The 246,819-nt window shown below is 53.5% G+C and overlaps 9 protein-coding genes and 1 long non-coding RNA gene across 53 annotated transcripts; 3 read left to right on the top strand and 7 right to left on the bottom strand.

Annotated features, from left to right (window-relative positions):
* The first annotated feature begins 17,565 nt into the window (after positions 1–17,565).
* Gpsm1 (G protein signaling modulator 1) lies at positions 17,566–43,730 on the top strand. 4 transcript variants are annotated; one of them, XM_076569183.1, is made up of 14 exons: positions 17,566–17,738; positions 25,003–25,224; positions 26,256–26,391; positions 26,637–26,779; positions 27,171–27,294; positions 27,546–27,661; positions 28,195–28,350; positions 29,224–29,332; positions 30,308–30,431; positions 35,487–35,557; positions 36,285–36,464; positions 40,051–40,207; positions 40,621–40,829; positions 41,591–43,730. In XM_076569183.1, exons 1-14 carry the CDS (start codon positions 17,671–17,673, stop codon positions 41,789–41,791), a joined length of 2,016 nt encoding a protein of 671 aa, XP_076425298.1. In that variant the 5' UTR covers positions 17,566–17,670; the 3' UTR covers positions 41,792–43,730. The 4 variants fall into 4 exon arrangements, with proteins under 4 accessions (XP_076425298.1, XP_006981046.1, XP_015854962.1 ...); XM_006980984.4 differs by having other exon boundaries at positions 17,567–17,738; positions 42,269–43,730; XM_015999476.3 differs by lacking the exons at positions 17,566–17,738; positions 25,003–25,224; positions 26,256–26,391; ... (4 more) ...; positions 29,224–29,332; positions 30,308–30,431 and adding an exon at positions 32,373–32,657 and having other exon boundaries at positions 42,269–43,730.
* A 1,918-nt stretch (positions 43,731–45,648) lies between these two features.
* On the bottom strand, positions 45,649–47,778 carry Dnlz (DNL-type zinc finger). Of its 2 annotated transcripts, none has more exons than XM_076569185.1 (3): positions 47,448–47,778; positions 46,980–47,119; positions 45,649–45,910 (listed from the first exon to the last, which is right to left on the bottom strand). In XM_076569185.1, the coding sequence occupies exons 1-2, from the start codon at positions 47,677–47,679 to the stop codon at positions 46,995–46,997; spliced, it is 357 nt and encodes a 118-aa protein (XP_076425300.1). In that variant the 5' UTR covers positions 47,680–47,778; the 3' UTR covers positions 45,649–45,910; positions 46,980–46,994. The 2 variants fall into 2 exon arrangements, with proteins under 2 accessions (XP_076425300.1, XP_006981043.1); XM_006980981.4 differs by having other exon boundaries at positions 47,452–47,773.
* Positions 47,779–47,861: 83 nt separating this feature from the next.
* On the bottom strand, positions 47,862–59,712 carry Card9 (caspase recruitment domain family member 9). Of its 2 annotated transcripts, XM_076569184.1 has the most exons (14): positions 59,595–59,712; positions 57,690–57,889; positions 56,166–56,365; positions 55,586–55,723; positions 54,528–54,832; positions 54,274–54,453; positions 54,020–54,163; positions 53,562–53,687; positions 52,053–52,244; positions 51,052–51,093; positions 50,635–50,683; positions 49,183–49,256; positions 48,160–48,236; positions 47,862–48,084 (listed from the first exon to the last, which is right to left on the bottom strand). In XM_076569184.1, exons 1-14 carry the CDS (start codon positions 59,619–59,621, stop codon positions 47,985–47,987), a joined length of 1,854 nt encoding a protein of 617 aa, XP_076425299.1. In that variant the 5' UTR covers positions 59,622–59,712; the 3' UTR covers positions 47,862–47,984. The 2 variants fall into 2 exon arrangements, with proteins under 2 accessions (XP_076425299.1, XP_042131041.1); XM_042275107.2 differs by lacking the exon at positions 59,595–59,712 and having other exon boundaries at positions 56,166–56,427.
* Positions 59,566–78,179, bottom strand: Snapc4 (small nuclear RNA activating complex polypeptide 4). Of its 3 annotated transcripts, none has more exons than XM_042275103.2 (23): positions 78,078–78,179; positions 76,171–76,318; positions 75,692–75,738; positions 74,037–74,207; positions 73,773–73,898; positions 73,220–73,298; positions 72,646–72,727; positions 71,607–71,711; positions 71,459–71,531; positions 70,953–71,117; positions 69,953–70,100; positions 69,602–69,708; positions 69,357–69,451; positions 67,758–67,852; positions 66,646–66,725; positions 65,864–66,346; positions 64,834–65,161; positions 64,441–64,511; positions 64,107–64,196; positions 63,165–63,192; positions 61,385–62,835; positions 60,443–60,564; positions 59,566–59,819 (listed from the first exon to the last, which is right to left on the bottom strand). In XM_042275103.2, exons 2-22 carry the CDS (start codon positions 76,298–76,300, stop codon positions 60,451–60,453), a joined length of 4,068 nt encoding a protein of 1,355 aa, XP_042131037.1. In that variant the 5' UTR covers positions 76,301–76,318; positions 78,078–78,179; the 3' UTR covers positions 59,566–59,819; positions 60,443–60,450. The 3 variants fall into 3 exon arrangements, with proteins under 3 accessions (XP_042131037.1, XP_015854945.1, XP_015854944.1); XM_015999459.3 differs by having other exon boundaries at positions 76,171–76,313; positions 78,078–78,176; XM_015999458.3 differs by having other exon boundaries at positions 76,171–76,309; positions 78,078–78,166.
* A 1,577-nt stretch (positions 78,180–79,756) lies between these two features.
* Positions 79,757–87,340, bottom strand: Entr1 (endosome associated trafficking regulator 1). 5 transcript variants are annotated; one of them, XM_015999467.3, is made up of 10 exons: positions 87,199–87,340; positions 86,961–87,110; positions 86,624–86,716; positions 85,661–85,776; positions 85,024–85,434; positions 84,183–84,256; positions 83,691–83,802; positions 83,278–83,340; positions 82,837–82,976; positions 79,757–80,745 (listed from the first exon to the last, which is right to left on the bottom strand). In XM_015999467.3, the coding sequence occupies exons 1-10, from the start codon at positions 87,266–87,268 to the stop codon at positions 80,649–80,651; spliced, it is 1,326 nt and encodes a 441-aa protein (XP_015854953.1). In that variant the 5' UTR covers positions 87,269–87,340; the 3' UTR covers positions 79,757–80,648. The 5 variants fall into 5 exon arrangements, with proteins under 5 accessions (XP_015854953.1, XP_006981038.1, XP_006981039.1 ...); XM_006980976.4 differs by lacking the exon at positions 86,624–86,716 and adding an exon at positions 86,530–86,598; XM_006980977.4 differs by lacking the exons at positions 86,624–86,716; positions 86,961–87,110 and adding an exon at positions 86,530–86,598 and having other exon boundaries at positions 87,199–87,339.
* A 10-nt stretch (positions 87,341–87,350) lies between these two features.
* On the top strand, positions 87,351–95,035 carry Pmpca (peptidase, mitochondrial processing subunit alpha). The gene is made up of 13 exons (XM_006980975.4): positions 87,351–87,482; positions 88,138–88,340; positions 88,728–88,807; positions 88,998–89,080; positions 89,475–89,569; positions 90,270–90,370; positions 90,695–90,958; positions 91,193–91,285; positions 91,363–91,481; positions 91,592–91,682; positions 91,841–91,903; positions 93,405–93,549; positions 94,677–95,035. The coding sequence occupies exons 1-13, from the start codon at positions 87,415–87,417 to the stop codon at positions 94,844–94,846; spliced, it is 1,575 nt and encodes a 524-aa protein (XP_006981037.1). The 5' UTR covers positions 87,351–87,414; the 3' UTR covers positions 94,847–95,035.
* Positions 95,036–95,782: 747 nt separating this feature from the next.
* Inpp5e (inositol polyphosphate-5-phosphatase E) lies at positions 95,783–108,694 on the bottom strand. The gene is made up of 10 exons (XM_006980974.4): positions 107,124–108,694; positions 101,933–102,056; positions 101,391–101,488; positions 100,567–100,691; positions 100,052–100,171; positions 99,655–99,762; positions 98,988–99,149; positions 98,804–98,919; positions 98,107–98,243; positions 95,783–97,639 (listed from the first exon to the last, which is right to left on the bottom strand). The coding sequence occupies exons 1-10, from the start codon at positions 107,945–107,947 to the stop codon at positions 97,507–97,509; spliced, it is 1,947 nt and encodes a 648-aa protein (XP_006981036.1). The 5' UTR covers positions 107,948–108,694; the 3' UTR covers positions 95,783–97,506.
* A 112-nt stretch (positions 108,695–108,806) lies between these two features.
* Positions 108,807–147,137, bottom strand: Sec16a (SEC16 homolog A, endoplasmic reticulum export factor). Of its 33 annotated transcripts, none has more exons than XM_076569220.1 (33): positions 147,022–147,137; positions 146,700–146,771; positions 142,050–142,748; positions 140,185–141,569; positions 139,063–139,485; positions 136,326–136,462; positions 133,387–133,484; positions 131,937–132,060; positions 131,200–131,398; positions 130,879–131,053; positions 130,157–130,299; positions 129,691–129,752; positions 129,443–129,581; positions 128,800–129,045; positions 127,213–127,310; positions 126,843–126,924; positions 126,540–126,657; positions 126,252–126,363; positions 125,953–126,058; positions 125,107–125,247; positions 123,937–124,050; positions 123,527–123,710; positions 122,074–122,319; positions 121,443–121,525; positions 119,676–119,825; positions 116,187–116,264; positions 115,919–115,975; positions 115,664–115,775; positions 115,145–115,282; positions 114,835–114,899; positions 114,076–114,150; positions 112,527–112,604; positions 108,807–110,363 (listed from the first exon to the last, which is right to left on the bottom strand). In XM_076569220.1, exons 3-33 carry the CDS (start codon positions 142,678–142,680, stop codon positions 110,295–110,297), a joined length of 5,868 nt encoding a protein of 1,955 aa, XP_076425335.1. In that variant the 5' UTR covers positions 142,681–142,748; positions 146,700–146,771; positions 147,022–147,137; the 3' UTR covers positions 108,807–110,294. The 33 variants fall into 33 exon arrangements, 31 of the variants coding, with proteins under 31 accessions (XP_076425335.1, XP_076425334.1, XP_076425330.1 ...); XM_076569219.1 differs by lacking the exons at positions 146,700–146,771; positions 147,022–147,137 and adding exons at positions 113,355–113,414; positions 146,165–146,310; XM_076569215.1 differs by lacking the exons at positions 146,700–146,771; positions 147,022–147,137 and adding exons at positions 113,355–113,414; positions 146,165–146,304 and having other exon boundaries at positions 140,215–141,569.
* A 10,514-nt stretch (positions 147,138–157,651) lies between these two features.
* Notch1 (notch receptor 1) lies at positions 157,652–204,630 on the bottom strand. The gene is made up of 34 exons (XM_015999447.3): positions 204,310–204,630; positions 202,664–202,742; positions 186,051–186,313; positions 185,018–185,356; positions 182,180–182,302; positions 181,456–181,689; positions 180,689–180,844; positions 180,350–180,535; positions 179,920–180,033; positions 179,089–179,202; positions 178,554–178,787; positions 178,364–178,474; positions 177,393–177,585; positions 176,764–176,909; positions 176,458–176,571; positions 174,447–174,566; positions 174,000–174,152; positions 173,068–173,296; positions 172,325–172,526; positions 171,386–171,539; positions 171,058–171,242; positions 170,482–170,614; positions 170,015–170,272; positions 169,818–169,930; positions 168,414–168,985; positions 167,802–168,203; positions 166,552–166,700; positions 165,427–165,643; positions 165,140–165,227; positions 164,884–165,049; positions 163,398–163,693; positions 162,138–162,285; positions 161,944–162,041; positions 157,652–160,792 (listed from the first exon to the last, which is right to left on the bottom strand). Exons 1-34 carry the CDS (start codon positions 204,368–204,370, stop codon positions 159,344–159,346), a joined length of 7,599 nt encoding a protein of 2,532 aa, XP_015854933.1. The 5' UTR covers positions 204,371–204,630; the 3' UTR covers positions 157,652–159,343.
* Positions 204,631–216,853: 12,223 nt separating this feature from the next.
* LOC143272845 (uncharacterized) lies at positions 216,854–229,913 on the top strand. Its single transcript, XR_013050432.1, has 3 exons — positions 216,854–217,068; positions 217,660–217,709; positions 225,677–229,913. It is a non-coding gene; the product is annotated as an uncharacterized LOC143272845 (long non-coding RNA).
* The last annotated feature ends 16,906 nt before the right edge of the window (positions 229,914–246,819 follow it).

Below are 246,819 nucleotides of genomic sequence, written 5' to 3'. Positions count from 1 at the left end.
TAAAAATACACTAGAGCCCAGACCACTGGCTCAGACCGGGTCCACTGTCTGGTTCCCCCATGAACCACATAGGTGCAGCTAAGAGGGACAGCTACTTCCCAGCACAGCCCAAGAGGCGCCTCCCCTCGGTCCCCCGCGACTGTGAAAAGTACACCAGCTTCAGCCTGCGGCATATGCTATGTTTAGGCTGCAGTCTGGGTGGGCAGGTGGCAGCGGGTGGGGAGGGGCTTTCTTCTGGAACCTGCATTGACTCTAATTAGCCCCATTGTTTATTTCTCACCTCCCCCTCCCTGGAAAAGCAAAACCCGGAGCAGTCCGGGGGCAGTCAGTGAACCGTGAAGGGGAGCAGGGCACCACACCCACCACCCCGGGGGGCCCCTCGGGCTTGATACCTCCGCACACTCCACAGCAACACCCATTCAGGTCTGGCGTCCTCACGTTGGCATGGCACCCAACCGCCAACAGGACCGCCCAGACTGCAGCCCGATCAACACCTCCAGCTGCCACCACCTGACCCTGAACACACCAGAGTGCTGATGGCCAGGAAAAGGAGAGGAGCCTCTGGCTTCTAACCAAAGTACCCTGCTTTCCTCAGGCCAAAGCAGGTCACGGCTGGGAATAATGGGCAGATGGCAGGGACACCCTGTGTATAAAGCACAGTTCTCTTCCATGACACACAACATACACATCGTACACATAGCACACAGAAACACACACACACACACACACACACACACACACACACACACACACACGAAAGGGCCAGCCAGCTCTGCGGGTGGGGGTGGGGGTGGGGTGGGGTGAGTGGGGTGGGGGTGTTTGATTTGGGTGTACTTCTCTTTGGGTGCCCATCTTTCTAGCCCCACAGCCTGTTCCAACACAGACTGCACTCCAGGGAAGCCAACTGATGCCTCAGTCTGGTCTGAGCGCCCCCCCCCGGGGGGGGGGGGGACAAGGCCACACAGAGGTGGCAGATGGAAGGGTGGACACAAACCAGCACAATAGCCACGATGTGGGGCGGGTGCTGCCGTTGGGGTAGGCAGATGGAGGTGCTGAAGGGATGGAGATGAAGCAGATAAGTGGAGTGGACACATGGCTGTCCTCTCCTCAGAGGGGGTGGCTGGCAGGAAATGCGGGCACAGATGCAGGAGTGCTCCCCCACCCCACCCCTGCAGCCCAGCTCCCGCAAAGGCCCTCTGCTAAGCCACCAAGAACGGAGACACAGCAGCCCTGATAACGCTTGAGAGACACTATCCCTGTGCCACCAAGGAGATGGATGACCAGGGACCCACGCTGACAAGAGCGAAGGTAACAAGAAGAAACCCCAATCCACTGCCAGCACAAGCCTGCTCAACAGGAAGCAAAGGCCTGCCAGCCGTCCAGGACTACCCCTCTGCCCGACCTTCAGAGCCAACACCAGCGGTCCCTGCTAAAACAGGCCACTGGTCGTCCTCAGCCACTGCGGACAACAACAGTTCTTCAGCCGGCCACCACCTGGGGCACTCCGACCTGTGCCAGCGTCACACCAGGCGCTGGCTCCTTGCTAGTAGCCATGAAGGAAGCACAGTCACCCACAGTCGTACAAGAGAGAGCAGAGATCCACTTTCCATACAACTTCCTGGAATCCACGGCCCTCAGAGCTCGGCTCCTAGGGGCTTGCAATATGCCAGGTCCTGGCCAGGGAACATCGATATGGGCACCCCTCCCTGAAGAGTTCAGAATGGGTCTGGGAGGCACAGCTCTGGGTTTCCATCCAGTGCTGCCTTAGCCCTCAACACAAAGCCCCTCCCTCTGGGGACAGGGGTATTCCGGCAGGACTTTCAGCCAAGCGGTGGTGCCAAGAGCCTTCCAACTGACACTACCCTCTAGTGCAGGGGGCTCCCAGCAGTGGGGCCTGAGCCCAGTGAAGAGCAACCTGCGGATTGGAGGGCAAGACTGCTCCACGTTGAGGAAGCTGAGAAGCCACCTCCTGCCCGCCTCTGCCATGCCATCCTCTCCCATACCCTGCTGTAGGATGCTGCCCCTCCCCCTAGAGACCTGGCCAAGACTGGGAAGGGATCTGCTAGGACCCCCTCCCAGGTACTCACTCATGAGAAGTCCAGCTGGGAAGGGCAAGAGCCTAGGAGCAGGAGAGTGGGTGGGTGTCTAAGAGCCCAGGGCCGAGTCGGGGAGGGAGGCGGACCTGTACAAGGGTTGCCGGAGAAACCCTGACTCCTCCCCCAAATCCCTGCATAGCACCTGGAAGGCTCAGTGTCAGGGGCCTTATCTGTGCCGCTGCCCCATGTGGGCTGGTGGGTGGAGTGTAGCAGGGCTTTGCACCTGGGGCTCTCAACCCCATTAACCCCAGAGGTAAGGAAGGGGCTGTGCACACACCTGAGGCACCCTCCGCCCTCACTGCTCCCCACCCCAAGGCGCCTGCCTGGTCCAGAGCTTCCCCCAGGTCTTGATGTTGACTCAGCTCATGGCCCCTGCATGCTGCCTGCCGCAGACATACCCCCAGTCCCTGCCTCTGGCAGCAACTGCTAACCCACAGCTTCGGAACTGTGGATTCATGCAGACTGGACAGAACAGTGAAGTCTGGAGAGAAGCCAGGGGAACCTTTCAGGGTGGTAGGACAGACACACGTAGCCCAAAGTCCCAAGACTCCCAGGTCTAATAATACCAAACTCAAAGCAGCTACTTTGTAGCTGAAGTGGGCATCCTTGGGAGCAGTGACAGGAGGCTGCTGGGATTAGCAGGCGGCTGGCATCAGGCTCCGCCTAAACCCTGTCATTTTTACTCTGCACATGCTGGGTCTTTGAAATAAAGAACCTGCTTTTTCCCAGGGCTGTGACACTTGGACTTTCAACCAGGGTGCTAATGTGTAGGACAGAGCTGTAAGCTGGACTTCATTTCCCTGCTCCTAGGGCACCAGACAATAGCCTGAAGGTCCTTTCCAGCTGCAACTTCCAATGTTGCCAGCAGGTGGCGCCGAAGGACGAAGACCACCCCTGACACCCACAGCTCCACTTGCAAAAAGAGATTTCCCTCCCATCCAAAAAGCACTCCAGGAAAAAAAAAAGTTTTCTCAAGAAATTCCTCTAGGTGTTCAAGAGAATACGGTTTGGGGCAAAAATTGGGAGATGCTCTTGTCCCCAGGATACACGGGAGCCCTTGTTCCCTAGAAGGAACATGGGGGTGAAGGGGGTAGGGACTCGGTGCTGTCCAGGCATGGCTCCCAAGGCTTCAGCAAGACCACACTACAGGTTGCTCCTGACCTACACAGGCAATCCTGGAAGGGTGGCTTCTGTATCCCATAGTTCTAGAGTTCTGGGGACCCACCTAGGGTCACCCCAATCATCGTCAAAGACCCGGCCCCAACATCTGAGGTTCATTCCTGCATGTGGACAGGCCTCAGGTGTGTTCTGGTCCTGGGAGGTGGGGTGACACTGAAGGGAATCTGGCCAGCCCAAGCTTGGCTCACACGGCTCTGGCAGGCCTTGCTCCTCCCCATTCCCTCTTCCCTGACAAAAACCGTTAGATTGTATTCCTAAAGCTAGTCACCAAAGTCTATTCTCTTATTTGGCCACTTCCTTCTCCCGAGGCTGACCACCAAGGTCCAGCTACCAATGTATTGAAGTTCAACAACCAAAAACTCCCTTTGGCTCACCTAATTAACATGCCCAATTAAAATTAAACACCTCATCCTAACACAGATTCCCTTTTACTCTTATAAACCACCATTTCCCTCTGGGCCATGTCTGTCTCCTCTCTATCCCTTGTCCTCCCCTCCAAGACAACTACCCCTTCCCCCTCCCCCTTGTTCCTATCCCATCCTCCCTCATCCTCTGTCTCCTGTCTTTGTTTCTTATTCCTGCCCTCTGTCCCTCTGAGACAAATAAATCTCCTTTGTGCTGAGAACTTGGTCTCAGGGTGTCCTGAGCCGATACTGATTCCTTTCAGACACAGGCTGATTTCATCTTTGGGAGTTTTGTTTGTTTGGTTGGTTGGTTTTTTTTTGTTTTTTTTTTTTCCCGAGACAGGGTTTCTCTGTGTAGCTTTGCACCTTTCCTGGAACTCGCTTTGTAGACCAGGCTGGCCTCGAGCTCACAGAGATCTGCCTGCCTCTGCCTCCCGAGCGCTGGAATTAAAGGTGTGTGCCACCACCACCCAGCTGTTTGTTTGTTTGTAATGTGCATTTGTAGGCATTTTGCCTGTGAGTATGTCTATGTGAGGGTGTCAGATCCCTGGAATTGGAATTACAGGCAGTTGTGAGCTGCCATGTAGGTGCTGGGAATTGAACTCAGGTCTTCTGGGAGAGCAGTCAGTGCTCTTAACTGCTGAGCCATCTCTCCAGCCCCTGATTTCACCTTTTAATGTCAGAAAAACAAGAAGTCCTCTGACCCAAAAGCTAAGTACAGAGGTTATGCTGGCTGGTTTTTATGTCAACTTGACACAAGCTAGAGTCATCTGAGAGAGAGGAACCTCAACTGAGAAAATGCCTCCATAGATCCGGCTGTAGGCGAGCCTGTAGGGCATTTTTAAAAAGTAATGATGCTGGGTGGTGGTGGCACATGCCTTTAATCCCAGCACTCAGGAGGGAAAGGCAGGTGAATCTCTGGGTTCAAGACCAGCCTGGTCTACAGAGCAAGTTCCAGAATGGCCAGGGCTACACAGAGAAACCCTGCCTGGCAAAACCGATAAAAAAATAATGAATGACTGTTGTAAGAGGGGCCAGATGACTGTGGTGATCACAGTGTCCCCCCTGGACAGGTGGTCCTGGGTCTGAAATAAAGCAAAATGGACGAGTGATGAGGGGCAAGCCAGTAAGCGGCTCTCCTCCACGGCCTCAGCATCAGCTCCTGCCTGCAGGTTCCCACCTAGTTTGAGTTCCTGCCCTGGCTTCCACTAATGGATTGCGATTCAGGATATGTGAGCCAAATTAAATCCTTTTTCCCCAAGTTGCTTTTGGTCATGGTGTTTCATCACAGCCATGGAAACCCTAACTAAGACAGAGGCCCATCTGTGAGGAACCAAAACTCCTGAGGGAGATCCTGGGTCATCCTCCACCAGCAGCAACTCTCTCTCCATGGATGAAGTCCCCAAGTCAGCAAAACAAGATGGAGGCACCTCAGGAGACAGAGGGATTCTGTTCACTGGGGCTCATCTGCAGTGCCCACTCAGCCTGCCTCACTTCCAGAAGGTAATGCCACCGTGTTGTGTGACAGAACTTTCCCTGGGGAGGTGCAGTACACACATCTACTCTCCCCAGATAGGAATCTTATGACAGACCACAAATTTCGGATACCACCAAAGTCCAGCTTACAGACCACAAATTCTGGATACCACCAAAGTCCAGCCTGGTGAACCAATGAGTTTTATTGGGTTACTTACAGGAATGTGGGTGAGGGATTATTTACAGGAGCAGAAATGACTCACAGACAGCTACATCACCAAAGCCCACACCAGCACAGGTCACTGTTCACAAAAGCTGGGAAACCCAGAGCACCCTGCACACACAGTCTTACAGGCAGCCCAACAGGTTGGAAAGTGACTCAATTGATTTAAACCTCTTTTAAGCAGCTCAACTTGTCTCAAGTCTTTGCAGCTTGGCTTGTTTCTTACTCTGGCAGGGAGGGGCCTAGCGAATCTGGTCAGTTTCAGGAACTTCCTGAAGCTATTTTAAGTTGTTTAACTTCCTGTTTAAGGAGCTTCCTACAGGATGGAACGTTTCAATCTGGGAGGAAACTGTTACTCAACATGCCAGCTCTGCAGCTGGGCCATTAGATACGGTAGGACAACTTTAGAGCTGCCTCATGGGCATTAATTTCCATGTCACAGGCACTGGGCAGAAAGGATGATACCACACAGGTCTTTGTCAAAGTCAGAAGGCTTCGGGTTCAAAAGCACAAGGTTCTTTCTTTCTTTCTTTTTTTTCTTTTTTTTAAGCTTTATTTATTTTGGAGCTGGAGAGATGGCTCAGTGCTGAAGAGCACCGGTTGCTCTTCTAGAGGTCATAAATTTAATTCCCGGCAACCACATGGTGGCTCACAACCGTCTATAGTAGGATCTGATGCCCTCTTCTGGCATAAAGATGTACATGCAGATAGAGCACTCATACATAAAATAAATAAAATTTATTTATTTTTCTTTGTGTGTATAAAATTTTTACATGCATACATGTATGTGCACCACATGCATACCTGTTGTATCCCCCAGAAATGGGGTTATGGATGGTTGTGAGCCACCATGTGGGTGCTGAGAATAGAACCCAGGTCCTCTGTAAGTACAGCAGTGCTCTTAACCACTTAGCCATCTGTCCAGCCCCCCATAAAGTTATTTCTTTTCACCCAGACTACTTGGTCTCCTAAGCTTTAAAAGAACTCTCCATCCTATGCCCCCTGAGACTCCAGCCAGACTCTCCTGCTCTGGTTCCTATCATTTTCTCCTCTGCCCGGCTTCCTGCCTCCTCTACTGCATTGTCTCTGACCTGCAGCTACAGGGACATGACTGTCCCTGTGGAGAAGAAGAAGCCCAGCTGGAGCAGACATGAGCCTGAACCTCACCATCTCTGTATACAGTCAATTCCTCCTCCTAAGCAAAGTCAAGAGACTCCAGGCTCCAAGTGCAGAGTCCAAAGGCTCACCGGGGATGCATTAATTCCAGGGCACTTTGCATTCCTGTTGCACTTTAAGGTTTCCACGAACAAAGAAGGATCCTAGCAAGTCCAGCTTGACAAAATGAGTTTACTGACGTTGAGAAGTGAGTGACTTGTGAGCAGGTTTACCCCAAGGAGGCCCTCTTGAGTCAGCCTGGCACCCACAAGACCACGTGTGGCCTCAGAGGGAGGGAGAGGTAGCTTGAGTCTCGGTGAGGGCCTAGTGACCCTCTTCTGTTCTTCCACAAGGGAATGTTAGCAGCCTCATCACCACAGACCTACTGACTATACTCTTCTGTTTATTTCATTTCTGTGACTGGGCCAGAGTCTCCTGTGGGTCACAACAGCACCAATGCTTTATAATGAGAGTCACCAAGTTTGGAGGAAACAGCCATGCCACAGCACCCACGCTACCCATCTCCGTCATGATTGTCCGTGACTGTCTTCCCCTCCGTCATGATTGTCCGTGACTGTCTTCCCCTCCATAATGATTGTCCGTGACTGTCTTCCCCTCCGTAATGATTGTCCATGACTGTCGTCTTCCCCAAGCCCACCATTGCCCACCATTGCTCTCCCATCCCTACACTCACCTGTTCTATGGCCAGAAGGAACGGGTTTCAAAGCCCCCAGGGTTTGGGGCTCACAGGACTTACAATACTACAGAATCTTCTGATTTGATGCACACTGAATTGAAGCCCTCTACCCCAGACGTAGAGTTGGTACCTCAGGATCTTTCTACACTCTACTCATTCTGGAGGTCCCCCCACTTTTCTGAAAGAGCCTCCTACTTCCCTTTTGCTATCTCTTCTTCCTAGTTGGCCTCTTAAGGTTTGGTGGGACACATTCTGCCAGTGGCTTCATGAGAATGGATGCTCTTCTGATGTCTTTCTCCCATTCTCCATATGAACATTAGAGTAGTTAGCTTGGCTAGGTATAGAATTCTGAGAAGTGAAGGTATTTCATGTGGGCTTCCAGCTTCTGGGTTGCTTTTGAGAAGTCCCAGGCATACATCATTTAAAAGTCCAAGAAAGCTGGACCTGGTGGTGCACACTTGTAACCCCAGCACTTGGGAGGCAAATCAAGAAAATTGCTGCAAGCTCAAGGTCAGCCTGATCTACACAGCAGGTTCTGGACTACAAAGTAAGACCCTGTCTAAAAAAAAAAGCCAGGAAAACCTGTGTAAAATTTATACAGGCCACATGGGCAGCAATAATCAGGACATTAGCACCTCTAACAAGTTGTGCACATATGATGATGGAGATGAGAGGACCCTAATGTAACAGAGGTAATGCTTAGCTGTCAACAGCCACATTGCATATGTCACACTTAAGGACAGGGACCAAAGGGTCTAGCCCATGAAGCCATGGAGATAGCTAATAAAGAATGATATCCCTCCACGGGCATCCTTGGCAGCTGGCTTACTGCCCATAGTGGAGCCCTGGTCTTTTGAGGAACTGTGGCATGACTTCAGTGAGGGTTTAGGGGGAGCCTACAGAGTCATACCCCACCTAGTCAAAATATTAAAACAACCAATTCAGCATGGACTGGGATGATGGAGACTTATCCCCCATCCTTGAGGATCTAAAGATACAGGAACACTAGCTCCCTTCACATCTCTAATCACTAATTTTAATGCCCCTGCTAGAGCAGGACAGCTTGGAGAGTGACAGAGAATGCTGCCTGAGAAGGCCAAGCAAATATCATGACAGGCTCCAAATAACTCAGTTAAGAATTAAAGGCCGGGGCTGGAGAGATGGCTCAGAGGTTAAGAGCACTGGCTGTTCTTCCAGAGGTCATGAGTTCAATTCCCAGCAACCACATGGTGGCTCACAACCATCCATAATGAGATCTGGTGCCCTCTTCTGACCTGCAGGTGTATATGCAGACAGAACACTGTATACATAATAAATAAATCTTTAAAAAAAAAAAAAAAGAATTAAAGGCAGATGTTCTCGCTTCTTGAAATTAAGCAGGCCGTTTCTGAGGAAGCCACGAACAAAGGACAATCAATCTTTAATGCACCTGACAGCAACTCAAGGTGTACTAGGCCTGAGCCAGCTCCCCCCCCCCCCCCCCCCCCCCGCCACACACACACACAGCCTCACAGCAGCTTAAAGTAACAACCAAATAAGAACAAAGTCTGGGACTTGTCCAGGCCTGTCCCCAAATGGAAATGCTATAGCCTTAGCCTTGCTAACCCTAGCCAACTAGGAATGTACTAACATAAATGCCACTTGCTGAAAACAATCATATCTAAAGTGACATAACTGCCCTAGGACCTCCCCTTGGCTATGCTTAAAAAGAGTCCACACATCCCTCTCAGGGTCGTCTCCGTTTTGCCTCTGTGTGGAATGGCAGGTCCCAGCATGCTGGAATAAAAACACTCTTGCTGATTGCATATGTGGATGGTGGTCTTTCGTGGGACTTCTCCAGGATCCTGACACTGCCCAGCAGCTGGATCATCTCCTCCAGGCTGATGCTGCCATGCTGCTCAGGTCGACATGGCTCCAAGGCATCCTCCAAGCTATAGTATATGCTTGGTCCCTCTGACACTGCTCTCAGAACACACCACTGAAAGCAGCTATGGTACAGATAGCCCTGCCCAGACTAGGCTTTGCACTCCTACCCCAGCTGTATGAACATTCTTCTAAGTGTCACATCCACTGCCTTCCTCAGTGAGCAATGCTGCTGGGCCAGTTGAGCAAGAGGCCTCAGTGAAACACACACACTAAGAGGGTGGTGGCCTCGGGTGACAGATCCATGCCTGACACTCACCAGCTATGATGGCTGCAGACTCAGAGACCCCAAGGCCTTGTCCTGAACAATTCCAGAGCCAGTGGTCAGAAGTGTTGCTGGGCATCCCCTCTCCAGCAGACGTCACCTGCCATGGTGACAGAGGAGATTGGCATCTGGTGACCTGTTCAGACTATACAGACAGCACAGTCCACACTAGTGACATGCTCTGACCATTTGCAGAGTGACAGAGGTGTCCAGCTTTGAGTATGACCTGGCACAGGAAAAGCCTCACGGCAGGCCAGGCTTCTGTATGAGTGGCATGTGGACACATGAACGTAGCAGGGATGGGTTTCTAGCACCAGACAGAGAATCACAGCCCAGACTCAGGACCCACATGAACAATGAAACCTCATACGCTGTGATGGTCTGAATGTATCCCCCAAATTGATGTTTCAAGAAAGTCATTAAAAATTAGATAAGGAGCCGGGCAGTGGTGGCGCACGCCTTTAATCCCAGCACTTGGGAGGCAGAGGCACGTGGATCCATGAGTTTGAGGCCAGCCTGGACTACCAAGTGAGTTCCAGGAAAGGCGCAAAGCTACACAGAGAAACCCTGTCTCAAAAAACCAAAAAAAAAAAAAAAAAAAAAAAATTAGATAAGGTCCTAAGGGTGAGATCCTAGTCCGCCAGGGTCAGTGCTGTTATAAGAAGAGATGCCGGGGGTTGGAGAGATGGCTCAGCCTGTGAGCTCTCTCAGCTTTCCCACTTACAGGAGGAGGTCATTTTGTCCCAGCTCCCATTCTCTTTGGTCTTTGTAAGTCTATAGTTTAAAAGCAAACTGGCGACTTACGTGATGTAAGTTTGAAAATTAAACTGATTCATTCTTTCATTTACACACACACACACACACACACACACACACACACACACACACACATTCACACACACAGGCACACACACACTCTATGTATGAGCCCGTGTGTGTGTGTGTGTGTGTGTGTGTGTGTGTGTGTGTGTGTGTGTGTAAATGACAGTGTAGTTAAAACAACAACAACAAACACCTTGCTGTTATTTCAATGGTGCTTCCAGTGTGTCAGGGTCAACACTTGCATCCACTCTGGCCTCCCAGAAAGGAAGAAAAGCTTGATAAGCAGGCAGAGGCCCTCAGCCTCATGCATCTCCACTTGGGTCCACAATTTAATTGGTGCTAGGCCCTGAGATGTCTTCACCTGTGATAAGAACAGCCAGCTCTCCCCAGCTGCAGAATCCCACTGTAAGCTTTGGTACCCAGTCCTGCAAGAAGAACGTCTTAATTACTTTTTTTTATCTCATAATAAAGTATCATGATCAAGAGAGTGTTTAATTGGATTCTTGTTTGTTTGTTTGTCTCAGAGCATTGGAGCCCATGATGGCAGAGTAAAGACAGGTTGGCAGGAACAGCCGAGAGCTCACATCTTGATCTGCAACCAGGGCTCAGAGAGGACACTGGGAATGGCATAAGTCTTTTGAAGACCCCACGCCCACCCCCAGGGACACACCTCCTCCAACGAGGCCACACCTCTTAATCTTTCCCAAGATAACTGGGTATCAATCATTCAAAGGCGTGAGCTTTTGGGGCTGTTCTCATTCAGACCAGCACAGCGAGGGAAACTGAAGATCAAGGCAGCTGGCCAACTCTGACTTCTACTTTGAGAACAGGCTGAAGGAAAGTATCCCGGGGACTGCTGTGAAAAGGACAGCCAGAAGCTGGTCACCAGGCCTGGGGGTGGAGAGTAGAGACTCAGGAAAGAGGCCCCCTGGAGGTAAGATAGGGTACAAGTCCTCTCTCCTGAGGTCAGCTAGTCAGGAGGACATTGCACAGGAACTTCATAAGGCACATCCAACAGCTGAGAAATTTCCTATCTCGCATGACTAGGGGAGAGTGTCCACAGCCAAGTGCACATTGGGACTTGAGTCTTGGAGGTCCAGGGAGGTATAAGAGGCATCCCAGCTACAATCTGAGGACCTTGTCTCCTTGGCTTCTGCCATGCTGGTCCTGCTCACAGCCCTTCAGACATCTTGACGGGTCTCCACCAACCTGAGCATGCCACCCTGTTCTACACCCACCCAAGCTCCCATCTTGTGGCAAAGCGGCCCTCATTCCCAAACAGCTGGGGTAGAGCTTCCATGAGATCAGAGGGGCAGTTGTGGAAGGAACAAGGACCAGAGGGCTTCCTTGTGTTCCCAGAATGTTTCCAGGATCCTGACCAAAAGACTTCTGTTTATCAGCCTGGTAGCTCCAGATGTGTCTAGGTTCTCTGAGGTTTTTCTGTTAAATGGAGTAGCTGTCTCTGAGGGGGATATAATCCCTGAGCCCACAGATGAGCTGATAGATGAAGCCCACAGAATGGGGTCTGTGGGTGGGGCTATAGACAAAGCCATAAGGGCTGAGGCTTCATTGCATAAATGGCCGAGGAGGGTTCAGACCAACCTCCTGGTTCTCCCTTTCTCTGGCAGACAGACCACATTAGTGTGGCCCTGCTCTCTCTGATGCACCAGCCATCATGAAAACTCCCCAGCCTGTTCTCACAATGACACAACCTAGGATTTCAAACATCTTAGCTGAGACTTGAAGAGAGGGAGGAAGGGAAACAGGGAGAGAGGAGAGAGAGAGAGAGAGAGAGAGAGAGAGAGAGAGAGAGAGAGAGAGAGAGAGAGAGCGCCTGGGTCATCCTCATGCCACAGTTAAAAAGTGATCCCAGTTATGGCACTGATGCTAAGTCCAGGAATCTAGTCCCCCACAGCTTAGGACAGCAGAGACAATAGTTTCTACATTCCATACAGGACACTGTCCAAACAGACAGAGATTGGCTCTGCGCTCAGCGAGTGCTTGCATGTCAGCCCTGTGCTGGGAGCTGCTGTGGTCTGGAATGTACAGTTCTGGCCCCACAGAGTCAGGTGGAGCCAGCCTCAGATCCACCCTCAGGGTCTGGCTGTGCAACCACAGCAGGCACCCACAGGAAGTGCAGAAGATGGCTCCTACTGTTTTTGTTCAGACTGATGAGTCTTTGTCCATTTCAGCTGCTATAACAAAACAACAGGAATCCACTTCTTACTGTTCTAGAGGCTGAGAAGTCCGAGTTCAGGATGCTGGCGGATCTGGTGTCTGTCGGAAGCTACTCTGCTTCCACCATGACACTTTCTTGCTGTGTTCACATGGTGAAGACTGAAGGGTAAAAACCAAACGATGGCTGACTCCCCTGAATACCTTGGTGGGGTGACTAAATCCTATTGATGGGGAGGGACCCCTTCTGATTCAGTCATATCCCACAAGCCCCACCTCTTCCTTTATTTTTATTTTATATGTATGGGTGTTTTGCCTGCATGTATGTATGTGCAACATGTGTGTGCACTGCCCATGGAGACCAGAAGGGGCATTGGATCCCTGGGACTGAAGTAATAGATGGTTGTGAGCTTCCATGTGGGTGCTGAGAACTGAACCAGGCCCCCTGAAAGAGGAGCCAGTGCTCTTAACTGCTGAGCCATCTCTCCAGCTCCAGATCATCTTAATTCTATCAAATCAGTACAGCCTGGGTTGCAAATATAACAGTGTAGTGTAAGTGAAAAAATAAAAAAGGGATACATGTTGGCAGGCGCTACAGGACCCAAGTTCTAGAACAGCCAGTGTAGGTGGAGTGAGCAATAGGTGTAGCTGCTGAATGGCAGCACCTCAGGAGAGACCCCCTGCATCTGTGAACGTGATCTGTTTGGAGAAAGATGCTTGCAGATGTAATCTCCAGATTAGATTATTTGGATTCGGTTGGCCCTCAATGCAAAGACATGTGTTCTTACAAGACACAGGGAGGAGAGAGGGCCACGTGGAAGGGTGGGATCACAAGCCTAGGGATGTCTGCAGAGCCCCAAACTGTACCTGACGAAGACAGCTCCTGCTCTGAGTCTCCGGAAGGAGCATGCCCTGGGCAAGCACACATTGGGGGGAGCAGGTCCTGCTGCCATCTAGACCTGGGGTATCTAGGCCCAGCACTGTGGAGACATAAGTATCTATTTTAGGCCACCCAGTTTGTGGTCCTTGACTGCACCAGCCCTGGGACAACCATAAGGAGGCACAAGCCTCTTCCTGGTCACATTTAATGAGTACTTACTATCCATGACATCACCATCCTGGTGCACTCCATCTCAAGATTCTGGGAGGTCAGAATAAAAGCTGAGTGGTGCATTAGTGGCCACACACAGGAGGGCCATCAGGAATATGAAGCTCCATCACACCACCCCACTTCTAGTAAGCTTCAAGTCCATACTCCAGCACCCCACTCCTAGCCCGGGGGATGCAGAGCCTGTACAAGGGAAGAGCCTACTGGGTTCTGTTTGCTGTGGAGGGACTGTCCGGGATTTGTGGGGAGAGCAGATGCACCTTGCTGGCTCTGCTGGGTTCAGGCACCTGTCAGTCTTTCCCAGCACATACCCAAAGCCGGGAGTATCTGAAGCAACACACGAGCCAGGAGCCTGCAGGTGAGTACATCCCTGTGTGTTACTCCTCGGCCCTCTTACGTCACTTGTCAGCGAGGCCTAGGCGGGCACAGACGGGCGGGAAGCAGGACAAGAGTGAGATCCACGGACAGTGAGGAAGTGTGTGCCCACTTCCTGCGTGTTCCGCCCGCTCCTGTAGGCCCCAGGGACAACCAGGGTGACAGAGCCTGTAACAGTCAGTGCGTGCCCCAGGAATGCTGTGTGGCTAGGTGTCTCACACTGACAGGGGCATTCAGTCTCACGTGGACCTGGAGCTATTTCCCTGTGTGTCATCTCCCCGAGGCTCTCGTGGGTGGGACAGACCGTTCCCTTCTCGGATCCTATGGGAAAACAACACAGATCCATCTACCTACTTGCTACTCCAAGCTTTGAAGCCCCCAACGGAACATCAGTGGACGATTCTGTCATGGGAGGGTGTGTTCGATCAGGACAGCAAAGAGGAATTCACACCTACATCTGAAAAAACAAGTCTTCTCTCAGATCAGTGAACTTGTGTGGAGACCAGGGTAAAACTGAGTACAGATTCTTACAGGTGAGCCTGGCTCTGCCCCTCTCCCCGCCCTGATATATCTCCTTTCTTCTCCCCTCTGCCTTCTTGTCTCTCGCTCACACATTAGTTTGGAAGACTTGGTAGATAGAGGCTGTCTGGGTGCCATTGTCCTCAGTTAGACTCGGACTTGGTACCACAGCCAGTGGCCTCTGGGATGGCCGAAGCCTCCTTAAGCCTCTGCAGAAAGAACTCTCTGCTGAGGGAGGGGCCTGAAGAAGCAGCAGGTGGAGGGCGGGGTCTAGACACCCGTCACAGGGGTATTCAGACCCATTCCTGATCCAGGGTGACAGGCCCAGGACAAGGCGAAGTTTAGGCCTGAGAAACCCAAGCTTTGCCTTGTGTCTCCACAGCCCAGGTGGATGACCTGGAATGAGTCACTACTGCCACCTTGTGCATGTCACAGGCCGTCAGGTGACCACAGCAGACACATGCAGGTGGCCACAGGAAGTCATCTGGTGAGGTAGTGTGAAGATGACTGGAGCTGACATGAATCCCTTGGCTCTCACCTGACGTGGTGTGATGATGAAGTCACCCAGCATCACCCTTGCCCAGCATCAGTAGGCTAGCTATTGGTTATGCCCATAGGGGAAATCATTTTCTTCCCACAGATGTTCCACAGGGAGGAAATCCAACCATTAGGGGGGAAGCAGGATTCTCCATTCAGCTGCTCCAGAGACTTTGCAGCGGGAGGTAACCAGGCTCCCTCGCTGTGCACAGGCCGGGGAGCTGGGGCGGGGGAGGGGTGAGAGGCAGGAGCTCTTTTTCAGACTGAACAGATATGGGGTGGGGTCCTCAGAGCCAGCAGGAGACAGGCCCAGGGTCACTCTTCCCCTGGGCCCTTCTTGTATGTTGAGCCTATTACCTCAGGCCTACCCTTATCACATTCCATCTGAAAAGGCTGCTGACGGGAGGGGCTACCCTGCCTGTGCGGTGGAGTGTGTGCCAGGGGTGTCTGCAGGGGTTCCCCAAATCCAGTACAACTGTAATCTTCTTCTGATACCAGCACTGTGCATTGCATACCATAAGCACTACACAGGCTGGGACAGGTCCCTTTGCAGGTAACAGAACTGAAACTTGGAGAAAGCAGCTTGTTCCTGGTCAGTAGGATCAGAGGTAGCCTTTGAGTTCAGATCTTTCTAACACAGAGCCTGAATCCTCAGCCAGCTTGCTTCAGAGCACCCCTGCAAATCTGAGCCCTCACAATCCCCGCCCCCACTCCTGCCTCAAGGAAGAAGGAAATTCGTCCCTGGTAGGAATGTTGTGGCTCACACATCCCCTCAACTCCAAAACCCTGTAACACTATGTGCGGGGCTCCCTGGTTTGGTCCCTGGCACCGGGGCTTGTATGGCTGCAACATGTCTCTGAGGGTTTCCTAAAGCCAGGTGCAGGAGAGACGAGCCCAGCCTGATACCGAGTGGTTCACAGCAGCCCCACTTGCAGATGGTGCTCTTTGGGGACAACCAGGAAGTGCTTGCAGTCCAGAGCCCTCTCTGTCTGTCAGGGGCCAGGCTGGAGACTTTGGCGAACGTGGGTGGTGCCTGGCCAGCCACAACACACACCCTGCCTTAGCCAAGTGAGAGCAAGGCCTGGCTCCTGTGGTCTTGGGGGAGGCGTGGGGACAGCAGCGAGCCTGAGCCTCCTCGCCCCAGGCACAGATGGTTCTCATTGCTCGCACCGGTTCTTTCCTAGGAAAACAAACTAGCTCAGAGCCAACAGACCCGTTTTATCTCGTGTTTGTTTTTGTTACCATTTTTCTTTGCCTGGAGCCACTGTACTGTGGGCTGCGTCTGCAGGGTCTGTCTAGGGTGACCTTGGCATGGTGTCCATGTTCAGGCCTGGGGCCAGGGATGAAATGAAACTGCAGAGGACATGGCCATTTTCTGCACCCTGACTCATCCCTGTACCACTGAGGGTCACAGCTACTTTTCCAAGATTATTGTGACTGGGCTGGAGGGGAGCAGACAGCTAGATGAGTCCCAGTTGGACTGGCTGTCCTGAGGCCTTTGGTGTGTCCAGGTGAAGGCTCCAAGGCTACCCAAGCATGGACTAAGAGGTCCAGATCCTCAGGGCCCTGGGGAATTCAGAGGGAGAGGACAGGCAGATGAATGAGAACCGGGCTCCCAAGTGGGTCCCTGGTGCTCTACCAGTATGCTTTCCAAACAGTTGCATTCACAGGTACTGACAACATGAAGTCCGGTGGTAAAAGCCCTAGGAAGGTAGAGACTTGCCCAGGGCCCCACAAATCCCCCTCCCCCAAGCCAGGAAAACCTGTATTCTCCTTAGCCTTGGGTGCATCTGCATGACCTGTACCCCACAAGAAGTGACAGGAAGGAAGAGGATGTGTGTGTGTGTGTGTGTGTGTGTGTGTGTGAGAGAGAGAGAGAGAGAGAGAGAGAGAGAGAGAGAGAGAGAGAGAGAGAGAGCAAAGGCAAAGAGGTTTCAACACCTCAGGCCACAGTGCAGGGTCTTGGGATGTGTGTGCATGTACGTGTGTGTGTGTGTGTGTGTGTGTGTGTGTGAGACAGAGAGAGAGAGAGAGACAGAGAGAGAGAGAGAGACAGAGAGAGAGAGACAGAGAGAGAGAGCGCAAAGGCAAAGAGGTTTCAACACCTCAGGCCACAGTGCAGGGTCTTGGGATGTGTGTGCATGTACGTGTGTGTGTGCATGTATGTGTGTGTGTGTGCGCACGCGTGTGCGTGTGCGTGTGTGTGTGTGTGTGTGTGTGTGTGTGTGACAGCAAAGGCAAAGAGGTTTCAACACCTCAAGCCACAGTGCAGGGTCTTGGGATGTGTGTGCATGTACGTGTGTGTGTGTGTGTGTGTGTGTGTGTGTGTGTGTGTGTAAGAAAGGGGGGAATAGCATAAAGGCACGCCAGGGTCTTAGCAGGTCTTCCGCCAAAGAAAAGAGCACCCAGCATTGCCCTGACTGAGACTAGGATGCTCCCTGCACTGGACCTCAAAGACAGGGCCCCGCCCACCCCGCGGAAGGCGGGACCGCCGCAGTGGTGGCCGGTGGGCGCCTGCCCCTCCCCACCCTCCCTCCTCCTGGCGGCGGTGACATCACGGCTCGGGCGGGAGGGGCGGTGGCACCCCAGCACATCACTTCCTCGGCGCCTCGCGCGGACGCGCGGACAGGCGGACGGACGCGCGGACAGGCGGGCAGATCGGCGGGCGGACGGCCGCAGCGCGGGGCGGTGCTCCTGCTCGGCGCGTCCCCGACTCATGGCGAGCCCAGCCCCGCCCGCGGCCGACGAGCTCCCGGGCCCGGCCGCCAGGCGCCTCTACTCCAGGTAGTTCGAAGACCGGGATGGGGACGGGGACCCGAGCGGCTGGCGCGGGCGGGAGGCTGCCGGCCCAGAACAAAGGCTGCAGCGGTGGCGCGCAACGTGGCCGCAGACGCGCCTCCCTAGCTCTGCGCGGGGGGCGGTGGGGACTCGGGGCCCAAAGATCGGCCCCGTGGCAGAGGGGCTGGGGGCTGGGTTCTGCCTGCAACCCCGTCCCGATGCTTGAGGGGCTTTCGAGGGGGGCAGTCCTCCACCGAGCTCTGTGGGCCCCTGAATAGCCAGGGATGGCAGGGTTCGTTGCCAGGAGTTCGCCTCTCTGGCCTGAGACTGCCATGACCCGGTACTGGGGTGACATGGCCACGACCCAGGCTGACATGATGGGGCCCTGCCCTCACTAGCTATCCCCAGCCTCAGGCCAGCAGAACCTGGGCCTGGGCCAGGCAGGTGGGTGTGAGCCTCCTTACAAAGGCGCTTGCCTTCCAGGTAGGTTCACAGGTGAGCCAGCGGTCTGAGCTCTGGGCCCACGCCCACTGGGTATGACAGGCTAGCCCTGCTTCTGGCCGCATGCCTCCCTGATGACTCCGGCCTGATGAGGGTGTTCCCCACGAGGTGCTGGTTCCAGAAGTGGATCGGGTACTGCCAGTTCACTCTGGCCTCATGCTGAGCTCGAAGGGCCTGAGTGCTGGGCAGGGTCTGCAGACTGTCCCCAGCCCTAGGAGAAGGCCCAGCTCCCTGATGTGAGCTTCGGATCCCCACCTCTTCTGACCCTGCTAGGGGCCAACCCTGAAGTAATCTGCCCCAAGTGAGGTGGCTCATCAGCTAGCCGAGCTCGGCCCAGTACCTCCAAAGATCAAAATGAAGGCTTGGTGGCTGGTGAGAAGAGGACTTCCCCCGCCCTCTTCTACCCTGCCTGCAGCTCAGAGACAGTGTCCCCATTGTGTGGTGTGGAAGATCAAGCCTGAGCCCTGTCCTCTGCCTCCTGGTTTTGGTGCAGGGGTAAGAGGTTTCCTGGCAGCTTCTTCCTAGAGTCCCCTGAGAGGGGAAGCTGTGCAGGGTCACATTTACCTCAGGACCTGCCACCTGTGAGAAGGAGGTGTCTATCAGGCCGCTGGTGTGTGAGGGGAGGGCAGGGAGGGAGACTATTGAGAACACAGGTCTCCAAGCTGTGTCCATTGCCCTCACTTCTCCCTGGTGGTGATTCGCTAGGCCAAATTCAGGCCCTGGGTAGCTCTCTCGCTGGTTAGGGACAGTATTCAGGATACTGGTTGAGGCCCTGAGCTCAGCCTGGCATCCCTCCAAGCTGAAACCCAAGCTGAGCTGAGAGGGTTGAGCTGGGACCAGATTTAAGCTGAGCAGCCAAGAGCCTTCCCACAGGGCCTTCCAGGAGGCCCGTGAGCTATTTGGTCACCACGTAGGGATCACAGCCAGGCCTGGACAGCCAGTCTCGGGCTTAGATAGGCAGATGGGACGCACCGGAAGCATTTTGAAGCAGGTATTAGAAAGGAGCCAGCGGGCTGGAGAGATGGCTCAGCAGTTAAGAGCACTGGCCGTAATTCCCAATACCCACATGGCAGCTCACAGCTGTCTGTAACTCCAGTTCCAGGGGAATCTGATCCTCTCGGACAGACGTACATGCAGGCCAAACACCAATGCACATGAGAATAAATAAACTATATAAAAAAAAAAAAAAAAAAAAAAAAAAAAGAAAGGAGCCAGCGAAGGAAAGTCGCTACCATCAGGCCCAGCAACCTGTGGCCTCTGGAACTAAGAAGGAAGAGATCCAAGCATGTCCTGACCCCACGTGAACCCCAGGGTGTCCAGGGAAGCTTGCATGCTGGCATGGGTACTCAGGTACATAGGTGCCTAGGTGAACTGAGTCCACCTGATCTAAGAACTCCTGTGGCCTTTCTGGGCTGATACAGGATGTCTTGCTGGGAGACATTCTCTGCACCATCCACCCTCCCAGGAACATCCCCACTCTCACTGAAAGGGTTTGATACTTATAAAATGGGACTGAGGCTGGGCGGTGGTGGCACATGCCTTTAATCCCAGCACTCGGGGGTAGAGCCAGGCGGATCTCTGTGAGTTCAAGGCTAGCCTGGTCTACAGAGCAAGATCCAGGACAGGCACCAAAACTACACAGAGAAACCCTGCCTCGAAAAACCAAAAAAATAAAATAAAATAAAGTGGGACTGAGGAATTGAGAAGAGCCACAAATGTGTCCCTGAACTACCACCTCCTCGTGGAGTGTAGAGAGGGACTGGACCCTGGGTGGGGGGTGGGGGTGTAAAGTGGGCAGGCTCTCTGTTGAGAATCTTGGTCCACTGACGCTGGGGCCAGAACAGGGGCTTAGGATAGAGGGTCCCAGAGAGACGAACAAGTAGCCAGGACGTCCCTGCAAATCCTCTTCCAGCCTCGCAGCCCCAAGAGGCGAGGAGCGAAGTGCTGAGTGAGGCTGGGAAGGGAGGGGTGGCGGGGGGAGCACACACTGGGTGGCCTTGTAAAAGCTGCTCCTGGGGTAGAGGCCCCTGGTGCCTGGGCATGGCATCCCTCGGCATGGGCGAGGCCTCTGGGGCTGCATGGCCGAGCGCTCTACCCCACTGTGCCACCTCTTTCTGTGGTTTTCCCTCGGCACTGTCCCAGTCAGGCCCGTTCCCCATCCTGGCCCCAGACATCCCTGCAAGCCTGATCCTTAGGTACCTTCCTGAAGCTGAGGAACCCCTCTCTCCTTCCTCCCCTGGCTGTTGAGGGAATGTCAGTGGGGCTTCCTTCTCGGAGATGCTGAATGGGACGAGCTGGGACGGACAGCTGTGAGCAAGGGTCTCTCAAGCCTCTGGCCAGGGACCAGTGCCAGGTGACTGCTCTTCAGTGAAGGAGGCGGGCAAAAATTCAGGTAGCTAGAACTGGAGTGCTCAGGAGCCAGCTGGTGTGGGTACCAGACAACACCAGGAGTCTTAAGGGGACAGACAGGCAGGTGAGATCAGGAGGCCAGAGGGACATGAGCAGAATGTGGCTGGCCACTAGGGAGTCAGTTACTGCTGCAGTGGCTGGGATATGGCAGACGGTGCCTGGTTCCTGGTTGCTGTGATCTACTGTTCTTGACATCTGGAACAGCACAGGGCTGTGAGCCATTTAAAGTGGCTCAGTTGGTGACCTGGCTTAGGGTCAGGACCTCAGTGTGGAGGTGGGTCAGCCGGGGTAGGCAGCGCCGTCCTCTTTGATGAGGTGAAGGGTTGCTGTTTACCTGTTCAGCAATAGGTCCGTCTAGCCAGGTGATACATTTTGGGAAGAAGTTGCTCACTCCCAGGACTGGGGTGGTGTGGCCAGTGGGAGACACTAACCTCCAAACCCTAGACAACTGTGATCTGGAGCCTTGAGGGCAGGATTTCAAGGGATCCTTGGAGTGGACAGGTCTTCCAGAGGCCTCAGATAACCCAGCATTTGTTTGTTCAAATGGCTGTAGCTCCCTGGGTATATGAACACCTTGACAAGTGACAGATGAGCAGTACCTTGTAGGCCTGCCGAGGTGATATGGGCGCACAGAGGTTCCAGGAACTTCTCTGCTCGGCCGCATCAGACTGGCTGGCCCCAAGAGGGCAGGAGGGGGTAGGTGGAAGGCAGAGCAGGTATGTCAATGGGGAGACAGGGAGGCCCACGAGAGCCCCGTCCCCTCGGGAGTTCCAGGCTTACCCTGATACTCTTGGCCAAGGTGTTCCAGAAGTGGAACCCCTGAACTGAGTTATCCAGGGCCTGGAAGCCTTCTCCACCCACTCTGGGGTACTGTCTCTGCTCAGAGCCCAAAGTGGTCTCGGGGAGAGTGCTACCCCTGCTGTCCAGTCTCCTGTGACTGCAGCTGTACCCCCTCATTCTTGTCTCTGGGTTCCACAGCCAAAAGGCGTGTAGCTTGGCTGGAGGGCTTCCAGGAATGGTCCTGTCAGCACTGGGATGGGGCCCAAATGGGGCCGTAGTCTAGGGAAAGGCCTGTGAGAGGCTACCAGTACACTGCCCTCAGGCACTGGATTGGGCCCTGGTGCTGGGGGCCAATGTCCTCTGTGGACGTTGGTAAACTCCCCCTTCATTCTTGGGGTCCCTCCCTTTGCCCGGGTAGGGCTGAGAAGGTGTTTGGGAAATCAGAAGTTAGAGGGAAATCCCAGCTTCCCTGGAACAGCTCTGCAAACCCTGTGCGGGCCTGCACCCTGGTGGGACCCTGAGCCTGGAACTTACCTTGAAGAGGTGGGCCAGTGTAACGGCGCTCAGGAAGAGTCCTGCGGGGTGAAGAGGACTCCATGTCCCAGGCCGATTGAGTTGCCCATGCCAGGATCCAGGGCAGAGCCAACGCCAGGGGCCCGAGGGAGTAAAGACTCCAAGTACCAGCCTTGTCCAGAGTCCTAGCTTCGCCCAGCCGTGGGACAGGCTCTCCTAGCCGGCATTCCAGGCGGGAGACTCTGACTTTCTGCCAACGCCTCTCAGCACCAGGTGGGGAGCAGAGCTCGATTGGGGGGTTCTCCTGCACTGCACCTACCCTCTCACCGCTAATGTGGCCAGCGGCTGCTACGTGCCATCTTAATACTCCTGAAGTCCCTGGGTCCTGGGTCCGACCTGCGGAAAAGTTTGCCGAAGGATTGGTTCCATGCTCCCTGCCCAGCCCCCAAGGAGGACAGAAGGGCAGCAGAGGATTACCTCAGGCTTCCCACCCCACCCCGTCTGCCATAAGTGCTCATCCATCCAGACTGAGCTGCCCTTGATCCTTGGATCCACGTCACACCCGGGGAAAGAGGGAGATGCTGTTGAAGAGCCTGGAGCTCTGGAGCCTGAGACTGGCACGTCCCCTGGGACCATGGCCAGAGCTGTAATGCAGGCTGCAGCCATGGAGGGCCAGCCTCTGGCCCTGAGCTTAGCCGAGAAGGCTGTGTGCAAGGTGGTCTATGGTGCCCCTCGCCCCCGCCCGCTGCTGCTGCCGGTGGGTCTGGAGCTGTGGCTGTATGTGCAGAAGATGCGTAACCTGCAGAGAAAGAGGTGGGGACCGGGCAGGCGCCAGGCTTCAAGGCTGGGTGCCTGAGTGGGTCCAGGCATGATTTGGGAGTGTCGGGGAGGGACAGGAACCTGCAGAGAAAAAGGTTGGGCAAGTGACAGGAGTCAGAGGTGGGTGTTTGGCATGATTCAGGGGTGTCTTGTCGGGAGGAGCTCTTTGTGTTATGGCCCAAGTTAATTCCCCATCTGGGACACAGTAGCCCCACTGATGCCCCTTCTGGCATGTTCTCCAGGGCTTCTGCCTCAGACCTCTCCCAAACCTTTGCTTTCTGGGTGCCACATCACTGGGCTAGGAGGGTGACAGGGTGTAATGGCAGTTCCCCCTAATCAGTAGTACCCCCGTGTGACAGACACGCCTGTGCAGTCCTCTAGAAGGCCAGCAGAACTGAGCCATATCTGGCTGCTCAGAACCATGGGGCAGGGACAGATAGGCCTTAATTAAGAAGCCAGAACTTGGCACTGGCCACAGGAGAGAAGATGTCTTGTGGCTGGTTGCCACAGTAACCATAGCTCTTGTGGCCAACGTGGCATCTGATGGCCTTTCCCAGAGGGCTTGGTAAGGTGGCCGTCAGGGAGTCCAGCAGGTATGAATGGGAGTCCCCGGCATAACAGGGTAGGTGGGTAGCCCAAGGGCCTGGCTTCCTGGTCTTAAGGTCACATGCCTCCCTCTGACCCCCGAGAGAAGTGGGGGTCCATCAAGAAGCCCAATCTCCCTGATGCCAAGTGTGTGTGTAAAGCCCTGCACACCCCTTTCTGATTATGTCGCTGTTTAACAACGTCAGACTGAGGCCCCTTCAGATGCCATGTCTGGGCCTCAACCCTGGTAAGAAATGTCTAGACACACAGTCTGGAAGGGGCAGGACTCCAGAGCCTTCCTATGATAGACCCAGAGGGTGGCACCCACACTGGGTCCTAGCTGGCACAGCATGGGTGTGTGGTGAGTTGACTGTGTGATAGCCAGAGATGCCCTGGCAAGAAAAGCCCGGACTAGAGCATGATGGCAGGTACCAGAAGCCTGAGAGGCAGGAGCGTGTCTCTTGAGAATTCATGTTCTCACTCCCTGGGGAGAGTGGAGGCACCTGGTACCCGATCTTACGATGTCAGGAGCGAAGGGCAGGGCAGCCAGTGGTTGACTTCTAGAAATCCAGGGACCTTGCACGTGGTGGCTCTACTACAGAAAAGGAGGTGTGAGTGCTGTGGGCTTTGGGGTACCAAAGGGACTTGACAGCATGGCTTGGCCCCTGGGGTATTGGCGTGTGGGCACAGGGAGGATGGGACTTACAGCACTCTAAGCCCGGTGATGCAGATGCGTGTGCCAGCTTCTCGGGTCTGTTGACTCCACCGTCTATTCACGTGGCACTGTTATCTTGGGAAAGTTCAAAATGCCCCATTTTCTTGATAACACAATACAGTGGATGTGGCTTTGCGATTTGTGTCAAAGAACCTTTGGTTCAAATGCTTAGCATCTCTGTCCTTGATTTTCCATGGCTTCCCTGCGGCGCTCTGGATTGTTGACTGATTCTCAGGACACACAGGAGGAGCCAGCATCTTGGGCAACAAGGCACTTGATATTGACTTTAAAATTATTCAGTCAGGCTTGGCAGTGGTGGCGCACACCTTTAATCCCAGTGCTTGGGAGGCTGAGGCAGGTGGATCTCTGTGAGTTCAAGGCCAGCCTGATCTATAAAGTACATTCCAGGACAGCTAGGACTGTTACACAGAGAAACCCTGTCTCGAAAAAACAACAACAAAAAATTATTCAGAACTGGGCCCACAATACAACATGTCTCTTATTCTATCTAGTTTCTGGGAAGGCCGAAGCAAGAGAATTGCTTGGGCCTGGGCCACATAGAGAGAATCTGACCCAAACAGTGGAAAGAAAAGTGAAGCTGGGCTGTGGAGGTGCACACCTTTAATCCCAGCACTCAGGAGGCAGAGGCAGGAGGATCTGTGAGTTCGAGGCCAGCCTGGTCTACAGAGTGAGTTCCAGGACAGAGAAAACCTATCTCAAAACAAAACGACAACAACAACAAAAAAAACAAAACCAAACGGGTAGGGGCAAAGAAAGCTGAACAGCTGGGCCACTGTTGGGCCCAGTATCTGCTCTGAGGCATGAATCCCCAGCAGGCATATCTGTGACCAAGGCTGTGATGTAGGCAACAGCTGCTGCAGAACACTGTCTCTGTTGTGACCAAGGAGGGTCCCAAGGGATGGGCCATGATACCCCTTCTCTGCCCAGGATGGAGGCCTCCTGTCTGGAGCTGGCACTGGAAGGCGAGCGGCTGTGCAAGGCGGGGGACTTCAAGGCAGGCGTGGCCTTCTTTGAGGCTGCTGTGCAGGTGGGCACCGAGGACCTGAAGACACTGAGTGCCATCTATAGCCAGCTGGGCAATGCCTACTTCTATCTGAAGGAGTATGCCCGGGCCCTGCAGTTCCACAAACATGACCTACTGCTGGCACGGTGAGTATGGTGAAGTGTGGCCTGGTGGCACGAGCCTGGTGCCCTGCCCGGGGGAGTTTGAAAGGTGCTGATGTCTCAGAGCCTGGAGAGCCCAGCGGGTAGCCCTGGCCAGGGAGGGGGATCTGGGGACCCCTTAGAGGTCTGTGTTCAAGTCAAGGTGTGTGTGTGTGTGTGTGTGTGTGTGTGTGTGTGTGTGTGTGTGTGTGTGTGTGTGTGAACATGTGTCTGTCTATGTGTTCTGTCTGGCCCCCTGTACCTGCTGTGACTCTTTCTCCCTGGACTATGTCTCTACCACCCATAGGTCTTCCTTTTCTGTGGTCTTGGGTTCAGGCTTACTCCTTGCCATCTTCTCTGTTAGGAGTGGTCTTGCCCCCAGGGGCTTCCTGTTCTCCCTGTGAACTCTAACCCTTTAAAGGTTTTTATTTTTATTTATTTATTTGGTTTTTTGAGACAAAGCTTCTCTGTATAGTTTTGGTTTCTGTCCTGGATCTCGCTCTGTAGCCCAGGCTGGCCTCAAACTCACAGATCCGCCTGGCTCTGCCTCCTGAGTTCTGAGATTAAAGGTGTGCGCCACTGTTGGCTCCTTAAAGGATTATAATCTCCCTCCTGCACACACCCTTCTTAAATTTCCCACCATTCCTGAGTTTCTACCCCAATGTCTCCAGTCTTATCCAACCTCTGACTCTTGGTTCCCACTGTGCCCTACAGGGCCTTCCCTTGTTCCACATTCAACCCAGCTCCTTATTGAGGCCTCAAAGCCACCCTGACTTCCTAGATAGGGGGCAGAATCCTCCCAGCCCTGCCCATACTGGTAACCCTGCTCACCAGGGAGCCTCCCCCCCCCCCACCCCATCCCATCCTCAACACTCAGTCCAGATCTGGTGCCAGTGGCCTGAACAAGGGTTCACCAATGAGTGTGAAGAGCTAACTCTCCACTACCAGACCTTCTCCTCTAAGGCTCTTTTGGCTCTTGCTCAGCTCAGGGCCCGGTTAGACTCACGTCCGGCTCCTCACTCCTTCCTGCCCTCTAGGACCATTGGCGACCGCATGGGGGAGGCCAAGGCCAGCGGGAACCTGGGCAACACACTCAAGGTCCTAGGCCGGTTCGATGAGGCCATCGTCTGCTGCCAGCGACACTTGGACATTGCCCAGGAGCAGGGGGACAAGGTGGGTGGTTGGCCCCCTGGACCCTATGCTCTTCCCATCCCTGCCGAGGCTCTTAACCTCAGACATTAGCAGACAGAACAGTGGGCCTGGCAGAGGATAGAAGGGGTGCGGGGTGGAACTGGGTTTGCCCTTCTCAGGGACCCATCGGGCCAGGGGACTACCCAGCCCCTGCAAGCCAGGGCACCTTGGGATGAGTTCCCTGGGGGCCTGTAGAGCGTGCTCTCATACCTCACTGCTGCCCACAGGTTGGGGAGGCGAGAGCACTTTACAACATTGGAAATGTGTACCACGCCAAGGGCAAGCAGCTGTCCTGGAATGCTGCACAGGACCCTGGGCACCTGCCACCTGATGTCCGTGAGACACTCCACAGGGCCTCTGAGTTCTATGAGTGAGTGAGTGGGGTGGGCTGGCGCCACAGGGTGGGGACTGATGGGGCCGGGGCTTGTCTGGATGCCCCTGCATTCCACAGACACTTCTTAAAGCCAATGTGTGCCAGGCAAGGGATTGGGCAGGATCCCAGACACAAAACATCCCCACATGTATCCAGCCCTAATGCTTTATGGCCACCCTTCCCCTCCCACATACTTATCAGGGACTGGTAGGTTTTGATCAGACCTCCAGCCCTGAAGCTCAGATGTCCTGAGAGCCAAAGAACCCATTCCGAGCCACCCTGTATCCTGGGAGAACTACTTACTACTTTCCAGCCTCACGGGGAGGAGATGTAAGCCACTTTCCTGGTGCTGGGGAGGACACAGCTCAGACAGACTTGGTCCCCCTAGGAGGAACCTGTCCCTGGTGAAGGAACTAGGCGATCGGGCGGCCCAGGGCAGGGCCTATGGCAACCTGGGTAACACCCACTACCTTCTGGGAAACTTCAACGAGGCCACAACCTTCCACAAAGAGGTGAGCTGGGCCTGGGTGCTGGGGCAGGGATGCTGCAACGGGAAACCTGAGGAACACTTCATTGTCCTCAACATCAGGGAAGCTGCAGAACCCCACTGATCCCCCAGCTCCTACTGTATTTGGTCCTGGGGTTCCCGTCTGCTTCCCTGGACACTCAGATCAAATCAGCACCCTATCAGGGAGGCATCCCTGGCAGTGTGTCTAGGGTTTCAGGACTATGTGATCATCTCTGGACTTGGGTCTGTCTGCAGCGCCTGGCCATCGCCAAGGAGTTTGGAGACAAGGCAGCCGAGAGGAGGGCCTACAGCAACTTGGGCAATGCCCACATCTTCTTGGGGCGCTTTGATGTGGCTGCCGAACACTACAAGTAAGCCCCGGGTGCAGTGGATGATGGGCCACACAGAAATGCCCATCCCAGAGGGCAGTCTTGGGGTGCACTGAACACCAGGCTGCAGAGATGCCCCTCCCCATGTTGTGGGGGGTGGGCACTGATCACTTAGCATTCTCAAGAGCCAGTTGGGGACCCTGGCTACCCTGAAAAAGGCCAATGCATGATGCTCATGGGTGTCCCCGACCTGTGCTGAAGTTCTTAGGCAGCTGCTTCCTAGGTAGAGTGGTGGCCACTAGATGGAACTGAGACTTCAGGATTGGGCCCGTTGCGGGGCCTCCATGCTCGTCTCATGGTTCTGAGCTGTGGACACTCGGTCTTGGATCCCCTGTAAAGTGTCATCAGCTCAGCGTGGTTTGTGGCCCACCGGTTCCTTAGCCAGTGGGAGCCTGTGCACCCACGTGCATCTGGTGCTGTGAATGAAATGCTGTGGCCACCTGAAGAGTTGTGTTCCTGAGGAGGAAAGGGGAGAACTGCCACCCACTTAGGGACGACTCTCTCATTCTGCACAGGAAGACGCTGCAGCTGTCTCGGCAGCTCAGGGACCAGGCAGTGGAAGCACAGGCCTGCTACAGCCTGGGCAACACCTACACGCTGCTGCAGGACTACGAGCGTGCTGCTGAGTACCACCTGCGGCACCTGGTCATCGCCCAAGAGCTGGCTGATAGGTGTGTGGGAGCAAGGCCCTGGCGGGACTGGCTTACAGTGGGTAGGGGTCCCTGCTCCCCTGCTGGCCGCAGCATGGTCAGAGCAGCCTCCCACCAAGGCTCTCAGCCCTTCCCTCAGTGGGAAACAATTTAAGCAAGTCGGTAGGTGCAAGGCTCGAAGAGGCCCTTACCAGGACCTGGGGTAGAGGGAGGTTTTCCCACCACTCAGGTCTGCATCCCTCTCCCCATGGCAACATAAATCTCATGGCCTCCAACTCTGGAATAGCCTTCCATGCCGATCTGCGATTGCAGGCAGGGTCTCAGAGCCACAGGCCTAGGGGCAGGTATAGTGAGGGGTATTCTCCAAGAGCTACCCTATCCCCTGGGACTTTCTGCCCCAGGGAGGGGCAAATAATGGAAGTTTTCTGGAACTAGATACAGATAGTAGCCGTATAGCAATGGGGACAGCTAAAATGTCTCATAAAAGGAACGATTCATGGCTCACTTGGACCTGGGTGAGCCAGAGTAGAGCAAGCCGCAGGGGATATTACCTTGCTGGCCACTAGGGGGCGAGCCAGGCTTTGAGGAAAAGAACCCAAGGGCTGAGCCCTGAGGGCCGTATGGAGGCCACAACTGGCTCCAGGGTAAGCTGGCCACAAACTCAGGTTTATCAAGTTAATTCTTTCAACAAGGAAGAATAAAAGTGCAGGTGGTTGGCGCTTCTCCCTAGAGGGGGTGAATCAGTTAGCAGTGTGGCCGGGGCCAGCGGGCCCCTTCGGTGGCCGAGGACTCACTGTGTTGTTGGTACCTTGTGTACCAGGGTTGGGAGAGGGTCAGGGACTTGGGGCAATAGGCAGTCCTGGGAGGCAGGTGTGACTGTCTGACCTTTCACAGGGTGGGAGAGGGCCGGGCGTGCTGGAGCCTGGGGAACGCCTATGTGTCCATGGGGAGCCCTGCACAGGCCTTGACTTTTGCCAAGAAACACCTGCAGATCTCCCAGGAGGTGAGCTGGGCCCACTCCCCTAGGCCTCTGCTGGTGCCTCAGCAGCCTGTCATCTCCTTCTTGGGCTGCCCCCATTGGCCTTTCTGAACACTGGGTCCCCGAGAGAACAGTTCCCACTCGTGTGTACAGGGGTCAGTGGGTTTATGGGGAAGCAAGGATCTGTTGTCCACCCTTGGAGTGCTGGTGCCCCCTGTGTGGATTCCATCCTCCAGCCCCTGATAGAATTGGGCCATGTTGGGTTATAGGGCTGCTGGGAGTAACCTCTTGGAGGTGGACCAGGAAGACAGAGGTTCTAGTGTCCAGGAGCTCCCTAGGTAGCCGAGTCTCCCTCCTCTTTGTTCAGTACCCCCCTACTGTGCACAGTGCAGAGACATCCCAAGAAACCTGCCCTCCCTAACTAAGGGTGGGCCTTAAGTCCCAAGAGCATCACAAGGAGCTTCATGGGCGCCCAGGTTCAGGTGAGATGGGATGGTCCTATCAGATAGGATGGTCCAGAGCAGAAAGGAGCCTGTCTGGAGACCCCTCCCCGGGGTGACCAGTCCCACATCCTGATGAGTGCAAGCAGAGGTTTCTGGAGACTTCTGCACTTTGTGGCTCCCTGTGTTCCTCACGTTGGGCTTGTACTCAGGAGGGTCCCACTGGTGCAGCCTGAGGCCGGTGGGACCTAAGAGAAGACTGGCTGCTAGGGTTGAGACAGGTGTAGTCCAGGACAAGGACAAGCTGACCAATCACAGGATGTCTCCCAAGACCCTGAGCACTTCTGGGGTGGACTAGAGGCCATCCGGAACATCTAGGATGGACCCTCAGAGTCAACTTCTGATAGTGGGGACTGGCCCTCTAAAAAAATCCAGAGGTCTGAGGTCAGCTCAGGCTGTCCAGCAGGCCAAGGATGGTGTGCTGGAGCCTTACCTCCAACACTAAGAGAGCACAGTCCCAGGCCTCACCTGCCCATCTACTCGCCCCTGCTTGCTTCAGATCGGAGACCGGAACGGAGAGCTCACAGCCCGCATGAACATTGCTCAGCTGCAGTTGGCACTGGGCCGGCTGACTAGCCCAGCAGCGGCAGAGAAGCCAGATCTGGCTGGCTATGAGGCGCAAGGTGAGTTCCGGTTCTGAGGGCTGGGGTCTGCGTCCTCATGGTCTCTGGCTCAGCCTGAGGGACCGTCAGAGCAGCATCCGGGTAGGGGTACAGCAAGAGAGAAACTCAGGGGAAAAGACATAGGATTAGATCAACAGGGCTGACCCTTGGTTCGGGGCACGGGGTGGGCCTGCCAGAAAGGGAGGCACTAGCAACTGCTCAGTAAAGGAAGAGTTTGTACCTCATCTGAGCACCCCCTCTTCTCACCGTTGTTCTGGGCCCAGGGGAGACCACTGCCCACTGCCCAGGGGAGCTCACAGTGGTAGGAGAGAGAGGTAGACACAGAACTGTGCTGCACTGTGGTGTGGGGAGAGACAGGGTGTCCAGAGTTCTGGGGCACAAATGGAGCCCACCGGGGCAAATCAGGGCTCAGGGGTATTTTAGTTGTTGTTGTTCTATTGCTGTGAAGAGACACCGTGACCAAGGCAACGCTTGTGGAAAAAACCATTTAACTGGGGGCTTGCTTATGTTTTCAGAGGCTTAGTCCTTCGTGGTGGGAGTGTGGTAGCAGGCAGGCAGGTATGGTGATGGGGAGGCACCTGAGGTGCACACCTGATCCAAAAGTTGCAGGCAGAGAGAGAAAATGGGCTTGGCATGGGCTTTTGAAGTTCTCTGTATGTCTGTCTTTCTGTCTCTCTCTGTCTCTGTCCCTGTCTCTGTCTCTCTCTGGTTTTTCAAGACAGTGTTTCTCTGTGAGACATTGGTTGTCCTGGAACTCGCTGTGGAGACCAGGTTGGCCTTGAATTCACAGAGATCTGCCTGTTTCTGACTCCCAAGTGCAGGGATTAAAGGCGTGCATCACCACCACCCAGCTGGCATGGGCTTTTGAAACCTCAAAGCCCACTCTAAGTGACACATCTCCTCCAACAAGGCCACGCCTCTTAATCCTTCCTAAACAGTTTCACTACCTAGGAGCCAAGCATACAAACATGGGCTATGAGGGCTCTTCCCATTCAATCCATCACAAGGGGCAACTGAAAGATGTGGGGCGGAAATGATAGTCAGTAGCCAGGCACACCAATGGCAGAGGGAGAGTGGTCAGTTCTGCACCGTCCATGAGACAGTGAGGACCCTGTGGTCACCTAGAGCCCCTCCCTCCCTGATCCTGGTGGCACCACAGGGCTGATGACAAGAAGACAGGAAATGGCTCCTTCCCAAGCAGCCAGAGTGTCCATCACCCTGCCCTGTAGGAGGGGCTTCTGGGAGGCTGGAGGGAGCCAGTCCGTGCCTGCCTGGAGTACTAATCAGGCAAAGCCACTCCAGTGACCTCATTCAAGCTGATGATTGTCCCATCAGGTCAGACACATAGTGAATGAAAGGACAAAATGTTCCCCACAAAGCAAATGCATTAACACGTACAAAGGAGGGGCAGGGTGGATGCAGGATGCTGTGCTGAGTTGGCGTCTGGAGCCTCATAGGGCTTTGGGGGGGAGGTGCAAGCCCCAGCACGGAGCCAGCTGCCCCATGTTCCTTGAGTTTGCCGGGAGTGGAACCCCAGCTATTCATGGGTGATTTCCCAGGGGCACCCACTGACTCCAGCCTCCCTCTCAGGACATCCAGAAGCAAGGATACTTGCTACCATGAGAGCCCCGGTTCCTCAAACCTGGGGTTTTTTCAGCATGACCTAGCCTGGAAAATAAGGCTGGGGGACAGAGGAGAGGAGCAAAGGCTTCTGGGACCCTCAGCCACTCCATGTGGCAAGGGATGCAGTGGCGAATGGGGTGGGATGGTGTGGGTCCATACCCGTTTTCGCAGGGTAGATAGCTCTGTACAGAGCTCCTAACACAGCCCACAGCCCAAGAACCCTGAGCAGGGCTGGCCGGCTTCTGGAAGGATTCCCACAGAGGCGGCCAGCTCCTCGTCCTGACTTTCTTCCTCCTCTAAGCTAAGGGAAAGGGGGGCAAGTCACGAGTGAATGGCCAGGGACAAGGCAGCTCTGTCCTCCCCACATTGGCTCCTCTGCTCTGCCCTGCATACCAGACCCTTCCCAGCCGGGGCCCCCGGAAGTCTCCTCCCCACAGGGCTACTTGCGGCCAACGGCCGGGCCCTGGACACTGGGGAAGAGTTTATCCTCCAAGGAAGACATCAGGGAGAGGGATCTGGTGCCCTGAAGTCCTGGGATGCAGCTGCTGAAGGCAGGCCGGCACTGTGAGAGTCTGAGTGGCCCTGAGGGAGACCCCCACTCAGGTGAGCAAGGAATGAGCAGGGTCAGGAAGCCGGGAGAGAGCTAGACTCAGCTGAGACACTTGAGAAGGGCTGTCCTTGCCTCCTGTAAACTGACCAGGAGCTAGGCAGGTGCACACCCAATGGTTCTGGTTCAGGGGGCTGGGTGGGTACCCCAAAGGGCACAGGCCCAGCAGGGTTGGGGATAGGTGGGCCTCTCGGGCCCCTGGAATTCATTCTGCTAGGGCTGGAGGGAAGTCAGAGCCAGGAGAGACATGGCCTTTAGTTGTTAGACTCAGTCTGGTGTGGTATTTACATGTGGGTGTGGCCTGTGGGACTGTAGGACAAGGCACTCATTGTGGGCTTGCAGAAGTGCAGTGGTTTGAGTGGGCAATGGGGGAGACATACATCTGGGCTTTGGGCAGTGATGGGTGAGTGTGTGTTGAGCTGAGCAGTGTGTATTTTGAGCATGGTGTACATTGTAGGTGTGATGGTGGCCAGTGCGCTCGAGGCAAGAAAAGGCTCAGTTTTTCTCTCCTGACTTGATGAGTGTAAACAAGGGACTCCTGTGAAAGAAAATGGACGCCCCCCCCTTTACCTCCCCTTGGTGGTGCCTTCTCAGCCAGCAAAGCAGCAGCCCCAGACTGTCCTAGTCAGTGGGGGTACTACCCTGCCAGCTGCTTCCCCTGCATACATGCCCCTGGGTGTGTAGCTCTCTGAGACCTTTATAGCATACTTGGCTATTTTGTCCATGCCATCCGGAATGCAGTGGTGTGGGGATCATGCAGGCAGAGTTTCGAGTATCCTTCTGATGAGCATGCAAAGAAGAAGGGAAGCTAGCCCTGATCCCTGCCAGGCTCGATGGCTCCAGCCTGGGCTACCCCATGTACACAGTGACATAGTAGAAGCCCTCTGCTCTTGGTGATCTGTAGCCCTTCTCCTCCTCTGGGCCCAGTATTGTGGTATGAGCACAGGGCAGCTCGCTGAGGGAAATGCGCTGGAAGTCCTTCCCCACTTCTGGGTCAAGGATAAGCTTTATGCTTGGTGTGGCGTCTGAGGGGCCGCGTAGGCCGTGGCCTCTGGCCTTGGCTCCGTCTACCGTAGTCTATGCTTCAGTGCCCCATCTGGGAGGCAGGCCCGCTAGAAGTGCTGAGAGTGACAGCCAGGCAAATGGCAAGAGTATTGAGTCTGCTGTGCAGATGTGTCTGCAGCTGCCGGGGCTGTGGGGAGGACCTCATGGACCTGCAGACCCAGTAGACGGGAAGCAGATCTAGCCAGGGGCTCACTGTGTTCTGGCATGGAGAAAGGACGGAAGGGCAAGGTGAGGGACTGTCATGGGTCGCCCTGGAGGAAAAGGGCCAGTTTCTAGGTCTTTGGAGGTAAAACTACCAGTAGCGGCCCCCATGGACTGAGGATGGAGTGCTTTCCATTGTCGGGAGGGCTGGGACACAGAACACGTATAGGTTTGGATGACTTTCCCTGAGATGTGGAGGTCAGGGTCCTTCGCGAGACAGGGACGGTCCACCTTGGATGGATAGTCTTAATGGAGAAGTTTCTAGACCTTTGCTGTAGGTGAGGTGGACAGGAAGCTGAAGGAGGGGTTAGGGTCTGAGGCCTCAGTGGAGGTGGCTCAGCCGAGAAGGCGTGGCCATTAGCAGTGGCCGGACCTGACCTTTTTGACTCTGGACAGAGGATTCATTTAGCTGGGCCCAGCGAGCCTCCCACCTGGTCTGCAGAAGGATGCCCTCCCTGAGCCAGCTGCGCGCTGTGGTTCAGAGGACTGCACAGTCTCTACCACAGCTTGGGTCCACCCGTGCAGCATCAGTGGAGGGCTCCCTCAGAGGCCACCTCTTCAGGGGCCAGGCCCAATACTGGCCCTTCCTTGTGTCCCCCTTGTATTGTCTCTTGTCCCCCTTGTATTGTCTCTTCACGTCTTGGTTCCATCTGAACTGTCCTTTTGTGGCTCGGCTGACCTGGCTCTGCTATGTGGACAGTCTGCCTGGCTGGTTCTCCCAGGACCTGGGCCTTGCAGGTGGTCAAGGCAGCTGCCCAAACCAGGCTCGCTTCTCCAGTCCCCTCCCCATCACTGCCTGTGCTGGGAAAGGACCGGGGGGCCTGGGAACCAGGGTGAAGTTGCTCCCCACCCCACCTAGAAATGAAGGTCAGGGACCCCTGGGGCTGGTGGCAGCACTAAGCAGCGTGGGTTCAGGCAGTTGCTCCTTCCCACCCAACTGTGGTTGTGGACTTGGGAGCTGGCGACACGTCCCCTGTGGGAACCCAGAGCCCAGTTCAAACCATCGGCCAGGCTGTACCCACCCCAAGTTGTCCAGTGTCCAGAGTGCCCTGCAGCGGGACTGCCCTGAGCCATGTCACTGCTACTCCAGCCTGGGTGGTCCACAGTGAGCCCCAGGGACCCAGAGGTTCCCCCTTACCCCATCCCCACGTGGGCACAGGAGGTAGGATAGGGAGAATCGGTGTGGCTTCATGGAGGGGATGCTATGGAATACACGGGCTGCCTTCCAGGAGGAAGGAACAGTACCAGCTAAGTGGGTAGGAAGCGCAGGGCGTGGCTTGGTAGAGTATCCCATGGTGGGGGCACCAAAATTCTCTGCTGCACCCTTCTCAGGGTCAGATCTGTCCTTAAGCCTTGCCTGCCTGGTCTGGTGCCCACAGCCCAGTTAGATGGCTCAGTGGACACTCAGACACTCTGTTTTCCCTGCACAAGCGGGGATTTATGAACTCTGGCCCCTGGGTGCAGTACTGCTGTGCCCTTGGTCTCCCGGGTCCCTTGCTTGGCTAGTGGCCTCAGAGCTCTGGGTCAGCACTGGGCTGACGGGCTGTGGTCTCTTCCAGGAGCTAGACCCAAGAGGACACAGAGGCTGAGCGCTGAGACCTGGGACCTGCTACGGCTCCCCCTGGACCGGGTGAGCTGGGGATCAGGGCTGGTGGCGGGGGCACTGAGGAACAGATGGCAGCGGAGACGTGGTCAGCATGTGGGCTCTGGGTTAATGAGCCCAGTGCGCAATGTTTGCGGAGCTGTCAACTCCCTTTTTGGGCCCTGTCCCCTGGGAGATAAATGTCCCTCCCCCTGCAGCCTGAGGCCCTACGGGAGCCATTTGTCAACACTCCCCCTTGAGGTGTTCTGACTGCACACTCTGGCACAAGCTTTCCCTGGGTGGCACGTCCTGGGTTCCTGTCTGCTCCCTGCCACGGGACTGACTCTGGGGGGGGGGTGGAGCAAGACGGCTGTTATTGTTGGAGAAGCTGTTGGGTTTTGGCAAACCCCAAATCTGGAGGGGGGGCTAGTGTGGGTACTGTCTGGCCCACTGTAGCCTGTCCTCTGTCTGGCCCACTGTAGCCTGTCCTCTCTGATCTTCTAGTTGTAAATAGCCTTTGGGGCATAACGTGAGTTCAAGGCCAGGGACACCTATGGTCACCTTTTGCCCAGCATGAGAAGGCTGACATTTAAGGAAGTCGGCATTCTTCCAGTGTTTGCCTCGTTCTGTGCCCACTCTCCTTCCTATTCCGTTCTTCAGAGACTGAGTACCTACTGTGTGCATCCCCAAAGGTGGGCAGCTGGGCCAGCTGCTGAGAGGGGACTTTGGTTTCCAACTGCCCTGGCTCATGTCCAACCTGCCTTTCCCTCCCCAGGAGCAAAATGGAGACACCCACCACACAGGGGACTGGAGGGGACCAGGCAGGGACTTGCTCCCCCTCCCCATGAGGAGCAGGAAGTACCAGGAAGGGGCAGATGCCACCGAGAGGCGACCTCGGGAGGGCAGCCACTCTCCACTGGACAGCGCTGACGTAAGGGTGCAGGTGCCTCGTACGGTAGGTGCTGCCTGAGTCGAGGGGACAGGTGTGAATACTGAGCTCTCCCTTCCCTCTCTCTGCCCATCCAGCCTGGTAGCCGGGCGGGGGGTCAAGGCTGGACTCAGGGAGGCAGAGCTGTGAGCTGATGGGCCCTCCACCTGGCCTTGTGTGGTCCAGGGACTCTGCACCTCCGGGAGCCCTCCTGGGCACCCCAGGTCGGCCTTCCTGCAGACAGGATCTGTCTCTTTCTGGGCCTCAGTGTCCACCCTTGTCACCAGTCTTCAGGTGGCCTCCCTCTGTGTCACAGGCCCCGTCTTTGCCTTGCTGGGACCCTGGAGACCTGGTGTACAAGCTGAAGAAGCTGGGCGGAACGGCCCACTCCAGGGTGCCTGGGCACAGACCTGAACTCAGGGATTCCAGGCAGGGGCTCCAGTTTGGGGGTCCTCTGCCTTGAGCCTAAGAATTGGTACCGCCTGCAACCCCTCAATGTGACTCGGAGTTTGAGAGGCCTCCTGGGGAGTCTCCTGAGTTGCAGAGTGGTGGCCCTGAGCTGAGGGGTGTGAGGGGTGGCTGGAGATGGGTGGGAAGGCCCCAAGCTTGCCCATGGGGCAGGTCCCAAGGAGAAGGCCTTAGTGCTGGGGGCAGTTCAGTGTGAGAGGGGGCACGTGCTGGTCTTGGGGAGTGGCATCGTGTGGAGGGGCATGCTGGGTGGCTAGTGCACAACTGGAGAGCCAGATGTGGAAGGGACAGCAGGGAGTTGGCATCTGCCCAGTGTCCCAACAGGGCTGGGCTGGGAGGTGCCACCTAGTCCACCTGGGCTTAGCATCCTGATCAAAGCTGGACTGGAGACCTGGCCGGGGGTTGGTATGGCCTGGCAGGAACCCACAGCTCAGACCTGGGAGCACTCAGTGTTCCTGGCAGCACACAGAAATGGTAAAATGGGTAGCTCAATGGTCAGTTACAAGACTGGTGGCCAGTGGGTGGAGGAGGGTGGGGCCTGCCGGGGCCAATGGTGCCCACTGTGCCTGGGCAGTGTCTCCAGGCACTGGGAGCTGGTGGGGGTCCAGAGACAGAGTCTGGATTTAGGCTTGGAAGTCTTTGTGCAGGGCACTCGGGTCCTGAGGCTCTAGGAAGTGGCACACAACACCCTCGCCCTGCCACAGGCTCAGGCGTAGGGGCCTCGGTTATTCTTAGTGCCTGGAGCCCACCCTTCCTGCCGGGGCGGCTGCCTTCAGCCCCACTCCAGCCCACTTTATTCCTGTTGCAGGGAGGCCTCAGGGAGCTATGAAGGGAACGCACAGTCTTTTATCCATGGGCTTAAGGAAGGTTGTGGTGGGGGGCGAGGGGCCGCCCTGCCAGCGTCAAGGCCTGCCCAGGCCAGGGTGAGAGTCCACCTGGGGCGGCCTCAGGAGCAAAGCTGAGGGCGAGACTGCGTCTCCCAGGGGCCCAGATTTAGCTTTGGAAGGAAGCCCAGGGGCCAAGGGGTTGGGTGGGAAAGGGCTTTCAAGTAAGCTGTCCGCCCCCGCAGCCTTTAGCGTGCCCACCCACAGGCCTCAAGGGGTGTGCTCTGGTGAGCTGGGGGGAAGCCAGCTCATTGTTGAGAGAGAGAGAGAGAGAGAGAGAGAGAGAGAGAGAGAGAGAGAGAGAGAGAGAGAGCTGACATACTCGTGAGTTGCAGCCGTGAGGGTGGGTACTGGGAGAGCCCAGCCTTCTTCTCCCTGGTGTGTGTGTGTGTGTGTGTGTGTGTGTGTGTGTGTGTGTGTGTGTGTGTGTGTTCAAGCACTCGTGAGCTGCAGCAGTGAGGGCGGGTACCGAGAGAGCCCAGCCTCTCCCTAGCTCCTATTTAAGCATCCGGCGAACACTGTGGATCCCAGCAGCGGCAGTGAGGAGACACTTGGCACTCCGGGCAGGTGGATAGCGGCTGTGCCTGGCACCTTGGCATCCTGCCTGGGTTGCACGTGGCCTGGCGCCCATACAACTCCTGATTGCTGCTGCTGGAGGGAGCCTGTGATCCTGTGTGAGTGTGGGTCCTTGGGCATGCAGGGACTTCAGTCAGCCAGGTAGGGGTGGGCTGGGCCAGGTCTGTACACTTCTCTAGGACCTGGGCTTACACTAAAGCAGTACAGATTGCAGTCAGACCTCATGAGGAACTCAGACCTTCAGGAAAGAGCTAGAGACTTAGGCTGTGGGCAAGGGGCAGGGGACAGGGAGGCCCTTCACAGTCCTCACAAGACCCTCTCAGATCATGCTCCTGAGGGGTATGAGGGGAGGGGCGGGGCAGTAAGCATAGGGAGTCCAAGTCCCGAGTCTCCAGCCTGGATATGGTTCTACCATATCTTGACAGCTCAGGAGTGAGGGCAAGAGGGGTCTCAGAACAGATCCTTCAGGGGCTGTGGGGGGTGGGGGTGGGGTGTTGCTAAGCAGACCCTCTCTGTAGTGCAGCTTGGACCCTGCAGATCCAGTCCTCCAGACATACCTGTGCAGCCTCCACTGGCCTCGAGGAGTTCAGGCTCCGCCCAAGGGCTCATGTCCTCTGGCCGGGCTGTGTATGTTAGCGCTCCCTTTTCTTCTGGCTCTGGTTTTTCTCCTGGCTCTGACAGTTGCCAGGCTGCAGAACTCATTTAGGCCAGAGAAGGACAGAGCCTGAAGGAGAGCAAGGTCAGCCTGGGGACTCAGATCCAGTAGGGTCTCTCTCCTTTGCCATGTGACTGCCCTGTCCGTAGCTCCCGTGACTGGGTCCACATTGCCTTCAGAGTCCCGAGTTCAGTCCTAAGCTGGCGTTGTCTGCTGGGTCTGCTTGTGTCCCGATCTCAGTGCTGTTCTTACCCCTGTGTGACCTTGGGTAGGCCATGCAACCTCTCTGTGCCTGTGCCTCTGTGTGCAGGGCAATCCCAGGCATGGGAAGTGCCTTCTGGGGGAACTCTTCCTGCATTCAGAAGGCCACGCTGTGCAGAACCAGACCTTCCCAGTCACTGCTTCCTTGCTCTGTGTGTGGACTTTGGTGGGCTAGGGGCAGGTTCCAGCTTCTTGCAGCAGGGGCTTCTGGACCCCATCCCATCCATTGCCAGTCCAGGACCCCAGCCAGGCCAGGCTTCTGAGACCCAGCCTGCAGAGGAGGCCAGAGTTATACCCCTTCCCTCCAAGGATGTGAAAACAGTCTGGAATGGCACAACCTGCTGTGGTCACCTGATGCTCAGGATTCACAGACCCAGAGCCTCCCTTTGGAAGTAGCTTCCCCCACCCGCATGGCTTATCTGGACTCAGGACAGTCATCCCTGACCTAGGCCTTAGAATAGACCCCCACTTAGCCACCCACACATTGAAGGACAGATCCTGCCATCTAATCAGCCCAGGGATCCAGAGCGCGGCACGGACTCCAGGAAGTTCTTCCTCTTCGGGAAGGAACTCTCAGCCGTAGGCAGCTGTATTGCCACCCTCGACCCTTGTAGAGGCCCAGCCCTTTCCCTCCCCTCAGCCAGCACACAGAGGACCTAGGGGTGTTCGTATCATACACTGGCAGTCCTGCCGAGGGTGGGCAGTCCTGCCAGTAGGTCTGGGACCCTGAGACACTGAGGGCTGAACTGGGGCCTCCCTCCCCACCCAGGGTATTCCCAGAGCCCCATCTTCGGACGAGGAGTGCTTCTTTGACCTGCTGAGTAAGTTCCAGAGCAGTCGCATGGATGACCAGCGTTGCCCCCTGGAGGAAGGCCAGGCAGGGGCCGCCGAGGCCACAGCTGCCCCAACCCTGGAGGAGAGGGCGGGTGAGTACAGAGCCTAGGCGGGCCCACCAGCCAGATCCAGCACTAATCCCATGAGCCAGTCCAGAGGGGAAGGATAGGCCAGCTGCAAAGTGCCCCCATCACCCAGCGCTCCCTCCACACTTGTCCCTGAAGCTACATCCTGGGAAGTATGTAATTACCCCACCCTGAAGAACACGCAGCGTCTATGCATCCCAGCCTTTGAGCGTGTGGGAGGCCAGAGCTTTCTCCTGTCAGCTCCTGAAGTCCTAGGAGGCAGAGGTGGGAGGCAGGGCAGGGGCAGGATGGTTAGGAGCAGCCCCAGGCATGGGGGACTTACTGGGGCCATATTCCCGTGGAGAGAGCTGGGCCAGTTCGAGAAGCCCGCGTTCCCGGTGGCCCCTCTCCAGGCTTCACCTTCTGCCCGTCCCTTGCAGCCCAGCCCTCCGTGACAGCTTCACCACAGACTGAGGAGTTCTTCGACCTCATTGCCAGCTCTCAGAGCCGCCGGCTGGATGACCAGAGGGCTAGCGTGGGCAGCCTGCCTGGGCTACGCATCACCCTCAACAATGTGGGGCACCTCCGAGGCGACGGGGACCCTCAGGAGCCAGGGGATGAGTTTTTCAACATGCTTATCAAGTACCAGGTGGGCCTGCACTCAGGAGACAAGGGGTGGGGCCTCTTCCAGGCCAGCCTTCCGGTGGGCCTCTGCCAGCTGCAGTATAGACACCTGGCAGGCCCACAGCAAACTGTGGTCTCTCTGTCTCTGGCCTTGCCTGAGGGATGCCAGGGGAAGACACAGAAACAAGCTGGTGGATGAGGATGGCACAGCCAGAGTCAGGGACCATCCACAGATGCCCAGGCCTGTAACCCTCTCTGCCAAGGGCCCAAGCACCTCCCGAGACATCAGCCTCAGCACACTTCGGTGCTGGAGTTCAGTCTGGGTTTGCCAGGTCCCTAAATCCAGGGATGGTCACTGCAGCTTCCACATCTGGGCAGAGGAAACTGAGGGTCAAGTGGCACCCTGGAGTTGGGAAGGAGGGGGAGCTGGGGTATCGGCAGCTGGCTGGAGGAATAGGGGCAGGGAATGGCTTTGAAAAAGACCACACACCATGGGGCCAACAGGTAAGGTCTTCATGCCTAGGCCTATGAAGACAGACCAGGGTAGGGCTCCCCATGGATGGGCCTCATTGTATGGGAGGGGGCTGAGGCTGGGGTGCTGCTGAACTGAGCCACCTACCCACGGCCTGGCTGCACAGAGGGTGGGTGGTAGGTTCACTCTGCAGACCAGCTGCCTTCCAACTGGAGCATGTACGTGGTGGGGCCCGGTCAGACACAGGAGTGACCAGGGCCGGCACTCCGCTTCGGCATCAGGCTAAGTTTCCAGATCAATGTTCGTTCTCACAGAGGAGACAGAACCACAGCAGCGTCCCGGCAGCCTCCTCTAAGTCAGCTCCTCCTGAGAAGCCCCGCCCACTCCAATACTTGGGCCATCAGCTGCATCGGCTCCGGTCCATTCTGCTCCAGGCCCTGAAGAAAAGCCAACACCCTTCAGGCCCCCCAGCCTGCACATCAGGACAGGCGGAGCTCGTGGTGTCAGCTGATTGATCCCAAGGAGACCCTTGGCGGGTTGGGGCTTGGAGCGGTGATGGTGGTGGTGATTTCCAAGCAACAGGCTCTGAGCTGTGGCCCCCAGGCCCTCCAAGGGCAGTGCAGGGTTGTGCTAGGTTCCAGGGTAGTTTTAGGGGTATGGTCCTTGGATCAGCAGGTCCCAGGAGCTGGCCTTAGGCTGGCTTATTCTATGCCCAGAATATACCACCCAGTCCTTGTTGTTTAGTTGGCCAGCCACAGCCCTGGGGAGATGTCTTCAAGAGACATTGCCAGGGCAGGGCTTCTAACACCGCCCCAGAACCAGGGAGGCAAGAGGTGGCTGAAACAGGTCCCACTTGGAGTGCCCTGCTCCCCCAAGCCAGTGTCTTCTGCCCTCAGATTTTCAATAAGCCCATTGCCCACCCAGTGCCAGGATAGATCCTCCAAAGGCCCAAGAAATGCAAGGCCATCAACCTCCACTGTGTGTCTGCCCAGTCCTCCAGGATTGATGACCAGCGCTGCCCACCGCCTGACGTGCTGCCCCGAGGCCCCACCATGCCTGACGAGGATTTCTTCAGCCTTATCCAGAGAGTGCAGGCCAAGCGGATGGATGAGCAGCGTGTGGACCTTGCTGGGAGCCCGGAGCAGGAGGCCAGTGGGCTGCATGAACCTCGGCAGCCCTGTCCACCAGGTGCCAGCTAAGGCCTCAGCCCTCCAGCCAGGCATGCCCTGCCCCGGACTCTGGGGATTCAGTTGTCCACAGTGGCCATGACCCCTTGATAAGCCAAATCTTCCCTAGGCCATGATGGAGAGCCAGCTCAGCCCCCAACCCCCTTCCCACTGAGCTAGATGGTGGGCACCCAGCCCTCAAGGAACCCCCGCCCCAGGGTGCTGGGCTCAGGCTAGAGCTGCTGTATGGGGGAGGGCATGCTTCTGTCCCCATGTGGCCCATAGCTTCCCGCAGGCCCCGCCGTGCCCTGCTCCAGGCCGGGCCTTCAGCATGTTGGCCCCGAGCCCCGGTGCTGTCCAGACCCTTCTCCCCCAAGCCCTGCCCTGCCAAATGTGAAACTCTGCCAACTCACCCTGGCTCCCCACAGGAGCCTGAAAGATTTCTGGGGTCTACAGTGGCATGGCATGATCTGTCCCCCAGCTGGTCCTGGGATGGCTATGCAGGAGGTACACTCAGTATTCTGCCTCACCTCCCCAGGGCAGGCCCTATTCTGGCCTGTCTGTGCCCAACTCTGCTGCGGGAGATTGACAGCTACCAAGTCCAGACACCCTGACCAAGCAGTCGCCAGCCTTGCACTTGGTCTCTGAGGGACCTTCTCCAGCAGGGGGACAAGGCAAGCCTCCGAGCCAAAACCACAGGCAGGGTCTTGTCCTAGGAGGACTTGTCCTGCCAGCTGGCAGTGGGTATTCATGAGGAATCTGCTCAGCTACCCTCCAGTCCCCTCGGTGACCATCCACCCCATGCTACTAGGGAAATGCTAGCTGGGCTTTCTCCTTGAGGGGTCGGTCCAGTTGCATTACCTTGAGTTGGACACAGGGCACTGTAGTTGGGGTGAAGTTCAGGCCAGACTGCTGGGGCATCCATGAGACAGACCTTTGGGGACTGTGGTCCCAGCTCTTACCTGCAGATCCTGCAGGTAGCCCTACTGGAGGGCTCTGTACAACCTTCCAACCCCAGGGCCTCTTACCCTGCAGCCTAGGAGGGGCCAGGGCAAGGGAACCTGAAGGGCCAGCCCTGGGGACCCACCTTCTGAGGGACAACAGCACCCCAAGAGCAGGAGCAAATGCCAGAGCACAGGGTCTCGGGCGGGACACAGTGGCCGCCTGCATACTTGAATGTACATGCGTATTTATTGCTCACATGTGTTTGCCATGTTATCCACGGGTTCTTTCCAACCCGAGAGGTACGTTTTTGTTTGACCCAAAAATAAAAAAGTCTGCCAAGTGAGTGTGGCTTCTGTTGGAATTTGTCAGTCAGCCTTCCCAGGACACGGGACTGGCTTGTCCAGTGCAGTGTCCTCCAGCACACATGCCGAGGTTGTGAGGAATGTGTCCCTGCTGTGGGTAGCAATGAGGGGCTGGGGCGAGGGCCTCTACGGGCTGCATCCTCTGCTGTTCACTGTCCTGCCTTTCCAGAGACAGGCAGCAGAAGCCAGGGACGTCACCGCACTGGTGGGAACTGGCCCTTCTGAGCAGCCTCACCCTGATTGGATTAGCTCCAGCCACAGGGCTTCCTTCATCCTAGCAGTGCACGTTACCGGGACTAGATTACGCCAGTCCAAGCCACAGAGCAGCTCGGAGAGGGCCTGCCTTGTCCTCAGTGTTCATGCGGTAAGCAGCATCCCATGGAACTCAAGTCTGATTGGGCCCTTTGGGGAGAGGCCTGACCTAGGCCAAAGGAGGCAACACAGGCTAAGACCAATAAAATATCCTAGAGAAGTCGTTGGGAGTCTGGAGCACTGTGGTGGCTCTAGAGGCAGCCAGACTCTTCCAGGCAGGCTGCAAAGGCTTAGGACTTTGGAAGGAGCTGCCATGGGAAGGGGATATGGTGAGGGCCGAGCCACTCGATAGAAGTCGCACTGAAAACACTGAGCTGGCCAAGAGGCTGTTGGAGTGGTACCTTAAAGTCTCCACTGAGGGAGGAGGAAGGAGCAGACTGCCTAACTACTTAGAACAACCCCAAGCCGCCATGATTGGGAACAGTGGTCCAGGGTCGGGGTATGGACTGTGCAATAATGGTCTGTGTGGAAGGTGAGGCTTAAAAGTGAAACCTTGATGTCCAGGAGAGCCTCCCTGGAAGCCCCAGATGGGGAGCAGCAGCTGCATGCAGAAGGCACACACAGAGCTGAGTCCAAACCATGCGCTTTGACTTCCCATCCAGAGCAGGTCCAGACCCAGCTCTGCGCCATCAAGTCTAGCCGGACTCTGGTCCAGACCCTCCAAGGCAGCCTCGCCAGGTTCCACTGGCCTCCTGCACTTCAGGGCCTCCGCGCAAGGCAGTCGGCCCCCTCTGACCTCTGTGTCCTCCACGGGGAGCAGGCTGGCGCTGGGGGCTGGCTCTGCCTCGGGGCCGTGACAGTTGGCACAGATGGCACAGGAGCCTCTGGGTGGGGATAATAGCAGGGTGCCTGCTGAGGAAGGACGGGGTAATGGAGTGGAGACACCGCCTGCAAGTGCGCCCGGCCTCCCACGGCCTGGAGCGAACTGCTAATCACTAGCTGGGTCCCAGGAGACAGGGTGGCATTGTGTCACCGTCACACTCCCCTCAGCTGCCTTCTCCGCCCTCCTGTCCCAGGTCCTTCCCTGCCAGATGGGCTGGTGATTAATGTGGGAGGTCACAGGCCCAGAAACTCCTGCAGAAAGCCTGGCCCGGTCTTGTATCTGCTTGTTTTCCTAAACACAAGAATATCCTGAAGGCGTGTGGAGATGAACCTCCCCCCAAGGCAGGCGTGATGTGGCCCTCATCACCGCCACACATCTCCTTAGGCCCCGGCACAGGAAGAAGCATGGCGAGGTGCAGGCAGCTGGGATCGCCCTTCTTCCAAGCCTCTGAGCAGTACCCTATGGGTCTGCGGCCAGCACTGAGGGGACAAAAGCCAGGCCTCAGGGCTGGGCTTGACTCTAGCTCACACAATGGAAGCTCCCAGTGCCAGCCAGCAGAGAGCAGGCAACACAGGGGGAAGAGGGGTCCTGAGGAACAGACTGCCCGAGGCCACAAGGCCAACTCAGCACCCAGCCCCAGCCTCACTCAGAGGACCACAGACAGAGGCGACTCCTCTGACAGGGGGGTGCTCACAAGGCCGCGGTCCTAGAGCCACAGAGGTGTCCTGACTTCGGAAAAGAAAAGCAGGAGCCCACCCAGCACCTGGAGGTGACGCCTGTTTACTGACAAGGAACAGCCCAGGCTTGAGAGGTTCTAGGTGAATGGAGCAACTTTTGGGGGGCACAAGCCCACAACGGTAGGAGTGTACAAGTCAGCTCTGTTCAGTCTTGCCAGGGAGGCTGGGATCCTCACCCCCTTCTGGGGCGGCAGGCGGTTCAGCAGCCTCCAGAATTAGTTCCAGGGCACCCTCACCGGACACTCGGCGTACCTCCTCTCCTCTGGCTGCTAGGATCTCTTCAATGTTCCTGCAGGACAGGAAGGCGGCATTAGCTCTGTCCGGGCTCCCTTCAAGGGCATCCCACGGCCAGCCTGGGCTCCCTCAAGGGCATCCCACGGTCAGCCTGGGCTCCCTCAAGGGCATCCCATGGCCAGCCTGGGCTCGGAACACTTGTCCCAGCACCCGAGGGACACCAGTCACCTAATGCACCTTCACCAAACGTGTGTGTTAGGAAGTGCCACCCCAGAAGCCAGCAACTACGTGTCATCTCCCTTGCACAGCGCACACCGGGGCCTCGGCCCCGCCTCTCGCCAGGTACCCATCCCTGCAGCTCTGTCCTGTTCTACGGATCAGAGCTGAGATTTCTCTGCACCACATGTCCAACAGGTGAACCCTAGAGACCCAGGGCCTGCATGCTTATCTCACAGGCTTTCCTCTGTGGCTCTGCCCATCCCCCTGCCTCTGATCTCTCCTCACAGGAGGTCGCTAAGAAGCCATCAGGCACAGCCATAGACCCATCCTCCACACTGGCTCCTGGCCTCTCCACTGCCCTCCCAAAAGTGGGAACACCGACTGAAGGCCAGCGCCCACTTCAGTCTGACACATACCCTTCCACCCGCCCTGAGTTGGCAGAGGGCAAAAGGCCTCCATTAGAAAGTGAAAAGGCAGGCCGGGCGGTGGTGGCGCACGCCTTTAATCCCAGCACTGGGAGGCAGAGCCAGGCGGATCTTGGTGAGTTCGAGGCCAGCCTGGTCTCCAAAGCGAGCTCCAGGAAAGGCGCAAAGCTACACAGAGAAACCCTGTCTCGAAAAAACAAAAAATGAAAGAAAGTGAAGAGGCCAGTGGAGAGGTCAGAGGTCAGGCAGTGACAGAGGTGGAGCCACAGAACTAGACTGAGCTGCCTAGAGGTGTAGTTGGCCACATTTGTGGGCTATTCGTGGTTTATCTGAAGTTCAAATTCAACGGTTTCTAGACCCACGTGGAAGCTGGGCTGTCCAGACAGAGGGGTCCCAGTGAAGCCAGGCAAGGCTCCTGACTCAGGACCCAGGTTCATAAAGGCCACAATCCTGACCCCCACCCCTCCCAGCTGGCCTTACCTCTTGCCCTCCAGGTCAGAAAACCAGGCTAGGTTGTCGGCAATGATGTGGTGGTTCTGGCAGCCAGGGCAGGTAACGATGACCACACCTTGGTGATAGGCCAACTTTGAGATGCGCTTGGATGACCGAGTCCCACAGACCTAGCCGGGATGGAGAGGTGGTCAGGCCAGGTGCACACAGGAAAGCCCCCTCCCGAGGGCTGACTCCACCCTGAGGGGCAGCCCCGACTCTTTCCCAGATGGTCCCACCTAGGAGAGACCCCAGTCACTTCCTTCCCATAACGCCTGTCTCCTGACAATCCCACCCATCTCTCAAAAGGCCCGGGCTCTCGACGGTAGCTCCACCCCTTCCCGGCTCTCTCGGGAAGGCCCCGCCCCCCCGCAGCCCGAAAGACAGATTCCTCCCTTCCCTTCTCCCAGAACCCCACTACTTCGGAAGGCAACCTGCCCCAGGTTCTGCCGACCGCGCCCACCTTGCAGGTGTAGACGAGCTGGTAGTGGTCCGCCTCCACGCGCCCCAGCGCCGCCCCAGGCCCGGATCCCGCAGCGGAGCTTGAGCTCCGCCAGCCCCAGGCCCAGCCCCGCTGTCTCTCCGCGGTCCTCAGACGAGCCCCCGAATCCCAGAGCCGCCCCGGGCCGGGATTCCGGGTCCGCACAATACGCAGTAGTGTGGGCACACGGCTCAGAGCTGTCCGTAACATCCCGTCTGCGGTCTTTGGCCGCCCCTTCTTGCACCGCCCCTCCGTGCGACTGAGGCCGCATCAGCCATCTTGGAAACGGGCGCCGCGGGCGGAAGCGGGCCTCTTCGGCTTCCGTCGCCGCTGGCGCGCGGCCCTCTGTCGCCTCCTGGTGTCCCCACCGAGTGCACATCCACCTAACAGGCTCGGCTTGGTGGTCATTTTATTTAGCCGCGTTTTCCAACATTTGTACAGCGCATGTGTTGCGTACAGTAAAAAATGCAGCATCCCTTAGCAATTACACAGATGCTCAGCCTCGGCGCCGTCCGCTAGGAGCCCTCGGTGTCGGTGTTGTCGCTGCCCGTGGTGTTCTCGCGGTCCCCCTCGTCCTGTCGCCAGCTGTTCTGCACCTTGCGGAGCGCCCGCTTCCTGTGGGACCCGCAGTGTGAGCAGGTACACGCAGGTGTCCCACCCTCCCAGGCCGTCCTGCCCGCTGCCCCGCACCTGCGGTAGTTCTCGAAGCTCTCCTTGAGGCGCCGCCTCTCCTTCTCGGGGGGTTCGCTGCTGCTGGGCCCCGTGCCCTGCAGAAGGAAGGGCCGGCAGCTGGGCACTGTGGCCTCCCCGTGGCCCAAGCGAGTGTGAAGCCAGGCCAGGTGCTGAGGGGTGGGGGGGGCTGATGGACTGCAAGATGAGCGAGCACAGGGGAACTACCCCTTAGCCAGGCTGACTGGATGACTTCTTTGTCGGAGACTATCACTTTAACTGTGTAAAGGTGTGTTACATTTGTTTATGTCGTGGAATATCACTGTAACTATGTAAAGGTGTGTTACGTTTGTTTATGTCATGGAATATCACTAACTATGTAAAGGTGCGTTACGTTTGTTTATGCTGCATTTGTTTAATGATGTAAAGATGTATTCCTGTTTCACCTTGCCTGTCTAAGGCACCTGATTGGTCTAATAAAAAGCTTAATGGCCCATAGCTAGGCAGCAGAGGGAATAAGTAGGAGGAGGAATTTAGGCTTGAGAGAGAACAAGGGAGAAGGACAGCCAGCTAGGTAGCTGCCAGACAGACAGACACAGAGGAAGCAGGAAAAGTAGGTCATACAGAATGAAAGAAAGGTAAAAAGCCCTGAGGCAAAATGTAGATGAAGAGAAACAGGTTAAATTAAGTTGTAAGAGCTAGTGGGACAAGCCTAAGCTAAGGCGGAGCATTCATGACTAATAAGAAGTTTCTGTGTCATTTGGGAGCTGGTTGGTGGCCCAGAGAAATCCTGCTACACCTTCTTTGCAGTGAGCAGCTGTACGGGCCTGCTGTATGGGCATCCTTTCATTGTGCTCCACCCCACCCAACCACCCCACATCTGGGGTTCTGTCCAAGAAGAGGGGCTCCACTTCATGTACCAAACACTATCCCAATGTTACATCACACGCGTGCACTGCAAAGATCTTGTGATCCCCAGCTGTCCAGGGATACCGGTGGAGTCACCTTCCTCCCCGGGGCTCTGGGGACCCCAGTCAGCCTTACATGAGTTTGCGAAAGCTGCTCCTTGTTCTGAGCCGTGCAGGGCTGCTCTGGGCTCTCCCTGTCTGCCAGGGCACCTGCAAGGGAGAGCTGTGCTTGTGGGCCCCATCCAGCATGGCCACCACCTCCCTCTGGCTAACAGCCCAACTAGCACTAGCCCAGGCCAGCCCTATGGGCTGGGCTCCTCACAGAAGTCCAGTGGAGACTGCAGTTCCCAGACAGGGCCCGGCTGAGCCAGCCCGTGGCTGCCAGGAGCTCTCAAGAGGGCTCCTACCACCCCCACCCCCACCTCCCAGGCTGGCTGTCACCAAACATACAAGGGTGGAGGGGCAGGAAAGACTCCTGGTCCCCAGGACAGTTTGCTCACGCATGCCCCAGGCCATGTCCCTGTTGGCTTGGCGACATTTATGTGCCTAGTGGTTCCCACGGGTGGGGTGGGAGCAGCCTCAGTGGAGAGCTCAGGGCCTCTGGAGGTGAGAGCAAGAACTCTATATTAGTTAGACCAGGAAAAGTAGGAATGCCCAAGGTCCTGGGCAGACCAAGGCTCAAGCCTCCAGGCAGGTGTCGGGGAGGGTATGAACATCAAGAAACAGTTCTGTCCAAGGAGGACTCAGTATGAGAGCAGCCAACAGACCTACCCACTACCGCTCTAATTTCATGGTGCCTAGCTCCTGGCATGGCTTTTCGGGGAGCTGGCTGTTCTCGGGTTCTCCTCCTTTTGTGCCCACATGGAGCTCTGTGGCTCAGAGTCGGGTCTTGGGGGCTGCCGTGGTGACCCGCCTCCACACTTCTCCGTCAGCACTTGTTCCTCTTTTGCCTTTGGTTAGAGCCCGGGGTAAGGCTGAGCTGAGGAAGTCTGCTGGACTTCTCACGACAGCTCTCAGGGCTCCTCCCTGCACCAGACCCCCACCTCCCACCTCCAGCTACTTCAGGACACTGTTCTCCCCAGCTCCCCCAGCTGCCATCTCCAGGACTAATGAGCCAGCAGTCAGACCAGAGCGGGTCCTGTCTGGCTGCCCGCTGCTGTGGATAGCACACAACCCCATCTCCTGCTGCTCTGTCCATGGCGCCACCCCTTCCTTCCTCTTTGAACACACCTGGGTACTGGCTCGGAGATCTCTCTGCAGGGGGGAGGCTGGCGGGGAAAGGTGGGCCTAGGCAGGGCGGGGGCTCCACACTCACTGCCCTGAGCCACAGGCCCTGAGACCTAAGCCCTGTGTTCGATCCAGATGCCTTATTCTCTGTGTGTGTCAGCCTAATAATTTAGCCCTTCACCGATGCCACTCTCTGCCTCAGTTTCTCTATCCTTGGAGTGGTGTGACCTCTGAGACAGAGTAAGTCGCACAGCTTTGTGTGCTGAGGATGGGCCAGGTTTCTGGGAGGCCAGGAGACGAGGGCCAGGTGCCTCTGGGCTAGGGCAGGCTCTGGCAGGGCATGGCACCCCCACCTCCTCACCTCTGTCTGAGAGCTGGGCGTCCTCCTCCAGGTCCTGAGGCAGTGAGAGCTTCCAGACAGAAAGACCCACCCAGTTAGGCCATGTTACAAGCCACCATTGTCCCAGGGTTAGATGTGGCTGACCCCACTACCCACTTGGCTCCTCAGTGGCCACTACTGTCACCCCTCTGCACAGAGACCCTCAGGGACTCAGTCTCAGCAGGCCAGCAGGCCAGGGGGACCCTAGCATAAAGTCCACGTCCTGAGAGGCCAGGGTGTGGGCACTGTCTGTGCCTTGGCGTTTGGCCAGCACTCTTCCCTGTACCCGACCCGAAACTGGGGAGAAGGGACAGCCCGTGCGAGATGAGTGTGGGGCCGGATGGAGGTTGGGGGCCAGGGAGAGGCCCACTCTGTGCCCGCCCATTGGATCACACTCACCTCCTGGGAGTTCCTAGGGGAACTGTCCTCCAAGTCAGAGCTCTGTGGCCACAGAAAAGGGAATTGGTCAGCGGGACACAGGGGCTCTAAGCACCTGGGCATGGGGTGTGCAGGGTGTGGTGAGGGCCCCACCCCAGCCCCATCCTCTAGGGAGGCCCTGCATGCATCTCGGCCATGCCATCTCTTCAGGACCCTGCCCAGAACATCTGCCTTTCTTTCTTTCTTTCTTTCTTTCTTTCTTTCTTTCTTTCTTTCTTTCTTTCTTTCTTTCTTTCTTTCTTTCTTTCTTTCTTTCTTTCTCTCTCTCTCTCTCTCTCTCTTTCTTTCTTCTGCCTTTCTTTTTTTTTTTTTAAAGATTTATTTATTTATTATGTATACAGTGTTCTGTATACATCTCATTACAGGTGGTTGTGAGCCACCATGTGGTTGCTGGGAATTGAACTCAGGACCTTTGGAAGAACAAGCAGTGCTCTTAACCTCTGAGCCATCTCTCCAGCCCCCACATCTGCCTTTCTTTTTTTTTTTTTTCTTCGAGACAGGGTTTCTTTGTGTAGTTTTGCGCCTTTCCTGGAACTCACTTGGTAGCCCAGGCTGGCCTCGAACTCACAGAGATCCGCCTGCCTCTGCCTCCCAAGTGCTGGAATTAAAGGCGTGCGCCACCACCGCCCAGCTCACATCTGCCTTTCTTAATACTACCCTGCCAAGCCACTTGAAGGTTACACCCTGGTCACGGCCACTGTCCAATCCTATAGGTCAAGTCCTATGTGCTGACTTGACCTTGAGTTATGTCTATGTCTATCACCCCAACATGAGGAGCTCCAAAGAGGAAAAGGGACTCAGGCATTTTTGGAAGCCACAAGCAGGGCACCAGCCATGCCAGGCTAGGACTGGGGATGCCCCTAGGCTTCATGATCCCTCTTGGAATCTTGCTCTGACCCCGTGTCCTCCCCAGCTCCCTCACTGCCCAGACTACCCCAGACAGAGCAGACACGGGGACCTACCAGGATGAGCATGTCCAGCTGCTGCTGTTTGAGTCTGCCCTCGGCAGCCAGCAACCGGCCCTCACTCTGGAACAGCTGCAGCTGCAACTCGTCTGCCTTCTCACCCAGCTCTCGAACCTGCTTTCGGAGCTCATCTTTGTCCTGGAAGCTCTGGGCACACTGGGCATGCAGCTCTTCCCTCGAGGCCATAGCCTGGAGAGATAGGAGAGGGCACACCCTCAGCCAGAGACCCGGCCGGTGATGCTCTCGGCTTTCATCTGCCTGTCCAGACCCCAGGCTCCAGCAAAGGCCCTGGCTGGATGTCAGCCACAGTTGTGCAGTTGGAGTGGCTGAACTGGGAGGATTCTCAAAGCAGTCAGGGCTGCTGTATGAAAGAACAGACACTGGGGTGGGGTAGCACATGCCCAGCATCCTTGCATTTGGGAGGCAGAAGCCGGATCAGTAGTTCAAGGTCCTCTTTGGACATATTTTGAGTTTGAGGCAAGGCTACGTAAGACACTGTCTCAGAACAATCAAAAATAAAGTTAATTTTAAAAGGAAAACTCAACAAAGAAGCCGCTGAAAATCTCTGTGACCAATACTCAAGGTAGTTCCTTGAGGTCCAACTAAGACATCATATGTCCCCAGTAGAGAGTCAGTATGTGTCTCTGTCCCACCCATGTGGCACGTTTTGTAAGTTCTGGATGCCACTTTACATCAAGAACATGATCAATGCCAGGTGGAGGAGGCACACCCTTTAATCCCAGCACTCGGGAGGCAGAGGCCGGCCTGGACTACAGAGTGAGTTTCAGGACAGCCAAGACTACACAGAGAAACCCTGTCTTGAAAAACAAAACAAGAACAAGATTGATGGCTGTTCTTAAAATGATCACCATGCTTTTTCTTTTGTTTCCTGGGAGACAGCTTCATTATCCCAAACTGGCGTAAAATTTACTATGTAGCTGAGGATGGCCTTGAATTTCTGATCCTCCTGCCTCTACCCCCAAAGCCTGTGACTGCAGGCATGTGCCACCAAACCTGGCTCAGCTGCTACTACTTTCTGTTGTTTTTGGCTTTGGGAGACAAGGTCTCCCATTGTAGCCCCAACTGGCTGGAACTCGCTGTGTAATCCAGGCTGGCCGTAATTCACAGCAATTATTTTGTCTCAGCCTCCAAATGCTGGGATTACAGGCATGAGCTGCTACTACCACCTATCCCAGGGAGCCACCACCAGCTCTTCTACCCGATGCCCTGCCCTCCACCCCCACCTGTGCAGCTGGCATCTCCCTCTCCTGTCCTCACCCTCACCAGCGCAGGGGCCACTGCGACTCCCCTGCCACATAAGCTCTTCCTGTGAGAGGCAGGCTTTCCTGTGTTTGTACAGGAGGCCCAGGTTCTTACAATGCTGCCAGGTCACCTCAGGTGTGAATACATAAAAAAGGCTTTGGCCACAGCTCCAAGGGCTGCTACACGGGCACCCCAGCATGCCTCCTCTTGTTTTCATCTTCTGAACACCAATGTGGCGCCTACCTGGTCCCGCTCAATGGAGACCTCCTCCATCTGCTGCAGGATAGCCTCGATCCGCTCCTTGTACATCTTGGCATCCTTGCGCAAGGCCAGGCACTGCAACTCGAACATCTCCCTTTCCTCCATGCACTACGGGAAGCACCAACGCTCAGCCCCGCCCACTCTCCATTGCCCACCCGGGCCCTGGGCTGGATGCAGGGGCAACAGCTCCAGAGCACACAAGGTCGGGCTAGCTGGGATGACGGGAAGGGCACTCGAGTCCCAGGCCACAGCAGGCTAGCCTGGTCTAAGACCACGGCCTCAGTTACCATTGGTCACACTGTAAACCCAAAGGGTGACCCTAGCTGTGGACATGACACCACTGTGCACCGGGAATTGGTGAAGGGGAGACTGTGAGCTAGATCCCAGACACCACCGTCCAGGTACCCAGTGGGCCTTGCCTGCTTGCCCTGGTCTCTCACCCGGGTCCGGAGGGCCTCAGCCTGGCGGAGGTCCTTGCGCAGGGAGAAGATGGTGTTGGCCTGTTCCTGGTGCTCCTTCAGTGCCTGGCGCCAGTCCTCCTCGAGAACTTGAATGTAGGGGCTGTTCCGGTCCAGCTTCCCCCCCTAGAGGTGGCAGAGGGCAACAAGCCTGGCCACTGCAGTTGTACCATCTGGCGTGCCCAGCCTGGACCCCTGCAGAAGGGGGCCCTGGTGTGCACTGCTGGTAGCCCTACCTGGACCGAGACCTCCAGCTCTTGCACTCGGGCCTGCAGCAAGTCCTTTTCCTGCTGTAGCTCCCACAGCAGCTCCTGGCTAGGCCGCTGCTCCATGGCATGCCTGAGCTTCAGTGTGTGTTTCCGCTCCACCTTGCAATCATCCTCCGCCTTCATGAGGCTGTGCCTGAGCCGGTCCACCTGTGGGTGGGTGGTCCGGTCAGCTGCAGCCTCCTCCAGACCCCACCCCCCCCGCGGGTGGGGCAAGTGATCACCTCGAGCTGCAGGTCGCGGTTCCGCATGAGCGCCGAGGCCTTCTCTTCACTCAGGTGCGTGAGGCGCATGGCCAGGTCGTAGTTCTCGTCCTTGCAGCGCTTCAGCTCCCGGCTGCTCAGCTCGCACTCTTCCTTGAGGCGCTGCACGCGCTCCTGGTGCTTTCGAAGGAGGCTGTCCTTCACCCGCAGCTCCTTGATGAAGTCGTCCTTGGAGCTCAGAAGGGCCGTCAGGTCCTGCACCTTCTTCTGCAGCTTCATGACCTCTGTCATCAGCAGCTGCGTCAGGCCCGATTCCCCTGAGGCATCTGGGGACCACGCAGTGTCAGATGGAGCCCGTGGCTGTCACCTGCAGACCTTATGCTTGTTCTTGTCCGGAAGTGTGTGCTTGGGGACCAGCAGTTTAAGGGGGAGCGGGAGCACTTCCGGAGTACTTCCGGAGCACTACCGGCCTCCCAGAGAGAGAAAGCTGGTGGGAAAGCTCCCTCAGGACTGAGTGTGTTCCCCAGGCCCAGTCGGCCTTGCTGCCCCTCACAGATGAACCGACCGACCGAGAGTCTAACTCATCACCCAGGACCATTCACATGCCAGGGCTCCAGTTGGCTCTGTCTCCTTTTATTTATTTATTTTCCTGAGACAAGGTCTCACTCTGTAGACCAGGCTGGCCTCTAACTCAGAGATCCGCCTGCCTGTCCCTCCAGAGTGCTGGGATTAAAGGTGTGTGCCACCATGCACTTTTATAATCATCTTTACGAGGTGAATGAGGACTGATAGGGATGTGGCTATTCCATCAGTAGAGGACACCTCTGTCCCCTCTGGAAACTGCAGGATTCTGCCCTTAGGTAAGAACTGGGCCCCGTGGAAATGGCACTTTAGAGGGGTCACTGCATCTCAGTGACTATTCTTAGGACGGGAGCAGAGGTCCCTAGGTCCCCCGTGCCCCCCCCCCCCCGCCCCCCGATATACACCAGAGGGCTTGTGTCAGACACATTCACCCAGCTGCATCGCAGAAGCCAGGACCTGACCACCCACGGCACCAACCCACAACTCGTGCCCCTCACCAATGATCATGGAGAAGACCCGTGCTGGCTCCTTGCCAGTGACTTTCCTGTAGAGCTGAGGGTAGTAGAGTTCCAGACTCTCCAGGAAGGCTACGTAGCCCTTGTGGCCTGTCCGCTGCAGGATGTCCAGGAGCACACCTACCGGTGGAAGAGGCAGGGTCAAGGCCAAGGCCTGGGCAGGTGGGAGCTCTGGGGCCCAGGTGGGACAGTGGATCTCTGCTCTGGGTGGAGATCCCAAGCTGTGGACCCCCCACCGCTCACTCCTGGGGCCTACCTAGCAGAGGGATCTGGGCCATTGCATAGGCACCCTGCAGCTCTGTCTAGGCAGGGCAAGGTGCTGCCTCCAGTCTTGTGACTCTCACGGCCTGAGCAATGGTAGGCACTCCCCTCCCCTCCTCTGGGCAGTAGCAGGTAGGCATGACAAGAGGGGAGGACGCTCTCACTCAGACATCCCACATGGAGACAGAGCTGGGTGGGGACAAGGCCAGGGCAGCAGAGCACGCAGCAACCTCCGGCCACGTGTCTTGTGGGGATCACGAGGGACTAGAGCCTGGCCTGCTGGTGTGGGAGCAGCCCTCACCCACTTTCCGCTTGCGGATGACCAGGTTGGGGTCACTGAGCACCTGCTCCTCATCATCCGGGTTCAGAACCTTGCACTGGCGCAGATAGGGCGTGATCCGAGAGGGGTCAATCACAGAGATGAGCTTCACCCGGAAGCTCTCCAGGGCACTCCAGCACTCGTCGTCGTTCTCATAGTCCGACATGTCCTCTGTAGGTTCGCTGGGGAGAGCAGCTGAGGAAGTGCCCACCTCCTGTTGCCTGCTGGGCCTGGAGCAGTCAGCCTGCAACAGGACCCAGGTCTGTGAGGGCCGGGCCAGGGCTTGGGGCAGGGACACAAGGGGCTCATTCGCCTCATCTCAGCTCCACAGTTCCGGAGGGATAGCCCCTCCTCAGGCCACCCTGTCAAGCTCACCTTCCCCAAGCAGCTGTCCTGCCCCTCTGTCACCTCAAACTTTCTTCCTGAGTCACCTGGACATGTCAGGTTGGGGTCAAAGAGAACTCTCCGTGTCCAATGGCTCTCCTCTAGCTCCTGCCCTCTACACTGAAGTGCCCTGGTGCCCCCTGAAGGTAGATGAATGTAGGGAGGGGATTTGCCGCCATTAGCCATCCTACACTACTCCGTCTCGGGTGGTATGGACTCTGGCTGGCCAGTGTCCAGGTTGGGACTGAGAGGCGGGTTGCCTGGAGGCTTTTCTCACTCTGCCAGGGAGCCAGGCCCGTGTGTGACTTCCTCATTCTCTGACAGGCCCTGTGTCCTTCAAGCCTTCCGCTGTAGCCAGCCAGTGATGCAACAGCCCTCTGGCAGCTGCCTGTGACATGGTGTTATTCCGGGAGGGCAAGTGAGCATTGGCATGGGAGCATGTCTATCTCCCCGCCAGGCTGGGGTACACTGGATGGGCAGGCAATGTCATCCACCGTCTCCAGACATCTGCTACGGCTCCCCTCCAGTGTTTTGGGAGCTGGGCACCAGCAAACCCTGTGCTTTTCTGCTCCAGATGAGCTCTGGCCTCGGGCCACGTGCTGGGGATCAATCAGGCCAGCTGTTCACAGGGGGATTACTCGTGTGGGACTACCCGCCGCTTCTACCTGTGGACAGGTGAAGTCGCAGTGAAGTCGCAGTGAGGGCTTCAGTGACTCTAGGACTGAATTAAGGTGGCCATAGAGAGCCCCTGGCCCAGTCTCCAGCCCTTGGAGAACAGAGATCCTGCCCAGAGAAGCTGGATCACTAGCTCTAGACACAGCCATGGCAGGCTTGTTCTTCAGAAGCACTTCTCAGCTCCCTGCTGCACCTTTTTGTCAACCCAGTGGACGTTCCTCAGAACCCTGGCCAACTGCCTGCCATTCCAGCCCCATAGCCACACAGTCCCAGCACTGGAGGACTACGCTGCAATGAACAAGGATTAATCAAATGGAGGCTGAGAATGGAGAGGCCACCTGACTGTGGGCGCTTACTCCTGTGCTGGGTTATGTGCTCCAGGATCCCCAGCAGAGTCGCCACAGGCTTCCACCCACCTTCCAGGAAGGGTACACTGGCTGAACTTACCTCAGGGTCTTGTGGGAGCCACCTGCCAGCTGGCTGCTGCCTGGGCTATGGGTCTCTGGGAGTGTGGAGATGCTCCCTGACTGGAGAAGGGTGGAGCCAAGAGGGAGGCTGTGTACTTCCTGCTGAGTTCTGGTTGAGGCCACAGGCCAGCCGGTCCTCCCACAGGAGGACAGCCCCTGCTGGTCTGCCTTCTGATTGGCCTATTACGGAACAGAGCAGAGGGAAGCAGAAGTGTCCAGGGAGTAAAGGAGACCTCCCTGCCTGCCTGCCTGCCTGCCTGCCGTAAGCCCAGGACCAGGGCTGGAGCCACAGAGAAGAATCTCAACATCGGGCACTGTGGACGGGTGGTCCAAGGCCCTCCTGGATCCAGGCTTCTGAAAGCTGCTTCTCCAGCATGGCACTGTGTCTAATACCTTCACCTACCATCCAGGGACAGTGGTGCAGGGTAGGTGCGGCAGGACAGGGTCAGGACTACAGGGTAAAGGGTCTAGCCACAACCCTGGGCTCATAGACTCTGGCCATACCAAAGCTGACAGTCCACAATATGACACTCAGTAGAGATATGGTACCCCAATCCATCATTAGAGCATCCCACCCTGTGCCTTCTTCTCCTCTAGGACATGGAGTCAGGTTAGAGCTAATCCAGGGAGTTGCAGAGCCAGTCCAGGCACCAGGACAAGGCTTGGTCAAAATCCACAGGCTACAGGCAGCTAGAGTCCTCTATGGACTGTGTGCCACCGCCTCTACTTCAGGGTGGCCCTTCAAGAGTCAGCCTGAGATGGGCGTGGGGACCTGCCAGCCCTGCCCAGCCAGGGTAGCTGTTGGACAGGTGCTACTGCCCGGCCTGCTGGATTGAGTTAGGGCAGGAGCTCCCAGTGCTGCTGTGGGAAGGGCGGGAAGCTTATATAGAGCAGAGGTCCAAATGGCTCCTTCCTGTGTGGCCTTCTGCCTTTCTGCTGGCTCCTGTGGGGACAGTGGCCCTGAACTTCCAGAAGCAGGCAATAACAAGTCCTCTTTGGCCTTTGGAAGCCACGCTGCTAGGGACTGTGCTTTGCCTGGGTTTCCAGGATGGCAAAGAGGGGTTCACGGCTTTCCAGTCGCCCTAGGGAAACCAGCACCAGGCCTTCACAGCTGTCTCCAAATAGTAGAAACACAGATCGTGGTGTCTTCTTAAAGTGTTAATAAAAATGCCAAGCTCTTGGCCATAAGCCCGAGGTGAAGATCAATAGCACAAAGATACTTGAAAACCCCCAAGTGCTCCAAAATGAAGAAATCTAATGTGGAGGTTCGAGGGAGCCACTAAAAGACTGGTCCCTGGATGCATGATGGGCCCGATCAGTGGGCAGCCACGCTGCTTTGTGCATGATGAGCCATGGCTGGGTCCAAGGGTTACCCCTGTTGACAGCTGGACAAGCACCAGGGCCAGGCTGCTCACAACGGCCCTTTTTACTTTGCGTTGGACATTTCCCACAACAGAGGATGAAACACACGTAAGAGCCAAATCCTGGAGAGCCAAGGGGCCTGGGACTTGAGAGTCTGGGATCACAACAGTGACTAAGGGAAGGGAGAGGGAAGACCCAGCTGGGTCCTGGCTCCATGCCAAAGACATGCCTACTACCATCACGAGGGGGAGCTGCTGCTGTGATGGGTGCTGGTTCTGGGGACCCTGTCTAGGGAGGTACAGGCCAACTGACACAGTTTCATGAAGGCGATGAAGAGCTCTTTCTCCATTCTCCTGCTCTCTGGTGAAGCACTGGGTCCAGGGGCTGCTTGGGCAGCCTAGGGCGTGGGAGGCTCTTGGGACTGGCAGGCCACACATCCCCAGATACTGGTGGATGCCCAGCACTAGATGACAAAACCACAAAGGGCTATGGAGTGCTTTTAAAGAAAAAAATAGACCTTTACTTTATTCCTTCCAATAGTGGATTTCATGTGGTCACAGTTGAGCCTGTGACCACAGGGCCACTGCTCTCAGAGTCACTGTGGCTTGCTGCAGACAGGTTAGTCTGCAGGCCTGCAGCTTCCGGGCCTCCGCTTCCTCTCGCAGAAGGCTGTGGGCTTCTGGTCAAGCCTGGGCTCTGCCTCTTGCCTGGTGTAAGAGTGGGTTTCTGGAGCCCTTGAGTCCTTCTCCTGAAACACAGGGATACTCCTGATAGTGTTCTTACCCAGCAGGCCCCCGGCACCGAGACAGACCCCACAGATGGCATGCTGAAGCGGAGGGACAAGCTGGCACTGTGAGGACAGGCGGCACAACTTATGGCAGCTTTCTGAGCCAACTAGAACATCCTGGCTACCTACCGCTCACAGCTCCATCGCCTTCCTTGCTTACCTTGACCTGGACCCAGGGACTCAGCCAGGAAAGCAAGGGACAGTCTGGTTTGTGGTCAGAGACCACGGACAGGTAACTGTGCTGATGGGCTGCGTGTGGTGAACACCTGAGACTGACATTGAGTGGGCAGTGCCACCTCAGAAAAGCAGTCAGAGGGGACAGAACTCAGGCAGAGGGAGAAGTGCCAAGGCCTAGAGGCTCACTGGGCAACATGGGGCTGCAGGTGGGGAAGGACGGAGGCCAAGGGGCATCACGTGTTCCAAAAGCACCTCTAGAAGCCTTGCCCTGCCCACCTGCCTAAGTCCAGCCTTCAGACCTGCTAGCACCATCCCTGCCTCAGCTCAGCTGTTCCCAGAGCAGGCAGAGGAAGCCCACATTCTAAACTCTTCCTGGTTGCAGGGTGGCAGTCTCCACAGGGACTCACCTTGCTGCTCATAGCAGCTTCCGTTTCCGGGAATGCCGAGCATGCCGAGTCCTGAGCACGTCAAGGTCATCAGAAGCATCCAGGTGGGAGGGGGCAGAATCCTCACCAGGACCTGGAGCTCTCTGAAACAATAAAAAGTCAGGCCAGGGAAGACAAGAGTGAGCCTGGCCAGACTAGGCAGGGAATGGGAAGGGAGGACTCTCAGGACAGCCCTAGCATCAGGGACGGGCAGTTGCTTCCCCAGGCAGGGACACGCGAGCAGCCCTGCTAGCTTTCTACAGTCTGCCCCTCGGGCGGGGTCTCCAACCATTAGGCAATTCCATGGTATCTCCTGCTCGGAGGTGCTGGCCAATGGAAACAGAGACAAGAACACACCCTAGAGATGCCCAGGTCACCCGGAACTCGGGCAGCACCAGCAGGGATGTAGTGACAGCTGTGTGAAGGCCCCGCATTTCTAACCCTCGCAGGGGAAGAGGCCTGCTAGGGCTCCCTGGGAGTAATGGGTCTGCACATTTCGTCCCTAGGTTCCCATGGGAACCAGGCTGTCTTGCCAGGCCAGCTCTCTGTGAGCAAGAGACGCCTGGGAGAAACACCCACAAAAGCATGAACAAGGGCAACCCCCCCCCCCCACTGTACCCACAGCCCACCCCAGGGCCATGTGTTAGGCCTGCCTCTCTACCTTGAGTTTGGGTGTGTGCTGTATGTGTGGGGTGGGGCTACATCACAGAAGGCTGCCTCCCTCTTCTACAGCCAGTCCGGGAGAGGCAACTTCTGCTAAGAAGCCCTTGCACACCCGGCAGACTGGACAGGCTTCCTCCTCCTTCAGAAACCCACAGAATGCTGCCTTGCACAACGTCCACCTGCCCAGCTCACCACTCCCCACAAGCCAGACACAGGCAGGCAAGGCACTGCAGAACCCTTCGCCTGTCACCGCGTCCTTACCTGTCCCGGGTCTGTGGCTGCCGGGCTTGCTTGTGTGCTGCAGGCCAGGCAGTCCAACTGCCTGGCCCTGTCCTTGAGTTCCAGGTCACCCAGGTCTTCACTGTCACTTTCAGAACCAACAGCCATGGCTGGTGACAGGGTTGTAGGGACACCATTGGGTGGCAGAGTGGCCAGGAGCGCAGGGAGAGAGAAGACAGCTAGGAAACGTGTCTTTAGGAGGAGGTAGGCTGGGTTGTCCCGGAATTGCTTCTGTACCAGTTCCAAGGAAGTTTGTAGGGCTCCAGCCTTGGGCTCAGATTGGGACCCAGCTGCCTGGCTGGCGACCAGAGAGGAAGCCTTCTGTTCCAAGTCCTTTTTATGGAAGAGGAGGCTGGATAATGTTCTCAAGCTGCACAGTGAAGGGGGCTGATAGGGGATCCTGCTCCCCAGTGGGGGCACATGAGCACCTCGGCACCCCTTCAGCCATGGCAGTGTGGCTGCCCCACTCTCCTGGGAAAGCAGACTTAGGTCCAAGGCCTTCTTTTTGGGCCCAGATGTGGGTGGTACTTCCTGGGCCTGAGGACCTTTGGGCTCTGTGTCTGCACTGGCTGGAAGCTGTCCCAGGCAAGCAGGAGTCGTGGCAGGGGAAGGTGGCTGTTTTGCCGGGGATCCGATGGTCTCAGGGGTCGTCACTGACTGGGGGAGGCCCACCACAGCTGGCTCTGGGACAGAGAGCAGCTTCTGAGTTGTAAGCACCCAGTTGACAGGAAGGCTGGCCTTGGCTGCCAGGGGCTGCCCACTTGCCTGTGGGCCAAGAACTGGTGGTAGACTGAGGGGCTGCCCGGGCAGCTGACTGGGGCTGGGGGCTGCTGGGAGGAGGGGCAGGACCTTGGGCAGGCCCTGCTTCTGGGATGTGGCAGAGGCCTGAGACTGTCCTAGAGTACTCAGAGGGCAGCCTGTGGGGACCTGCCTGGGAGCCAGGGCCAGGCTCCTAAAAGCAGCAGGGGCCACAATCTGGGACCCTTTGTGGGAGGGGTTTAGGGGAATGGTTTGCAGGGTAGGGGGCTGCTTGTCTGTGGCTGAGATCCCAGCCACCTGCCAGGAGCCAGGAGAATTGGAACTGACCATCACTGGGGCCACAGGGACAGAGAGTTCCATGCTGGATGTTGCAGGGCCTGCCACTGGGGAACCCTGGGGGGCTGGGGGCGGAGGGGGCTGGAGGATCACAGGTGAGGAGATCAGCAACTGGCTGTTGATGGCAGCGAGGGCCTGAGTGGCCTTTCTGGCACGGGACTCACGGAGCCGCTTCTCACGAAGGAGCTCAGATACAGTCTTGGGCTTTGGCCGGAAGCCATGTGGGGCTGTTACTTGGAAGGAGGTATCCTCAGTCTCGCAGGATCCCAGCTGTGGACGCCCTTTGTTGCTGTCTCTCTTTGCAGTTTGCTGACCCGGCATGCTTGGGAGGGAGCAGCCTAGAGGAAGAGACAACTAGCTTGAGGAGAACTCCTGCGCCCAGGAACACCAGCAAGCCCGTGTGCACTCTGTTCATAGAGAGGGCAACAGATGCCGGGCACAGCCCAGTCTCCATCTAACAAGCTGTGAGACATTGGCTCCTAAACCTCTAGCATCCTTAACACCAAGACTGCTGGGCTCTCCCCTCATGTGACAGGACAAGGTGCCCCAAGCCCCCAGTGGCTGCCCAAAGTTGAAAGCCTGAGCAGTTAGGCCTATTCTCAGGGCCACTGTGGCTCAAATGCATGGCATCTCCCACCAAAAGAGAGAAAGATGTGGCAGACGGTACCTGTGCTGTTCTTGGCATTGGAGGATGCCTGTGAAGAGAGAGGACAGTCAGCTTGGAGAATCTCTGCTGGATCCCATGAGTTCTTCCCACTCACCCACAACTCTGGGGGCCTTCCCACCTGCACTGAGCTCAGGGGGCCTGGGGAAGAGTAACGGCTGCTGCTGTAGGCTTTCAGTACAGTTCCACTAACGGCTACCTGGCGAGAGCTTGTCAAGTCATCAGTGGACAGTGTGGGGCTCATGGGCTATGGGCAGCAGAGTTCCATTTGGGTTCAGTCTCCCCAGGTGACAGGGCTGCAAGGTCAAGCCTTCCCCACTCTAAACTCATGAGTTTGGCTTCTAGAACAGATGGTATTAGTGACTCGCAGAGACTAGGCCTTGCAGCTGGCAAGCCTACCCACAGCCTACCCACAGTCTACTGTGCACCTGCCTCAGACTTAATCAGGCTTCCCGTGGGGATGCTCACACAGATGTCTCCCTGGAGAAGGTATGGTTAGGGCTGTTCTGAGGGAAAGCCAACTTTTCTATGGAAATGTCTGGGAATTGCCCCTCTGAGGAAGGGTTGAGACACTGAACCTAGGCCACTATGGGGCAGGGGATGGACAGTACTTTTTGGTTTTTCGAGACAGGGTTTCTCTGTGTAGTTTTGGTGCCTGTCCTGGATCTCGCTCTGTAGACCAGGCTGGCCTTGAACTCACAGAGCTCAACCTGCCTCTGCCTCCTGAGTGCTGGGATTAAAGGTGTGTGCCACCACCACCCGGCTCTCACTCCTTTTTTTGAGGCAAAGTTTCATTATGTAGCCCCAGCTGGCCTGAAACTCACTATGTAGACCGGGTTGACTTTGAACTCATAGAGATCCACCTGTTACTACCTTCTGAGTGCTGAGATTAAAGGAGTATGCCACCATACCCAGTGTGACCTTCTTGCTCTCTGTGTCTGTTACCTGCAGATGTGGTTGGGGGTTCTGGGTGTCAGGCTGGGTCTTCCTCTCTCGAACTACCTCCATGCAGCCCGCAGTATCAATCTGCAGTAGCTGAGAGACCCGAGAATGAGAACCTCCCTGCTCCACCCCACACTGGGCCAGGCCCAATGATGGTCAAGGAGATAGGAAGCAGCCCTGACCACGGCAGTTCCAGGAGTAGACCAAACTCCTAAAACCTCTGACTGCCCGGGGAGGTCACAATAGTTCACAGCCTGCAGCCTGGACTTGGGCTCCATGCACGCCTGCCTCTTCAGCAGCAGAGGACAGAGCAGTCGGTACCCCGCTGGAGGCTTACCTGAATAAGCAATGTGAACACTGGAGTGCTGGTCAGGCGGGCACGCTCTAACTGCATCCTGATGCTGTCAGCTAGAGGACAAGGGCAAAGCAAAGTGGCTCCAGTTTGACAAGTGGCTCCCAAGAGAGTCTAGGGCAGAGCAGCCTCAGTGCTCCACATTGCCTCCAAGAGCAGAAGTTAGGGCCCCCTAAGCCTCTCACCACCACCCCCAAATCCAGCTGGACCTTGTTTCACAAGGGCAGGGAGGAAGGGTGGCCCAACTGTTATTCAAACCCTTCAGGGTTAGTCACTTCTGTCCTTCGTGGATCTGCCTCTCCAAAGGACCCCATCAGGCCACTCCCCCGTGGCTCGCTTACACTGCTTGCTTCTCCCCCAGCAAGCCCTGGGTAGTACCTTGAGTCTGCACCACTGCAGGTCTCCTAGGAGCTTGTGTGCAGGACAGGTTGATGTCACCCACCCAGGGTATCACCGCCAGCAGAAGCCTGTGTTTAAGAAGCCTGCGGTGCAGAGCCTGTCTCTTGCGTCTCCACTTATTCTGGAAAGTTCCATGCCACAGCCGCCGCAGACGGGGCCCAGCCACACTGTCCCCCGGGTCAGACTCTGAGCATGAATTAGGCAGGGGTGGCTGCTTCGGTCCTTGCTTCACCGGTGTGTGGCTCTGGGTGGCTGGGCGGGTCCTGACCAACTGCAGCGTTTTCTCTAGGGGCACTCGGAGCACATGCTGTAAATTAAGAGTGGTTCTGTAAGATTGGCTGCAGCAGGAGCTGGTGCGGGTGTGACACCTCCCTGTAAGACCGCATGGCATACATCACGAACACCACTTTCTAGTTGGGAGAGTGCTCTGTGGTACGGCAAGTATGTGCTCTTCAGGCAGGGCCTGGCTTAGCGCTCTCTCTAAGAGACGCTCGCTCTGGTCCGCATGGCAGGCAGTACCCTGGCTGAGGGGCTGCACCATCCCTCCAGCAAACCTCTGGGCACAGCAGTCTATGCAGCCCCACAGGCTGCTCCAACCACGGCCAGAGCTGCATCTGGCCCACGCCCCAACTCTGAGGACAGAGGGGAGAAAGGTAGATGCCTACGGCCAGCCAGGTTGGACAGACACTGAACATGGACACCTGTGGACTCACAGCAGCTGGAGGTGGGGAACTGCCCACTCAGGTGTGCCCTGAAGCAAATGTCCCCACCACCTTTAAAGCAAATGACTTGGGGACAATGGAGGCTGCATTGTGAAGGCCACTGCTACTGCACAACTCTGAAATCATCCCTAAGCAACACATTCTAGTGAATAAGAGGACGTGGCTGTGGCTAGCTCAGAAACCAACCTGCCAAACTGTCCAGACAGAGTGCCCCCGTCAGTGACCACTAGGAGCACAGAGCGCCTACTCCTCCCCTTTCTCACATTCGAGGGTGCACTGGGGCTCACCTTGCTGGCAGGGTCCTCCATGTTTGCTAGGTGAATGTCTGGTAAGGGTAGGAACCGAGCCCTTCTTGGAAAAGTTCTGTGAGTCTCACAGGGCACCTGGCTCATCTCAGGAGTGGAGACGGTGGTAGAATCTTCCTTGTGCTGACTTTGAGTGGCATCGAGAGTGCAGGAGACAGCACGGTGTGCTGGGCAGCAGCACCCCGACCCTTCTCTCTGTGACTGGCTGGTGATCGGCCTGGTAGGGACCCACAGGTCAATGTCTGGCACGCTGTACGGTTGAGGAACCAGTGCTCTGCCATTCTCCAGAGACTCTTCCAGCTCCATATCCGAGTCTTCGCTGCTGCTGCTGCTGCTGCTGCTGCTGCTGCTGCTGCTGCTGCCACCACCATAGCCCTCACTGCTGCTGTCACTGCTGCTGCTAGAGCTCCACTGGCGACTATGACGGGGCCTCCGCAGCCTCCTCTTCTGGAGACGCTGCTTCTTCTGAGGGGAGGAAAGGGCTGCTTCAGGTCTCAGCTACCCAGGCGTACTGGTGACAGGCAAGCAGGCTAGCCTTCCAGAGGTCCCAGGCATGGACACCTCCAGGGGCAGAGCACACTGCTGCTGAGGTATGGTCTCCCTCTGCCCTTGGCCTCCCGAAAAGGACATGTAAGGGCCAGAACCTGTTCGCTCCCCTTCACACCACTACTATATCTCGTCTTGCCCAAGCACTCCCACGGGTTAGGGGCCTTCCACCTGAGCTTGGGCAAAGCATATCCACAGAAGGCAAACCAATGTCTCACCCTGGCCAGTACTTTCCACTTGCTCAGACACTGGGAGCCTGACCGATGGGGTAGTTCAGAAGCTATTCTTGCCCAGTGACCTGCAAAAAAAAAAAGAAACCGGACTCCAGCCTCTAAGTCATCAGGATGCTCTTCCCTCATGTGCTTGGCCGGAGGCAGTAATCACCAAGGCCAGAGCACCTGTGTTTGGCAGCATCTGTATCTCAGGGCTGACCTCTCCCCTTGAGGAAGTTCTGGCACACACAGGTAGGGAGGGGAAGTCACTCGGGCCCTGGTGCATCTGCTGTACTAAGCTCTTAAAGAGACAATGTCAATGCTTTGTTCCTCCTGCTGCAGAAGGACACCTGTAGGTTGGACTTATGGGGAAGTGGGACAACAAGTGACAAAATCCTTTGTATTTGGCATGTCCTAGAACCATAGTTAGCTTTTTTTCTGAGGCGGTATCACTAGTTATTAGCAAGATTTAGCTATAACACTCACTCCTGCCCTGCAGTAAAAACTTGGGAAATACTGCAAACGTCAGTCACAAAAGATCTGACTGAACATCTCAGAGGTTCCTCTGCACAGGACACCAAGGCAGCCAATGAAGCCCAGGAAGCAGGACCAGAAGCCGCCCAAAGGGTAGCACAGCTGTGACAATGTTAGGTGATACACTACAGGTGTATGTATGTGTGCATGAACATGGAGGCCAGGGGCAAATCTTGGGTAGTGCTCCTCAATGCTCTCCACCTTGTGTTTTATAGGTATTTGTGTGTGCTGTGTGTGTGCGCCTGCACATGCCTTCTGAGTGGCAGGATTAAAGGTATGTACCACTTCGTCTGGCTTCCCAATTTCCTATAGTGAATATCCACTCATTTGTGATGGAGAGCATGGGGCTGGGCTTGGAGGCATGCCTGCCTAGCCAGAGTAAGGTCCTGGGTTCCACCCCAGCACCAGCACTAAAACAAAAGAGCATTTGGAACCGGGGAGACACACTGCCACTTGTCAAGACTGAGGATGAGGCAGAAGCTGACGTCAGGACAGCAGCCTGAGACCCGAAAAGATGCGGTCTACGGGGGGCTGGAGGGACTCCCAGTCTGCCCAGACGCAGCAGCACAGAAAGGAGAACTCACCGACACCGTACTTTTCTATTAACTGGATCAGCTGTTGTTCTTCTTTTGCGTTCCACCGTCCCTTCTTCAAGCTGAAATGTAATCTTCTGATGTAGCTGAAAATGGGGAGGAAACAGAGGGATGGTAAGACCCCACCCACCACAGCTCTTCTGCCTTCTCCAATCACTTCTTAGAATGACACCACCAGCAAAAAAATAAATTAAAATCAAGACAAGCAGGACTTCATCAAACATTAAAAAAAATTTATGTTTTAAGGCAGTGGTTTTCAACCTTCCTAATGCTGTGACCTTTTAATACAGTTCTTCATGGTGTGGTGACCCTCAACCATAAAATTATTTTTTGTTGCTCCTTCGTAACTACAATTTTGCTACTGTTATGAATTGGAATGTAAATATCTGTGTTTTCCAATGGTCTTAGGTGACCCCTGTGAAAGGATTATTTAACCCCCAAACGGGTCACGACCCACAGGTTGAAAACCACTGCTTTGAGGGCTCTGGTTAAAAAAGGAGAGACAAGCTATAGACTGGCATATCCATGCAAATCCTGCCACTGATAGGGACTTACATCTGGAACACATACAGAACCCTTGCAAGCCAGAAATACAAAGACTGCAAAAATTTAAACCAGGCAAGGCAGATGTTTCTCCAAAGAGATGTACACATGTAAGAAGCCAGCAGGCACAGGCAAAGCGGCTCCGCAGTCAGCCATGAGGGCTGCTGTGCGATGCCACCGTGAGAGACTACTTCATGAGCACATGGAAGGGTCCAGTCACAAGCAGAGACAGTGACAACAGGAGCAGACGCTGCGGTGAATGTAGAAAGCCTCAACCCTCACATGCTGCTTGTGGGAGCACAAAATAATAGAGGCACTTCACACAAAGTCTGGCAGCTCCCAGAAAGCCAAACACAAGAGTCACTGACCCAGGGACATTCCTGAAATAAGCATGTCTTGATAAACACTGGCCAAATGGTCAAAATGTTCAAGGCTCATGCACCTTTTAGCCAAATGTATGGAAACAGCATCTATCAGAATGCCCTTCCTTGCAAACACCAGGACTCCAAATTTGTGCCCCACATGTTCTTATTGACAATGACTAATGTTTTATGAACATTCTTGTCCAGTACAAGAGTTCCTGTTTGGGACACTTGAGTTTTTGCATTCCTGAAATTAGGGACTCTGAGCATCTTTCCATGGGCCTTTTGGCCACTTGTGCATCTCTGGAGACAAGTCTGTTGCCTGCTGCTTGTTTGAATGGGATTCTGTGGGGTTGCTGAGCACAGATTGTGGGTGATTTACATTAACAAGGTAAAGTGAAATACGTTTGAACAAACACTGGAAGAAACTAGGGAGAAAGGAGAGCGCCCTAGCAGTCTGATGGGACCTTCTCACGGGCAACGTGGGAGGACAGCTGCAAGAGTTGCCGCTAGCATTTGACTCCTTGTGGACAAGAGAAACATGAAAGTCCTGCTTCCAACAGTGCCAACCCCAGTCCACAAAGCTCCTGTGGATACATCGATCGCTCTTGGGCCTCGTCACCCAGCCTGCCTACAGAAGTGCGACTCAAGCAAGTCGCTCCTTCAGCCAGTGCGGGCAACTCACCGGTCTCTGCACTGGGCATCGCTCCTACCTGGCACCTCTTCCCGGATTTTAAACCAGTCCTGCGCCCCATACTTGGCAACAGCTTGAAGCAATTTCTGCAGGAGAGAAGCCAACAGACAATGTCTCCATTGGATAGCCATATCCTCCCAACTCTGAGGTCTCTCAGCTTAAGAATGGCATATGACTGTACTGTGGACAGCCAGGTAAACTTCCTGGGTACAGTTTTCTCTGAGTGCCAGACTTACAGCATCTTCCTCTGGGGCCCAGGATCCCCTTTTCAGGTTAGGGTCCAAGCTCTTGGTCCAACGGTAGATCAGTTGCATGGAGTCTCTTCCTTCCATGAAGTAGACAACTGGGGAGAGAGGAGAATGGGATTCATCCACCTTGTGCGGGCTCCTCAGGGACAGAGGGGCCTCCCAGAAGCTACGGAGGGAAGTTCCTCTGGTCACCAGGACCTTCACTCCCCTCCCGCCTCTCCCTAGTAGAGCTGTGCACTCTTCTACAAGTCTCTGCTTCCAGGCACCTAGGACCTCAGGCCACTAGGGCTTGGAGCGGCTCAAGGGACTGGAAGATGCCTTTTGGTGTGGTGGGCTTACTCTTGCGGTATGGAATATGGCTCCCAACACGCATCTCCTGGACCAGCTGGGTGAGCATGTGGTCTTCCTCTTCTGTCCACTCCTTGCGTTTCAGGGCTTTGTTGTATTGCTGAAATTTCTGCAGGCACTGGAAGGCGCTGCGGCTTGTCTTCCCAAGGCCAAACAGAAACAAATGGGCATCACTAGGCTTCACTCTGCACATGCAGAGATACCCAGAACATCCCTCCAAGAGCTTCCAGGAGACAGGTGGGCCTGAACCACAGACAGCACTCTGTACAACAGAGCTCTCCTCTTCCAGGCTCTTGTGTTGTGATAGTTTGCTAGACCATGGTAGGGACCCAGAATAAGAGCAGCTTGGATAGGGTTCTATGGCTTATAAAAGAAAACCTGGCCATAGACAACTACGTTGCTAATCCCAGCATTTGGGAGCCTGATGCAGGAGAAGTACCATGAGTTTGAGGTCAGCCTGGGCTACATTGTGAGCTCCAGGTCAGCCTGGACTAGAGTGAGACCCTATCTTAAAAACAAACAAGAAAAATCCTTGTGACAGCTAACTCAGATGTCCAAACGACACTGCCGATTCCTGGAGGGGTGGAAGCAGATGCTGTGGGATGCCTCTCAAAGCCTCTCACAGGAAGCCCTCTAGCTCTCAAGCTCTAAGGCAGGCTATTCAGAGCCTTTGATAGGCAGGGATGAGGGACACACCTCAGGAAGGAGCACCCGGCAGACAAGCCACAGCCACATGACACTGCTGCTGCACCTGCCCCACCCCCCATCCCCCCACAGAAAGGCTTTTCCAGGAGACCGAGCCAGCTCTCCAGTCATGGCACTTATGGGGCTGGATGTGGTGGGCTCAGTTACGGTTTGCATCTAGGCCTTTTCCGACAAATAAAAAGCAAAGAAATGCAGTAAGTGGTCACATTTTCACCAGACAAGAGGGAATTTAAAGTTAAGCCCATGTCCTCCCAGACCTCCAGGGTCCCCAGGTCCCGGTCCTTACCCCTAGCTCCTCTGCAATCAAATGCCACTCCAAGTGGCCATGTGTGGCAGCAATGGCTTTCAGCCGCTCCACCTCCTCTGTGCTCCATTCTTGCTTGTTGATGCTTGGGTGCTCTGAACTCTGCCAGAACTTCTGGATCTCCTCCGCATTGCGGCCTCCTTCAAACTGCACCATGAGAAGAAAGCTTTAGAGGGGCTGCTGATGCCGAGCATATCGAAGACATGGCCCCTGGCTGGGCTGTCACTGTCTGCCAGCCAGTGGCTTCTGGGGCCATTAAGCAAGTGGACTTGTTTGTGTAGCCAAAAGGCACTGAAGACTGTTCATCTCAGGAAGGGCACCTTGTCAGTTGGGGAGGGTCCCATGAAGTCCTTTGCCACTTCCTATAGGGCTAGGCTTACTTGACTGGAGAGTTTACAGGGGCACAAGGGAAGCTTTACCACCTAGTTCCCTCCCATGCTTGGCTTAGACGCACTACTGCAGCTGTGGGCCAGGTCGGCCTGACTTACATTGATGTTGGAAATCTTTTCCCAGTCGTGGTTATCCAGCCGGTTCCCCAGCAGAACTTCCTCTGGGAGCTGGCTGGAGGAAAGGACAAGGAGCTGGTATCATGCAAGGCTTGCAGCTCTTCCCTGGACCCACAAGGCCCCAGCTTACTTGATGTCCTGAATCTCCTTCTCTGCTTCCTTAATCTGCTTCTCCAGGGCCTGCTTCTCCAGCTCGCTGGAGACTCGGCTCTGCTTCTCGCGTAAGTACTCAAGCCTGCGAGGTAGATAGAGTGGAGGAGTGGTGGTGGATGAAATGGACTGCGCAAGCTGAGGCCCTGTTCTTGTCACGTCTCAAAGCTCAATGTTAGAAAACCTACACAGGAACACGCTTTCTCTCTTGCCTTGGTCCCTGACCGCAAAGGAAGCCCTGGCACCACCTCTGGGGCACCCCTACCACCAGGACAGCGCCATCCAGGGCAGGAGGTGCAGACTCTTTGCAGAGGCAGATGGTAGCTGCTTGCGTCTCAGACCCTGGACCCTCTGCCAAGTCTTGGCTTCCAGGACACAGACAGACACCCCGGCAAGCCTGGCTTAGTTCTGCAGCCACTGCTACAGCAAATAGCAAACGGAACTGGTTGGGAGGGAAGAGCTGGCTCTCTCACCATCAGTGTTGAGCACACAAGTCCAGAGGAGACCAGTACCTGGTGTCCAACTCTAAGAGACACCTCTGCCTAGTTACTCTATCCTTAACACTGTCAGCATCATGAGGCCACTTGGCCCCTTTTAGACTACACAGGCCCAGAAGGTGTGGCTCTTCAGGCACAGCTGACAGCCTGCCCCAGAGGACATCTGTTTCTAGCAGCTTTATCAAAACAACAATGCCCTTCATTGTGTACTCACATCGGGCACTGTATGATGCCCTTTGGTCATGTGATATGTACCCATCAACAAACTCATAAAGCTGCTTTTACTGACAGGCCCAGAAACCCAGAGAAGAGAATCTGAGAAACTGCCCACATCGTGTAGCTAAACATGGACGCGCCTTCTGACCTTCTTCAGAGCAGCATAAAGGACAGACATCAACCTCACAGTGCTGAAGGGCAGCAGGGGAATGAGAAGACAGAGCATGCCGTGATGAACCTCACCAGCCCCACAGCCGCCTGGCGTTCAAGTGTGGGAAGGCTATGATGACCTAGTTCCAGACTTACTTCAGCAGTTTGGGCTGAAGTAGGCGCTGCAGGCGATCACTCACTACGGACTTCCTGAGCAGGGCTTTCTCCCAGTGCTTCCCTGAGGAGGAAGAAATAGTGATGTGATGTCATGAGGCCTTGCCTGCTCCACAGACACACATGTCACACACATGTGAGTCCTCTCTACAACCCTAGCCCACCCCCTGCTTCCTGCTCCAGAAAGGCAGTGGCTACATTTCTAGATGCCAGTAGGGTGGCCAACCAGAACACCATCCAGCCCATGATTCCACCCTCTACCCAAAGCCTAGCTCAGAGTATTCTTTCAGGGCTAGGTGTTCTGAGAATAGCTACAGTTGGAAAAGGCTGTGTGTGTGGCCCAGCCTGCACCCAACACCACACTGGAAAGGCAGAGGGTCAAGTGGCCAGTCCCAGTGATCAAGGATTGAAGGAACCTGTGAGGCCATAGGAGGGACAGGCCTGACAACTACTGCATATGCCTAGGAGAGGCCAGATTGTAGGGATGCTGTGGGGATGCCCTCTGTGGTTCCCACGGTTGGTGGATGCCCACCCAAAAGCCTGTTTGGACCCTTACACTTGGTCACCAAGAGCTGTTCAAAGGCCTTGATTCCCTGGGCAGCCTTCTCTCGTGTGTCTTCATTGGCTGGAGGTCCCTGTCAGAGGATACAGCGTCAGAACATACACCACACTCACCCTCCAGGGCCCCCATGGAGACCCAGAATCTTCCCTTCAGCCTCCTTATGTGCTGTCTACATGCAGGGCCAGGCCCAAGACATTTGTAGTACAAGTTACTGCTGAGTGAAAAACTCTGGGCATGACCCGCCAGCATAAGAAGTGGCCAGAGACTCCATGACGCTGACAGGCACCTAAGTCCACCAGCAGTTTCAGATCTATACTACTGACTTGCTAAACGCTGTAATTCTATTTTAGGGAAACACACCCCAGAGGGCAATGTCAGTGGGAGCCCTTGACTTTCATCAAAGGATGAGGCATTTCTAAGGAGGGTGGAAAATATTAACCCAAAAGACCCAAGGGAACTCACAAGCACTCACAATAGGCTGTGGAGAAGACAGCCCCTGCTCCCAAGAACTCAACCAGCTGCTGAAAGAGGAGCCTTTACTACCTACCACTCCAGTGATCTTGTCCTTGAAGTATGGCTTCAGGAAGTGGCCTATGTACATGTATGAAGGCAGGCTTTTGCCATCCTTCGCCTTGGGGCATTTGGTCCCAGCCAGATCAAACAGGATCTCCTCCTGGAACAAAAGCAAGGCCAAGAGGAAGCAGTCAGGAGGTGGGTGAACAGATCCACTCTTGAGCCCTGTCCTGGGAACTTGATCCTGCGGGACAATGAGGGTCAGGAGAGCTTATATAGGCCTTGAGTAGGCTCTTACCTGCTGCTCCTGGTTCTGGGCCAGCAGCTGGCTAACCTCTGCTAGCTTCTCCTGGATCACCTCCTGGTAGACCATGTTTAGCTGCAGACAAGTCTCGGGGTCTTCAGGAAGAGCTTTGTCCTTGGGGTCCTCCTCCTCCTCATTGCTGGCCTCACTCCACCTTCCCTCTTCCTGGTTAAGAGCCAGAAATGGCAAATGAAGAGAGGGCAACCCCCTTGTTGCCACACTCAAGCCCAAACCCACAAGGGACACTGAAGTATCCCTAGTATAAGCCCACTGAATGTGGAACCAGGAGCTGACCCTACTTAGGGGAGGGAGGAGTTATACTTGGAAACAGAGCCCATCATCCTCAAGCCGGTGTGTGCATCTTTTCAAATCAACAACATGAGATGTGCTTGTGAAGCATATGCTGGGCTGGGGGTCAGTGTACCACAGCAAGCAGCTTCCATGTTTGTATTTATTGTGAAAATAAGGCATCCCAAAGTATCTGAAGCCTGAACTTCAGGGAAAGTTTGTTTTGCCCCCATCCCCAGCACCTCAAGTGTCAGATCTCAGCAAGGAAACCCCCTGAACAGCCATCATCGACAAAACCCGGGAATGCCAAATGTCCAATTGCTGTGGGATGGTCTTTTGTACATGTGAATATATGTTGCTACCACTGGTTAATAAAGAAGCTGAAGCTGGGCGGTGGTGGCGCATGCCTTTAATCCCAGCACTCGGGAGGCAGAGGCAAGCGGATCTCTGTGAGTTCGAGGCCAGCCTGGGCTACAGAGTGAGTTCCAGGACAGGCTCCAAAGCTACACAGAGAAATCCTGTCTCAAAAAACAAAAACCAAAACCAAACAAACAAACAAACAAACAAGCTGCTGTGACAGGAGACAGCCAGGCGGGAAATCCAAGAGAGAGACAGGGAGAAGGCAGGGTCAGTCAGGAGAGCCACCGTGAGCCGCTGCCTGTTCAACAAGATGTAATGGAACTCAGGTAAAGCCACGAGACATGTGGTGGTACATAGATCAATAGAAATGGGTTAATTTAAGATGAGTGAGCTAGTTAGTAATAAGCCTGGGCCATAGACCAAACAGCTTGTAATTAATATTAAGCCTGAGTGATTATTTTATAAAAAACGGCTCCTGTCCAGGCAGGACCACAAAATTTCAGTCTCTATCCAATGACTTCAGAGCTGTGTCAGTCTACTGAGCAGACACATAGTCCTTAAACACCAAGGGACTCTATTCTTGTAGACCAGGCTGGACTGGAACTCACAGAGATCCACTTGGCTCTGCCTCCCCGAGTGCTGGGATTAAAGGCGTGTGCCACCACCGCACGACTACATCTCATGTTTTTAGTGTGAGCTCAGGAAAAGCCAGCAGCGGTAGTTACCGGCCTGTCAGAGTGGTTGCTTCTGGTGATAACCTTAGTTTTGATAATGTGTGTTCAGGGGTACAGCTCAGCGGGAGGTGTGAGCCTGGGGTGGATGAGCCCCTGGATTCCATCCCTAGCACCACAAAAAGTAATACTTTAGGATGCCTTATTCTCACAATAAATGGGTATCAGCTGTAGAAAAACCAAGAGGGGTGCAAACCAAGCCCTCTTGGGCCCATTTGGAAGGGAGCAGCAGATGTAATCCAGCAGCCCAGCCTGGTAACCAACAATTACCAAGGTGGGGGCCTCAGCCGTTTCCAAGTCCTCATCAGACAGGAAATCTGTAAGAAACACAAGCAGACGAGGTTAGAGCGGGAGCATGGGTAGCGAAGCATGCTGCAGACAGGGATGAGCCCTCACGACAGGGTCCCACTGGAGGCTTATCCGCTAAGCTCAGGAAAGAAGTCCTGGGTGTCTGGGCCATGGAGAGATTACTCAGGCAGACGGGCTGACCTCAAGGCCCTCCCCTCCCACCAGGAGGCCACTGTTGCCTAGAGGGTCCCAGGCCAGATGGCAGCAGAGCAGGTATGCACATGCAGGCCTGGGAGCTCAAGACTGAGGGAATGGAAGGAACTTTCTTGCTGAGGTAAAAGCAGAGGACAGTTTGAGCAGGAAACAGAGTCTGGCCACAGAGCAGCCCACAGCCTAACAGAGCTAAAGGGTGCATACAGCTGCTCCAGCCATGCTGTGCTAGCCCAGGTCCATGTGCACACCTGCTTCAGAGTCCGAACTGAGGCTGGAGTCAGAGACCTCCAAATGGACGCTGGAGGATCCAGGATACAAAATCCTTTCGAGCTCCTGGATCTCCTGTGTTATCTTCTCTCTCTCGGCGTCGATGTCCATGGCTTCAGCCTGCCTTCACTGTATTAGGAACATGAGAAATTGAGTGTGCCTGGATCTCGTCCTTCTTCAGACACACACTTGCTGGAGATGGCAAGAGCCTGTTCAAAAGCAGGCAATGGGCTACCCAGATAGAGACCCAGGCTCGAGATCAGCATGTGGGTATCCTGGGGTTACGTTCCCACCAGCTGACACTTTTACACCCAGGAACTCCTGTTCTGGACTCAACACCTGAAAAGGACCCTGCCTTCCTAGAGGCTACCATCAACGTAGGTAAAAACACAGTCTACCTGTGTGGCCTCTGTGCCCTCGTGTCCACCCAGAGGGAGCTGGTCACCAAGCGCAGAAAGCGCAGAGCAGAAGACGTTCAGCCCTTGTGATCTAAACCATGCTCGCAGCTGCAGGTGGCCCTGCTCTACACAGTGCTGAATGGCTTTGCTTGCTCTGAGAGTTCTTTTCAGAACGGCACCCAGTGCTGCCCGACACGGAAAAAGTGTCTACCAAAGCACGAAGGAGGTTTTCTCTTGGGAACACTAAGCAAAGTCTGAGAGTGAAGGAAATTGGGAAGAGAAGGGTGAAAGACTATTCTAGATAACACAATCTCAGGTGGATGAGATGGCTTACCAGGTAAAGGTACATACAAGCCACATACACATAAGCAAATAAACAAATACAATGAATGATATGACACTGGGTGTGAAAGTTGAGCATAGAGGCGCACGCCTTTAATCCCAGCACTCAGGGGGCAAAGGCAGGTGGATCTCTGAGTTCCGGGCCAGCTTGGTCTACAGAGAGAGAGTGCCAGAACAGCCAGGGCTACACAAAGAAACATTGTCTGAAAAAAACCAACCAAACAAACAAAAAACCAGAGTGTGGTGGCACACACTTTTTATTTTTTAATTTAATTTATTTATTTTTGTTTTTTTGAGACAGGGTTTCTCTGTGTAACCCTGGCCTGCCTGTCTCTCGCGTTTTGGGATTAAAGGCGTGCATCACCATTGCTAGGCTGCATGCACTTTTAATGCTAGCATTTGGGAGGACAGGCAGATTGGATCCCTGAGTTTCAGGCCACTAGTGAAATCCTATCTCAAACAAAAATCAAACACAAGTTCACACTCAGAGTCAGAAATGAAGAGAAAAACATCCTGCTCCTAGCTTGATTTCTTACTATTGAGGTGTTCACAGCATCCTTGCCTGATTGCATCAAAACAAAGTAATCCCCTTCAACGACGTCGCTACTGAACAAGATGTCTTACTTCTAACGAACCTTGGTTAGGAGCAGCCAGGTCTGCAGACCTAGCAAGAACCACTCACTGCCACTGGGCACCCAGCCACCAACGAAAAAGGCAACGTGTGATTTGAGGCGGCAGAAATTTCACTTCCCCCCATCGCGTTGCCCTCACATGTTCAAGTCCTAGGTTGGGAGCCTCAGGCCGCCTTCACTACATCAGAGGCGCCTTTCTGCCCGTCCCATCTAAGGGCATATCCTGACTCCTGGCACGGCAGCTGAGGGCCCGTGCACCCTTCGTGGTTGGATTCGATTAGATTAGCCAGGCCTGATCCCTGGTGCTGCGGCGCATAACAGGGAAGAGCAGCGGCTCGAAGCACGGCACTGTGCAAAACTGCTGTGTCTCACGAGCTGCTGGACCTCGGCCGGGCTCGGCATGCCGGCTTTTCGCTCCGGCAAGGTCGTCGCCACGCCAGGCCTCGGTTTCCCCACGCTGCCTGCCCCGCTCCTCCCGGACACAACACCCAGTAGCTGCAGCCCGCCGGACCTCACCTGCAAGGCCGCCTTACACACGCCACAGCCTGTTCCGTCTCCCAGGCGACCACACGCACACCTGCCGGCCACGGAACTCAGGAGGCTCGTACCGGAAGTCCCGCCCCAGGCCGCGGCGCAGAGCATGCTGGGACGGCTGCTGGGGCGGGGCCCTAACGAGGCGCTCAGCTTCCTCCAAGTTCTCTGGGAGCTGCTCGTTTCGTCCCTGGTGTCCGGGGTTCGGATGAATGATCAGTGAGTGTGTAGCTAAGGACTGTCCCGTATTTGGCTACCCCAGAGTCCACAACCTGAGACCGCCTGAAATGGACATTCATTCATTCGGGAACATTCTGCCTGGTCTGTCTTAGAGGCCAGCACATCAACAGCGCTGGAATTTGGGGGGCTCTTTCTAGTGTCTAATAATGTGTGTGAGTGGCCGGGACAGGGCAATGGCTTGAGGCACAAGGCTAGTGAAAATCCGGCTCAGCGACTTGCCAGTTTTGGGAATTGGGAAAGGCCCCAGCCTTACGGTGAACTGAATAGAAGCCACCTGCCCACACTGCTGAGACGGGGGACAGAGCCATTGTGAACCACAAAGAACTAGAGCCGCGAAAGCGGAGAGCGGTGGTGCATCCTTTTAATCCAGCATTAAAGAGGCAGAGGCAGGCAGATCTCTGTGAGTTCAAGTGCAGCCTGGTCTACACAGCAAATTCCAGGACTATGTAGACCCCTGTGGCCCAGAGTTGGGATTGATCAGAGTCTGGAGCACTGAAATAGACCTGTTGGTTCCTGGTATTTAATCTTCCGTGTACAGGACCTGTTTGTATGGGGCAAGTCTGACAAATTTCACCATCGTACTGGTAACTTGGTTTTTCGAGACAGGGTTTCTTTGTGTAGCTTTGCGCCTTTCCTGGAACGAGCTTTGTAGACCAGGCTGGCCTCGAACTCACAGATATCCGTCTGCCTCTGCCGCCTGCCTGCTGGGATTAAAGGCGTGCGCCACCACCGCCCAGCTGTACTGGTAACTTTTTTTTAGAGATGGTCTATGTAGAACAGGCTGACCTAAAACTCAGAGATCCTTCTGCCTTTGCTCCATGGTGCCATGAATAAAGGCATGCATCAATCCCCATGCCCCGTGGTGCTTGTAAAATTTTACTCTATTAACACTTTGCACATAAACCTGGAGAATAGTATAGAAGCAGCCATGCAGCTCCCCCCATCTCACTCACGGTAGTGGGGGCAGGCTGAAGGCTGCTCTGGATAGCAATTCCGCCTCAAGCCCTGTGGGCAAAGGGCACACTAGCCTGGTCTCCATGTCCCTCCACCCTGACTTTGTTCTGCCGAGTCACTGACACCAGCAGTGGGGTGCGGACGCTACATCACAGCTTCTAGAAAACTGCAACTTTCCTTGTAGCTGAGCTACAGGGCCCAGTAGTTTCGTGTCTTGTCTGAACATCTGATGCTAGGCTTCCACTCACCCAGCCTCAACTTGTGCAGCCAAGATGTGGCTCACCCAGTCGTACTGACAAGGTAGTGAGTCTTGTAATATGCTTGACTCCAGCGGTCAAGAACCTGGGGCTCTGATAAGCCAGCAATGACAGGGAACATCCCCTGGGGATGCAGACCTTGAGGTTAAATGAGCAGGGCTGGTTCTCCAGCACGAATCCCTTGACTAAGCCAGAAGGACAAGGCAGGACAAATGATCTTCAGGATTTATTTAGACAAGGAAGCTGTCAATCTGAACAGGAGGGGAAAAGGAAAATTTAAAAAAATCTATAGGAAAATGGTCCCCAAACCCCCACCCCTCAGCACATCACAGGGTGCTGATTATGCCTTGCGTGTCCTTGAACAATCTGTCAGACAGCCCAGAGACCTCCTGTTGACTCCCCAGGGTGTACGTGTCCTTTAAATTTAGTCTGAACTGCACTGTGTGAAAGGCTCATTGACACGTAACATGCATGAAAACTGACAGCCCCCAAAGGCTCTGCAAAGCGGAAGGCTCACAGCAGCGAGTTCACAAAGCCCTGCAATGTGGAATAGCTGTGACTCTGGTTGGTCCTATGGTCCTGGTGGGAGGACACTATCTACCGAGTGGGGCTGCCCTGCTGACTGTGGGAGCCACCCTGGGAAGGCTACAGCGTCAGCGGTCAGCTCGTGAGGCACTGAATGACAGAGAAAAGGCACAAGTCCCTGGACAGGCTGCTCACTTCCACACTGGCTCACTTAGTGTTCAGCTTAACCAAGTTGAGGCTGAGCCTGAGTTTATCCTACAGCTGAATTTGAGAGGATAGTGGAAGAAGCTTCTTACGAAAGTGCTGTTTTCAGCTTTAGTGATTTCTGAAAATTGATAGATTTTATAAAATGCCTTCCAGTAAATCAGTGAGTCTATCAACAGTGGGACTTTCCCCACAGGCCTGCAGTAAACTGTTAGGTGCAGCTGGTAGAAAGGAGCCCATCCTGCAGGTGGTCTCTGGGAACACTGCTTAGGCCGTGAAATGCTTTGGTGAAGACTGCACAGTTAGGGGCACATTTGGAAGACATGGTGGTGACGGTGGTGCAGAGGTGGTGGGAACTGGTGGCAGCTAGTGGTTCTCAAGAGTCCGCCTCATCCTTAACTTCAGTGATTCTGTCGATGGACTTGAGGATTTCAGCAACAAGGTTCAGGGTCTCTGCTCCAGACACCAGCTGCCTGAAACAGACAGATACCAGGGCCATTACTCGAGCTGTGCAAAAGCAGCCAGCGAGAGACCTAAAGGAAAGGGTCCCAGGCAGAGAGAACGTTCCTCAGATCAACCAAGGTTTGGCACACTGGACTTTGTGTGGCTGTCCTCAGGCCCATGTGCGTGTGCACTGGCCAGCTACCCTGGGTCTAGCAGGAGAGCTCAGGGCTAGCAGGTACAGATGGTGGGCTGGAAGCCAGACAAGTTCAGTAGAAACTGATTCTGAATTTTGCTCTTTGCCTAAGCCAAGGTAGTGGTGCAGGACTCTCAGTGATGTGGGGAGCAGTCACTGCAAGCCACATTCCTAGCCCTGTGGGGAACTACCGGGGGGACTGCTATGCTTTCATGTGTCAGATAAGTGCACTTTGACAGGTGTGCAGGCTGCAGCCTTGGGAGTGTTGAATCCGTCATCAACTGACTAGTGCACAGTGTGCTCACTGTGGTGGTCTTCTGGATAAGGGGGAAGTTACATCATCCCCTTTAGTCAGAGCTGCAGGGTCTGTAGGTCAAGGAGCTGAAGTCAAGCGGTGGTATCATGCACCCACATCTCCCAGGTAAGAAGGTTCTCTGGGGTTCAATTCCCAGTACTCACAAGGCAGCTCATAACTGCCTGCAATTCCAGTTTCAGGGGATCCGAAACCTTTACACAGACATACATGCAGGCAAAACACAAAGGTACATGCAATAAAAATAAATTTTTTTTTTTTTTTTTTTTTTTTTTTTTTTTTTTTTTGGTTTTTTCGAGACAGGGTTTCTCTGTGTAGCTTTGCGCCTTTCCTGGAGCTCACTTGGTAGCCCAGGCTGGCCTCGAACTCACAGAGATCCGCCTGCCTCTGCCTCCCGAGTGCTGGGATTAAAGGCGTGCGCCACCAACGCCCGGCTAATAAATTTTAAAAAATAAAAATCCTGCTGGAGAGATGGCTCAGCAGTTAAGAGCACTGGCTGCTTTTTAGAGGTCCTGAGTTCAATTCCCAGCAACCACATGGTGGCTAACAGTCATCTGTAATGAGATCTGGTGCCCTCTTCTAGCCTGTAAGCATTCATGCAGATAGAACACTATACAAAATAAAAAATAAAAATCCTGCCTGGCAGTGGTGGCCCACTCCTTTAATCTCAGCACTTAGGAGGCAGAGGCAGGCAGATCTCTGAGCTTGAGGTCAGCCTGGTCTATAGAGTTCCAGGTCAGCCAGGGCTACACAGAGAAACACTGGCTGGAAAAACCAAAATAGAAATAATAATTAAAAATAAAAACCTAGCCGGGCGGTGGTGGCGGCGCACGTCTTTAATTGCGGATCTTTGTGAGTTCAAGGCCAGCCTGGTCTACAGAGTGAGATCCAGGAAAGGTGCAAAGCTATACAGAGAAACCCTGTCTCAATAAATAAATAAATAAATAAATAAATAAATAAATAAATAATAAATAAATAAATAAATAAATAAAAAATAAATAAATAAATAAAAAATAAATAACCTAACCGGGCGGTGGTGGTGCACGCCTTTAATCCCAGCACTCAGGAGGCAGAGCCAGGCGGATCTCTGTGAGTTCAAGGCCAGCCTGCGCTACAGAGTGAGTTCCAGGAAAGGCGCAAAGCTACACAGAGAAACCCTGTCTTGAAAAACAAAAAAGCCCAAAAAAAACAAAAACCTAAATTGATAATGTGTACCTTTAGTCTCAGAACTTGAGAGACAGAAGCAGGGGATCTCTGTTAGTCTGAGGCCAGCGTGGTCTACACATAGTTCCAGAGCAGCCAGGGCTACATAGTGAGACTCTGTCTCAAAATAATCTCAAAAACAAGCCAGGCGTGGTGCATGCCTGTAATCCCAGCACTCTAAAGCAGAGGCAGACGGATCTCTGTGAGTTCAAGACCAGCCAGGTCTACATAGTTCTAGGCCAGTCAGACGCTATATGGTGAGACCCTGTCTCAAAATCAAAAGACTAACCCTGCTTGACTGCCTATAGTGTAAGCTGGCAGGTTAGCCAGACCACTTAGCACACTTCCCTCCCTGGTCTGGTCAGACTGTAGAGCTAGAACATCTGACAGCCAGGCCATCCAGGGACTCACTTTATGGACGCGTGTGCACTGTTCATGACAACATGGAGGTTCTGCAAGGCCACATCGGTGTTTTGCTTCACCACTGTAAGGCTGGCACCCTGGCCTGACCGCAGGGCTTCATTCTCTCGCTTGAAGTTGGACAGCTGTGCCTAGAAAGAGGGTGAGAAGTCAATGTTACAAGGCACTCCAGAGGAGAACCACTGCATCCTTCTGAAGAGGCACAGACATGCACACGGGGCTGAGCCCGGCCCTGATCCACTCACAACAGGTGCTTCTTGCCCGGTAGCTCAGGCTGGCCTTAAACTTATGACTATTCTTTTGCCTCAGCCTGCTGAATGCTGGGATAATAAGCAAACATCACCATGCTGGCTCACAATTTGTTTCTTCCCTGAACTCACATCTATGGGACTTTACAAAGGAAAAAACAGTTAAACCCTTCTCTCTACTTACCTGGAGCAAATTTATTTCCTGTTTCAGCTTCATGACATGATTTTCTGCTTTCACAGCCCGTTTCTGTGGCCCCCAAAATAAACACAATACACATCACTGAGGCCGTCAGTACAGGACACTTAGCTCCACAGATAGCAATCAACTATATAACCTCCCTTCCTGGTTACTCTGCCCATGGACACCCATCCCTTAGGACCCGGGCTCTGCCTCTGCTCACCAACAGCACTGGGGACCACCCACCCCAAGACACGACCTGTTTACAGTATCAGGGTATGCTGGCCTACCACAGAACACATACTCAGCATGGTGAGAGACTCAGGGTCCAGCTGTGGACTCTGGCAACAGCAGCAAGTGCCCTGTCTCAGCAGCTTCTTGTCCCCTGCCCACTACCCCAGAGCAGAGCCCCTCCGTACGGTCATCAGTTCGAGGTTCTGTTCAACTTGCTGGACCACCGACTCCAGGTCATGGAAATCACTCTCCTCCTTGATCATCTTCGCTTCCAACTTCCGCTCAAGCGTCCTCACCCTCAGTAAAGGAAACACTGAACTGAGTTCTCCAGGCCACTGGCAAGGATGCCTCCTACAGCACGTTAGCCTGATTAACTGGAGAAACCAACCCACTAGAGCCCATGGATGGAGCAGCTGCCTCGGGGAGCCACACGGCGGCAAGGACCTCCAGCCATTGCTGCTCCCAGTGGAAGGTACAGATACCATTTTCTCAAGCTCTGCCAACCAAGACAAAGTTCAGCTGGCTTGTGTCTGTTGCTTAAAACAGAACACAAAAGGTGTGTTTGCTGCTCTAAGGTTTATGGATGACAAGCAGCTAGGTACCTCATCCCTTGGAACCAGGTTCTCTGAATGGTAGAGAAGGTTTGTAAGGTGATGCCTAACTACAAGTTTACATACATTTCTGTTTGAGTTTCAGAGAAGCTCTGAACCTCATTAAGCTTTCTTCTGAGCTTAGAATTTTCATCTTTCAGCTGTAGAGGAAAAAAAAAAAAAACCCTCATTAGATACCCACACTACTGTGGAACATACTTCTGTTCTGGAATATTTTCTTTGGTCGGTCTGGAGGTAGAACCCAGAACCTTGCATTTGATGCAGGGCTGAAGTGTGGAGACACATCCCATTTGCTTATGAAATATCTTTCTGAGGCAGCATCTCCTGTAACCAGGTTGCCCTCTAACATGTTTCTATATAGCAAAGGGTAGCCTTGAACCTTCACTTTCCAAGAGCTAGAACGACAGCTGTGTACTATGTACCCAGCTCCAGAACTTAAATACCCCACCCTTCACCCTTATAGAGAAGATGACTGTGGCAACAGACTCGAATGTTTCTAGGTGACTAGTTTTAAAACCTTCACGTAGAACGTTCAGCAGGATGTCCCCAGGCCAACACTTCCAGCAGACCATTTCTTTATTCTAGCTCATGCCTGCCTGCCTCTGAGGTCACCACAGTACTTCCCAGCCTGCTATACTAACAGCACAACCAAAACCACCCAAGGGGAGAGTTCCCCATGGAGAAATTCCATTTTCTTTCTTATTTTTCAGGACCCAGGCCCTCCCAAGTGCTAGGAAAAATGCTACTACTGAGCTCCTCTCTAGGGAACTTCTACAGCAGGCTATTATGTGAATAACTGTCTTGTGTTTGGCATTAAGCTTAACCAGGCCACCCAGGAAGTGGACGGCTGCAGCTTTTCTCCGGAACACTGCTCGGCTGTGTTCGGTGGCGCACAGCCCTCACTTACTGCTTCGTAACTTATCTGCAGCGTCCGAAGGTGTCTGTCTCCCAGGGACTCCCCGTGAGCTGCGAAGTCTGTGTTAGGACTCCCCGCTGGAGATGCTGGGGAGACCCTTGAGTCAGTGTCACTCAGCGTCCATGGGGGCAAAGACTCAGGACCTGCCAGCTCCGATGCGTTGGAAAAAAAGGAAAGGTAGGTGCCACAGGGCGATGAATTCTCTGTGGCCCTAGAGGAATGAGTCTGCTCCACAGCAGATGGCAGGTAGGCTTCATTCCATCCATCTTCCTCCTCATCGTCCTCCAGGTTGCTGGCTCTTGTCGGGTCTTCAAAAAACGGCTGCTGATATTCCAGGCCATACCCCACGGGCTGGGAGGCAGGGGAGCTGTGGTCTAGTCCCAGTGGGTGCCTCGAGGCTTCCTAAAAACAGTGGAGATAAACATTTCGACTTGCAAGCCAACGCTCAGCTTGCACAAAGCAGGCCTATCTCATCTACCAAAGGGGCCAGGCAGCTGCTCCCCCCCAGTTTCTCCATCAGCAGCCACAGCTGTCCTGCTTTGCTCCCCACACTCCAGTGTCTGTCTCCAAAGCTGTAAGTTAGAAGAGATGTTGTCAAAGGCAACCACCGACAGCTTCCCAGATGTACCTTCGGGTAAATTCGACTGTTGGTTGTGTCTTCTTTTGATAGGCTGAGGTTCTTGGTTTTCAGAAACTCTTTGAAGGAAAACGGATTGGCTTCTTCAAGATCTTCAAGTTTGTCACCTGAAATAATGGACACCGCAAAGACTGTTAAAGGGTCCGACCACATCTCGTGTCTCCATCACATCTCAACTGTGGCTCAAAGAAGGCTACAGAACAAGAAAGCTGCCCAAAGAGGGTGGAACAGGCCTGCTTTGGCTTGCTCTCACCCCTTGGCCTCCCCCAGATATCCCTTGCTACCTTAAAAAAAAAAAAATGCTGTGCCAAAGATCAAATCCAGGGTCCCCACACACATCCAGGCAACTGGTCTACCACTGAAGCTCTCCAGTGAATCTTCCAGATGGCTAAGGCTGACTTTGCTCCACCCACTCAGTGTGGGCTAAAGGTTACCCCTGTAGGTGCTTCAAAGCTTCTGAGATGCCACAGAAACCAGAACTACTCCATGTCATCCCTTCCTCTGACCTTTTCTCCAGGTACCCTTGTTGACTAACCTCTGCCTTTCTCCACACCTACCACACTCCAGTTACTTATGTGGGTCTCTTCCAGGTGCCGGCCTGAGTCAAGTAGGCTCCTGTGACTTGTGTCCTGCTGACTCTACAGGGCCCTTTGATGATATTCTCCACCTCCCAGGCACCTCTTGACACCTTAGGTTATCTTGCCCTCACACCCAGTCTCCAAATCCTTGGACTTCTATCTCCACTGATCTTTTGGGCTCCAGGTACACCCATTAAACCCTGTCATTGACTGTCCATGGCCAGACCATGCCTGGCACCGTTTCTGAGGAAGAGGACAAGAAGAATCACTGAGCTACTCTACCTCCAAAGCGCGTCTCATGGGCTCCCGATGGACCTTGCTTAGTACATTTCCCCTTTCCATAGCCAAAATCTGCAAAGAGACATTATCAGCTCACCGTAATCACAGCAAGCCTTATGACTGCAGCATTTGTCCAGGGAGGTGAAGACCGCAGACCGCCTGACTCCCACTGACTGGCCCTGGTCTGGGACTAAAAGGATGTCTCCTGAAGCTGGGCGCAGTGAACTACACACTCCTGCGCCCTCACGGCGCAGGTGCCGATGAAACGCAGACCCACTAGGTCCAGCCCCTGGCCTCTCCCAATCCGGTGGGCTGAAGTGGTCTCCAAGCTCCACCGGGCACTGACCTTCCTGCCTTGGGGCGGGCGGGCGGGCTGTGGGGAGGGCTCCCCGCGCGGTCCAGCTCCGCACTGCGGCCGGCGCCCCGACTCTCACCTGTGTCTCCTACCGAAGCCAGCACCGGGCTGGGCACATAGCACATAAACGTCGGCCGAAAGCCGAAGAGGTGGGGGTGCAGATCCCCGCCATGGGGGCGCTCACAGTCTAGCTGGGGGAGACAAGACCGGCGCTCATAGAACGCAGGAGCTGTAAGCGACAACGAGAGCGGCTTCACCGCGGGTCGCCTCCGCCCGCGCCCCCCGACCCGGCCTGGCCCCAGTCGCGTGCTGCTCACCGTCGGGAACCACGAGGCTCCGCGTCCGCGATAGTGGGGGCGCGCCCGGACGCCGCGCGTAGCCCGACATCGCCGCGCCCTAGCCCGGCCGCGACCCCATGGCCCACCGAGCCGCTGCCAGCCTATGCCCGATCCGGCACGGCCGGCCGGAAGCCAGCGCCGAACGCCGCGGGGCGGGGCCGGAAGCGGAAGTGACCGCAGAAGCGCGGCGGCGCGATGGCGACGGCGGTGTGGGCGGCCGCGCGGTTGCTTCGGGGCTCTGCGGCTCGGTGCGCGCGGCCCAGGTAAGTCGAGGCGCGACCGGTCGGGAAGAAGTGGGGACTGGGGGGACCAGGCACCCTATAGAACTGGAAGAGGAGAATAAACCCTGGGGCAGAGCGCAGGCGCGTTGGGCCTGGAGAACGAGCCCCAGCACTGGAAGTTGTTTGGAGGGGTTGGTAGTAGAGTCAGCCGGCTGGGGTCTTCTGGATCCAAGGGCAAGAGTTCCTGAGGGGCAGGGCTGGCCCAGGGCCTTACATGCGGGGAGCGGTTTTTTACACAGACTGCTGTCCTGAATGGGCAGTGAAGACCCAAAGACCTGGGGCTGGAGAGATGGATCAGCAGTTGAGAGTACCGATTGCTCCCTCTGGGTTTGGTTACCAGCACCCACATGATGGCCAACAGCATTCATAACTCCACTTCCAGGGGATCCAGCGCCCTCTTCTGACCTCCTTGGATACCAGACATGTATAATTATTTTTCTGTTAAAAAGGACCCAAAGATCTGAACCTGCTTGCCTGCGGTCCTGTGGCAGAACCTGGATCCATGGCTCTTACACATTCTGTTGAGGCCCATGGAGTAAATTCTACTGAAGACTTCCCTGTTGGCTTCTCATGCACTCACATGTGCACGTGCGTGGTCACCACTGGTGCATGTAACTGGCTGGTTGCTCTGTTGTAGGTTTGGACCTCCTGCACACAGACAGTTCAGCAGTGGCGCCACATATCCCAACATCCCCCTCTCTTCTCCCTTACCCGGAGTGCCCAAGTCTGTCTTCGCTACAGTTGATGGACAGGAAAAGTTTGAAACCAAAGTTACGACGCTGGACAATGGACTTCGTGTGGCATCTCAAAATAAGTTTGGACAATTCTGTACCGTAGGAAGTAAGTTCTGTTGGCATGCTGAGGTGGGCTCTCCAGTTTGACAGCTGTAATTACTGTGTCCGTCTTAGACCACTCACAGGGGAAGCTTGTTAATCTTGAAAACTTACCCAAGATGTGAACAATGGCCATAGGAGGTGGTATGTAAGGCATGCCCCTCCCCCATTTTACTTTTGTGTAATTCTAGAAGTTTCCATTGTGTATAGGATAGGATTCCATAAACATTAACTTGTGTGTGTCTGTAAGACTGTCACCAAGTATAAAAGATGTGTTCATTGCCCTCATGTGATGATGATTGGTCAAGATACAACCATGGCCTTGAAAGCTTTCTGTTGACTAAATATGTTTTGAATATCTGACATAACCTGTCAATTTTCTTCTTCTTAACAGTTCTTATTAATTCAGGATCACGATATGAAGCAAAATATCTCAGTGGAATTGCTCATTTTTTGGAAAAATTGGCATTTTCGGTCAGTGTAATTTTTATGACTTTTCAGTTTTTCTCTTTTTAAAACTTGTATTAGTTAATGATTCAGTTGTGAAGTTGATGCTAAATCGTAAAAGACAGGAGGTAATTTTGTGTGTTTAAAAGCAAAAGTAAACTTTCCTTGCTATTTCTTGGGTTTTGGATTGCTTACTTAAGCGTTCTTGTTTTTGTAGTCTACTGCTCGATTTGGCAGCAAAGATGAAATTCTGCTTACCCTGGAGAAGCATGGTGGTATCTGTGACTGCCAGACCTCAAGGTGTGTGTCCGTGTGGAACTAGTCTCTTCATTCTTGGTCCTGCCTATCTCTTGGAGCCCCTCGAATCTGAGAGGCTGCAGAGATTAACAGCGGGCCTGATGGAGTGCTGAGGATACAAAGCATGCCATGCTTGTTTCTTCCCTGACATCCTGGGAACTTGTAATTGCCCAGCCTTGACCTGTGAGGAATGCTAAGCTAGACAGCAGGCCCCTGACAGCTGTCTGAAGCTGGGCATGTGTCCACGTGAAGCCAGTCTTCATCTGGACCAGCTGGGGAAGCCTGGAGAGAGGGAGAACCAGCTCTGTCTGGTTCCGCAGTATCTGTGGAAAGCCTCACTGTGGACATTCGTGGCTCCTCTGGTGTAAACCTGCCATTGTGGCTTATTTCCATCTAGAGACACCACCATGTATGCTGTGTCTGCTGACAGCAAAGGCTTGGACACTGTGGTGGGCCTGCTGGCTGACGTGGTTCTGCACCCCTGCCTGACAGGTGTGGCTCTGGGCTGGGTTCTTGGGGGGGCTTTGGAAGGGCTGTAACTGAGGGAGGGCACCGTTGGAGCTAGATACTCGTGTGTCAGTCATTGGAGGTGGCGCCAGTGTTTAAACAAGTTGTACAGATGCTTAGTACTTTCATACATCTCTCTGAAAAGTTAAAGGGTTTATTGAAATTCTGTTTGAGAAATGCCTTTTATCCTGTGTGTAAAAACACTCTATGTCATCGATGCCTACAGAAGTTTCCCTTGCATGGTCTCCATTATCCCTGGCCTTGCAAATAGCAGGACTTGGAGATTCCTGTTAGGAGGATCCTGGAGGGAACAGCTGCTGGTCCCCTCCAGCTGCCCTTTGCAGAGCAGCCTGGCCTCATATCTCCGCTGAGGAATAGAACCCTGACTCAGTTGGTGTCTGTTTCCTAAGCGCCATCACACCCACCTTGTGTCGTCACAGGTGTGTTTTGGAACAGACAGCAGATGAGGCAGCTGAGCTTGGAGCAGGTCCAAGGGGCTGCAGAACAGAGCACGACAAGAGGCCGGGGTCCCTAATAGTCATCTGGCATGCTCCCTTTCATACACAGGTGCTCTAAGGCTTTCCCTAGAAGGTGATTACATCACCTGCCAGGCCATGCTGCTCAGGTGTAGTGTTGCTGCCTTCCACCCTGTTGGTTCAGACCAAACCCGTTTGGATTCTTGCAGATGAAGAAATTGAGATGACAAGGATGGCTGTCCAGTTTGAACTTGAGGACCTGAACATGAGACCTGATCCAGAGCCACTGCTCACCGAGATGATTCATGAAGTAAAATAGGAGCCCACATGTGCTTCTTCTCCCTGCTGTTGGCCTTGCAGGTGGCGAGGCTTACAGAGCAGGCTTAGCTTCTTAGTTGTTTTTGGAGACAGTTGCTATACTGTTCAGGTTTGGTCTTGAACTCATAATCTCCCTGCCTCAGTTTCCTGAGTGCTAAGATAGGCATGTGCCACCTCTCAAACAAACAGAGCCAGACCATAGATCACGCCCAGCCTTTTTGTCACGGTTGTGGCTATAGCCCATGTTGGGGAGTCTTGCCTTGGGATCTGCTGTTTTCTTTCTCACTTTTGTTTATTCCCCTTCTGTCTGCCTCAGGCTGCTTTTAGGGAGAACACAGTGGGTCTGCACCGGTTTTGCCCTGCAGAAAACATAGCAAAGATTGATCGAGAAGTGCTGCATTCCTACCTGAAGAACTACTACACCCCTGACCGTATGGTGCTTGCTGGAGTGGGAGTGGAGCATGAACACCTGGTGGAATGTGCCAGAAAGTACCTCCTGGGAGCTCAGCCTGCCTGGGGAGCTACTGGGGCTGTGGACGTTGACAGATCAGTGGCACAGTACACTGGGGGGATCATCAAGGTAACTCAGCAGCAAGACTCTCAGGCCTTGTGCCATGTATCCTCTGGATATTGCTTTAATGGATGTGTGTGTGCTTCCCCCTAGTGTATAGTCCAGCGCTGACACTATGAGGATGTCACTTGTTTAAGGCAAGAATTGACAGGGCTGAGGTCACCTGGTGTCTGGTTGAGTGTGGCTGTTTGCTTAGTGGCAGTTTGCCAGTCTTGCTGACGACACATGTCTGGTTGGTTACAGGTGGAGAGAGACATGTCCAATGTCAGCCTTGGTCCAACCCCAATTCCTGAGCTCACACACATCATGGTGGGACTAGAGAGCTGTTCCTTCCTGGTGAGTCCCAGTATAGGTCGGGTGCATCAGGAGGGCCAAGGCACTGTGGCTGACTGTTGTCCCTCTGCATTCCATAGGAGGAGGACTTCATCCCCTTTGCTGTGCTGAATATGATGATGGGAGGAGGGGGCTCCTTCTCAGCTGGAGGGCCTGGCAAAGGCATGTTCTCTAGGCTCTACCTCAACGTGCTCAATCGGTGGGTATGGCTGGGCTCCTGCTGCTGTCTCTGCACTGCTGTGTGCATGGACTGTGCTGACACCTTCCAGCCATCCTGTCCCTTGACCCAGACAATATATCCCCTCCCAGGCACCACTGGATGTACAATGCAACCTCCTACCACCACAGCTATGAAGACACGGGCCTCCTATGCATTCATGCCAGTGCAGACCCAAGACAGGTAAAGGCAGCACTGTGTCTGTACAGCCCGCAGCCCTCACTTCTCCACATACGCTCCAAAGCAGTACCACAGCTCTGGGGATGCTGGCAGGGGTATTCCTGAAGTCAGCAGGCAGGCCAGTGCTTCAGCTCACACCCTTATCTCATGCTCCTTTACAGGTTCGAGAAATGGTGGAAATCATCACCAAGGAGTTTATCTTGATGGGCAGGACAGTAGATCTGGTAAGGCCTGGAGCATCCCTTGCACTCTGCTCTACCTAAGTCTCACACCTGAAGGAGCCACAGGCTGAGCCATTCTCCTGTGGAGCCTCCTCAGTGCTACCCCAAGGCAGTCTGTCCCTCTCAGTGGTTCTTATAGAATGGCCATGAGTTAATGCAGCATTATACAAGATGAGCAATAATGTGGGGTCTTTTCTAGACCTTTCTTTGGCTCCATTTTACGTTGGAACCCAAGTTTTTTTTTTTTTGTTTTGTTTTGTTTTTTTTCTTCTTCAAGATGGGATTTCTTTGTGCAGCCCTGGCTGTCCTGGAACTCTAGTCCAGGTTGGCCTCTGCCTCCCGAGTGCTGGGATTAAAGGTGTGGCCACCATGCCTGGCTTTAGGTTTTTGGTATCTTAATATTTGGAAGTTTTGTTACTTCCTGGGCCAGAGCTCATAAAAGCAAGGTGATTTTACATGTGTTAGTTACAGGTTGGCACAGCACAGGTGCAGTGGATATGGTGGAGGATGTATTTTGCCTTTCCTTCTTTCTCCATAATGCATGTTTCCTTCAGTGACCACATGTCACATACTGTCTTTTTAAGGAAAAAAGGCAGCATTGTTGAAAAAATTAAAATGTGCTTAAAAATTAAAAGTGCGGTGGCAAGGCAAGGTAATGCATAATGCATGCCTTTGATTCCAGCTCTCAGGAAGTGGAGGCAGAGGTCATGAGTTCAAGGCCAGCCTAAGCTAATGTAAAGAATAAACCAAAGTCTGGGGGTATGGCTCAGTGGTAGAGAGCTTGCTAGGTATGCTCAAGGCCCTCGGTTCCACCCCCAGCACAGCCAAAATTAATGCTCTACTAATAACTTGATAAAGTGCTTTCCACTAGTGTCAAATCTATTTAAGATAAATTTACAGTATTAATTATTTGCCTGAAATTGTACAAGTGACAAGTAACTTATTTTAAGACAGATTCATAATAGAGCCAGGCTGACCTCAGATTTGCAGTCCTCCTGCCCCACCTCTTCCTGAATGCTGGCCTTACAGGGGAGTGCTGACATACCCAGCTTGATCTTCCCCTGCTGGTCCTGATTCTTTGGTACCATAGTTGAAGTCCACACCTGGCCAGAGGCTCAGCTGTTGATTCTGCTGCCTCTGATTACTTCCAGGGCTAGTGGTCTGAGTCCTGTGCTCAGGACTCTGAGCAGCCAGAGTCTTTGTTTCATCAACATCCTCTATTTTCCTGTGCAGCCAAGTGTGGCTTCCTGATGCATGTTGCTTTCCTGTGATTCAAACAGGCAGCAGAGAGTAGGCATGGGCCTGTCTCGGGTGTAATGAAGGCCTTTCTAGTGCAATTCCTCTCATGCCCAGGAGGTGTACCAGACTGGAAACCAGACGGGGAACAGCATCTCCACTCTGCTCATCTTTGGGCTCATGGAGGCCTTTTTACTGGGACATGTTCAGGTCAGCCCCTCTGCCAGCTTGAGCCAGCTATAAGTGACTGGTGGTGTTTGACTCTCAGGTGGAGCTAGAGCGGGCCAAGACACAGCTGATGTCCATGCTCATGATGAACCTGGAGTCCAGGCCTGTGATCTTCGAGGATGTGGGGAGGCAGGTGTTGGCTACACATTCAAGAAAGCTGCCCCACGAGCTGTGCACGCTCATTCGTGAGTACACACAAAAGCCTGGGCTGGGCTATTGGAGACTGTCCTGGAGCAGACAGACAGATGGTCTGTTGTCTGCCACACCACAAGTTCTGCTTTCCCCAACAGTCTGGCAGGGAAGACCAGGGTAGAACTCAGACTCTGTTCTCCGCTCCATCCTGTACCAGGCCTAGGCTCCTTGGCCCTGGGGACTAGGTGGTCCTAGCGGTGGAGCGGTGTCACTGGGTTTGGACACTGTGGTTCAGGCAGTGTGTTTCATGGCTTGTGTTTAATTTGCCTGTAATTTTCTGGAAATTGAGTGTGAAGCTGGGTACAGAACTGTAGGTGGGGGCAGCTTGGGTACTGTCACCTGTCCTTCAGAAGACACCCTAACCATCTGCCTGGGCTTGGAATCCAGGTCTGGGACAGGTGCTTGTCCTGGCCTCATCTTCTCTAGAAAATGAGCTGACCTGGTTGTGGTTCTAGAGGATGGATTGCTGGGACCCCTTCTGAAGGCTGGGCTGTGTGTGCATGGCTGCCATGAAGCTGTAGCACTGAGGGAATAGTCTGGATTTTTTTCTTTAGACAGGAAAATAAAGTAGACTTTTGACAGCCCACTGTCTAAACATGAGATTCCTGATGGGGTGACTATGCCCTCATTGTTGGATTGTTTAAGTCTCACAGATTCACAGCTCACATTGACCTCAAACTCTAGATCTTCCGGCTTGGCCTTCTGAGTGTGCATCACCCTGCGTGGCTGCCCTTGTGTTTGAAAATAGTTTTTGCTGCTGCTGCTTAGGGGATTTGAGACAGGGTCTTATGTAGCCCAGGCTGGTGTTGGTCCCGATCCTCCTGCCTCTCCCTCCTAAATGCTGGGATGACAGGTGCACACCATTCCACTCAGTGTGGACATAGTTTTAAGTCACTGTAGTTCCTTACCTAATGGAAACTTACCCTGACTTTGCCCTGACTCACCCTTGGTCCAGCTGCCGCTGAGCTTCCTGGATCTCTCAGCAGCCCCCACCTCCATCCCCAGTGGTGGGGATGATGGAGATCAGGGCTCCTCAGCCTGCCTTTGTGGCCTGCACACACAACCTGAGATGGAGATGGAGGCTCTTCTCTTCCTCACCGCCTCTTGCTCTCTGTTGTAGGCAATGTGAAGCCAGAAGATATCAAGAGGGTTGCTTCCAAGATGCTCCGTGGGAAGCCTGCTGTGGCCGCCCTGGGTGACTTGACTGACCTCCCCACCTATGAGCATGTCCAGGCAGCGCTGTCTAGCAGAGATGGGCGCCTGCCCAGGACATACCGGCTCTTTCGGTAGAGTCCCTCCAGGGCCCTTGAGGGCAGGCTGCGGAGTGCTTCTGTGCATGTTATTGTTGGTGTGGACACTGCATAAGGATGGCGTCTCTGTAAACAGTGCCAACAGTGAGACTGAAAACGTGAATGAAAGTTACTGTTGCCACTGTACCTGTGTCTCCCAAACACAAGTGGCTTTGCCTCCATCTAATAAGTGTTCTTTACTGAGTGCCTGTCTGGCCACTAGAAATTCTGAAGCAAGGAAGGCTGGGGAGTAAGGCACAGGCTTGAGGTCAGATCAGGAGCCCCAGGGATCCAGGGAGACAAACCATTACAACCGAAAGCACACAGGGCCTCTCCAGTGTTAGGATTACAGGCACCGCCATACTCATTTTTTTCCCCCTTTAAATCGGATCTCACAGCATAGCCCTGACCGGCCTGGAACTCAATATGTAGACAGCAAGCTGGCCTCAAACTCATAGAGATTCTCCTGCCTCTGTCTCCAAGTGCTAGGATTATAGGCATGTGCCACTGCGCCTGGCCTGCTCATTTTTAAAGCTAAGTTCCTGAACAAGCCTGATGGTATTTAACAGCTCCCCGTTTTTTGAGATGGAGGTCTTACTTAGCCCTAGCTGGCCTGTAACTCAATATATAGATGAAGCCGGCCTCACAGTAATCTTCTTGCTTTGACCTCAATTACTGGGAGTCCAAGTATGAGTCACTATGCCAGTTGATCTCACAATTATTTACAAAGCCCACTTTCTAGTTTCCCACCTCATTGACACTAGCTTAAATGTTCGCAACTGAAATTCCCTGTCTAAACGGAAATGGTCATCACTGCCCTTTGTCCCCTATCCCTGAGACTTGATGTTCTTCATCTCAAGTCAAACTTCAGGTGTTCAGGATTATTTCAGTCTTTTCTAAAGGGCCAGAGGATGACCACAAAGAAGCACCAAAGGCAGTGGAGCACACACCTTTAATCCTGCAGGAGGCAGAGGCATGCGGATCTCTGTGAGTTAGGGGTCAGCCTGGTCTACACATAGAAGCCTTGCCTTGAAAGCCCCCTCCCCTCCTCTCCCCCCCAAAAAAGAAAAGAGAAGCTTCAGACCTCACTCAAATCAGGATAGTGGAGGCAGCTGAGGCAGGAAGGTCACAAGTTCCAAGGCAGCCTTTGGGGCATAGGGGGTACAGATGGGGACATTTCAAGCTTCGTTAACACAAGTCTTCCCAATGGGAGTTTGCAGTTCACTGATTTGACATTCTGGCACTTTCCATGTACATTTGAATGGTTTATTGAAGCAGGAAGGCTTGGCTTTGCTGACATCCCACATTCTAGAAGCTGATGCTGGCAAGTTTTATCTCATTTGTTAGCTTGTTTTACCATGGTTCACTGGAGCCCCAAGTAGTCGCTTTCTCCAGCTGTTGCCACTTCTGGCTGTGAGCAGGGGCAGCACTAGCAGAAGGACCCGGGATGGGGCTGAGTAGCAAGTGACAGGTGAGACTAAATTTGCTGCCTTTGCCAGGAGGCGGCGGCACAGGCCTTTAATCCCAGCACTGGGGAGGCCAAGGCAGGCAGATCTCTGAGTTCGAGGCCAGCCTGGCCTACAGAGCAAGATCCAGGACAGCCAGGACTACACAGAGAAACTATCTTTAAAAAAACAAACAAACAAACAAAAAAAAAAACAAATTGCTTTTGACTTCCATTGCCCTTTAAAACCCTGGGATGCACGCAGACTGCTGCTTCCAAGGTTCAGTCTTTGGCCAGAGAGAGCTCACAATTGAATATATGCATTTATTTAAAAATATAAATATGGAAAAATAAATTATTTAGAAGACTAGAATGGATGCATGCCCCTAGGTGTCTGTACATTCAAGGCTATGTCGCTCAGGGATGGGGTGAGATTGAAAGCAACGAGGAGTTCTAAGCCGCCTTCAAGGAATGAAGCCCAGCAAGGTGCTGCCCTGTGACATCACCTCTAATGCTGTTCTGGGGCTAGCAGCACAAAAGCAAATGGTCTGACGCTCCTAAAGCCATGAATTGATAGAGCTGTGGAGAGGAGAGGTCCCTATTCAACTGGAGGTTGGGAGCCTGGGGCCAGGATGTAGAACCCCAAAACTTGCCAAAATGCCTGCTAGATACACTCCAGAAGTGACTAGCTTTGGCTTCTGAATTCTAGGCCTTGGCAGGTTTTAGGGCCATTGTGAATCTAAGCTAGCAGAGATTGCCTGATCCCTCGCTGGAAGAGGAAAGGGCTGCTAGGACACAGATCTGTAACCTGGGCTCTGGCGTGAGAACAGGGACAGGGTTGAAAGAGCTACAGTGCCAAGGGCAGGAAGCTGGGGCTGTTCCATAGGGAGGGTGTGGGATTGCTTGGGGCGAGCCTCACTCTGTCTACAGCTTCTGTGTGAGGCTGCTGCTTGGTGTCTATATGTCCCACTCAGAACAAATCCCTGCCATGTGCCTGTGGGAACATGGCATAAATAACTGAGGCCTGCCCCGAGATAAGCATGGCCTGGCCACAGCCCACTTCTGTCCTGAGGGTTGGGGTCTGTACTGAATGCAGGAGAGCCCCTAGCCATGGTTTATTAGACCCCAACATGGCAAGAGGCACCAAAGAACAAGCCCAATCTCTTTCCAGTGACCTTGGTCCCCAAGCTGCAGTAGCCAGTACTTGTCTGGTACCGTCAAGACACAGTGCACACAGCACTGGAGCTCTGGTTCTTCATTGTTTGCTGTTTCTGAAGTTCTTTTGAAATCCGTCTTTTAATTCCTATCAAGTATAGCTCTCGGTCAAACTTGCCAGCGGCTAATGGGATGCTGTGGAAGAAAGACCTGTTAGAAGAACTGGCTTCAGCTTCACCAGCTGCACACCTGAGCCCCATACAGAACGGGCCACGATCCAACAGTTACGGTTCACACATCTAGGCTGCCCTAGCCTCAACCACAACCCTGAGTGTGGAAGTGCCAAAAAGGTGAAGTTAATACTGCTCCAGAGGAGCTTGCTCAACCCCAGAGAACCTGAGGTCACAGAACAAACTGCTGCTTCGTGTAACCCCAAAGGTTAGCAACCTGCACATTACAGGGAAACCCTGAGAACTGCTAGGACCTAGGCTCAGATGAAAGTGACTTCATATTAAGCCTGCCTGTGTGGTGTGTTACAGCATGAAACAATATCACGCTCCTCCATACCTAAGCCTGCCACCCCTCCCAGAAAAGTCATCCCATCCAAAATTGGCAAGAGGCCCCGAAGCCCAGCCAGCTCTGAGGGGTGAACACAGACTTACTTGTCTCTCCCTGGCCTCACTTTCACCCGGAACAGGCCATACACAGGACGATGGTCTGAAGTCTTGATCCCAGGGCAAGAGGAATACTTCATGGGACAGATGTCACCCTTGTGGCGGCTTCTGTATAAGACTCTGTCCTTCAGAAGAGATGGGAGGCAGGGGCAGAGACTCATTCTATTGCAGGTACCTCTACCGCAAGGTGTGGCCTGCAGCCCTGGCCTAGCTGTGTTTCAGTTAGGGAGCCCTCCCCACTGACTCCTGATCTCTTACGGTTAGGAATCTAAAGACCTACGTGGACAGCATCTGTTCCCTTCTAGCCCTCTGAGAGCAGTGGGGGCTGCCTTGCCTCGTGGATGTCCTGTGGTCCCACCAGGTGCTACCGTGTACCAGAGAGCCCAGGTCTGGTGAAAAAGCCAGGCAAGAATGCAGGTGTCTCCCGCCTGTCCTCTCCCAGGACTATGTGTGGATCCAACTATGGCCTGCTTTTGAGGGATGGATGGCTTGGCTTAGCCCTGTAATACACTCAGAGACTATCCTCCACCCCCAATAAAATGTGAGCATGCAGTCACTGGCCTCAGGCCTGGAGCTGAGTTTTAGGCTGGCTAACCTGGCTGGCTGCTGAGTGCCAGTCCCACACGGTTTGCCGTGAGCTATGGTTGGCAGGAGTCCTGAGGCCAAGCAAAGGTTACACACTCACTGTGTAGGAAGGTGTCCTCTGCTTAGAGGTGCTGTCATAGGTGTCCTTCCCAATGTCAAACTTGTAGGATGGGAGAAAGTGGATTTCCGCCTCCTCAAAGCCCTTGAAGATGGACCCTGCAACACAGGAGAGTTCAGGGAGGGTCCTGAACCACACCTAAGGGGCTGCTCCCCAGGCCACTCACCTTTCTTCATCTCTCGGGTGAGCTGGTCATGTTGCAGGAGTGCCAGCACATCCACCTCGGTGTCTTGCTTCAGGAAGGCCTCCACAGCCACTCGGCCACCACTCAGGCGGAAGTTGAAGTCCCCAAACCAGAAGACCTCATCAAACCGGGTAGTGACATCCCCTGGGCACGTGGGAGAATACGCTGGAGCTCCCCTCCCCTCCCCTCCCCTCCCCTGCTATGATCTAGCAAGTGGATGGGCTCTAGGCCAAGTGATAGGTCCTCCTTTGTCTGGATCCCCTTCCCGACAGAATCACAGCAGCTCTCCCAGGAAGAGACTAGCGATGGGAACAGCCAAGGTCAATATCTGCAGAGGATTGGGAAGGCGGCTGTGTAGTCCTGGTGCAAAGGACAGCCCTGATGCACACAGCAGGCTAGCCATATCCTATCAGCTTCTCACAACTCAGCGAGGGCCAGGAAATGGTCCGCAGTGAGGAGTGCGGACAAACAATGATGGCCCTGGGCAAGCCACTGGACCCTGTGGGCTCCCATCTGCCCGGCTGCAGACCCAGTGGCTATTTCAGTAGTGAGGACTTCTTGATTCCCAAATGGCTTCTGCTAAGCAGCCAGGGGACAAGGGACAGAAACAGTCACATGCTGGAGTGCCTTGTGGAGCCGCAACCCTCACCTGCACTGGAGCGGTAGGGATTTGTGTCGGGCACATTCCGGGGCAGGGCCAGGGCTTGGATGGTTCTGCTGTAGTCCAGCAGCCGCTCGGCTACCTTCCCATCTCCAGCTATGAGACAGAGTAGGCACTTGAGCTGCTGTGAAGAGCCTGCCCCCAAAACTGCCCCCACCCTGACTGTCCCCCACTACTGCCCAGTTGCCTGCTGTGGGGCTCTATCAGCCTCAGACGACTGTGGCTGATAGAAAATGTTCTGCGTGTCAGGCAGAGCTCCCCATTACTAGTCCAGAGTAACTGGCACCCCCCCCCCCCCCCCCCCCCCCCGGACAGAGGCCTATGAGGAAAGGAAGCTGCTCACAAGCCAGTGTCAGGACTGTGTGGCTGGCTTGCAAACACTTACAGGTGAAGTGAGATGTGATGAAGAGGAAGGAGGTGCCGAAAAAGGTGAAGCTGACGCCCAGGGCCCCCTTGGTCTTGATCTGAGACACGATGCGTGTAGTTACTGTGGAGTACTCGACCTCTGCAGGGCAAGGACAGGGTTCAGGGCCTTCACAGACACAGCTACGGTAGGTGTGCTCATGCGTATTTTCAGACATGGGAACCTCAAAGGCTGGATCCCAGGCACGGAGTGCACATTTGCCTGAGAGTTTGCAGCGTGCTTTGAGGGGCCCTATATGTAGACAGGGTCCACATGTTATTAGAGCCTGCATGTGGAGGTACCTAAGCCCTGAGAGCAGGAGATACAGAATCCACGGCAAGTGCCAGCAAGATGTCACTCCTGGAAACCCTAGAACTCAGGGTGGAAGGAGAACTCACTCTTGCAGGTGGTCCTGACCTCCACATGTGCTCTGCGGTACACGCACACACAGGGAAAGAGGGAGGAGTGGCGGGGAGAAGCCCCGTGGTGGCACCTACCTGAGCAGAACCAGATGAGGTCCCTGCGGATGAACAGGGACATATACAGGACCCCGTGCGCTGCTGATGACAGCAGCACATACTGAGGGCCCAGTGTCTCCTGCAGGCGAGTTTCCCACTCCCGCCTGTGGGAAGGAGGCAGGTTATATGAGGGCATGGCCTTTATAGGAAAGGTGGCCACCTCCCCGCATCTGCTGCCCAGAAAGCCCCTGGAAGCTTTTCTAGGCCCATTTCACAACTGGGCCTCATCTTGTACTGATAATAATGACAGGCTAATGGCATCTTTGTGCACTGTGGGGGACCCTCCAGGTTGGCTGCAGTCCTAAGACCCCGATCTGATGGTATGTGCAGACTTCCAGTCCCACCCAAGACCCACGTGAGTTGTCAGAGATCTGTAGGCTGGCACGGGTGGGCCCCATCACTCCTTGGGGGCTCTGAGGACAGGCTCCCTTTCCCAGAGCATGCAAGGCCAAGGAACCCCATGAGCTGCAGTGAGGAGTACATAGCTGTGGGACCACTTCCCAGGGAAACCAGTCAGGATGCCACAGGACAGATGGCCAGACTGCAGCAGCCCAGAGCCTCTGGATGAACCAGGCATCTTAGCTGCTTCTGTGCGTCCTTGGCCAACTGCAGACCCAGCCTGAAACACTACTGATTTTAGTTGTGCTCATCTCAGTGAGGCATGGAGGTTGCTCATCTAACCCACACTGTTTCCGGTCTGTACGAAGCCTCAGGGGCCACCCTTCAGGCTTATAGTCTTGTCTCCATGAACTGTCCACACAGGACACTGGAGACTCCAATATGGAGGCTGTGTGGTGCCTCACCTGTCGGAGCAGCCCTCCTGAACTCCAATGACATACAAGTCCTGAGTATAGTCGGCCTCAGTGGGGAGCAGAAACTCATCCAGGCTCGCTGGGAGCTCCTGCAGTGAAGAGCCACAAAATAGTCAAGGCCACTAGGCTCCCTCAGGTCTGGGGGCAGAAGCTGAAGAGCAAGGCCCTGCACAGTCCTCTGGAGGTGGTCACAGGATAGCCTCTTTTCAAAGAGAATTTGTGCACAGCTGTGGGTTTGGTCTCCCAGGGAACCTTGACATGTCAGATACTTGGTTCCCTTGCCACCTCCCAGTCTGGGGCCCTTCTTTACCAGGTACCTTAGATTCTGCTGCATGCTGCCAGGTTTGACTATCCTCCCAGGTGCATGCCCAACTCTGGTCCCTCATGAGGCCTCACAGAGACGGAGGTAGCCTACTTGCGTATCTTTATGCCTATGTTGTGACCAGTGGACTGTGCTGGGGCCTCTTGGGATAGGTTTCCCAAGGACATGGAGTCTAGCTGCCTCTGCCTTACCTCACTGTGACCCCTCTCACCTTCTGGCCCTGCATGTTCCAGGTAGCCACAAAGAGAGCCATGTTCCGGTCTGGGAAGTATCTGGCCAGCTCATCTGCTCCTAGCAGGGCCCCACTGGCCATAAGACTTCCCTCCAGATAGCTCCTACAAAAAGAGACAAGTGAGCAGCCAGCCTCAGTGACACCAAAGCAACCCAGAAGTTCCTTCACTCAGGACAGGTGCCTCTGGAGCCACTCTCTCCGAAGGTATCAGTCCTACAAGCCATGTGAGCCCGGAGGACGACACTGACCACACCAGGTGTCAGTGTCACCCCTGGAGTTGGGAATTTCTTCAGCTGGAGTGCAGCACCACTTTCATGATAACCGAGCATTGCACTCGTCTCCCTCGGATTTGAGTCCCTCTCCAGATTTCAGTGGAATGAAGCCATACCTGTCAAGCTGAGATACAGTTCTAACAGTGATGAATCTCTGACCTACGCAGGACACGTGTGCACCATGTGCTGCCGGGCCGGCCCAGCCACCCTGTACAGAGATTGAGGACATACACAGTCCTGTCGGGGCCGGGCTCTCTGTCTGATCGCTCAGCTCCATCACCACAGCACAGGAATGCCAAAGCCCTTAGAGAGAAACAGGCTGGAAAGAAACCGGTGTGGTGTGTGCTCAGAAAGATGTGTTTATAAGGGTCATGAAATCTGAACCTCAGGGTTGGAGAGATGGACAGGCTAAGTCCGTGGATAGAGACAGACAGTTAAGGGCACAGGCTGCTCTTCCTGAGGACCTGGGTTCAATTCTCAGCACCCCCATGGCAGCTCACAACTGTCTATAACTCTAGTTTCAGGGAGTTTAACATCCTCACACAGATAACACTCAAGCAAAACACTAATACACATGAAATATAAATGTGTATAAATGAAATATAATCATTAAAAAACCTGAATCTTACATGATTTTTCATACACTGAGAAATATTAGATTTGTTTGCATTATTCTCCAGACCTTTAAGAAATGAAGTCCTTCTGGGCAGTAGTGGCACACGCCTTTAGTCCCAGCACTCACGAGGCAGAGGCAGGTGGATTTCTGTGAGTTTCGAGGCCAGTCTAGTCTACAAAGTAAGTTTCAGGATAGCCTGGGCTGTTACACAGAGAAACCCTGTCTCAAAAAACCAAACCAAACAAACAAACAAAAAAACAAAAACACCCCCCCCCCAATTATTTTGTGTGTATGAGTGTTTTGCCTGCATGTGTGTATGTGCACCATGTGCATGCCTGGTACTCTTGGAAGTCAGAAGGTAGCATCAGACCCCCTAGAACTGGAGTTATGATTGTGAGCCACCACGTGGGTGCTGGGAACCAAAGCCAGGTCCTCTGCGTAAACAGCGAGTGCTCTCAACTGCTGAGCCATCTCTCTGACCATCCCCCACCCCTGTGTTTGGTGATGCTAGAGATGGACCCAGGGCTTCATGCATGCTAAGCAAGCCTTCTACCTCTGAGCTACATCCTGGGCTATCTTCAATTTGTTTGTTTATTTTGTTTTGAGACAAGGTGTTGCTGTGTTCAGGCTGACCTTCAACTGGAGATCTTCCTGCCTCTGTCTCCCAGTAGCTGAGTGAAGGTATGCTCTACAATGCTTAGCCTACTTTACTGTTTTGCCAAACTTGTTAAGAATACATGAACAGCCGGGCGGTGGTGGTCCACGCCTTTAATCCCAGCACTTGGGAGGCAGAGCCAGGTGGATCTCTGTGAGTTCGAGGCCAGCCTGGGCTACCAAGTGGGTTCCAGGAAAGGCACAAAGCTACACAGAGAAACCCTGTCTGGGGGGGGGGGGGGATACATGAACAAGGGCTAGGGAGATGGCTCAGAGGTTAAGAGGCTGTTCTTCCAGAGGTCCTGAGTTCAACTCCCATTAACCACATGGCAGCTCACAACCACCTGTAGTGAGATCTGGCGCCCTCTTTGGCCTATAGGCAGAACATGCAGGCAGAACACTGTATACATAATAAACAAATAAATCTTAAAATAAATAAAAAATAAAAAAAGAATACATGAACAAACCCATGTTCCTCTGAAGATCAAAGTATAACCAAGTCCCTAAGAACAATGGCCAACTAAAGCCAGAACCCATGTTCCTGGACCCCACTGGACAGAACATCATAATGGTACAGTTCTGTACACTTTCAGGATGGAGACTGGGCTGTCATAGTGAGGGACCTTCTTGATCTCACCTCTAAGCTGATGAGTCAAAGTCACTAATGTGCTAGCTGGGTCCACATACCAGTTGGGGTGGAGGAAATTCCCAAGTCATATAGCAGCATTAGGAAAGGACCACTGAGCAAAGGGTAGACACGGACTAGTCTTTCAGTCACTAGCACCTAAGCCCCACGCCCTTCTGAACAAGCTGACTCTGCTTCCTCCGAACTAGAGAGCCACACAGTTTGTCCAGGTGGCTACAGAACATGACTGGACAGCAGCAGGACAGGAGCTCACTGTTGTCACCAGCCTTAGGAGCACAGTTTCTTCCCAACCCACTTAGGGGAGGGCACCCCAGATCTTCTGGGGAAAAGTGGCATTGAAGCCTTTAATCCCAGGAGGTAGATATTTATGAGTTCAAGGTCAGCCTGGTCTATATAGTGAGACCTTGTTACACACACACACACACACACACACACACACACACACACACACACACACACACAGTGGCAGGTTAGGCTGGTGAGATGACTCAGTAGATAAAGGTGCTTGCCGCCAACCTGATGGTATAAGTTTGATTCTCAGGACCCACACGGTAGGAAAGAACCAACTCCCACAAACTGGAGTGGTAAGGTGTGAGGCAGAACTGGACAAAGTCCCTTGTTTGTTGTGGAATATCTTTTTTGTACACTGTGAAGATGTGTCTTTGCCAAGGCGCCTTCTGATTGGTTTAATAAAGAGCTGAATGGCCAATAGCTAGGAAGAGGTTAGGTAGGACTTCTGGGCAGAGAGAAAGAAGAGGTGAATCTACGCAAGGGAGAGATAACAGAGGAGATAGAGAAGAAGCAGGACAGGCAGGAGGAGAGGTAAAAGCCACGAGCCACGTGGCAGCACACAGATATAGAAATGGGTTCATTTAAGTTATAAGAGCAGTTAGAAACAAACCTAAGCTAATGCCAAGCTTTCGTAATTAATTAAGTGTGTCATGATTTGGTCCAAGAAAGCCTGCTACAGCCCCTCCTCCATCACTTCCCAGTGATGCAACAGGGACCCATGGATATTACTCAGACTTACTTTCACTTCCTAGGCATTGCAAATAATAATGCTTTGAATGTGGTAGAAATGGTACTTTTTAAAAAAGACCCCCGCGGGACTGGAGAGATGGCTCAGTGGTTAAGAGTGCTTGCTCCTTTTTCAGAGGATCTAAGTTTGGTACCCAGCATTCACATCAGACAGCTCACAATTGCCTGTAACTCTAGCTCCAGGGAATCTAACACTTTTGATCTCTGCAGGCACCTGTACTCTGATGCACATACCCACATGCAGACACATACCCTACACCTAATTAAAAATAATAAAAATATTTAAATATTTTAAATAATTAAAAGGATTGCTGGCCTACTGAACTAGAGGTGCTAGAAGGGCACCAGGGCCTGTGGAGGAGGAGCCAGGCTTGGTGAAGAGGCGTGGCATAGAGGGCCATACCTGCAGGGCTGCCTACTGATGCTGGGAGTAAGGCATCAGCAGCTAAAGGGGACTGAATGGCACCCCCTCCAACCCCAGAATGCGGCTCTCTTTTGCACTCTGTGTAGAAGTATGGAAGCATCTCCAGAAGAGGGCCCTGTAACATGGCTGGAGTCACTGACTGGGAAACTTAGAAGTGACCACCTGGAGACACAGGCAGAAACTACACTCTCAGAGGAAAGGAAAGTTCTTTTGGCCCTCTAGATTGAAGCAGCACTGATGACACTTCATTCCCGATTTCTGCCTCAAGGTCTCTTGTATGAAACCTTCTAACCCATAGTCACCTGTTCAGGCAGCTCCTGGAAACAACCGCAGGAGCCATCTCTAGGTTCTCCCTGCTCTCACTTCCCCACCCACCCTAAGACTCCAAACATGGTTGTGGGAGGAATATAGGCAGGATGCACCTTACGGGTCAAGAACAAGACCCCAGAAGGGGACCAGCTTGGGAAAGGAGGCTCCAGATTTGGATAGGCCATGCTCTGGTCCTGTGCCCCCAGTGGTGGATGTGGCTGGTGGACTCAGAAGAGGGGAGCCAGCACTGGGAAGCCATAGGCAGAAAGGGCTCATCTTGGGATGCACCCGGGCTCTTTTCGGTGTAAGATGATACAAGTTAATTACTGGAGTCAGGAAGCCAAGCACAAGAAGCAGAGGACCTGTACATTCTTGAGATGTTGTGTGGCAGGTGAGGGGCCTCAGTGGACATTAGCAAGTCTCCACTCCAGACTTTGTGGCTCTAGACAGTGTGGATGCTCTCCCAAGAGCATAAGGTAAACTACTCAAGCCTGTCGTTTGTCCCTGTAAGTGGCTCCTGGGATGTCACTTGGTCCAGTAGGTTAACTGGTATCTAAATGTCCTGGTAAAATGCTGACCTGTGGCCCAAAGTGTGATAGGACAGCGCTCAACCCTCCCTCAGGCATCACTAAGAAGCCCCTGAGTGTGCCTCATGGGCAGTGGTTAAATAATAGTACAGCTAAAGAAACCTGTGACCCTCCACACAGAAAAAACAGAGGGACCAATTCAGACACCGAGAAGGCTTCCCAGGAGGATGCATGGAAGTACAAACTACAGGAGCAACGACAGCACGATGGGTGTGCTCTCCTCTGCCTATATAAGGAATGATCTATTTTACAGATTCGCAGTGTCTGTGGATGACATTGAGCCACAAAGGAAAGGTTCTGGAAGGATACACAGAAGGAGAAAGGCATAATGTCTGAGAGGGGATGGGAGTCCTGCCTTATTTTCCAAGTCTTAGGCATGCTCTACTGGAATCTATTCACATGGCCCTGTGCAGCTTGACTTCTTCATTTATCTGCATATATAGATGGTGGCGGCTCAGGCTAGGGCTGGTTTTGAACTCGTGATTATCCTACCTCTACCTTTCAAGTGCTGGGATTACAATCATGAGCCACCAATGCCTGGCTCAGTTTGCCCTTGGCCTGATTAGACAGAGGCCTCTGGATGACAGCCCCAGAGCTCCTAGAAACTCCCTCCAAGAATCCTACCTGCTTCTGATGTCCTTGGTGCGGATGGGGGCCAGAAGGCTGAAAGAAGATCTGGCTGAGTGAATGGAGTGATCGTCACCAGCCAAGGGGCTCCGGGGCCTGCTAGAGCCAAGGCTGCTGTGAGCCCTGACCAGCCTGGTCTGCATGCGGAGCTTGTAGTCGGCATGCTCAGGGTCAACCTTGTTTGCTGTTCTCAGGGAGCTGGAGGCTATGTTGAGGTCCATGGCTGGTGGTGTGTGTGCGGCATGCAAACTTGCCAACCTGGGGGAGCCCCCACCTGGTGTGGCCTCTCTGTGCAGGAGGTCCAAGGAGGTGCTGATCATTCCAGGGAGACAGTCACTCCACAAGGATGGGCTCCCTCCTTCACTGCCTGTGGCCCTTCGGGGCTTAGGAATCTCCTGCAAGGACGTGCTGAGGCAGGGTAGGGGCCGACTGCAGGCAGGAGACTGGGCAACAGAGTCCTGCATGGAGCCCATACAAGGACTGGCCCCATTCTGGACTGTCAGATCATCCTGACTATCTTGAAAACGCCTTCTTCTCCAGCCCTTGTCATCCAGGGACAGGGTTCGCTCCAACTTGGGTCTCATAGGTAGCTGTGGGGTGATGGGGTTTGCCTTAGCTTGTGGGTTCTGGTTGCTTGGTTTTGCTGGAATGCTGAAAGGAGGCATGGGGTTTGTCTCTGAACCCTGAGGGTCAGTGGCTGATAGGGAGGCAGGTGTTGGGGTGAGGTTCTTGTCTGTATTTGGAAGCTGTCCCTGGAGCATTCTGCCCTCCAGCTGCCCAGGTACCTCCGTGTGACGCAGACAAGCTGACTTGGATGGCATAGTCCGAACCTGGTCAGCCCTCACCCACTCAGTCTGGCCCTCCTAAAGAAAGTGATCCTCTCTGGGAGGTTAACAAAACTCTTGTTGTCAAGGATGCACGTCAGAGGTCACCAGCAGGATGCCAAGAAAAATCGGGTGGCTCCCTTTGTGGCACGGGGCGGTCCTTTTGGAGCAGGGCCTGTGGCTGCATGGCTGGAGTCCTGAGTTCTCATAGATGCCTGAGGAAATCCGGAAAATCTCTCGGAGTCTCTCTTAGCTCCCTGAAGCCAGCTTGCTGGTCTTAAAGCGACCTCGTAGGTACAGGTACCAGGAGGTCGGGACTGCACTTCCTCCTTGGAGCTGTAGCAGCCTGTCCCACACCCTGGGAGAGCCCTCCACCCGACTGTGGCAGAGTTGTGGCAGAGTAGGGCAGCGCGCTCGGCGTCCTAGGCTCACCTGTGCCCTTCGTTCGGTTGCAGACCCACCGTCCGACGCCTTGTCCGATCCAGCCAGGCCCGGCACTGGGGGAGGCGGGGCTAGCCCAGTCACGGTGGCGGCTGGAACAACGACTGCTGCCCCGTGCCCCAGCCCCCGCCCAGGGTTCGCCACAGCTCAGCCTAGTGGTCACCCTGGCCCAGGAACCGCTCTGTGGTTGCCCGGCGAACCGCCGGGCTCAAGATCATACCGCCGCCCACAGCGGCCCCTGGCGGCTGGAGGACCACACCCCTTGCCTGGAAGCCACACCCACGAGGCCACGCCCTGTTCGACAGAGGCTGTACCCCATCCAGACAGACCATGCCCAATGTGACATTAGCCCAAGGCTCTGGCCACACTTAAGATCTCACTGGCCTGCCGTTCAAAACACAAAGGAAGCCATAAATGAAGTTACTTGAGAGCCCAAAATATTTTATTTAACAATTTGAATTTAGGAAAAATAGCAGCTCCCAGGGAGGAAGCTTCTTGAATCAAAAGTGGTTGGCAGTCAACACAGAGCCTGGGCAGGGTTGCACCAGGGGCAAGAGTCCTGCCTGGTCCCAGCAAGGACACAAGTTGCTACTGACCCACAGGGACAGGTCTTTCTTAGTGACAGGAACAGGAGGGTCCGGGCACACTCATCTATGGAACATTCTGGAAACCATTCTGTGAGTCTTTCCTAGATAATTCAGGGAACCAGAAAACCAGGAAGGGCTGTACTAATTCCACTTTCTACAATTTCTAAATTTAATACCAAACAAACCATTTATGTTTCCTACCCAAATTACCTGCTGATTTTTATAAATATTTAAAAATCTCTTTCCCTCCTCTTTAGAGTAAAAGGATAGTTTTAGGAACAGTCAGTGAAGCCTTAAAGCTCTGAGTTTGAAGGTAGCAGCAGGTCCTTGAAGAGTGATGTAGCTGAATCAGTGAGTAGCTGCTGAAGGTCCCTGACGGGCTTTGGGGTAGAGATGTCAGGTTCTAGAGTGTCTGCTAGGACACCGTAAGTCACTCCAAGATACCACCAAGTCTTAAAAGATGTCTGCACAGGTGACAGGGAGTCGACTGGAGGGCCCCATGCAGACCCCTCGCTAGGAGGGCAGTACTTTGCAGCATGCAGCCAGTTTTTGACCTGGTTGGTTAATCAGATCAGCAGCTTCAGAACATCAGCTCCCTGGGGATCTCCCCAGTGACTTTGCCACGAGGGGAAGCTCTGAGCAGTAAAATCCACCCAGCCCTAATCAGGCCACAGAAAATGGAGTCAGGCTGGGATTTCTTGGAGACATGCCCTGACAATGGCTTCCCTCCCTGCCTGTGAGCCACTGCCATCTGGTGGCCCTAGAGGAGCTAGGATGGACCCCCTGGTTCACAGGACAGGGCAGAGCTGCCCGCGTGTAGCTGGGGCTCCTCTTAGGCCAGGCAGCCCACTAGAGGAAAGGCTCCTCTCCAGTCAAGCACTTGCTCTTCTCTTAGCATCCTAAGGAACCCTGGTCCGTTTGCAACATTTCTCAGGTGAGCAAGTCCCTGGTTTCCAAGGAACTGCGTGCTCTCCTGTGGGGAAGCCTTTTCTAGCCTCACTTCAGTGGTATTCTCAAGTGACTCAAACTATTATATCCTTAATTTGTCTAAAGCGACTAAGAAAGAAACATTGTTCTTTTACATAAAAGACTTTGAATTAGATTCATTCTATCCAGCATCTGAAAGGAACCATAGAATCAATTTTTCAGTAATTCATATACACAGGCTGCAAGGAGGGAGACACACAGTATGACCGGCTCTGGGTTACTGCCATGTCCATCTGGGATCCACGAGACCTGAGGCAGCTAGTTTGGTTCTTGGTGGAGAACAGTTATCTAGTCATCTCAAGGTTCCAAGTACAAATCCAGCGGCAATCCTAGTTCAATGCCGCGTATTTTCTTTGGCCAATCCTCCCCGGCCTTGAATTCCCCGAGGTGACAGAAGCCTGGAACAAAAGGAACAGCAATGACCTACATGTGTCCATGCCCAGGGACTGTGCAGCAGGATAAGTCTACAAGGTAAGCACACAGATAACTGAAAAACGGGCAAACTCTGTGCTGGCTTCAAGTGTGAGACCTTCTGTAGGTGCCAAGTTTCTGCTGCTCAGCATTTCCTAGCCCACAGCACTCCAGACATGCTTTGTTTTCGTTCTGTCACAGTTCAGTCAAGGCCACCAGGGCTGATGCTAGCTCTACAGAGCTGGGCCAGCTAAGGGGTCAGCGAGTCCAAGAGTGGACGTGGCCTATGGTCTTCTGTTGCTGCAAAGCACAGGGATGCCCCATGCCAGGAGAGAACACTGGCATATATTCTTCCTCACAAGACTTCATTGGGATCAAAGCCAAGGAATCTGGCAGAACTACTCAACTACAAGGTCAAAAGAAAAATGAAATCTTGCCGGGCGGTGGTGGCGCACGCCTTTAATCCCAGCACTTGGGAGGCAGAGGCAGGCGGATCTCTGTGAGTTCGAGGCCAGCCTGGTCTTCAAAGTGAGTTCCAGGAAAGGCGCAAAGCTACAGAGAAACCCTGTCTCGAAAAAAAAAAAAAAAAAAAAAAGAAAAATGAAATCTTGTCGTTGCCAGGACCCTCAAGAGGACTATACAGAGAATGACCATGGCTGGGTCTAGCACAGCTGAGCGCAGGGTTCCTGTGATAGTAGTGTGCTGAGAACATCACATTCAGAATGTTAACATACCTGCCCAGGCAAATCATTTTGAGCCTTTCCTGGCTGCAAGGAATTATTTAATTACTTCTCAACAGACTTTGTATGAGACATACACAAAAAAATAAATGAATAAACAAACACAATCAAATAAATAAATAAGAGCTGGAGAGAAGGCTCAGTGGTTAAGAGCGCTGGTTGTTTTTTCAGAGAAGTCAGGTTCAATTCCCAGCACCCAATGACAACTTACAACTGTCTGTAACTCCAGTTCCAGGAGATTTGATGCCATCTGGTCTCTGTAGGTACCAGGCATGCACATAAAATGCACAGCAAAACCCATACACGTAAAATAAAAAATTAAATAGATAATAAACTTTGCTTGTTTATCCTTCTATAAATTAAAAAAACAAAAATAAAAACACAAGATGCATGCTCCAGGGCTGGGGATGTAGCTCAGTTTGTAGAGTGCTTGTTTAGCATGTATGAGCACCTGATTCAAGTCCCCCGCCCCCTAAAATAAAGATGCCTGCCTAAAGCTCTTCCCCTCCACCACAGCTCTCCCTAACAGTAGCCAGATCATACTTCCCCAGAAGACTGGTGGAGAGGAGAGAACCACAGCGTGTTCCAGATGCTTCCTGGCAGAATACACCAGGGTAATGACTGAGGAAGGGCTGCACAGATCCTTGAGGAAAGTGCCATTCCAGTCTTGGGAGACCGAGAGTGAGGACCTCAATTCTCATAGTGGGCACCAGAAAATGGCACGACCACTTCTGATCTGAAGAAAATTCTGTCTGAAAACTACACCCAGCAAACTCTCAGGCCAGCACCTAGGACAGAGCCAAAGGGTCTTCCAGAGTCAACTGTTGAGGCCTGAAGCTCCTGGATAGCATGTCACCCAGACAGAGGGGTTAATCAGGAATGAAACAATGAAAGATTCCAAACCAGAGGTCTCCTTGGTAGAGCTGCTCTCAAGGAGAAGAGGCAGGAGGGAGAGCAGAGGATTGGGCTGAGAGCCTGTGGCTAACCAGGAAAGCCATAAACATCCTGTGCAGGAATGGGAGGCTGGTAATAGGGGAGGCAGCCCTCAGCCCATGACAAGGAACAGAAAGAAAAGCCCTGAACCTGAAGAGCCCAAAGCAGTGAGAGGAACATGAGGCAAGCAGGGGATGCAGGCTAAGTCAAGTAAGAGGGCAAATCTGCAAGAGAGGGAAGCACAGGACTGGGAGAGGGACTAGACCACATCTCTACCCTGTGGCTGTGTAACTCAGCATTAAAGGACAGCCAGGCACCTACAAAGTTGAGTTCTAGGACAGCCAAGGTTATACAGACAAACCCTGTCTCAAACAAAACAAAACAAACAAACAAAAAACAAAGACAAGAGCCAGGGAGCAAGAGACTCACTGAGCAGGCAAGCTGGGGCTGTGGAGAACAAAGGCAAGGGTCACTCACCTGCACCAACTGAGCAGGGTTGTAAAAGGGCACAGACCCGCCTGGAGTGGCCCCTGCAGGACAGTGGTCTCCAGAAGCCTGTGAAGCACAGAGAAGGACCTCAGCGAGCCAGTGTTACACAGCAGTTGCTGTCCTAGCAGCAGACAAAAGCCACACCTCAGAAAGGACCACTAATGTGCCAAACAGGCCCCAGAGGGAGACAGCTCTGGCAGCACTGGTTTCCATCACAGAATAGCCAAAGTCGAAGCACCATGCAGTAAAATAATCTGAACAACAACATGCAGACAATGAATGCAGAACACTGAAATTTCATTAGTGCTGGTCAAGCAGTTAGGAGACCTGGACAGTGTGCTTGCTCTACAGCCATAGGCAGCCAGAAATACCCGCTAAGACTTTCCGTTGAAAGCTACTGAAAACAGAAGGTGAAGCATTCCTTGTCTCCTCTAGACTAGCCATGTGATGGCCATCACAGCCATACTACTCCCCACTGGCTGCAAACAGACTTCCTCAAGCCTCATCAGCAAGAAGAAATCTTTCTTCCCAAGTAGTGTCCTAACTCAGGAGATGCTGACGGTATGGCTGGGGTCAGGCCCATCTCTCAAGGAGCAGAGTTAGGAAGCTCACCGAGAATTCTGACCCCGTGAGGCGAGTCTTAGACAGTACCATAAACCCAGGTCCTTTAATAAAGGAAAATTGCATCTTTGCCCACATGATGCTTGGGTGAGACAAGGGGTTAGTGACAAAGTGAAGAGGATAACAGACTCTCTAAGGGACACAGGGGCTACACAGCCAGCCTCGTGGAAGGAGGGAGCCACCAGTCACAGGTACCTGATGGAAATGCCGGCTCACTTCCTGTGAGAGCGAGCTCAGAGAGCTACAGCGCGAGAGCTATGGAACGGCAAGAACACACACAGATACAGACATGAAGATCAGCATGCACCACTGCTCCAAGCTGCCAGCTGGGTTCAAAAGCTTTATGATGCCATTAGAATCAATGTCACTCAAATGAAGACAGCCAGAAGTAGCTTCAAATGCCCTCCACAGTTTTGGTAAGAAACCATCATTACTCTAGGGGCAGGGAAAAATCTGTCTAGCACTCAGCCTACAACAGATTTTGGAACTGCTCAGGCTACTCTGAGGGACACCTCACTAGAGGACAATGATGTCAGGAGCTCAGAGCTCCTGAGCAAAAGTGATCAAACAAGTTAATGTTTTTCTGTGAATAAAACACATTAAGTGTTTCAGACTCATACTTCCTTTTTATACTCATTTGCACACATTCTCATTTCTAAAGAGAGAAGCCACTGGGCAATACACTGAGCTGGCTGAGCCTCCATTCCAGGCCTAATACCCCACCACACCTACACACGACCACACATACATGCACATGCACACAACCATGCACATGCACACACATGCTCCCCACTTTCTCACCCATGCACACACATAAGACACAAATGCACACCACACACACACACACACACACACACACACACACACACACACACACACACACACACAGCACTCATATAGGGGTGGTGTTCCCTACCTCTCCTCCCTGGGAGCCATCTAGTTTGGAGGGTGAGAGTTCAGGTCCAGGGGGTGATGATGCAGAGCTTATCATCTGTTGAGGAAATAGGAAATGTGGCAACTTCAAAATTCTAAAGAGTCTAAGATTTTACACCAGGCAAAAGAAAACTGCCTGCTCCTGTGGCACAGCTTAGAAACTGCTCTGACATGCTCAGGAGCCTCTGTGAGGGGTCACACAGAAGGTGTTTTCCCCAGGCCCCCACTGTCCTGCTTGAAGTAGTTCTTGATGCAACAGCCATCAAATCATGCCAGGCATAGCCCACAAGCCTGTGTGCACCCCACATTATTGCCCTCCAACTTTATGGAGGAAGTGAGAAGCCATGAGGGCCAGACCAGGGCAGGCTTCCCTAATAACATGGCATTCTTTTTTTTTTTTTGCTTTTAGTGCTAGCTAATTCTTTGTTTTCTAACTTTTTCTCTGATTTTCAAAACTTTGGTAAAATATGTTAAAGGCAGAAGTCAATACCCACACCATGTCAAAGCAAGAAACATTAATGCACTACACTGTTGTACAGCTATCTACCCATCCACCTTTATAGTTTTCCATCTCGACTGCCTTCCTCAGGCCTTGCACCCACCTTCTACTTTCTATCAAACAAATGGAGACAATGTGACCAGAGCCATCACCTAGGCGCACCAGACACTGATTTACAGAGGGGAAAGGAATCCTGAAGGGCACAGGGAACCCCTCACCTTCTTCCCACTGCACTGTGCATACCTTGGGTTCCAGGGTGGGCTCTGCCTTAAACTGAGCCCCCTCTGTAGGATGTGACTCCTCTGCATCTGTGAATAAGGAGGCATGAGGTCATTACCCCATCTCAATCTGTACAACAATCCCCATGTAAGGGTTCAACCCTGGACCCTCAGAGAGGAAAGGCCAACTGCAAAGAAGTATATGCAAGCCTCTGGTCCTCTGTACCTTGGCCCAGTCATTCTTCTAAGGAAGACTGGGGCCAGAGGCTCATAGACAGAGACTGAGCAGGAAGAAGCAGGGTAGAGATGGACCTGCTAGCACATGGGCTGCCTACCTGGGTTTGGTACGAACAAGTTAGAAGGGATTGGGAGCGGGGCAAGTGGAGCAAAGAAATCCGAAGGAGCAAGAGCTGGCTCACTCCGCTGTGTCCCACTTGGGTTTAGAACATCCACATAGCGAGCTCTGGACCCACCTAACAATGAGACAGGAGTCAAATTCAGTTGAGCACCAAGCAACCTATAACATCCAAAATACTCTGTTCCCACTGAGTCAGAAGAGCAATGAGGGTCCACTAGAGGAGAAGTCTCAGCAGAATTGCCTATTGGGCTTGGCTTCCTTTCCACCCAGGCAAACAGGCTGCATATTTTACTAACGAGAAACTTTAATGTGTGGGCCATCTATTCAGATTCCAAGGCATAGCATCATCCTGTACTGGATAACTGGACTCTTCTCTCAAGGGTAAAATGCACTCTCTCCAGGATGGACAGTGTGAGTACTGTGACAGCTGACTGTGTTCTGGATGCCATACGACAGTGTTCTACCCAGACATGTCTGGTTTCTGCTGTACTATTACCTGCTTTTCTAGAAAACATGTTCACGGAGGCCGTGGGTGGTCCTGTAGGCCCAGTGGGAGCCACCTGGGGAACCCTGGGAAACGATGTTGGAGGTGGGGGTGGAGCCTTCTTCTGCAGAGGGAGAGACAGCTCAGCAATGCCTTTAACATGACAGAGACCAGTGAGGACTCTCCAAAGGGAAGCACAATGCCCAGGTGACAAGGAGTAAAGCAGGCACCCTTCCCCTCACACAGGGACCTAAAGGCACTGCTTACCTCCTCCTCTGGTTCATTCAAATTCACCCACTGGTTTTTCTTTTCGTCCCAAACAATCTGCCAGAATTTTTAAAAGAAAAAAAAAATCAGTAGAATGAAACTAAAAAAAAAAAATAGCATTTGATTTAGATACTTTACAACTTCAGAAAATGTCAACTCTTTCAGGTCTGTCATGAATCCTAAGACCTTATACTATCAAACAGTGACAGGCCATCATTATCTACTACCCACCCCTACCAAGCAACTGCCACACCTAGACAATACTCACTGATTTGTTCTTGTCATCTGGTAGATAAGCTTCTGTCCTTTTCTTCCCAGGCAGCCAACGAGAGAACCAGGACTCACTCTAAATAAAATCATCAGGAGAGTGTGAGGACACTTCCCAGTGAGAGGAGCCAGGCACAATAAGGAAAGCATTATGTAATGCCATCTACAATAGTGCCCTGTAAGGCCACATCCACAGAGATTGAATGTCGACACAGGTCAAGGGCTGAGGAGTCAGTTTGAACACTGAGGATGAGTCCATTTGGTATGCTCCAACCATGCAAGTCAGAGGCTCTGCTGTGCAATGATCTGTACACTTTCACAGAGCTGGGGATGAGACTCAGGACCCCTCAAATGCCAGGACACACTCTACCACTGGGCAATACCCTAAGCATATCTTTTTGTGAGACAGTACCTCACTATGTAGATCTGGCTGTTCTGGAACTCACAGAAATCCACCTGCCTCTCCTCCTGAGTGCTGGGATTAAAGGTGTGCACCACACCTGGCTGATAAGTGTTATCTTTAATAAACAAACCCAGAATGGCAATACGTCACTTACATCCATTCCATAGAAGCATTCCACATTCAAGCTCTTGACAAACTGAGTGAGCACCAGGCTCTCCCCACCCCAGGAGTAGAAGGAAGCTGAGCACTCAGGATGGCCTTCACACAAAGCCCCTCTTCCTGTACAGAGAGAATCTGGGTGACCAGAATTTGATGTCTTTACTGTTCTGGACTGTTTTATTAAAAAAGGAGAAGAAGCTGTAGTATAGAATCCGCATTCTATTTCTCCTGGAATCCACAGGGGAAATAACCTGTCTTAGGAGATAGGCAACTGCCCGTTTATGTAGACTGAAGGGTTGCCATGGCTCAATGATACAGTGTTTATCCAGTACGTATGGTCCCTGGGTTCATCCCCAGTACCACAAAACAAAAAAGTTAAAATTAAATGGAGCAGGAGTCTAGCTTATAATTTATATACCTTTTTTTGGCCTGGAACTATGTAGACCAGGCTGACCTCAAACTCTTCAAGATCTGCATGCCTCTGCCTCCTGAGTGTTGGAATTAGAAGCATGTACCTTTTTTTTTTTTTTTTTAAAGATTTATTTTTATTTATTTTAGTTTTTCAAAACAGGATTTCTCTGTGTAGACCCAGCTGTCCTGGAACTCACTCTGTAGATCAGGAGGCCTCAAACTCACAGAGATCTATCTGCCTCTGCCTCCTGAGTGCTGGGATTAAAGGCATGTGCCGCCGCCGCCGCCGCCGCCACCACCACCACCACCACCACCACCACCACCACCACCACCACCACCACCACCACCACCACCACCCCCCCCCCCCCCCCCCCCCCCGGCAAGATTTATTTTTAATTATGTGTATGTATGTGTCTATGTTGGGTATGTGCATATGAGTGTGTAGGTGCCTGTGGAGGCCAGAGGCATTGAATCTCCTAGAACTGGGGTTATAGGTGGCTGAGAGCTGCCTGCCATGCATGACAGGGGACCTTAGGACAGGAAGAGATGGGAGTTCATCTACCTTGTTCTCCTGGAAGCTAAAGGACCAGGTTTCCTCTTTACTGTCTCCTAGATGTCCATGTGTGTACGTGTGTGTATAGTTTTGTTTTATATACATTTTGTTTTGTTCTTCTGTTTGGTTTTTTGTGTATAGTTTTATTTTATATATATTTGTTTGTTTTGTTCTTCTTTTGTTTGTTTTTTTGAGACAGGGTTTCTCTGTGTAGTCCTGGTTGCTCTGGAACTCACTTTGTAGAGCAGGCTGGCCTCAAACTCAGAGATCCTCCTGCCTCTGCCTCCTGAACGATGGGATTAAAGGTTTGTGCCACCACCAGCACCAGCTGGCCCCTTGAAGGTATTTTTATGGAATTGCAGTTGGAGCTTTCCTGGGAGCTCTGGGTCTTGCTTGGGGGAAGCAAGGCCTTATGGTAAGATTGGTAGAGGTGGACCAAGAGCCATAGTGTAGATGGGAAATCTGGAGGTCATTATTAGCTGGCCCCTGATTAGCACACAGGTGAGAAACAGTGACTCAGGGAGGCTATGGTGCCTATGACATTTAGTCAGTCAATTACCTTTGGCCTCTTTTGTTTGTTTGTTCTCTCTTTTAGACAAGATTTTACCATGTAGCCCTGGAAACTCTCTAGCAGAGCAGGCTGGCCTCAAATTTAGAAAGATCGGCTTGTGTCTGCCTCCAGAGTACTTAGATTAAAGGCATGTACCACCACACCAGGCATGGCCTCCTTTTTAAAATTACATGTCCTCTATAAGAGTAGTACATGCTGTTAACTGCTAAGCCATCTCTCTTAACCCTTAAAATTACCTTGGGCTCCTTTTTTGTTTGTTTTTTCCCTGTACTAGGGACTGAACCCCAGGCACTGTGTTATGCTACTGAACTGCATTCCTAGCCTTCACTCATTTTTTAAAATTAAACTTGTGCTTATTCTCAAAAAAAAAAAAAATTGCCATGGGGGCAGTGGATCTGATAAGTTGAATTCTCTTAAAATCCTAAACTATGGAGCTAGAGAGATGGTTAAGTGGTTAAGAGCATATACTGGCTGGGTAGTAGTGGCGCACATCTTTAATCCCAGCACTCGGGAGGCAAAGCCAGGCGGATCTCTATGAGTTCAAGGCCAGCCTGGTCTACAGAGTGAGATCTAGGACAGGCACCAAAACTACACAGAGAAGCCCTGTCTCAAACAACAACAACAAAAACAACAACAAACAAACAAAAAAGAGCATCTAGTGCTCTTACAGAAAACCTGATTCAGTTCTCAGCACAAAGTTTGGGCAGCTTACAATCTCCTATAACTCCAACTTGAGGGCATCTGACACTTTCTTGTCTCTGCTGGCACCTGTACTCATATGCACATACCCACTACACATACACATATAATTTAAAATTATATAAAATCTTTTCAAAAATTAAAAACTCTATTCTTTGTTAAGGCATTATCAAGAACAAAAAGGTGGCTGGGCGGTGGTGGTGCATGCCTTTGATCCTAACACTTGGGAGGCAGAGGTAGTTGGATCTCTGTGAGTTCAAGGCTAGCCTTGGCTACAGGGTGAGTTTCAGGACAGGCTCCAAAGCTACAGAGAAACCCTGTCTCAACCCCCCCCCCCCCAAAAAAAAAGATGGTCTACATATTGGGAGGGATTGTGCACCACACAGTCCTTCAACAAAGGACCTGCACCCACCACTCAGGGACTCCCACTAATCACTGAAACAACAGTTCAGAGCAGAGAAAGATTAGAACAAGTACAAGACAAAGGAGCTCTTGGGGCTAAGCTGGTGCAAAGGTGCTCAGCTTCGCTGGAGACATCAGGGGTCGCAGAATGCATCTTGGGAAAAGAACTTACAAACGAATGCCTTTTCTTTGCCTCCAACTTCCAAAGAAAGCTGCTTTGGGGTACTGAGCCTCCCTCCGGCACCTGCCCCACCTCTCTGCCCACTAGACGAGTGGCAGGACTGGGTTATACCTTCTTGGGCTCCTTGGCCTCCTTTTTGACAGCTTGTGCAGGTTTCTTCCCTTCCGAAGCAGGTGTCAGAGATGGAGCAGGTGTCAGACTAGAGCTGCCACGATCCCACACTGGGGGGGTCTTCAAGTCCTGTGCTGTTCTGGAGGAGCCCTGTCACAAGGCAAGATGAAAACCAGCTCTCCTGGAGCTCCTTGTGAGGAACTGAAGGGGGCCAGGGGAGTCTACCCCACTAGTATCTCCCTAGTAGGGCAGAGAACTAGTGGGAACAGAGAAGAAGGATATGACAGCTCCCTAGCTGGGCATTTGAAACATCCTCAGTCTGCTAGAGAAATGCCAGTCACACCTAACAAGCGCTCAACAGGGAGCACCATAGTGCTCCAAGAGAGGGAATATATACATGCCCTAGGTCAGAAGTGGACAAGGTACCTTTAGAAAAATATCAGAATCTAAAATACCCTCTCCACGAGCCGATCAACAGCTTAGTGTTAAGGCACTTGCTGCTCAAGTCTGACAACCTGAGTTTAAGCTGCAGAACACATGTGAAGGTAGAAGGAGAGAACCAACTCCACAAAGTTTCCCCTGCCCTCCACAGTCACTGTGTCATATGCACACCTACCCATAGAAACACCCCCATACACACACATATACGATAATGTTAAAAAAGTAAAGTAAAGGGGCTGGAGAGACGGCTTAGCTTTTAAGAGTGCTTATTGCTCTTGCAAAGGACTAGAGTTCAGTTCTCAGCACTCACATCCAGCAGCTCACCAGCACTTGTATCTCCAGCTCCAGGGGAGCCAGTGCCCTCCTCTGCCCTCCACAGGAACCCATGTATACACACACACAAATTAAAAAAAAAAAAAAGTGATCCAGGTGAATCTGGCATGATCACTACACAGTGAAGCTCCCCTCTACCCCCATTACTTTTCAGCAACAGGCTATCTGAAATGATAGAGGAAGCACCTATTAAAGGAACATCCATCAAGGAGAGGGTATCTGTAAAGAAACTTCCAGAATGTGCCATCTGTCCCTCTTGGTTGAGAGCACACAGAAGAGTATCTGTACCAAATTTTGTGTGCTGCAATAACTGCAATTTCAGGGAAACCAAGATGTCAGGTTCTGCTGTACAAAGGGAGAAATCAGGAAGATTTTCTACCTCTGAAAATTAAATCTGGAGTATCACTGCTGCTTAGAGGCTTGTACACCACTCAGTTCTCTCTTTTGCCTCTTTAATCAACTTTCACATTTGAAGAGTTAAAGTAAATTTTTTTGTTTGTTTGTTTTTGTTTGTTTTCGAGACAGGGTTTCTCTGCGTAGCTTTGCGCCTTTCCTGGAGCTCACTTGGTAGCCCAAGCTGGCCTCGAACTCACAGAGATCTGCCTGGCTCTGCCTCCCGAGTGCTGGGATTAAAGGGCATGCACCACCACTGCCCAGCCAGAGTTAAAGTAATTTTTAAAATGAACTGTTTCTTTGTGTGTTACATCACTTGTGTGGAGGTCAGAGGGTAACTTGTAGGAGTTGGTTCTCTCTGTCTCCCATGTGAGAATGAGCTCAGGTCATCAGGCTTGGTGGCAAGCACCCTTACCAACTGAGCCATCTCCCTGGCCCCAGCTACAATGACTTTAGAAACACTTTCTCTTTACGAATCGAATTTAAACGTAATCTCCTTACCTTCATTACCTTCCTATTTCAGGCTAAGAACAAGGAGCCAAGGTATCTATCTACTCAACAAACTCACAGAAAACAGTTACAACAAAGTATGGGAAGTACCGGGTCGGCAAAGTTCCCACCAAACTCCTCTTCTTTGAGCTCTGGAAGTGACTGTCTGACAGGTGAGCCCCGTGGCGCTGTTTCTGTCAAAACAAAAGAGAATGACTGGGTCTTGGAGCTGCTGCATTGGGACAAGATGGAAGCGAGGCACTGGCAGGGCTCAGACTGAGAACAAACTTATTACCAGGCTCGGCTCGGCCACCAGTGTTCCTTTCCAATACTGAAAAGGTTTTCCCAAATGTTTGTCATCTGCTTTGCTCTTCAGAAGCAAGCCTATGTTTTGTTTTGTTCAGCTAGTCAGACAGGCACAGGATCCATCAAATTTGACCTCCAGAGAAACATTGGCAGCCTCTACCTGTGTAGCCCAAGGGACTTAGTACAGCACCAAGAAAGACCCTGCAAGGCCCCGGAGCCATTCTATTATACTCCAAATGGGCAGCTGGGCTTCAAATGGTAGCACATAGCCAAGCCAGGACAGAAACTAGCATTACTGCTTCACTGCACTGAGACTCTTAATCCATTCAGTTTGGAATTCTAGCACTTTTGGTGCACATAATTTCCTCTGCTAGCTTTAACACCAAGACCAGCTAACTCTGCTCTCAGGACAGCATCTATCCCTCAGCAGACATACCTGGGTCTGGGTTTCTGGCCTCCTGGAGTAGAGGCCCACTTTCCTGGAGACATGGTGTAGTGGGTGGCAGGGCCGGCCCAGGGTGCAGCACTGCAGGATCAGATCTGGAGGACTCTGGGACGCCAAGCACAGACCCTGGGGGTCCATAGGTAGGACCCAGCTCTAGGGGGCCCTGGGATAGTGGCACTGGGAACATCGGCACCCTGGCAAGGTGAGCTGGCTGGCCATCAGGGAATGTCTGTGGAGCTGCAGGGCACAGTAAGAGGAAGTCTAAGGTCACTGAGGCTGACTGCTCCCAGGCAAGCACTGATCGGCACGTCACAAACACATTTCCTACAAGCTGCTCTGCATAGCCACATTTCTTTTATAATGAGGTAGCTGAAAACAGCACCCACCAGTGGTCTAGGAAAAAGCAGAACATTCATGTCCTAAGAGCCCAAGGGCAAGATGGGTGAGCTAGTGCCCATCAGCAGAGGTGATGTGGGGCACAGGCTGCAACCTACATGGAATGGTCCCTAGCACAGTGTTGCTTTGGTAGTACACTCTCCCCATTGCCAGGGGTCAAACAGACTGATTGTGCACACAGGTATCCACACAGCTCAACCTTCGAGTAAGTCCTCTCTGCCAGCTCAACACTGGGCACAAGGGCACATGTCTATGATCCCAATTTCTCAGAAGGCTTAGATGGGAATTTGTTAACTACAAGTTCAAGACCGGCCTGGGCAAGAGTGAGTGAGATTCCTATCTCCCAATACAAAACAAGAATCCTGATGCAGGGAATGAACTAGAAAGAAGGAAAACAGGCCCTGAGGGTAGTACTTCCAGGATTGTGACAGGAAACCTGTAGGAGTGAGGAGAGGCTATCTAGTAGAGATGGGAGGCCACAGGGTAGAGGTCAGCAGCAGTCTGAGTCAGGAGTGGCTAGAACACTAAGTGGGAGGGGAGCTTTGGAATAGAGGGTATCAGGGCTAACCTGCTGGGAAGACCTGCCTGTCCTCAGGATAGTTGGGGATACCTGCAGAGCAGGGGCAGAAGGAAAGACAAGTAGGCAGAAAAGTTGCTTGCCTGACCAGAAAAGAGGTTCAAGAAATGAGTGAGAGGTCTGGACCCCACCTCCTGGAGGAAGGGGGAAACCTTCCCAAGATGAGAAAGATGGGGAGAAGCAGTGGCACTTGTTCTGACAGAGCTGAGGCTCCACAGGAAGTGAGCAGCTCAACGGCAGCTGGAGCCAGTCAAGGGCCAGGGGAGCATGAGTATCAGTGACATCAGCAGAAGAGCACCTAAAGCTCTGCAACTTCACATGCTCACCGTAAGAGGAAGCACAAAGAGAAAGAGGAGGAAGCCTAAAGATCACCCATCACCATGGTGCCACACTGCCTCAACCCTGGTAGCAAACACTCTCTATTCCAAAGCAGACATCAGTGAGCAAGTCCATGGGTGTTGTGGGTCCCACCTGTGGGCAGCAGCTGCACACCGTGCATCAAGGGCTCAGTGCTTGGCATCAGTAGAGGGTTGTCGGCCCTCAGTCCTGCCTGCTGGTTGAGTCCTGGGCCATCCAACTGCTCTACCTCAGAGCCTGGTGTGATGTGACACTGCTGGGGGTCAGTTCCATCGGGGCTCCACAGCACAGTCCCTTCCTGCAGGAAAGAGAGTTAAACTGCAGCCCATGCACAACAGTACACGTGGACCCAAGTGCATTCTCCAATGCCCTCCTAGCAACAAGAAAACTCCCACAGTATATACACGTCTGAAATCACAGTGTCACATCAAATGCTTCAGTGTGAAAACAACAGGGCACAAAACCTCTCATCAGATGCCTCCAGGCCAAGTTCTAGGACAAGGCCGTGCTGTCAGAAGGCGCACCTGGATCTGCCTCTCCACATGCCGCAGCTGCACCAACCAGGCAGGCTCCACAAAGGACTCCTCCTCTGGCTTCTCCTTCAGTTGAGGATCAAAGAGGCGTAACTGGGAAGCCATCTAAACCAAAGAGAACAGAGGTCCTTGTTACTGCTGGATGGCACCAACAAAACTGTCCTCAAGTTCAACACACTTGGTTAGAGCTGAAGGAGGTCATGTGTGGGTTGTGCAAAGCTGGGTGATCAGAGTGAGCCCAGGATGGAGTTCACACTTGTATGGATCAGCAGGCCTGTCCCAGTGCTCAGCTGAGCAAGGAAGATGCACTTCTTGTTTTTCTGTTTGTTTGTGGGTTTTTTTTTTTTAATTTTAATTTTAATTTTTCGAGACAGGGTTTCCCTGTGTGTAGCTTTGCACCTTTCCTGGAACTCACTCTGTAGACCAGGCTGGCCTCGAACTCACAGAGATCTGCCTGCCTCTGCCTCCCGAGTGCTGGGATTAAAGGTGTGTGCCACAACTGCCTGGTGGAAGATGCACTTCTTTGATAGGGCCTTGGAAGGATTTGAGTGGATCCAGATGAACCAAATTTAGCATTGTTAAGTAATGACTATTAAAGCTGGGGGACAGGGCATGAGCCTCTTTTACCTGAATATTTCCACAATAACACATTTCTTTACTTATTCCATGGTATGGAAAAAAATTCCATAGTTTTAGGGGTGGAACTGTTAGGGAGGGGACACCATGACATGACATCCCATGTACTGGGACCTGCTTAGAGTGGCTGTGGGCTTTCTGCACCTGTACTGGAGGCTGACCAAACCAACAAGAAATGGCTGGCAGAGGTGCAACTAGGACTCAGACCTAGTTGCTGACTGACAAGTATGCGCTTTTAACTAAGTAAAAGCACTGTAAATGCAGGTTCCCTGGACATAAATGATCTTTTCATCTTGAAGTTTATGGCTGAATTTCTGCATGGGCACAGGGTACCGGCAGAGTTCCTATATTAATGCTGCAAAGCTAAAACAGCCACCCAAGAGCGCTAAAGTATCTAAAGTAGGTTCTGGGTGTCACTTTGTTGAGTACCACTCACTACAACCCCACCCCCAAGCCCAGAAAGATGAAGCCTGCGCCTTCCCATCATTGGCACAATGCCAACAGGAAGGTACCAGAAGATCCTACCTGAGTCAACTGGCTAATCAGCACTGGAGAGTATGCACCAGGCTGTGTCAGGACACTCTTGGCTATCACTTCACAGTAGTGGAAGGCCTGTGTGGCTAGTCCCATTTCAGCCAGGCGGCACAAGTAGATGAATTTGAACACCTGAAATGACAAGTGCCCCGTCAGAATCCCGGGGCTTCCCAGCACTCCTGAGATCTTCGATGTAAGCACCACTGCAGCCTCTGTGACAGTGCAGGGTCAAAGTTGACACCTGCACTCCTCACAACATCTCTGACACAGCTAGCAGCTCAAGATTTGAAGTCCTGCTGCTGCCAAACATCCAGACAACTGTCTTTGCCATAGGCAAACTATATTTATTTATTTAGTGTTTGTGTTGTTGTTTGTTTTCCGAGATAGGGTATCACTATGTAGCCCTGGCTGTCCTGGAACTCTGTAGACCAGGCTTGGCCTCGAACTCACAGAGATCCACCTATCCACTTGCCTCTACCTCCTGAGTGCTGGGATTAAAGGTATATGCCACCACCACCCGGCACCATGGGCAAACTATAAACACACAAACACAAACACACACACACACACACACACACACATACACACACACACACACATTGGGTCAATCTCATTAAAAAGCTCTTGACACCTAATTTGAAATATTAAGAACAAAAATATAAATAAAAATTCTCTATTCAATATAGCATTTTGATCAACTATATATTCGAGGTGTCAAAAAACAAACAAACAAAACCCCACAAAACAAAATAACCCATCATTACTTTTGTGAGAATTCAAAAAACTAACCAAGCAAGCACAGATGAGCACTGGCCAACCCCCACAGCCCCTGCTCACCTGGAAGTTAGGTAAGGAGCAGGTGTGTACCCCAAGAGACTGAGCATATTCATAAGCCTCCGTCCTTTGAATAGCTTCATTGGTGGCAAACTTTAAAAATGGCAAACTGTGGAAGAAGTGAATTATTCCTTTTGAAAAGTGGCCATTACTGGCATCATCAACCTACGAGCAGGTCATTCCAAGCATGTCCCACCACATGGCAAAGATGCAAGGCTGGCCATTTTCAAATTAACTGAAGGACAGGGGTCTTTTGCTTCTTAAAGAAAAATGGATACTGCTATATTGATTTGATTCCTTACCTGTGATTTGAGCCTATCAAGACAAGTTTCGTGGTTTTCTTTGTATAAACCCCAAATCCAACCTGGGCCATCAGGTAGCAGAAGTGTGCAGCATCCAGGAGGCCTTTTGATGCTGAAGAGAGAGCAACCACGTCTCATCAGTCCTTGGAAGCTCTCCAGGGAAGGTGTCATAAGACATAAGACTTATTAAGATGCACCATGTCTCTTACGGGTTCTGGCACAGTTCACACAGCCAGACTCTGGGGTCTATCACATGGCAGCCAAAGGCCTACCTCACACCTAACCCACCTAGAGTATCGCCCATCGTAGCCATGGTCCTAGACTCAACATCCATGTTGTTGTTCAGGTTGGATAAAACCATTGCAAGATGCGGCCTCCAATCTCCCCATTTCTCATCTCCACAACACTACAATGAGAACACCAAACAAATCTTTATCCTTCAGAGACTGTCATCTTTAATTTCCTGATGGCCAAGCCCAGTGAGAAAGCAAAGCAAGAAACACAGGTTTCAGACAGACTCCATAGTCAATGTCTTTAGCATGCACAAATCCCACTGGACTATGGGCTTCCACTAGTGTCCTGCACACTCACCGTGGACGCAGCAGGCATCCGTCCAGACATGAGTTGGTAGACAGTCTGTAGGGGGTCATTGATTGGAAGACTGTTGGCAAACCTATGTGTACAGAGAATGGGGAGATCTATCTCTGGCTCAGTTAGAAGAAATCTCAACCCATTCTCAGTCCTTTATTAACTGTCAGAATGAAGAATTCACTGAGGTTTTACAGAAAATATTAAAAAACATCAAGCAATAAAGAATTTAAAACTCCCTCAACAGTATAACCCAAGAAGGGTCAAGGAAGCCTATGACTCCACAGCTGAAAGCCCCACAGCAGAGGCAAGATACTTGAGTACCAAAGTCAGGTTATGCAACTGGATGGGGGTGCACTATGAGCCAGCTCACCTGGTCATGACACGGGCATGTGTCCGGCTGTCCATCTTACTTGCAAGCAGCAGAGCGTGACCCCACAGGCCATTTTTCATGGCAGACTCCAGAGCATCCTGCAATGCATTTCAGGGCACATGAGAATGATCAGAGTACTTACCATTAGACCAGGCAGAACCACATGTTGTCATGTACACACAGAAAAAAAGGACTAATATGGCAGGTCAAAAGACAAATACGTTCATGGTGGAGAGATGACAGTACAGTCTTGTCCTTCTGCCCTCCCCCTCTAGTGAGTGCCCATGGATGCATGCTATTTTTATTCTCCCTCCAGGACACCAGGACACCAGCTAGAAACAAGTGGCAGTATCACAATGTGAGAAGTGCAGCATCAGCATGGGTTCCCTATCCAGGTAGCATGTGGCTTTCTCGAATACTCTCTCAAAATAAACAGCATCCTCAACATAGTCTCCCTTCACTCCAAATAATCTGTGGTACACTTGAGCACTTTTGGCTAGGAGGCAAAATCTTAGCAAAAGAAGAAAATATTCACAAAAGCCAATAGGGTCTATGATTTCAACCAGCTGTGAAACATCCATATTAAAATCCTAAGGACCATAAATTCCTGAGCATAGGGGTACACACTTAAAAGTCTCAGCTACCCAAGAAACAGAGAGAAGACCACCATTTGAGCCCAGAAGTTCAAGGCCTGCCTGGGTAACATAGCAAGACTATTTCAAAAAATAAGTTTTTTAGTCAGGTGTGGTGGCACACAGCCTAAATCACAGAACTTCAGAGGCTAGGGCAAGAGTATTGTGAGTTTGATGCTATCCTGGGCCACAAAGACCCTATTTTAAAGACAAAAACTTTCTAAGTTGGCGTGTATTTGAGAGTATATGCTTATCATGCACACGATCCTGTTCAATTCTTAGACCCAAACCAGACTAAAACCATGAACTTCCTAAGTTGATCAGAATGTGAAGGACAGAGAACTCTGGGCCTATCAGATGTCTCTGACATGGAGAACTCTATGTGCCAGTATGAAGTACCTCCCACTCTCAGTACATCCTCTGCCCCAATGTGCACTTTCAGCACTTTTTTTTTTTTGGAGACAGGGTTTCTCTGTGTCAAAAGTAGCCCAGTCTGTAGCCCTGGCTGTCCTGGAACTCACTCTGTACATTAGACTGGCCTCAAATTCATAGAGATCCATCTGCCTCTGACTCCCAAGTGCTGGGATTAAAGGCGTGTGCCATCACCACCTGGCTACTTCCAACACTCTTGTGCACACTGTCAGCCTCAGGTATGTAGAAACCTGTCTTAACAAAAATACACAGGATTGGCCTGAAGCTTCAGTCTGTAAGAAGACTTCATCCAGGACTGCACACAGATGAGCATCCACTCTCTCTAAATGACTATAAACTGAGCAGGCCAGATTTCTATACGGGCCCATCTCAGAGAAAACACTACTGATACCTTCAGAGATGTCAGGCAAAGGGCTAGGCATCATCCCTAAACAGCACTTGCTGTAGTTCTTCCTGGAGGAGGTTAGTCTTTTTCCTCGGCCAAAAGACAGACACTAGAAGAAATATCAGCAGGGCTACCTACCTTCTTCCGGCCGTATAGCAAGAGCTCACGGAATCGCTCAGTCTCCTTCTCCAGCACACTGGTGGTTGCTGTCTGACCGTCTGTGAGAAACGAGAGCTGGGCCTCCCCTGACTCCTCCTCTTCCACTTGTTCCACGGCCTCATTAGTAAAATCTATCAAGTTTGCCTCATTGGGTGACTTCCCAGGAAGCCACACAGTTCTGTGGTCTCGTAACAAAAGCTCTGCAATGTCTGTTCCCACCACGGTCTACAAGGTCAGTGGGAACAGGATGGAAAGCAGCATAAGATTTTATTAGAAACAGGGTTTCTAGCCAGATGACAAGAAATTCCCATGCTGTCAGAGCCTAGCCAGGTCTGCATAGGTAGTATGTTAGACCTCAGGAAAGAAGCCTGACTCTTCACATGGGCAGGGACACCCTGATTCTCAGCCTCCCATAAGGGCTGAGATGTCAGCTCACCACAAATCTTACACCTCCCTTTCCTCCTACTTTCCCAGGTTGCTGCCATGATGTTCTTCCCAAGGAAGCATGACATGGGTGGACGTGCTTCCTGAGGTATGACAGGCTTGACACTGCCCACAGCTCAGTACAGGAATAGGAAACAGACAAACAGGGAGAACATTCAAGAAGTAAAAGGGAACATACCCCATTCTGTCTGCATAACAGAATAATAAAATTCCAAAGAAGACTTGCAGATTCTTTGTCAATTAAACTCTCATTCTGCAAACATTTTGTCGCTTTGTTCTGTGCAAAGTTAATTACATCTACTTTGTGGGTATCATCTCTGGGGGAAAGAATGAACATTCAGTGAATGGTGGTACCAAAACTGTGAGCCAAACTCAGCAGCTGCCATTATGGCAGACATCAAGAGACATCGCAACAGGGAACCTTACTTTCCAAGAGGTCCTGGGAAGGAGCGCATCTCTTCCTGCTCAGGTGTGTGCTGCAGCAAGGTCTGCAAGGAGAGGGGCAAAGTGGCTCACACGTAGAGTCAGAACCACCATCAGCGAGTCATAGAGCCAATCCCTGGACCACACTCATCCCTCTACCCAGAGGGTGAAGGTGCTTGGACAATTATATGAGCATAAACCTATTTGCGTCTTGACAGATGTGACTCTTCTGAGGCTAAAAAGTAAGTGTCCTCCCAGTCTCATTCCATTACTGAAAAAAAAATCACTCTCAAAACATAAAAGAAGACAGAAAAGCATAAATCATCAACCCATATGTAACAACCATAGCACCTGCTTGAAGTACTGACTTCTAGGAGAATAGCACAAATAGCCCTATAGGCCAAAGTTTTTCAAGAAAGTGCACTTTCCAAGGATGCAGGATGCAGCAAGAGTTACGGGTCATGCTTACCTCTAAGCTGTGGATCTCCACTAGTGCAGGCTGTCCTTCTGAAGGCAGGTTGGGAATCACTTTAAGGAGCTGACCACCAGGACCAAATCTGGCACAGACATGAGGCACTGTAAATTTCTCAGGAGAGGTTGGTCTTGATGGAGCTGAATTTAAATAAATAAGAAGAAAAACAATGAGCTAGCTGGTCATGTCTAACAGCTTCTGAACCAGATTCCCAGCTCAGGCTTCCTGCCCAAACTCCTTGCCCAGCTCAGCTTCAGACTGACTGTCACAGAGCACCCAAGAGCAAAAGAGCTGAACAACTCACACACAAAAACAGTTTCTTACTGACTGGTGCTTCAGTTAGGGGAGCTCTCAGCAACATCTTCTAAAGCTACATCTCTCAGGAGGGAGTCAAAATGGGATATTGGCACAAATCAGAACAAGAGTCTCTCAAGGGGAACTAGGAGTTCCAAGACTGCTCACCCACATAACCAGTGTGGGAACATAGAGAAGAGTCATCCAAGGCTTGACTGGACTCAAAGTTACACATTAACAATGTACATGTGGTCGGGCAGACAGCTCTCAGACCCTGAGAGAAATGTCAATCCAAGGGCCAGCACTGGCCTGTACCAACAAACCATGGCATTTGGGACAGTGGGCACAGCCTGCAAAGAGCAGCTGATTGGACTCCCTTGTTCTATCCCAACCTGGTGGCTTCCATCTGAACTGCTGAGACGCACCTTGCTCCACAGCAGGCCAGGAGGTGTCTGCAGGGTAGCTGTACTCTGGAAAACCATGGGCACCGCTGAAATTGCTGGCATAGGTGCCATAGGCATAATCACCATGAAATGAGCCTGGGGCATGAGGGGCCTCAAAGGAACCGCCAGTCACATTGTGGCTTCTGTAAATCTGACTCTTGGGAAAGAAATCAAGCAGAGAAAGTGAGTTCCCATGAACGCTAGAAAGACAGTGGGTAGGTATACTGTTAGAACTAGGCAGAGACAAAGTTGTGGTCTTGACTTAACACCTGCTCTTCCCCCTGCCAAGCCTGCCCAGCACACCTGGTGTGAGTGGGAGCTGAGGCTGCTTCGGCGGCTGGGCAGGCTGTGAGTGCTGTGCAGGCTCCGTGCTGAATGCTCGCTGTGGATGCTACGCCTGTCTACTTCTTCTCCATAGGGGTCCCTGTGAAGCTCAGTGTCATCATCGAAGCTCCCCGTGAATCGAGGGTCATACCTCCAGTGGTCATCACATTTCTCAGGCCTAGAGTAAACAAGAGACCAAGGCAGGGAAATGGAAGGGCAACTCTCTGGGACACCATGTAACTACTCAGGAACTTAAGGCTGCAGTTAGCCCTCACTGCTCACTGCCCTCCCTTTGTCCCTCTATCCTGAGGCTGTCTTCACCCTGAAGAATGTTAGTCATAGCTAACCCTGCAGGCCTGGCACAAGAAACCAAATCCTAGGTTCAGACGCAGGTGATCTCAGAGAACACACCGCAGGTGCAACTTGAGGGTGGTTTCTTTCCTGGGTTATGGGCAGGATGGAGAAGGGCACTGAAGAAAGGGGGCAGACCTAAGATCCTCCCAAAGCCACTGGGAAGGAACACATTTGAGCCAGTTCTTTATAGGCCAGAGGTGGGCCCAGGGAGGGGTGGCCAAGGCTTCCTCTTTCAGACACTAAGAGATTACTTCCCAGAAGCTCCAGAACTATAGCTGATTACTTCCAAAGACAGGAGGAAGGCAAGCAAGAGCACACCTCAGCTCCCACCAACTTCCTTCACACGTGTACAGCTCACCAACCTGTCACTGTAGGCATAGTTTTCCTTCCTGTATGGGTCGTGTTCGGAGTCGTACCAGTACCTCCGGTCCCAGGTGCGAGGGTCCCTGAATCGAGACCCATAGTAACGATCCCAGCGGCCTGGGTCTGTAAGTGAGGAATAAAGGGATGAGTGCAGCAGCAACACACAGAAGACGCACCCTGCTCCCCTGGAGCAGGCGGACAGGTCAGGAGTAAAGGACAGGCATGGTCTAGAAATACAGGCCCTGATCCGGAGAGGCCAGCTGCCTCCTGATCATGATGTGGCAGGCACTGGCTGTTCTCTCAATACACATATTTAGATGAAAAAAAGAAAAGCCACTGTAAGAGTTCTATATTAAGTTCTTTTTCACCTTTTTGATTTGTGATATGAGGGATCAAACCTAAGGCTTCAAGAATAGTCAGATGTACAGCTATAGTCCCAGCCTTGATAATATTTTTTAATAGTTAATCTCAACTACAAATTATACTAATTATCTTCCTAATGTGATTCAAGATATATATTTTTTAAGATTTATTTATTTCTATGTGCACTGGTGTTTTGCCTGCATGTATGTCTGTGTGAGGGTGCCAGATCCCCTGGAACTAGAGTTACAGATGTTGAGAGCTGCCATGTGGGTGCTGGGAGTTGAACTCAGGTCCTCTGGAAGAGCAGTCAGTCAGTGCTCTTAATAGCTGATCTATCTCTCCAGCTTGTGTTTCAGAATTTTTTAAAAATAATTTCATTAAAAGCTAACTCTAAAAAGAAATATTAACATTATGAACAAACAAAGAGGTATCATTTTAGGGGAGTGTGTATAATATTCCTGTTTAAAATTAATGCAAATGTTTAAGGGGCAAAGAGCCCCTTGGGAGGCATAAGGAAATACCATGCAGACCTGTCAAGGGACCGTAGGGCAGTATGGTACAACAGCATACAGCAGCATACAGCAGGGTTGCTAAGGGAACTCATAGCTTTCCCTAGGATATGTTTTGTGGAAGGGAAGTATGGAAGCTATAAAAGTAACTAGAACTGCCACAATGGACATGCTACATCTGTCACCAAGGAGCAAGCATCAGCCTCAAGTGGCTTCTGAGCATTCAAGTGTGGCAATGTGACTGGGGAGCCAGTCTTGTATCCCACCGTAGTCTCATTAGCTCAGACTTGAATAGTCATAAGTGGACCAGGAAGTCTCAGAACTAATTACTATACTTTATGACAATACAACAGATGCCATGTTGTGAGTACAATGTGACTTTTCAATAAAGTTGTCAAAATGATGATTCTTAGATGCTAAGAATTCTCAATTACTTTGGCTCTTGGGATAAAAACACAGGCCAGTGAAAGGAAAAGTGAGCTTGAGTCACCTGCTAGACCATGACTTGTACATGACTGCATGATCACAGGCAGTGGTTGGACAGTCCCCTGATAATGGCTACAATGTCTAAACATACCTCCATAATCATACTGGCTGGAGTAATAATTTGCATAGTAATCACTCTGACTGCTCCATCCACTCTTAGAATTATAGTATCCTTCAGGATAACCTTGCCTGGAGGAGAAAAAAAAAAAAAAAGAGCTGTTAAACACAGTTTTTGTTTCTTAAAGTATAGTGAGGAATTGGCCAACCCAAAATTCACACATTCATAAAATCACCTCAGCCGTGGAAAACTCACAGATCACAAGCAGAAACAAAGATCAGACTGTGGAATTCATTCTGTAGCTACCTGAAAGTGAGCTCATCAAATGACTGCAGGACCATGTTCAACAAAAGAACTGGCACCTCTGTGTTTCAGTGCTGCAGCCTACCAAGCTTTTATGTCACACTAAGCAACAAGAAGCACTAAACTCAAAACTAACCTAAAATTCCTACTGCTTTCTTTTCTTTTATTCTTTTATTTTTGAGACAAGGTCTCACTGTGTATCTTAGGATGGATGGCTTTACACTCATGACGATCCTCCTCACTATGCCTCCAAAGTAATGGGGTTAGTTGTGAGCCACAAGAAAATGACAATTTCAACACCCTTTAAGGGAAGGTCACTAGCTATGTGTGCTCAGCGTGGCCTTGGAGGAGCAGATCTGTAAGGCTGGCCAGGGCCAGCAGATCAATAAAGAGTTAGCTTCTTCTATGCCAATAGACTGAACCATGACCCCAACTCGTTATAGAGAAGGTAAGATTTACTCAAAGGAGGGTGTATGTACTTCTGACACTCTTGGGATTCTCAAAAGCACTAAACATTGTTTTTAATTTTCTGGTACTCTGAACTTGGCTGTTTGGCTAGCATAACAACTGCTCACCCAGCTGCCCAGCACAGGAATATTACCAGCCTGGCCTTAAGGTTTCATTCAGGTTGACCACTCCAGACTTTCATCTGCATAGCCGTGGCTCTAGAAAAACATCTTGATATAGAGCAAGATCAAGAACATGCCACTACCTCAACTGCTCTCACCAACTTACCTACATACAGTTCAGGAAAAACAGTCACAAACATGAGAAATGTACTCCACCTCAAACAGGTCTGACAGCGACCTTATCTCCCTAACACTGAGTATCACATCAACACTGAGTGTCCACACACATAGACTGAGGAGACAAGAGAACAGACTCTCTTGCAGGCTGTGACAAATGAGGGCTGAAGACACTCAGAGGACCCCAAGAGCTGAAGGGAAAGCTGCAGTCATAGTGACAAATCACAACAGTGGTAACCAGATCTAGTCGGAGCCTCTGTGTCATACAGTCACTCTTGCAAGTTAATTCTTTTTATGTTTCTTTTCCTTTTTTTTTTTTTTTTTTTTTTTGAAACAGGGTTTCTCTGTGTAGCCTTGGCTGTCCTGGAGCTCCTGGGCTGTCCTGTAACTCAGAAATCCTCCTGCCTCTTCCTCCCAAATGCTGAGATCAAAGTGAGATTAAAGGTGTGTGCCACCACTGCCTAGCACTGGAAGTTAATTCCTAAATGAAACTGCAGGAAGACACGTGGAAGGCGAAATAACACAGTGGGAAGACACACTGGCTCTGGCCCCCATGCTCTCTTCCTTCTGCACTCCACAAACAGATCCACAGGCCTCTTGTCTTCTCAGTCTGTGAATCAGGAAGCTGAGCTGTATGAGTCCAAATGCTACTTCCTATCTAAGATCCCAAAAATTTTCTCACAATCAAGTGTCTTTCTCTGTCTCTGCCCCCACTCGTGTGTGTGTGTGTGTGTGTGTGTGTGTGTGTGTGTGTGTGTGTGTGTGTGTGTGTTTGCACATGCACACATGTACCTGTGCTTGAGTATATCAGGGATCAAACACAGAGCCTCACATAGGTAGGTACTCCAGAATTCACCTAAGCTTCAGAATTGCTATGTTTCATAAAGACCCAGAATGATTAGCTATGCACATCTGCACACAGTTCAGAGTGTACCTAATGAGGAAGGTACACTAAAGCTACCTAAATGGACAAAGGTTCACATGCAAAGCAGTCTGGCTTCAGACAAGACAAGTCACCAAATACCTCTAAGAACCTGCCTACAGAAAATTCTGAAAGCAAGTGCACATATAACCTTAGCAGCTGGGAGCTGCTAAGCAAAAGAGTGATACATCCTTTGTAACAGAGCCAACTACCACCAGCACCTACTCCAGGGCTTGACTAAGCAGGACACCTGCAGGAACCAAGGTAGCAGGGTCCACAGTGACCAAGGCCCACACCCCATTTATTTTGCGCAATAGCCTAGAGTGGACACAAGATCAAAAGCAGGCTCTAGGCAACTGAGAATGCAGATGGAACTTTGACCTGGCTCACAGACTTACTCAGAGGGCACAAGGCCAGGGTTCTTTCCAAATCTCTCTTCTATGACTACAAAAGAGAGGCATGAATAGCCAATATAGGAGATATGCAGGCTCAGGGGTTGGGGGTGGGGTGGGGGAGAGCTTCCAGCAAAGTGGACAGAGTCAGGCATAGAACACAGCTTTCAGTCCCTGTATTAGAGAACAGTCCCTGTACTTTTAGTTCCTGTATTGATGAATCTATGGATTATGCCATCACTGTGATCAGTGTTCTCAAGACTTTGAGAATATCTACAGCAGCCTAAGAGCTCTAACCATGCACTACCAAATTGCCAGCAGATTGGGTGTGCCTATGACAGGAACAACCACCCATCTACTAGCATCTACTTCTTCATAACCTTGTACAGGATCTGGCCTAGCTAGGGGTTGGGGACAAATGCTAAGTAACAGCTCTGCTAGGGCTGCATGTGGCAGTATGCTTAGTTCCTGTTTGTTCATGCTGACTAAACGGGTTTGTAGAATTCTCTACAGATGAAGAATTATTCTAATCACTAAGTTACCATCACAGCCAGCAACACAAACAACTGAATATGAGAGTAAAGCAGCTGCATCGGACGCAGATCGCACCTGGGAGTGAGCTGGTCGGAATAGTGACTTGCTCGGGAGCTGGGCCGCTCAGGCTCTGAATAGCGATGGTTTTCGGCATAAGCAGATGCTGAGCTGTCATAGGGCCTGTATCGAGGATCATACAGGCCATAGATATCCTGTAGAAAGAAGTTTGGGGGAATGTTAGACTCCATGAAGAGCAGACATTGAGTGGCCAGGACTAGCTCTAGGCGCTCCAGATGCTCACTGTCCAAGAACAGTACGGTGAGTAGGATTCTCTCATGAAGACAAAGCCTACAGTGCAATCCACATCAACAGGCAGCCAGCAGACTCTCCCTAGAGCCCTTCAGGGCAATCTTCCCCCTGTAGTCTTAAACATGGAGCCCATATGAGCCGAACAACATAAATGTGCATCAGCCACCACCTCTGTAAAGCAACAGGACCAGGGATCCACGTGAACGAACCCTAAAACTATCAGTTTTTAAAGCCTTACAAAGAGTGTTATTGCTTGTTGTTTTAGAATATAGGGTTGGAGGTTTTTGGGGTTTTTTTGTTGTTGTTTTGAGACAGAGTTTCATACTTAGCTTAAGCTGGCCTGATATTCACTATGTAGTTCACCCTGGCCTCAAACTTGTGGAATCCACCTTTATCAGCCTTCCCAGTCTTAGAATTACAGGCAAGTACCTGGCTTTAAAAAATTGTACCTTGCCAGGCAGCAGTGGCACCACATGCCTTTAGTCCCAACATTCAGGAGGCAGAGGCAGGTAGATCTCTGTGAGTTCAAGGCCAGCCTGGTCTAGAGTGAGATCCAGGATAGCACTAAAACTAAACAGAGAAAACCTGTCTCAAAAAAAAAACAAAAAACAAAAACAGGGCTGGAGAGATGGCTCAGCGGTTAAGAGCACTGACTGTTCTTCCAGAGGTCCTGAGTTCAATTCCCAGCAACCACATGGTGGCTCACAGCCATCTGTAATGAGATCTGGTGCCCTCTTCTGGCCAGCAATCACATGCTGTATACATAATAAATAAATCTTAAAACAACAACAACAACAAACAACAACAACAACAACAAATTGTATCATCCCCATTATAACAAAAACTATGGCCTCTGCCCCATCTCTGAGAAAAGGCCTCATAGGACATGTGGAGGTCTGAAGAGAGATGAGGTGATATGGGCATGAATCAGAGCTCATCTTCCATGTACAGGTAACATGGAATCTCATGGGAAATGGTTCTTCTCACTACTAAGGACCACAGCACAGAAGAGGCTTGGGGTTCCCAAGGAGTCTGCAACCTATCTGTGGCTCCACCTACTCAGTAGCCCAAAGTCAGGCCACAAAGCTGAACTCCCTCACACAGAAAAGATAGCTATGGCTCCTCCTTCTAGAATCTATAATTTACTAGTCTTTAGGGCACATATGTAACTGCTCGCACATGTATACCTGATGGTGCACCAGGCTGACAAGAAGGTATAAGCCAGAAGCTATGGCAGCTTCTGACCTAGCTGCTACAACCCTGTTCCTAAGGTTCTTTCTGACCCATCATCCTGTACAGTGCCAACTGTTCTCAGGCCACACAAGAATTCAACACCACCTGGCCCCAAACACCAGAGGACTTGGGTCTTTCACCTTTCAGTAACACAATCCACCTACCTTGAGTAATAATGAGTCTGAGCCAGAGGTAAGGAAAAGCTAACAGTGATCAAGCGTGTTCACAGACAACAGCATTTTAAAGTACTGCAGGATTAAGCAGAACCTAAGAGCAGATGTAAGCTTGCACCACTGCAGGAGGAGGCAGGAAGGAATTCTAGGAGCCCCCTACTCTGCTCCCACTCTGCAGGGTCACTGGTATCTATGTACCTGAGAGGGTTAGGGTCCCTCACCTCCTTTCATTACTACACATGGATAACCTAACCTTTTCCCTCAAAGACTTTATTCTCAAGGAAGGGTATAAAAGATTGCTAAAGTTATTCCTGTCATTGGTTTCATGAGTTGTTTTTGTTGTTAAAACCAAATGAAAGGTACCAGCAAACTGGCTGACTTGAGTTTGATCCCTGGAACACACATGGTGGAAGAAGAAAACCAACTCCTGAAAATTGTCTTCTGACCTTACGTGTAATGTAGAAGGTGTAAGCCCACATGCAAACACGTACACACGTACACATGCACACAAATAAGTGTTTTAAAATATATAAGAGTTGGATATAGTGGCACGCCCTGGTAATTCCAGCACTCGGGAGGTGGAGACAGGAGGATAAAGACTTCAAGGTCATCCTTAGCTACATAGGAGGCTAGCTAGGGCTAATGAGGCCTGTCAAAAACAAAAATACCACATACAGAAGTGAGGCGGGCTGAGGGCTGAGGCAGAGGATTTTAAGTTCACAGCTAACTTGGCCAACACAGTGACACATTGTCTCAAAGCACGACAACAGAAAATTAAAACACACAACCTACCAAGGGCTAACCTAATCCCTAAAGAGGTAAGCACAGCACTGTAATTGCGGCAAGCACGTGAATGCTCCTGGAAACATGGCACTCTTTTTATGTTGGATTACACAAAAACTACACTGGTTTTACAAGCAACCCAACATACTCCATCTGACAGGACCCTCTGAAAGGAGACCTTCACTGGTGCCTGGGGAAGACATTTCTCAGGGGCACCACATGGGTCTGAAGACAGGCTACTCTTGAAACAGCATAAGAGGAGAAAAGGGGGACCAAGTGAGGAAAGAAAGACGGTTAAATGTTAGTGCTCTTACCTGGTAGTATAGAGAGGCCGTCCCAGGATCCGACGGGTATGGTGAAGGGTACTGAGACTGGTAGGCATCATAAAGGGGCCTATAATAGTAGTAGGATGCCAAGTCTTGAGGTGCTGGGCCAAAAGCATTAGGAGGTGGTGGGTGCAGCCATGGCTGCTCTGACCGCACAGCTGCCTGGCTGGAGCTGGTAGATGTAACCGATGCACTGGAGGACTGTGGTGGCTGAGGCATGTTCACTGGAGCTGGACTTGCTGGTGGTTGGGCCAAGCTTTCAGACTGTCCTTGTGTGGGTGGGCTTTCTGGATTTGAAGGCTCTGGACACGCCGCTTGGGGCACTTGTGGGGGAGAATTCTGTGGCTGAGGAGGTACCAGCTCTGTCTGGGCTCTTTCTAGGCTATACTGGTCCTGGGCATCTTTTGTTACCTGCTGGTAGAAATGATCCTGGTTATGCAGCCCAGGCCCAGATTGTCTGGGATGATTGGCAAGAGCCTGCTGAGAAGCTGGGCCATCTGAATGAGATGGGCTATATATTCTCACAGGATTTTCCAAAGTTCTATTTAATGTGAAGTCTAGGGCACCAACAGCTTCTTCCTGATTACTGGAGTGATTTGCCTTATTATTATTATTAGGTACCAAGGTACTGTTTGCAGGTGGAACTAGCATCACATTTGTACTTCCATGAGGGCTATTAACAAACTCAGAAGGACCCTTTTCTGCATTAGGATTCTGACTTTTAGGAAATGAGTTCTTTGGAATTGGAGGGGATAGCCGCTGAACCAATAAACTGGCAGGCTGGCTAGCAATCATTTCAGAAGACCCAGAACCTCGAGGGACACTGTTAGGCAAAGATAAGCCAATGACAGCACTGGTTGAAACTCCAAACAAAGCAGCATGTTCTTCGGGATCACCACTGAGAGCCCTGCTGCTGCTCACTATAGATTTCTCCCCCACCACAGCATCTCCCCAGGACTGATTCTTCTCATTAGGATTCAGTAGGGACACAGAAAAATTAATAGGCTGAGCCAAATTATAGCTTTGATCAGGCTGGGCAATCAGGACAGGTTGATTGTGCAAAGATTCAGTGGGTGGCGAGGACAGCAGACTCGCATAACCAGAACTTGCCTGCAATGGAAGGGCCTCCTCTTCTCCTACCTTGGGAGGGTTTTCAAGGTTCTCAGAAGCACCGGGAGGGTCTTGGTTCTGCAAGGGTAGCACAGATCCTGGTTTCCGTGACTGTTGTCCAGACATTCCCTTTTCTGGATGATGAATAACTTCTGAAGGTTTTGGTTTGACAGGGACATAAAGTGCAGGGGCAGCAGGGGCTAGAAGGACATTGCCACCAAAATCTGGCAGCTCATTTTGTGCCCACAGAGTTGTTGCCGGGCTCTCACACTTCCCAGGCCCCTGGGCCCTGGCCGAGGACCTCTTCTCAGGCACTGGGCGCACAGTATCCAAGGGTGGCCCTGCTGTGTGTGAAGCCAGGTGTCCAGCTTCCCCAGTAGTGCTAAGAGGCAGAGGGCAGGCCTGAGGTGCACACAGTGTCTCCATATTGTCTGGTGGCTGTTCCAGGTTCCCTGGGGTGGCATCAGGTGGTACAGCAGCTGCCCTGCGCTTCTTCTGGCGGTCCCGGGTCCCTCTCACTTCAACCACCATGTTCGCACGATCTGCTTCAACTGGTTTCACTCCAACCAAGTGGGATTTTACTGGTTCAAAAGAACTATTTGCACTTGTCTGGAACACTCCTGTGGGTTTTGGAGGGCTTGGGGTTGAGGGCTGGGACAGGCTGCTGCAGTAATTTTGGCTCCCAGTCAATTCATCTGTCTCACCTCCAACAGGAGAAGAATCAATTTGCTTAAAAAAACTCCCTGAAGTATCATCTTCAAGTTTTCCAACTTCTTGCTGAATGAATGTGCCTACCAATTCTTGGGGTCTGGCTGAGCCAGGAGGACTTCTGTGGCTGTGGTTGCTGTAGCTGGATGACACACTGTCGGGTCGTGTAGGATGCAGTGGTATGTCAGGGGCTTCAAGATTTAGGCCCCCACCTCTGGTAAGGCCCACAGTAACAGGTCTTGAGACAGCTGGCCCAGGAAGGGGCCCATGTCGGAACTGATCGCTCAAGGAAGAGGGATCCACATTCAGGGTCTCACGTGGCAAAACTTCTTGATTCTGAACAAATTCTAAGTTCTCAACGTTCTCACACTGTGGCCCACTAGCACAGTGGGTTCCAGCCCCTGAAGTGTCACCCCACGTATCACTAGCAGGGGTCATAGTGGTCTGTCTGTCATGCCGGATGCCCATAGACTGAGAAAAATAAGGCTGTACATCTCCGTCCTGAGCGGCCTCGCTGCTAGGGCCTTGGAGAAAAGCCTGGTAGACACCACCAGTTCCATGTGCAGGTAGTGGTGGATGGCCCAATCTGGGGGTAGAAGAGACGCCATCCAAGTCCAATCTGTCATCAAGGACTGCTTTTTCAGATGAGAGATTCTCCTCATTTTCTGTCTCCTCCCCTTGAAAAAACATTGAGAGAGCTCCAGGGGCTGCGTCTTGCAGGGCAGGGTTAGTTGAAGCCTCTGAGGGACCATGCACCTGGTGTTCAGGGCTATTTCCCTGAGTAAAGGGATTCACGTGGGCAGGGTCTAGCAGATGCTCTTTATTCACTCCTGGATTCTGCCTGAACTCTGGGCTTGCCCACATATTCCCAACTCTGGAATTCTGTTCAAAAGTATGTTTAGGGGGGAAGCTACTCAAAGAGTGATTTTTACTTTGCTGGTGGACCACCTCGTTCCCTTCACCACTGGCCAAGGATGCTGGAGTAGACATTAGTGGAACATGGGGCTCATGGCCAGGCCCCTGATATAAACTAGTTGGAGAGGGGAAATGGGACAAGCTGGTAGCCTGGGGCCCCATGTTCTGAACAGGTCCCTCCAGGCAGGGTGAGTGATGCTGATAGGAGGGCTGAGGACCTCCCTGCACTGGCCCCCACTGACCTGGCATCTGTGGCTGAGGGAAGAAAGGAGACGCTGCTTGGGCCACAGCACCATCATGTGGGGGGTGCCTATTCGTGGGTTGGTCGGGCCCAGAACCACTGTCATTCAGATGGCCCCCGTGAGGCTGCTCAGGACCCACTCTTGGAATGTAGTGAGGTGGATGTGGCAGCATCTGTACTTCAGGTCCTGAGCTGGAACCACCTTCAGCACTCCTGTTCATCTCCAGCCCAGGCAGCGAAGAAGGAGTAGATGCAGGGGGAAACGGACCGGTCTCTGCTCTGGGCTGTGACAGAGTTCCTGATAGAGGCTCATGAAGTCCTGTGGAGCTATCCCCAGCATTTGTAGGAGGCACAGGCAAACCAGGCCACTGAGAAAAAGCAGAGAGGGCTGGGCCAGGCAAACTGGGCAGGCTGCTTTTGGATGAACTGCCTACTGGTGAGTTTTGAAGAGTTTGTCTATTAAAAGCAAACGGATCCGTTACTGGCTGTAATGGGCGTGTTATGGGAGCCACTGGTGCATTATTACTGGCTGGCCTCCTGTAAGGGCTGTTGGCCCAGAACATGCTCCGAGGATTCCCAGCTGGGGGTGGTCCAGCCACACCAGACGGGACTGCCTGAGGTGGTGGCTGCATGCTGGAGTCTTTCGTTCAAGGAGATGCTGCTTACAGAGGAGGCAGGTGGAACTTTTCTTTAATTTGTGCTAAAAAAGAAAACAGAAGAGGAACATAAAATCTATAGATTCACAGTGCTGGCTGTAATCAATGAAACTATGAAAATAAAAAGACTTAATGTGATTTCAATCATTTAAATACCAAGGACTCCATTTCTTCACATCCCCACCCGACACTGTCAGGGATTAGACAGTCTGACACACACTACCCGATGTTCTTTAGTCCTTGACATTTCTCTAAGCCGCAACTACCACATTCAGAAAGAGTGAACTCCACTACTAAGAAAGAAATATGCATATCATGCTTTTTGTAATGTTAATTTTAAGTCTGGAAAAGGAGAGTTTACATTTCTAAAATACAGTTATAAAGTTACTAAATATGTTTACCCCTCCAAGTGAAATGTCTAGGGTTGCCCTCTGAAATGAGTGAAACAAAGTTGCTTCTGACCACTGAAGTTGTAACAAGGTTGAGACTAAAAATCCCAAGAAAATTTATAGCAGCTTTACTGGACTCAAATTTCCAGCAGGCAAATCTCAGAAAAAAAGGGGGGGAGGGCAAGATCCTCACTAGTGTTTTTTGGTTTTGTTTTTGAACAAGGCACAATTCAAGTCTGGCACCTTGAAAGCCCTTTTGTGTCAGACCTTCTTCCCGGCACCACCCTCAAGAAAAAATTAGTTTAGCTAATCCACAGAAAAATAAAGCAAAGGCGGTTTAATTCACAGATGTACACTTTGTCCTTGAACATCTTTCTGAAACTCAGATTAAAATTTTAAAAGGTCCACTGATATATGTATTTTAAGTAAAGCCATTTACAAAAGGTCTCTAATCCTTACCTAAATGTTAGTTCTATTAGTCTATTAACTCCTTTCTATGTCAACAGAGAATCCTATCCAATTGACTAGAACCTTGATATAGACTATAATGGAACTTCAATTAGAAGCAATGCCAGGACTTCATTAGGCTCTAACTCGTTGTTTTAAGAAAGAACATTGCTTTTTCACTTCACACGAACCAAAAGTAGAAGGAGAGCTGCTGCTCCATCCCTATTTATCTGACCAGTTGTAGAGCCACTAGGGACACAATACCATGGATCTGGACCCAGCCTGGACACAAAGACTTCCATGTTCCTCTTGAGACCTGGCTGGCAAGTGTAAAAGGCAGCAGAGGCTGTCCTTCATCTCAAGAATTTCAAACATCCCAAACAATTAAAAAACAAACAAACAAAAACTAAACTAAAACACAATACACTGTACAGGGCTGATGCATCAGGTGTCAATAGGTTGGGTATACATTGAGCAATTCAGGGCAACCACCTCTCTCTGCAACTAGTTTCTACATCCACAGAATGAAAGAATAAGTTTCTTTTTCCTAAAGTTTCTTCTAAATTTATTCTTCTTTTGACAGGGTTTCTTTGTGTAGCTTTGCACCTGTCCTGGAACTCACTCTGTAGCCCAGGCTAGCATCAAACTCACAGAGATCCACCTGGCTCTCTCTTCTGAGTGCTGAGATTAAAGGCGTGCGCCACCACTGCCAGGCTAAATTTACTCTTAACAAGATTCTACTCACAGATTCTTCTTTAAAAGACCTAATCCCTATTGTTGTCCCCCAGAATCTAAACTACCTAAATTTATACTTTTATTTGTAGAAACTTGAAATTATTTTCTCAATAGTAATAGACCAAGAGCTGTTTTATGAGCTAACATTATCACCTACAAAGAAAATCCCCAGCTCCCATGCCCAGAGCTTTTCACAATTTGCCTGTTTCGGATGGAACAATCTTGTGACTTGAACATTATTCTTTTGGGGGGCGGGTGGGGTGAGACAGAGTTTCTCTTTGAAGCCCTGGCTGTTCTGGAACTTGTTTTGTATACCAGACTGGCCTTGAACTCACAGAGATCCACCTGCCTCTGCCTCCCAAGTGCTGGGATTAAAGGTGTGTGCCACCATCACCTGGGAAAGATAATGAACTGCCTACCATTTATCTCAGGATTATAGACAACTTTTATTCTGTCCAGCCAGTTATCTACTTTTCAAAAAAGCACCTGCTTCAGAGGAACCTACTATTCTCAAAGATGTATTATTCATAAACCCAGCTCTGCAACTCATCTGCCTCCTATCTGCAGACGTATTTATACGAGACATTCAAAGCACGACTGTAACTGAGGTACTTAAAACATACCCCTCCTCTCACTGCCACTGACTTAACAGCTGTGAACTTTAAATCACCCAAAAAAAATTAGTGAGTTCCTCTCTGCCAGCAATCTCCCCAATGGTGACTTCTTGTGATACACTTACCAGAAAGACAAGATAAACACCTCTCTTCTAAGTCAAAATTTGAACCCGAACCCTTTAAATGTTGAAGAAAGCATCCACAGAAGAGGAGGGGCTATACACTAAGTGAGAAAGACACACTAGGACACAATGACACTCACAAACAGTAACAAGCAAGACAGGACATCAAACTCTGCACAGCATCTCAGAAAAAAACTTCAAGGGCAATTTGGAGAGTCATTCAGGTAAATGCCACCAGGAGTAATGAATCACAAGAAGAGGGACCGATCTCAAGAAGAGGAACCAATCCCTACTTTGCCTCTTATCTGCAAGACATGAGCAGTGAAACCCTAGGAAAGGGTATGTGTAGAAAAAGTGCAATGAGGCAGCCCTGTGCTGCAACTTGCAGAAGGACCATACGGACAGTAATCCCCGAGTCTGCTGGGTTTTATTGCCATGTTCAGGATGCAAAACGCCTATAGTTAACACATTGGAAAGGAAATCTCTACCAGTGCATGACCACTCCACAAGCCATTTAAAAATGTAAGCAAAGCAGCCAGAGTTGATTCTACAGGACTTAGTGTCTGAACGCTCCACGGCCATGCTGACATTCTTCTAAACCTTGATAGAAAACAATCCGCGACCTCCCTTGAGACATCCTGCTCCGCCGGCTAAGGGATTACAAATAAATGCTGCTACTACTCCCGTGTTCAAATGAAAATGTGTCCCGTCACCAACTCTGCAGAGGAAGTCTTCGAGCCAACGAGAGTCAAAAATCTTCAGAACCCAGCAAAAGTCACGCTCGGCAATTTCCTGCACCTTTCTTGGTTTTAAAGAAGTTGCAGGTTTCTTCCGAGGCGTCACGGTCTGGCCAGGCTAACACCTTCCCTAGTGGCTAACCAGTTCCCGCAGTCTAGACCCGGCATCGGCCTCCCGCAGGCCCGGCAATCGCAGGGCCCCAGACAACCCACCAAGGCGACACGGCCCGTGGCCCTGCCCGGTGTCTCAGCACCAGGCGGCCTGGTACTGCGGTTCTCCCCAGACCTGGCGGCGTCTCTGGAGATGCGCTCGCCACTCCGGGCTAGGCCCGGTGCTCACTGCGCCTACCCGGCCTCCACAGCCTCGGCCGCCCGCCCGCGGGCCTCCGCTGTGGTCCACACGCTCAGCCCCTCACCCGCGCAGCTGCGGCTGGCCTCTCAGGCGCCGCGGACAGACACCCAGCCGGCGACAGAGGCGGCAGTACGGGGAACTAGCGCGCACCCAGCAGCAGCCGCAGCCATCTTGGCACATCCGGCTCCGGTCGCCGCCGCCGACGTGTCCGACGGCTACGTCAGCGCGCGCCCCGCCCCTGGGTCGCCCCGCCTCTCGCCTTCGTCCAGTCTTTCGCTGCCTCGCCCCTTGCCCCGCCCCCACTGCCCTGCCCCCTTGGCATTGCTCCGAACTCGTCCGTCAGCGCCTCAATCTCGCCACGCCCCCTTTTGGCTCCGTACCCTCTCTCGTCCTGGTTTCCGCCCCTTCATCCTTTTGTCCCGCCCCTATCCCCCCCGCCCCTCCCCTTTAGCGCCCCCTTTCCGTCATGCCCCTCTTGACTCCGCCCCTCGTTCTCGGCCAGTCTTTCGCTGCCTCATCCCTCCGTCCCACCTCGTAGGCCCCGCCCCCCCGCGTCAGTCCTTTACAGCTCCACCCCCGTGGCCCCGCCCCTCACCCACCTGCCGGGTCCAGAGCGCGGGCCCCGCCTCCCGACGTCGCCCTGGTTACGCCGGTTCTGTCCTGCAGGATTCCTGTTTTAGGATTTGATGAGACAGGAAGAAACAATTTTGAAAGACCGAAGCCAGCAACTCCACTGAGTCCAAAGCCCCAGCAGGCCCTGCCGCCCTCCCCCTCCCCATTTTTCCGTTGGATTCCCCTGGACGCCGGCGGGGTGACTGCGCGTGCGCCACCCTGCTTGTTCGAGGGGCTTGGCTGTCGCTTTCCACGGGTTGTACAAGCGCGTGCGCGGGGCCGCGTCCGTTGCTTGGTTACGGCTTTCACCTGCAGCCTGCAGGGTGCAGTTCGCCCGGCTACCGCCTTTGCCTGGAGCTGGCCGGAGCGCTCACGCCGCCCGGGGGCTTCTGACAGAGGAGAGAGCTGGAGCCTGACGGCTCGGTCCTCTACCCTCCCTCAAGACTCCTCCCGATGGGGCGCGGCCTCAAGCCCCGGGCGGAGCGCTGGACCTCTTAGACCAGGGACATTCGCAGGTCAGGCTTGTGTCTGTCGTCTGTCGGTGCAGAGGCTCTCTGGAAAAAGGTGGGTGCTGTCATCTGGGAAGTGACCAGGCCCGGCCTCCTCACCTGTATTCCAGAGGGCTCGAAGGTGGCGGCGCCTGCGAGTCCGCCTGGACAGTGGCGGAACCAGGAGGAGGAGGGAGTGTGGTGGAGCTGGCCTGCGCTCAGCCACGCAAGCAGAGCCGCGAGCTCCGAGGGCCAGTTTCAGCCCTCTTGACGTGGCACTGTGGGTCACTTTGTAAAGCTAACATTTGTCTTTCGAGAGCCAGGTTCCCAACCTCTTTCAACACAAGAGAACACGTGATAAACTCAGTCCCAGGCCCTTAGGGAGACGCAGCAACCCCAGCCCCAGGATGGCTAGAGCTACATAATAGGAAGGACTTGTCTCAAAAAAAACCCCAATAATAAAATACTTCTCCGTCAGGCTCCCAAGGGTAGGGATGCTAGAGAGGCTCTTCAGCTGTTCTAACTTCCTGTCCTAAGGTAGAGACAGGACTCGCTGCTTGTAGGAAGGTTGATGTCCTGCAGCCAAGCGAACCCCTGAGTGACACAGACCCAGTTTAAGGCCCAGTCTGCACCCACATGTCCCGATTTGTTGACTATATCCTCTCTGGGCATTGGGAGAGCCGCTGGACAGTGTGAGGACTGGAATAGAGTACTTCTAATGTATATGCTATAGTACTTCATATGTATAATGTATAGGCGACAGACACAAACTGGGACTGCCTGGGGCAGGCAGGGCACGTGGTGACTCCTGGGCTTAGGGGTGCTCCCACCACCACCATGGGTGCTCCTGGTTATGCTTCTTCCCTTTGCCTGGGGACGCTGCCTCTATTTAGAAGTTTGACACAGTGTCTCCAGCTCCCTGCAGTCCCATGGATACAAGTCCCATCTGATACAAGCTGTAAGCCACTTCCCTGCCCTTTCTGTCCCTATGACCAACAGCTGGTGACATTATATTCTCTGTATCTCCACCCAGCCAGCCTCTCCCAGTAGTTGTGCTGTGTGGTGTGGTGGCCCCTGGGCGATTACATGTAGCTGGTTCACTCTGGGCTGGGCTGTGAACATGAAATACACTAGATAGGTAAGAATTCACAGTGACTCATTGGTGAGTGTTTGTTGCATGTTGAAACAGCAGTACTCAGTATGTTGGACTGAATAAAAATTATAAAAATTATTAAAAATTGTATGTTTTTTTAAATGTCGCTAGGAAATATAAAATCCACATGTGGCTGTGAGTACATTCTCCATGGACAGTGCTGGCCTAAATGATGTGTACTTGGCATCCCTAATCTAGAGCTTGAAGCCTCCTTGAGTCGGGAGGCCATGTGGTGCTGGCTCCTTTCTGACACCGGGAAGCTGGGGGCAAGCCTCTGAGGAGTGCTAAGGGAAGAGGTAACAGCGGTGGTGATGGTGAAGAGAGGGTAGATCTTGGCCTCAAGCCTCTGTCCCTCACACCTACCTGATAGTCCCAGCATCATGTGTTCTTGGTGGTCTGTGCCTACTGTGTGGCACTGTGCTCAGCCCCTGATTGACCCTTAGCATGGACACAGAGCCTGGAGAGGAGAAAGGGTCAGTGTCCAGGATCGGGCTCCCTGAGTAGTCCCAGCCAAAAACATGTGAGGGCCACAGGGTAGAAAGAGCTGACTGGGAGGACTTCCTGAAGGAAGAGGGGTGATGGGCTGAGGACAAGGAAGCAGAGATGTGATTTAGAGTTGTATGTCATTTGTTCCTAGGCCATATAATGTATAGGCGCCTACCAGTGTGTCACCCAAGTTACCATGGCTACCATGTGGCCAATGTGAGGAGAGCTCCTTTCTTGAAGGTTAAGTCACTTAGGGCAATGGTGGGCAACATGAAAGGAGCCTCAGGCCAGCCTCACTTTTTCATGTGCCCATAGTACAGAGATAGCTTGCAGATGAGGCTCCATACCCAGACAGTTGTACTTGCTTTCCATCCATAATGCCGTAGGCACTCTGGGTACTCACTGTGGGTGTGAATGAGGGCTGACCTGTGGACCGAAGGTGCCAACCAAAGCAGCCCAGGCCACTGTGTTCCTAATCTGGGCTGCTGAGAATGGGGCCTGAAGTCCTTCCTTGCCATAGGAATGGATAACTTTGGGTGCTCGCCTGGCTGGTAGAACATAGATAAAACGACTTGAGCAATTGTTGGGTAGTTGTTATGTCCAACTGTACTGCAAGATTCTAGAAGCCATGGGGGCTGGAGAGATGGCTCAGCGGTTAAGAGCACTGGCTGCTCTTCCAGAGGTCTTGAGTTCAATTCCCACAACCACATGGTGGCTCACAGCTATCTGTAATGGGATCTGATGCCTTCTTCTGACATGCAAGGTACACATGCAGACACAGCACTCATAAAATAAGTAAATCTAAAATTTTTTTTAAAAAATAAAAGTTTAGCCGGGCGGTGGTGGCGCACGCCTTTAATCCCAGCACTCGGGAGGCAGAGCCAGGCGGATTTCTGTGAGTTCGAGGCCAGCCTGGGCTACCAAGTGAGTTCCAGGAAAGGCGCAAAGCTACACAGAGAAACCCTGTCTCGAAAAACCAAAAAAAAAAAAAAATAAAAAAAAATAAAAAAATAAAAGTTTAAAAAAAGATTCTAGAAGTTAGAGATTCAAGGGTATTAGACACCTGAATTTCCTCACCTGCAAAAACAGATGGTTATCACAACCTGTCCTAGACTTCCTTCCTTGAAGCCTTCTGGAACCATCTTCAGGAGTAACAAGAACCATCTTCAGAATCCACAGCAGGTCACTCCCTGGTCCCTTCCAGGTGTGGTACATGTTAACATGTTATGGCTTCACTTTCATGTCTCCAGAGTCCTGCAGTAGGCTTGGCCTATGTTGTGTCTCCTGGGGCATTCTTAGATCACAGAGCCACCATATAGGGCGATAAGCAAGTAATAGGGATGAAGTAGAAATCCCGAGGCAGATGTTGACATCACGCTAACCCAGGAGCACAGCTAGAGCAGGAAGATCTCTCGGCTGTGCTGGGGCCCTCGGAAGCGTAGGAGACCTTTCCAGCACCTGTGCCAAGATGAGGCGGAGCCCCTGCTGTATTCCAGGCTGCTGACTGGGTTTAGGACAGATGGACCAGCCCTCTGTCCTGGAGGGGTGTGGACACTAGAAAGCTGCAGATGTGGAGCTGTGTGAGTCACTTGTCAAAGCAGGGCCAGGAGCTCTTTGGGTTGAAGGGACAGTCTGGGTAGAGCTGCTGTATGGCAAGGAAAGGGATCCTTGGGTGTGGCTCTGTAGGCCCATCAAGGGATATTTGCCATGGGATATTATGAATCAAGGTAGGTCCTGGGGGCTTCTCAGCTCAGTTTGGCCTGCCCCAGAGGCAGCCTTGGGCATCCCAGGCAAGTGGTGGGCTTTCTGGAGCAAATGTAGACCCCACCCTAGATGCAGCCTCTGGGCAGAGAGTGAGCTTCCTGGCTGCAGCTGCTTCTGTAGTTCCCGAGGCGGCACCAGCATAGCAGTAACGCGTGAATCTGGAACATAGGTGGTGATTTGCATTGCCGGGGTGGACTCTCCCGGAGTGAGAGAGCCAGAGGCACTGCAGTGTGCAAAGGGTGCCATGTGCCAAGCTGGATGTGGCCAGGGAAACTGGAAAAGTGGCCTGCCAAACTCCTCTTTTTCTCGGAGTCCATTTCTGCTTTTGGAGTGATTGTGCTGGGCAACGTGGCTGGATGGCTCCCTTACATTCTTTCTGCGGGAGGTGACCTCTCTCATGGATCTGGGAGTCACTTGGCCCTGGCTCTAGTGAATGAACTGCATGCCTCTTTGAGCTTCGGTTTCCTTGTTTGCAACATGAATCAGATCTTGGGGTGGACACAAATACTGTCTGGAGGACATCCTGCTGGCCAGAGGAGCACTGGAGGAATACTGCCAGCAGAGGGAGGCAGAGAGCCATCGACAAATCTGACCAGCCTTTGAGGGGTCCTTCCAGCCCTCCTCATTCAGATAGGTGCAGGTGTTGCACACCCTGCACCCACCCACCCCCACCCCCACAGCAGCCCTCTCTGAGGGAAGTCTTTATCTCTGGATTCTATGAAGGTTGTGGGCTTGCTGAAGACAGCAGGTGCTGCATAAATGCTCCCTGAGTTGAGCACAGTGGAGTCATAGAAGATGGTGGATCTCCAAGCTCTGAGTTCAGAGACTCAATCCTCCACCTTGTGGGAACCAGTAGCAATGCTGTTAAGATAAAGGAAAGGACCTTGTTCTGTGTCATCCCTTCTACCTAGCCTGCTGTAGCTAAGGTCAGTGACCTTTTTTCTCCCCTTCCCTTTCCAGATTAAGAAGACTGAGTTGGTGGGGAGTAAATGGATAACTTAGGTCAGGCTTGTTTCTCAGTACCAACTCCAGTAGAAGGCATGTTTACCCCATGCAGAGGACTCTCAAAAGAAACACAATACAGTGTTAAATATAGAGTTATAGAAATAACATAGTGCTGAGGATAATGGACCTCACAAGCAGTGGGATCCAAAAACAAGCCATGAGGTCAAAGCTGTGTGAAGGCATCAAACCCTGCACTTTGTGCAACACCCTGGGTGGCATGTGCACATAGAAGCCCAGCAGCACACACTCTTGGCCACTGGAAACCTGGTGTCATCATCTCACCATGAGGATGATGACCAGTGACTCTATATATGCTGGGTTTGGCTGCTCAGGAATGCTCTTAAAATCCATGCTGATGACAACAGCCATGCTGTTTCTGGGTCCTTACCATGACCCAGACAGAGTGCCAGTTCTATGTTTATGGCCAAACCATCTATACTCAGGCCTCAGAGACCAGCACCTCACACAGGAGGACACTCTAGGAATCTCCTATCCAAAAGCTGCCTGGTAGAACATGAAAACACCAACCATGCGGTTGGTCAGGAACCAGGGTAGAGCCGTATTTAATCTTTGAAGTTCAGGTACAGAGGATAGAGCCACACCATCTTTAAGGTGTATGTGCAAAGCATAGAGCTACCCCATCTTTAAAGTGCATGTGTAAAGGGTAGAAACCCTGTCCTTGATCTACAAAATAAAGAGGTTTGGAAAGGTTCCACACACTTATATTATTATTGTTGTTGTTGTTATTATTATTATTTTAAATTTTATGTGCATTGGTGTTTTGCTTGCATGTATGTCTGTGTGAGGGTCTTGGAGCCCCTGGAACTGGAGTTATTGATAGTTGTGAGCTTCCATGTGGGTGCTGGGAATTAAACCTGGTTTCTCTGGAAGAGCAATCAGTGCTTTTAACTACTGAGCCATCTCTCCAGCCTCCGCCCCCACCCCCTTTAGAGATCCACAGTATACATAGCAGGCTTGGGGATCCTGGAGTAAAAGAACTCCATTTCCCCTAACTCTGAGTTTCTCAAGACCACTGGCATGTTTTGGTACCATGCTAAGTAGCACTGTTCAAGTATTGTATCAAAATACCTTTGCAGAAAAATGTACCTTGTGTTATGCCAAGAACCTCTATTGGACATTTACCAGGAGCACTGTCCCCTCTACCAGAGGCCCTCATGTGCAGCTGAGGATGGGCCTGGGCCACCACAACTCCACAGGGTCTGCAGTCACATGGTAAAAATCATCTCCCCATGGAGCTTCCCTGATGGTAAGGCTTTCAGGACAAGGCAAGACTCATGGCTGGTTGGTTCCGGGAGCTGCAAGAGGATGTCAGCACTCCATCTCTTTTGGTTTCAGGCATAGCCCAACTGCCTTGGCTGGGTTTGTGGCACTGATACCCTTGGGTCCCTCTTTGTACTGGACGGAGCAATGCAGAGCCACAGTTGGGGCCCCTCTGACAGCAAGGGAGGGACAAAGCACCAGTGTGGCGGCCTCTCCTCCTCACCACCCTTTTTATTTGTTTATGTACAGATAAAGGGTCTGACCTTGAATTCCTACTCCTCCTTCCTGTCTTCACCTCCCAAGTGTTCCCAACACTATATCTGGCTCCATGGATTGTTTATCTAGGCTGGTGGCAGAGGTTTTGAAGTCTAAATCTGATCTGGGATGACATTCTGAGCCAGAATGTGGCCTCTGAGCACCTTCAGTGTGGCCAGTCCAGCCCTGGGTTTCAGACACAGTGCAGATAATCATAGTACCAGTGAGATGGCTCAGTGGGCAAGGGTGCCTGTTGCCAAGCGGGAAAGCCCAAGGTCAGTCCCAGGAATCCACATGGCAGAAGGAGAGAACTGGCTCATACTAGTTGTTCTCTGACCTCCACATGTGTGGCATGTGTGAGTACACACATAAATAAATAAATAAATAAATAAATAAATAAATAAATAAATAAATAAATAAATAAATACAAATGATAATAGACAGAATGTGAACTCAGTCTTTTTAGTACTTTGCCTATGTTGACTGCTGGTTAAGAGGTAACTGTGTCTCCATTGGATGAACCAAGATGTATTATTGAAATAAATTCACCTGCTCCTTTGTACTTTTTTGAAGGGTTATGAAGTATTTTAAATGACATTATATAGCTTCAGTAACATTTCTATTGGCATGGGCTTCTCTGAACCACTCTGAGAGGCTAAGGAAGCCCTCCTCCTTCAAAAGGATGGGACCCCACATACCCTAGAACTACACAAGCAGGAGAAGGAAGGACACTTGCGGGGGCGTGGGAGCAGAGAAGGGCTAGTTCTTCAGGGGGGTGTTATTGTTTGTTTCGTTTTGTGTGTGTGTGTGTGGTATTTTTTCCCCTTTTATTTTTGATTTTTCAAGACAGGGTTCCTCAGTGTAGCCCTGGCTGTTCTGAAACTCACTCTGTAGACCAGGCTGGCCTCAAACTAACAGAGATCCTCCTGCCTCTGCCTCCTGAGTGCTGGGATTAAAGGCGTGTGCCCCACTGTCCTCGGATCATTTACGTCTGGTTATTGGTTTTGAAACAGCCTAGCTGTTTATGTAGCCCAGGCTGGCCTTGAGCTTGTGGCAGTCCTCCTGCCTCAGCCTCCTGAGTGTTGGGTTCACCATGCCTGCATGGCTCTTCTTACATACTCTGAATGTTGAAAAGTAGGACTTGTAAAGTCAAGCCCGGTGGAGCATACCTGCAGTCCCAGAATTTGGGAGACTAAGGCAGAAGGATCACAAGCTCCATGCCAGGCAGTGACATAGTGACCCTGCCTCAGGCTGCTCTACTTATCACCCAACCCACTGCCCTCTTGTAGCCTATGTAATAACTATTCTTCTAAAGTAAAAACAAATGAAGACAGTTGTCAGATGACAGGGTCCCCGGGGAGGGGTGGCATCTCATAATGGGAAAAGGATAGTACCAAGGGGACCCACTGGCCTGTGTCCCTGGGAGGTTTTGGCATCCAAGAGGTGACCTGGGCCTTGAACTCTTGGATCGGCCTACCCAGGCTGTTATGTAACAGCCCCACACACTGGTTGGCTCCACAGGAATTCACTTTATTCCGGAGGCTGATGTCTTAGACCGGGTACCACTGGCAGGTTGCCTACGGCCACTCTTAGCCTGCTGTTACTTCTACTCCCGTGTCTGTATATGGCCGTCCCTCTGTGTGTGTCTGTGTCGCAGAGCTCATTTCCACACATCTGTCTGCTTAGGTTTTGGTCCTGGAATATTTCTGCTGGGAGATGGCAGGATACGCTGTCCTGTATTCCCCCTAAACAAGGGAAGGCTGAGGCTGGAAGACTCCCTCTCCTCTCTGGGCTGTATAGCTACTGAGTGCCCCATTAAAGTGTTTGTGTGTGTGTGTGTGTGTGTGTGTGTGTGTGTGTGTGTGTGTGTTATGTGAGTGGGCATGTGTGTATACATGTGCATGTAGAGGCCAGAGGGTGTCTTTCTCATTCTCCATCTTGGTTTTTTAGTTTGTTTTTGACACAGAGACTGTTAGCTCTGGGCTGTCCTGGAATTTGCTCTGTAGACCAGGCTGGCTTGGAACTCACAGAGATCCATCTTCTTCTGCCTCCCAATGCTGAGATTAAAAATATGTGCCACCATGCCCAGCTCCACCCTGTCTTTTGAGTCTTTTACTGGACCTAATGCTCTGCTGGTTGGCTAGGCCAATGGAAATCCAGGATCCTGTCTTCCTCTCCAGCCCAACATGGGTTACAGATGTGTGGTCATGCCAAGTTTTTTTTGGTTTTTTGAGACAGGGTTTCTCTGTGTAGATTTGCGCCTTTCCTGGAACTCACTTGGTAGCCCAGGCTGGCCTCGAACTCACAGAGATCCGCCTGCCTCTGCCTCCCGAGTGCTGGGATTAAAGGCGTGCACCACCAACGCCCGGCTTCATGCCAAGCTTTTATGTGGCTGCTGGGGATCCAAACTCAGGTCTTTGTGTTAGTGCAGCAGCAATTTTTACTATCTGAGCTATTGTCCCAGTCCTCACTTTTGGGTTTTTGTCTTTGAGACAGGGTCTCTCACTGGGACTGGTGCTCACTGATTAGGCAAGGAATCCACCAGTCTCCACCTCCCCACCATGATGGTCTGCTGAGATTATAGCACCTTACCACACCCGGCTTTTTTATATAGGCTCAAACCTAGGTGCTCAGGTTTACACTACAAGCACTTTATTGATGGTTATCTCCCAAGTCAATTTGTTACTTTTTTTGGTCCTGGAGATGGAATCTGGAGCCCTGTCATAGTAAACAAATTCTCTACTACTGGCCTACATCCCTAGCCCTTAAAAAAAAATACTGTTTTACATTTTTGTTTGTTTCTAATGACTTTAGGGGCATATAGATGCTCCTTAAAAGTACTCAGCTTAGTTGAGTGTGATGGTACACACCTGGAATCCCAACATTTGGGAGTCTGAAGGCAGGAGAGGACTCATGCTCTGCCACAGCAGGCGTGGGTCCCCACAGCAGGCGGGGGTCCCCACAGCAGGCGGGGGGGCCCCGCTCCCTTGCTCTCACTGGCTAGAGATTTGTCCACACAGGTAAGGCTCCTGCTTTGGTCTGCAAATGCAAATGTTATCACTTCAAACCCAGTCCAAATGTGTGCCCAGTGGTCAGTCACCTCAGTGTGAACAGACCATGTCCATTATCCGATGGACACTGGGCTGCACATGCCGCTGTGAATGATTCTATAAAGAACACACAGGCATATGGGCCTATTAGGCCCTTTCCATTGTCATTTCCATTTCAGCGTGGAATTTTAGGGGTGCACGGAGTTCTTTGGGCAGAATTCAGGCTCAGACCTTCCCTTTGAGGGCAAGAATCTGACATTTATCACAATTCTGTGTATGAGCACTCCTCCTGGGACCCAGGTCCCTCTACTATCACAGTGGGGAACACCGGGCCCGGGACAGGACATCTGAACTGGATGGATTCACTCTCTCCTCAGGTGGCCAGGCTCTGAGAGGGCAGCACACTCCAGCTCTCGTCACTTTGGTTAGAGACTCCTGGTGTGCCCTGAGGTGTGGGCCAAGTGAAGAGGACCAGGCAGGAAGAGAGATGATCCACACCTTACTATGCTGATTTCTTCTCAGGGCTAAGATGCCTTTGTAGCACTTAATCTCTTAGGATTATAGAACTTCCCAGACCTACCTTGCCATGGCACATGCTGCCCTGCTCTGTTGTTTCTCCAGTTTCCTTTGTCCTCCCTCTTAGGCCTGGTGCTTGCTCCAAGGCTCCCTCCTCATGTTCCCTTCTCCTGCTGCAGAGGCTCTCTGGCTAGATGGGTGTTGCTAAAATTCCTTCCCGGGGGAGACGGCATCTACCCCTCTTCCTAAGGTCCTAATGACAGTCCTAGACACAGTTCCACCAAAGGTGACGCCAGGGCACCAGTGGATTTACTGACATACAGAACATAGGTGAAGGGTTAGTTTCTGAGTGTGGATGCTTCTCCCTGCAAAAAATCCACATTGCAAAGTCTTTATCCAGCAGGGATAAGGCTTTCCCACATCCACATCCACATAGGTGGAGACTCCCTCCACTAGTCTTCCCAGACTATATGTTCTAGTCCCTCCTTGAGGTCATGCACAATTAGGGCAGGATTGCAGACAACAGGCAGTATGGAGTGGCTGGATCATCAGGCGAAGGTCCTGTGAGTCCCATGATGGGGAATATAAACAGTCAACAGGTTCAGCTCAGATGAGGGCACAGCTGAACTTGAAGAAGATAGGGATTATTGGGCTCAGAGGATAGTCATATACAGCAAAGAAAGGCGCCTTGACTCCTCTGCAGCTGATGGGGATATAGAGCTGACATTGAATCCACATCCTCCTAAGGGGGCTGCATCAACTCTTCTGGCAACTGTCTTCCCAGCTTGATGCCCCGTGCTGTGAAGCTTCTGGGAATGGTATGTCCCTGTGAGCAGCTTCTCTATTATTACTGTGCAAGACAGGGTTTGGATTTCAGTTATCTCAGTGCCGGGTAGCCCTTGCTCTGCCACCCACCAAAGTGAGCAAAACAACACTCCAAGTTTAGCAAAATCTGGACGACCATCGGCAACATTTTTATTGCAAATTAGTTAACAAAAAAGATGAAAAAATACATCATTTTCATTACCTACAGTTTTACATGTAGATAACATTTTTTTTTTAAGTTTCCTTTTTCTGTAAACTACACTTTATTTTATAAAACATGGTAAGAATCAACATCTTAGGATGTGTCTGGTCATACCTACTAGGAATGGTACAGACACTGCCCCCCCAAGAGCCAGGAGGAGCTGCCCTGAGGAGGTGGGCACCTGCCCCTGAGCGAGCCTCCAGCACAGTGGCTGGGAGAGGGCTTGCTGGGCGGGGGATGGGCCATCCCGGGTTGTGCTCTTAGGAGCTACTGGTCTGGCAGCTGCAGGTCAGGAGGCCTGGGTCACACCGAGCCGAGCCGCGAGCCACGTTCTGACATTCCTCATCAGCTTGACACAGGACAGACTTGTTCCTTCAGATTTTTTAAACAAAATCCACCTTTAACATGTATTTACAGGTACTTATTCTGCCACAGGCTTATACTTGATACTGCAAGAATCTGTTGTGAGCACTGCCCTGAACCAGGAGGAATATCCCAGAGGCAGGCGCCACCCACATTCCAGCACACTCAAGGCGAGTCCCCACCCAGGGCAGAGGACTGCACAGCCCAGATTTCCTTGAGGTCTCAATGCAGGCCACTCTGGCGAGTCCACAATGCACATTGGAACCCTTCAGTAGTCAGGTCTGGGGAGCCCAGGCCCAGGCTGGGACAGTCCATCCTCAGGTGAATTTGGATGATGCTGTTCAAAGAGTGATGCTGAGGCCCCACGGGGGAAAATGTCCAGGCAGTGTCTTATTCCAGGAGGCGGGGTTACTCCACATGGCCCCAGGAGGCACCACATCCTGCACGGCTCACTGGCTCAAGATGTCAGGAAGGGGACAGTGGGCGGGGCAAGCGGGGAGGGAAGCACTCCCAAAGCCCATCAACACTACTATGGAACACAGAAGCCTGAAGATTCGTGACTGGTACTGGGTAGCACCCTCTGCACATGCCAAGGACACCTCTTTTCAACCTACACTGGTGGTTTTAGCAAATGTATAAACCACATCATTTTATTTGTTTCCTGTTTTAGATACAAAACTAATCTATGAGCCCAAGGTGTGAAGGTCTTGGCCAGTCTCTAAACACATCTACAAATCCCAGGTCACGCTGGGAGGCGGGGGCAGTGGGTGTAGGGTGGCAGGCATCTGGGTAGACAGGGATTTCTGGCCATGGCAGGTTCCAGTTTCCCTTCTGTCATGGTTTCCTTTTTTTGATTTTGGAAAGAAGCAATCAATAAATAAACAGCATTTACAAATCATGAATCCTTGTTCATATTTTACAAACACACAGGGAACTTCACCCTGACCAGGAAAATCAAGGCTCTTGAGAACTAGTTTATTTTCTTGGAACAGATACGTTTTTTCCCTAGTGCCATAGAAAACAATACATATAAATAAAAAGGCAGTGTTTCTGTGGAAAATAAAAGTACATAAATAAATACTAAAAAAAAAAAAAAAAAAAAGGAAATTCTTGTCCTCTTATTTTGTATAAAAACATTTTTTTTAAAAAGCTCCTTTGGTCGCCCCTGCATCCTGGAGCACTGGAAACGACTCCCAACAGGGCTTGGGAACGGAAGCTGGGGTCCTGTATCCCGCATCACTGTTTACTTAAATGCCTCTGGAATGTGGGTGATCTGGGACGGCATGCTGGTGGGCGGGCTGGAGATGCCCTCGGACCAATCAGAGATGTTGGAATGCGGGGAGGAGCTGGACCACTGGTCAGGGGACTCGGGGGATGGGGTGAGGAAGGGGTGCTCTGGCACCTGCAGCTGGTGGCTGGGGGTGTTGTCCACAGGTGAGGATGAGTAGCTGTGCTGGGAAGGAGGGGTCAGGAATTGGGTAGTGGTCATGGGCGGGACCATCGAGGATGGCAGTGATGTGGGCAGGGCCTGGCTCTCCTGGGGCAGGATGGTGTGCACAGGCAGACTGCTGGGGCCCAGTGGCTGTACATCCGCCGCCTGGCTGTGCTCCCCACTCAGGAAGCTCCGGCCCAGGTGCCCATTGGCTGCTGAGCTCACACTGAGGTGTGGCTGTGATGGTGGCTGCAGATTCTGAGGCTGGATTTGTAAGTTCTGTGGCTGCACCTGCTGGGTCTGCACCAGATGGGGCTGCGTAGCCAGCCGTGTGTTGGGCAAGCCCTGGTAGATCATTGGGGACAAGGTATTGGTGGAGAGACTGTTGTGTAGTGGGCCCATCATGCCATGCTGGAGGCCAGCTGCCTGTGTGCTCAGGGTGCCCGATGCCACACCTGGCCGTAGCGGGTTGTACTGGCCGGGCACCATGCCGTTCTGCAGCCGGGGGAGCCACTCACACTGGCCATTCAAGCTTGCAGGCGCACCCACGGTGAAATTCATAGCCCCTGTGCCATTGGTACTCAGCACTGTGCTGGCACTGGAGGCTACAGGCAGGTGGGAGAGGCGTGGGGGCTGTGGCTCAAAGGCCAGCCGGCTGCTTCCGGCCAGTGCTGCCATCTCAGGCTTGGCTGCCACATTCAAGTGGCTGATGCCCAGGTGGGTGTCAGGCATACCAGGCAGGTGGCTGAGAGGCATGGATGGAGACTGCTGGAATGGGGAGGGGAGAAGGGGTGGCGAGGCCACGTCTGACAAGTAGCCGTGAGGTGACTCAAGGGAGTCCACAGGCGACAGCATGCTGGAGCTGTCCAACAGGCAGCCCTTGCCATCCTGGGACTTCTTCCTCCGTGCTTTGAGGTCCTTAGCTTCCTTGCTGCCACAGGCCAGCCCTTTGGTGCTGGGCTTGCGAGCCTTTTTGCCTTGTGTGGCAGACTTGAGGTTGCCCAGGTAGCCATTGGGCGAGCAGAGTGTGGGAGAGAGGGTGGGCGTGCCACCCAGGGCAGTGCCATGCAGCTGCGGGCTGCGCACCAGGTTGTACTCATCCAGTAGCCGCACGATATCGTGGTGCATGCGCTCCTGAGCAATGTCCCGTGGCAGTCGGTCCATGTGGTCTGTAATGTCCCGGTTGGCAAAGTGGTCCAGCAGCACTTTGGCAGTCTCATAGCTGCCCTCACGGGCCGCCAGGAACAGGGGCGTCTCCTCCTGTAGGACATGGACAGGAGGCTTGGTATAGGACCTGCTGAGTCATTCACGCTGGATGGCCCGGGAGGAGGAGCTAGGGATGCAGTAGTTCCTCTTCCTCTTTTCACAGTGGGGGAGACCTGTCTAGACCCAAACATCCTAGACTACCAGGCTTGCGGGGAGGAGGGTTATAGTGGGGCCTCCCTGTGTTACCCAAGATGGCCTGGAACTCACAATCATCTTGCCTTAACTTCCTAATCCTAGGATTACAGGCGTGTGCCACTACACCTGGCTAGACCTGAGTCCAGAGAAGGTCTGTGGGACCCTCCATGCTAAATCCATAGGGCTTCCCACGTGTGGGGTCAGACTGCCAAAAATCTAACGAACCTCGTGTCCTTTACCCTCCCAAAATGCAGGTATAAAATACTGCAATTTTGGGCAAATCAATGGGCACAGGGAAGACATTTCCTGTCCAAAGGGTCATAATCAGTGGCCATGGTATCTCAGCTCCTTCCAGGTCTGCTCTGCCTCGTAGACATAACCACACACCTCTCTGTGAAGAGTGTGAAAGGCCTAGGAACCTAGAGAGCCGTCTACCAGGCTCTGATTCTCTTTATAACCACTGGCCTACCCTGGACCGGGGAGAACCTGTGTCCAACAGCAACCTCCAATGCCTGACACCTGCTGCATTCTCAACCTGCCGTGGGCAATGGAGGCACAAACCGCACCTCTGAGCAACTAAACATGGTCCTGAAGAAGTAACTAGCCCTGGACAAACAGAGACACTGGGAGGCAAGGTGGAGAGATGCAGCCTGGCTCAGCAGTGTTTCCTTTATCCCAAAGGAGGGAGGATGCTACGTCGTGGTGGGCCAGACCAGGGGTGACACCGAGCCACCCCACCCCAGCCCCTTGGCCAATCCCGAACCCCTAGGGTCACCAGACCCTGCGAAGACAGAGGGGAACAGAAGTCAAGGTTCAAGTGGCAGTAACACAGGACATTGGCGGCCACCGGGTGGGAAACTTTATCTGCTGTTGTCCCAGCCCCCAGCCCCAGCACTTGGGAGGTGTCAGAAGAGCTAGCTGTGTCCCAGACACTAACACTCTAAGTGCCCTACATAAGAGTGCACCGAGCCCCAGCATGCCCCTGCGGCTAAGGCAGCCCCTTCGCTTACCTTGTTGTTCTGCATGTCTTTGTTGGCGCCGTTCTTCAGGAGCACAACTGCAGCATCCACATTGTTCACTGCCGCTGCCCAGTGCAAGGCCGACTTGCCTGGAAAGAAAGCAAGGAGAGGCGAGAGTAGGTTAGGCCTGACCAGACCACGTAGTGGCTGATGTCCTCGGGAGCTAGGCCGTAGCTTGGGCCTACCTAGGTCATCCACGGCATTGACGTCTGCATGTGAGTTGATGAGGTCCTCCAGCATGCCCTCCACGGCCAGGCGTGCAGCCAGGATCAGTGGGGTTGTGCCATCATGCATGCGGGCATCCAGGTCTGTGGCTCGGTTCCGGAGCAGGATCTGGAAGGCAGGGATGGATTCAGGCAGAGTGATCCAAACACAAGTTGGGATCTCCAGGAGCCAATGCCCAGCTGTTCCCATGACTGGACCATCTTATGGTCATGCCTATCAGAAACACCTGCCTGGCATGGGGATAAAAGGAAGAGAAACCAGGATGGGAATCCCCCTCAAGGCCCACAGCCATGCTTGGAACTGCTAAGCTGCCTGCTTGAGTCACAAGTGGGAGGAGCGGGATGGTGACCTGAGTGAGGACTCACAGTACTGCCTGGATTCCTGCAGAGCATACACAGATTTGTCTGTGCAAGCAAGGCAGGCCATGTGGACCTGCCCTGGGCTCCTCTTACCCCGTGGCTGACCTCAACCTCTCTTTACTCTTTTGAAACAGGGTCTTTCTATAAAGACCAGGCTAGCTTTGTGCTCACAATCCTCTCAGATTCTAGAGTGCTGGGATAACAGGTATGCATTGCCCAGTCTGGTTTAATTTCTTCTGCAGACCCATAATATGTTGCTCAAGTTAAGAAATGATTAAATGGCCAGCTTTTTGATGCCAGGTCTATGCCCCATTGGAGTCTGCTCCAGGGAGGCCTAGAGGATGGGACCTGGTAGCTGGGGTCAATGGCTGGCAACATGCAGGAGCAGCTACAGGGATTGTCCCTGGAGACCCAGGCAGCTAAATCCCTAAATCCACCCTGGCTGGCTTCAGGCTTCCAGGCAAGGCCAGGACCAGCAGCCTCTAAAGCTCTCTTCCTGCCGCCATGGGCTATGCCTGTAGCCACAGCTGAATGGGATGGGACTAGGCTGCAAAGGCTACAGCACTGGACGGAGGGCCTCAAGGCAGGCCATAGCCTTTAGACTGAAGGGTCTTACTGAGGGTAGGGAGGCCCTGCCTCACCCTGTAGGTTCCTTAGAACCACCTTCAGCCAGCTTGCCCAGAGAACACAGGTGGGGCTTGATGCCCTTTGTAACCTGAACTTGCTCCAATGTGCAGTTCCAGTGTTGAGGTGCCAGCTGTTCCTGACCAGTCACACTTGGAATTAGGGATTGCAGGGCCCATGCCAGCCAGACCACTGCCCAGATCAGGTCACTGGCCCCAAGGGTGTAGTGCTGCCTACCTGAAAGACACCCTGAGCATCTGCAGAAACAGCTGCATGCAATGGGGTGCGCCCCATGTTGTCCTGGATGTTGGCATCTGCACTGGCCTCCAGCAAGCGCTTGGCAGCATCTGAACGAGAGTATCTGGCAGCCAGGTGCAGGGCAGTCTCTCCTGTGCGGTCCGTCTGGTTGTGCAAACTGGCGCCCTGGTAGATGAAGTCGGAGATGACAGCAGGCGCATCTTCTTCTTCTTCACTATTGCCTGTCTCGAGGCCTCCTCCACTGCAGGAGGCGATCATGAGGGGTGTGAAGCCGTCTGCAGAGAGGAGAGAGACAGGGGTGGGCGTGGAAAGGGTGCTGTCAGCCTGGGGGGGGGGGAGGGTGTCAGTACCCAGCCATGGCCACGGCAGCCCTGCCACAGCCTTCAGTTCAAGGGACAGCTGTGTGGACAGACACACCTCTCAGCACAGTGGCTACTGGGGGCTGTGAAGTCACCCTGAGTTCCTACAGGACAGAGCGCTATTCTAGCTACCAACCTGCAATGATGGGGCGATAAAGACGCCCTCCAGTTTTACTTCCCGACCTGCCCAAGATACCCTTCATTGAGGACCCGTTCAGGAAAAAGACACCTTTAAAAAGGTACTTTAAAAGTCACCATCGGGCAAATGAGATGGCTCAGTGGGTAAAGGCCTTTGCTGCCAAGCCTGCCAACCTGAGTTTGGTCCCTGGGACCCACGTGGTGGAAAGAGAGAACCAACTCATGCAAGCTGTCCTCCATGTGTGCCCTACGGCACATGTGTGCCCCTCTCACTCAAATGAATAAATGTTTAAAAATACGATAAAAATAAGGGCTGGGGACATTGCTCAACAGTTAGAGCACTGGTGCTCTTTCAGAGGACTTGGGTTCAATCCCCACCACCCATAATGCGGCTCACAACAATCTGCAACTCCAGTCCCAGGGGATCCAATGGCCTTTTCTGGCTCCCACAGACACAAGGCAAGCACATGGTACACAGACATATACATAGGCAGAACCATGCACATAACATAAAATATATATATACACATATTTTTATATACATATATGCATATAATTTTAAAAGTCAACACTCTAGCCAGTCATGGAAGCCACACCTATAATCCCAGCACACTGGAAGTTGAGACAGAAGAACCATATTTGGGGCTAGCCTGGCCTACACAGTAAGACCCTGCCTCAAAAAACAAAGGGAAAAAAATCAACACTTTTGATTGACGTATTGCAAAGCAGCATTTCATGAAAAAGTATACTGTGGGGGTAGCAGGAGCCTGGAGATCAGCTCAGGGAAGGGTGCTGCTAGGCAGAGCCATTCAGTGACCCAACCCTCCTCAAGCCCTGCTGGCCTCTAAGTCTACACTAGGGTGTGTGTGTGTGTGTGTGTGTGTGTGTGTGTGTGTGTGTGTGTGTGTATGTGTGTGTGTGTGTGTGTGTGTGTGTGTGTGTGTGTGTGGTGTCTGCAGTGGCCTTACCTGGTCCTCGGACATTGACATCCATGCAGTCAGCATCCACTTCACCCTGAGGCGGTGTTGGGGCCATGGCAGACATGCGCAGGTCAGCAGCATCCAGGTGCTGCTGGGTCCACTGCCTGTGGTCAGTCTGATCGTCCAGGTCAGGAAGAACCACTGGCTCCTCAAACTGAATTTGGACAGAGTAAGCAGAGCCTCATCACTTGGGGCCCAGGTGGGAAGTGCCACCCAGGGAAGCCTGGGAGCCGGCTGGACTTACCCGGAACTTCTTGGTCTCCAGGTCTTCGTCCCCCCACTCGTTCTGATTGTCATCCATCAGGGCACCATCTGAGGCATTCTTCAGGGGCCTGGGTGAGGGGGTGGGGAGACTGAGCAGGTGCTCCAGGAAATGCCCCATAGCCACAGCTCCTATGGGCATCCTCTACATGCAGGTGGGCTCAGGGTGAGGAACGGGCTAGATGGGCCCACGGGCTTGCAGGAGCTAAGTACCCGACCCACCCTGCCACTCAGCCCCCAACACAGTGGGGGGGGGCAGCGCCCACTCACTTGAGGCCGACAGAGTCCTCGCCGAGGGGCTCTCTCCGCTTCTTCTTGCTGGCCTCTGACACTTTGAAGCCCTCGGGGAACCAGAGCTGGCCATGCTGCCGCCGGCGCTTGCGGGACAGGAGTACCCCGCAGCCCACAAAGCACAGGAGCACGAAGGCAGCGGCTGCCACGTACATGAGGTGCAGCTGCGGGGGCAGCGGAGGCTCCACCGTCTCACCTGCGGGCAGGGGCGGCAGGCGAGCACCCCACGTCAGGCAGGCGTGGTGATGCTGCGGGCCGGCGGGGGGCGGCGGACTGGCTCCACGGCCAGCGCCTCCTCACCCACTCTCCTCCATCCCACCCCCCAAAATAAGGTCATTTTCTACGTGATTAATCAGAATTGCAAACTATCGCTAAATTCTCTCCTGCACCAGCCGATCTGTCTGGAGACAGTGCTCACTTCTCCCCCTTTCGAGGAGGAGGATTAGCGAACTTCAAATCGCTGCGCTCGCATTGAGCTGTTAAGACAAAGGATTTAGGGGGATTTTCAAGATACAAACTTCAACACTTCACATGACACCGATCAATTCTCTCTCTCCTTAAAAAAAAAAAAAACTGTAATGATTTTGAAATAATACCCAACAAAGAAAAATCAGGGGTAAAGACTGGGGAGAGGAAAAAGCTCCCCCACACTTTCTGGTATATGTATACATCTAAGATTTACCTGTGGCTGTCACCATCCACAGGGAAGGAAGGCCATCAGGAAAATTCCAGAAAAGCACTTCCTGAGCTCTGATGGCAGCTGGCAGCTGGCACAGGAGTGTGAGACAGCCTGCCTGTGCCCTTCCCAGGTAGACTCCCCCTCCACTCCAGCAACCCATCCCGGAAGAAGCAGGGCTGGGGGATGGGGCACACACGTCAAAATTTTTTTTTTTAATGTGTATGGGTGTTTTGCCTGCATGCAGGTCTATGAGCCCTGTGCGTGTCTGGTGCCTGCAGAGGTCAGAAGGCGTAGTATCCTCTGAACTGGCGTCACAGATGGTTATAAGACACCATTGTGGGTTCTGAGATTTGAACCCCAGTCCTCTGCGAGAGCAGCCAATGTTCTTAACTACTGAGCCATCTTTCCCAACCATGACCACTCACTCTTTACGGCCTCGATCTTGTAGGGGATGTTGAGGCTGCCAAGTGAAGCAAGCGCGCCCAGGAAGGCAGCCACGTCGGTGGCACTCTGGAAGCACTGTGTGTATGACTGTACACACTGCCGGTTGTCAATCTCCAGGTAGACAATGGAGCTGGGAACACACACATCGCACTGGGATCAGGTGCAGCCTAGCATGCTGCCTGCACACCAGCTCTGACTCCCCATCCTATCCCCCGACCCAGACAGCACAGCTGGCAACAAGAGCCCTGCAACTGGACAGTCTCCCTGCAGCCCCAGGGGTCAGCACTCAGCAGGGGCTCATCCTACTGCCCAACATGTTTTGCAGCCTTGCCCCTTAGGTGCCACAGTGCCCTTTCCTTCACCTCTGGGAACAGGATGTCCTCCGGCACCCAGGGCTCTCTTGAGAGCAGCACCTGGTGTCCCACAGAAGGATGCAGTTGTGGGTTATTCCTCAGAACTCCCCAGGGAGTGGCCTGAGACAACAGCAGGCTCAGATGATGGAGAGCTGAGACCATGCCAGCCAGGTCACCCACTCTCAGGCACGGGCCTCTCAGACACGGGATTCTAACAGCCTCCAGGTGACCATACATCTCTGACCTTTACTGCAGTTCCATGCCAAGGAAACCAAGGACTAGGAACCACTGGGGTCAAGAGACACCAAGGTGCCACCTGGCAGATGCCCAGTAGCTCAAAGAGGAATAGGTAGCAGGCTCCTGGGACCCCCAAATGCAGGGTGTGGGGGCGACCTATTTGGCCTGGCTGGTGCTTCTCTGCCCGTCCCCAAGTGGCTCTGTGCAGCATCCGTGAGATGCCCTTATTTGTGCCTCCTCACTGCCACCCTCAGCTCCTCAGCCGTCAAGGCTCAGCAACAGTACCCTCCTGCATTCCCCACCTGCCTCCTCTGTAGTGTGGAGGAGGGGGCTGTAGAGATGGAGGTGCAGGCTTGGTCCAGGATGACTGAGCTCCAGGGAAACACCCTGGAGGCTTGAATCAGCCTGGTCCTGATTAAACACCTGGTACAGAGCGGGGCCTCAAAACCACAAGCTGGGCAAAGAGTAAAGCCTGCCAGGTACCCAGAGGAGAGGTGGCCTCTGCATTCCAGGTCCTTTTTGACCATGAAGTAGGGTGAATACCAGCTCCCCAGAGTTCACCTCCAGGGTTGAGCTGGTTAACGGGCAGGGCCCCCATGGACGCACTGGGAAACAGCCCACAGCAGCTGGAGCTCACTCACCCTCGGATGTCCATGGGGTCCAGCTCCCTGCGCTGGCGCCCCGCACCGGTGCCGGGCAGCAGCGACGAGGTGGTCCAGCCCGCTGCGGAGCGCTTGATGGGGTGCTTGCGCAGCTCCTCCTCGCGGCCATAGTAGGGGAAGATCATCTGCTGGCCCTGCGCATCCCGCTTGAAGACCACGTTGGTGTGCAGCACGTGGCTGAGCTCCCGCAGGAAGTGGAAGGAGTTGTTCCGCAGCTGCTCAGGTGGGAGCAGCACCACCAACACCAACGTGCCGGCCGCCAGCCGCTCGGGCACATGCTCCGCGCAGTCGAGGCCATCCCACTCACACTCGGCGCTGTTGCAGCCCTGGTCGCAGTGGCCGTCACTGAAGTGGTCCTTGCAATACTGGTCATACAGGGGGCTGAGGGGTACAGGATACCCTCAGTCTCATCCCAGCCGGTGGGCCTCACATCCACCCTGACTGGCCCAGACCTGGGAAACGTGCCTGGTGTCCTCTATGGGCAGGGAGTAGATAGACACTGGGCTCTCGTGTTCCTGGGAGTCGTTGGGTCCGCCCTCCCCCAGCGGTCTGCTGAGCCCTGGGACTCAGAGGCAACCCAGCCTTACTTACTTGCACTGGCCCTCGGCGCGCTGGCAGTCGAAGCCGTCAAAGAGGCAGCCGGCTGAGTTGCACTGGCTGTCACAGTGGCCGTCGCTGAAATACTTCCAGCACTGCAGGGACTGCGTGCAGTTCTTCCAAGGGTCGTTGAAGTTGAGGGAGCAGTCACCGCCATCCCAGCCGCAGGCATGATTATTGCACTGCAGACTGCAGACCTTGTTGCCTGCATCCTCCTGGCACTCAGGCAGCTCGCAGGCCTCCTCGATCTGCGGCGGGGGAATGTCGCGCCCAGCACCACCCGCGAAGCTGTAGTCCAGGATGTGGCACAGCAGCCCGTTGAACTTGGCAGGGCACAGGCAGCGGTAGAAAGGGCTCTCGGATGTGGGCTCACAGGTGCCCTGGTTGTAGCAGGGGTTGCCACCCACACAGGGGCTGCTGGCTGGGAACTGGCACTCAGGGCCAGTGAAGGAGGCCAGGCACAGGCAGGTGGGACTGCGTGGGCCTGAGATACACGTGCCACCATTGAGGCAGCGCAAGCTGCCACAGGCGCGGGCATCATTCTCACACGTGGCGCCCTCAAAGCCCTGTGGTGGAGAGAGGATGGTACACTGGGTCAGGATGCCAGGGTTCAGGGACACCATGCACCCCAGCCTAGGCCTGGCCACACCCCATGACCTGTGAGAGCCTATGGCCTTTTTCCAGTAACAAGACCCTTAAAACATCCTCACCACAGAAAGGTAAGGAAAACCAAAGGGCTTTGAAACAGAGGGACAGCTGAGTAGGTATAACCCTAGGAGTTTTTAGAACCTTGAAAAACCAGGCTGACACTGGTACATTATATGTGTATGAATCCCTGAGTGTTGACACCCAGAGCAAATACTGCATATCAGTGCCAGCTTTGAGTGTGACCCCCAACACCTTCCAGGCAAGGTGGTAACCATAGGAAATGGCAGGCAGGGTGAGGACCTGGCCCCCCTGCCAAGTTCTCACGCAAACCTAAAACTGCTTTAAAATGAACATCTAAAGATTTAAAAACAAGAGGCTGGGCCGGGCCTCAGTGTCAGAACATTTGCCCAGCATGTGTGGGGACCTAGGTTCCCAATACAGCATAGCAGGAAATAAACTTTTTAAACAGGATCTTGCTCTGCAGCCTGCAACAGCCTTGACTGCAAGGCAATCTTTCAGCCTCAGCCCCAGAGCACTAGAATTACAGGCATGTAGGTGTCATGCCCACTCAAGTTTTATGAATGAGCTGGGAGAGTGGGCATGAGGAAGCATGGAGCTTGGTCCCTGGCCTTGGCTAGAGGCCTTCAGGCTACTCTGCTCTGGGTGAGGGTGGGTGTGGGACAGGTCCCTCCAATGTAAGATGAAGGGGTTCTGGCACCCTAGCAGCTGCACGGGGCCAAGGGCACCTACCGCAGGGCACCTGCAGATGAATCCGCGGGCAGTGTTGGAGGCCACGGCACAGACGCCCCCATTCTTGCATGGTTTGCCCCTGCAGCCGTTGATGACTGACTCACAGCGGCGTCCTGGGTGAGAAGACAGTAAGGAGCTAGCCCTGCCGCCACTGCCCGCCCGTCCACCCATTTGGCCCACCCGCCCAAGGCACGCACCAGTGTGGCCAGCCCGGCACTCGCAGTGGAAATCATTAACACGCTGCACGCAGTCCTGGGTGCCACGTGGGTCACAGGGGTTGGAGAGACACTCATTGACATCACCCTCACACCGCTCCCCGACGAAGCCTGGCGGGCAGGTGCAGCTGTAGCCACCCACTTGGTCCACACAGGTGCCATTGTTGAAGCACTTGGGGCTTCGGGAGGCAGGGTCAAGGTGGGGATGGCAGTCATCAACGTTGATCTCACAGTGTACACCTGCAAAGTGACCACGGACACTGTCAGGGGATGGTACTGGCTGTACTCTGTCCTGGGTGGCCCAGCACAGCTATCAGTTCGAAACAGGGACCCAGGGAAGGTGGCACAGTGCAGTGGAGCCTATCTTCCTACCAAGATTGGCCCCACAAGGCACGATGGAGTGAGCTCTGGCTGGATCCTAGCCACACCGCCCGGGTCCCCACTCTTACCCTGTGTACCCCTGGGGCAGGAGCACTTGTAGGTGTTGGTCAGATCGATGCAGGTACCCCCATTTTGGCAGGGCTGGGAGAGGCACTCATTGATCTCCTCAGAACAGTTAGATCCGTGATAGCCAGCCACACACTGTAGAAACCGTACAGGCTCAGCTCAGCTGGAGTCATGGTATCACGTCCCCCACCTGCGATGCAGGCCTACACACCCAGTTAGGCCTACACTGGCAGCCCTGGGGAGGGGGCATCCACCCAGCAGTCCCCAGGCACGACCTCAGCAAATTAAAGTCACTGTCCAAGGTGGGGAGGAGACAACACCTGGTCCCACAGGGGTGAGGTCTTAGAACAGGCGGTAGGTAGCATAAACTATCTCGGAAAGGACCCCAAGCCCCTGCTTGGCACGTTCTTCCTCCAGCACATCTGTAATGGGACTGGATCCCGCACAGGCGTGTAAAACCTCGCTCTAAGACGACACCAGGCTCAGTGCGCCACGATACACCAGCTCCCAGCTCAGATGCCCTCCTGCAGCAACACTCATGCCGACACCCTCCCCGCCACCCCCAAGGCGGCCCGCACCTTGCAGGAAAAGCCACCCAGGTAGTCGGTGCAGGTGGCTCCGTTCTGGCACGGGTTCGGTGAGCACTCGTCCACCTCGTCCTCGCAGTAGCTGCCCGTGTAGCCTGCCTGGCAGTGACAGTAGTGCTTGTCTTCCTTGTTCACGCAGAGGCCTCCATGCTGGCACAGGAGGGTGACATCGATGCCTGCGGGCACAGGGTGAGAAGGAGCTGGGACTTGGGCTGCAACTTCCAGGACTACTGCCCACGGCCTCCTGACCTGGTAGGCCCCCGGGGTGACCCTGGCCGGGGCTGAGCCAGGGCAAGGACAGACGGGCCGGGCCAGCTACCTCGTTTCTGTGCGGCCACCTCACAGGAGACGCTGAGCACATCGCAGTTGAAGCCAGTCCAGCCGCTACGGCACTCGCAGTGGTACTGCGTGTTGGTCTGCCAGCACTTGCCACCGTTCTTGCAGGGAGCCGAGTCGCACCAGCGCACGAGGTTCTGAGGAGGCAGGCGCTGGTCAGCCCCTTCCCCGCCAACCCCTGACTGCTGCCCGGGACACCCTCTCGCCCCAGCCCCGGCCAGCTCTGAGTAGGGCAGTGGTTCTCAACCTTCCTAATGCTGGGACCCTTTAGTACAGTGCCTCAGGTTGTGGTGACCCCCAACCATAAAATCATTTCACTGCTACTTCATAACTGTAAATTTGGCTATTGTTACGAACTGTAATGTAAATATCTGATATGCAGGATATCTAATATGTGACCTCTGTGGGGGGTCATGACCCACAGGGGAGAACGATAGAGTGGAACATTCTCTCCCTCTCTCCCCCCACACACACCAGCTCAGAAAGAATGTCACCTAAGAACTCCCAGGCACAGGGCTCACAGACACTCCTTGTCCTGGGAGCAGCCTGGGGTTGGGGCCCATGTCTCCCCTGCTCTCCTTCAAAGCCCTCTGCAAATCCAGGTGATCTACTGCCTTCCCTTGGACATCCTCCACCAGAAGTGAGCACTGCCCCCAGGCTGCTTTGGATAAACGGCCATATAATACGCTCCACGGAAGCTAGAACCTGGCATCCCCACCCACCTGTTTCCCTCAGAAACATCCATCTTGGCATTTCCCCAGAGGATGTGGGTCCACTCTGGATCCATAAACCCATAATGACACCTGGGAGCCCTCTCCGCGTCTGTGTCCCTGGCCCTCTGAAGGTAGCATGGCCTAGGGCTGGGCACCGGGCAGTGGAGAGTCCTAGGCTTTCTGGGTCACCCCCTGGAGCCCCAGCTCACCTGGCAGTTGAGGCCAGTGTAGCCCTGTGGGCAGGTGCACTTGTAGGTACCATAGCTGTCTTGGCAGGTGCCACCGTGCAGACAGGGCCGTGAGTCACACTCATTGACATCGTACTGGCAGTAGCTGCCCGTGAAGCCAGGTGGACACAGACAGGTGAAAGAGTTGATGCCATCCACACAGGTGCCACCATTGAAGCAGGAGCTGGAGGTAGACAGGAGGCAGAGAAGAGTGAGCGAGTGAACCAAGGTCCTTGCCTAGAGAAGGCAACTCTATGCCGGCCTGGCTGCAACACTCACATCATCAGAGATTTTATAGCACACAGGTACAGTGCATGATGGTTAAAAAAAAAAAAATCCTGGGCAAATCTGGGAAATACAACACAAACCAGACATGAGATTGACTTTGAACATTAAGCTTCCTGGCAATCAGGGCAAAGGGGGAAAGAAGATGGACTACAAAGTTCTCGTTTAGGAGGAGGCTGGTTCACCAATTCCTCTGGATAAACATCCTTGTTCTAAGTCACGGAGGTCACAATGGCCCCTTTAGGAGGGACACAGCAGTGTAATGAACAACGCTGGATTCAACTCAATTAGTGCTGAATGTCCACCGGGTCTGGGCAAGACACCTGCTTGAGGTCCAAGCTGTCAGGCAGTGTATCCCCCACCATCCAATCCTTTCCCTGCCTCCCTCGGCCGAGGCTGGGTCCCACCAGGCCCCTGGGAGACCAGAAGTCAGGACCCACCTCTCGGTACAGTCAGGTGTGTTATTCTCACAGTGGATGCCATTGAAGCCTGCAGGGCAGGTGCACGTGTAGCTGTCCACACAATCGGTGCAGTTGGCACCATTTCGGCAGGGATTACTGGCACATTCATTGATGTCCTCCTCACAGAAGGCACCCTGGAAGCCCGGCAAGCAGTCGCAGAAGGCCATGTTGATGCCGTCGGTGCAGGAACCCCCATTGTGACAAGGATCTGAAGGGACAGAAGGATGAGCCTTAGGGTGGCCCAGGGCTCACAGCAAGCCTCTGGTGACACCAGAGTCAGTGGGGCCACTCACTCCAGGCTGATGCCAGCTCTGAGGCTGGGCTCTGTTCCACATACATTCCTTCCCTCAGGCCCCCAGGCAGTGGGGAGACAGGAATGCAGCCAGCTTCACAGACCAGTCATGGGGGAACCCATCCCCACCCTACACACACCCTGGTGGTGCCAGGCAGACCCTCAATCTCTCCAATTCTCCACTTTGACTCAGGATGGGGGCAGTCCCAGAGCCCTGCACAACTCAGTGGGTCCTGACAAGGCCAATGTCGAGGCTGAATACAGTCAGGCCCCCCTGCCACCACCCTGAAACGCCCGGTGCCCCTGTCCCAGGCCATTCTACCGGGGTGGGCAATCTGGCTGCAGAGCCTTTTGGAGCCACACTGGTCGACCCATGTGAAGCACACAGTGACGCTCCACAACCACCCCCTGGCCTGTCCCAGCACCTGACCTGTCTCCTCCTGGGCACAGGCGGTATAGCGAGCTGAGGACACGGCTACCCACAGCCCTGCAGCTGACGTCACTGGCTGTCACCGGGCGCCAGGACTGTTTTCCCACCCCTGATTCAGCAGCTCCCTGCCAGGTGTGCCCAAGGGACAGGCGCCGAAATGCTGGGCGGACAGAGCTGGGTACCACTTACTGGGCCGGCAGTCGTCGATGTTACTCTCACAGTTACGACCTGTGTAGCCAGCCTGGCAGAGGCAGCGGTAGGTGCCGTTGGTGTTCTGGCAGGAGGCACCGTGGCGGCACGGGCTCTTCACACACTCATTGATGTCGATCTCGCAGGTCTGACCTGTGAGGACGAGATCCCGTTGGTTGCCCTGCCCCTGCCCTCTGAGCCTCTGCCCTAGCTCCTGCAAATGCCTCTCCCCTGACCTCTGGGCAACAGAAGGCTACAGAGTCAGGATGGGAAGGGTCACCCAAGGTCATCTCCCGCTTCTGGAGCTCTCCAGAGCGGGTGGCTCAGCACCTATGGGCTCATCTCTGGAGACTGGAGCCTACTCCCTCCTGCCCTGGAGCTGGCTGGGGCCCTTGGCTTCCCACCCACCACCCCTGTCCCAGTCTGATGGGACCAGGCAAGCCTCACCCTGCCAGCCTGTGGGACAGACACAGGAAAAGCTCTCGTAGTCCTCAGACTCCTTGCACACCCCACTGTTTTTGCAGGGGCCGGCTGCACATGGGGCCAACACCACCTCACACGTGGCTCCTAAGGAGAAAGACATATGGTAGAACCCAGTGGGCATGACCCATAGCGTCTCCCATGGGGGGGGGGAGTTTAGGGACCCTGTATGATTGGCCAACCAGATTCTGATCCTAGGAGGAGTGATAATCACAGACAGGAAGTTAGAGAAAAAGCCAAAACAAGTCTCTGAAGCCACCTTTTTTTTTTTTTTAAAGCATATGCTATGTGCATGTGAGTGTGAGTGCACATGAGTGTGTATGCAAAGACAGAGACGGATATCAGATGCCCTCTATCAACTCTGCCCTTTAGTCCTCTGAGACAGAGTCTCGTTGAATCAGAAGATTGCCATTTTCAGCTAGGCTGGCCAGCCAGTGAGCTCTTAGGAGACATCAGTCTATGCCCCCAAATGTCAGGGTAAGGGGCATTCAGTCATGGCTTGTTTTCATGTAGCTCAGGCCTCATATTTCCACAGCAAGCACTTTTCCTCCATGAGCGATCTACCTAGCCCCTGAAGCCATCTCTGGCCTCCCAAATGCTTCAAGATGAAGCCTGGGCCTTGCCCCACCAGAAAACCTCAAAACAAGATCCATACTGTAACAGGTAGTTGAGCCTGGCCAACCCTAGCCTGCTCCCCATTCCAGGAAAAGCCCTGCCTGCAGCCGATCCTGAGGCTCTAGATCACAGGAGGCTCACTCTAGAGGGAGACAGACCGCTGTGGCTACTCCACGCACAGCCTACTTGCTGGGGAGCATGGGGTGCAGCCTCCCACCAGGGCAGTGAGTCTGATGACCGCCTGGGGGAGCCATGTGCACCCACTCTCCCTGTAATCCAGGCCGGCTTTCCTGTTTATGGCTATGGTTGGCTCCAGGGCTGAGCAAGGAAGCCTTATCTTCCTTGTCTCCCACCATGTCCCCAGCCTGCTAGTGTGAGTCTCCAGGGCCCCTATCTCTATCGGTTTCCACGGTGACCTGGGCAGACAGGAACTTTGACAGAGTTTCCGACAATTGTGCAAAGGGAAGCAGGAAGCAGGCCAGCAGGAAGCAGGTCAGCATGGCTTGACTCCTCCCGCCAGCCCCGATAGCAACAAGACCAGGAGGGACATGGGGTGCGCCCAGCTGCTGACAGTTTCCTCACTGACCAACACAGGAGACAAAATCCAGGCCCTTTAACTTTTGTCAAAAAAAATAAAAAAACAACCCCAACCCTAACCCCAAAACAAAACAAAAAAAAAAACAGCATCCTGGTCACCAGCTGGCCAGGCATCATAGGAACACTAGCAGGGACCCTCAATCTTCACAGACCCACTTGGGATGTCCAGAGCCCAGCAGCAGCAGCAGCAGCAGCAGCAGCAGCAGCAGCAGCAGCATGAAGCCACCAGTATCCAGTGGCAGTATCAGGAGCTGACAGGGTTGGGGAGGGGGGCTATGTGGCCATGGCTTTCATGTTCAATGCTCTGCTCATCTCTCCTGCAGGGGGTCCACTCCTCGCCATTCCTCAGGCAGTGCCCATGGCAGGAGCTGCTTCTGTTCATCCGAACAGAGGGCTCCTTGTCTCCTCACACAAAGAAGCTGCCATCAAAGGAATCTCAGGCCCAGCCGGCAGAGGAGGGCAGCCAGGCCCCTGAGCCAGGCCCAGGCAAAGTGGACACTGATCCATGCACTGTCCATCAGCGCCCTGGGCTTTCCCTGGAGGAGTCTGGTGCTCATCTCACTCCAAGCCTGCCAGATAAACACCCGGACACACACACCCTGGGACTTCCTCCCAGGCATCCTCTATGTTTGCTCATCTATCCCCAGGCCCAGGCCCAGGCCCAAGTGCTCCAGGACCTAAGGCTCTCAGCAAGGGGCAGAACCTTCTAGAATGCCTGGTGATCCCACACACTCTCAGGCCCACTATACCCCTCGGCTGCCTGTACCTGTGTAGGGCAGAGGGCAATTGCACTTGTACCCGGCGACATCATCAATGCAGGTGCCCTGGTTCAGGCAGGGGTTGGAGGCACACTCATTGATATTGGTCTGGCAGTTAGGGCCTGTAAGAGGAGCAAGAGTGGGTCGGCCTGCACCTCTGCCCTATGCATTGCTCTGGAGAGGCAGAGGCCCAGCCCAACAGACACCAGCAGCTCCTGTATTCAGGTGGACCAAGCAGAGGATGCTGTGGTCTGTACTGCCAGCCCCAGGCTACCAGGGGGGACCCACCCTGCTGTGCCACCCACCCCACTCACCGCTGAAGCCTTCTCGGCAGGTGCACACGTAGCCACTGGTCATGTCTTTGCAGGTACCGCCATTGACACAAGGGTTCGACTCACACTCGTTGTTGTTGATGTCACAGTTTGTGCCACTCCACCCAGGGGCACAGTCACATTTGTACCTACACAGAGGACTGTGCTGCAGTCCGGGCTCAGAGCCCTCCCGCTAGACACATTATTTCCTGGGATACTCTTTTAAGGTGGGCTGGAGGTACCCTACTTTGCCCAAAACCATGCAAGAGTCCCAGACTGGGACAATGTGAACTTGGCAATTTACTGACCTTCTGTATAAAACTCTAATAGCTTTAATAAAGACTTTCATAGTCCGTTTGTCCGTGTCGTCCCCCCCCCCAACCCCCACATCTAACAAAGGGCTGCTGTCCTTGTCACAAGTATCAGAAAACGGCTTCAGCTGCCACCGTGTATTTAGGGTACTTAAAGTCTGTATCTTGAGCTGATGCTGGCCAGTGAAGACACAGCCCAGGGATGCTGGGAAGGTGCTGGGGTGGACCTCAGGACCACTGGTCTCACAAGGAGCACCCATCCACCCAGCCTGTGTCTGCCCCAGGCTTGTAGCCGACACCTCCCAGACCAGCCCGCCTTACCCGTTGAGACCATCCCGGCAAGCCCCGTGGATGCAGGGGTTACTGTTGCACTCGTTGACCTCGGACAGGCACGTGGGGTCATGGTAGCCCTCGGGGCAGCGGCAGGTGAAGCCCGCGATGCCATCCTCACAGGTACCCCCATTGTGGCAGGGGCTGCCTGCACACTCATCAATGTTGACGTTGCACATGCTCCCTGTGGGTGGGGAGGGGCTCAGATACGAGGCCTGTCACCCAGAGTCCATTCCTCCCGGAGCTAGACCTTTCTGAGCCTCAGTTTCCCCACGCGAATCTGTGAAATTCTGAGCTCTGGTAAACGGCTTTATGTAGCCACGAGCCACATGACTGTCGTGCCAGTAGCTTTAGGGTCTCATGTATTCCAGTCTGGCTACAAACTCACTAAGTAGCTGAGAACGACCTGGACTTCTGATCTCTTGCTTTCAATGTCAAAATGCTAGGGTTACAAACATGTGCCAGTGCATCTGGTTTATGTGGTTGTAGAATTGAACCCAGGGCTTCATGCATGCTAGGCCACTGAGCCATTCTTCAGCCCAGCTTTAGTCTTCAGACCCATTCTCTTCTGCTGTCCTCCCAGGGTATCTCTGGCACAGAGGGTACCACTGTCCCTCTGGTTAACCAGACCTCTGGGGCCCAGAGAAGCTAAGGATCTATCAGATCTAAGGGTCAGAGGCAGAACACACGCCCAAAAGCCTGGCCTCAGAGCTCAGGCCACCCCATCACAGCCTACTGGGCCATCAGATCTCACATGGCCAGGGCTGACACTCACAGGCGACACTGTGGAGGCCATCCAGTCTTTCTGACACCTCCCCTGGTTGGCAGCCCAAGAGCTGGGTAGTGGGACCCCGGCTTGTGCCATCCAGCCCTTGGACCCCTGGTAACTCCAGAGTCCCTCCCAGACCTGACTCATCTAACGACTCTAGGGTTAACCTTGACCTCTGATGTCAGCCACTCACCTGTGTAGCCCGGCTCGCAGGCACACTCGTAGCCGTCAATCTTGTCCAGACACGTGCCCGAGTCGCAGGGGTTGCTGGCACAGTCATCCAAGTTGATCTCACAGTTGGGTCCTAGGGTCAGAGTGACATGTGGTCGGCTTCCAAGCCTCGCCTTGCCCTTTCCCACCCAGGGCCAGCTCTGGCCAGTCACCTGTGGTTCCCTTGAGGCATAAGCAGAGGTAGGAGTTGTCACGGTCCTGGCAGGTGCCCCCGTGGCGGCACGGCTGGCTGTGGCATTCGTTAATGTTGGTTTCACAGTGATGGCCTGTGTAGCCCGGCTGGCAGAGGCAGGTAAAGGTGGCCACGCCATCCTTGCAGGAACCATAGTGGCAGGGGTCAGGGTCACACTCATCAATGTCCACCTCGCAGTGGGTCCCTGTGTAACCTGGACCACAGGGAGGGTAGGCACAGGTGAGCGTCAGAGCCAGTTACTCCCTCAACACTCAGTGGGCCACCCGCTGGGAAATCAGTGAGCAGGCCCAGGGACACCGCCAGGTCACCGATGGATGGGGAGGTGTCACATGCCCTGGGATAGTCGCATTACTCCTGCCTGGAGTCAAAACTGAGCTGAGTTCCTGGTCTTCAGATTAGAAGGCCCCAGACTAAGGCCTCGCCAGTCTCCTGTCCTCTTCCCACCACCCAGCCCCAATTGTCCCCTCCCCCAGATCCTGCACTGCCTCTTGTACCTTCTGAACACACGCAGGTGTAGGTGTTGGGCCCATCCAGGCACTTGGCACCATTCTTGCATGGTGTGCTGGCACACTCGTCCACATCATACTGGCACAGGTGCCCGCTGAAGCCTGTGGCCACCAAGGAAGAGGAGACGGTCACATCTGACTGTACCCAACCCCTTGATTGCTACCCATAAACCCTAGAGTTAGTTGAATGCCTGCCCACACGGGCTCCCCACAGGGTGCTCTGGCCCGAGATGGAGCTGACCTCCAGGCTTCTACCCACCCCTTGTATCCTGCCCTTACACCCTGGCCCTCTGATCAAAGCTCCTTGTTCAGAACTGCTCAGTGGCTGCCTCCCTGGCCCAACAGAGGGTCCTTTTTCCCCAAACCACCTCTGGTTGCTATGGTTACAGCTTCACTAGGCTGTGAATGGGGCTCCCCTGGCTCAACCATGTCTAGGATGGCTGATTTACATCTCAGAAGGCCCAAGGCCTGGTCCAGCCCTGGGGCTGGCGAGACACTGTCCCAAGGCCCCTTCCTCAGTTCCTTCAAGTCCTTCCCAGCCCTAGAGGTCAGATCCCCACACTATGTCCTCACTCCCCATGACTATCAAGAAGGGGACATGGGGGGGGGGCAGGTGGACCCTCCCATCTCGGGGGCACAGCAGCTCCTGTCATCCTTCCCTCCTTCAGTAAAGGTTTTCTGTGCTGGGCTCCCCACATCTCAGCGTGGGCTTCACCTTTGAGGAAGGCCTGAAAACATCCTGGTCAACTCACAAGGCAAAGTCCTCGTCTGGGAAGAGATCAAGAGGACACGGGTCCTGCGGTAAGCAGGTGGCCTCACCTTTGGGGCACTGACACAGGAACTCGTTGATCTTGTCCACGCAGTGGCCATTGTGCAGGCAGGGGCTGCTGGCACACTCGTCTGTGTTGATCTCACAGTACACGCCCTCGTAACCTGTGGATGGGAGATGGAGAGGCCAAGGAGAGTTCAGTAGGCCCCACCAGAGCCCCTCAACTGGAGACCTGGGGCAGCAATGACTCTCCCTCATACAGCCCTAGTACGCCAGCCCACTGGAGTTCATGCCTATATCTACTCTGGGTCTATCTGCCCAACTCTGGGCACATTCTCTGCTTGGTCCTGTTAACCTAGCCCCAGTTTGCCAGAGGCTGCCAACCTTGACTGAAGTCTTACTCGAAGCTATCCAGCCTTGACTCAGTCTCCCGCTCCCTGCTCTTGGCAGCCCCCAAGGTGGGAGGCGGCATAAACGTACCTGGCATACATATACACTGGAACTCCCCGATCTGGTCCAGGCAGGTGGCATCATTCTGACACGGGTTGGAGATGCACTCATTGACATCAATCTCACAGCGGGGCCCTGTGTAGCCCTGTAGACACTGGCACTCAAAGGAGCCCAGTGTGTTGAGGCACTTGCCCGCGTGCTCACAGGGGTTGGCACCTGGTGGGAGAGGCACAGATGAGGGCTGATCTGGCCTTCTGGCCTCCAGATCACCTGCAATGCCATCAAACTGGTGGTTCTCCAGGACAGGTCACAACCCCCGTGTGACAAGCCGGGATGTTCCTGCGGCCTTGCCATTGCATCTACACCTACCCAGAGCACATTCATCCACGTCCTGGCTGCAGGCTGGCCCCGTGTACCCAGAGGGGCAAGTGCAGATGGCCTTGCCGTTGACAGGATTGGTGTCGCAGTTGGAGCCCTCGTTGCAGGGGTTGCTGATGCATGCATCGTTGAGGTGGCACAGCAGACCTAGACAGGACAGCCGTGTTGAGTGGGCACTGCTTTTCTCCTCCCTGGGAATGACTGGCGGCTGCAGTCGGGCCACCCTCACCCAGTACCCTGAAATGAATCTCTGTGACCTGCTCAAGCATCGTACAATGCCCGGATCACTGTCAGTGACTTGTCACCAGTATGCCTCTCTGTCCAGTAAGACCCGCCTGGTCACTGCTGGAGGTGCCAAAGAGCTACTACAGCTTTATCTGTTTTTGTTGTTGTTGCTTTGGGTTTTGTTTTCTTTTCTTTTCTGAGACAGGGTCTCTCACATATTCCAGGCTGGACTCAAGTTTGCTTTATAGCTAAAGAAGACTTGAACTCTTGATCCACTGTTCCCTGAGCGTTAGACTGACAAGCATGTGCCACCACCCACATAGTTGATATGGCACTGGGAGTTGAATCCAGGGCCCTGGGCATGCTAGGCAGGCACTCTACCAACTGAGACTCATGTGCCCAGCCCTGTAGCTATGCCTGAGCAAAGCTGGTCCCCGCCACCTCACTCACAGTGCCCCAGGTGTGGGCAGCCAGGGGTGGTGAGCCCACCAGGCTCTCCGGCCTTCTCCCGCGAGGCTCCTGCACTCACTCACCCGTGCGCCCGTGCGGACACTCGCAATAGAAGGAGGCCACGCGGTCATGGCAGGTGGCGCCCTGGAAGCAGGCAGCACTGGCACAGTCGTCAATGTTCTCACTGCAGTCCTCGCCAGTCCAGCCATTGACGCACACACAGTTGTAGCCACCATGGGTGTTGTGGCAGGTTCCACCATTCTGGCAGGCGTTGGGCATGAGCTGACACTCATCCACATCCTCTGTGCAGTACTGACCTGCAAGGGCCACAGGACCATCAACCTCAGGGGGTGGGGGAGCTGCTGCTACACGCTCAGCTCCCCGCCCTAGGCTGTGGGGCTGTAAGTCCCTCTCTCCAGGAAGTCTTCCTAGCTGACTTGTGCGTTTCTCCAGCCCCAAGGGCTGTCGTCTCATGGCTGACCTAGTTTATCACTAACCAGTGAGGCCCCCTGAGGACAGCCTTGTATTCATCCCTAGGTAACTTGCCCAGAATGCTAGACTCCTGCCTGGCTCCATGCTGGGACCTGATTCTGGATGAGTGCTCATAGCCCACAAGAACCAGCGGATGCTGAGCTGTGCTGACTCCGAATGGAGGCCCAGGCTGCCCCATCCACCAGTCTCCTGGGCCACCCTAGGTCTCCCAGCCTGGGCTTCCCCAGCATGGAACAGAGCTCAGACCTCCCTACCACTCCGTTGTATGGATTTTAGTTAGTGGAAGACTGCCCCACGGAGTCCCGTGTAACTTACCTGTCCACTCCGGTGGGCAGCGGCAATTATAGGTATTCACGCCATCCACACAGGCACCCCCATTCTTGCAATTGTTTCCTGGACAGTCATCCACATTTTCTTCACAGTTCTGGCCAGCAAAGCCTAGGGGACAGGGGACAGCAGGTCAACCTGACCTTAGGGGCCTGCTGAGGAGACCTGCTGAGCTCCAGTGTCTTAAGTTTCTGGCTGGGCCTGCAATGTCCCACCCGTTTGGGACAAGGCATCGATCTATCCCTCAGTGGCCTCCCTGCTCCTGTGTCCACAGGTGAGAGCTCCTCTCTAGAAAGCTGCTGTGTAAAGGGCTAGCTGAAGAGGCAGGGATCCGGGAACATAGTGTTCTAGAAGGTTCTGCCACAAAACCACTAGCAGAGTTTCTGATGACTGCGCACTGGGGTTCTCTACACTAAACCAGTGGGGAAGCCATGGATACCTAAAATGGCTGGAACTAAAACCGGGGCTTGGGAGCACTGTGTTGGAAACCAGAGTGGTGGGACCCAGGCAGGCCTGCCGAATCAGGACCCGTGAGCCCCTTTCCTTAGAGCTCAGCCAGGGCACCTGCCTCTCCCCCACAGGCTAAAGCAGCTCATCTAGCCTGAGGCTGGGCCCCGAGGTGTGGCCTGCAGCGTGGCCTTCATGAGAGCCTCCTCAGCAGCCAGTTAGCTATTAATCTCCTCAACTCCCGCCAGTTCAATGATCAACCCAGAAAGGCGAGTCTGGCAACAGCCAAACCTGCAGCCAGTTACTAATTAACACCCTCTCTGGGGATGCCTTTGAACCCCTCCTGCCCTTGGAGAACCCACCTGTTTGGCTCCTTCTCAAAGATTCCCCCTCCACCCCACCAGCTTGCATCACAGCAAAAAAAAAAGCTGGAGGCTGGGAAAAGCCAAAGTGTAGAACAAATGCTTGTCTGGATGGGGGAAATTGGAGCCTAGAGCCCACCTAGGGGTCAGCAAGACCAAGTACCATGTCTCCCTGCCTGCGCAGAGCTTTATTCTAACACAGGGCAAGTTTCCAGGCTAGAACTGAGCCCGGAGGCGCCCTGAGCGTTGCAGAAAGTTCTCACTGGGGGAGAGGACAAGAAAACGGAAGTCCCACGTGCAGCCTGGCTGGAGCCTCCTCTGCCTATATAGCATCCTCCAGGGGAATGGGGCCTGAGAGAGCATGAGGGGGCCGGGTGGGGCTCCGCAAGGTACACAGGAGCCAGGGTCACTTCAGTTCCTCGTCAGAGCTCCCAGAGCTGAGTTCTGTCCTGACCTTAGTGCCCTGTATCTCCTTGTGTCCCACGCCCCTCAGGGGACCTAGTACAGGGCTACCTGAGAGCCCAAATGGTGGGTATAACTGAGCCCTGAGTGAGTCCCTTCAACAACAACTTGGGTAAATAATTCTCACTTCTCCCTACTCTGAAACAGTCTCTACGAAAGGTACTGGGTGTCCCCGTTTTTTTTAGGGGTGACCCAGCCACTAGACATCAACATCTGAGACCCACCAGTTATGGTAAGTGGACCCCACCCAGCCCTTCCTTCCCTCCTGCCCACCTCCCAGCACCCTAAGTTGACCCACCCCACTCTGCCTAAGGTGGATTGGTGCCAGCTCCACGCACAAGCTCCTTGGACAAGGCCGCTTTCTCCTAGCCCACATAACCGAACCACCAGGATGGCCTCTCAACTCAGGTTCTAATGCCTGAGGTCTGAGGTGGCCACCAAGAAGGATCTGAACTCACAGCTCTGGGGCCTATTGAGCATGAAGATTCTGTCCCAGCCCTCAAGGAAGCCTAGCTGGCCACAGAATGTGTAGGCAGCTGCCTGTTACCTCCAAGCTTGCCCAATGACTTTCAGGAAATGCACAAGCCAATGTCTGCACGCAGAGTCTTGAGGCTAGCTCTGCAAGCTCCGGGCAGAAGGGAACTTCCCTTTTTCAGGGAGTAGGGGGCCCCAGGGTTGCAAGGGGGGTGGGGTGGCCTGAGGTTACCCCCAGCAACCAAACTTATTCCCGTTTCCTGAGCCCACTATCCCTTTCTCCCAACTACCTGGTCTGTGGCCGAGATGAAGTCTCAAATCTCTGAGTGACCATCCTTAGAGAGGCAGCAGAAAGGACCAGCGCTGTGCCTGCAGGCCCCCCACTCCACCCCCACCCCCATCCCCCACGCGCACGCGCGCGCGTGCAGAGACAGCCAGCTCAGAGGGAAGAACACTGCTAAGGAAGTAATGAACAACTCACGCCCCTAAGGTCCTCAAGGCCCTACCCACCAATCTTCCATCCCCCGAGACAGGGGAAACCCCAGGGACTGCCCGTGACAGGGTGCTTTTCTGACATACTGAGACTCACATGTAGATGCCAGGCAGCTCACGAGCATTTGCAAAAGCAGGCTGCCCCGCAGCCCTAAGAGGCTCAGGGTATAGACAGGGCGTCAGGCGGCCAGGATCAGGGGAGTTCCAGGAGGTAGGGAGCACCAAGAGAAGACACCCTTAGCGGAAAGGAGGCTTGGGGCTCATGTACACCCCGACGGATCTCAGCAGATGGGCAAGACAGAAACGGACCAGTGGGGCCTGACCTGAAGTGTGTGGTGCCATTGAGAGTGTCACCTGACTTCTGGTACCTCTATCCTGACCTGCCCTTCCATTACGCCTACGGCTCCCTCCATGGGCTCCTAAGAACCATGCCCTGTCTGCCAGGCTCTCCACCGCCGCCGGCCTTCTCTAAACTTCCCCTTGTGTTCCCTCCACAAAGGGTATCCCCCCTTTCCTGCACCCCTCTGGCTCGACGGCAAAACACCCATGGACTTCCAGCTAGAGGCCAGCACGCTGAGACGGGACCTACCTGGCAGGCAGGCGCACTCGTGGGTGGTGTCTCCCGTAGGGCGGCAGGTGCCCCCGTTCTGGCAGGGTGAGGGGTTGCAGGGCACGTAGAGCGACTCGCAGCGGGGACCGGTGTGGGTGGCGCGGCAGGCACAGCGGAAGGAGCCGACCTCGTTGTGGCAGGTGCCTCCGTTGAGGCACAGCCCCGGGTTCTGGCTGCACTCGTTGACGTCCTGCCTGCAGGTGGGGCCGTGGAAGCCGGAAGGGCAGCCACAGATGTACGAAGACTCAAAGGGCAGGCACTGGCCACCATTGGCACAGGGGTTGGAGGCACACGGGTCGGCTTGCTGACATGACTTTCCTGGAGCGGGGGGAGGCAAGAGGGTCAGCTGTAGCCAGGGCCTCCCTATGAGCCTATGGCAGATTTGGACACCACGGAGACACCAACCCGGGATGATTCTCAGTAACTGCTGCAAAATGTGGACATCTTTTTTTTTTTTTTTCTTTTGGTTTTTCGAGACAGGGTTTCTCTGTGTAGCTTTGTGCCTTTCCTGGGACTCACTTGGTAGCCCAGGCTGGCCTCGAACTCACAGAGATCCGCCTGGCTCTGCCTCCCGAGTGCTGGGATTAAAGGCGTGCACCACCACCGCCCGGCTTGGACATCTTTCTATACACGGAGGACGGAGACCAAATGGGTAGCCTAAAATTTGTACCTAGCTGTCTCTTGGACCCCACATATATAACCAATGGCAGCTCAAAGCATCTTGGCAGGGAGAGGGTGAGACCGGGGCTGCATGAGGACTCCCGCCTTGCTCACATAATTATACAGTGAGGGTTTGGGGCCCTGGAACAGTGCAGCAAAAAATCAGACAGTTCAGAGCTGGAAAAGGGCCAGAGTTCCTAAAGAACTCCAAGATTTTCCTGGATGGCAGATCCCTGCTTATCTCGGAGCCAGGAGAAAGTCTGGCATACCAGAGCATCTCAAGTCAACATGGACGGTCGGGCTACTAGAAAGGTCCCAGCCATGACGCTCACAGCCTTCTTACAGCGCTTACCTGACCATCCCGGGGGGCAGCGGCACTTGTATTCTGTAAGGGTGAGCAGGTCACAGGTGCCTCCATTGCGGCAGGGGTTGGCTAGGCAGGCATTGTCCAGAGGTGTCAGGCAGAGGGGCCCAGAGAAACCTAGGGGACAGCTGCAGGCATAATCCACAGCGCCACCGCGGTCCACAACATGGCATGTTCCAGCATTCTTGCAGGGTGTGCTCAGGCACGGATTGGGGTCCTGGCACCGCTGGCCCACGAAGGCCCCACTGCAGCTGTTGACAGACATACATACAGGGCAGTTAGTTCCCCAGCCCTCCTCTCTGCCATGGCGACAGCTATTCCCGCCCTGGGCAGCAGGTGCAACTGGAATCAGTTTCTAGAACAGAGGTGCGGTGGCTGCTTGGTGGGCAGAGGTTCATGAGATGATGAAAGGTGCAGTGCCTCGGAGGCGCTCACTTTAAAGCGGTTACTTTCACATATAAGTGAACTTCACCTCAATAAAAAGAAATAATAACTGTTAATTGGGGCCAGGCTAGAGACAAGACCAGCTTGAATTTCATTCAGACCAGGCAGATTTCAAAACCCATGGGTCTTTACTTGCAGTGAGCCATGGAGAAGGGGCCCCTGCAGGCCCCGCAGAGCCCCTGGGGGTGGGGGGGCACTCTGTGAAACTCGCATTTGGGAGGCTGATCTGCTTTTCTCTCTCAGCTTCTGTCATGAATATGCATCATCTGGGTAATAAAAGAGTTCACGGTTCCTTCGACTTTCAAACATCAATAGCACAGTAAACGCGGGAAGCAGAGCAGACTGGGGAGTGTATGTGCTTTCTTTCTATTCAGTTCCTGGCCCGTAGCAAGGGGGCTATGCCAGGACGCAGGCTGGTGCCCGCTCTCTACAACTCAGCTCCCAGACACAGGTTCCTCATATCATACCCCTGGCAGCAAGGACACCCCCTCAGGGGACAAATTAAATTTCCAGACACAAGTTGTCTGTACCACACCTCCAGCAACAGCGGCGGCAGCACAGTTCTCTGAGGACACGATGCAGCGAAGGCTAGTCCTCCTCAGCTCTTTGGGGGCACTCTGGTGGGCTGAGAGCCCGCCCCATCTCCACACTGGCGGGGGTTCCGGTTTCATGCCTAGACTCACTGGTTCCCTGAAGGGACAGGCTCAAGGTCCACCACTGCCCCAGTCACAGGAGCCTCCTCAGCCACCTGCCTGCCTAGCTCCCAGAGCCTGGGCCATAAATTCCCTGAGCCCACTCCTGCCCCACCTCCAGGCCCCACACTCCCAGAGAGGGCTCTGGGAGCAGCCAAGCCAAGCTCTTCCCAGAGGCAAAGGCTCTGAGGCAGAACGTTGCCGGCTGACAAAGCAGCCCCACGGCAGGGTCACAGCCAGGTTCTGGGCAGACACAGGCCCTGCCAACAGCCATCCTGCTCTTTCCAGAGCCTGCCCACCGGGACAGAGACTGCCCCTTGATTCCCAAGCACCCAAAGCCGAGGCTATAACCTGCCTCAATCCCCACCTCCAATGCCAGCCTGCTGTCTCCACTTGCTTCTGAACTGCTATTTATAACCAAACCTCGGTGAGAGAGAGGCCCCAGGAGAGGCCTCCCCACTGAGAGCTGCTGGAGGCAGCTTGGGGTCTGGGGTCAGGTATCTCAGCAGAAGTACTGGGAGGCATCTGTCCTCGCTGAAGCCTTTCATCTGTGTCCACGGCTTGGGTATGGAGGACACAAAATGGCCACTCCGGTGACCATCTGTTGCCAGAAGCCAAAAGTCTCAAACCAACTGGCTTAAAGAAAACAAATCACCCCCCTCTCCCCCGGGGAGTTAACTCAAGCCTTTGCAATGGTTCCTACACAGCATGGGAAGTGTGCAGATTGGTGTGTGTGTGTGGGGGGGGGGTGGCATCTGGTTCCTCCTGCATGGGGTATCCTCGAAGGGCAACTCCCCACCAGTGTGACCAGCCACTGAGATCCACACCTGCTTCTCTGGGGGCACCTAGGCTCTGGCAGAGCCATACTTGGGGAGGCTAGGAGGCAGGCACTGCCTTAGCTACTCATGGATCCAGTTACCAGTTGCTGGAGAGGCCGCTGGGAGCCTGGGATCTGCAGGCTGAGGCTGGCCCCTGGAAGCAGCAGCCCTCCTCCCTGGATCAATGCCCCTTTGTCGGGCAGAGTTGGCCTCGGCCCACTTGGAGAAAAGGTTTTTTTTTTTTTTCTTTCCCAGCCACTGGTGAAGCCGCGGGGGAGGGGGTGTTGAGGGACAGAGGGAGCTTCATCTTCAAAGCCAAATGGAGCTGCCATCCACCCATCCCTGCAGACTAGGGGAGTGGGGGGGGGAGCTCTTGGCCAGTGAGACCAAGGCTCCAAGAGGCGGGAAAATTTTCCTGGGTGGGAAAGGCCAATGCCATTCTGGGTTTCCAGCCCTTAAGCGACCCTGTTAGGTCTCTTAAGGTAAAGAAAGGTACTGAGTGTAGCCCAAAGCTCCAGACCTGCTCACACTCCTCGTCCCCTCCAGCACAGGCTGCAGCACCCTGAATAGGAATCACAATGGGAGGGCTGGGGGAACCCGCCTAAACGGGGTGCACACTTGCCAGCGCGCCTGTGTTCTGCTGGACCAGCAAGGGGGAAAATATGGCCAATAAATCAGGCGCCGGCAGCGTGGACAAAGGGCAGCGGAGAGCAGGTGCGTCTGTGGAGAGGGGACAGCTGCTTCTGCAGGGCGCGGCCAGACGCCAACCCCAGCGGGTGGGGCAGGAGCTGGGAAGCCGGTGGCCAGGGCAGCTCCTCCGTGGGGGAATGTGGTGGCTGAGAAGGCCTATTGTCCACCCCACTGCCACCCTGGGCTTGGGGACACCACAGCGCAGGCATGTGGCCTGGCTGGGCCTACAAGGGTGAGGCCACCATCCACCACCAACATACCGCAGCTGGAAGACGGGCAGGGCTACCTGGACGGGACCATCCCTCAGAGGCCTGGAGCCGGGCGGGCAGGGTCTAGCTCAGGGGCAGCTGGGGAGAGGGGTAGCTCAAAGACCCTCTTCCTCTGTCCGTGCCCTACCTGTCTGACCTCTGTACCACCTAGCCACATTCTCTCCTCACAGCATTCAGATGTCCCGAAGGCAGTAGAAGGGACCTTGAGGCCACAGCTGGGCTACAGCCGTGGCCACAATCCCCAGCATCAGTGGCCATTTGGTCCTCAACGCCGACAGGTGGATGTGAGTAACGAAGAGGCCTAAGCCCTGCATGGGAGAGGGCACCCAACAGTGGCCTCACTCACTGGGGAGTCCCTAAGCACCAGACCAGCTCGGGTGGCAGGAGGACCTTTCCAGGACTGAAAGGTGGGACTTGCTCAGGACAGGAGCCTGAACCGTCAGCAAGATGAGAACCGCCAGTGCTCTGGCACTCAAGGCCTCCTGCAGCGGGAACCTGGCCACGGCAGGTGCACCCTCTCCTTACTTCCTTCTTGAGGTCTCCTCAGGGCACCTACTTCTCCACTTTGCTTTCTCTACGCCACATTCTCCGAGGCCTGAGGTGTGACCTGTCCCACTGTGGCTGGCTGCAGGTGAGTGGCAGGCAGGCTGGGGCCCCAGGAAGGGGGCGGGCTTCCGCAGATGCAGCGGAGTACAAATGGCCCCTGTGCCCGTCATCCCACAACGGCTGCCTGCGCTTTGTCGGCGGCGGCCGGAGGCTTCAGTATTTCCACTGTGCTGCCTCCCACCTCCCTGGCAGCGCTGCTCCATAGAAATGTGACTCCCCAAAGCATCCGGAGGCAGATGTTGCTGTGGCCTCTCACCCGGGACTAATTCTAAATTGTGCTGTTTTCCTTTCCAAACTACATGGCCATCTGCCGCCCCCAGGGGACAGATGACAGCTCCTCCACCCCAAAATGAGGAGGGGGTAGAGGGACTGTGGTGGGAGTGTCTTAGCGTCTGCCCTGGATGGGTTTATGGTCAAGCAGGGTGGGGAAAGAAGTAGAGGGTCTACTGGAGCTGAGATGGCTGGGGGTCCTACATTGGTTCCCCAGAACCTAGAGGCCAGAGGAACTTTCGCATGAGAGAAAGCACTTCCAGAAGCGGGTGGGACTGGTGGGACCCTCCCAACTCTGCTTCAGCTGCGACACAGTGAGATGAAACACTCAGTTTGGCCTCAGTTTCACAAGAGTTCCCCCCCCCCGCCCCCGCCCCGTGTGTGTGTGTGTGTGGGGGGGGGTGTTGAAGAGGGTCCAGGTAAGAACACCCATCTGAGGACTGGAAGGCACCCCTATCTGAGCACCAAGATCCCTGCTTATTCTTCTCTGGGGCCAGGAGCCTGCAGCAAGACATCTGACCCCTTGGACCCAGAGTACACACCAGATCTATGATCCAAAACAAGCAGAGGCTGGCCTCTCCACCCAGTACATTATTGCATACCTCAGTCCCCCCGACACTGAGAGTGTCTGGCATCAGGGGTTGGTGGTGGTGGGGAGCCCCTGTCCTCATCCACCCTTTAATCTTCTCTACCTGTCTAGAGCTACCCAAGTACAGCTGAGACCCTTGTTCTGTAAGCGCCCATTCAACAAGTGGTGGCCATGCTTTGTACCTCAGGGATGCTTCAAGGTAGAAATGTAGATCCCTCCCCAAGCCTGACTTTGTTCTGATTAGCTAAAACACAATAAAGCTGGCTGCCTGCTATCCAACCTTCCCACACTGGGTCCAAACCAGGGCTACCTCTCACTCAAACAGCCCACCTGTAGGGTTTTCAAAGGGTCAACAACCCCAGCCCCATTCTTGGCAGAGAGAGGTTCTAGAACCTCAGCCCTTCCCTGAGCAGAGGCCAATCCAAGCCCCCCAAGTCCCAGTGTCTTGCAGAAGGAAGGCACTCATAGAAGGCCGAGCAGCGGCTCAGTGACCTGCTGACTTCCCGGTGTTCTCCCTGGTTCAGAAGCAGTCCATTCAAAGTCCAAAAGACAGGAGACCCCCTACCAACCACAGCCCCATCCCGTCACTTCCCCACAGCCCTCAGCGCAAAGAACATACAAGATCCTAGCTTCCTACCAAACCCGCCTGGACCTGAACACTTATCTGAAAATCATTTTGAACACAGGGTGGGAATAGCCCCCTTCAACCTCATGGTCTCTTGCCTTCATACCCACACCCAAGTTTCCTTCTCTACCCTGGCTGGATGAGGTATACAAGCATTGGGTACCCATGTAGCCCAGGGCACCGAGAGCCTTGCTCCCAGTGGGAACAGCACAACACTGCTACTTCCAGCCGGCCCCGGTGGCTGCACCTGTCCCAGCAGGGATGGCAGGCAGGAATAACCGAACTGTGGTCTCCTCCCAGTCCGGAAGCCTTGGCTTCCCTGGCTCCCGCAGCAGCCAAAAGAGGATGGTGAGGGCTGTGGGTAGGTAGACTCTCCTGCACCAAACATCAGCTGCTGGTGGACAAGGGAGGAAGGTGGGTCACAGCTGGGGCAGGTGGAACCTTTCTGCAGGTGGGTACAGGTGTCAGCCAGGGCGGAAGCCAGGGTCCAGGCTTTCCAGCCCAAAGAGGCACTGCTAGCACACTCAGCTCTTCGGTCTTCAAATCTTTCCCCACAGTTGCATCCTTGGGTGGTTTAAAATACGCTGGAAAAGGAAGCTCAGGAAAAGCACCCGCTTCCTGGCCTGGCTCAGGGAAGCCCTTTGTGTGGGAGACAGTTGAGGTCGGAACCTGCCCTCCAGGGAAGCCACCTTTCCCACTGCAGGGAAAACAATGTCCCTGGCCGCTGCCTGTGCAGGCCCCTTGGAGAGGACCAAAAGGCTCTGGGGGAGGGGCAATCAAATAATTTCCTGGAGTTGGTCTGTGGGAAGTGGTGACCCATGGGAGCAGGGGCGGGAGACCCCACCCAATCTGCCCCTTCCACCACTGGTGAAAGCGTCACCCAGCAAACTGGGGTCACCAGGAAGCAGAGGTCACTGCTAGGGTGTGAAAAACACCTGCTGAAGCTCTTGCCTCCACTGGGGACAGTTTCCTGCTTGATCTTCCCAAAACACAGAGAGCCCCAAGTTTCAGGCAAGGCTAAGAGTCTGTCTTCCTTTGGCACCCCATAATGCCTGCCAGCCCTCCTGAGTGGTCCTGGGAACGCGTAGGGACAAGCCTCTGTGTGTGCAGCAGAAGCAAGGGAGAGTAGGGCTGGCCAGAGCCGACAACTACAGGCCTCTCTGGTCTGTGCGGGATGGAGCTCAGCCCTGCACCTTCAGCTGCTCAGGCTAAGCGAAGAGGGAAGAGCTTCATCCGGAGTGAGATGAAGCCAACCCCCCCACACTGAGCTCTATGCCAAAGCCAAAAGCAGTGTGGCACCTGCCCATCTCTGCTTCTCCAAATAAATGTAAAGAAGGTTGGGGGGGGCTGCCCAGGGGCGACTCTGTTTTCCTCCCCAGGTCCTAAAGAGAGGACATACTCCTTCCTTCCTGGCTAAACTGGTCCTTGGATGCTACAAGCTTCACCTCACTACACCCTTACTACAGTCCCAGAGGTGGGCTAGGCCCATTTTTCAGATGGGAAGACAAAAGCTTACTTATCAGGCTCTGCACACACACCCCCGATTCTATAGTACTAAATTCCTGCCATCCATGCTGGACCAGCCTTGGCTCAGAGAACAGTCATAGATAGGCAGGGCACAGTAGCAGAGGCTTCTTGGGAAAGAGGGAGAGGTGCCCCTGTGTCCCAAGCTGCTCATCTCTCAGTCTAGATTGTGGCCTGATCCCCTGGATCTCCCAGAAAGGAAAGGGCAAAGCACAATGGGGGAGGAGTTTGGCTACAACAAAACCCCTAGGAAGGGGGCAGGGTTCTTAGTGAGACACCCGGGCACTGAGAGGCACTTGCCACTGCAAGGGAAACCTCAGAACCCCTGGCTTCCCCAGACCCCTCAAGACCCTCCTAGTAGAAGGGTCAGCTGATGCCATCCCTGTGGCCATCCTTCCCAACTGTGGGCACTGAAGATGTGTCAGTGAAGCCCATGTCCAGATACCCACTGAGTCAGAGCCACCGGCTGCTGGGCAGACAAAGAGAGACAGACCTCGGCTGCATTCTTCTCGGGGCTCCCAGGAAACCCGCCTTCGGTGACTCCTTTGCATGACTGGCTGAAATGAGGACTGCAGCTTTGGTGGGGGCCCCAGAGGTCACCCCCACCCTTCAAAAACTCAGCAGCTCCCACCCCAGCCAAATGTTTTCCAACAAGAAAGACCTCCCCCACTGGGGAGGTCCTCACACCCCAGCAGACAGCTAGGCCTCATCCCAATCCTGGTCACAAAAAGTCTCACAGTGTACCAGCCAGCCATGAGAAACTCTTTCTCTGCCTCAGGACACAGTAGATTCTAGAAGACAGGGAGAGCCAATTGAGTGTACCCTGCTCTAGAAGGAGGCCAGGAGAGAGCAGGCGCTCTGGGGAGGGATCTGTATGGGACCCAGGGTGTCCCAGGCCAGATGGTCTAGGGCAAGCTTTGGGCTTGCAGGTTCTGGACTCTCTGCCCCTATACTGATATACCATGCCTGGCCTCTTCTCTAATATTTTTGGTTGTGAGCCTAGCCTTTAACGGCTGAGCCATCTCTCCAGCCCGCCTGGCTTGTTCTCAAGCATCAATTCACTGACATCCCTGTGACCTCCCAAAGCCTTAGCTGGGGTTGAGTAAAAACCAAAAAGAACATGTCCCATTAAGTCAGAGACACCCAAGGTCAACCAGGCACTTCCTGCCACCTCAGGGAGGGTCTCAAAGTGAGACCCCAAAGACAAATGAAGCCCAATACACCAGCAATAAGGCCAGCCAGCACCTTTAGCATCAGTAGCCCCATAGGATTCTCCACTCACCCCAAGGAGATGGGTCCTGTCATATGAAGAGGAAGTGTGAGGCTGTAGTTGCAGCCCCAACTCTGAAGGAAACATCCTCGATCTGGGCTTTGGCCAGGCAGAGGCTAATGGAACAGGGTGCTAGAAGAGGAGATCCAGAGTATATGGGAGGCAGGGGATCAGCCTGCACAGTGGGATCTGAAAACTGTGAGCCAGGTCTTACAAACCTAGGGCTACCCACCTGGCCCCAGGCCTGCCCCAGTCCATCTGACTAGACCACCTAGCTTAGCCCAGCTGCCAACACCACAGACTGGGCCAGACTCTGGGCCACGGAGATAGGACGCAGCCATGGCCTGACCTGTCATATCACAGTCGCTGGGACACAGCCCCACCTGGTCTCGACGATCAGGTTCTGAGACAGAGTTGAGGTCACCCTCATCTGACCCCTAGAAGAGGAAGTAAGGGAGGAAAGCCCCACAGCACAGGACCAACCCCTAAAAGCCATGACCATCCAGCCCCAGACAAGAAACAGAGGTCCACGGAGCAGAGAGGGTCAGGCGCACAGGCAGCATCTGCCCTCACTCCAGCCACCTCAGCAGAGCACAAACACTGGAAGCCCCGCTTTCCCCCCCAAACCTCTCATTTCCAGTAACTGCTGTTTCCGCTCACTAAGAACCGAAACTGAGAGGAAATGGTGGGAGGCAGGTCCCCAAGCCCGAGGCCCAAGCGGCTGCTATTCAGACCTGGGTGATCTTTCCAGCTTTACCACCCACAGTCCTCCGTGTGCACAGCAATGGCCCTGGGAGGCTGGAGAGGGCAAGTTGGGGTCCCAGTGTGAGCTGCTTGCCCTGGGATCTCTCTGGGATCTGGCCTGTGGAGACAGGGTCTACAATAGAGGACACTGCACAGCAAGGACTCCAGCTGTAAGTGCACTTTTAAAGTGGGGACGCTGGGGCACTGGCTCCATCAGTGAAGTGTTTGCTGGTCAAGCATGAGGGCCTGAGGCCAATCCTCAGCACCCACATAAGCCAGGCATGGTGGCGCACGTTTGTAATCATAGCACCGGTAAGGCAGGGACAAGAGGATCCTCAGGACTTGTGGGCCAACCAGTCTAGCGGAATCAGTGAGCTCCAGGTCCTGAGTGGCCCTGATACAAAAACTAAGATGGAGAGCAACAGAGGACACCCAGTGTTGACCTCTGACCCCCATACACGCATACATACATGACCTCTGGCCAACTACACACGCATACATACACGAACACCCAAAATATTGACTCCACAGGCAAAGCACCTGCTGTGCAAGCACAGGACCTAAGTTCAAATCCCCAGAGCCCAGGTAAAAATTTGGGTGTGTTGGCACGTTCCTGTAGCCCCCGCCTTCCGAGAGAGAAGACAGGAGGAGGCCCCCTGAAGACCAACGGCTGGCTGTCTAGGTGAATCGACGAACTTCAGGCTCAGTGAGAGACCCTATTACTAGAAACGAAGGTGGAGCATGGTGGAGGAAAGAAAGCCGCCGTCAGCTTTGCCTCTTCCCACTCCCACGCCCCCTCACACACACGAGCACACACATACACACAACTACCACACACACACACACACACACACACACACACACACACACAGTCACACACGCGTGACTCTGGGCCGTGGGAAAACCTGCTCCAGGGAGCGGGCTGCCGCCCAGCTTTTCTTCCTGAACTTGATGAAACACAGATGTTGCTCTAGGAAAAGTCAGTGGCCTCCATGCTGCCTGCGGCTCCCTGGCCTCCCTGTGGCTGGGCTGTGTGTGATTCATACAGGGTGACCCACATGTGGTGTTAAGGCAGGAGGCCCAGAGTCAAACTATGGCCTCAGTGCCTGGGTATCATCCTGGAAGGACAGTCCTTTGTCCCCTGCTCAGGCCTAAGGACTCTCGAGGGGTAGACATAGCCGCCTCTCAAATCCTCAGCTAGTGGCCCAGGGCAGAGCGGCTCACACAAGATTGACAGTGCTCACGGCAGGACCTGCCTCCCCAGGCCTGTGCTGGGACCCGGGGCAGACTGGCCTCTGGCGCTACCTGTGGTAGAATTTGTTCAGCAAATTAGCAGTGTCGACAGATGACAAGGGGCTCATTTACTTAGCTCAGGAGGACAAGCACTTTAAACACTTCAGTCGCACCGGGGACACCCAGCCAGGTGACAGGATAAGCCAACACAGGCCCAGTGACAGCTCCCTCTTATCTGCCTGTTGGGGCAGGGCTGGATCCAGCACTTGGCCCCTGTTCCACAGCTGGTGACAGTCATTCCTACCTGTGCCTCAGAAGTGGATCTCTCTCACCTGGTGGGTGCCATACAAAGAAGCTGCTTTAAAAGCGGGGGTGGGGGTGGGGGGAGAGGGGTGGGGCAGGAAGAAGAGAATTAGCCTAGCTAATTCACTCTAGAGTGTAAATGACCACGGCACAGGGAAAATGAGGGGAAAGCTGGGAGGCCACCTATCCAGAGCGCTTGCTTCTGTCCCAAGAGCTGCTACAGGGAACAGCTGCAACCAAAAGGTCCAGAGGTGAGGTCCTTGGGGGAGAGCCTTCTACCCTAGAACCCTGTAGGTCTCAGGGACACTGAGAAAGCAGCCCCCCAAATTCCAAGTCCACCCAACCACCCTCAGTCCCTCCGCTGGGGACACTCAGAGGTCTGGACGGTCAAGCTTCCACCTGTGCTTGCTAGGGTGCTAGTCCCGAGCCCCAGGGGCAAGTGAGGGGGCAGCCTCTATGTCTGCGGTGTCTCAGGGAGCTTGGTTCTCTCTCCTTCCCAGGGAACAGCCACTGCCTGTGAGTAGACTGGCAGGTCTGCTCAAAGCTCCCCGTCCATGGAGGGGAATTCAATGCCCATGCCCAAGCCCAAGCGGGGCAGGGTCAGAGCTTCCCTCCCTACTGGCCCAACACACTGCCCCCGCTGGCTAAGGCTCCCCTGCCTGTAGACCCATCCAGGCTACCATAGATGCCACCCTGTGTGTGCCTCACCCAAAGCTAAGGAAAGCCTAGCACGCTCAGACACGGTATTCCCCAAGCTTTACCCTTTGGAGACTAAGGCTGACCTCAGCAGCCCACCTTCCCTGGTTTCCCATCTCCTTATAGCTGGGTGCCTAGGTAGGGTGGCTGCCTTGCCTGCCCTAGATCCTGGGGTCCAGAGCATGCTAAGCACTCAGCAGAAATCCACTGCCTCCATTGTCCTGCACTGGGCACACAGGCTCCACTAGATCTTCCTTTAGCTTGGAAAAGGTCAAGGGGCTAGATGGCCACTGGAAGGCAGGATGAGGATGGCTGCGAGTCTGCCATGGGCACTGGGCACTGTGGGGCCTTGGGCACACTAGGTCACTGTCACTGACTCACAGGGGAGCATACCAGGCTCAAGGAGCCCTACGATCCCAGGTGGCAGCACAGGTCCAGAGATGTACATTCTGGCCCCTTACGGACTTGTCAGGACTCGGAACGGGGCTCGTCCTGATGGCGCCAGAAGCTGGAATCTATCCTAAGTGGAGTGCAGAGCTGGCACCCACGGTGGCACAGAGAGAGACCCTGACATCATCCATGCTCAGAAAGCAGCACTCAATGGCCACAGACTGGGTCACTTCATTCGCAGGAATCGCAACAGCAGCAAAGGCTCAGGGACAGAGGGCAGCTCAGTAGGGGCCAGGGAGGAGAGGGGGGCTGGCCGGCAGCTGCCGTTGGGGTGATTAAGAGCCTGGAACTGGATAGGTGTGCCGATGGTGCAATCCACGCCTCTACCAAGCACGCCGTAGTGTGTGCGCTCTCCGTGGCTCAAACGGTGCATTTTACAAAATGTGTGATCTACCACCCCAAAGCCCCGTCTCCCAAATTAGTCCTGGGCTCGGGGAAAGCAAGATAGGGTGGGGTGAGGCCACAAGAAAGACGTCCACTGCTCTCCCACCTTGACAATCACTCCCCTCTCCAGTAGGGGTGTCCCCAGCCTGAGGCCAAAATACGCCCCAGCTTGCAGAACTGGCCTTGCCACACGGCTGCTCTTCAGTCCTAGGTGCTGCTACCTGCACCAGCCACTCTTCTACCCGTAGGTTATCCCTGAGCCCAGCCTAGATACAGCAGGAAAGAAGTTCTGGGGCCCTCTCCTGCACAGGGGGGTAAACTGAGACGGGAGTCCAGTTCACCACAACTGGCCGGTCTGTGTCTTCCAGCCAGCAGGTGCCAGGGTGTGCCCTGCCTGGGAAACAAGGGGGATCAGACACGTCCTGATGTAGTCACAACGATGCCCTGAAGCCAGCCGCTCGTTAAAGCTGGTGATGATTCCCCCTCAGCCTCTGGGAAAGGTCTGGAAAGTTCTGGATACGCCTGCACATGAAGGTGAAAGCTGATGCAAGCTGGCCTTGGGTCCTCCACCCGCCCCGACCTCTTCACCCTCCGCTTCAGTTTTTCCCACCTATAAACTGGAGATGAAGCACACAGGGTGGGCCAGGCCCTCAGGGAAAACCCAGCCCACTGCCACCAAGCTTCCGGGGCCGATCACGGCAGCCCCAGCCGGCTCTGCGCGTGCTGCCACCTTCACGTTTTTGAGGAAAGCCATGTGTGGACTCCACTCGACTGCAAAGCCACATCCTCTCACTATTTATAGATGAGACGTGAAGCACGTCCCTCCACGCACAATACGGCTCAACCCCTCGGCCCAGCCTGGCACGGCCCTCCAGGCCCTGTCTAACCACAATGTGTGCCAACCCCACCACAGGGGCCAGAGGCGAGGACCACCAGAGCCATCTTCTTTCCCAGCAGAGCCTCCATCTTTGACTCCGGCCATGAAACTCTGCGGGGACCCCTCTACCCCCCAGCTTCTGGGGATCCCAGCAGTCAGCCCTGGTTATCTACACCCTGCTTGGCTCCTTGAAACAGGGCTCTCCTGTCTGCCCGACCCCACCCTCTTCCTGCTGAGGTCACAGCTTGCTCTCTGTCTCTCTCCTTTTAGCATTATTATTATTCCTTCAATGGAAAAACTGTTGGCTGCTGGCCAGAGGCACGGCTGCCCACAGAGACACTTTCCTTCATGGAACACCCCGCCTCTACTCAGGTGTTCCAGTACCTGGACATCTCCCCACAGGTTCCATGACAAGTGAGGTTGTGAGGCAGTTTTTCACCTGTTTTTCTTTCTTTCTTTTCTTTTCTTTTTTTCTCGAGACAGGGTTTCTCTGCGTAGCTTTGCGCGTTTCCTGGAACTCACTCTGTAGCCCAGGCTGGCCTCGAACTCATAGAGGCCTGTCTCTGCCTCCCGAGTGCTGGGATTAAAGGCGTGCGCCACCGCCGCCACCTGGCTCACCTGTTTTTCTAACCTCATGTCCTTGAAGGCCAGACATGGCACTGTTCACAGGCAGGCCTGGGACAGCCTCGGCTCTCCTACCCGGGGAGGATGGGACCAACCCGAGACAGCAAGTGACTCAACGGAACACTGGCAGGGCCAGATGACGGAAGACACAGGACATTGTGTTGGGTCCCTCCTCAGCCCACCAATCACTTCCGGTCTCACCCCTGTTTCCTCACCAGGCGGGCGGGAAGTGATGGGCCAGGGATGTGGCTATCACACATACTTTGGAGGAAGGGAGGAAACGGCATCAGCTGAGACACTCCAGGGCCAAGCATGACTGATCTGGCTGATCTGCTGGGAGTCCTGTCAGGCCACAGTGGGGCAGGCTTGCCTGCTACGTGTCACATACATGCTGGACGCCCGTTATGTGTCACATACATGCTGGACGACTCTCTTAATCCCCAGTGGTCCTGGCCCAGTTCTGGGCCATACCTGGAGTGGAACTCAGAACACAGCAATCGCTTTTAAGTGTGGAGCGGCGAGATGGCTCAGGGGGTAAAGGCATTTACTGTACGAGCCTGACGACCTGACTTAGATCCCCAGATCTCACAGAGGCAGGAGAGAACTGACTCGCAAAAGTTGTCCTCTGACTTCCATACATATGCCTGCTGTGAGAACACAGACACAGAGTCCAAACAAGGAAGTCAAAAAAGCTGACAACTATAGGTAAGAATCCTTAGAACCAGACAGCTCATTCCTAAACAGAAATCCAAACAGGCCCAACCAGATAGCACTTTTGGGATGGTGAATTCATTCATTAACCGACTCAATATAGGAGAACGAGGCCCTTGAAACCAGCCCCACGAGCTCACCATGCAAAGGGCAGCATGCAAAGAACCCAGACATTCTACAGTGTCTAGTATTCACAGCTCTTACTCAATCCTTATGCACCACCGAGACATCAATCCTGTACCTGTCCCGATTTAAAGATGGCGAGGCTGAGGTCAGACCTCAGATGTAGAGTGTCCCAAGATTATCATCCATCATCTCAAGTTTCTCTGGCTAGTTCACCTGATTTCTAAATGCATTTAGAAAACGCCCTCATCACCGCCCGGCAAGGATTCACTTTTCAATCCTAAATCCTGAAACTCCCTGTCCAGCAGCTTCTGGGGAAATTTTTCTGTTTGGGGTAGAAGAGATACTAAGGTACTAATTCACCATGACTCCATCCTTCCCAGGCCCTTCTCAGAGTAGGCAGCACCAGAAGCCAAAACCACTCATGGCTAGGTGTGACAGAGGTCTACAGGCTCCAGGCTTACCCTTGAGCAAAAGGGGAAGCTTCCTCTCCTCAGCCAGGAGAGGTGGACCCCTCCGTGAGTGCTGTGGCCATCTGAAGAAGTGGACAGAAGTAGAAACATAAAAGCCTCCAAGGAATGGGGTGTGTGTGGGAGGGGGTGTCCTCAAGCACCCAAGCCCAGACAGTGAGCTGAGCCCCTCCATGCATTGGCTGCAAAGTCCCCTAAACTGCAGAGTGAGTCCAGACCTGTGTCCACCACAAGCCAGGCCTAGCTGTAGCCTCGGCCTCCAGCTCTGCTGACCAGAAGCGAGCATATCAATTTCATCTCACTGGACTTACGGAGTGAGCACAATGGGGCCTCTGTGGCTAGAACTCCGTGGAACTCTGAGCCAAACTGAGGCAAGTTTTCCGCCAAGGAGGAAGGGCGTTAGGATCCAGTGCAAGACAGAAGGCCTGGCACCGAGATCTTTTTGCTGGCCTGGCTTGTACGGCAAGGGATTTGCAAGCAGCTTCCCCAAGTTTGGGAGGTGGGAGAGAAAGTACAGCACCGTTTTGTCTTTGGCTTGAGAGGTCTTCACACAGACGCTAAGATGCAAGCCATTGGTGGGACTGCAGGAAGCAGGCTGTACCCTGTGCCCAACTCGACCAGACAGTGCAGAACAAGTGAGCTGGCCTGCAGCAGGCCAGCCTGTGCCCATCGCCTGGCGGGGCCAAGAAGAAGCTACCCCCACCTTCCTCAGTCTGAAGTAAGAAGTAAGCCCAAGAAACCTTTCAGCCCTGCCCTTCCAGTGAGGCAGGCAGAGCAAGGAGTACAGAGCGGCAGCGGCGGCGGGGAAGGGGGTTGTGCATTCTGGGAAGCCACGCATAATTAATCACACAGCATTAATCGCCTCCCAACAATAGCCGCTGCCCTTCTACTGAATCCCAGCTGTCGGCCTCTGAATGGAAGGAAATAAGATTTAGGGCATCAAGCGTCCGTGAGGCTTCTGCAGGGGGGAGAAAGGGGCCCCCCAAAAAAAGCAAAAAAAAAAAAAAAAGTAGTGTGCATTCATTAGTGTCTGACAGAGGCACAATCGGCTTTGTCCAATAAACTGCTCACAGACCTGCTTAATTGGCTTCAGTACAGGGCGGGCCGGCCAGGGAGGTGGGGCTGCAGCCCACAGGCCGGGTACTGTAGGCAGCAGTGCCCGTTGTCAAGGGGATGGGCCCTTCAGCGGTTGGAATGAGGGCGCGCCATGCAGGCTGGAGCCGTTTCTGTCTGCAGCCTCCAGGGGAGGCCTCAGCCTCCAGCACCTAGCTAGTCTCGTCAGAGAGGCGCTCAAGTTGAAGGGCACCAGCCCTAGCCCCCGTGGAAACCTGTCCTGGCTGGCTGGTCTTCTGGGGCAGCCAGGCAGGGATCCTTCCCAAAAGGATTTCCCAGCATGGGACAGACCTTCCCACCCCCAAGTCACGCCCATTTCACAGCTGAGGACCTGAGGCTGAGAACCTCTGGCATAGAGTCCGGAGGTGGGGCTGCAGCTGCCAGGATAGAAACCAGACTCCAGCACTTACCCACACCCACCACCCGGGCTGCAGTGCCAACAGGGACCATTCCAACTTCTCCCAACTTCTCCCAACCTCACCTTGAACCCAAGGGGCAACGAGAGGTGGGCCTTGTCTTAAAACAGGCACTTTCCACTGGCTCGTGAGGGTGCTCGCACGTGGGAGGCAGAGGCAGGCAGATCTCTGAGTTAAAGGTCTCTACATAGTGAGTTCCAGGACAGCCAGAGCTACTTAGTAAGACTCTGTCTCAAGAAAGCAAAAACCAGAAACCAAAACAAAATAAAAGGGCAATTTTCTGCCTAGTGTTCTTCTGCCCAGAAGAGGGCTCCCAGGTGACAGGGGTGGAGGCTCAGACTCACAGTAAGTGATCCAGACTGCCCATCAAAGACAACTGTTTCTCAAACATTTAAAATAAGAATTAGGGTACCATGGATTCCCAGGAGCCTGAGGGGGCCCATGAAGGAGTGTGCCAACCTCCAGGGGCCAGAGTAGCTCCACACGCGGCATAATTGCTGGTGATTAAGTAATTGCCAGACTTTGTCCAATAAAAGTCAGCACGTGACTGCACTCAGCCTCTGGGCTGTCTTCCGAAGACAATGGCCCAGTGTTCTGTCCCCAGAAGGCAGGGGCTCTGCTCTGACAAAAGCAACAGGTCCCCTCAGGGGCGGTACTCACACACAGGCTTCGGTGCCGTTGGCCACTTCGCACCTCCCTCCATTCAGGCAGGTCCCACTTGGCTGGGAGCATCTCAAGCCTAGGGAAGGGTCAGAAAAGAGAGGTCAGTCTGGGTTCTGGGCAGCGGACTCCTAGTGGTCCTGATGGTGCATGGAGACTACTGCTTTCTTGTGTACTAGAGTTACTGGAAGTCGGGAGGTGGGGGTGGGGACTTTGGGCAACCCTTCGGGATCAATTTTCTGCTCACACTGTTATAGTCAGAAAATCAGTGGAAAAGGATAGGCTGGCTAGGTGGCAGGTGTACAACTCCACTCAGTGAGTCGAAGTGGACAGCAACAGAAAGAACTGAGTGACTTGGGACATTCTCCCAAACTTCTTAAACACACAGCCAGAAGTGGGTGTGGATTAAGAAGCCCAGCAAAGCCCCCAACCATTCTCCACTCTTGCCTCAGTTCAAACACAAGATACGAGGGGACTGCAGGAGGGAGGGGGCGGCCACACTCAGCTCCCCCGATCGTGGGAAAAAGCGACAGCTGCGGAGCCCGCCACCCCGCCCTCCAACAAAGCGCCGGCCAGGGAATCAGAGCGGCCCATTGTCGCGCCAGGGCCGCCTCCTGGGGCAGCGGGCCGCACCCGGAGACCTGCCCCGCCTCCTCCGACACCCAATACCTGTTCGCAGGCATCTCCAGGGGCAGCCCCCGCCGCACCCAAGGAGGGGGTCTTAGAGCCCGCACTTGGAAGGAATTCCACCCTATTCTCGGGAAGGGGCTCTTAATCAAGTCTCTCCCACCCCCATCTTAAGGAGCTCCAGAAATTAAGCCCCTGTATGGGGGCCGAACTGGAGTGTCATATAAAACTCCCACTTTTAAGAAAAGGGCAGGCAGTTCTCCCCTCCAATTACTGGGAGACGGGTGCAACTGGTCACTACGATACTCCTCAGGAGTCCCCCGTTCCGTGAAGCCGGCAGGGAAATAAGTGCCCCCCCACCCCACCTCAGGTTCTAGTCTCTGCCGGCGCAGGAGTCCTAAACTTCCAAAGTGAGTCAGTCCCACCCCCACCCTAGGCAGCAAGCCGCCTGCACATCGCCTCTCTTCAAAAGTTTGAGTCCCTAGCGGGGACAGCGATCCCAAAACCGAGCACTGGGAGTCCAGGACACATCGCCCCCACCCCGCGCTAAGCAAGGCGAGCACAGAGCCCCAACATCCGCCCCAGCATGGGCCAGAGGCGAAGAAGAAAGAAAATAATGGTCCCAAGAAGCAACAGGAAACCAAAACCGATTCGATTCAAATCGAAAAGAAGCAGGCGCAGGCAGCCTGTCCGCCCCCGCGGCGAGCCCCGGGAGCGGCTGCCCAAGTGCGAGCCAGGGTTGAGCCTCCCGGGCCTCGGGCCCCGAAGCCCCAGCGCCCCACACCGAGCTTCCAACGTCTTCGGGTGCTCTGGGTAAAGCGAGTTCACCCGGAAGGAGGGCTGAGGAGAAGGAGTCCCCCTCACACGCGAGGACGCCGGAAAGCTCCCATGTCCGATCGGCCCGCTCTGGCTCCCAACTCTGGCAGCTGGTGCCCTCACTCCCATCCACCCAGGGCGCGCGCAGGGCGCAGCCGAAGTTTCCGAAAGGCGCGCGAAGTTGCGGGCTCGCAGACGCCTACCTCTTGCGGCGAGCGCGGGCAGCAGAGTTAGGCAGAGCAAGGGCGCCAGAAGCCGCGGCATGCCTGCTTGCCGGCTGCCCGCTGCTGGGGCGGCGGCCTCTTGCGGTGGCCGGCAGGGATCGGACGTACTCGCGCACCACCGGCGGTCCCGCGGGCGTCCACCCACAGCTGCCCTCTCTTTCCTGGCGGGTGGGCGGCGCTGGGCTCTCAGGGTCTCCCCAGCCCTACTAGGCACCCCGGCTCGTTCCTTCACTGCGCTCGCACCCGCGCCCAGCGCCCGTGCCCTGCGCCCCACGCCCCTGCGCTCCCTCCCGCGGCAGAGGCACTAGTGAGGCTCAGGACGGGAGTGCGCTCCGCCCCCCGTAGGGGCCCGCCCCTGCCCCGCCCCATCCCACAGCGCTCCGCCCCCGGCCCCTGAGCACCCCAAACCCCTCGTTGGCCTTGTCCCTCCCAGAGCCCTGGTGGGTTCTGCGCCTTCTCTGGCTAGGGAGAGCGTCCCGAGCCGGGACCCCATGGTTTGCAAGACAAGGAAGTGCGTGGGGGTGTAGGGAACGGGCACTTAGGGACTACTTCTTGTTCGAAAGTTTACTGAGACCAAAAGTTTGAGCTGGGGCTGCGGAAGGATCAGGCTTTGTGTGTCGCCTCCCTCAGGGACATTTGGTCATGATTTGCATTTCAATAGTGTAGGAGATTCAGGCCCTGTCGGAAGGGCGAAGCTGCTCCGGGAACCAGGTCCATCCCAGAGCTAGATCTGGGGCCGTGGGCAGGAGCAGCTGAAGCCAAGTTTGGGGGACTCCTGGAGCAGGAGTATAGAAGTCGCACCCTAACGGCGTTGGATACGTCCCTGGCCCTGGGGCCCCACTCCTGGGAGCCGTTGGTCTCGGTCTTAGGCATCTGGATGATTGAGACCAGGCACCCCTAGCCATGACTTCCGGAACGCTTGACCTTAAAGGATAGTGGCTTCGCGCCCGCAGCCTCTACAGAAGGGAGCTCGGGGCTCCCCCAAGGGAACTCCCCAAAGGGCCAGTACCTTGCTGAACAAATTGTGCTCTAGCTCCCCAGAAGGAACCCGCGGCTAGACGGTCCACGGTCACTCTTCACACTGGTTCCTGGCCCTGCCCAGCTAAGGTGACCGGCGAAAGTGCAGAATCCCAATACAATGTCTGCTAGCACCCGCGCAGCCTCTCTTACGTGGTTTTCTTTGACCAGGTATCTCTCCACCTCGGTGCTAGACTTGGACATTCTGTGCCAAGCTAGTTAGCTCTGGGCGTCCAAGATGCCTTCCTTGTCCCTGTGCAATCAAAGTTCAATGGAATCTGCAATGGACAACACCCCCCCCCCATCCCGAAACAGGATGGTGAGTGCAACACAGGATATAGCCCCAACTTATATTGTCCTAGGAGGCTCCCAGAGCAGAGGAATGGCTGAAAGGGCCTTAAATACTGACTGGAACCTGGTAGGAGAATTCCTGAGACAGAAAAGCCTAAGGAATTCGGGAATCCAGAATTTGGAAGGCAGCTCTTGCCAAGGGAGACAGAGGTGGACTCAGTTCTCCTGCAGCCCTTGACACACCTGTTTCTAGAGAGCACTCTAAAGGGCCGGTGCGGACAGCTTGTCTAGCCAGCCCCCTCCCCTGCTCCTCTCAGATCGGCCTCAAACCTGGGGGGTGGCAGCATGGGGTCAGTACCCAGGAGAAAAGGCGCCCAGTGCTGCAGAAATATTTATATAACAGATCTGCGGCCCCGGAGAGCCGTTTCCATAGAAGGAAGGGCTGGCTAGCTGTGCAGAGTTCACAGACTCAAGACTCTGCAAGTGCCTCTTCCGAGATGGGCCCTGAAGGCCTCCGGCTGCTGAGGTGTGTGGCAACTATAATATCCCAGCCTTGCCAGCCTGGGCCACCCAGCCTGGCTTGGATACAAAGAAAGCCTCAGCCCTCCGGAGTCTGGGGAGCGGTCCACCGGTCAGGCAGCATCTCCCTACCTGCCATCCTCTCTGCCCATGCGAGCCTGTGTCTCTTCCCTGTGTCTTTGTCCAGCAATGAGTTATATGGCTGCACATCAGACCAACTGATACCAGGCACTCGTTGACTCTCTTTATAGATGGGGGCCAAGCACACGGGCAGGAGAGATGCACACCCTTAGCTACAGAACACTCAGCCAGCTGGGCCGGAGAAAAGGCCTGGGTGGGGGCGGGGCAGGGGCTGAGCTCTTGGCAAGTGGGTGTGAAGCTGTTGCACACAGGAGGCCGGAGGGAGGGAGGGAGATACTGGGTCTCCTCTTCCCTGTCTACCAGGAAACGGGCTTAGAGGGTAAGAAAACCAAAGCCTGGGCAGCCAGGAGAGAGACCTTCCAGAAACCCAGGGAAAATGAGGAAGAGGGTGCCTAGCAAGGCCACCCCAGTGGGAAGTCACTTTTAGCTCCCTGTCTCAGCTTATAATAGGAGCCAGGGTAAGTTTCCCAGTCAGGTAAGGCTTCAGAGCCTGGAGTGAGGAGTGGAGAGGCAGAGTGGCTGGCAGTCACCTCTTCTCTTGGGGCCCACCTCAGACTATTGGTACAGAGAGCCACGGAGGTGTGCATTGGGTCAGTTCCCCTCCTCCATTCCTCCAGATGCCTGCAGGAGCATTGTCAGGACTGCAGGGTATCCTGAAGACCGCCAGCACAAGTCTTTTTTTTTTTCCTCCCCGAAACAGGGTCTCTCTGTGTAGCTTTGGTGCCTGTCCTGGAACTCACTCTATAGACCAGGCTGGCCTCGAACTCACAGAGATCCACCTGGCTCTGCCTCCCAAGTGCTGGGATTAAAGGCATGCGCCACCACTGCCCGCCCCACCAGCATGTCTCAAGAGCAGTGCTCCTGTAGGTAAACCAGAAGGGTTCCCATGCCAGACCCTGGACCCTTCTGAAGCACAGCTGGTCAACACACGGGCCTTCATGGAGCACCTGCTGTATACTCAGCTTCAGGTGCTGTGTGGTACACAGACCTGGAACACTGTAACTACCTGCTTCATGAATACGGACCACCATGGCCTGGTTGTCTTGGAGAGACCAGGTCTGCATGAAGGTATGATGGGCAGCAGCGTCCCCAGGAGCACTGGGTTTCAGGTGCCTTTCCCTCCGGCAGGGTCTCACCTTGGCACTTGAACCCTGCAAGCCCCGGTAAGTGTGAGTGCAGGTAGAATGAGAGGCTCCAGTTCTCAGGAGAGGCTCAGAGATGTCCCTAGGAGAATCACTCCAGGTCAAGCCAGCTCAGGGTACAATCTATGTCTTCATGGTGTCGCCTGGTTGGAGTGATAAAGGAGACAGCCTGGAGGAGGGGGAAGGAAGGGCTGAGTGCGGAGGTGGTCTGCGGTGGTGAGTGTCCTGTCCCGAGTGGAGTGCCAGCAGAGCAGGTAGCTATGAGAACGTTCCAGATCACCGTCCTTGGAATCCAACTGTTTTCAACACTTGGGCTTAGAGATCCAAGAGTGCCCAGCCTAGAGCGTGCTTCTTGCTAACTTCTGTATCCATCACAGTCAGGCTGTGGCCCTGGTGTATCTATTGGCCTCTGAGCTGGATCCCTGGATTCTGAATCTAACTGATTGGCTCACTGTGAGCCTCTCAGGCCTCTGGGCCTCAGTTTCCCTGCTACCAAGTGATCTGTAGATTCCTCTCTACCTTTTGCACTAAACACTGCTTTGAACATTTTCCAGAAGTTTGAACATCTCTTCATATGTGCTTTCAGTGGCCTGAGCTGTGGCTGCAGACAGGCAGGCAGGGGCTGGCTCCCCAGTGACTGGTGTTGGTTATTCCAGCTGTGCCAATGCGAAAGCACATTCCAGGCCCCCTGTCTTGTAAGATGCCCTCCAAGTGCTGGGCCTCCTTCCCTACACCTTTGTCAACCAAGCCTTAGTGTTACCTTGTCTGCTTGGGTCTCTGAGGAAGGGACTGGTCCTGCTGGGTCCCAGAACCAAATGCTCAGGAAGGTTTCCCATTGACCCATAACTAAGGGAGGCTGAAGGGAGGGTACAGAGGTCAGCAGGGAAGATTCAAGAGTTTCTTGCTGCATCTGGCATCCTGAAGAACCACTGATGTACTGACCAGCCCTTTGGCAAGAGACTAGTATCTCCCTGAGCCCATCGACAAGGTCAATGGCTCCTGTGTGTAGCTGGGAGCCTGCCCAGGGCTTCCTGCTGCCCTGGAAGCCTAAGAAGGAGGAACAGCATCCCAGAGGCAGGCCCTGCTGCTCTCCTACTGTGGGGAGGCCCAAGAGTGTGCTGCCCGGGCAAGTCCCTGAGACAGGTACCTAGCTCCCAAGCAGGTGAGCTGCCAAGGCCCACATGAGGTGCACTCAGGCTGCAGGCCTGGTCTACCAGGCAGGTTTGCTATTGTCCTCCCAGAGATAGCCTCGGGCCTGATGACCCATACCCTATCCTCTGAGGGAGGCCATCTGCCTGTCCCCAGGAATTCCCAAACTATTCAAACAGCTTATGGGCTCCTGAAACTTAGTGAGGTGTGTGTGGGGAGGGTAGAGTGTGAGGGGGGCGCATATTCTGAGGAGTGCCTCACTGAAATTTATTCAGGCCCTGAGATCCCCTCAGCTATTCACACAGCCTAGGATGGGGGCCTTTGCTGGTCAGTAATCACTTCTGTTACTTCCTGAGAGCCCCAGGGAAACAGTGCCTGGCTGTGGCGTCATGTGGGTGAGGGTACACTGAGAAGTTGAACCGCCTTGCTCAATTCAGGGGAGCTTAATGGAAGAGGAATCCAAGCAGAATTGGAAAACTGAACCCAGAAACTGTACCTCTGGGCAGGGGCTGGGCCCACAGGAAGCTGTCACCATACTATCCTGCTTATGCTGTGTAGGGTTGTGGAGCCTGGCCAGGCCTCAGGGTCTGCCCACACATCCTCAGAGTCCCAGGATCCTGGGGCCCAAGAACCCCTGCAGCGCTGGGGGGAGGGGAGCCTCCACCCTGCCTGGCCCCCTGCCCACTGGAGCTCAGAACTTTCTCCAAAAAGAAAAGGCCCCAGGGGACGAAACTGTGAGGCTCCGCCCTTCGGGCTCAGTACCAGCTCAGCCTTCACCAGCCGAGGGGACTGAGTCACTGGAAGGGTTGACTCCTTCCTCCTCCCTTCAATCTCTTTTTTCCTTTTTTTTTTTACTCTTCTTTTCTTCTTCCCTCTTCTCTCCTCTCTTCCTTTTTGGTGATAAAAATAGCTGGGAAATTGCCTTTTCAAAAAAGAAAGAAAGAAAGAAAGAAAGAAAGAAAGAAAGAAAGAAAGAAAGAAAGAAAGAAAGAAAGAGAGAGAGAAAGAAAGAGAAAAGTTCACTGTAGTTTTCCTGGGACTGGGTGGGCTTCCCTCTCAAGTCTCCTGCCCCAGCCGAAATCTCTGAGGCCCTGCACCCAGTCACTGCCCACTCTTGCCCTGGCCACAATCCTAGAGACCCCCCTCCCACACACGAATTGGCTTCTCACTGGCCTGGGTTTCCTGGAATTTGCTCCAGACACATTTAGACATGTTTAGAGCTTCCGTCCTCCAGGCTGGCTTCCCCACAGCCCCCTTTTAACAGAAAATGGACCTGGAAATCAGGGCTTGGGTTACAGGGAGAGCTGGAGTTCTGGTGGTAAAGTAACAAGAGCTTGAACAATAGCAGGTACCGCACATCTGTGAGCTATTTTTGGGTCTCTAGAGGGAAGGGTAAAAAAAAATCCAACAATCCTTAAGTAATACCAGAATTCTTCTATATTTTTGCCTTGACAGCTAAGGGGGAAAAAAATTACCCAAAACCAGAGGCACTGCCGAGGGTTGGCGTGGGAATGTTAGTTTAGTCAGTCTTGCTCAGGGCCATTTAAATAAAAACAGGCACCTCTGTGGCAATGCCAGTCAAATGTGCAAGCATGCTTGGTGCTTCTGGGATAGGACCCAGGAAGGGGCTTCAAGATCTTAAGCTGCTTATCACAAGGAACATCTTACCAGTGAACGTCGGTTGGAATAATGAAAAGCAGCAGAGACAGACCACTCCTTGTGGCCTGGAGCTGGACAGAGAGATTTCTCAGCATCTCCTGATACTCAACTCTGAGGCACTGAGGTCTTTGCCACACATAAATCAGAGGAACTGTCACCAGGGGTGGAGGGGGCAGAGCCAACAGACTGCAGTAGGGACTCATATCCCCAGGGGATCCCAGTGACAGGCAAGGCAGAGCTTCTTAGCCCATCCAGGGGACATGAAAACCCTGGGAACCAGGATACCAGGGCTATGCATGCGGGGCCAGGACTCGAGGCTGGTGAGCACGTGCCAGGCACCCGTTGTGCCAGGCTGGGTGCTGACAGCACTTCGGCCAGTTCCCTGCCGAATGGCAGTCTCAGGGGCCGCTTAGAATTTATTGGTCTTTCCACTCTTCTGTTCTCACCCATGAAAAGAATGCTGCTTCCCATCAACTGAATGTGGGGGCGGGGGGTGGGGGGTGGCAGCCCAGGACCTTTCTAGTGAAGGCCAGTGTGTGTGTGTGTGTTTTGAGGGGAGGTTTCCTTGAGTCATTCCTTGATGACATTGAGCAGGCTGGTAAGTCCCTCTAAGCTAAAGTGTGACACTTGGGGACAATGGGAAAGGTGGACTGCTACAAAGAGTCTGACCTGATCCAATCCTCTCGTCCTCAGAGCCCAGACTCCCTCCTCTCCTCAAAGCTGGGGGTCCTGAGTTCAGTCATGGCAACATCTGCTACAAACTCAGAACAGCAAGCCATAGAGCCCCTTCCAGAGAACAGTGAGGCAAAGCAGATGCCGTCTGTACTGAGACCCCCTACGCTCCACCTCCAGAGCCTGGGAGCCTGGGAAGCGGCAAGAACTTGTGGGGGTAGGGGGAGGACTGAGAGAGAGAGCTTCTTGAGTTTTGTAGTACTCTGGGGGACCACAGAACCCAGGGAACCTGAACAAGGTTTGGGAGCCGCAGGCAGCTATGGCCAGGCCGTAGATGCCTTCTCGGCGCCGCTCCATCCATCCATTGGTTGGTCAGGGTTTCTGAGTCCCTCACTGAACTACAGCTATCCTCCCAGGTCAGGGTTTGAAGACCTGATGCCTGGGCCACGAGGCCTCTTCCAGACTGCGTCTAGGAAAAGCCCCAGCATGCAACTGTTGTTGAAGGACTTGCGAGCTGAAAGACACAGAGAAAAAGTTAGACGGAGCATCTTGGGTTTTTAATAAGATCCAGATGGGGGAAGGTTGGGAGCAGGGACAGGGCCTTATTTCAGTATGATAGTATTCTGTGGGTTCAGAGTCTGTTTTTTGAACCTCTTCCTGATGAGCTGGGTTCTGGGTGCTTGTGACCAAGACAGAGACTCTTTTTGGTGGAGCTTCTAGAAGGAGGAAGGAAGACAGAAAGCAGGTATCTCTAAGGTAAAAGGGACCGAGAGGGTTTGGGGATCAAAATGGGGGTGGGAGAGGAGGAGTACCAGGTGCCATTTAGGGTACGAGGCCCTAAAAAAGTGATGTTTGAATGGAGAACCTAGAAGGTGAGGACAAGGGATGCATGCAGTTCTCTGCTGTCCTGGACCCCATCTGCACATCTATGGGATGGACCTCCAAGTTTGAAGGGACTGAAAACAATGAGTGCTTGAGGGGACTTGAGTCAGGGTAGGCTGGGCCCTATAGTTAAGACCCCACAAAGTCACTCTCCCTAGCTCTGCGTTGGTTCTTCCCACCAGAACCCAGTTCCTCCATTGTCCATTCTTCCAACTCATGGGGTGTTACGAGTTGACGTGTGTCCCTCAAAGACAGGTTGATAGGTTCCCCTGGAATCTGTGTAGCTTTATTTGGAAGAAGGTCCTTATACATCAGAGTGGTCCTCTGCTAAGGCTGGCGGCTTTCGAGGAGAGGAAGAGAAGGCTTCGTGGAGAGGGTAAGGAGGACTTGAGGGAGACAATAACCAGAACCTGCAGGGAGCACCCTGTAGGGAGCACCCTGTAGCGAGTGAGGCTCTGCCATACCTCCAGTAAGGCTATTGGCCCATCTATAATCCCAGTGCTTGGGATGCAGTCAAGAGGATCAATAGTTGACTCTCATCCTTGATTTTATTGGGAAATGGAGACCAGCCCCAGATATAAGGAACCTTGACTCAGTGAAGGAATGAGTGAATGAATGAATAATGTTGTAGTCTCCAGAATTGAGAAGTCATGGTTTTAGGCCACCATGGTCCTGGTAATATGCTGTCCTGGAAGCAGACACAAGGTGATGTATTTTCATGCTGACACTGGTGGCTCTTGAATGTCACAGCTTTGTCCAAGGCTGGCAGGAGTGTGGGGCCAATGGAAGGGAACTGGGCCTTCCTGAAGCTGCCAGGTACCAGGTAAAACAGCATAATGAGATGTCTTAGTGTCTGTAAATCACCCAGTAGGGCAGCATGCTCCGAGACCTGGGTTTCCAAAGACAAGAGCCCTTGGGTCCTGGGCCCCATGGCTTTCTGAAGACACAGAGGCACTGAGTGGCAGACTGTGTCATTGGCTGCTGTGCTGGTCTGACCATCCTCACCCAAGGAAATGAGACACCAGGCAGGCCTGGTTTGGGCACAGATGTCCCGAGGTGGCTTTAAAGGTGGGCACTAAACCAGAGAAGGTAGGGCCAGGCCTACCCTCTAGGCCTCTATCTGAACCTCTCCTCTGTGAGAAAGCCAGTTTAGGCAGGGAAACAAGTTTGTGCTTACTGGTTACACACACACACACACACACACACACACACACATACACACACACACACACACACACACATACACACACACACACACACACACACACCACACCACACACATACACACACACAAACACACCACACACACACACACACACACACCACACATACACACACACAAACACACCACACATACACACACACACACACACACACACACACACACACGGTTGCTCACACTCATAAACCCAGCACTCAGGAAGCAGAGGCAGAAGGATTCAGTCTGAGTTCTCCCCAGAAGCTTCCACAAGTCCAGTGCCTACTCAGGAGTTTGGGAGCTAACTGGCTCTCAGGCTTAGAAGCAAGTCCTGGGACACAGGCCCTCAGCATGGCGTCCAGCAAGCTGATGGTGGTCCTGCTTTATGCCCCAGGCTCCCCATCGTGAAATGGATCTGCTTTTGACACCGAGGGGTAAGTGAGATGATTGTACTCTGTGTACTCACTGCCCTGATACATCTGCGGTCAGTGTTTTTAGTGGACAGCTGAGATTGGGGACCTACAGTGTTCCCCTTCTCTGCATCTGTGTTCAGATTATGTCCAGGAATGGCCAGGCTGTCCAGCATGAGGGACCAGGATGAGTACAGAGCCTGTTTTCCAGAGCCATTGCTCAGTCAGGGTATGTGGGAAGGGCCTTGGCCCAAAGTCTGTCACAGTGACACTGTGTCCATCCCTTCCTTGCTTGGCTATTGAGGCCAGTCAGGGGCCTGCCATAATGGCTGCCTCAGGACCATGAGCCCCCTTCCCACCTGGCTAAGGGACACCCCCCTCTCCAGTTGAGGACATTTACCCACCCGTCCCTTGCCCACTTCCTCAATCCAACCAGCTGTAGCTGTGGCTGTGGTTGGTGGCTCCTTAGGGAAACGGCCGCCCAGTGCTCTCCCACATGCTGAGCTGTGCCTGCTGCCAGAGTCCTAGGGCCACCAGGTGTTTCCGCAGACCCAGGCGCTTGGGAGGACTCGGGGCCTCACCATGGGGTCAGAGGTGCTGGGGGCCCCACAGCCAGACTGCAGGTTTTGTTTGCTCTTAGAAGAAGAAAGCTTCCTCTGGGGTGTGGGGAGAGCCTGCCCTGGGGTGACTCTCTACCACCTGTCCCTGCTTAGCTGAGACCCTGACCGTTTAGACAGGAGCAGTTGAGAGACAAGAGCAGAGGAAAGGTCCCAGGGTACTGTGACAACCAAGGCAGGAGGGGAGCAGAGTATGGACACAGGGAGACCCCGTTGGATTGCTTGGATGGAGGCAGGGAGACAGGCAATGGGACCTCATCCAGATGTGGACGGCGACCAGCTGTGAATGAGTGTGACCTTGGGTTCACCACGCTGGGTATAAGAATCAGGATCTAGAGCATCCTCTTATACTAAGAACAGTGAGTACCAGGATGTCCTGCTTCTGCAGCTGCCTAGAGTACACAGCAAACCAGCCCTGGGGAGTCCTTTGGGTCCCTAACCTCCATCCCTCTGTCCTTTTCTTGGTTCATCTCAGGAAGGAGGTCAGTTTTCAGGAGTGTCTTATTTCTTTAGCTGTAGTAAGGAAGACTTTTCCCAGGATGCCAGGCTCAGTTAGGAAGGGCAAACCTGAGTGGAAAAGGGAGTGTTGGAGACTGTCCCCCACCTCCCTGACAGGAGAAGCCTGGGTCCCAGGCCTGTTCTCCCAGGAGCCAGACTTTGTGGACACTCACTAAGTGCCCATGGAAACAGTACATACTTTCTTTCTCCTGCACTCTCCCATGGGTGGGCCAAAGATATAAATCACAATGTGTGCCTTTGCCAGACATGGTGGAGCCCACATTTAGTCCCAGCACTTGGAGGCAGAGGCAGATGGATCTCTGACTTAGAGGTCAGCCTGGTCTACAGAGTGAGTTTCTGGACAGCCAGGGCTATACAGAGAAACCCTGTCTTGAAAAACAAAACAAAACAAACAAAGACAATGTGTTTAAAAGTATGGGCTAGGGCGGGCCTCCATGGATAGAGGGTAGAGTGCTCGCCTAGGAAGCCCAAAGCTCTCCATCCCCCCACACTGCATAAATGATAAACTGATTGTGGTAACACACACCTGCACTTCCAGCTTTTGGGAAGTGGAGGCAAGAGGATCCCAAAATCAAGGTCCTCCTTAGCTCCATAGTCAGTTCAAAATCAGCCTGAGATATATGAGACCCTGTCTAAAAGTAAAAATAAAAGAAAAAAAAGAAAAGTTTAGATTATTTCAGCCGTGGTATCTGACCACGTCTGCTTGGGAAACCTTGCCTGAATTTGAGCTGAACATGCAGTGATTAAAAGAGTAAGGCAGGTACCTCACAGTTTGTCCTTCCTAGTTCACTGAACCCTTTTCCTGATAGTCTCTGAGTCCTGACCTCTGGGTGGCCTCCCCACCCCCACCCCTGCTCACCTGAAGTTCGCTATTGGGATAGTAGACAGCCCCCACCCCCACCCCTCCTATCCTCTACTGTCAGTTTGGGGGACTCCCAGTCCTGGCCCTGCTCAAGGTCCTGGCTCTGAGCACCAGCCCGGGAGTCACACACTGCTCAGAGGCCCGCACAGGTAGCTAGGAAGGTGGGCTCGGGTGGCTAGTGCCCACGGCAGACTGCTCCTTTGCTCCCTCAAGCTTGGGGGAGGCTTCCTATGAGAGGGGCAGCCACGCTGGGCTGGGCTGCTGGAGAGGACTGAGCCCCCAGGGTCCAGGCTAGAGTCAGATGTGAGATGAGCCTACCTCTGCCGGCCCCTCTGCCCGACAGCGCTGTGACCTGGGAGAGAGACGACAATGGACTCTGACAACCAGCCCCGACCATCCAGATCCAGGCTGGCCTCTGAGACACAGTAAACAGGAAAACCCATAGAGGCTGGAGGTCCTGAGAGAAAGGAAGGAGCAGGCCAGAGGCATCACAGAGCTTGTGAAGTCCACAGGAAACAGTGACTTCCCTGTGCTGTGTCCGCCACCTGGGAGTGTCAGCTGTCAGGCCAGCACAACAGCTCTGCCCGTGGGTACCTCTCCGAAGGCCACAGCCTGGGTCGCACAGCAGAGTTGCCTCAGCATCACAGACAAAGCCAGGGTTTCTGGCTGACTCCCTGAAGCTCTGGGGCCTGACCTCTCAGTACACGCCTCCACTCCAGGTAGCCTCAGCCACAGGGTTCCTTCAGCATATGCCAGGATTCTGGTCCAGCCTGCTCTAGACCCCCCACCAGAGCTGTGTGGGGAAACTGAGGCCCTGTAGTGGAAGGCAGCCAAGGTCACCCTGAGGTTGCTGGTAGATGTCTGTCTGTCTCTGGTTGGAGCTTGCTATGGATGACAAAGCTCCAGGAGGGCCAGGGTTGGGGCCCAGGGGTAAAGCATTCGCCTAGTATGACCAAGGCCCCGAGTTACATCTCCAGCAGCACCACTAAACAAACAAAAAGCCCTGGGATATTTTAAGCAGATCCTGAAGACCCAAATCGTCCACCAGAAATATGAGCTTGTCATGTGGGTCTGATAGCGTGAGAACTCCTTAGAATTGTGCAAGCTGAGCAGTATAAGGCCCAAGGAGACTGTCAATCCTGAGCAGTTGAGTCCCCGCTGCAGTAAGGGCCTGGCAGTTTTCTCTTTTCACCCAGCTGGTTCCCAGATTCACTCCAGCGATCGTGGGTAGTGAGAGGCATTAGAGGCCCAGGCACCATGACCTGTGGGTTCCACTTCTGGGAGTTCCTCCTGAGGAAGCATCGTGGGAGCCAGAGAGCTGGCCGCTGCAGGGACCCCGGGAGGTGTTATTTATAACCCCAGACCTGGAAAGGGACCAAATGTGTGGAGCGGGGCGGCGCCATCCAACTAAGCAGTGGGCTGCTGACAGTAACCAGTGACGCCTGCGGAACCACGGACAGTCCGACGGCGTGGGAAATGCTCGCAGAGACGGACTTGGATGGGAAGAGGCAGGCAGAAAGCTGAGCTCTGTGTGTCGCTCCAGCCAAGGAGAGCAATGGAGTCTGCATTCCAGCTTGTGCCTGAACGCACAGGAGGGAGGCCACCACCCACCAGCTATTCGGGTGGGAAGCTGCAGCGTTCTGCTCGGGCTGGATTCCGGGTCTGTCTCTGGGTCACTGAGTGGGCTGGGGTGAGTGGGCGGCAGGGCAGAGGGCAGGGTCGTACCACCTGGACCAGCCAATCCCCATCCCTTGGGTAGAGACATCCCTAGGACTTGCCCCAGCTTCTGGGGGGGGATGCAGAGCCAGATGTGTTTCAGAGGGGAGGAGGCAGCTGGGGTGGGGGTGGGGGACATCCTGAACCGCTCCCGCCATATCCTCCAGTCCTCCAGCCCTCATCGTCTGTGTCTACTGCCCCCTGCATATTAGATGAGAAATGTGGCATCCAAATGTCTAGGCACAAGCCTGAGAGTCAGTTCCTGAGAAGAGAGGCAGGTACAGATTCCAAAGGTGGGTTGGGGGCTGCCAGGAGTGTGATGGTATCCCCACAACCACGGCAATTAGGAATGGGGAGGGGAGAGCCAAGACTGAACACCTGAAGACCAGCTGGCTGAAGGAACTACGGACCCCAGCCTGGGGACTACACTCAGGGACCACTGCCTTGGCCAGATGCAGGAGGGCCTGGCAGAGCTGGCTGACTGTCTTGAGCAACTCCAAGATAGCTCACCCTTTCTCCATCTCCTTTCTCCTAGCCAAGGTGGGCCGAGGATGGATCCTTCATCTCAAACAGCCAGTCCCAGAGGTAGGTTCAGCGTCCACTCTGGTCCCACATTATAGGCCTGAGTTGGGTTGGGGCTCTCATAGCCAGGGTATTTTCATGGCTAATGGTGATTAACCCTGGCTTCCATTCACTGGTGGTCCTTAGGCCCTGGACTGAGGAAAGTAGCCACTTACCTTTCCTGATACATTATTACAACCCTGTGAGGCTTGTTTTAAGAATAGAATGGGGGAAATGAAGCCAGGCACAGTGTCACATAGGAGGCAGAGGCAGGGGAATCTCTGTGAGTTTGAGGCCAGCAGGTCTATCTAGTCAGTTCCAGGACAGCCAGAGTTACATAGTGAGACCCTGTCTTAAAAGCCGGGCGGTGGTGGCGCACGCCTTTAATCCCAGCACTCGGGAGGCAGAGCCAGGCGGATCTCTGTGAGTTCGAGGCCAGCCTGGGCTACCAAGTGAGTCCCAGGAAAGGCGCAAAGCTACACAGAGAAACCCTGTCTCAAAAAACCAAAAAAAAAAAAAAAAAAAAAAAAAAAAAAAAAAAAATACAAAAGAGTAGTGAACAGAGTCACCATAGAGACAAAGACAGACACAAACCAGTCGCTACTTTGGCTCAGCCCAGAGCAGCTGTTCTCAACCTGTAGGTCATGACCCATTTGGGGGCGTCAAATGACCCTTTCACAGAGGTAGCCTAAGACCATTAGAATACACATATATTTACATTATGATTCCTAACAGTAGCAAAATTACAGTTATGAAGTAGCAACAAAAATAATATTATGGCTGGGGGTCATAGGAACATGAGGAACTGTATTAAAGGGTCCATTAGGAAGGCTGAGAAACACTGGCTCAGAGGTTCTGAGGATGCTCCAGGGTTTCTGTAACTTTGACATCCCCAAAGACATCCTGGGGAGACAGCCTGAGCCTCCCTCAGGCCCTATGAGGTAAACAAGGTGTAGAGCCTACAGGTGTCCTGTGGGGCCCCAGACCACCCTAGATCTGCCTTCCTGGCCTCTGTCTATTCTGAAGAGCTGGGAATGGACACTCCTCTTGAGATCCCCAGTATCCCGGAGGCCAGCCGAGCTTCCCTGGTTTGGGAGGGGATGGGCAGGGGAGATTGGGGTCATCTGGGGGAGCAGCCGTACCAGGCTTCAGTGCATTCCAGCTTCAGGGATGGTCTAAAGCAAAGGAAGATGACCAGGTTTCTGGGAAAACCTGCTGTAGGTAGTAGCCCAGTGGTTTCCAGCCACCAGCAGGGGTGACGTGTTATTCTCAACATTAATGACCTCTGTTCTCCAGGAGCAATTACTAGGCTACGTGGGGTAGTTATCTCCTCTCCTTGCTGGGTAAGCCTCCCTCAGGCTGCTGGGCCGCACAGGTGGTGCTGTGGAGAGGACGCCTACGTCTCTCTCCTGAGAGGAAGTCTCCATGCTCCTACTCAGAGTCATTCCAGACATCCTGCTGGATGCCCAGTCCCTACCTGCAGGGTCAGAGGAGCCTCTCCAACATCCTCTGCAGGGGAAGCCCTCGGTGACTTCAGTCAAGTCTGCTCCCTCCTGGCCCCGGTCTTCTCACTGGAGAATTGGAGTGGCACTTGCTTCTTTTCCCAGCTGTGCAAGGCCAGCAGGGCAGCCAGGGCACCAGGGCAGAGGAGACCGTCATTCCAGGTCACATACACACAGGGACAGAGGCATGCAGAGGACTGGAGAAGGAACAAGGAAGGAGAGCACGCTCTGGGGCAGGATCCAATGAACTGGTCTGGAGCACTAGGCTAGACTCAGTAAGAGAAGCCAGTGCCCGGGCCATGTGCGGTATGAACTTCGAGTGATATGTCCAGGGTGGAAAAAAAAAATCTGTTGAGATAGATAATCTTTGCTCAGGAGATAAGAGAATGTGGTCTCTTGGGTGGTGACAATATGCTGTATTCGATGAGTATCTGGCCTGGTGACCATGCTGGATGTTCAGTGTGGGGCAAAGGCAGTTTCTGTGCTACAGAAATTTCACTTACCATGGCCGGTGCTGAGGCTGAGGTCCACTCTAGCTCCTAGCTCATGTATCAGGAAGGAAGCCTCAGGGAGCAGGTGAGTCAACCTCTCAGGTAGATAGAGTATCCTATGTGAGTATCCACCTGCAGAGCACCTGTGCAGATGAGGAATCCTGACTCAGTTTCTCCTTCTGAAGCACAAGTCTGTGGTGTAGGGAAGGGTTGGGTCCTGTTCTGAATACCCAGGGTATCTTCAGTGGCAGGGACATCAGGACTAGGCCTGGGACATAGGCCCTGAATGGGTTATAGTTGGTCTAAGAGATAGGGGCATGTGTCTGGTGGATCCAGGCCAAATCTGGCCCTGGGTAACACAGTTTCTGCCTCTCCCTGTCCCTGTGGTTCCTTACTCCAGTGCCAGGCCCCCTTTCCTCTCACTGTCTCCTGGTGGGTCCAGAGAGCTGAAGCCAGGGCCAGCCAGGAGAGGAAGAGGGGAAGCCTAGCAGGCCTGAGTCAGAGCCCCAGCTGAGCTGAGACACTACTAACACAGAGGTGCCTCGCACCATCACCCATTCCCTATGGTCCCAGCATACATGGAAGGCCATCAGTGACATGATCTGTGGCTCTCTGGAGCCCAGGGCCAACCCTAGGGAGGTAGCCCCTGCAACATGCACACGCTGGCTTAGGAGAGTAGAAACTCTCTTTCTCTCTAGGTTACTGCCTCTGGTGAGTTCTCAGCCTGCGGGGGCAGAAGCCCTAGAGTGGCCCTTGAGAGCTCTGAGGAGTGCTGACCAGACCCTACTAAAGGAGGATCCCTGGGCCCCAGAGTACGGGAGGAAGGTGTGTGGCCGTGTTGGATTCCTAGCCATGGTCACTCCTGCCAGTCATGTCAGCCTAGGCCCCTGCCACCAATGCTACTCTGCTCATCTCTGTGGCCTGTGGCGGCAGGCATCCCTACACTAGCCATCAGCTTCCACCTCCATGGCCCAGAGGCATCCAAGACTGCTCGGACCTCCGATGACTACCATGCACGCCTGGTGGTATGTGGTGGTATTGTGTTCCCCCAAATATTGTGCACCCTAATAAGCTTATCTGGGGTCAGAGACAGAACAGTCACTAGATACAAAGGCTAGAAAATGGTGGCACACACACCTTTAATCCTAGCATTTCAGAGGTAGAAATCCCTCTGGATCTCTGTGAGTTCAAGGCCACATTGGAAACAGCCAGGCATGGTGACACATGCCTTTAATCCCAGAAAGCGAGCCTTTAATTCCAGGGAGTTGTGGTAGAAAGGAAAGATATATGAGGCGTGAAGACCAGAAACAAGCAGCATTTGGCTGGTTAAGCTTTTAGGTTTTGAGCAGCACAGTTCAGCTGAGAGCCATTCGGATATGAGGACACAGAGGCTTCCAGTCTGAGGAAACAAGACCAGCTGAAAAGTTAGCCAGGTGAGGTTAGCTGTGGCTTGTTCTGTCTCTCTGATCTTCCAGTGTTCACCCCAGTACTTGGCTCCGGGCTTGTTTTATTAATAAAGACTCTTCACGATTCCTCCTCCAGTGGTAGGTGCCGCTCTCTTCCAGCTCTTGCTGTCCCTTACCTTCTGTCCTCTTCAACACGACACTTGGCCTCGGAGACCCCTAAACTCACCCTGCTTGTCCCTCTTTCTCAGGCTCTGCCCTTGGGAGGCCCCTGCTATTTCATGCCTTGGTTTTCCTCACTCACAGACAGCAGAGTCTGCTGCCCCAGCCCTGAGGATCTCACCTAGGGCCTGCCCTTGGCCATATGTCCACCCAGCCTTCTCCCTGTAGCCGGGCTCAGAGTTCACACCTCAGCCATGACACGTGGACAGCCAATCAACCCATCTTACAGATGGGGAAACAGTCTGAAAGCAAGGGCCAACTGGTCAGACATCACACTAGGAACAGATGGCTGGCTAGGGACTAGAATATGGACTTTTATCTGCCATGCATGTAGAGTGGTCACATTTCCTTGAGACAGGCAAGAATGACCCGCTCTGTCCAGCTCCCAGGGGAGCCAGCCAGGCCAGCATCGCCCTACACGGAGAGGAGAGCTACTACAGGCATCCAGCCGAGCACTGGTCGGTCCATCATGGCTTCTGTTGGTCGTCTGTGAGAATTTGGACACCGGAATGGGGAAGGCCAGAGCCTGGCACTGTTTACCCCAGCCTCTATGCCCTCTACAGAACACCTGTTCCCAGGACAGAGTAAAGCCATGGAGAGGGTCAGGCACACGGAGCCTGAACTCCTTACTGCCCCCATGGCCTCCCCTTCTTCATCCCTAGCACCCCCCTGTGACCTGCTTGTCCCCTATCCTATGGTCACCCCATTCAGGTTCCCGACTCATGAATGCTGCCCACCCAGGCCCTTCTTGTTCCCCCATGCCCTCTGCTGCAAGCCTGGGGCCGATGTCTAGCAGTCTGGCTGCTCTCCCCGGGAATTGGCTCTGGGCCTCTCTGCTGGCCATTTCAGGGCCTCTGGCTCCTCTGATCCAGGAGCATAACAATGCACCCCCATAGCCAGTGTTACACATAAAGACAGAAACTGTAACTCCACACTCAGACTGCACCCTGAAGTGGGGATCAGTAGAGCCAACCTTAGGGTTCAACAGGTGGGTGAGAGGGCTCAGTGTGCAGCCGGTCTTACAAGATCCCAGTTAACAAAGAGCCAGCGTACTGGGGTGAAGCAAGGTTGTGCCCTTGGGGTCACTGGGCCTTGTCGCCTGCAGTCACTTAGGTTCTGGGGTCTTGGCACCTGGTGCCTCCCTACCATCCTGTGGGACCAAGTGAGGGAAAGAGCAGCCTCCAGAGCTTTAGCCCATCCACAGTGGGCTGCAGGACCTTCAGCTAGCCCACTGGAGGAAGATGATAAGGCAGACCCCAGAGCCCACAGGACCGCGGCCAGATACACAAGAGCACTATCTGCTCATCCCCGGTGAGAATGTTCTCCTTCCTCCATCCCCATCTCCTCCATCCCCTTACACCTTGGGCTGGAACTAGATGCCCTTTCAGGAGGGGGTCTTCTATCCATTTTACAGCTGCAATCACCACTAAGTCAACAGGGAGGCCAGACTGCTGCTAGGAGATGCTCAGGGTAGAACCTGAACCGCTGTGCCCAGTCACTCCTACTTGGTGTGTGAACTTCCCCCTCTTCTCTCCTGGCAGGCGTGAGTGATGACGAGACTCAGAAATGGGGAGGGCTACACACTGCTGGGCTGGCCAGGGCTAGGGTGGCCCCGGAGTGGGGTCCAGGCAGTTCCATTAGCTCTGGCAACATTCACGGGATGCTTGTGCTCCGTTCAGTGAGACGCTAGATATGCAGGCACTCAGGCCATACAATGAAGGCTGTGCAGGCTCCGTTTCAGCCTGCACCATAGTGGTGGAAGTGGGAGCTGGGAGCTCAGACCAGGGAACTCTGCCCAGTGGAAGGGGCGGGCCCACCAGCCACCAGCCTTGGCTTTTCATTCCTTTCTCTGCATCTGGTCCAGCACCGCAGCAGGGCCACGCAGTGTTTGTCACCACTCACCTGTTAACTTGTCCTTGCATCTGCCGAGCCCGAGTTTGAGAAGACAAGGCTCCCTTGGTCAGCACTGAACTATGCCTGCCCAGCACAGGGGTGCTGGTGATAAGGAATAAGAACTTCATCCTTCCCACCTCCGACTTGGTACCCAGAGCTCTGACCCAGACTGAAGGAAGGCAAAAGGGATGCGGCCATCTCCTTCCCTGCTCCTGCACGGGTTTGAAAGAGAAACAGGCCCACCTGCTCCAGAACAGGTGTTCAGAAAAATCTTCTTTCCCCAGAACAGCCAAGGGGACAGGGTCCTGCGGGCCTTCCCTGGGGCAGGTTCTGGGGGCCCTGCACTCTGTCCTGTGACCGACTCTGACTGCCACCCTCTTTTCCCAGTGATGGTGTCAAGCAAAGAGACACTTCCTTTCACTCCTGCATCTGCCTGTGGAATGTTTCAGAGAGGCCTGAACAGCCTATGCACAGTACTGCATAGGTACCGCTAATGTAACCATCAAATGTTGAGATGCCTTCCTAGGATGGGGTCAAAGAGTGTGCATGGGTAATGCTGGGAAATTCCCCAAATCACTGTTTACAGAGGTCACTACCATGGCAACAGTGTGTGAGCCTTGCCCCCTCCCCCCCCCCCACTGCTGTAACCTTGGAAGCAGATAGGCCTTCCCATCCCCTGCCAATCTGATATGTTAGCACGGCTTTAATTTGCATTTTTCTCAATGTTTTGTGAACCAGCTCCTCTCCCGTGACTCATCTGTTCATATCCTCTGTCTTTCCACACACCTGACACTGGTTGTTGGTTTGCTGTAGCTCTTTATATTTGAGAAAAAGTAGCCTTTTGGGATATAGTCACTAAATGCTTTCTCCATTTTGCTAAATAGCAGACTTTTTTGTTTATTTGTTTTTTGTTTTCTAAGACAGGGTTTCTCTGTGTAGCCCTGGCTGTCCTGGAACTCAGTCTGTAGACCAGGCTGGATCTCATAGAGATCCACCTGCCTCTGCCTCCGGGATGCTGGGATTAAAGGTGTGCACCACTACCCAGCCAGACTTTGACTTTTTAAAAATCTATTCCACAGTGTCTGTGTGTGTGTGTGGAGGTCAGGGGACAATTTGCAGGAGCTGGTTCTCACCTTCCACCATGAGAGTTCTAGGGATCAAACTAAGATTGTCAGACTAGGCTGCAAGCACCTTTACCTGTTCCCTCCTGTTCTGATTTGTTTACTTAGTAGTTGTTGCCATGTGGAACAGTTATTCTGTAGCTGTTGATATGTGAAAGAGTTATTCTGTATAGTTGAGTTGAGTTTCTATATTAGATTTTTGTACATTTTTGTCATGCCTAGGACAAGTTGACCAGAAAGTTCCTTCCTTTTTCCTGTCATACGTGTGTGTGTGTGTGTGTGTGTGTGTGTGTGCGCGCGCGTGTGCGTGTATTTGTGCGTGTGCACATGCGCACACGCGCTCCTGTGTGAATGCCATGCTGTCCTCATCAGTGAGTGTGATGGTTTTACTCTTCCTTCATCCTGCTCTCTGTTCGACCCAGCGATCATCCACCCATGGCTTGCTGGGTTCTCGTGACCAGCGATCAGGGACAGATTGACACTGTGCCTCTCTGGTTATAGATCTTTGGGGTCTGTACTTTTCTGTATGAATTCCAGGAAGGTTCTACCTCACTCAGGCTTTCCAGCCTGTCTGTCTCAGGCTGAGTGAGCCATGTGGGCTCTCGGAACTCTTTTGAGGCCCTTTCCGACTGGACAGAAGTACATACCATGCTGAGGACTCAGAACTTGCACCCAGCTGCAGCCTGCTCGTCAGTGGGCAGAAAAGGATGAGCTTTCTAAGAGACACAGTCCTGGAACCCAGCCATCCAGGGATGCTTTTGAGGAGCCAGGTTCTCATAATGAACCAAAGGATCCCAATCCTCCCCGATGAAGTCACTCTTATGCTTGTGGGGGCTAGGAATGTAACTCAGTTAGCAGAGTGCTTGCCTAGGTAGGCACAACGCCCTGGGCTAGATCTCTATCGCTGCATAAACAGCATGGTGGTGCATTTGAGAGATAGAAGATTGGAAGTTCTAGGTCATCTCTATAGTCATTTGACTATATAGAGAGTTTTAGGTTTAACTTAGATTACATGAGACCCTGTCTCCAGAAAAATGAAAAATACTGTGAGAAAGTTGTGGAGGCTAGAGTGAAGAATAACAGAAGAGTTTAATCATAGACAGAAAGGAGCTATACAGAGTGGGGACCCAAGGGGCAAAGGACAGACAGACTGGCCTGATTAAGTACCAGGTGCAGAGCTGAGGGAGGGATCCTTATAGTGGGACCTCTGGACTCAAGTGAGGATCAGGCTAGTGCTCAGGGGCTCGGGGAGGGAGGGCAGGGACCATGAGATCCTCTTCCAACTTCAGCAGCAGCCCAGGGCCAGTCTGGCCTGCAGCATGGCCAGTGAGGTCCCTCTCCGTTTCTGGACACTGACAGGGCTGCAATGGATCTTGACATCTGTGCCTTGCCCAGTCATGGAGCCATATCCACGGAACGCACCCAGCCTCCAGCCGATTGAGAGCCTCTCAGGCCAGACAGCTCGAGTCTGCCAAGCACTCCTTCTCTCTGGCCTCCATCCATCTAGAGGGTGAGCACCTGGTGGGTCCCCCATTCAATCTGGGGTCTGAGAAATACCAGTTCCCTCCCCGAGCCATTAGGCAAGAGGGCTGTGGCTTGGGACTCTTCTTCTGCCCCTTACTCATTCTTCATTTGTTTTTTTCCCCTTTTCAGTTTTCTTTTCTTTAATATTTATCTATTGCATGTGTTTGGATCAGAAGGCAACTTTCAGGAGTCAGTTCTCTCCCTCTGCCATGTGAGTTCTAAACCTCAAACTCAGGTCATCAGGCTTGGGGACAAGGATCCTTACCTGAAACGTCATCTCAAAGTCCCTCTATTTTTTTTTTCTTTCCTTTTGAGACAGGATCTCATATAGCCCGAGCTAGACTTGAACTGCGACATAGCCAGGGATGATCTTGAACTGACCCTGCTGTCTCACAGGTGTGCATCAACACACCTTGTTGATGCAGTACTGGGCTTAGAACCTGGGGCTTTGTGCATGTTAGGTAAGTGCTGTATCCCAGCCCTCAGCTGGTCATTTATTCACTCACTCATTCATCATTCATTCATTCAGCAGATGGCTCCTGTTTCATTTGGCACAGGAGGCAGGAAAGAGGAAGGTTAGAGGGAGGTGCTTGCCCAGAGCCCTACAGGCTGGCCGAGGCAGAGGTAGAGGGGCCACTGTACTCTGCCCAAGGTGGCGTCTTGAAGGGGTCCTGGCCTAGCTGTACAGGTTTAACCCTTATGGTGCCTAGAGTCATCAGCTTTGTTTGAGGATGACCCAGGCATGGACACAGGATGAGCAGCAAGCAACCAATCCACAGAGGACCATGGTTAGGAAGGGGTTTGACTACCATCCTTGCCCAGCCAGGGAAACCTGCCTATGTTCAGAGTCTGCCCATGTCTGTGCCCACCTGTGCCTGCTGTGTGTGCCTTGTTTCCTGAGTTCAGGTGGCACTCACCTATCCCTCCCCCAACCCTCCACAGGCTTTCTCTGCCTCCCTGGGCTTGGGGGATGCCTGTCCAGGCTGGCCAGCCGGCTTCTGCCCGGATCTATGGTGTCCCATCTCACTACAGCCTGCGATAAGGGCCCAGCTCAAAGCTGCTTTGTTCAACCAACAAAAGGACATTTCTGCAGCGTCCTGGGAGCCAGCCACAGGCTGGACATGCCAGGGAGGCCCCAGCCTGGTGGTGGCACCAGTTTGGGAAACTCTAGCCCAGCCCTGGCTGGGACCTGGGGGTTGGGGACCATGCCTGCCACAGGCTTCCCAGGCTCTTGGACCCACAGGAGGTGTCTTCTTTCTATGCCCATGCAGGGCTTAGTCCACAGCCACTGCTACCCACAGCTCTGTTCTTGGCTTTGGGGACCAGAGCCTCCTAGGTCCACAGCAAGGAGGCAGGTCACCCATGAGGGACAGGAACATGACTTGCCGGGACCCAGAAAGAGGCCTGCAGCCACCAGGTGGGCAGGAGCACCAACCATCCCATCTAAAGGAGTACTCTTGCCCCGGAAAAACAAAGAAAAAAACTACCAAACCCTAAGTAAGGACCAGAGGCAGTGAGGGGAGGTTTTCATTAGTCCTTGGTGCTGGGCTAGGGTCTGGCTGGTGTTGGGCTAGGGCCTAGATTTGTAGGGGCAAACTCTCAGGACTGGGACTTTATGTGGCAAAAGGACTTCAGATATGAGTAGTTAAGGATTTTGTCACAAGGTGGGCCAGGCCTTAGAGACAGACACTGAGGGAAGGCAGAGTAGAGGGTGACTCCTCGATCCTGGAGCACCTTACCTGACCTCACCTGGCCCCAGACCTCTCTGGTGGAGAGAAGGAGGGCATTAATCTCTGCTGTTTCAAGACCTCTCCAGTCTGTGGTGCTCTGCCACACAGCACATGCAGAGTAGGCATTGGATTGTCCGAGAAGATATGACAAAACAGGGTTATGGACATAGGTAAGATGTCCTGGTGCCCTGTACCCTATGTCATGGCCAGGAGCTTCCTGGAGGGGTCCCCTCAGTCAGTAGACATCATCCCGGCCTAGTCAGGGCCCATAGCTGGAGCCTCTTGCACCAGGGCAGTGAAAGACCTCATATGGACAGCACGTGGTAGGACCTCAGCTCTGGTGCCCTGACAGCCGCTACCTGGTCAGCTGCCCTGTCAGCTGCTGTGGGCAACAAGGAGCCAGTCTTCAGGGACAGCTATTCCCACCCACCTGCTGCTCCACTCCCTCCTGCTGCCTGGGATCTGCAGGCCCCACCCCTACCCTGCTTCCTCCCTCTCTCAGGCTGTCAGCTCACAATAAGCAACTCCCAGGGGCTGTCCCTGCCTGCAGTCACCCTTGTTCTGGGTTGTCTGGAGCCAGCCTTCCTTCCACCTCAGGACTGCTTCCCACAGCCAGCCAGCTGCTCACAGCTGAGCCCGTGTGCCTCAGATCCCTGGGACCCTGTAGGCCAAGACACCCATGCTCACAAACTTACACATAGGATAGGAAACTGAGGCAGGCTCAGAGAGGATTAATCAAACTGTTAAGGTCACATCACTCTGGAGGTTAGGGCCAGACCTGGCCAGATGCTGGTTGAATTCCCATCCCTGTCCCTGCCTCTGCTCCTTCCCCAACTTGCACCTGTCAACATTGCCCTGTCCTCTAGGGACCAGTAGCCTCCCCATCTGGTAGGGGCCACTCTCTTTCCCCACAAGCTAACACCTTCCTCAGAATCCATTGTATGACTCTGAGCAAACACTCGAGTTTGCTGGCTTTGGTCTTTCTCTGGGACCATAGTGTGGACCTGTGAGATCCTGTCCTATGCACTGAGTGGATATGGAAGTAGGAAACGAGGTCCTTGGGAGTATCCTGGGTCTCCATAGGCCCCAAGTCCCTTTCCCCATTTCTTCCTGCTCTTCCTAGTCAAAAGCACATCTGTCTGTCTCTTCACCCATCTATTCATTCATCTATGTAGTGTGTAGCTGTAACCCTCACCAAGTTGGGCCTTGTGTGAGGCACAAGAGTATCCTTGGGAACTCACCATGCTGATAGCCCCAGAAGCATAGACTCTTGTTTTAACAGCTTCCCCCTAGATGGAAACATTCCATCCTTCAGGAAAGCTCCTTAAGCAAGAAGGTAAACAACTCAAAATATCTCCAGGAACTCCCTGAAACTGACCAGATTCACTAGTTCCCTCTCCCTGCCAGAGTAAACTATAAAAGCTGAGAGTCTCTCATAGACCAAAGAAGCTGAGCTGCAAAGAAAACTCTTCAGAGGATGAAAGCTGCAAAGATTCTAGGACCAGACCAGATCCTTCTGCCTTCTAGAGGAAGCAGAAACTGTTAACCCCACAGACACAAGGAGAAAGACCACTGCCCCAAATCATGGCCAATTAATTCAAACAAGCTTTAGTCATGTAGGTAGGCACTTGCTGGTTTCTTTTGATGCAGATGTTCACTCAGGCAATCTGATGAACTAAAGACGTGCCCCGGGCCTTGGAATGTCCCTAAGGTGTATGTTCCCTAGGGAACAGCTCTTCAGTCCTTGAGGACTAGAGAGACTGGCTCTGAACTGGAGTTGGGGTTTTATCTCACTGGGCCCTCCAAATGTTAATCCCACAGATATGAGAAGACATACTACCATCTTAGGGTTTCTGTTGCTATGAAGAGACACCATGACCATGGCAACTCTTATAAAGGAAAGTGTTTGACTTGCCTGTCTGTGCTTACATACAAGGTCTTCTCACTGACACAGTGGTAGGGCAAGGTACGCGGGCGATGGGCACACTGATGAGCAGAAAAGGCAGGAAATGCTTGCTTGTCTTCTGAAGGAACTTGGACCTGAATCCCAGAGCCAATTCCAGAGACGTTTATCCAGGTGTGTGTGTGTGTGTGTGTGTGTGTGTGTGTGTGTGTGTGTGTGAATTTCAAGTGGCAGGAGCCAGCCTGAAGAAGCAGCTCATTCTTTCATTCACTCACTCATTGAGTTATGTGGAGGGACCTGTCCAGTCTCTGCTCCTTGGGGTCAGTGGCTGGAGGCAGTCCTGGCAGCACTGTGCCAAGGCTGAGTTCCTGCAGCTTGACAGGTGCCTGTCTCCTGAGCACACACCTCTCCTCTGTCCAGGTCTACATTGCTGTTACTCCTGAAGTAACTGCTGTTACTTCGTGTGTGTGGGTGCCTATATGTGAGTTTTGCTGAAGTGCTTGTTGTCATGTGTGAAGACACATATGTATTTGCGAGTGTGTGTGTGTGTGCATGCCCATGCATGTGTAAGGTCCTGTTTGCATACTTTTAATGGTATGTGACCTGTGGGTGTGCATGTGTAAGCACATACATATAATTGCTAACATGTCTGCACTTGTGTGTGTGTATGTGTGGGGTTCGGGGAGAGGAGGGAGATCACCTGGGTTTGTCCTAGAGACATGGGCCTCTAGCAAGGGGTGGCCTGAAGAGGTTGCATTCCAGGGTTCTTGACCTGTGAGTTCTCCACAGTGATGCTGAGGCCAGCTGAGCTTGTGGGCTCATCCTCCTCCATGTGATCCTGCTGTGCTGACCCCACACAGCCTCCCACATGCTCCCACTGGTACATAAGGACAGAGGCCAGGCAGGCTTGGGGAGGCAGGGTGTAGCCTGAGGTCTCTGTGCTGGTCAGACTCAAAAGGAGGCCTGGGTTCCTACTTTTAGGCAGATTAACTTGCTGACCCCCACCCCCATCCTTTGTCTCTCTCTCTGTACCACAAGGAAGGCTTGCATCGCCCTAATTCTGATGGCCTCAGCTGTGTCCTCAGGATAGATCTGCACCCCTCTAGGTCCTACTTACTCCAGGCTCCCCAGATAAAACCACTTCCTCACACACATCCCGCGCCGCCCCCCAGCCATGGGCGACAGTCCCAACATCTGGTTGGTGTTTGTAGCAAGTTGGGGGCAGAGGAGCATCTGCTGAGGAAAGCAGCCTTGTGGGAGCCTCAGTCCTGCTGCTGGGCTGTGAGAACTGGTGTGGAGGGCGGGGCTGGCCTGCCGGTCACACTGACAGATCACATTTCCTTGTGCACCCCAGGCGTGTGTGTGTGTGTGTGTGTGTGTGTGTGTGTGTGTGTGTGTGTGTGTGATGTGTATGACTCAAAAAGCTGGGTGAGCAGGCCAAAGCTACACTGAGAAGTTAAATCGGTGTTGGTGCTAGTGTGTGTGTGTGTGTGTGTGTGTGTGTGTGTGTGTGTGTGTTGTGTGTACCTCTTCCGGGAGCCAGGATTAGGTTTTAGTTCTGTTGTCAGTATCTTGCTTTGTATCCTAGGCTAGCTTTGAACTCAAAGCAGCCCCCTTGCTTCAACTTCCCAAGTGCTGGAAATACAGGTATAAGGCATGAATTTATAAAAATGGGGGCGGGGGGGGGGAGTTGTGATGTTGAGGGATCAAACCCAGGGTGTCGTGTATGCAGGGGAAGTACTCTAACAACTGAGCTCAAGAGAAGGCTCGCAGAAGACCACGCGGTCCTCGTGCATGCTCTAGAGAGGACAGGGCTTTGGCTCCCAGCAGAGAGACTCACTGCAGGTGGGCACAAAGGAGGTCCTTAGTACATTGAGTCTGCATCTGGGGTCTCAGTGGACTTACTCCCCACCCACTCTTCAACTGGTCCCAGCTGGAAGGAGACTCCAGGCTTTGGACTTGGGGTACACATCTGTAGGGGCAGCTCAGGCCAGATCCATAACCCACTGAGCCTCGGCTCAGCCCTTCCGGTGAGGTAATGGGAAAAGCTTGCCGTGGCTGCCTGGCCCCCTTGCCAGAACTGAACATCCCAGAACCCCAGAGTGCCTGAGAGTTTACTCTGCAGCGCAGGGTGGGTGGGATGGGGGTGGGGTGCCCCAGCTTTTCGGCACGGGGAGGAGCTGGTGTTCCCACCTCCCCCATCCTCCCCAGGCCTGGCTCCTGGTCAGGTGCACCAACTTCCCCAACCCCCAGCTTTGCATCCTTGCTCCGTGGGGCCTGGGGAAGCATTTCCTGGTTCCCAGACTCTACACGCCAGGGACTTATTTATTGCTGAACTTTGTTTTTTGTTGTGTTTTTTTCACATAACCCTCCCCCCACCCCAAGTCTCAGGAAAACCAGGCGCCAGAAGCCTGGAGGAGCCTGGCCGGAAAGGGGACAATTAAATCCAGGGGAGAAAGAGTTAAAGCCAGCCCCCAGCCACTTTCCCACCCTCTACAATTCACCAGGAAATAAACAAGAAGGTTTGCTTCCATTCACCCTCGGAAAATTCAAGGATTTCCTCTGGTCGGGTGGGACTGTCCCTGAGACCCCTGGAGCCACAGTGGGGTGGGGGGTGGGTGCAGGACAGGAAGGGAACCCTGGGTGGGCAAGGGCTCCCCCGCCAGCCCCTTGTTGACGGGGAGGAGGCCTTTTGTCCTCTGTCTCCCGAACCTCCAGCTACATGGTCAGGAGTCACTCAGGACTCTGGAAGACACCTGAGCCTGTGGGAATTGAGTTCTTTTGGAATCACAGAGAGGTGACCCACAGCGACTCAGTATAGACTTCATCCATCCTCCATTTGTGTCAGGGACTCTGCTGTGTCCTGAGTAAGGCAGCTCCTGACTCCGGGAGCCCACAATTGCACCTGCTTCAAAATGACGGGGACAGGCCAGCCTGGTCTACAGAGCTAGTTCCAGGATAGCCAGCGATACACAGAGAACCCTTGTCTTGAAAAAAGGGGGGGCAGGGAGCTGAGAGACCTGAGATGGCATGAGTCATGCCCCTAAAGGAAGCAGCCCTGCCAGGAAGGCACTTGGTGCCTCCAAGAAACAGAAAAGGGTGAACATGGCTCCCGGGCAGGGTGGCAACTGGCAGGCAAAGTGAAGGTCACATGGTTCTTCCCAGGCCTTGGAAGGTACTCTGCATTTTGCTGTTGTTGGGACAAAAACTGTCTACAACTACACAAACTGTCATTGTGTAGGCGACATTTGCCTTGAATCACCATCTTCCTGCCTCAGCCTCCTGAGTGTTGGGATGGCAGGTACACCCCACAACACCACTAACTACACTGCATCTTCATCTGGTCCTTGTGCGGGAGGCCCAAGTCTTAGGAAGTGGGTGCCATGACCTGTGATTTTATATCAGAAGCTGGCTGGTGGTTAGACACGGGATTGAGGAAGAAAAGAGACCCGCTGCAACTACGCCAGGAAGGGTAGGCTGGGGGAGAGAGTCTCTGTCGGAATGTTCAGAGGCCTGCCTGCAGGGTAAAGGTCCAAGCACACTTCCAGGTTTGAAAACCCACCAACCCCTGAGCTCAAAAAACCACCAGTCCCTGAACTTGAGATCCCACCAATCCCTGGGCGGGCTCACCCCAAGCTCAGGACTTGGAATCCCACCAATCCTGACCCTGGAAATCTCCATCCTAGAAAATTCTGCCCCCAAGAAACCGTATATAAAACTGTCTCCTGCTCAGTTCCCTGCTGCTTCTGCCCCAGCAGAGGCAGCCACTCTTGTGTGAGGTCTGTTGTGTGGTGTGACTTGGTAGTGTTCCTTGGTTCCCGAATACCAGGATACCTTTCTGTAAGGATTCGGTCCTTAATTGCGTCATCAGCCTGTGACAGCGTCCCAGCCTAAAAAGCGGGTGGGCCCTCTGTGCACCCCTCTCTTTCCTTTCTGCTCCTTCCTTCCGTCTGTCTTCTTTCTCTCTCCCTCTCTCTCTCCCCCACCTCTCCCAATAAAGCTCTAAAAAGGTGACCATGGCTGTGATTCTTCCGATCAGCACTCTCCTCCGCCGGCGGCCAGCCACGAGCGCGTCGCTGCGCCGGTTAACCAACACTTTCCCCTCAGAGTGGCAACACTCACGCTGCCTTCTCCCAGCAAGAACGTGACAGTGGGGCCTGACCACAGACTTCAGTCACACACCGTGGCTTTTGAAACCGCCTGGGGTTGCAGACTAAAGAGGGCAGTTTCTGAGCCTCCAGGGATTCCAACTGCTGTCTTTGAAGGGAGGGCAGGCGAGGGGCTAAGCAATGGGCTCCTCAGATGCTCATCTGCTGTACCCGTGGTCCAGGCAGAGGACCTGGTCTCAGGCCAGTGAGAAAGCTTAGCGGGTAAAGAGCCTGCATGGTGGAAGAAGAGAACCAACTTCGGTAGCTTAGTCTCTGACCTCCACAGATGCACACATAACACACACACACACACACACACACACACACACACACACACACACACACAAGTGTTTAGAGTACCTGATCTCCCTAGCTCCTTCTCCTGCCCCGAAGTGGGGTGGTGACAGTACCACCCTACTGTGCTGGGTGTTGTTGTTGTTTCGTTTGTTTTTGTTTTTGTTTTTGTTTTTGTTTTTGTTTTGTTTTGTTTTTTGTTTTTTCCCATTTCGTCCAATGTAAGATTTTATTTTACTGTATTTTGGCAATAAGTACTAGATACAATTTAAATATTTTTAGGGATTTTTTGGCAATGTCACAGATGTGAAGATAGTAAAATACTCATAAAATTTAAATCATAACAGTGGTTGCAACATTTTCAACATTTTTTTAAGTTTCTAACTTCATTTTCATTTTCCTTATTTGAAATTTAGAGACTCTGATCAACTGACCGCAAAAAAAAAAAAAAAAAAAAAAATACACCCAATTCTAGGCAAGAGGCCTCTCCTTTTCTGAATGGAAATGGAGGAAGAGAGGATCTGGGAGAGAGGGTAGGTGGCAGGGAGGAACTGGGAGGAAAGGAGGGAGGGGAAACTATGTTTGGGATGTAATATAAGAGAGAAAAATAAATAAAAAAAGAAAAAAAAAAACGACACCCAGTTCTTTACTTGCTCCTCTACAGTAATTCTATAATGTCATTTCACAGATGCTTATGTTAAGAAGTAAAACTTATTTTCCCACCCCACGTTTTAACTGGTCTGTGATTTACCATGGCCTGAAGATGGGGAGAAAACAAGGGAATGACATGACACTCAGCTTAGATTCCTTATTCATTTGCTCATACTCGTGGACTCCTGCCTCAGATAGTCTACTAACGTGGCCAAGTTTACCAAAGGATAGACCAGAAGGACCAGAGCCATTAAATCATTGGTTTTGGTTTTTTGAGACAGGGTTTCTTGGTGTAACAGCCATGGCTGTCCTAGATCTCACTCTATAGACCAGGCAGGCCTCACACTCACAGAGATCTGCCTGTCTCTGCCTCCCAAGTGCTGGGATTTAAGGAGTGCGCCACCACCCAGCTCCACTGTGGCTGTTTTAACATTGAGACACAGAGCTCCTTAAGTGTGAGCAAGGTCCAGAGAATGAGCTGTCCATCCTGGGAGAGGCTGGGACCTATCTTCAGGAAGGCTTCCTGGGTTTCCTTCCAGAGGGCCGAGATCTTCCGGTCATGCTCCCTTCTCTCATCCTTGCGGGGGGCCTTGTTTCTTCTGCCGTGAGAAAACTGCCTGGCCAAAAGCAATTTGGGAATGAAAGGGTTTATTTCATCTCACAGCTTGTAGTCCATCATCCAGGGAAGTCAGGGCAGGAGCACAAGGCAGGAGCTGCTGCAGAGGCCATGGAGGAGTGCTGTACCGCTTCCTGACTTGTTCTCTATGGCTGAGCCAGGGACTGCTTCTCACACACCCTAGGACCACCTGCCCTGGGTGGCACTACCCACGGTGAGCAGGGCCCTCCCACTTAATCATTAATAAAGATAATATGCCCCCCCCCACTTGCCTACAGGCCGATCTTAAGAAGGCATTTTCTCTATTAAGATGCTCTCTTCCCAGATATGTCTAGGTTTACTTCAAGTTGACAAAAGCCAACCAGCAGGAGCTTCTGTTCCCAAAAGCTGGCACTTGACCAGCAGCCAAGGTTAGAAGTACTAAGCGGGCCCAGCCATCACAATTGGGAAGTGCCCAGGGGACCAGGGGACAAATGCCACACCCATGCAACGCCCTTGGGAGTGATGGGGAACTACTGACCACGAGGATGGTCACAGTTGGCCAGGGCTGGTTCTTGTCAACTGTCCCCTGCCTATGGGTGAAGACAGACATTCCTTAGGGACCGGATTACACAGCTGGCAAACCTGGGCCTGCTGTTAGATTCCCTGGGACTTCTTTGATTGTGACGGTACTTTAGAGGAGGCCCCAGGGCAATCTGGATTCAGCTCTGAGCCTTGAAGTGGAAGTTCACCGCAAGCCTGTGCTGCTCACTCCACCAGGCAGGTCTTGGCACACCTGCTAGGTAACATCCACTGAGGAAGCAGGGCTCATAAGGGAAGCTGCTTACTTGCCTACCCATCAGGGGATGAACCTACAGAGAATAGGGTGTCTTTACACTGAAGCTCTGGGGTGCTGGTCCGACATCGAGGAGAGGAATCTCCCAAACCCATATTGACAGCATCTCACACTGTAGCCTTAGTTGGGACTTAGTTGAAGTAGTGAGTGAGGGATCTTGAGTTGAGATTACCCCAGGTTCAGGGTCGCTCTCAATCCAATGGCAGGTGTCTTTTCAAGAAGAGGGTCACGGAGGAGAGAGGAGCAGCAGTTGGAGCGATGCTGTCATGGACCTGGAAGACTTCTAGGCGCCAGAGTCAGGAAGAGACAAGAAGGCTCCTGCTCAGAGCCTGGGGCCCTGCCACACTTCACTCCCAGATCTGGGAGAGAAGTTGATTCCATGCCTCAAAGTCTCCTCCTTTGTGGCACTTTGTTATGGCAGCTGGAGACAGTAACAGAATGTCTGGTCATTGGGCACAGGACAAGGGGACTGAACTGCATAAATGTCTTGCCAGGTCTCATGACCAGGCCTTAACATACCTGGGTATTCGTCCCAGGTTTTATGTCCTGCACTGTGCATTTGAGATGGGTAGTGTGGTGGGTTTTGTGTCCTGTACATTTAAACACTGTTTTTTGTTTGTTTGTTTTTTGAGACAACATTTCTCTGTGCAACAGCTCTGGCTATCCTGGAACTCACTCTGTAGACCAGTCTGGCCTTGAACTCACAGAGATCTGCCTGCCTCTGCCTCCCAAGTGCTGGGATTAAAGGTGTGCGCCACCACTGCCCGACTTAACACTATTTTAAAAAAGAAGGTCAGGACATTTAAGAGATGTCTTAAGGACTGGGAGAAGGCAGGATGATTTAGCCTGAGCACCGTCCTCTAGGGGTGCAACTATGTCTGAGGTCAGGATGTTTCAGGGTTGGGGGGATGCAGGAGTCCTGCTCGAACCTTACACAGATGCTTGCTAAACTGGGGTTCATCTTCTGGCATCATGCTGCTGTCCTTCCTGGGTATGGGAGGGTCCTGGTGGACAGTTAAGATGTGGAAGGTATACCCAGATCCATAGCTAGGGACTCAGTCCTCAGTGAGGCCTGGAAAAGGCAGTGTTCCACTAGAAGCTGCAAAGTCAGACAGATGGCATGTCTCCACTGGTGGGCACAGCTTGGGTCTTCCCTCCTGATCTGGTCTTCTCATCTTCATAACGAGCTTAGACCAGCACACACCTACAGGGATGGTTCCAAGAAGCCACATTTCTGCAAAGAGTGACATGAAAACATCATTATATGCCAGTGTGTCGGAACTGCCATATCTCCAACAGGATCCATTGTGACAGGCCAGGGAACATTGCAGAAGCCCGTTTAACGTTCAGAAGAAAGAAGAGAGTTTGTGTAGTGACTGAGTGCTGATCTTGTGTGGAGACCTCATTTGGTCTATCATGTGGCCTTGTTAGACCACATGGGGCAAGGCAGAGCTGAGCTCAGCTGCTTCAGCAGTGTCCCTGGGATGAGCAAGGCTGTGATTAATTACTCATGGAAAGAATGAATGGGTGAGTGAAGAAACAAATGAATGAAGGCATGATTCTAATTTTATAAAGCAAGATGCAAATTATAAAAGCATAGAAAAAACATGAGACGGGCAGGTCCCAGGCTGCCTTGTTTCTTTATGTGTACCAATGTGTGTGCTTGTGTGTGTGTGCATGAGTTTGCGTGGGGCCATTTGTATACACAATGATATGCGTATGCATGATTGTGTGAGTGTGTATATTTGCACACATGGTTTGTATGATTGTGTATGTGTGCCATTTGTGTGTGTGACTGTGAATGTGTAACTATGTGTGTGTATGCCTGTGTGCCTGACCATGACTGTGTGTGTAATTGTGCGTGCCTGTGCATGAGTGTGTGTAACTGTGAGTGTGCATGCATGTGTGCCTGTGCATGACTTTGCGTGTAATTATGTGTTTGCCTGTTGTGCATGAGTACATGTAACTATGTGTATACATACATGTGTACCCGTGCATGATTGATTGTGTACACACATATTTACTTGTACACGAGTGTGTGTACATGTCTGTGTGCCTGTGCACAAGTGTGTATGCATGCATATGTGCCTGTGTATGACTGTGTGTGTAATTGTGTGTGCCTGTGCATGAGTGCGTTTACTTCTTTGCTGCTTCAGTGACTAAGAAACTTTTGAAATCACAGAAAAGGTCCTGGATGATCAATGTTCTATAGTGGTGTGTGGGATCTGCAGGTTCACCCCACGTTCTGAGGGTGAGTGTGGATGAGGCCATTCCTAGCTTGAGCGTGGCTGTCCTCTGAGACGTCCCAGTCCCTGCATGGCACACACATACTTCCCCACCGGGTATGGAGAGTAGAAAGCCTCTGTGACCACCATGAACCTGCCCTCTGTAACAAGATGCTTCAGGGCTGGGGAAAGGAGAGGCTATGAGAAAGGATCCCTGGGACCTCATACTGCATTTGGAGGGAAAACACTGTGCCTTGTCACTCAGAGGCTGCACAAAGCCTCTTTGTTCCCCTCAGCACTGATGGAGAGATAGAATTTATCATCTCAGCCGAAGACAAGGCAAGGGTCCAAGCCCAGGCTGGCCCATTTTTATGAGACCAGAGAGACACTCCTCTCTGGACTCCTCACACCAGGCCATCCCTGTTGCCCCAGAGGAAATGTTGTCAAGCAGCCAGCGGCTCACCAGAGCCTGACAAGGCAGGTGCTGCACCGTGCCAGGGACTTGGCACAGCTACCAGCAGCCTAGGGACTGTAGGAAGGCAGTTGCAGGCCCCACGGGAGCTAGCTCTCGGTGTGTCTGGGAGAGAAGAGGAGTGAGTCAGAGGGCAAGGTTTGACCACTCACCCGGCTGGCCGGCTGGCATCAGGGGGTGCTTGCCAGCCACTCAGTGAAGCGCCGGTGGAGGACCCTGAGACCAGCATGCCTTTCATTGTCCCGGCCCCACTCTGTTTGCCCTCTAATCCTGGTTTCAGCCTCCAGGGTGGGCTGGAGAAGGTGCACCCCCAACAGGAAGGGGGTGCTGGGCTGGCTCCAGCACAGGGAAGGGGCTACGCTGCCAGTATCAGGGATAAGTCTGAACAGGCCTGGGCAACCTTCCTCCTGAAACCAGCTCCAGACTGGGGGGTTAAGGGAGTTACAGCCTGCATGGGAACAGGAACAGTGTCTACCCACTTAGCAAAAGTCAACCACACAGAGAGGAAACTGAGGCCACTCAAGTCTGTGGACAGGGGAGGGAGGTGCTCCTCTGCCTCCTCCTCCCTCTCTGGTGGGTGGCAGCCTCAGAGAGAATGGGCTGGGCCAGGCTGCCAGAGACTGGGCTCTATAAATGCCCTGGGTGGTGGGGGTGGGGAATGAAAGGCATGAGATATGGCAGAGGGTGAGTCCACACCGGGCCTGGCCTGAGGCTGCCCTGCCTTGTTCTTCACCCTGAGCATACATACACCTGGACATTCTTGGGTCACTGGCCAACTCTTCCTGTTCTACACCTCGCTGGTTTCCCCTCCAGGCCTGGAGACGGCTGCAGTGGAACCACACGGGTGCTGTAGCAGCCACTGCATGCTGCGGTCCAGCAAGGAGAAGCCAGAGGCCTCATAGTGTGGGTAGAGTGGAGAGCAGAGAGCAGGGCAGGGGTCCCACGTGACCCCTTCTCAGTCTCAGCCTCCCACCCACTGAGCCCCAACAGCTCTGTGTGCAGCTCAGGTGTAGGGCCGGCTAGGCCACGGCCCTCGGGGCACATAACAGAACCTGAGGCACTCCCCGGACTCACATCCTGCACACTGCACACGGGCGCAAGCTCCGTACTCGCAAGTGCCTGGAGTGTGGGGTGGGGGACTAGTGAGTGCGAAGGCCTGCAGGCAAGGGACAATGTGGCGAAGTGTCCAGAGCTGTCAGGGCCTTCGGGAATGGCTGGCTTGAGCAAGCTGGGAAGCGTCCTCTGGCCTGTCTGAAGTGGCTGGGCCCTTGTGGGCAGGCCTGAGGGACAGGATGTGTTCAGATGCCTCTGGGCCCCCATGTCACTTGGCAGCTGTCACATGGCAGGCTGCCACCCCTCTATCCCAGCCACAGGCCTTCAGCTCTCCCAACAAGACCCCTGGGCACCACTCCTTGTCTGTAGGACATATGTCCCTGGAATGGTCTGTCATGTCGGTAGGTTTCTCAGGACTTCAGAGTCCAGCTGGGTATTGGAAATCTCAGAGTACAGACCCGAGAGCAAAGCAGGGCCCTGAATCTCTGCTAGCCCTGGTCTAGCCCCATGCTATAAACTAGGAGGGTCCATAGGCCATGCACTGCCTCTGTCCTCGGGCTCTCCATTCACCCCTGCTCACACCCAACTACGCGATTGGCGCCATCCCACTGCCCACTTTCCCAATGTAGTTCACAACAGAGACCCCGTACATAGCTAGCCACAGAGAAGTGGTCCGTCTCAGCTGGGCCTTGGGCTGTCCTCAGGGTCAAGGGGACAGGAATCTATGGTACTATTGGCTCTTGCTTGGGAGCCCGAGATATCCCAACACACACACTGTGCCCTCCATTCTTCAGGGCTAGACTCTTTGTATCTCTTCCAGTGCTGGATGGGGTACACTGAGTTTAAGGGCACCGCACCCCATCTCTGTTCCTGTAGCCGAATCCAGTGGGAGGCCTAAAGGGAAGGGCAGGCTGGCTTGGGCCTGAGTCCTGACCCCTGCGACCCTCCTCCTAAGCCTTTTTTTGCACCTGATCCTGTGACCCATGGTCTCGGGCAGAGACCCAGCTGACACTGAGTGGTGGTGGCCCAGTGGAGTGCCGTGGGCCCAGGGCTTTGGGTGTCCAAGAAGGGCCTCTGAGGCTCAAGGCCAAGTCCCTTATCCCATGGCCAGCTTGGCTGGGGTGCTCAGAGGGGCCTATGTTAATGGCCATTGTCTGTCCCTGTGGCTTTGGCATGCAGAAGGAGGACTGCCTCCGAGGGGCTCATTCAGCTGCCTTAACCCAAGGCAGAGGGGCCTTGGCTGCCACACAAAGACGTCTTTGTTCCCGGCTGCTGGGCCCCGGCGGCCCTGCTGTCCACGTCTAGAGCCATTTTTCAGGGCTAGTGACATGGAGGAGCTCCACTGAGGAGGCTGGGAGGCAAAGCTTCCCCTCTATGTCCATGACCAGCTACCCCAGGGTCTGAAAGAGTGGACATCCCCACTCCACCAAGCCTCAGTCTCTTGGAGACCAACAGAGCCCTCTGAGAACCAGCCTAGACCCAGGGTCAGAGACCCAGAACCACAGTGCGTGGGGCATCTGGGCTCAGCGTGGCTGTCTCCTACCATCGGCTCCCCATCCCAGCATGCAGAGGGTTTTACACATGTGTGCATGCCTCTGCTTCTTTTGAACAAGTCTGGCTCCGCTGGCATCCAGACACTTCCACCCCAGCCTCCTGGGGTTACTCTCACAAGACTAGGGCTTGCTTGGCACATAGCCTAGGGCACCAGCCTCCTTTTCATGGGCTTGCGGAGTGGGGAGAGCCCAGGCAAAGGCAGGGAGGTAGGCAGCGGGGACAAGTGTCCACCCAGCTTTGGTGGACTCTCTGTAAGGCTGTGGGTGTCTGGGTGCCGTGTCTGCCTAAGCCAATCCTGGGAGGGGGGTCACTGAGAGAGCCCAGGCGGAGCCCTGTTTTGCCCATGAGCTGACAGGCTGGTATGGGTGACACAATAAGAGGCCGAGACCAGGGCGGGCTAGCATAGACAGGCTGGGGGGAATGGCGTGTGTGGACTTCAGAGCCCCTGGTTTTAGACAGCTGGTCAGGAGGAGGACACATGGAGGGCCTCCCTGTGCTCTGGCTCAGTACTGGCAGGTGGCAGCATGTGGCTATGGCGCCTGTGTCTCTAGCTGTGAGGTTTTTTTTTTAAGGTAATGCAGGTAAAAGGAGCCCCTGCCATGGGCTGGCATCGTGGGAACAAGCTCTGGGCCTGCACACCTCTACTCCCAGGAGACCTACAGGGCAAGGGAGAGGAGGAGCTGAACATCTGGGGTGGGTGGTCCCTAGACAACCCCCTTCTGTCCTAGGGAGGAAGGGCAAGAGCCTTGGGGATCCTGAGAAGGGGGCCTTGACTCAGCCTCTCTGTGGTCCCCCCAATCCCCTCGCCAAGGCTCTTTGCTCAGGTTGAATCAACGGCTGAGTACCATCAGGTAGCAGCCATTCACAATTAGTGAGAATGGTGTGCTTGTCTCTACACTCTGCTGGGCCCTAATACAGCAACTCTGACCTTTTCCAAATGCCTGGCACTGGTTCGGTGCCAAGAACCACTTGTCCATGCCTTCTCCTCCTGGGTGACCTCACAACAGGCCCTTGTCCCTTCCGTCTGAGGGCCGTAGGCTCTGGAGAATAATCTGGGACAGAGCTTTTATGCACAGTACCCTAGCCACATGCCATGCATTTACTGGCCCTTTAGTACACAGTTAGCTTTTCCAGGCCTCCCACAACCCAGGTGGCCTTCACATCTCAGCAGGGGACACTATGGTTGGGCTCATAGCTGGCCTGCTGGTGCCTACAGGGTGAGGCAGATGGGTTTGTTCACAGTGTGCCTGACTAGAGTGTCCATGTAGCAGCTGGGACTTTTATTGTTCCTCTGCAGAAGTACCCTGGACATTGAGCTCTTTTAGACACTGGAGGTTGGACCTCTGTGAGTTGGAGAAACTGAGGCAAGGAGGAACTGCACACAATTCCAGAATGCACAGCCAGCTGGGGCTACGGCTGAGATTGGAACCCAGAGGCCAGGCTGTTTCTATCCTGGGAATCCTGGAATGTAGGACTGGGCAGAGTGGGTGGCTACAAAAGGCTGGCCAGCTGGGATCTGACTACCCTGCCCAGGGCAGCTCAGGCTGGCCAACTGCCAGCTTACTCTCTCACACCTGGGATGTTCCGCGGTGTCTGGTAGAGATGGACACATACTCTGTACGCTGGTCAGGCCTCATGTCCCCCCTGCTCAGAAAGGAGAAACACCTTCCTTTTTTTAATGGTTATTTTTTGTTTTATATCATTTTGTTTTCAAGATTCTTGCTTGGTAGTCCAGGCTATCCTTGAATGCATGATCCTCCTGCATCAGCCTTTTGAGTACTGGGATTACAGGTGTGTGGTGCTCCACATCTGGCCTAAAGCTACTTTTCTTCCTCCTCTCCCTTCTTCCTTACTTCCTCTCAGTCATCAGCCCCTTTGTTCATTTATTTTGACAGTAGGGATTGAATCTAGGCTTTGCACATGCTGGGCAGGTGCTCTGCCACTGGGCTTGGTCTCCAGTGCCTTTTCGTTCTTTTATTTTAAAAATGTGTGGCCAGGAGGTGGTGGTACACGTCTTTAATCCCAGCACTTGGGAGGCAGAGGCAGGAGGATCTCTGTGAGTTTGAGACCAGTTTGGTCTACAGAGTGAGTTCCAGGGGAACTAGAGCTACACAGAGAGACCCTGTCTTGAAAACAAGTAACAAACAAAGTGTGTGTGTGCGTGTGTACGCCTGGCACACTTTCCTATTTCTTATTTTTGAAATAGGACCTCACTCGGTGGCTCAAGTGGCACTCTGTAGTATAGGCAGGACTTGAACTTGCGAATCCTCCTAACTTAGCATTCTAAGTCACTGGGATTACAGGCTGGTTTTAAAATTTGTTTTGAGGCAAGGTCTCATTAAATTGCCCACGATGATTTTGAATTTTTGTTTGTTTGTTTGCTTATCTTGTTTTTCGAGATAGAGTTTCTCTGTGTAGCTTTGGAGCCTGTCCTGGAATTTGCTCTGTAGACCAGGCTGGCCTCGAACTCACAGACATCCACCTGCCTCTGCCTCCTGAGTGCTGGAATTAAAGGTATGCACCACTACTGCTGGGCCTTTGAATTTTTGATCTACCTGCCTTAGCCTCCTGAGTACTGGCATTACAGGTGTGAACACTATCTCTGGCTGAGATGGGTGCAACCTATGATTCCTCATAGGGCAGGCTGTGGTAACTTCCTGGACCCTGAGGTTCTAGGATTCTAAAGCTAGTTGTGAATTTCCACATTTCCCTAAATAGAAGGGCTGCTGTGTGTAGGCTGAGGTGTCTGCAGCCCTAAGAGGTTAGGGTCAGAGGGTGAGGATGGACAACTTAGGCGTAGAGCCATGGCAGCGAGGCATCCAGAGGTGGAGGGTGCAGGGCAGGTCTGTGGCAGGGTAGGAAGGTGGGTGCAGGCAGTGTGGAGGGCCAGAAGGCTGTCTCAGATGCTTGATGAGTCCTGCAGATGGTCCTTGTGCTCTCTTAACTTGTTGAGCCCTGACCCCACCCCCTCCAGGACCAGGGTTTTCTGAATGACTGTATCTTAGAGCCGGTAGCTGGCACATGAATGGGCTGTGTTCCCGTAGCTCTCTGCCCAAATCATTGGTGAGGGAAGCAGAGAGAGCAGCTGTCCATAAGGCCAGGCCTTCCCCTGTCAGGAAGCCTCTCCGGCTTCCCTCTGTTCACGGGATCCAGGCTCCCCTGCCTGAAAACTGGTCCCCAAATCTGACGCTCATCCTTAACTCTGCTCATTAAGAGGCCTAAACCCACCACCACCAACACCACCACTGAACGTGAAAACACACCCAGAAGCTCTACATAACACATCTGGAGTAGCCCCCCGCTCCTCTTTGTGGGAGCCAAGGAAACCTCTTTCTCTGAGAAGCCTAGTGGCTCTAGCCTGCCCTGGGAGCTGTGCTGGCCCGTCCGAGATGCTTGGCTAGGCCCTATCAGTGACGGGGCCTTTCTGAGGCATTCCTTCAAGGCAAAGCAGCCAGGGGCAGACCTTGTTGAGCTCTGCCAGACACTGAGGGGGGATGGAAGGAGGGAGAAATGGAAGAATTGAAGGAGGGATGGAAAGATGAAGTGATAGAGAGATTGAAGGGATAGAGAAAAGGAAGTAGGCATGGAAGGAAGGAAGACAAAGTGAAGGCCTTCCAGCCCCGAGGACACTGCCCCATTTGGACTTCACCACAGCAGCCCAGTGGGGAGCTGATATTTTAGGCAGGGACAGGGTGACTGTAGCTCAGCCTGGCCTGTGCTCCCCACGACAAGGAGCCTCACCTAGCCTGACCGTGGATTCTGTTCCAAACTCCAGGGTCAAAGGAGACCTTGGCCGGAGAGTGCACATTAGACCGTCCGACCTCACATTCCCTAAAAACAGAAAATGAAATGCTAGGAGACAGGGACAGACTCGGCAGCAAGGAAGACTGCCGGGAGCTGGCCCTCCGGTTTAGATTTCCTGGTACATCGTGGGCTAGAGATGAGTGTTTATGGGAACAGGCGCAGCCACCCACCCTCCTGGGGAGTCGAGCCAGGTGGCCACAGAGCTGGAGATCCTGCTCAAGCCAGGGAGCAAGACCAGCTCTGTCCTGGGCATCAGGACTGGTTTTACTCCCTGTGAGAGAGTGAAACCTGCTGTAATTGCAGCCTGTACCATCTCACCTCCCAGGCTACCCCACTTCAAAGGCAGCTGGCCTCAGGCAGCCAGGGAAAGTTTCTGGGTGTCAGTGAGCCCTCCCCCTCCACCCCCATTAGGAGCATCTGCCTCAGGCAGAGGTGCAGGCCAGAGAGTCTGGAGTCTGATCCCCACTTCTGCCCCTTGCTCACAGTGTGGGTGGGAAGGGGGCCCGGGAGCTTGCAGGTTGCCCTGATTGGGCAAGCGGCAGGTGCCTTGGCTTCTACTACAACATGCTGAGCAGCCACGATTCTGGAATCAGCTCCTTTCCTGGGGCAGACCCCACTTGTTCTCAGTTCTTTGAGTTCAAATCCATCTTGATGGATTGTCTTGGCTACCCTGCATGCCAACCTTTATCCAGGCCCTGTATACAGCGGGCACCTGGCCACAAACATAATCAGACAGACAGCTCCAAGGCCACAGCCAGATGAGGAGGCGTGAGCTCAGGGGACGCTGACCTGGGGATAGATGTGAGGTGAGAGTGGGCAGAACACGTCCCTGGTTCCCAGGACATGGCTCGGAGGGTGGGGCCAGGGACTAATTAGAAAGGGGAACCTCTGTGGGGAGGGCTCTGACGGAGTGGGATGAGGTGGATGAGCAATTCCCCATAGCCCAAGCTCTTGGATGATTCCCAAGAGGCTAGAGGGACTGGATACAAAAAGGAGCCTGGGCCAAAGGCCACTGGAACTTAGATGCCAGAAGGAGTTGACTGTGTAGGGAGAGCACCAGCCTGGGAGGCCTGCCATGTACCATTAACAGAGGTGTAGTGTCCAAAATGAGGTGGCTACAGCCCTATTCTCTATCCATAGCCAAAGCCTACTGTACTCCAGGCAGATCCAACCCACTGGTCTAGAAGGCCTTCCTGGCTCGTACTCTGTAGTGTTTGGGCTGCAGCCCCCGATTTCTTTCTACTAGCTCTGTCTTTCTCATAGCCCATCTGCTGAGCTTGCCACCAGGCTAGCAGGTGGCCTCCAGACTTGACTTGGCTGGTGCCCTCTGCCTCTCTGGCCCAACCTGAGGCTATCCTGGGTTAGCATTTGCTGGTTGAACACGTCTCTGGCCTCTTACCTCTTTCAGGGATCCCTGTGGCCTTTGATGCGGCTCCTGCTCACATGCTGCAGCAGAGCTCAAATAAAACCAAGCATCTAATGCTGGGTTCAAAGGGGTCTTTGTTCCAGCCCGTGCCCTGCTGGTGCGTGGGCCTGACAAGGCTCCCGAGTCACCTGTGCATCTACCAGCCAGATGGCCTGCTATACCTCCCCATCACACCAGACAGACTGTCTGTCTGTCCTGGGCCAACCACGGGATTCCAAGATGCTTCTGTTATCGTGTGTGTGTGTGTGTGTGTGTGTGTGTGTGTGT

This window comes from Peromyscus maniculatus, chromosome 4 (genome assembly GCF_049852395.1).
Source record: "Peromyscus maniculatus bairdii isolate BWxNUB_F1_BW_parent chromosome 4, HU_Pman_BW_mat_3.1, whole genome shotgun sequence".
Lineage (NCBI taxonomy): Eukaryota > Metazoa > Chordata > Mammalia > Rodentia > Cricetidae > Peromyscus > Peromyscus maniculatus.
The sequence above is the reverse complement of the archived record's forward strand: the minus strand, read 5'-3'. Positions and strand labels throughout refer to the sequence as shown.

Coding starts and splice junctions, on each gene's coding strand:
- Sec16a (XM_015999449.3), bottom strand. CDS start 142,680: ATGCAGCCACCACCTCAGGCAGTCCCGTCTGGTGTGGCTGGACCACCC. Junction 136,463..139,062: donor CGGCCTCTCTATACTACCAG/GTAAGAGCACTA, acceptor TTCTTTCTACAG/GATATCTATGGCCTGTATGA. Junction 113,415..114,075: donor ATGGCTCCCAGGGAGGAGAG/GTAGGGAACACC, acceptor GCCGTTCCATAG/CTCTCGCGCTGTAGCTCTCT.
- Notch1 (XM_015999447.3), bottom strand. CDS start 204,370: ATGCCGCGGCTTCTGGCGCCCTTGCTCTGCCTAACTCTGCTGCCCGCG. Junction 180,536..180,688: donor CGTGGATGAATGTGCTCTGG/GTAGGTGTAGAT, acceptor CTCTCCCACCAG/GTGCCAACCCCTGTGAGCAC. Junction 176,910..177,392: donor TGCCGGGATGGTCTCAACGG/GTAAGGCGGGCT, acceptor TCCTCTGTGTAG/GTACAAATGTGACTGTGCCC.
- Gpsm1 (XM_006980984.4), top strand. CDS start 17,671: ATGGCGAGCCCAGCCCCGCCCGCGGCCGACGAGCTCCCGGGCCCGGCC. Junction 17,739..25,002: donor GCCAGGCGCCTCTACTCCAG/GTAGTTCGAAGA, acceptor TTCTCTGCCCAG/GATGGAGGCCTCCTGTCTGG. Junction 36,465..40,050: donor GGGTGCAGGTGCCTCGTACG/GTAGGTGCTGCC, acceptor CTCCCCACCCAG/GGTATTCCCAGAGCCCCATC.
- Card9 (XM_076569184.1), bottom strand. CDS start 59,621: ATGAAATCCACTATTGGAAGGAATAAA. Junction 51,094..52,052: donor AGCTGGACATGCTCATCCTG/GTAGGTCCCCGT, acceptor CTGTGGCCACAG/AGCTCTGACTTGGAGGACAG. Junction 48,085..48,159: donor AGCTTCGAGAACTACCGCAG/GTGCGGGGCAGC, acceptor CGGGTCCCACAG/GAAGCGGGCGCTCCGCAAGG.
- Inpp5e (XM_006980974.4), bottom strand. CDS start 107,947: ATGCCATCCAAGTCAGCTTGTCTGCGTCACACGGAGGTACCTGGGCAG. Junction 100,692..101,390: donor CAGGAGGGCTGCTCCGACAG/GTGAGGCACCAC, acceptor TCCTTCCCACAG/GCGGGAGTGGGAAACTCGCC. Junction 99,150..99,654: donor TCCCTACCGCTCCAGTGCAG/GTGAGGGTTGCG, acceptor CCACGTGCCCAG/GGGATGTCACTACCCGGTTT.
- Pmpca (XM_006980975.4), top strand. CDS start 87,415: ATGGCGACGGCGGTGTGGGCGGCCGCGCGGTTGCTTCGGGGCTCTGCG. Junction 91,286..91,362: donor TAGAGAGCTGTTCCTTCCTG/GTGAGTCCCAGT, acceptor TGCATTCCATAG/GAGGAGGACTTCATCCCCTT. Junction 93,550..94,676: donor CGAGCTGTGCACGCTCATTC/GTGAGTACACAC, acceptor TCTCTGTTGTAG/GCAATGTGAAGCCAGAAGAT.
- Snapc4 (XM_042275103.2), bottom strand. CDS start 76,300: ATGGACATCGACGCCGAGAGAGAGAAGATAACACAGGAGATCCAGGAG. Junction 69,709..69,952: donor CCATATTCCATACCGCAAGA/GTAAGCCCACCA, acceptor CTCTCTCCCCAG/TTGTCTACTTCATGGAAGGA. Junction 60,565..61,384: donor CAGCCACAGACCCGGGACAG/GTAAGGACGCGG, acceptor TTATTGTTTCAG/AGAGCTCCAGGTCCTGGTGA.
- Dnlz (XM_006980981.4), bottom strand. CDS start 47,679: ATGTTACGGACAGCTCTGAGCCGTGTGCCCACACTACTGCGTATTGTG. Junction 47,120..47,451: donor AGCTCGTCTACACCTGCAAG/GTGGGCGCGGTC, acceptor CATCCCGGCTAG/GTCTGTGGGACTCGGTCATC. Junction 45,911..46,979: donor TCTGACCTGGAGGGCAAGAG/GTAAGGCCAGCT, acceptor CCTGTCCTGCAG/GAACATTGAAGAGATCCTAG.
- Entr1 (XM_015999467.3), bottom strand. CDS start 87,268: ATGTCGGGCTACGCGCGGCGTCCGGGCGCGCCCCCACTATCGCGGACG. Junction 85,435..85,660: donor ACAGTCGAATTTACCCGAAG/GTACATCTGGGA, acceptor CACTGTTTTTAG/GAAGCCTCGAGGCACCCACT. Junction 82,977..83,277: donor AGGAAATAAATTTGCTCCAG/GTAAGTAGAGAG, acceptor CCCTCTTTCTAG/GCACAGCTGTCCAACTTCAA.